The sequence below is a fragment of the Manis javanica genome, chromosome 7 (assembly GCF_040802235.1).
Source record: "Manis javanica isolate MJ-LG chromosome 7, MJ_LKY, whole genome shotgun sequence".
Taxonomy (NCBI): Eukaryota; Metazoa; Chordata; class Mammalia; order Pholidota; family Manidae; genus Manis; species Manis javanica.
Window position 1 is genome coordinate 131,228,753 of NC_133162.1, and position 224,112 is coordinate 131,452,864.

At 38.1% G+C, this 224,112-nt stretch overlaps 1 protein-coding gene across 5 annotated transcripts; it reads left to right on the forward strand.

Annotated features, from left to right (window-relative positions):
* Nucleotides 1–22,600: 22,600 nt before the first annotated feature.
* Nucleotides 22,601–201,721, forward strand: CSRNP3 (cysteine and serine rich nuclear protein 3). Of its 5 annotated transcripts, none has more exons than XM_073241590.1 (8): nucleotides 22,601–22,795; nucleotides 39,620–39,790; nucleotides 41,498–41,619; nucleotides 63,379–63,467; nucleotides 131,575–131,745; nucleotides 177,750–178,009; nucleotides 189,144–189,440; nucleotides 191,433–201,721. In XM_073241590.1, the coding sequence occupies exons 4-8, from the start codon at nucleotides 63,455–63,457 to the stop codon at nucleotides 192,504–192,506; spliced, it is 1,815 nt and encodes a 604-aa protein (XP_073097691.1). In that variant the 5' UTR covers nucleotides 22,601–22,795; nucleotides 39,620–39,790; nucleotides 41,498–41,619; nucleotides 63,379–63,454; the 3' UTR covers nucleotides 192,507–201,721. The 5 variants fall into 5 exon arrangements, with proteins under 5 accessions (XP_073097691.1, XP_073097692.1, XP_073097690.1 ...); XM_073241591.1 differs by lacking the exon at nucleotides 41,498–41,619 and adding an exon at nucleotides 77,379–77,520; XM_073241589.1 differs by lacking the exon at nucleotides 41,498–41,619.
* The last annotated feature ends 22,391 nt before the right edge of the window (nucleotides 201,722–224,112 follow it).

Here is a 224,112-nt window from a genome sequence, read left to right on the forward strand (position 1 = left end):
TCAGTGGTGAGGACTTCATTCCTAACTAGGCTTGGTCCCGCAGTATTACGGCTCTCGGGATTCATATATTCAAATCCACCAACACAATCACACCCACGGTTCTGGGTCAATGTTGTTTCCAGAATGTACCACGTCCTGGACTCAGAATCCTGATCTTCAGAGTAGCTAATATTGTGACCTTCAAAAAATCAGTATTCTTATTACCCTTACCTACAGGATAACTAGGGAAAATTGCCATCAACATGCCCCTGCAAGGGAGACTAACCTCAGTGATTCCACTGTAATTTTCTGTGCCAATATTTAGAGTTGCCACTTATAACCTTAAGGAAGAAAGAAAACATGGATACTCATATTTATTTACATTTAAGCTCTTAGCAATTCCCTAGTTTACATTTCATCCTATGACAACTTTCTTACAGAATGAATAATTTTTATAAATTTTAATACCTTAATACTGTAACCTTTAATTTTAAAACTCATAAGATTTAATACTTAGCTTCAAAAGAATGTGTAGTGGACACAAAACTTTAAATCAGCATTTCCCAAACTGTGTTCTGCAGATCTTGAGTTTTTTGGTTTGTTAGCAGTTGCCACATATACTCATTTACAGGTATAAAAATATACACACACAAACACTGGATTTACTGGATTGGGAAATACTACCTTAAACAAATTTAAACTAGTTTATTTATTTTAAGACTTCAAGCATTTCTGTCAATTAACATTAGGAGGATATATTTTAGCACATTTTCAAAATTATTCAACCAATCAATCCATTTTGGAGGACCACGTGATAGACTAGTTTTTTATTTAGAGAAATTTAGGAAATGCGTCCAACCTATTGGAAAGGCATGAATTTTGGAAGCACAGACAGGGTTTGAATTCTAGCTTTGTTACTTGCCCAGCTACATGACCAAAGGCAAGCTGCTCAGTTTCTTGACTGGACATTGAATAAATTATATCTGTCTCACAAGGTTGATCTGTGATTAAAAGAGAGAATTATGAAAATACCTTGGTACACACTTTAGTCCTCAGCATATCAATAAATCTGAATTCACTCCCTCCCCTCATTTCAGAGTCTCTTCTGAAGGCCCTTCATGCACACACATGCATGTATTTATATGACTCTGATCAGGTTTCATATAATAATCCTGCTCTTATTTCACTTGATTGTTTACTATAAATATGGGCTTGTATTAACAGTCCATACGGTATAACAGGCCAGCTTGAATCCCATGGTATTAAACATGAGTCTCCTTGGACAATCACTTATTGTTGGACATATGAATTATTTTCAAAATTTCCCTTTTTGTAAACAGCTTTGTATGAACATCTTGAAACCAATTACTTGTTTGCTTCTAGATTATTTTCTAGGAGTGTATTCCCCAAAGTGAAATTACTAGGCCAAAGGAAAGAAACCATTATATAGCTTGGTCACAAAGAGGTCCACAGAAAATCTGGACCAATTTACAAAACGTCACTTAAAATATATAAGCATACCTTTTTACCTTAACCTGTCACCAATGGATTGCTTTTGCTAGTTTAATGGGTACACAATGGTGCATACTTATATTTGCTGTAGGGAAATTTTATTTAATCTCCAGAATGCTGTAGATTTTTTGAGTATGCTGATTTACTATGTTGTTGTGCAAGTGTAAAAGCTGCTTATTCTACTCCTTTGATATTTATGACCAGAATCTGAATTTCCAGTTTATAGGTTCTCCAGCCAACCTCAGGTTTTAGGGAAATAATGATAATATACCATAACTGGTTCTTTACAATGACTACAAGACTTGTTATGTGACTCCAGCTGTTTACGCTCCCACCACTTCTCTTCCCTTATTTTACCGTCTGAACTTGATGGAGCTAATGAATCTCAATTTAGTTTTCTTAGCATAAGAATGATACCACTAAATATCCGATGCTCACTTAAATTTCTGCTTATGGTTGGCCAGGCATGTTTGTAATGTCAAAGTTTCTCTTCAAACTCAGAAATGCCAGGATCCCAAACTTATATCAATAATTTATATCCATGAGCAAGTCTTCAAATGGGATCCTTGTGATTTTTAAATAATTATGGAGAGGAATTAGACTAAATTATGTAAGGTCACTATAGAAGACTATCTATTTCATACAATATCAGGCTCTGCCCACAGTATTTTTGCCCATTGCCAAGGCGACTTGGCCACTATCTATCCTGCTTTATAGGCCCAATCCTGATTTCAGATAATAGGTGCTTCTCAGTAATCTACAGCTTAGCATTAAGTCACAGGTCCTGCTAGTCTAGTCTTGGTCTTGAACTTCAGCATTGTCTTTTTATTTTTATCTGTCTGGAACCCGAGAATTAAGTTACTGCCTCAGTTTTGTTTCTAAGGGCACCCCCCACCCCAGGAACAGTTGTCTGTTTCCCCAAACCCAAGCTTGTTGGTGGGGGGAGAACTGGCCTGTGACCTTTTGACTCAGTGTAGACACTAATGTCCCGCCTGTCCTAAGCCTGACCAGCTTACCAGACATGGAGTCATCCCACTAACTACTAACAGATGAAAAGCCAGGTGAATCATAATCTAAAGTCTAAAGCTCTACAGCTGTTTTCCAGAGAAAAGTGTGTTTTATTTATGTGGCACAATAAGCAGTTCCCTTTTGCCAATATGCACAAAATGAGGAATTTCTTACATGAGTATGCATGACTCAAATACTGCCTTCACTATATTGCAAACACACTGTAGAAAAACAGGTATTGAAGGACTGTGGACTAGAGGAAAAGCAGGAGAGGGAGCCCGAGAGGAGATGACCCAGGAATTGTCTGCAGAAACGGTTCACTAGGTGTCACTCCACACTTGATCAGGATTCATGTTTTTCTAACTGAACACACTTGTGGCAAACGGGCCTTCTGTTTCCTGCAAAGAACTCTTACTTCCCCCCAACCTAAATTGCTGGAATATCTGTGTGTTGAAAATTATTCCAAGTCATAAAAACAATCTTTGGTTTTTAATGTCCATGCTTCTGATATGTGAGCAGTGATGTTAAATACTAACCTATTTTGTAGTTTTATATAGTGCATGATATAGATATTTTAAAATGTGAATAAGCAAAAGGAGAAAAATCTACATGATAGACATGACCTTATCTCCAGAAATAAAATTATAAGCATTTTGATATATTACTCTCGAATTCTTTCTATATACACACAGAAGTTGTATGCAAACCAGAAGTTGACTCATAAAGGACGTATTATGTCATCTCATTTAATTAAGTGATGTAGCTTTTATTTTCATTCCCTGTTTACAGAGGACAAAAGAAAGCTGGGAGACATGGAGTGCTGCACTCAGGTTGCCTAGCAGATAAGCAGTAATAAAGATGGTATCTGAACCAGGCCACCCCAGAGACCACCCTCCCCTGCCACCCCAGAGACCAGAGCATTCCAATGTGCCAGGTTTCATGTCTCTTGCCCTTAGATAGGCCTAAGGACACCCACACCCCATGCTATCTTTCTTCCCTTATTTTAAATTTTTTCCTGTTAAATCACATTGCACTTGTACATACACAAACATACATATCCCAGAGCTGCATTCAATTTACCAGCGTCCCTGCGTGTGGGGCCAGAGGGAGAATACTGGGGACCCTGAGGTGCCCACTGAAAAATAACCCTAAATGTCCATCCTCTATATGGATCTTGGGCCGGGGCAGTCATTTACACAGGCTGCATGTTTGATTAAAAGAACATTCCTCTTAATAGGTAAAAAGTATTAAAAATATTATGAATTCTTTCCATGTCAATAAATACATTATATACAATATCACTTAATGGTATAATAGTATTCTATTACTACTTAGATATTTCCACATAACCAAACATTGATGCTATGTGCTTGAGATCCTAATATGTCGAAAACAATGTAAGCCTTAATGTATTTTTAGCATATGTTTTATATTCATGTGCATGACATCACCAAATTGTATGTCAACCACTAACATTTCCATTTGAAGTAATTGTTCAGACTTTAAACAAAATCTGATAGCAAGCCACCTTTATCCAAGTACTCAATATAAAAATGTGTGTTTACCACTAAGTTTTTAATTCTGAAGAAGAAAAATGACTTGCTTGGTGGGAACATTCATGCTGTGGAAGCCTGATGTGATGCAGGTTTCTTACCTGACTGCAGATGGGACTGGGCAGGGTTTTGTGTGCAAAATATTGTGTGTATGTCTTTTACTGGCAAGAGACTCTTAGGCTAAGAGGTTTTTCAAAGATGTCAGTGATACATTCTTAAGAGCCAGATGCTTCTGTGTTCAAATTCCTTACTGAGTTAGTTCAATTTATTTAATTTCTCTGCTCTCTTTTTCCCACCCATAAATAGAAGGTCATGATATCTACCTTGAAGTGTCATTGTAATTAAACGAGACCATGCTTTTAAAGCCCCTAGTTCATCAAAGCACCAAAAGCTTATTTTCTATTTATTTAAAAGGGATCTTTCCCTTTCTCAGAAATATGACCCACGATTACTCACATGGGATGAGTGTATGAGTAAATAATACATGTTTTACTCTGTAGAATTTTTTAATGTATTTTATTAAACCACATAATTATGAGTAAGCCATGTTTGCTGCCGTTATTTCTATGTGGCTTTTATCAGAATGCTTTTGATCTGTTTAAGTACTATACATCCTTACAATTTTTGTCTTTCTCTGATGTTTCTTTTTTTTTTTTTTCCTCTCTGAAGCCTTTCCTACCTGTCAAAGTAATGAAATCATTAAGGCTGTCATGAAATAAGTACTGTTGGGTTATGAATCATTCCACTTTTGGGTTATGAATCATTCCACTTTCTGCAACTATTATCCACGTGTTTATGGAATACACTCCTTGGGTTCTGAAAGACAACCCGAGGTGGTTCTCTGACAGCCAGCCCTCCTCCAGACCCTTTCCAGAATAGCCTGAGGGAAGAAGCTGCTTTTCTGTGACAAAGCTTTTTATCGTTTAGCCTGGTCAAGCCTCACAGCTTTGTACCTACGCAGAAAGGGAAAGAATACAGCAAGAAAACTTCTTCTACCCCTTGCCACTAATACACTCACACTCAGCACCTGTTTAACTGTCTCCCCAAGAGGTTATTGCCTTTAAGGAATGCTACACAGATCCTTTGTATTTATGACCTTGATCAGAAAGGGTTTCTTTCTCAGACATATGACTAGACAGAAAGCACCAGTGCTCTTGACAGCATAGGAACAAATATGTGTCCTTGGTATATATGTGCACCTATACATGATTCTATAGCCATAAAATTCAGTTCTTTCTTTCTTAAAATTTCTCCACATGATAAAAGTAATAAGAAAAAAACTCCAGTTAGGTGGGGGAAATGGTTAATCTCTATTTGCAAGCCTGGCTCTTTTAATACCAGACATTTTCTTTCTTTTCTTTCTTTCTTTTTTCCCTAGGCAGGCTTGTCTGGATGTTTCCAGAAGTTAGTAGGTGGCTACTTTCATCTGTGCTTTAGTGCTGAACACGCCTGCTTTTACCCTGGGTACGGGACGAATTGTGGTGCTCCAGCTGTTTTACTATTCAGAGCGGTGCCTGCTCCAGCTGTTTTACTGCTCGCCACTGCTGTAACAGCAAGGCCTAAACATTTAAGAGAGAGGTCAAATAAACACGTTCTGTTCCTTTACTCAGTAGGCATTTATGGAGGGCTTAAATATGCACCAGATACTACTTGCATTATTAAGTGTTCATTTCTGTTATTAAATTCTTCCTATTAGGTGTATTTATTCTCACTTCTGGAAAAATAAAATCTTTATTCAGACTACAGTATTATAGTTAATGTATACCTTACATTCAATTTGCTGCTTATTTTATCTGGTTCATGAGGCTTAGCAGTTTTTGCCCTCCTGTGAACTCTGACAGAAAGAATATAAGCATTTAGACTTTGTTCCCATCGTTTCAAAGTTTAGGAAGGATTTATTTTAAGTTTATTGAGGTAGCCAATATAATAACTCCTCTCACTCCCCTACCCTCGTTTAACAAATTCCCATTTCCTGTAAATTGAGATAAACTGGTTGGAATAAAATATTCGGTCTTGGACCCAAATGTAAATCAACGTGGACTAGGGTTATTTATTTGGTGTATTTTGTAACAGCTTTTTGCACATCTGGCACAATGCTAAACAATGAAAACTCAATGGGTACAAGTCTCTGCCCTCCAGGCCTGAAACATGCCAAACTGTTTCCTTCCGTCTGATGGAAGAAGGATAGAAACTTCCATGGGTTTTCCCTTTTACAGACCCAAGGACTGGATTGCAAACTCAAACCTGAGTTACTAAGAGTTCCTAAAATTAAGTATCGATAAAGCAAAATCAGCACACTACTAACATGTACTGAAGGATCTATATTGTATTTTGTTAGGTATTCTTCCAGAAAATACTATTTTTAATTTTTGGAAAAAAAAATGTTTATTTTTAAAATATCTAGATTGCCAATTGTTATATACATTGTACTCAATATATTTACATGCATTGTTACACAGATGGTTTCTTTAAACCTGAAAACAACCCTAGAAAGAACATATTACTACTAATCAATCCCATTGCATAAAAGAAGCAGTAAAGGCTTAGAGAGGTTCACGTGATAGAGCCAGGCTGGAATCAAGGCTCCCGATCCGAGTCTGTGCTTTTAATTACATTGTACTAGATACTGGGGATTAAAGGATGAGTAGATCAAACACTTCCCTGACCTCATGGGGTTTACAGTATAGTTAGGGAGATAGATATTAGCTAAATCATCACACAAATATATATTAAAAAAAGGTATTCATACTTGGATGTGAAAATATAAAATATTACAACAAAGCTATTATGAGGAACATAATATAACCTGGCAGGGTAAGAGAACTCATCCCTGTGAAAGATTTGGCTTTCTTTCTGAAGTATAAGTAGACAGTAAATTGGTGAATGTAATGGAAAAGTGGTTGGAGATCAAATAAAGCATTCGTAGACGGAGGGCAAGGCCGTGAGGCGGGGAGTCTGGGGGACTAAAGGAAATCAATGCGCTGATATACCGCTAGACAGGAGGAAAATGCGTGAAAACGGTAGAGTATTAGCTGCCAGGTTGTGCAGGACCATTAAGGCAATGCTAGGAATGCCTGTCCTTTTCCTAAGAGCTTCGAGAATCCATTCAGTGATTTTTATCCTTCCAGAAGCTCTATTTACCTCAAAACTCCTCGGAAGTTTGCAAACCTATTGCACATAAACACAGAGACATATTTGAAATGTCTTCAGTTTTTATGAAGAACATTTTCTTGTATGTTGTGAGTTGTCTCGGGTTTTTATTTGAAGTTATTTATTATATTACTTTCAAATCGTAATTGCTTTTAGCTTATCTTTATTACCTTTCTAGTTGGTTGTAGAATTTTTAGCTAACCCCATCCATCTGTAATGTCCAGTGTTTGTATCAATAATATTTTTAGTCTGTTCTTTTTGAAATATTACCTCAAGACTGGTATATGCTGCAGCATAAATGTTTTCTTAGTCCATTTAGGTTGCTGTAACAGAATACTAGAGACTGGGTGGCTTTTACACAAAACGATTTCTCACAGTTCTGGAAGCTGGGAAATCCAAGATCAAGACACAGCAGATTAAGCACCTGGTGAGAGCCGGTGTCCTGATTCAGAGAAAGCCTTCACCCCACTGTGTCCTCGTGTGATAGGAGGAGAAGGGGAGCTCTCTGTGGTCTCTAGTCCCACTCATGAGGCCCCCAACCTCATGACCTAGTCACCTCCTAAAGGCCTGACCTCCTAATACCACCACACTGGGGATTAGAATTTCAACCTATGAATTTGGGGGCAGGGGGTCACAAACTTTCAGTCCATAGTAACTATGATGATGCCTGTCCATATTTATATAGAAAAATGTGCACATAACTCCACACCAAAAGTATTCCTATAAGGAAGCACTTTATTGTTATGATGAGGTTTTATTTTTCTGTGTTGGAATGTAGGCATAGAGTATATATTTTATGAAAAGTCCTTTTTTTCAGTGGACCAAGTTCAAGAACCATTTGAGAGTCCTCTATGCCCACAGTCAGGCACGGAACAAACCATTACTACACAATAACACCATTTCTGTAAGGGAGGGTGGCACAAAGGGGTCGGAGGGAAAAGGAATCTCTCAAGTCCCCCTGAGAGACACAAAAAGCTTCAGACCAGACAGTGTCTTCAGAACATGGCAAATTGGAATTTTGCCAGCTTTTTTAATGGAAGAGCACAAAGGAAATAAAATGTGCAAATGGATGGAAATGAGGGAGTATCACATACTTACACAGTCAGGATGCTCTTAAAACTCCACAAAACTAAGCCATGGCCGGTGATAGACAGGACAGGTACACAGCTTGTGAAACATCAAGGTGGAAATATCTAGTTCGCAGATTTTTGACAGGAAATTTACTTTCCACAGAAGTCGATTTTATGAGCTATAACAACAGAAAATCTCTGACCAATGGGGAAACCACAGTTTACCTTAAATCAGAGAACTGTTTCTTGAGAATGGTAAGTTATTTGACTTTTTTATGAGAAATTACATAAAGATCTTGTGACGGACATTGTTAAAAGGGAAGCACATTGTTGAGATTCCTATTTCTATTTTTATGGAAATCGGTAGTCAAGAAAAACATGCAAGAGAGAGATGATCAATATGTATGTACAGAGATTTGGCTCCGGATAAGCACCCATATGATAACATCGGGACTACTCAGCACATTAATGAAATTTGGCAAGGTTTGTGAATTGTCTTAGCAACCTCCGCCGGAAATGAAGTTTGGCTGACGTGTTGCCATCTTAGGAAAGGCCAGATCTGCATATCATTAACATTTGTGTTGGTGGGTTCCAAAAAATGGATGTAGTCTGACCTAAAAGGAGGGGGATAATAAAAGCCCCTGCTTGCTACAGGAGTGCGAAACCATCTGAGAGAAGCAAAAACTCAGACATTTCTTTAAGCACAAATGGCCGGTGTCAACACTAGTTGCAATAGTGTTATGTTCGGCAGCTGCCCCTGTGTGGCAACTAGGGAGCTATCTGGTTATGAATGTTTGTTTCACACATCAGAATCTGAAGTAGAGGATGGAATCCACTGGGCAAGATATCATGAAAATGGAGTAGGGTTTTTCTTCCTCCAGCCCATAATATGAGCCTGAGGCTTAAAACAAGAGTAAACCATGACATAATGGTATTTTCATCTGCAGAAAAATACATATTTTTTAAATGCCAGCAAGGACATTTAAAAGGGAAATATGCCTTTTTGGTCACTGATCATTCCCACATTATAACTATCTTGGAATTTCCTTTTTAAGCAATCTTTCCTAGAGACCCAGTATTGGCCTGAGACCAATTTACTCTTTGCCAAAAAGTTATTTCTCAGGCTCAATTATCTAGAAAGCTCGTGAAATGTGTGCCTTGGCAGGCTGAAGAAAAACTTTTTTAAATCAGGTTTTCCAGAGGAACTCTCAGAATTTCTAATCCAAGATCTTGTTTCAGTTGGAAGAGGGTATGCAAATAGAAACATTAATAAAGAAAAATGACGAATATTGCCTCTCATACAACTCCAGGCAGATTTGTTGTATCAGGTCCTTCCTAGTGGAAATGAAGGAAATGGTAGAAGTTAGGGGTCTAGAACTGAGGCCCATGCTAGACATGATCAGTTATTCAAGTAACCTTAAGGAAAGGCCTAGAAGTTAGAATGGGATGCAGGTCTCTTTCTGCAGCTCTTGGGTCAGATGAGAATGTCGAAAGAGGGCCAAGAGGTTAGTCTGGGGTCCATGTCAGGTAGAGTTCCAGAAAACTGCTAATGACTTGAGTCTTATTTATGTCCACTTGCCCAGTTGCAAGCCAGCCATGTTGCTGAGTTCAGAAAGGCTCCAAACGCACCTTCATCTATTCAGAAACAGTCCTGAATCCCTTCACCTCTGTTCCCTTGTCCCTACAACTAGGAAAAATTCCCTTCCACCCCCAAATACAAGATCCACTCCCTTCCATTTTTCTCCCTAAGGAGCACTCTACTCTTTGAGGAGAAAAACCTTGGTTAATTTAAAAGGAGATGGACTTTAATCTTTAGATTTTGCTAAGCTTATCTCTTTTTATTTCTTACAATCATCTTCTTCCAGTTTCTACCTTTGAACATACCTATCAAACTCTATGGCAGACACCAAAGACATCTCCCATCCCATTTTACTTACAGTCCCCACATGTGTCTAGCCTCTTTCAGGAAAATATTCTTGATATGCTACATCTAATCATGTAATATAAATTCTGTATGCAAAAATCTACATTTCATTTATCACCTGCCTGTTTGACAAAAATTTAAGTTTGACAAAATGCTCTGTTGGCAAGCTGTGGCAAAACACTCTAAACATGGCTTCAGGTGGTCATTCAAAATGGCAGAACCTCTTAAAAAGTGGAAATCTGTTGAATTTTGGTAAAACTGTACATGCATATAATCTTTAACCTATTATATCTCATTATTTTGAAAAGTGGTAAATAAAGGGGAAAAAATAAGATTTATCCTGCTTTGCTTATATGAACTCTTTAACTCAGAATAAAAATTGGAGAAAGTTTAAGTCTCTCAATTCTAGTTACGAAATGTGTAAGGAATGTTAGGATTAGATTGTCAGTAATTTTCAGCTTCTAATAAAACAATGGATCTAAGCTATGATTATGAAAAACTAATACCACACCAAAAAGGTGAACCTAACCTTGTACTGATAGAAGTACACATACAACCTAGAAGTGAAAGCCTGAAGGTGATCGAACCTCTAAATCTGTAAATACCAGAGGAATATGTTAAGTAACAGCATGAGGATGCAATCGGCAAAACTGAAAACTCTTATTGAGTATTCTCACTTTCATAGCAATACAGTTATTTGCATAAATTCAATTTGAATCTGTTCTCCTTGTAACTGGACACAACTGGAAATATTAGTTATGTTACCAAGGTTTGAATCATATTTGAAAGGGATGTGCACAGAATCTGATATGACCAGACAATTTTAAGGAACTAAAGTTGAGACAATAAAGCTCCTTTTCAGAAAAATCACCTGGTCTCTTGCTGTCAGGGTTCCTGGCACCCTTAGAAGTGAGTAAGGAAGGTTGCCTCACCCAAATGTGTAGGTATTAAAGGTGAAGTCTGATGGCAAGGCTCTGGCTTGGCTTCCATTCTCCAACCTGAGATTATTTATGAGAAGTTTCGGCGAAGCTGACTTAAAAAGAGCTTGTATGGTCATCACTAACCTTGCTGCACTTGTGTAAGTAATCAGGCCAAATATAATGAAATTAAATTATTTTTCAAATGAATTAGACTTCTGTGATCATCTCTGATGGAAATGGGGGTGATTATAGATAGAAAAATATGTTTTAACAAAAACTATTTCACACCCTTGTGGATATCAGATCCTCGTCTATTGTTGCAGGTTGCATTTGCTGCCCTCAGTTCTTGCCGCCACCAAAACAAAGAATTGAGAGGCAGAGATACAATAGTGGGGCAGAGGGAAAGTTTTATTGGAATACACTCTGAGGGAGGACTAGGACAGAGTCAAAGTAGACAAAGGCCCCAATCTTTTAGGGGAGAGTCTATTAGTCATGTCTTACCTGGGAGGTGCCTCTTTGATTGACAGGGTGAGGTCATTTGATGGACAATTCTAGTTATATACCCATTTCTACTGGTGCACATCTTTTCCCAAAATGCACACAGAAAAGCAGAGGGGGTGTCAGGGGCAAAACCACAACTTTATTTTAATGAAATTATGATAAGGTATGGTTTTGGGTTTTGGGTTTTATTCTATTACACCTGCATTGTGATCTGGTTGGGTCCAGCTTGGCCTGGTGCCCATAGGCAAGTCCCCTTAAGTTCCCTTTCCCTGACTGCTCATGTCTATCTCTGTGCCTACAATGTGCATTGTCTTTGACATTTGTCATCTGCCTGTAAATTGAACTGGATCCTGAATTCTTTTAGTTTCCCCAAATATCTGGCAATGACTCTCCAAACTAACATTTCTAATTTTCTCTGACTTGGAGTAACTAACTTGCCCTTTTCCCAAATCCTTGCAAGCTGATGTTGTATGACTGATATAAACTTGAGAGAAATCACCCCTAGATTTCATGTATAGACAACCTTCGTGCCTATTGCTTTATGGACACTCAGAAAATTCACTAGAATATCTGATGATTTCACCAGAGACACCCAAACTACAAATGATGCATCAAACCAAACATCTAGACCTTCTCAAATGGCTGCCCTCTAGGTTCAGACTGAGGTATGGTTGGCTCCTGGTCATTAATTTTTGTTTTTCTTTTGTTTCCATAGAGATGCCTCTTATTAAATACCTGATTGCTCAAACCATGTAAACCTAACTTTAGAAGGCCACCTACATCACCACCTCCTAAAATGAGAGATAACTGTTTAACTGAACTGACCTATTCTCAGGAGTAACTGGTTACAGTAAGATATCTACCAACTCAACTTCTAGACAGAAAATGAAGGATAGTTTGTTTTCCTTTTGTTATAGGGGTATAACTCTGGAGGGGAAATACATTCCCAGCCTGGGGCAAATAACCTTTGAAATCAGTCAAAGGGAGAAATAAAGTGGGAGAAACCCATTTATTGCTTACAAGCAGTCGTCCACTTCTGCTTGCCTGAGTCTCTCAAGACCTGGCTGTAAAAAGGGCCCCCACCCAAGCTCTCTGGTCCACATATGCCCTCCCTCTCCCTGTAATCCCCTATTGATATGGAGATGGGCTACTTCTCTCCACCCATTGGAAACACCTATTGATACAGAGATGCACCAACTCCAGGCAAGAGATTCTGGAAATATTGCAATTGTACCCACAAGGGGTATCAGCCAAGAACTCAGAGGGTAGCAGGAAAATCCTTTTTCCTCCCCTACACTCAAGAATTGTGAAAAGATTTCACTCTAAAGGGGAATTGGAAGATGTGAAATAGAGAATCTCATGCATGAGTTCTCAGAAGGAGAGAACTTAAGGACTGAGAGACTGGCTTCCTATAAATGCCTGATTGACAGAAGACCAAGACTTACCTTCAGATCAGTGAACATCCACCAGAGAATCTCCTCCCATCCTCAAGCCAATGAATTACTGCTTGGATTCTAGCTCGATTTCCCCATCCTTGCACTCCTTGCCCAGAAATACAGCCCAGCCCAAACCCTCAAAGAGCTAGCCTGTATATAGATTGATACAGCATGTGTACCCTGAATGGCAATTCCCCTGATATTGCTGAATAAGCTCAATTTCTGGTAACCCAAGCTTGCCTCAGTTTACCTCCATATTTAGGTTGACAGTGGACCTTTAATATAATTGAGAAGTGGGTAGGAAGTACGGATGAGACAATAAACAGTCATGAGTTGACTATTGTTGAAGCTGGGTGATAGATACATTGGAGTTATTTTATCTATTCTTTTAAAATTTATATCTGAAAGTATCTCTAATAAGTTAAAGGATATAATGTACTCTATCTTATGAAAATACAGGAGCCCAAAACTCCATAATCTTGATTCTGCAAATCTGAGGTGAGAAACAGTAATTTGTTTTCTAGTTTGGGTCTCCTACTGTTTCTCATGAAGGTTATCAAAAATATATACTCCTGTGTCTTCCCAGTACCTGAATCATAAAATGGTACTTGACATGTAGATTTGTCATGATTTTAAGGTGTGTTTTTATCTTCAGAGCTGGACAACAGCTAACCTTTATTCCTGTTTATCCCACTATTTCTCCAGTACATTTCTTTTATCTGACAGACCTTTAAACCTATTAACTTATTTTTATTCATCTTATATTTCTTCTGAAGAATTTTTCCTGAAATCCACAAAATAAAGGTTGGATGCTGAGATATTTTAAAGCTAACTACATATGCTTCCCACCAATTAATTGCTTTTTGCTTCAAACATTTATATGAGAAAAAAATATCACAGACCATACTCTTTTCAATTTTATCATTTTGTAATCTTGAGAGTTTATTCTTAATCCTTTGCTGTAAATAAGTTCACAACTGCAAACTGATCTTTATCAGGAAATCTTGCAAATAGAGACAGGAAGAAAAACTGGTTTTTCTTTTACTTCCTTAAAATTCATATAGAAATAATATTTTTAAAAGTTCTTAGAAGCTATGTGTTTGTGCTCATTTTATCTTTAATATAAAATAGCCCTGAATTGCTATGATTTCTCGCTATGATTTGTCATAAATATTTACTGATAAGAGTGCCTACCCACAATACTGTCGGGAGACATGCTTCCCTAGAGGTTATGGCTGAGATCAACTAGGGGGTAATAAAATGACAAAGCATCTTTCATTTCTATTGTTGCCTCTGAGATGACCGCAGAAGCACAGGATATATGGTCCTGTAGTGCCCATCGCAAAGATTTACACAAATTGTTCCTTTCTTTCAGATTGCTGTTGCTTTCCTCGGTGTTACACGCTGTCATTAAATTCTCCACCCTCACTATTACAGCTTCCATTACCACCCACATGGCACCACAGCTTTATCCGTGGGTGGCAGATGTTATCACCATATGTCATGCGATCAATTTTCCATTCAAGGGTAATGTAATGTTTGGGGGAGAGCCAACTCACACGTTAGGAAAGGCTTTCTCCAGAGACTGGTGTAACTGGTGGAGTTGTAAGCGCAAGCTGTAAGCGCAAGCATCCTTTCAACTTCCTGGCGCTGATACCTAACCAAAAAATCCGAAGTGATCTTAGAGATGCTCTGCGTGTTTCTGTGTTCACTGGGCTCCCTCTCACTATCCCCTGCCAAATTGCTTCCTATTAAGGAGTTTGGCACTCTGTGCCTTTCCTCTACTCTTATTCATTTCAGAATATTCAGGACAGAGATCATTAGATAGATGAATAGTCAAAGAAAGTAGCGGTTTCAGGTCGGGTTCCCAAGGCTGTGAACTTTTTTATTTCCAGGACCTGCATCTCACCTCCTTGCTTCAGAAGTTGGCGTTGCTCATAGAGTTTAAAATTCTTATTCTACATAATTCTAACGGACAGCTAGAGTTAAGACAAGGTCAGTTTCTCTGTACAGTTCTGATCTGGGCAGCTCATTCTCATTCCCTTTTTGTTTTCTTCTTTTTTTCCTCCATATTTTCTCCCAACTCCACTCCCGCTCTTGTTATGGATTGATCACTTTCCACATTTATTGAACACTTATTATCTGCCAGTTCCTGTGTTTTGCTCTGCATATTTAAATATTAAATAAAATAAAATTTTTCCATGTTTTTTAAATCTTAAAAATAAACCTTAAATTATTCCAACCCTAGGTCAGTCTAAATCACTGTATTTCCCATCCATGATGGACAATTAAGATGTGGAATGTTTCAGGGGAGAGGAAGTAGAGGCAATTACTTATTTTTATTGATCATGAAATGATCTCTCTCTCGAGTGCTCAGGCTGCCTACCGTTTGCTGAAGGAATTTCTATTTACATTATCCACAATTATCAATATTTTAAAGACGTGATTATATCCTATTTCCATTTTTGTTTTATGCACTTCAAGTTACTTAAATCTCACAAACTCATTTGAAATCCTTAATTCCAGTGACCACTCGACTTGCTTTTTTCCAGCTATTTTCTAGTTATTGTTTATCTTTCTTGATATGTGATATGGCATTTCAAAGGTAGACCTTCTGCACTTTTTCATAAAATAAATACACATTTCTTTTTTTTAAATTTCTCATTGACTAGGCTTCGAGAAGATAGGTTTGTGGGCATTTTTGGCAATGAGAAATAATGTCTTTAGGAAATAAACTGGTAAAAGTCTTTTTCTGAGTTACAGCTGATGTTCAAACATCCTAATATTTTAAATTTAAATTGTTTGTTCTAAATTATAACTTCATATCAACCCCTAATGAAAATCACCCACTACTCTATTGTTCATTCATGCTGACCTGTAAAGATTTCTGTAGTTTATTTTCTATTTATTATGTCACTCATCAGGAAATGTAAGTGGAATCAGAACACTGGGATATTTTCTGTTCCTTGAGAATATTTTATTAATTGTTGTAAAAATTAAAAAATATCATTTAATTTTTGTAAAAATAAGCTTATTTATAGCTGTTTTCAGCATGAGTCCCGGAGGAAACTGTGTTATCAATTTCATTTCTATCAGAGCATCTCATCACTAAGAAAACTTTATTTTTGATACACCACTTCCACAATCCTATTCAACTTGGCATATTTTGTGATAGTGTTAGAAACAATTTTTGAAATTATCACTTACCCACATAAAAATTTATACTCTTGAAACTTTCTAGCAGAGAGATAATAAGGCACATTTTTATCTCATAAAAATACACTGTCACTTTTGCTCCCCTGGTTATTCTAGTTATCGCTACAGTTCATGATCCTCCTCTTTGTTCTGTGTCCTGCTGGGATGCATCTGCAGGGCAGGAAGTACATCTGCTGTTTAATGTGGTCTCTACCCATTGCCTAAGTCAGCACTCCAGCTCTGTAATGTAGATCACATGCACACACGCACACACACACACAGACACATGCACGCACACGCACGCACACACACACAAGCACACGCACACACACTATACTACATATACACTATATGGTATGATTTGCTTCCATTAGAATGGAAACTCCATAAAATCAGGGACTTGGTCTTGTTTACTGTAGTATTTTAATACCAAGAACCGTATGTTTCACATAAAAAGGTTCAAAAAATATTTGTTAATTAATACTTTGAGAAGTACGTTGATAATTTTCTACAAGCAACTAATGAATAGATTCTTATTAAGTTGTGTTGGTCCCTAAGTGATTTTATTAACTATCATTGAGCATCTCTTGCTGTTTGATGATTATTTTGGTCTCCACACATGGACTGAAGACACACTGATGGTCTACTCGTCTCCTGGCCCCAGGGCAGCTTGCAGCACAGGTAACATACTTTGGCCAGTTGCACCTGTTTTCCTTGAGTTCTTACAAATAGCTGGGTGGTTGCCAATCAGCCTTATTGACCTCTTTACTCCTATACATCAGTGATCTGTTCCATCTTGTGATTAGTTGGCTCAAGGGTCGTCTTAGTGCTCCACCACTTTTGATGTGATACTTCTGAAGCTCAGTTTCAAAAGGCACTTCAGGAATCCTTTAATGACTTCCTCAGTGAAGACTGGAATCAAGAAATGATTCTCTATATATATGTTCTACCCCTTGATATCTCTATGCGACCAGAGACATGGCATAGGTCCAGCCATCCTTCAGCTGCACTAACGTATTTAAAGGTCTTTTACCTTTGACAGTTTGGTAATCTTGAGGTTCTCCTTCCTTCTGAACTGCATGATTTTGGATGCATCTGGACTAACACTAGTCAAGACAGTCCAATTCCATTCACTTGGCAAGTCCTTGACTTTTAAAATATAGGTTCTATTAACATAGTTTCTTTAACCAGTTAAGCTTGAAAAATTTTTATTTAATCATTTGGTCTGTGCCAGGCCTCATCTATTTCCTTAGTGGTCATGTGTATTATCTTGAAATCTGGCCACTGCAGCTCAAATCGAAGGACCTTCAGCCCAGTTCATACATAAAATAATGAAGTTCTTTCCTATTCCAACCTGCTCTCATTTTGAGACTTTCTTTAAAGCTGGCAATTCTTTCACTCTTGTGGGTTACCTTCATTTTCCATATTTTTAAAGAATTTCTAAATTGATTTAATAATGATATTCAACCTTTAGATATTTTGACTATTTCCTTGTCATGAAGGACTTTTAAAGTCATTCAGACTCTGAGATCCCTTACCTTTGCGTCTGGCAACAGGCTGCTGGGTTCCTGAGGTGAGCAAATGTCCCACCACCACTCCTCCTAGGAGGGCATCTCCTCCATCGCTCTCAGCCTCTGTTCCCATCACTTCTGTCAGAGGAGTGGGCGGGGTAGAGGCCTGCCGCAGCAGGCAAGGTCGCTTTATGCTCGGCTCATATTCAGCTTCTTTGAGTTGAAGAGACACCTGGTGATCGATGTGCTAAAAGATTCTTGGTCTGGGTGCCCATAGAGCACTGAACTTATCTCCATTTCTTTATCTCCCATTCATTCTTAAAACCACTTCAGTCTGCCTCCCACTACAGCCACTGCGCTGAAATGCTTTCATTCATCAAGAACTTTAAGTCAAATTCAATGGATGACAGAAGTGCTTCTAAAACTTAAGTCAGAGAAAGACAAGTACTGTATGCTATCACTTATATGTGGAATTTTAAAAAGCCAGACTTTTTAAACAGAATATAATGTTTAGGGGGATGGGCACAGGGAGACAGGATAAGTATTGTTTAAGGGTACAAACTTACAAGTAGTAAATAATCCCTAGAGATAGAACACACAATGCAATGAATATAGACAACAATATTGCAATCATCAAACTTGTTGAGAGACTAGAACTTTGTTATTATTCCAACTACTAAAATGATTATTATGTAACACAAATAGAGGTGCTAATTACCACTACAATGACAATCATATTGCATATATAAATGTAACAATGGCAATCATATTGCATATATAAATGTATCAAATTAACACATACAGCTTAATTTACACAGTGTCACGTGTCAAGTATATTTCAATTAAAAAAATTTAAAAAATTAAACATAAATGTGCATACTACTAACCTGGGGATCTTGTTAAAATACAGGCTGTGATTCAAGGTCTGAAAATCTACATCATAACTAGCTCTGGGGGATTGTAAGCTGACCTCCGTGAACAGTGCGTAGCAAGGGGCTCACCTTGCATTGGCCTCTAGGGCATCTTCCCTAAATCCTCTACTCCTTCGCCTTTCGCTACGCTGCTCTCTTGGCTCCGCTTTTTGCTAACTGTTCCCCCTAGCAATGTTTTCTTCATTCCACTTTCTGTGTTTTTAAATTTAAGTAATCCCCAGAGTTTCATTATCAATCTGTTGTTGGGCAATCCAATCTGGAAAGATCTCCCTGCACGCTAGGTGAGCCCTCGACTTGGGAGAGGGCCCTTGGCTCTGATCAAGAAAGATGACCTGGTCAGTCGTGAACAGGTCAGACAAGTGCAGTTAAGGAAGGAATTCATTAAAGTGAGAGTAGTAGTGAATGGCAGCAGCCATGCAGGCAGCAGAGAGCAAGGAAGACCAGAGAGCAGAAAGGAAAGTTCATTGAACTCCTGCTCAGCATAGGGAAAAATCCCTCCCCAACTCCTAAAGTCAGGGTCACCTGGTGTCCAGTGTCTGCTTGAATCTGCAGGGTGTGGGAACTAAGCTCCTACCGCCCCAGAATCTGGGGGAGCTGCAGAGCCCTGGATGGAGTGAGACTATGTTCTAAGAACTTCCCAAGGCAAAGAAAGGAGTGTTCATTCAGGCTGCTAAAGAGCAAGATGACACAGCCACAGCTTTGTCGGGGTCGCTGAGTCAATGGGAACTTGCAAGCCATATCAGAGATCTCAGTAGACCTTCCCTACTTGTGTGAAATAGAACGCACAGAGAGAAGACTTGGGCTTACGACTAGAAAACGGAATGAAATAGCAAATAACAAAGACATTTACCATCAGAGGTGGAGGTCGGTGAGTTATTTAATTTTTCATGAAAAAGAGTTCAGAGAAGAAGTGCAATAAGCAACAATAGGAATGCAACAGGAAAGTTTATTTGATAAGATAGTACACACTCAGAAGGGGGTGTGGGCAACTTCAGAGAGGAGGTGCACTTAAAGGTTAAGGATTTGGGTTTTTAAGGATTTCAAGAATAGGGTAAAGGGCCAAGGGACATAGGCTTGACATGGTCTCATGATGTTTACAGTGAGAAACATTGTGTCCTCATCTGTAGTCCTCTAGATATTCTGTAAAATAAACTTAACAAGGAATCTATTAGTCCTGGTCTCCTCCAAGATATTGGTTTCCCTCAAGCAGTGAGAACATGCCATTTAGAACTGCTTGCCTTTACTTACGATGGAGTCAGTTGTTGGCTAATCACTGTAAATCTTACCTCCTAACTCTGGTTTTTAAAATGGCATCTTAGCCTTAAAATGGGGTCCCTCCTCTTCTTACATACTGTTTACATCTCAGCATTTTTCTTCATAGTCAGGAAGACTTAATCCTATTCAATCCTGTTTCAAATCTACTTCTTTTTCTAAAGTGATGGTTTTCAAACATCAGTGTACAAGGAAAGTTGGGTGGAAATTTATTAAAAATGGAACTTCTTAAGCCCCACTCCAAATTCAGTAGGTGTTGAATGGAGTCTGTTAGCCTGCATTTTTAATTCCGCGAAAGGAGTTTCCTGAGCTACGATTTTGAGAAGCTCTGCCCTTGGGGTACCCATCACCCTCACTGCTTTAACCCACGCTCTAGATGCTTTCCAGATTAGACTACCCCCGAGACCTACCCACGATTTCACCTGACTACTAAATATTTCTATCTGGATATACAAAAATTTCAAAATGTCCAAAATAGATTTGTTATTTTTCACCCAAACCTCTCTTTTTCTTCCTCTGAGATAATGGTGCCATAGTCTAACTGTTAGAGCAGGCAGTTAGTAAGATATGAGCAGGAGAAAAGAAGAAAGAAAAACCTTCTAGGTAGATTTATACCCATTCTTTTTCCTAAAACGAGCAGTAAGGCAGAGCCAGGAAAGCCCCAAGGCTGAGGCCTGCACCAAGGACACCGAGACATGGTCAAGAACAACCTTGGTCCATCACACGATCGTTGGAATCACCCGCTGCTCCTGTGGGATTTTCTGTCTGCATTATGAGCAAGAGCATGCGCGGAGCAGGAGCAGTGACACGGTCTGAACCTGTTTGTCAACCCACCGTGCACACTTCCTACTGAACCAGCAAGAATCCAGATAAGCAGGGCTGGTCCTGGCCTCGCGCGCTGCCTGCTGTCTTGGACGGTGTACTTTCTCCTTGCTAAATAAAACTATCTTCTGGCCTTCTCATCTTGCTTCATATTGCTTGTCCTGTGTGACGGAGGAGGGCTGCGAAAGACCCCCTCCCTACAACATGACCAGGAGAATGTTGGTCACACTTTGTGTTTAAGGAACACTTGTGTGCTGAGTCGCTGACCCACAGCGTAGTGGCATTTTAAAAACCCCGGGGAGAGCTGGCCAGAGAAGTGCTAGCAAACTCCCCAACTGCCGAGTCCTCGCGTCCCGGCCGAGATTCACAGACCTGCCTTTAAAGAAGCCTCCCAGCAAGGATGCCGGGGCGAGGGCCGCACGCTCCCGCTTTAAGAAACGCCGCCCTCACGATGCCCCCAGCTAGTCGGAGCAGTGGGTCCGCAGAGGCTTGGAAAGCACTTCCACAGCGGAGGGCGTGGGGGTAGGAGGAAAGGGCAGTCTGGCCTCCCCCTTATCTCTAGCAGGGTCTCTCAAGGTGAGTCCCAGTAGCTGTTCAGACAAGGCGGAAACCAGAGCGCTTCCCTCTAAAGTCCTTTTCAGGTCACGTGACCAGCCCCGCCCCCTCCTAACCAGACGACACTCCTGAACCCTTTCCTGCAATTACTCCCGGGCCTCCAATGATGCACCCTCCGGCCAGGTGCTCTTAGAGATCAAAACTTTCTCGTCCTTTTATTTCTTTTGTCTCCCTTTGGTCTGATTTCCGTGAGGCCGTTACAGATTTAAGGACTTGAGTAGCAAAGCCTGTAGCTCAGATAGAAAGTCCATACTGCGAAGATAGAGATAACGTCCATTTTTAATTTATGTCTCCTTGAGGAAACTTTAACAGACCCCTTCTTCTAGCGGAAGCTCAATGAGTAGCACTTTTTGTTATAAAAAGCCAGTTTGGTATTAAAGTTTAAAATTAGGAATTCAATCCGTATATAATAATGAGGTATGTGTTAATTCCATCCTAGCCTCCTTTAAACTGTGGATTTGCTCTGTTGTCTTGTATAATTCTAACAATGTTTTCCTCAATTGTCCTTTCGTGTGCGTTGTGCTTCTTAGTTCAGAAGTAAAATGATTTTGCTCCAGGCTAGTGAATAAAACTGGAGTACAATTAGTTACTTAGAGACGTGGCAACTAAGAGACTGATCCCTTTTTAATCTTTCACAAGCTCCGTTATTCACAAAGGCAAATTGATGCAAGCATTGAAGGAATCCGAAGTACTGCAAACCACATAACTGCAATATTTTACTATTCTGATTTCCAGCAAGAATTATCTTTTTCATCCTGATTAGGTTCTGAAACTGGCTTTAAATGGCACCAGTGCAAACAATGCAATAATATGCTGCATTAATGTAAAGGATCTTGACTCATTTTCTCTCTTTGCAAACTGTATATGCATACTGTTGATGTTCAGGTGCAACCTCCTTTATCGTATCAAAATGTACCAGGAGGAGATAAATTTTTTTTTTTTTCACTGAGAAAAATCAGTGGGAGCTGAAAATATAGGCCATTTACCTAGGTTTTTCCATGACTGTTGTGCTTTGATTTCAGATGGGGGAGGCACTGATTAGCCCTGCTTTCCTAAATGCAGAGCCAGACATTTTACTTAGGCTGAGTTCACCTGCAGGTATTTCCCATAATTTGGAGCTATTCTTTGAAATAGCTTTCATCTTTTTCCCCCTTTCCTCTCTCCATATTCCTTCCCTCCGCTCCCGCCCTCCCTCCCAGCTGCAAGGATTTGTCCTCTAGACAGTGGGGGTGGGAGGAAAGCGGGGCTAGAAGCAGAGCAGGAAGCATGAGCCAATGGAGAATGCCAGGATCTGGCTTTTGTGATTGGTCAGCTGCTCGCTGATGGATAGTCGAGGGAGGAGCCGACAACTCAGTCTGTTCTGACGGAGCCGAAGTCCAGAAACCATATTTACAGGTAAGAACCAAAAAAAAAAAAAAAAATGGGGAAAACATCTTTTTCTTCCAAATAGAATGCTCCTCAATTTCTACTGAGACAATTTTATGATAGGGAAATGATTCTGAAAGCATTTCCCAAAAGTGTGTCCCTTCCATCACTGAGGAAGCTTTGCAATGAGCTGTTCTTTTCTCCCTGCCAAACCCTTGGCTGAAAAAACCACCAGAGGCATGTGTTATCTTGGATAACTTTCTAAGAAAGTGATATTGAACCGAATTAATAGATAAAATGAGTTATCATGTGCTTTGGTGGGTTTGTTTTTATGCAAGCTTATGTTACTGGGAATCAGAGCAAGGATGGGGTGAGCTAGGCAAATTCCACAGGTCCTGAGAAAATGGAGCTTTGCATATACAATATAAAATTTCATGTGTTGTCTTTTAATATTTACAATGCAATAAATGGTTTGGGAAAATAATTTTTGCACGTGGTAGACTCTTGTAGCACTAATTTAGACCGAATGATTTGTGTGCATTTAAGTCCTTTAATTTACTTCTCCATCTCATGCTACTGAGTAGTTGTATCATTTAATTTAGTAAATTGTAAGCTTATATGACAAACAACTATCTGCATTTATCAACATGCATGTGGCTGTTCTCATTTTAAAAGCTCAGAAACCTGTTTGTGAAGGATTAAATATTACTTCTATATGAAGAATAGCATCTTAATAGGCAAGGTTTATTGGTACTTTTATTTATCAGTCAAATATATCTAGAATTCCATGTATACTATTGGTAATATGCAAAGGATTTCTTTAACAGATCAAAAGTTAAGATTTTACTTTACCAGTTGCTTACATCTCTTATATAGTGTCTTTATTTTCCCCTAGGGAAAACAGGGGAGAGTTCTAAATATGGACTAAATGACACACTTCCAGTAACGACATAAGAAAAATAATTTTACTCCAAGTCATTTAATTTTATATTTATTTTAATTCATAGGTATAGGTTAATTAAGGGTGTGGGAATCTCATTTAAATAAAACTTCATTTAAGAAAGGTTATTACTGACTTGGGCACACTGGCAATCAATTAATACTTGTTGATTATAATAATAAATGAGTCTTTCAGTGATGTAAATGATTTGTTAATACATTTTATAAATATTGCTTCTGAATGCATCACAAACTAATAGGAATGAATGTATATAATTTTTAAAGATTTTTTTTGTTTTTGCTTGAGACCGATTTTGTCTTTGAAAAGCACACAAAAACATAACTGTTCTTGCAAAATTAAAGAAGTGGAGAAAAACTACTAAATATTGGGAAAAGATTCTGTGGATGAATGGAGAACTATCTTAATTTCTTAAATGAACTGAATGTAGCTAATAGTATGTTTACACACTTAAGTGTTATATTGACTCGAGCAATACTCTTTTGCAGTCTGAATTTGAACTGTTTCTGGACTTTAAAAATCATTATATGATGCCAAAATATTGCCATGTTTCTAAGTGTGGATGGATTCTTCTTATTTTGGTTTTTAAAACAAAACGACAGTAGAAATTAATCCACCCCCACAGGTTGGAATTTAAGGCGATATATTAGGTAAGTATTCTCCTGTAATGTGTCAGAGAAAATAAGTCAAGGCAGTTATATATTTTTTGGAAATTATAAGTTACGAGTAAAGCTACCTCCAGGATTGAAGAAGAATTGATGAAAATTAGAGAGCAGAGTTCCACATGGTTCTAAATTATTCTGTTTCCTTGGAAACCAGCTGCTGCAGATGCATTTTGCTTTCTGGGGCTAAAAATATCATCCTTTTAATAATCGCTAAGGAAAAAGGTTCTGCATAAAACCAGAGTGTATCGTTGCAGCTTTTTATAATTTCCTTAATGGTTCACGGATTTTGGATATGAAGTAGCTAAACCTTTTCTCAATCAGCATTTTCTATCACCCACTGGCAGACGGCTGCATGAAATGACTATGGTAGCGTTTACTGCAGAGACTACAGGGAAAAAAGCGTGTGCGTGTGTGTGTGCGCGCGCGTATGTGTGCACGTGCGCGCGCACAGGCTGGTTTGGAAGCAAGAGAGAGAAAAACCATTAAAGAAAACAGTTAAGAGGTTCCTGTCCAAGTGAACGATGAAACACGGCAAATGAAAATCTTGCCAGGCTGCTCTGTGAGAGATGGCAAAGCAAGACCATTTTGTCTTTCCTTTGGTGCGAACATTTTTAAGATTCAAATACAGATTTTTAATACAGAGCACTATATAAAACTTAGTCTCCTTCTGCATAATACTGTTTGCTTTTTCTTTTTATGTTGTAGCGTTAGTAGTACCCTGAATAAGACAGTGAGTGAAGACATGCTTTTTTAAAAATGTATCAGTCATTTTAATAATATAAAGAAAAGATTGAGACGTATGTTCAGGCTATGTATGGATAGGGGGGAGGATTAAATACATATTTTGACAGATTAAGAATTTTGAAAACTTAATGTTCAGACCATGTTAGATTAATGCTGACACTTCCTTACATTTGTAATCTAATAAAAAATTACACATTGCAACAACCTAAAAATTGTTTTTATATGAGGGAAACATTTGAAATTTAATAGGAATTATTGTAAATACACATATGTACTTTTTGCTTAATTTGAGGCCTTTTATTTAGAAATAAAAATTCATTCTGAATGGCTCTCTTTACAAGAAGCAAAAATTGTAATTGTTGGATTCTACCCTAGGTCGTCTCTTAAATTAAAACATTTTCATTATAAAATTTTTTCTTGCAGCTAAATGTCAAGAGGAAAAATCATAAAGCTGTTGTATCTTCCTATTATTTTATTATAATTCAAGGGAGATTCCTCTTTTTTCCTTTTCTATTCATCTAAATGTTTTTGACATATAATATTTCATTTTCATAACATTAATGCTAGTCTTTTAGATTTATTGCTAGCAATGTAGCAAATAAAGATCCACATGCTTAAACCATGTTTTAATATATCTATTACCTAGCCAATACGTTAGTTAATGGGTATGTTAAATTAATTTGGTATGTCAGCACATTATTTTTCAAAAAGAGGATAATAGGAAGTATTTAGTTTTTATCAATTAACATAGCAAAGCACTTCAGTGGGAGCACTTTCAGCCTAAATATGAAGACATGAAGAGTACGCAAACAACAAATCAGAGGGGCTCATAAATGAATTATGCTATCTGCACATAAAAACAACTCTTAATTTCAGGAACAATCAAAGTTATCAAGTTTATGTGAAGTTCCTGAAAATAATGCATTGCACAGGCTTACACTCAAGTATGGGACATATCAAAATACAGTTTGTTAGGAGAGTCTCTTTACTGCTTCTTACTTCGTTATTTGCTAAAAGTAGTTTTTCCAATTTGTCGGTGAGTTTACATGGTTCTCTTAAGTCTCACCAGATATTCTTAGGAAATGAAATATTAATAGCTTCCCCTATAATATAGGCAGATAACTTTATATAGGTTGTCTCCAGTGCATAATGGAAATACATTAGTTTGGCCAGTAATCCTGCATTGCTGGAAGCGGGAGGGTGGGATTTAAAAGAAATGGAAATTCCACCAGGGTAAGATAGCTTGGGGCGGATTTCATAATATTCAACTATGTACTAAAGCTATATACTTAAGGTAATTCAAGCAAATGAAAAACTGCTTTAACATTTGTACTATGGTAGACCAGCAATTCAAAACTATTGATCGGAAGTCTTTTTTGACTTAGCATATATTCAATACTTTATAGTATAATAAATGGCTTATAAAGGTATAAAAAGGGGATTGGTCCAAAGCAGCATTATTACTCTTGAATTACCATATTGTAAATCAAGAAGCAAGGAATGGATTTGATTATCAAACCAAAGATCATGTTTGGATGTTCCATGTACCTCAATGAATCACGTGGGCAGAGCACCTGATTCTCAGATAATTTAGACCTCAGTAGTTATCACAGACTTAATAGTTTGACCTGAAAACTGTTGAATGTGCATTCTCTGATAATAGACTCCGTATAACTTCTCAGGCATTTAATTCAGGATTAGGATCACCTTGATAAAAGCAAGGCTGATTCTAAGGATAACATTTTAGCAAGGAAACCACTTGACACAAGATCAACTTTGCCATTCATTTCACTGTCATGGCCAAAGAGGTAGTCAGTAGCCATGTGATGTATTTCCAAAGCCTTCATACTTTAGTCAGATTAAGAGCTTGACACACTACCTTCAATGCAACAACAAACGAGAGTGTACCAACACAACACATTTTTATGTTCCTCCTGACTCAACATGCACATTTTTAATAATATTATTTTAAAGAAAGATCACCGCTGCCAGGTAAAATTAGTTGTTATGTAAATTTTTATATCTTTAAGGAATAGGGACTATAAAGTCCTTTGGGAAATCCTCGTTTGATTTTCATGTATTCCCTTTGACTATTTAAGTCTTCCATTACCCTAGAAGCATAGACTGGCCTGTAGAAACTACTCCTTCCTGGAAGAATTTCATTTTACCTATGAAGAAAGTAAGGCACGGCGAGGGAGTCTTACAGTCGTTTTTTAGTGGGAAAACTGAGCATTTGCTTATGCAAAATAACACAGCCAAGTACTATGTGTTTGTATTAAATATTGGCTATACTGCATTAAATACTGGATGAAAGAAAAGCAGAGTTTAAGAGGACATTGAAAGAAGTGAAAAGGCTTGGCAGGCCAAATGATCTCTAATGCTTCACAACATAGGAATTTTAGTGTGGCCCAGAACGCTCCACTTTAGACCTGCCCTTGGTATCCTTTGAGTCTGATTCTTAACTTGACTTTTTGGCTTTGCTGTCAGTGTCAAAAATACATTTTAGTTTTGTTTTCTAGCAACTGTTGGTAGTTAGTTGCTGTCATGTTGTGGATATAACAAAGTATTTGTTAAATGAAACAAATAACTTCCTAAACAGGACTCTTGAATGTATTCACAAAGATTTCCTCTTCTGTCCCAGGTTATGCTAGCCACGGAAAAATCAATATTTGTCATCCATCATTTTCCAGGTAATACTGGTGGTGATGTTGTCAGCATATGAAGGGAGAAAGATTCTGGGAAAGGTTTTCAAAAGCTATTAAAAAAAAATCTTGTTTTGCTTTCCCAAAATTCCTTTCTCGTAGCTCATAAAGCTCGTAAGGAAAATTTTAGATCATCTGCTTACTATGTCATCTAAATCAGGGCCCTCAGAGGACCCTCCCAGGCTGCCCACCGGGAGGAGTGTCAAATGCGGCACTCAGGTTGCTGTCTTCCGTCATGAACTTCTGTATGCAGAGATCTTCACGCAGCTCAGGGGCCGGGCTGAGAGCAGCCCGGGGCCACCTCCGGCCTGTCCTCCCCCTGCCATCGCTTCTTGGCGTGGTCAGTAGAGTACCTTCTTTGACCTCTCCACAAACTTTTATTCAACTACCTCCGTTATAATTCTCAGTGGCAGGGGTTTCCTTTGACTCTGTTTCACCACCACCTATTAATAAAGCTGGTACATGTTATGTGCCCCTAAATTGTTTGTCGAGAGAATAAATAAGTGAATGATCTTGTCAGGTAGTCATTGTCCCCTTTTCTTGAAACTTCCCAATGACAGACACCCATTACATTCTGAGAGTCCCTCCCTTTCATGCGCCTCTCTGTTAATGCTCTTCAGTGCACAGCTCTCATGTCACATTAATGTCATTAAGCCACGCAGAATTTTGTATTGCAGATTTTTTTTGTGCCCACACCATTTGAGCTCTCCTATTCTCACAGGGGATGCCATCTGTATATATTCTGCAAGTCATGAATTTCTGCGCTGTGCTCTTTCATTCTACTACTAGTCTGATACACACAGGGCATCATAGATTAAATAAATGGATTAATTATAAATTAGTAACTTTTATATTGACATGTAAAATAAAAGTTAAATAAAAGGTACAGTATTTTACCCCTCTGAGTGCTCTCATACATATATTCTTATTCAATAAATCCCCACTCTCTTGAGTTAAAGTTGTTCAGCAACTTTGAAGTTAAAATTCTTTCAGCAATTTTTTTTTTTGGCTCTAGGCCTATTTTCTGCCATTTATAATGTATCTGGTGAACAATTCTAAGCCATAATACTTGAATCAACTACAAAGAAATCCAGGTTGTATGGTGAGAGTTAATACACTCATTCTGCTGGGGTGTAATATGTCTCAAGGCAATGTAAGCCCATAGGTCTGTTGCTGGACTCCCACTGTCCACAGCAGCCAGGTGGAACTGACAAAAAGCGTAAAAGAACGTCATGCCCTGATGTGATGTTTGGGAGTCTGAAGAGAAAGATTGATTACTAATATACCATAAACATGCTCATTTATATGGAAACTGTGTATATACATACATACCCCTTGAATGGATGATCCGGTCAGCCAGTCAGCATGTATGTTTCTAGAAATGCATACTCTGAGCTAATAGGATATTATAACTTTGGTTTACCTATTTGTTTTCTAGGTAATACAGTATAATAATTGATGGAATGTATAATGGACTTTGCAGTCAGATAGACTGTAGTTCAGCTCTCAGACATGCCATCTTCATAGCTCTGTATATTTTGGCAATTTCCTTAAGCTATTTGAACCTGTTTCCCTTTCTGTAGAATTCAGTATTTAACCTGGATGATATTGTAAAGATCGATAGACCTATGCACAACACTTTTCATAATAAGGAAATGTGTGCAGTTTTAGTTGTTATTGCTAGTCATCCTTTTCTATATATAAACCAAGAATGGAAAAAACAAAATGAGACCCAGGATTTTTAATGGCTTCCTAAGTTTTACTCCTCTTTAAGGGGTTTTAAAAAAAGCCATAAAATTTTCTTAATTAGGTAGTTTTTCTACTTTTCCATGTTAACTGCAATTAAATCATTAGACATCAGCTAGTTACAATTGTATGAGATAGTGTTTTCCTATCTGTGTTTTTATAATTGTGAAAACAAATGCTACATAAGTTCTGAGCAACTGAATGTTCCATGAAACAGAGCCTATGGTTAAATAAGTTTGGAAAAATCTGCACAAAACTTAAACAATACCCATTTCTATAAAGCCTTTAGTACACTAATGCACAGTGAGACTCTCCATAAAGGGCATATGATATTTAGAATTTTCCAGACTTATTTGATCATAGACCTTCTTTTCAACACAAAGCATCACTCATTAAAATCTTGTGGGTCATTTTGCTATATGCTACACTAATCAAAAATGATTAAAAATCAGACAGGTGTTTATCTATAACTTCTTGAAGAATCTGTAACATCTAGGCTAAAACATCATCTATGTTTTTAAATTTTTTAAATATAAAAATAGTTCCAATATTTTAAAAATTTCCAAAATTACTCAAATTAATTATAAACTCATTTTTAATAAGAGTAATTTATTTAATTTTATTCTCCTTTTGTCTTCCATGTTTTGTTTTTAAACTTCTGCAAAGTGGCATGTGTACTTTTTAAAAACATTTCCTGTCACAAAGGAGCCTTACATCCAAAATGCATGTTACTTACATTCTGAGCTTCATGTTTCTCAATGATAAAAAGGAAATAATACTAATACGTAAATTCAGTCATTGTTTAAGTGCAAATGAGAGAACATATTCACAGATTTAGTTTCTAACACCAAGTAAGGGCTCAACAACATTATTATGATGTATTTATTTAAAAGAAAAGCAATTATTAACAAAGAAAGACACAGAACATAATGGACAGTATGAAAAAAAAAAAACTCAAAGAATTCTCATTTAAACTCCATGAAGTTACCTGAATATAAAGAGGGTTCATGATCTATTTTTCTGAAAAGGTAGTGTAAAAATACCCCAAATCACAAACCAAAGCATGCTCTTCATAGCTATAATAAAATGTTCAAACACAAAATTTATACTTTACTAGGAAAAACAATGTTAAATAACTTATGCACAACGCACACAACCATTAAGAATATAAAGAAAGCACATGGAGAAAAATAGTTCTAATTCACAAGTATCCAAAGAAAAACAATTTCAAGCAGTAGGATACCATCGAGAGTCAAGGAACAGTGTGGTGATTAAAAGTATGATTTCAAATGTTGAAGTGCCTGGGTTCAAATGCTGCCTCTGAATAATTAGCTCTACGAGCGTGGACTCATCACTTTAATTCTCTGTGCTTTAGTTTTTAATGTGAAAGTGGTATTAATAATAATGCCTACCTTTTATGTGTGCGATAAACATTAAATGAGATGATACATGTTGTATTCATTTTCTATTGCTGTGTAACAAGTTGCCCCAAAATTAGTGCCTCAAACAATGCCCATCTTTCATTAGAATATAGTATTATAGGTCAAAAATCCTGCACAGTGTGACTAAGCAAGGGTCTCATACGACTAAAACCAAGGTGTCAGCTCAGCTGAGTTCTTGTCTGTTTACCATGGGGGAAAATCTCCTTTCAAACTCATTGTTGGCAAAATTCAGTTCCTGTGGTTATAGGACTAAAGTCCTGTTTCCTGCTTACTGCAGCTGGAGTTCTTTCACTCCTAGAGGCTGCACATATTTTTTGGCACAGGATCCCTTCCCTCTTCAAATTAGTCACAGAGAATCTGTCTTTTGTTTCTGACCTCTAGATTGAAAGGGCTCATGTGATTAGGTGAGGTCCACCTGGATAATCTCTCTATCTGGTCAGTGACCTGGGGTCTTAATTAGATATGCAAAATCCCATTGCCATATATTGTGAACATAATCATAGGAGTGGCATATCACCATATCTGTAATCCCAGATTTATACAAGGAATGCACACTGAGGCAGGCAAAAGGGGAATGCCACCTTAGAATCCTGCTTAATATATATATAAAATGCTAGAACAGCACCTGGGACATAGCAAATACTATGTGTGTATTTGCTCTTATTCTTTTTGATTATCTGAAAAACTCACAGAAATGAAAGAAAAGCAATGCCCCGTAATGGCAAGGGTGTGGTGAAATGACATGCCAATAGACTATTAAAGATGCATAAATTGGTATTTACCAATGCATATTGAAAGCTCAGTACTTCCACTTCTAGAAATTCATCCTAAAGATACAATCAGGAATATACAGAAAGACATATGAGAGAAAATGTTAATTATACTTGATTTGTAATAATAAATATTTAAAATGAAACCAAGCAGCTCCCTTTAGAGTTTTAATTAAATATAATGGCATAGCTAGCTGTTCAGTGAAAGGTTATGTAGCCTTAAATACGAAAATGAAAATCAAAACAAGAAGCACATGGTTTTGGAAAATATTGAATCCAGGGAACATCTTCGTGTTGTAAGTGGAGAAAATCTAGGTTACAAAATTGCATGTTTAGAATTAATCAATTCACATTCCTTCCTGGAGTGTGAGGTGGCCCTTTGGTAAGACATGGTCACTTGACCAGGGAGAGAACGTACCCTGACAGGTCTCTTCAGATTGCTGTTGGTAAGACTCGGCGGTTAAGCGACTTCTTAGGGAGCCCTTGCATCCTGCTTGGAGTTTGAGGTGGGCTTTTGCAAGAACATCCTTATTAGAAAACTGTATCATTTTCTTGAGTTTTTGTGCTTTTGCCATTCAACACCTCCAAATGCAAATAATTTGGTCAGGTCCCTCCTACCTCAAAGCTCTCCTTTGTTTATTAATCTGGCTAAAGTACACGCTCAGCCAAGATTCTAGAGGATGGTTTTTGTTTTGTTTTAGCTATAGTGCAGGACATCTGGAATACATAATACATACCAATGGAGAATGCAGAAGTTAATTACTAGGAAAGCACTTACAAGGCACATCTCATACCATTAAACAGTTACCATTAGTGCCATTTTATAGGTGAGAAAACTGGTTCAGAGAAATTAAGTAACTCACTGAAGAACCATTTAGGAAATGGTGAAACCAGGTTTTTAACCAATTGGCGTCATTCTTTTCATCATACCATGATTCCTGGCAGTCCCTAGGACTCTTTATTTTGTAAAAGTCTTCCCGGGAAATTTTAATGATTAGCTTAATAAAGTCCTAGTGCCGTGCAGTATTACTGTTTCTTTATACCTGCAGGCAAATTAGTAGTAAATGCAGATTGCTTTATTTTCCTAAGCTTTTTCCAGCTGCAGCTTCTCAGATCTTAAATTTCAAATTAACAGATGTTTTTAATTGGGGATCCAGGTATCACCACAAGTTCAGTTTAAAGCAGTTCTTCCCATTTCGCTCTCAATCTAAAGGGAGATGCACCAAATTCCATCATCCTTGGAACCAGCATTTCTCCATAGACCCTACAACGTAGGCTGGTTTCTTCTACCTGTTGCTCTTCCATAACTAAATTCTTGATAAAAATCAACATCCAGATCTCTCATATTGCTAAATTGTTCATTTCTCCTTTGGGATTTCCGTCCATCCTTCTCACACTCTTTCTTCCATTTCCTCTTTTCCCTCCGTGTTCCCAGGACCATTCAATGTACCTTCACTCTTACTCACCTTTATTCTGCATTCATCTCTAGTTCCAACAATCTGTCCTTGTCTTGTTCTAGCTTTTGTTGATTAACCTTGGTAATCAACCGAGACCCGTGGTTGTGTACTAGCTCTATGAGCAGTGTCGTTGCAGTGGGGGGAGGAATAAAAGGTACATGAAAATACACATATGAACGTGGAGGTTTACTATGTATATATTGGGGCATCTAGTGTCATATAATCGTAAAATTGTAAAATCAACCATTGGATACTTTATTCTGTAAAACTCGCCTAATAACAAATATTTAAGTTCTTGGGGGAGATCCAAATAAGCTCTAAACTATGATTTTTGGAAAATTAATTTTAATTTATAGAAAGGTTCGTGAACCTGCCAGACATAGTAGTTCTGATCTCAAAATGGCAACTTACATTTTTACCCTTACATTCTTTAAGTGATCTGTCCCAGCTCAGTTATTTCTCATGACATCATAAATTGAACAGAGCAATTCATAACTTATAATTTTCTTCTCCTGTTAAATACTTATAACCACTTGTCTTTTGAGAGTCTGGGTTTGTATAAAAGTACTGAACTGTCCTTTTGAATATTTTAATTCAAAATATGATTATTCTATTTGATTGGTATACAAATCATTAACTATTTTCATATTAGATACAGTGTTAAGAAAATTGTTATTTTATATACTTCTCCAGAAGAATTATTGGATATAGGATCAGTAATAATACAGTACCCCTATTACATGGGTCAAGAAAACCTATGAAAGCTCCATATTTTTTGGATGTAGGAAATACATGACCTTGTCAGGACACTCTGAAGTCTAAAATTTTTGATGTCTAAGGAATACCCAATGAACATCATACTCTTTTCCAGTGATTGAAAATGTAAATCCAATCATCTGTATTTTTGTTTGCTAACAATTTCTTCCAGCCACGTACTCTCAAAACAGCATTATAGAGTGACTGTGTTATAGGGTGTTATAGGGTGACTTAATAATGTTTACTATTGCTTTCACTTGACTATGCAGGTAGGACAAACCCGTTCTAGGACATTCCTAATAACTCTCTTCTCCCTCAGCTGTTCTCCCTTCCCACTTATTACTGCAGACATCTGAAAGGGCTAGTATCTTAATCTCTCTCACAATTTAGCTTCTCCGGCAATATAACACTGTTGCCATGGAAACAATTGTAACATTGCAATTTTAGTACTACCATCAGAGCACACTGCAATAGAATCAGACTGGAAAACACACACAAAAATAATAGGATGACTCTCTCTTGCTCTTTCTCAACAAGTGTCTGTTATGCATTGGAACATTTTTTCCCACCCTTTCATTGGATTTATTCAGATATCTAATCATATAGTTCAATCTCTCTTTAATGACATTGTTCAAGATTCTTCAGGGCCACTAAGAATGGAAAATATGAGTGTGACCAAATCCACACAAATCATTTACATCCATTTCACATGACATAGAATATCAGAACTTCCAAATTGCTTCCCATAACTAATAAAGTTGGAGAACATCAACATTTAAAGAAATTCATCAATAGCTCTCAGTCTTTCTGAGTTTTTTCTGTAATTCTTCCAAAACCTCCATAAGTCACTTGAGGATAATTTCTCCAACCAAATAAATACTGGTTACATTGGGTCACGAAGTGACTTTCTAAGCTGGAGACTGCCTGACAGGGTCAGTCCAGAGCCAGAGTCCTGTAATCCCTGCTCGAGCTGGTAATGGTTGTGTGTCTGACTTTTTAGAAATCTTGAATAAGTAACTTTAGAGAGGATGGTGAGTAAAATAGTTATTAACTCTTTGTCTCCATTTTCTCACAAATAAGTAAATCCTTGACAATGATCACCCTCCAAATATTCCCTCTTCTCTACTAACTAAAAGACATATTCCTTTGCAATGATAAGGGAACCCCCTTACTTTCTCATTATGAATTTTATTTGCCAAAGCAACACCATAAAGTGGTACAATGTATCTGAATTGGTCTTAACTTGAAACCTATCAAGTAAAATGGCCTTCACTGTCATAAAATCATTGGTAAGTCTGGAAACAAGGAGTTCTAGGTATGATTAAATAACCACATTGCTTTGGGAAGCACTTTGATCTTCCCTCCCCTTCTAGCCTCTTCCTAAATTCTTCTCCCCCAAAGGAAGCTACTGACCTCTCCAGCCCTCTGACTCATCATGTTTACTGACCAACTTCTCACCTGGGTCGCTAGTCCTCTCTCTTCCTTGATTCCAGACCTCTCCCTTCTCTTGTCAAATCTACCCTTCCTGTACCATAGACCCTCCATTTTCTTATGAAATAACTAATGAGAACGCTTTAAAAAATGTAAATCAGATCTTATCACTCCACTACGTAAGCCCTTAAGTGGCTTTCATCTCATGGGGCATAATAGCCAAAGTCCTCACAGGCTCTACACAATTTAGCCCCTAATACCTGTCTTACCGCATCACCTATGGTGCCTGGCCCAGGGCCTTGGCACACACCATTCCTTTGGCCTGGACTGCTCTTCCCCTAGGGGTCAAAATCTCTGGGTCCCTTACTTCCTCCATGTCTTTACACCACTTCCTCACTGTGACATTAGCTCACCAATCAATTAAAAATTGAATATTCTCTATTAGCCAAACTTGTAGTTGCTATACCCCTTATTGCTTATGTTTCTCCATAGTATTGGTCTCCATCCTATGTTTAATTTACTTTTCTGTTCGTTATTTGTCTACCTCTTCCCCAATGATACCTACAAAATGAGCAACATTAGAGGAAGGAGTTTTTGTCTCCTGTGTTGTTACATTATCATTCTTGGGCATCTAAACCAGTCACTGGTACATGATAGATGCTCAGTAGATGTTTACTGAATAAATAATAAGTGGTCCTTAAACAAAGGGCAGAAGACAAATCTCTTTTCTGTAGAATGGCATAAATGACAGAATGAGGACACTTGGATTCCCTTTCTCAACAGTCTGAACTGAGATATACTGAAAGAATGAATCAGTTGGTGCTCGGAGTTGAGGCTTTGAAGATGCAATGAGATAGAGGCAGGTCTGTCGGAAGTGAACGCCATGTCCTAGCTGGGGAAATGAGGAAAGAGAAATTACAGAAATAGAGAAAGGCAAGTCAGCAGAACACCCTGAACAAAGAAGTCCCAGGGAAGTGTAACTACCAAAACCGAGGGAGGGACACTGTGAGGTCAATGAGGGGCACAAGAAGGGCAGCCAGTGCCAAGATTGCTACTTTTTAAAGAAAGTCACTCTACTTAGACTTGTTCCTTTCTACCAGAAGGGCACTGATAGGATTCCCATGATGAGATCTGATGCCTGAAGATGTCACCACTCCTTGGTGGTATATTTGTGCAGGTGTCTGTTGTAAAATAGTTTGTTCCCCTAACTGATGTATCTTTAGCAAGGCATTTCAGGTATTGTGCTGGGCTAATGGGGAAGAGAATACTTTGATTCTTTCCTTGTTAACCCCTGCAAGTTAAAGATCTGACTACATTTTGTCTATCCTGTACAGCCAGTCCAAGTTGGGCTTTAAATTACAATGTAATCTAAGCATACTACAAAGCTATAGTAATCCAAACAGTATGGTATTGGCACAAGAACAAACCCTTAGATTAATGGAACAGGATAGAGAGCCAGATAATAAACCCACACATATATGGTCAATTAATTTGTGACAAAGGAGCCGTGAATATACAATGGGGAAAAGACAGTCTCTTTAATAACTGGTGTTGGAGAAACTGGACAGCTACATGTAAGAGAATGAAACTGGATCACTGTCTAACCCCATACACAAAAGTAAACTTGAAATGGATCGAAGACCTAAATGTAAGACATGAAACCATAAAACTCTTAGAAGAAAACACAGGTAAAAATTTCTTGAACATAAGCATGAGCAATTTTTTCCTGGACACATCTCCTCAAGCAAGGGAAACAAAATTAAAAATGAACAAGCAGGCCTACATCAAACTAAAAAGCTTCTGTATACCAAAGTCACCATCAGCAGAACAAAAAGGCAACTTACAGTATGGGAGAATATGTTCATAAATGATTTATCTGATAAGGGTTTAGCATCCAAAATATACAAAGAACTCATATGCCTCAACATCAAAGAAACAAATAACCTAATTAAGAAATGGACAGAGGACCTGAACAGACATTTCTCCAAACAAAGAAATACAGGTAGTTAACTGGAACATGAAAAGATACTCCACATTGCTAGTCATCAGGGAAATGCAAATTAAAACCATAATGAGATATCACCTCATAGCAGTCAGAATGGCCACTATCCAAAAGACAAGAAATAGCAAGTGTTGGTGAGGATGTGGAGAAAAGGGAACCCTCCTGCACTGTTGGTGGGAATGTCAATTGGTACAACCATTGTGGAAAGTGGTATGGAGGTTCTTCAAAAAATTAAAAGTAGAAATACCACAAGACCCAATAATTCTACTTCTAGGAATTTATCCTAAGAAAAAAAAAATCTGTGATTTGAAAAGATATATGCACCCCTATGTTTATTGCTGCTTTATTTAAAATAGCCAAATATGGAAGCAATGTAAGTGTCCATCAATAGACGAATGGATGAAGAAGAGGTACGTATACACAATGGAATATTATTCAGCCATTAAAAACAAATCCTGCCATTTGTGACAACATGGATGGACCTAGAGGGCATTATGCTAAATGAAATAAGTCAGGAGGAGAAAGGTACCATCTGAATTCATTTATTTGTGGAATATAAAAATAAAACAAAACAAAGCAAAATGAACAAAATAACAGTGGACTCATAGACACTGAGAAGTGAATGGTGGCTACCATGGGGAGAGGTGGAATGGGTTGGTGGGGAGACTGAGGGATAAAGGAGCACAAAATTTTCAATCATAATGTAAGTTGATCACAGGGATGCTTTACAGCATGGAGAATATAGCCAATGATTCTGTAACATCTTCCTATGTTGACAGATAATAACCCAACTAGTAGGCTTGAGGATTTAATAATATGGGTAACTGTTGACCCACTGTGTTGTATACTTGAAACCAATATAAGATTATATGTCAATGAAAAAAAAGTTACAAATGTAATCTAAAAATAGCTCCTTAAATTTTACAAACAAACTTAGTAAGGGAAAGGGGGATGGGGATGGGGAATGTGAAACCTAACCTTGAAAGGACTGCTTCTGAATGTGAATGGGGCATTGGCCAGATTTTAGTGTAGATTAGATTGGGAAAGCACAGAGCTGAAATGACCTAGACCTGAGCAGAAACTTCCCCCTTTGGCTTGGGTATGCATCTCTCATTCACCACAGTTCTTAATCCAGACTGTTCCCTTGGCGTGAGACCATGTGTTATTGGGCCTATGCTGTAATTTTCCTTAGGGTAGAAAAGTATTTCTTGATACCTTTGCTGCAAATAACAGTAGACAGAAGAGAAGACCAAGGTGCCTTTATGATTTTATTACATCTGGCCCTCTTTACTCATTGAGGTTACTTGCCATTATAAGAATTTGTGTTTGTAATTGCTGATCACCTTAACAGTTAACTCTATAGCTACAGAGAAGTTATTATTCTCAGAGGTTTAATGACTCACCTACATTGACACTAACAGGATTTTAAAAGTGTATCAGGATACCTCTGAATGGCTTCTGCTGACCATGTTGATACAGAGAGCGAAGAAACTTATATTAATATTTTATCCAGTAAAAGACTTAGGGACTGTGATTTTCCAGTGTAAAATCCATTCAGCTAAACACTGTGGCATGGGTCTCAAGTATTCCCTGTTGCTCTGCTGAATTGCCTGGCAACGTGATTAAGGCATCCAAATTCTGCAGGTATAGCCTTTTCTAGCAACCAATTTGATTTCTGACAGACAGAGAGCCCCAGGAAAGTCAATGCCTTTGTACTTAAGAAAAAAGAATTCCCAAGCCAGGCAGACATGCCCTAATCAGTGTGCTCCGGGTATGACAGCGGGCAAGTGAGTGATCTCATTCATCCTGAACTCTGGCTCTCCCAGTGACAGTACATGATTTACCAGCACAAATCAAATAAATGTATTAGATGCTTGCTTTGACATTTCACAACATGGAACCCCATTTCCGTCTGTAGTGCTCCAAGGCCACATTCTTAATTTTGACTCTTTCTTATAAAATACTGTTGTCAGAATGAGAATGCAAATAACAACGAATCAAGGTAGAATTGTTTTCAATGCTTTCAAGCATTATGGAGAGACTAATTTCTACATGGATGTGATAATGTGGTAGATAAGTTTCCAAAAATTACAGCCCCAAACACCAATCTGGAGACTTAGGTGATGCCATCCACGGTCAGATGCTTGCTTCACTGCCATGTTGCTCCCGTTCCTGTTACAGGTCCATGTGCCTGCACTGCAGCTATGAGCGGAATTTTAAAGAGGAAGTTCCAAGAAATTGACAGCTCCTCACCCTGCTCCTCTGTGCAGGAATCAGACGATGGCGTTTTTAGCTGTGGCAGTACGGACAGTGTTGATGGTGTCATTCAGTCCACTTCTAATCATTTCACTGGTGAGTATCTAAGATGTGGTTCAGGTCTGTACTAATTGTGTTCTATGGTCCATTCTTGGAGTTTTATCTTTATCCACTAACTTACATCTGCTGCCTGGTTTTGCAACATACCAGGCTTATTTGCAAAACATGGTATCATTTCTGTAATTAAGTTTCAGTAGTGTACTCCTGTTCATCTCTGTGGAGTGAGTATGAGAGGCAGAAATGAGTCCAGTTGATGGCAAGCAAGCAGATAGCAACTGAAAATGATTTCATATGTGTCTTCAGCTCTATGAAATAGGGGCTTCCTTCAGAAATCTCATCAGTTGAGCTCTTTTGAATTCTAATATTGCTTATGAATACTTGTGGCGCTAAGTTTAACACATTCACCTCCTAGGTGAGGAAACGATATTCATTTTTAAAAGAAGGCAGCTCTGAAAACAAAGACTTGAAAGTCTTGAGATTCTGTTGTTTGGATGCTGGTCAATCTCAGATTCAAGGCCAGGTTCATACACGACAGTAAGTGCCACCTTTACATGTATATACTTTTTCTAAGCCCTTTGTGTGAACACATCATTTTGCTTAGTGTGTTATGTCCTAACTTAAAATTCTGGCCATTTCAAATTGCATTCTTTGTAACAGAGGCATATAGGGAGATTTTGAAACAGGTGAATCTTTTCCAACATTCTGTGTCCCTTCAACCTCAGTCATTAGGGGAAGAGGGATCTCCAATTTACTTTTAGTAAGAGTTAACATGCAAAGCAAAACAAAATGACATCAATAAAAGCCCCATAACTTCATGCTTCCCTCATAGGGTAATGGGTATAAACTTCCTTTTAAAGCTGCATTCCATAAGCAAAGGTAAAAATTATCCAAAACGCAAGACAGGGTTGTTCTTTTTTCTCCAGAGCATTTTTTTCTAACATTATTTTTCTGGGACATTTGTGCTTGGGCATTTTTAACTCACCAAAACAGCCTTTTAAATACACACTAAAATTCATGCAATGTGGCTCTCTGCCCCACTGAAATTCCATTTTCAACTGTCTTATATCCACTCCCAAGAAAGCAAAAGTTTGCTTGTTTTTCATGAATTTTCCATCATCATTGCTTGAAGCACTTAAAATAGAAATAGGTAAAACTTTGTACAAATGTTTAGCCTTTGTATTATTTATCTCTTGACTAATGTAGAACTTATTTTTTTGAATTTGTGCAAAGTATAAAAAGTAAGGAGATCAAGAAACAGTTGGGAGAAGGGAGAAAATAATAGCTGTTTTGAGAAGATTCTCTAGTTACATAGAAAGGTTATTGTTAATCAGTGGATTCTGGGGGGATAAGTTGTGTTTGAGATTAATCTATAGCTTTGTCGCACCTTTCTCTAAGTCCCTTTTGCCTCGTGGACGGCACACACCTTTCCTGGCTATCTATCACCCAGGGTGCCTAGAAGGGTATAGAGCATTAAATGATGCTTAGACTTTGTTGGGTAAATGGATTAATTTTATGCATTTTTTCACTCTTTTCGCAAGTAAAACTTGTATATACTTAACGTACGTAACATGATGTTTTAATGTACATAAGCATTGTAAAATGACTATCACAATTAAGCTAATTAACATTTCCATCATGCCACATACTTTTTTTTTTGTTTTGGTGGTGGTGGTGGTGAGAGCACTTGAGATCCACTCTCCTGATGAATTTCAAGTATGCAATACATCCTTTTTATGATTTCAGACAATTGTTAAAAACTGGAGAGCATGAGGTCCCTGGATGTCCTTATCCTTCGGAAAGCAAGTCACATTTAAATTCAAGAACACTCAGGAACACTGTGTGAAATATCTTCGCTGTGTACCTTGGTGAGCTCTCCTTCCCCAAGCCCCAGAGCACTGCAGGAGCTGCACAGTATGTTAAACTTTTTTCCCTTTAGCCAAGTCCTGAAAAATATCATCAGTCTAGACCCTATTTCTTTGAGACAACACCTCCTGCAGTGCAGTGCAGCAGTTTCCATGCCCCCATAATTTGTTGTTTTTTTTTAACTTGCAGCCTGCTTAAAACTTCCCTGGTGTGTATGCCTCTCCTAAAGTTACAAATTGACTCTCTCCTGGAAAAATCTATTGCAGGACTTCTCTATGGAAGATGCATATTGATTTCCATAGCTTGTGAGCTCACCAAGTACCTATAATGCCCATTTAAATACCATCAGGTCTTACATTTGTGGCTCAAGATGCTTCTCAGATGAAAGTGATGTTCTGGTGGTTTGGAGGGGTTAGAAAACTTATAGGTTAGGCATTTGTTATAGATCAGCCCGTGAAGAGTTCCCTGGAAGGGTAAAAGTTTGTGTGCAGAATGGTATTGTCTTGATAAAATAAAGTATTTAATAGCTTTTTGATATCTGGTCATAACTTTTCTGTTTCATCACCAATGCAAGGATCTGTGGAGGAAGCGGCATCCACTGCATACAGAGATGTCAGGCTAGGAAAGGAAGCAGCTTCAAAGTTTGATTGTACTGTGCTCTTAATGTACTTTTCTTTGTGAATTTTCAAGGGTTTTGAGGGAAGCATTTGCTGGTACTCCTCTGTAAGGAAATGGTGATGTGCATCATTGAACAACTTGTAATTGAATGTGTGCTCAGAACCGTGATTTGGGATAAACAGTCAGGGGAAGGAGGAAGGGCGAGTAGACGTAAGATAGGACCGACGGGGGATTTTCTGTTACTCCGGGCTATTCTTAGCCTGATCGCCAATACAAAATCTCATAAAGTTGGGCAAATTGAGGAAGAAACCCCGTTTTAATTTTTTTTTGTTGAGGATCCAGTGCTCTGAATATAACAGGATAAGACAAAAACAGTATTCAAGAGTCTACCATCATTGTGAAGTCAAAGACTGTTAGAGCTAGCAGGACCTTGAAGACCATCTCGGCAGACTCCCTGATGTTACAGATGTGGAGACTGAGGCCCAGAGAGAGTCAGCTGACAAGAATGGAAATGCAAGCTAGGGGCAGAGGACTTCACTGTAGAGCCCTAGAGCCTGCCTTTCCACTAGACCCTGCTATTCTCTGATGGCTGACCATCACTGACTGCTAAGTAGGGATGCCCAGTCACCAAGTGGAAGACATGGTTGTATCCTTTGTGCCAGCTTCTCTTAGAAATAGAATGAGTTCATCTTCCTGTTGCCTTTTTTTTTTCCAGTTTATTTCTGGTGAAAGTGCTATTATCTCTGGGATATAATATAGTGCCTGTAATGAGTTTATGAATAAATCCAGAGAGTCAAAGAAATAGTGGACAGAGAGTTCAGTTTGAGTGTGAATGAACAGTCTCCCCCTTTCTGGAAGTGGAAGAGGCTGTTGAGACTTCCCTGCGTGTCACTGGCATTGATGGAAATACCTTACAGCAAACATGTTTTCCACTTACATGAAGGAAATTGGTTTGTTTTGGTGACATCATGCTACTTGTGATAATGTAAAAATGCTATGAAGAAAAAAAGGCGAGATGAAGTATGCAGTATGCATCTTTAAGAGCAGCTAACAAAAAGAGGGTTATTTCATTTACTTTAAAAGCAAAGCCTTTGTATATTCTGCTTTTGCCAGTTAAATGGGCATCCTGGACTTCCTGGAAAAAAAAAAAAGATAATGATATCTTTCCATCCCTTGAACTCCAGGACCCTACATTTCTTGTTCAATAATTCAAGACCTCAGAAACCCACTTACCTTGCATTTCGATTAGACTCACTTAGTCACAGCTTCTGACTGAATAGAGTAATTATATTCCATTTTGCTGGCTAGGTGCAGAATTAGCTTTTGTATTTGCTTGTTTGTTTGAAACCCTGAAAAACTTAAATTTGGCTTTAAACTTGAAAGAATACTTGGACCGAATTTCAAATAAAATTTTGTATATTGATATCCTAGTGAATCTAGAAAAGGAATACATCTCTGTCATTTTAACTCTGTTAGCATTTCTTCATGGTTTTAACTCTGTTAGCTACCATAAGGGACTAAATATTAATTCCTGGTGATATTAATGATATTGTTTCTCATCTCATTAAAGAGACTAAGGCCCTATTAGCAGGAGATCTGAAATGTACCATAGAAAATCTTCCAGTTTCCTACATCTATTATTTACTCAGGATGTCTATATGTAGAATTGATAACATAGTTATGTTTCATAGAGTCCAAGAATTAGAGTTACCATTCAATATTAAAGACACCATCTTCACATTAGTGATCAGAATATTTTCATCTGACAATGTAATTTGTTTACAAACATTTCATAAAGTATCTGCATTTTATAAACCTCTTGATTAGAATCGCATCCTTATTTCGGTGTCAGCTAGGAGTAGTTCTTGTGCAGTAAATAGATGATTGCCCAACTGCAAAATACCGTGACTTGGAAAATGGATCCAAGTGAATTTAGGCCATTAAAATTCTCCTAACCATTTTCAAAGTACCATAATCTTTTAGCTTTGGTTTGAATAGCAGGGGTTGAGTGGCTTTATACTTGTTTATGATGGTGATGATGAAATCATAGTGCCTGCAGCAAACGTCCTTGTGGTTCACAAAAGATTTTAAAATTCATATGCAGATCGGGCAGTCTGATGCTTTCTGACAGCTCAGGGGAAGTGTGTTTGTGTGCGTGTGAACGCAAAAAGAATTAAACCTGATCCTGCAAAAAAAAACCCAAAAACAAAACAGGAGCCAGTTGATGCTGTTTCTAAATTGGCTGAGATATTTAACTATTTCGCTCTTGAAAGTACATGTTTGTATTCTGAAAATGTAACTTCTTTTTTTGTCTGAGGAATTTGAGAATAAACTGGGAAGGTTTTGGGGCCACAGAATTGTTGTCCCATATGCTTTACATGTTCAGCTGCAAGGAGCCAGCATGAACTACCACACTTCAGTGTCTCAGATTTACTGAATTCCTCTGAGAGTTGGATCAGGGTTAAAGGTATGGTTTTCAAATGTAATGAAGAAAGAACAATCATAATAAGTATAATAAAAGATAAATATTTGACTTTCAACCAAAGGCCAACACTTAAAAACTAGAAAGGCATTTTCTTTTAATGGTACTTAATATTTAGGTAGGAAAGTATTTATAATATGTTTAAACTGTAATAAACACTCAGTTTGTTGCATTTGTTTTATCTTGTTTCACAAATATAATAATGAAGGAGCAATAAAAATTGGTTTATATAATTTACAGTTCTAGGAATTTGAATGAATGGTTATGAAACTTGATTTTTATAATGAACTATTAAATCACCTTAAGATATTTAATGGATATCTGCAGGTCTTAATTAGCATGACCGAACAAACAAAAAAGCCCAAACTCACTCTACTGGAACAATTTTCAAAGCATTGTAAAAGCTGATAAAGATTGCTAGCCAGAGTTCTAAGATATTTCTGATTGAAATACAATAGTGGGTCCTATTAACTGTAACATTATGGAAGCCAGAAATGTGTGTAATGCTATATATTTTTATTCCATCATTGAATGACAATATTAGTGGATATATTATAAGATGAAAAAAATGCACATACTTTAATTTTAGATCATATTAATAAACCTTTAAAATATTCACAATTAAAGAATACTTAATACAGTTATCTTAGAATTTTCTCCAACACCTACAACTTTTATGTTTTAGAACATGTATATATTTAAATCTTAAGATTGCCAGAGTTTGGAGAATTTCATTCCATCCTTGAGGAACTTGGTTTGGAAGAAATGTTTATTAATTTTACATGTAGTTAATTTTTTTTAACATAGCCTGTTCTATCTCATGGTTTCCCCAAAGATGTTGTCCATTATCTTCTTGTTATGTCAGATTTGACTGTCTGCTGTTTGCTGTTTCTATGACAACCCATCATTTTGCCTTGGTGAGAGTAGTACATATTTCAGATATACATACATATACAGATACAACACATACACTTTAAGGACCTTTTACATACCAGAATAATTGATAATTAGGCTGATAATTATGGTGGTCATTAATCAGTAATAAAATAAAATGCTATGCTAAGATCATAGCTATGTGAGACATATATAAAATATCATACATTTGGCCTAGATTTAAAAATAGTATACAGAAAGCTAAAAAGGCTACAAAAGAAAATCTAGGAAATAACTTGACAAATAATTTATGGGCACTAATAAAGAAGTATATATATTTAAAAATTCCCCTCAGTATGAGATAAACATTTTGATGAAAGATTAAAAAATGAATGGAATCCAAAAAGGATAAACACAGCCTAAATAAACATTGTTATTTTCAACAGAATAGCTGCTCTTTTTTAGCATTCACAAGCTTTGCAGCTAGAAAATGGAAATGGTCGAATTTATAATTACAATTATTTTAAGCTCCTTAATGTCAAGGGCTGCATCCTCTATTTCTCCCACACTGCTAAATGGTAATAATCATGATAGCAAACTTCCCTGAACATTTTGTCATTTGCCAGTCATTGTGCTAGATGTTTTAAACAAATTATTGTATTTAATTGTCATAACGTTAGGTCCTAAATAAGTTTTATTTGATTGGCATGTTCATGAGTTTTTTTCTAAAAACGACATGACTTAATTGATCACATGATTTCTATCAGCTTAAACATAACCTGAGTATACTGAAATAGGCTAATTAATTGCATAGAAATTAAGATTGTTGGATAGAATTAGGGTATCCTTAAACAGGTACAGACCCACTGAGGAAAATGTTTTCATATCAGGTGTTCATGAAGTTTCCAGTTTATGTGCATAATACTGCCATTATAAATGAGATCACTCTCCAGGTTCCCTGTGTAGTTTTACTGATCTTTAAATCTATTACTAAGTCAGAAGTCAATATTCTAATCAGAACACTGAGATATTTTGAATCAATATATCTAACATTTATTTATTACTTTAAAAATCTGAATGTATAAAAAATTTTTGCTCTGAGGATAATCTTTGCAGTATTTTTTATTATGGTGAAAAATTTTACAGAACCATATATTACACAATTGGTTAAGTAATCCATGAAAAACCCATACAGTGGATTACTAGCCAATAAAAACAGTTGAACAAATGTATCTGTTGACATGGAAATGTATTCACATTAATATAGAAGTTGCAAAATTGTATTAGTTTCATCCCGCTTATAAACTCTTACGCATGAAGTGTGAAGGTAGTAAGATTCAGAAGCAAAAAGGGAAACATACATTTTCTATAGAAATGCAGAAAACCTTAAAAGATGCTTTCTCTGGACAGTGGAATTATGGGTAATTTTTTATATTAATGTATTTCTCAGTATTTCAAGATATTTATTACTCATTTTATTTTCATGTATTTTAGCTTAACAAGACTTGTGTTCATTCATTACAATAGCTTTAGAATTTTTCGCTAATGTAATTACTGCTGTTATAAATACTTGTACATAAATCTTAGACTAAATCTATAAAGATGGAAGTCACAGTTCAAAGGGTATCATTTTAATTGCCCTCCAGAAAGTTTTACAAATTTATATTCCACTTTATATTTCCCCAATATCTTGCCAAACTAGGTATTTCCTCTCTGTCTCTGCCTTTGTCTCTGTTGCTCTGTGTCTATCTATGTGTATGTATGTCTATATAAACATATATGTACATATATACATATGTACATTGATTGTTATTGTAATAATTTAACTTGGTAGGTAAAAATTGATATTCTGGGGTTTTAACTTAAATTTCTCTGAATATTAGGAAACTGATTATACATTTATTTGTTTGCCTTGTGTATGAATTATCTGTTTTGGTTCTATTTTATTATGATGATTTTTTCTTTCCTTGTTTTATAATATTAAGGACTGTGATTAACACATATGCAATAATATCTGTCATCTGTCTGTAACTGTTTATGTTTGCCATAGAATATATATATATGTGGTCAAATATATCATGGAATTGGCCTTTAGGAAATACTTATGAAGACCTCTGTTCACAAGATTAATTGCACACAAGTAATATCTTCTAGAACTTTCATAAATTTCTATTATATATTTAAATCGTTAGACCATCTGAAAATTGTGTTGGCATATTGTGTGCAAAACAGGAAGATAATTTTCAAATTTTCCTAGAATCATATCTTGAATAATATAGTATTTCCTATTGATAGGAAATTCTGTTCTTATCTTTCTTACATACAACAGAATCAGTATCTAGGGCTTCCTTTCTATTTCATGATCAGGGTGCTCATCTCCAAACCAGCAACAGTGTTATATGATGACTCTGTCATAAATTTAATTGTCTCACATTGGAGTTCCCAATTTTTCCCAGCCCATTACTATGTTGTACCATCCTTGCATCCCTGGGATGAATCCCACTTGGTCATGGTGTATGATCCTTTTGATGTATTTTTGAATTCGGTTTGCTAATATTTTGTTGGGTATTTTTGCATCTACATTCATCACATAGTTATTGGTCTGTAGTTTTCTTTTTTGGTGGGGTCTTTGCCTGGTTTTGGTATTAGGGTGATGTTGGCTTCATAGAATGAGTTTGGGAGTATCCCCTCCTCTTCTATTTTTTGGAAAACTTTAAGGAGAATGGGTATTATGTCTTCCCTGTATGTATGATAAAATTCCGAGGTGAATCCATCTGGTCCGGGGGTTTTGTTCTTTGGTAGTTTTTTGATTACCACTTCAATTTCGTTGCTGGTAATTGGTCTGTTTAGATTTTCTGTTTCTTTCTGGGTCAGTCTTGGAAGGTTATATTTTTCTAGGAAGTTGTCCATTTCTCCTAGGTTTCCCAGCTTGATAGCATATAGGTTTTCATAGTACTCCCTAATAATTCTTTGTGTTTCTGTGGGGTCCGTTGTGTTTTTTCCTTTCTCATTTCTGATTCAGTTGATTTGTGTTGACTCTCTTTTCCTCTTCATAAGTCTGGCTAGAGGCTTATCTATCTTGTTTATTTTCTCGAAGAACCAGCTCTTGGTTTCATTGATTTTTGCTATTGTTTTATTCTTCTCAATTTTATTTATTTCTTCTCTGATCTTTATTATGTTCCTCCTTCTGCTGACCTTAGGCCTCATTTGTTCTTCTTTTTCCAATTTCGATAATTGTGACATTAGACCATTCATTTGGGATTGTTCTTCCTTCTTTAAATATGCCTGGATTGCTATATACTTTGCTCTTAAGCCTGCTTTTGCTGTATCCCACAGTAGTTGGGGCTTTGGGTTGCTGTCGTCGTTTGTTTCCATATATTGCTGGATCTCCATTTTGATTTGGTCATTGATCCATTGATTATTTAGGAGCGTGTTGTTAAGCCTCCATGTGTTTGTGAGCCTTTTTGCTTTCTTTGTACAGTTTATTTCTAGTTTTATGCCTTTGTGGTCTGAAAAGTTGGTTGGTAGGATTTCAATCTTTTGGAATTTACTGAAGCTCTTTTTGTGGCCTAGTATGTGGTCTATTCTGAAGAATGTTCCATGTGCACTTGAGAAGAATATGTATCCTGTTGCTTTTGGATGTAGAGTTCTGTAGATGTCTATTAGGTCCATCTGTTCTAGTGTGTTGTTCAGTGCCTCTGTGTCCTTACTTATTTTCTGTCTGGTGGATCTGTCCTTTGGAGTGAGTGGCATGTTGAAGTCTCCCAAAATGAATGCATTGCAGTCTATTTCCCTCTTTAGTTCTGTTAGTATTTGTTTCACATATGCTGGTGCTCCTGTGTTGGGTGCATATATATTTAGAATGGTTATATCCTCTTGTCGGAGTGAGCCCTTTATCATTATGTAATGTCCTTCTTTATCTTTTGTTACTTTCTTTATTTTGAAGTCTGTTTTGTCTGATACTAGTATTGCAACACCTGCTTTTTTCTCTCTGTTGTTTGCATGAAATATCTTTTTCCATCCCTTGACTTTAAGTCTGTGCATGTCTTTGGGTTTGAGGTGAGTCTCTTGTAAGCAGCATATGGATGAATCTTGCTTTTTTATCCATTCTATTACTCTGTGTCTTTTGATTGGTGCATTCAGTCCATTTACATTTACGGTGATTATTGAAAGGTATGTACTTATTGCCATTGCAGGCTTTGAGTTTGTGGTTACCAAAGGTTCAGGGTTAGCTTCTTTACTATCTTACTGTCTAACTTAACTCACTTGTTGAGCTATTATAAACACGGTCTGATGATTCTTTATTTCTCTCCCTTCTTATTCCTCCTCCTCCCTTCTTCATATGTTGGGTGTTTTGTTCTGTGCTCTTTTTAGGAGTGCTCCCATCTAGAGCAGTCCCTGTAGGATGCCCTGTAGAGGTGGTTTGTGGGAGGCAAATTCCCTCAACTTTTGCTTGTCTGGGAATTGTTTAATCCCTCCTTCATATTTAAATGATAATCGTGCTGGATACAGTAGTCTTGGTTCAAGGCCCTTCTCTTTCATTGCATTAAGTATATCATGCCATTCTCTTCTGGCCTGTAGGGTTTCTGTTGAGAAGTCTGATGATAGCCTGATGGGTTTTCCTTTGTAGGTGACCTTTTTTTTTCTCTCTGGCTGCCTTTAATACTTTGTCCTTGTCTTTGATCTTTGCCATTTTAATTATTATGTGTCTTGGTGTTGCCCTCCTTGGATCCCTTGTCATGGGAGTTCTGTGTACCTCTGGTCTGAGAGGCCATTTCCTCCCCTAGTTTGGGGAATTTTTCAGCAATTATTTCTTCAAAGACACTTTCTATCCCTTTTTCTCTCTCTTCTTCTTCTGGTACCCCTATAATGCGGATATTGTTCCATTTTGATTGGTCACTCAGCTCACTTAGAATTCTTTCATTCCTGGAGATCCTTTTATCTCTCTCTGCATCAGCTTCTCTGCATTCCTGTTCTCTGTTTTCTAGTCCATTAATGGTCTCTTGAATCTCATCCATTCTGTTTTGAAGTCCTTCCAGAGCTTGTTTTATTTCTGTATTCTCCTTCCTTAGTTCTTGCATATTTCTCTGCAAGTCCATCAGGATGGTCATGACTTTTGTTTTGAATTCTTTTTCAGGAAGACTGGTTAAATCTATCTCCCCAGGTTCCTTCTCAGGGGAAGATGTAGCAGATGCCAAAGCTGTCTGGGTTAGTCTTGTCTGGATCATATTTTTTTGCCTTTTCATGTTGATAGGTGCTATTGACTGTCAGCTAGGAGGGCCAAACTTTTCACTTGCTACTGGCCTTTCTTTACTGGGACAACTGCGACCCCTAGTGGTTTGTGTTGGGTAATTGCGTGTACACTGGGTCTTTGTATCTTGCCCGGCCGGTATGGAGGAAGCTCCCTTGCTGAGGGCGTGGCCAGCCTTAGGCTGCTTCTCTGCTTTTGCCGCGCCCTGGGGGCTGTTTGGCTGTTTACCTCCATGAGGGGTCTCAGAACTGTTGCCCAGGGGGTTAGTGCACCCAGTTTTCCCTGTAATTTCCAGCTGCTGGACTGTGACCTGGGATGTTTCCGTCCAGCTGTTGCATCCCTGTCCCTTTAAGACTTTCAAAAAGCACTCACTTTTCTTTGTCACAGGGGCATCAGCTTCAGAACCCGCTCAGAGGTCTTGCTGCCCTGTTTCCCTATTTTCCAGCCCTCCACGCATGCACTGTGTCTGCGCTCTGGTGTGGGTGGCTGGGGCTGGGTGTTTAGCAGTCCTGGGCTCCCTCTCCCTCCCACTCAGACCTCTTTCCTCCCGCCTGGAGCTGGGGGGAGGGGTGCTCGGGTCCCGCCAGGCCAGGACTTGTATCTTAGCCTTTTCACCAGGCGCTGGGCTCTTGCACGTATAGATGTAGTCTGGCTGTTGTCCTGTGTCTTCTGGTCTCTCTTTTAGGATTAGTTGTATTTGTTGTATTTTCAAAACCGTATATGTTTTTGGGAGGAGATTCCCACTGTCCTACTCATGCCGCCATGTTGGCTCCACCCCCTAGCCCATTACTATGAACAGAACACAGTGCACTACCATGCTCTTTAAAGACTTTATTCTCGCATGATTATTTGAATTTTAGAAGAATATTGTCAAGTTACCAAACAAACTCTTCCTATGTCAATGGTATTACATTAAATATGTAGGTTAATTTGGGCCACAAGGTAGATTGACATCTTTATAACATTGCTTATCTATTCCAGGAATGCCAGATATCTCTCCACATTTCACTGTTATTTTACAAACCACAGTAGAGTTGTGTTCTTTTCTTCTTAGTGCATTTTCCTTTCTGAGTCCCTAAGTTTTTAAAATATCTTCATGCCTAATATGAATGAGACAATATATGTTCCAAAAGGTTATTTTTGGTACTGGGAAAGGTATATATATATATTTTTTCCTTTCAGTGGAAATGTTTCTAGGGTTTCTCCTTTGACTTGACCATGAGATATCTTTTATCGTACATTAAAGAGTTATCCTTCTATTGTTTTTTTATTAATAATGAATATAAAGTTACATCAAATCTCTCATGAATATATCAAGATAGTCCTATTTTTTCTTCAACTTGTCATTACAATGAGTTGAAAAATATTTTTCCTACTATAAAACTATTTATTTATTGCCTTGGTCTCTATTTAGATGTGAAATCTCACCTGAAGATCCAATTTAGTCTAGCAATATGTGTGCATTAAGGAATCCTTAATGAATGTTCAAGGTTATTTTAAAATCCATTTAAAAAATGTTTCATTGAGAAAGAACAAAGCTGGAGGCCTCACATGTCCTGATTTCAAATTATATTACAAAGCTATAGTAATTAAAACAGTATGACACTGGCATTAAAAACAGAGATGTGTATTAGTGGAACAGAATGGAGAACCCAAAATAAACCTATGCATGTATAGTCAACTAATATTTTACAGAGAAGCCAAAAATACTCAGTACAGAAAGAACAGTCTGTTCAATAACTGGTGTTAGAAAAACTGGATATTTATGTACTGAAAAAAAGAAAATGAAGCAAGACCTCTATCTTAGGCCATTCATGAAAATTAACTTGCAATCCATTATGGACTTAAATGTAAGACTTGAAACTGTAAAAATCCTAGAGGCATAAAAATGAGAAAAGCTCCTTGACATTGGTTTCAGCAATGAGTTTTTGGATATGACATTAAAAACATAAGCAACAAAAGTAAAAATCAACAAACAGGACTATATCAGACTAAAAAGCTACTGCCCAGAAAATGAAACAGTCACCAAAAGGAAGAGACAACTTATGAAAGGAAGGAGATACTTGCAAACTACACACATGATAAGGACTTAATATCCAAAGGATATAAAGAACTCATGCAACTCAGTAATGAGCAATCCAATAAAAAAAAATGGACTTGAATCAGAGAATTTTTCCAAAGAAGACATGCAAATGGCCAACAACAATAAAAGGTGCTTAATATTACTAATCATCAGGGAACTACAATGCAAATCAAAATGAGACATCACCTCAGACTTGTTAGAAAGTCTATTATCAAAAAGATAAGAGATGATAATGTTGGCAAGGAGGTGGAGAAAAAGACACCCTTTTGCACTGTTGGTGGAAATGTAAACTGGTACAGCCACTATGGAAAACAGTATGTCAGGGTCTTAAAAAATTAAAAATAGAACAACCATATGATTAAACAATCCCACTTCTGGGTAAATAGCCAAAGGAAATGAAATCACTGTCTCAAAGTATCTGTACTCCCATGGTCACTGCAGCTTTATTGTAAATAGGGAAACAGCATAAGTGTCCACTGAAAAATAAATGAATAAAGAAAATGTGGCATATATACATAGTGGAGCATTATTCAGCCATAAAAAAGAACGAAATCCTGCCATTTGTGACAACATGAGGGGAGTGAGGGTGATGGGATTATTCTCGTTTTACAGATGAGGAAACTGAGAAGCAGAAAGGGTGAGTAATGTGCCCAAATTCATGTAGCTTGTCAATGCAGGAGCTAGAATCAATACCAGCTCCAACTCTACAGCCAGTATTGTTAACTGGTGCACTATGGTATGTGATATAAAATCCATAAGAAAATCGAAATAATCATTCTATTTCCATGCCATGTAACAGATATATGTTTTGTTTTTTAAAAACTTCCTTTATTAAATACAAGTGATTCTTCAGTCTTCATCTACATTAGTATTAGTTAGAATAAAATGCAATACCATTGGAAATGATATAAATTGAGATTCTGGTCACATTTAAACTATCCATGCTGATTTCCATTAACATGAGTTTGTTAAATGCGGAGATTCTCAGGTTCCTGTCCCCAGTGTCTCCCATGACTAAAAGGTTTATAAATTCTTCACATATCTCAAGAGCCTACTAAGGTTCTATTCCTAAGAGAATTAATAGGGCACACAGTTTTGACGACTACAGTGAAGATGTATTACAGAGTACAGGCAGAGGAAAAGTGTGCTTCTGTTTCAGAGAATATACATGCTAGATGAGAAGTCCAGACTAATAGACATGAAACCATGCTGAGAAATATGATACATTTCCAACTGATACATTGTATAGAATGAGGATCAGTTAAGTCTGATGTCCAGGAAACTTTCACCTGGAGAGGGCACATCATTGAATGCACACAGATTTCAAGAGGTTTTGTGGTTGTAAGTTCATTCTTCAAAGAAAAGTACTTATTCGCAATTAAGATCTGGCTCTCAATTCTCAGTTGTCTGAACAAACAATCAACAGTCAGAACAAATGAATAAAAACTTCCATCACCTTTAGGATTCCAAGGATTTCTATCCTATATAGCAAACCCACTGACTTCTATTTCCCACTTAATTGGGGAGAACTAAAAAGAGAAGAATAGATATTACTTGATGTGAAAAAATGAAACGCTAAAAACATTAGTGCTGAGTAAGAAGAGAGAACAGTGGTTGATTGGGCTTCCTTCATCTTTCTTGCAAATAGTTAAAGGGTAAATTATGAACTCAGTGTAAAAAAATAATCTCTCTTCAGTTGAGGTAGGATAAGAGGGCAAAACTGCTCTGTTTAACATTCCATATATTGTAGCTGAAGATTAATTTTAAATACATTTTTTATTTCTTTGTGGCCAACTTTTGTTGTGATAGTCTCCATGTGGCATTGATCTGCATTTTTTTGTAGTCTGATTGCCCAGCATGAATCAACTAAATCAACTGGCTCCTCTATTTTAAAAGGCTGGGAGAAATTACCTTTTTAGATTACTTATTTGGAGGGGAGGGATATTTAAATTCCCTATAGAAGATAAAGGAGAGAGAATTCATTCAGTATTATGGTCAACCAAGCCCTGTCAACATAACCACATTCACTTAATTTATCTGATTGGTAGGTGAAACTATATCCATTCTTTAATTCCTTTCCTTTACCTGTAGTACTTGGCATTTGTCCTAGCATCTCTTTAAAATATTCAGTAAACAGTCTTGGTTATATTAGTCAAGACATTTTATTGCAGGTGAAAAAAGCCCTCCATAATCCAGCCTAAAGATAAAAAGAGATAGTGTAGGTCACGTAACCAAGAAAGACAAGGGAGAGGTTATATCAAGCAAAAATAGAACTGGGGCTCAAATGACAGCCTCCAAGCCCCTCCGGCCCCCATGACTCGGCTCTCTTCTCACTGTGAAAGGGCCTTACTGTCTTTCTTCTGCATACGGGACTATAGGTTTCTCTGATGATCTGGGGAAGATATCTGCCTGCATGTAGACATACACATCTTCCTCACCCTACATACTTAAAGTCAAGGAGCAGTATTTTCTACCCCTGGTGCCAATAGCTTAGATGGTGAAATATCTCATTTTTATGAAGACTGTCTTAGGTGTCAACTCTGTCCTTTTATGCTCAGACCCAGTCTCTGCCTGTTCTCAGAAAACTGTATACCTCACTGCTTTGTCTACTGGCTTCCAATGGATTCAGCAAACCAGAGCCATTGGTGGAGCAATAGAGGCCAGAATAAAGGTGCAAACTAGAATATTCCCACCTACTCCTCCTCCATGCCTCAGGTGGCCCCTGGAAATACCGAGGTTCCAGCCCTTGCTGTAATGGCCCTAATAGCTCTGCTTTTATGTTCCCAACCCTGCACAGCAGCCTCCGTACAGACCCAGCTCCCAGCGGGCAGCACCAGGTGTTGAGCTCCAGTGACATCACTCCCTCCTTTGTGCCTCCAGCTGGAGGTGTCAGCATCTTCCTACTGGTGCTCATCTCCGAGTTCCTTTGTTTTCTGTTTTGTTTGGCATCTCAAATCATACAAAACCATTATAACTAGTTCAGCATATGAAATTCCTTCCCAGGGATCACCTAGCATGGACTCTGTTTTCTCACCTGGACTAGGACTGATAACCGTAGCAAGGCTCACATGTCCTTCACTCAGTCAACCACTGTGGCCAAGGGATGAGGTCCTTCGATTGGCTCAAACTCATTCATTGACCCGTTGTCATGGTAATAAGAAAGGAGATGTGGAGTATGTTACCAGGAGACTATGGGACAAAGAAAAATCATGTTGGGCCACCAATAATAATGATTACTATGTTAGTAATTCATTTTGACCCCAGAGTTAATCACCATGAAGATAAAAATGAAAAATTATTTTGAAAGCCCAGTAAAAGTCTTTATAAGTGAATGGTGAAACTAGCTCATGTCAGTTGGTTTTCAAATTTTAAAATGTCTTATCATATTCTGTCCTTTCTATTTCTTTTTCTGACTACTAAACACATTGAATATATAAAAGATCTGCTATGGCTCACATGTTGTTTTAACTTACTTAGCCTTGCCTACAAAATATAAAGTCAGAGTTCACATGACCATTTAACAGATGAAAAAAAAGATGATGTTCAGTAGTTTGCCCAAATCAAGGGTAAGAGTAATGAAAACAGAAAGATGTCAACCTCTGTAGTTCGGTGTTCCAGAGCCTGAGCACTTTTTATTACATTATTATGCCACTGACATTTCTTTCTTGAACTGCATTTTGTCTGCATTTCTCTTCTCCTGTATTAAAAACTCTTCACTAAGGGTTCATTCAGTGTTCACCTTTTGGTAAAATCATTTTATTATAGAGTTATTTATCAGATAGACTTCGGTAAAAAATGCCCTCATATAATATCCAGAATGGATCCTTCTTTTCTTTACACACACTTTTATACCTGACACAGGCACAGTGTGCTCCACGGAGCTACAAGCAGACAGATTTGGGGCCAGACTAATTACATGATTATATATACCCTTTCCTGTCTGCCACAGCATGCAATGTCTCTGAAGTGTGGACAAAGTGTGCAAACATTTATTAAATACTCCCTGGGTCCTGGGCACTTTCTACAGGGGAATATTTATGAGGCTCCTTACATTTTATCATGGCAGAGATGGTAAGGACATATTCTTATATAACAGGAAATCTGCAATTTGTTCCTCATTTATTTTAATAGAATGAAAGTCATCAGGTAGCCGTTCAAGACTTCCCTGAGTGTTTCTCCCCTGCAGGGCAGTAACTGTGCGGTTTCGTGAGGGAAAATGCTCATCATAGCCAGGTGGATACTGTAGGTTGCTTAACGAACAGTGGAGTGAACAGATGCTGGAAAGATCTTCCTCTTTAACTCCTGTCAGTAGATAATGCTTTTTCTTTTTTTAGGTTTGATCTCTATTTTCTGCTACTGAGCACGAAAGTACACTGACTAACATTGTCTTCAACTTAGCAGTGTTTCTGGGCCATCTGTAAGAATTTACGCATTTCCTGGCAATCTGATCAATTCGAGCAGCAATTCTCTTTTCTCTGTGAGATTAAGGAGCCTGCGATCAATTCTATATTTAAAAGTTGGTTTCTGCTTGAAAAAATGGTAGGCCCAATGCCTCAGAACCATGCTGTGCTTCAGGACTGATTTCCCTGAATAATTCTCTTTTTTGCAGATACTTTTCTGTGAAGTCACAAATATCATAGATGCTACTTAATGTCCATCTTTTCTTTCATCTCTTCCTTCCTTCCTTCTTTCCTTCCCTCCCTCTTTTTCTTTCTTTTCATTTCGCCCGGCTTTTCCTTCCTCTTCCCCTTTGTCTTTCATCAACATCTCTTCTCCTGTGGGTGACTCTTGTTGACCTAGTTTATAACCTTTCGTATTTTTTTCAATATCCTGTAATTATAGATAAACATACACATATTCTTACAAAATTTTTAAAAATGGATTACATTATATACATTTTTTTCTTCATCTTGGTTTTTTTTCATGGAAATTCCCCAAGGTGTCATAGCTTTATTTTATTCTTTTTAACGGCTGCAAGATATTCCAAGGTGTGATTCTTTTCATTTAGTCACTTTCCCCTATGAGTGGAAATGTGTTTCAGCTTAATTTTTAGGCAACTATGAGCAAGACTGTAATATCTGTTCTTTTGAAAATATCCTTACATGCTAGTGCTTTACTTTTTGTGGAATAGACTCCTAAGAGTGGGAGCATTGACTTAATAGATCTTGGCATATTGCTTTTTTCAAAAAGGCAGCAAAGCTGCCAGCTTTGATACAATTACATGTTTCTCCATAAGTCCCAAGAAATAGGTGTTTATTGACTCATTCAACAAGAGACGGTCCCTGCCTTCATCGTGTTTACATTAGTGGTCAAGAAGGATAAGAAACAAAGAAGTGAATAATATGATGTCACAAATGGACTGGGAAGAAAAATAAAGCAGGGTCAGGGTATAGCAATAGGGGTGGCTACTTCAAAGGTGTTCATAAAAGACCTCTCCAAGGAGATGCTATTTTGATAGAGGCTTGATGAAGGGAGGGAATGGGTCATGCAGTAGTTGGAGTGGGAGGAGGCTTCTGGAGAAAAAAAGAGCAAATGTAAAATGTCAACAAAGAGCTTGACATTTGTTTGAATGGGCTGTGGGGGTCACCAGAGGAGAGACTGGCTGGGAGGTCACTGTTGGGTAGGAGAAGTGAGAGATGTGGGGGTTTGACAAGAGGTGGTCAGATTCAGGACACATCTTAAAGGCAGAGCTGACAGACAGTGCTGCTTGTTTAGGTGTGGGGTTTAGAAAGAGATAAGCATGAATAATTCCTAGGCTTTATGGGAAAAATTGCAAAGATTGGCACATAGTTCCCATAAACCCTTTGCTCCGCTTCTCCCAGTGTTAATATCTTATATAACCACAGTGCCCCAGTCCAAACTGAGAAATTAACATTGGCCTAGTACTGTTAATCCAACTAGTGACTTCAGATTTCACAGTTTATCCAAGGATGAACTTTACTCTTCTCAGATATAGTCGAGGATATCACACGGACTTTAGTTTCCTCTGATCTATGATAGTTTATCAGTCTTTCCTTGTTTCTCACAACTATGACTTTTTGAAGAGCACAGTCAGAATATTCCTCAATTTTAGTTTTCTCTAGTATTTTCTCATGATTAGAATGGGATTACGGATCTGGGGGAAGAGTATCATGGAAGTGAGGTGCTCTTATCAAATCATATCACAGAGTATATGATGTCAGCATAATGTATCACTGGTGATGTTAACATTAGTCATGTGATTAACCAGGTGATATTTTTCCGTCACATTGATCTGAAGGGGAGAGAAAGGCCTTCTAGGTGAGTGTGTGTGCAAGAGAGAGTGCCGTGCTGAATAAGGGCCCGTAAACTAGGTACACGGGGAAGTGTGGACATGTGTGGGATGAGAGAAAAATGTGTAGAAGTCAAGAAGTTTTTGGGGTTTTTATCTGGCAAAGTGTATGATGGAAACAATCTGAGGACTGCTGTTGTAAAGGCACCTGCTGATCCTATTTTCCCCTTTCAACGGGAGTGCCTGAAACACCTTTTCAATGCCTTTTAATCCCTCTAGGTAAGTTTTCACTTCTTGGGTCAGTCTTGCTAACTTATGATTTTTCTGGGAAATTATCTTCTTTAAGTTTTTAAAATTTTCCTGAGTTTTTGCCTTGATTGTCTTATAATTCTTGTAAATTTCCAGTAATTATAGTTACGTCTTTTTGCATGCCTTTAAATAGAGATCCATCCGAATAATTTTAAGACTTGTTTGCACACTTTGGAGCACAGCTGATAGAGCAGAAGAATCCCATGGCGAGTACCTGATACATAAATAGCCTAACTAGGGCCGATTTAATTCATTCTGAGAACTCTTTTCCATTTTACTGAAATAGAATGAAAAAGTACTGTCATCATTTCAGAAACTTTTTGGTCATGTGATACTGCTTTATTATAGTTCAATACATATTTGGAAAAAATGGAAATTCATTTTTTGTTGTTTGGTAAATATCAATTAAGGGTTGCATATATTTTGTTTACTGTGTTTCACTATGTTTTTCAAGGTCCAAAATTGGAGTGGTATTGTTACTTAAGAAATGATTCTACAAGAATCAATATGACTGTCAGTGGGGTTTTATTCTCTTTGAAAAAGTAGGGTCAAACTTTACAAGACAGATCGTCTTTCTTGCTAGGTTCCTTGGCCCCAGGCCCTTTGCTTCTATCAGGAAGCTGTCCTTCAGAGTGAATAATGCTTTTGCTAGTTGGAGGCATATTAGTTATGCAACAGTGCATTCTGAGATGCAATTGCAAAAGCCATTAAATTATCATGCTGAATTTAAATCTTATTATCACCTTAAAAACACTGAACAGCAAATTTACATTTCTTCGCTTAGGTTTATAGACCGGTATTTCCTTTTGATGTACTGAAGCCTGAGAGGAGGCAGGTTTCCAGACATGTAGAAGTGGTCAACTTGGGGGGTCTCAAATTCTGTGATTCTAGGAGGAACAAGTTTCTTCTCAAAACTTCAACATTTGCAAGAAAGTGTTTTAAGAAACCAGGAACAAGATAAGAGTGTTTTAAACAAGTTATATTTCCTTAGAGCTAATCACTGGATTGTCGGTAAAAATAACACAAGCTGATGTTACAGCTCCATCAAGGCTACCACTGCAATGTGACCTCCAGTGACCTCAGTGAAGTCTAGCACGGCTATTGATTAAAGCATCTCCACAAGAGCTTCATGCCTCCCTGACCCACTAAAGGTGGCTTTTGGAGGAAATGTTGACAAACATGGGAGAGTGCCTTGACTCTTGCTACTCCAAATGGCTGCTGGGGTTTGTGGGCTGGTCTGCAGCGGTGTCCGGGGCCACCAGCGAGCCAAGCAGCCTGGAATGAGGGGAAGTGATGTGTGCGCTGCAATAGTCTAACAGCAAAGCACTGGGTCTCAGGGAATTTCTTAAATGAACCTCAGATACCAGAAAAGATTAGATATGGACCATGAGTGTTAGGTACCCATTTCTAAGTGAGGTCTATGTCAATTTTCTCTCTCATAGAACTCATAATCAGAAACTGGGGTTCTTCAGATGAGCATAAGCAATGATTTGTCAGGGCAAGTGGTATTAGGTTTCCATTAGTGTACATATTCTGGGTATTTTATAGATTTCATCCTCCTTAAATGTTTTTCCTAGAAACTGGGATAGTTATATTTAACCACAAATCAGTCCCAGATGTCTCTTGTCACTCTAAGGCCACACACAGGACCAGGGTCCAACTCAAGTAGTGGTGGAACAGGCCGTAGCGGGGGATCCAACTCACACCATGATGTCCTCATAGACACAGGACTCTAGGAAAGTGACAGTTCCCACCCATCCTGTGTTCAGCCACTGAGGGGCCCTCAGGGTTTACAAAGGAAGAATAGCAGCTCCTAGATCTTTCTGAGGCACCTTATCCAAGGACTATTTCTGGGTCTCACAGCGAGTGCCGTTGATCTGTGGATCTTAGCATAGGACTCTTCAATTTCTCTATTAAGCTGAAATTAAATTAAATTATAAAAATTGAAATTAAAAACATAATTGTACCTTACAATCAAATAAATAAAAGACTTTCTTTAGACATTGAAGGTAGCCTATTGAGAAAAGAAAAAATATTGCGAAACCCAGGGATCTAAATGTACATAGCTGTAGTTAACCTATAATTTAGACAGAGGGCAAGGGACTCATGGGGACAGAAAAAAAGAGACTCAAACTCTGACCTGTTGGAAAGTCAAGAATATAAAAATAAATCTGATGGACAGGATTGACCCTAGCTGAGGCCAGTCAAGCTCCTGGAAGGGAGCCTGTCACAAAAGAAAAATAATTCTGGAAGAAAATGTCATATTCAACACAGTTCAGAGGAATAATAACAGTGTGGACACCATGTGCAGGTGTTGGTGCTGGAAACCCCTTTAGTTTAGCCCCGTGGTTCTGTAGCAGTGATTTAGGAAGTGAGCTACGTGAGAGCATGTCAGGAAGTGTGTGCACAAAAGTGAAAGAGAATTTGCAAGTCCTGTGCTAAGATCCCCAGTTCAACTGCACTCACCGTGAGAGCCAGGCCACTTAGAGGAGTAGTCCCTGGACAAGGTGCCCCGGAAAGATCTAGGAGCTGCTGTTCTTCCTTTGTAAGCCCCCTGGGCCCCTCAGTGGCCGAACACAGGATGGGTGGGAACTGTCACTTTCCTAGAATTCTGTGTCTATAAGGGTATCATGACATGAGCTGGAAGCCCCAATATAGCCTATTATACTACTACTTGAGTTGGACCCTAGTCCTGTGCGTGGCCTTACAGTGACAAGTGACATCTGGGACTGATTTGTGGTTAAATATAACTACCCCAGTTTCTAGGAAAAACATTCAAGGAGGATGAAACCTATAAAAGACCCAGTTTAATTAACAGAGACGTCAGAAAAAGTTACATTCTGAAATATTCCTCCAAGTAAGTGCAATGGGTAATGTAAATTATTGCTTCAGTGATCTTTAGGATGTCATCATTTGAGTGTATAATAATCTTAAGAGTTTTAAGGTATTTGCATTTATACTTAAAATTGAATTTTGAATCCGTCTTTCAAAAATAAGAATTCTTAAGTTCTTCAGCTGAAACTGGGCTTCCTCAGAACGAAAGTGGACTCCATAACTTCTATTAGTTATAATTGTAACCACAATTTGATAACACTATGCTACTTATGAGTACCACAGATAATCTAGTTTGTTCTAAATCCATGTTACCATGCACATGTTATCTAGCTACAACATTTTGGTTAGTTTTTCCAAATTTTTGTGTCTTGAAGGTATGCGTCTCCTGGAGGCTGGAAAGTTATTTAAATCTAGTGTAATGCTGCTAATAAGATGGAATGCCTTTAACTTCTTGTTCATAATATTTTTTGATTGATTAGAAATTTACTGCATTCTTCTTAGATATTCTTTCTACACTAAAGTATATGCATATGATCATTCAGTTCTATACTTAATGCCTTATTTACATTCTAATATTCTTACTGATTTTCCTATTACATTATTTTTACACCTTGTAATCAATTTTGTTCTTTGAAAGTATAACTTTATCTAACACACTGAAACATTTTCTTTCTTTTTTTATGGGAATATAGTTGATATACAATATTATGTTGGTTTCAGATGGACAACCTAGTGACTTGATAATTATATAATTACTTATGCTCACCAGTGTGTAGTTCCCCCTGATACCATACCATTTAACAATTATAGATTAAATTCTCTGTGCTGTACTTCCACTCCTGTGACTAATGTATTTTATATATTTTATAATTGTACCTCTTTATCCCCTTCACCTGTTTCACCCATTCCCCCAGCCCCTTCCCTTACCTTAACCAACAGTCTGTTGTCAGTATTTATGAATCTGTTTCTTTTTTGTTTGTTTGTTTTACTCTTTAGATTCTAAGTTGAAATCATGGTATTTATCTTTCTCTGACTGACTTGAAACATTTTATGTTTTAAGGAAAAAATAAGGAGATATCTACAGACTGAAAAGATGTTTTCAGAGGCATAGAGTCTTCAGGAAAATACTGGCGTCCATGAGGTCTCAAGGTCAGCAGTTCGTACTTTTTTATTTTCAAAATTATTTTCATGCTTTTGCAGATCTGAGAGAAAACCATGTAACTGTTCTAAGTCATTATTGCTAATGTGTAATTGGATAATAATGAAAAATATTTTTACTTAAAATACATACTTTTAACAATATTTCCTCAGATTTCTAAAAATTCAAATAATACTGGAAATGGATTATTTAGTTCAATTGGGGATGGTTGAAAGAAAACACTGTTTTAGTAGAGAACCACTGGTTATTAAAATTTGCTTCACTTTTTTAAAGGATACCACTGTTAACATAAAAATAAATAAATGTCAGGCATCTCTATAAATTTTATTTCTGATTTATTAAGGAATATATACCTATTTTGCAATTTTTAAGTTTCTTTTGTAACGTTGGCATACATACACACACATAATTTAAAAGGACAGCTGATTTAGCAATCCTACAATATTCTTTCAATATTATTCCCTGACGCTCCCTAAGTACACAGAAATTATGCTTTTGTTGAAAAATGTGGTGTCAATAAAATGACAATATTAATGAGCAAAAGGTCATTTGAGGACCTTTTCTAAGTTGTTTATAGTCTAAGTCTGGAAAAGAAAAACCAGATAAGCCTACCCTTATTAAACAGCTTAATGTAATAATAAACTAATATAAAATATTCATTTGGAAGTTTGAATGACAATGTCGGTTAAAATGGTTCATTCTAATGGGATAGCTTGAGGAAGTGGATTTCTGATTTCTTTTTAATGTGGGACCCAACACCAAATGTTCATAATTTTAAATGAAAAAGTATTGATGATGTTTTATTTTGATTGTCTTGATCGGACTTGTCTTCAGTCTCTACATCTTTTCCTCATTTTCCTGTTCTCAAGAATTGCCCAACCAATATGTTACTCTGTTGCTCTGAAGTTAATTTTATTATTAATGCAAGCAATGCATAATTAAAAAGACAAGCTAGATTTAAAAGAGCATGCAATGAATTCTAAAGTGCAATGGGAATTATTTGGTGATTATTCATATTTTTACATTATGACTTTTATCAGCCTGGAATACTAAGAGTTTTTACCCGTGGGAGTGTTGCTCGTCACAATTCACACCCAACTGACCTTTTATTAAAGTAGCTAGTCAAGTACAGCACAAGTAAGTAATACGAGATTCTAAGAAGGAAAAGTCTCTTTTTTGCCACACCTGCACATTTATTATTATAGAAAAGAGTTATGCAAACACCTATGAAAAGAACAAAAGTGAGCAAAGCCTTCTTGGGTTTTTTGTTTCAGTACATTTGACTTCTTTATTAAGCTCACCGGAGACTTAAATCATTGCTGCAATGATCTAGAAAGGCGTGTGGGTTTGAAAGGATTTGAATGCTATAAACCTCTAAGGGACCCATATGCAAATATTAGCAGAATGAGTAAAGGATTTGCAAGGAGTGGGAGTCCAGACTCCGCTTGAAATGATTGCACAGCACTGTGCTTCTCACAAAAAGCTTTTAAAAAGGTGATACCTTAAGATGCTAAAGCAAGTCAAGTAATTAAAAATAGCAAACTTCTTTTTTGAAAAGTCAATGAGAACACCTCTTGCTTAATTGTGCCATTAGACAAGTGGTTAAATTAATTTATGTAACAACCACAGTCATTCAGCAGGTATTTATCAAGTGCCTACTATGTGCATGGGGACAACAGCAGTGAATAAAATGCACCAATATATTTTCCTAAAGTGGAGATTACAATATGGGGAGTAGAAATGTGTAAGCAGTAACAAACACAGTTACATGTTATGTTAGGTGGTGATATTGCTATGAAGAAAAAAGAAAACAGGAAAGGGAATATAGAGTGTAAGGAGGGGTGGAACTTTTAAATAAGCCTAATGACTCAATACTGCATAATTTACACAAAAGACGTAGATACCACTTTTGCCCGCATAGTGCCAACTGAAACAAGTGCAATGAAACATAACACCTGCTGGTAAGTTTTCTAAATCACCATTTGTGAAGATAAATGGTGTTAATGTAGGTAAAATAACTGGTATGTGTCTTTCCTCAGAGAGAAAAGACATATTTTTTTAAATGGTAATAGACTTACTACATGTACATGAAATATTGTCAAAAGGTTTGCAATAAACAAACATACAATGGAATAGTCCATTCACTTACTAAAAGGGTAAGGGCTTATCTGGGTATGGGGGGAAAAAATCAACCCATTTTTTTAATTGAATAAATATTATAATCTGAAAGTAGTTAAGGATATCGATGACAATACAGATGGATGATACATGGTGCTAGGAGGCTCTATGTAATTTTTTGTTTTATCGTCACTTTTACATTTATAGGAAAGCCCTGAGTTTTGGGATTAAACCCAGAAAGAAACTATTTAAATACCACCTCATTCACATAGTACACTGATTTTTGAGAGGACATATGTCTTCCTTTGTACATTTGATTTATTAGAAGATATATGGAGATTTGGAAATTAAATTGATCTATTTGTGATCATCAGGCTTCTTTCATGGTCGTCTGCTTGGAATTTGGATATGAAACCTCAGGTGCTAAGAACTTGACGGTGTCTATAGCCCAGATAACCCTGCCCATTTTTTGCAACGCATCTAAAATACGATGAACCCATTACAAAGGTTGGCATTATCTTAAAAGTTACTCAGACTTACATTACTGGATAGAATCGAAGGGTTTAGCCAACCTGGTATTCAGAAAAAGGAGTTCAATCCTTTTTCTTTCACTGTTACTAAGTCAGTATGAAAGGACTCTCTAGCCATCCAAATAAACAGAAGTTGGATTAGGAGGCCTCAAAACCTATTAAATATTGTAATTCCACCAATCTCCTAAAAGGAAGGTATCAAAAACAGTATATCATCTGATGGAAATAAATTTAATAAATGTAATAAATACCCCTGTATTGGAGCATTAAAAGAAGGACAAAGTAAAGGTCAAACTGCTTAGAGGGTCTCTCTTAATCAGACCAAAGCATTTATACATCTCATGTTGCGGAAGCAGGAATGGCCACCGCTGTGAGGTTCACCAAAAAGAGGCAACCGGTGCTGGTCTGTTTTGGGCCAAGCAAAAGGATGGAAGAGAGGCAGAGGGCTCCTGGCAGGCCCTGGGGAGAGCAAAGACTTCTCAAGGAATGTCCGTGTGCCAGAGCTGGATTCCTTCTACACCAGGATTAACCTTTGTTACGTCATCTGGAAACTTCAAAAGAAAGAATTAGAAATTCTCAGTTGAGGGTAACTGAATTGTGACTTTTCCAAAGCAAGTAGAAAATAGCATATGTTTTCCCTTAAATTCTCTTGATGTCATCCTCCCTACATTTGCTTAACAAAAGCTAAACCCAGGAGTCATTCGCGAATTTGTACTACAAATCTGGTTCCCCATAACTCTCCCAAGTACTGACTCTCCCACCCTCTCACAAACCACCATGCACCAGTGCACACCTCTGATCCTGCACCACCTGGCACGCCTGTGTTCTGGGGGGTGCCTCCGTCCCCACTTTTCTTCAATGGTTCTCCAGATGATTTCCTGCCATTCTCATTCTTTCATCATTCTTATAAATAATATATTTAATCCAGGCTTCTCAACCTCAGCACTACTGCTGTTTGGATCAGATAATTCTCTGTTGTGGGGCTACCTGTGCGTGATGGGATGGTCAGCAGCTTGCCTGCTACCTGGAGCCAGTAGCACCCCACCCCTCCAGTTGTGAAAACCGAAAATGTCCCCTTGGGACAAAGGAACCCCCGAATGAGAACCACTGATCAAAATCCGACCTCTGCAATCACAATAAACATCTACTCCATATCAACCACAAAGCCTCCTAACGACCTACAGCTTCTTGTTCTCAATTAAAACTTAACTGAGACACTAAATTCCAGTCCCTCTTGTTAAAGTGAAACTTACCTGTTTGACCATTTCTGGGTTTAGTTCCTTTTAATTGCTTCTACTTGGCCTTGTACCTAAAATGCACTGTATGAAAAAGTAAGAGTGAATATAAAATAAGTGAGAAAATTGAGGAAAAGGAAAAATATGTTAAAAACATAAGATTAAGTTAAAAGTGATATTAGGTTACAAATGAAATAAACCCTTTTCCTCTCACTTCTTTTTCTTCAAATTCAGTGAGACTTGGATGTCTGCATGTTCACCCAAGTTTTGCTTGGACTTTAGCTTGATGCCAGCAGCTTCCTCTCTACATTTTTACAGTCTGTCCTTTCTTATATCCTACATGCAACCTGGGATCTGAATTACAGTGAATCTACTCTTTTCTGACACCATTCCTCCTTCTGCACATGAGGGCTACAGGAGCAAATGATCCACTCTGCAGATTTATAGTTTTCTCATCTGAGGTAGCCCCTCAATAGCATTCGCTAATCCTTTGAGTCTGACTGGTAAGCCACTATTTCAAAAGTTGATTACTCCACTCAAGCTGTACAATCCACCCCCTTCACCCTCAGTGCAGCTGCTATTTTAACAAGAAAATTGAGGTCATTGCGTGGGAACCACTTGTGTATCCTTGCAGTTCCCGTCAGCATCGAACAGCTACATCTGTCTTTCTCTCCTCCAGTCTCAAAGGATCAGGGGTCTGTCCCACTATTCAAGGCAAAGCACACGTTTGATTTTATTCCCTATCGCTGATGCCGAGGCTTTTGCCATGAGTTATTTCCTTTTTGTCCTTTATCTTCAACATTTTCTCCTTTGCTGGCTGTTTTCCTTCATCCTCTACACCTACTTCCAACTTCTATCCAGAAGAGGAAATCAACAAACAAAAACGAAGTGACCTCTCTCTTCACTAGATTTCACTGCCACTACCATCCAATTTCTTTCCTCCCGGACTCATTCAAACTCTCAATAGCAGCAGTCTACATTCATTATCTTCGCTTTCTAAGACTCAGCCGTTCCTCGGCACAATGGGATCTGATTTCTAACCCCATTTAACAGAGCATGCTCTCTCTAAAGGCCTGAAGCCCTTATCTTGACGAGCGCTCTCACAGGTATTTGACACCGTTACCTTCATTTTTCTTCTTTCACTCCCTGGGCTGTTTCTGCGCCCTCCCTTCTGGCTGGCCTCACGCCCAGCAGACCCTCTTGGAAAGGCCCCTTTGGCAGGCTCTTCTTTCTCATAAGTGAGTGAAGTCAGCTAACTGAAAACAGTTGACACTATAGAGGCTAAGCAATATGCCCACCAAGGTTGTTGATGTGACTCCTGCTTAGATGGCAGGGCTCCCTAGAGATCCACCCTTGGTTTATTTCTCATCTATCTTCCCTGCTCTCCCCAATCAAGCAAACCACTCTTAAGACTTTATTAATGACATAGATGGCAAAGACACCAATCCTCTTCTCTGATGAAACTGCAGAATTACATATTACTCATATTGGTCTATGGTATATCAATGCCTAACAAGGACACATACAAAAAACAATAACCAGAGCAATGGAATGGAACCAGAAGTCCAAAAACAGATACTGTAAACATGCAATCATAAAGTGCAGCAAAGAAGTAATTATAAATCAATGGTGAGGCCCTCCAATGAAAGACTATTAGCAATCCCAAACACACCAAATTAATTAGTGTCTGAACTTTATAGTCATCCCTTGCTTTCACAAGAGGAAAAAAGGAAAGAAATCAATGCTAAAGTAACTTTCATGATTGCAAATGTTTTTATATCATGAGAAATAGTGTTTTAACAGATAAAGTTTAAACTCTGTTTGTGCTTGTAGTTTCCCAAAGGTAGCTAAAATGAAATGTTGTCATAGACTAGAAGATCTAGGAGGACTTATAAAAAGGAGTATACATTTCCAAAGCAAATGAGATTTTCAGGGTAGAGTATGTTCTCGACCTCAATTCTACAAGCTCAGAACTTGAAAGTCTTTTAAAAATTCCTTTTACAAGGAACTGGCCAATTTATATAGTATTTTATAGGCACACTGGAATAGCTGCCAATACTAACCTGATAGAAGGACCAAAATTCTCAGAAATCTAAACCAGAGAGAATTCCATTCAAATGAGTTTGATTATCATATAAGGAATGATTCTCCTAATTTTAATCAAATTGTAGTTTCAGTTATGTATAATTCTAGACAAAGACTGTAAGAAAATGTAAAGAAAGGTCATCTTTATGATTTGTATAAAAACAAATGGCTATAGAATGAATAAAATGTTTACAAGCTGTGTTTGGGTGGTGTAAACAACGTTTCAGGGTAAAGTTGAAAGTATACATCTAAATATAACATCAGATGGTGGAAAGGAATTTTTCTCTTCTAATTAGTTTAAAAACATTTTTTATGAACATGAGGAATTAGGCTCTCTTGGATTTTTTTTCTTATAAAATATTATAGCTGTTTTCCTGCCCCCTCCTTTATTTTTAGCAGAGCTGTTTCTGATTTAGTTTTTTTTAGGTTTTTAACATCAAACTAAAAATAATAACCTGAAAATTTGAATTACTCTTGGACAATTCTTTCCTCTAAGGCATAGATTTCTTGAAACAATGTTATTTTCACCTCACTCCTGATTACCTTTAAAAATCAAAAAGAAATGAATATATGGTATGAGATACTGCTCATATGGCCTCATTTATTAAGAAAAAATAGAACTAACAGATGAAACCTGTTTCAGAACACCTAAAAAAAATCCCTTGATATTGAAGTTCTTTTATTCTCCAAAATGATTTTTCAAAACAGGATAAAATATTTTGAACACAAATATTTAAGGAATTGGCTTCAACACAGGTTGAATTTCCAGTTGTCAATATCATGCAACTAGTTCTCTTATATCCACCAGAGGTGGTGGCTTCATCTTTTTGTTAAATATAGATTGGAAGTATTGAAAAAATGGCTGTAATTTTATGCTTTGTTTTATCTTTAGGTATTTTCATTTGTTTAGGTCTCTAAAGAAAGAAAGATGGCATGAATAACAGTCAAAACCACAAAAGTACAATGAGAATGGCATGACTGACTCATTTTCAAACTGTCCTTAATCATCACCCTGATCTCAGACTGATTGAGCAGCTTTTCTGCTTTGAAATCCCTTTTGCGATGCATCTTGCAGCAATGGGAATTCCTTACTTAGCCATCTCTCTCTGACAGTCTCCTAGGGTTAAAGGGCATAACAAAGTGCTAAAAGAGGCCAAGCTGCCTCATGCTTACATCGTGTATTTGATGTTGAAACTTCCAGAGGTTTATTGATGCAGTGGGACTAGAAAAATGAGAACAGAACCGATTTTCTCTGTGGCCTTCACCCTTTCTCACAGACCACGAGATAACCACTGTTATCAAAAGGAAACTAGAATTCTCCCCTTCTGTTTTTTATGTCAAGCTAAAATAATGGCATTTCTTTTTTCTTCTCAAGGAGGTTTTACCAGGTTAAACATAAATCTTAACAGAGTATTGCTTATATTCAGAATAAGTAGTGCATTTCCGTTTCTTTTCTTTTTTTATCGGTATGTGAATAATAAAGATATTAAATTAATCTTATTTTTTTTAATTTGAAAAGTTAGAAGTTGTTTTATGAATGGGAAAAATATAAGACAATATTTTTTATTGTCTTCAACGTATCTATTATGGAAGATTTATGTTGAGAAGAGCAATGCAACATGCAATGAATCCTAAATCTAGGAGAAAACAAATTCTCTCATAACTGTAAAATTTGAACAAAAAAAATGTAAAGAAAGAAAATAAGGTAAAAGTAAGGCATATGTAGTGAAATTAATCTCATTGGTTGTACTGCTTCCACTAGTAAAGGAGAAATTGTACTTTAAAGCATCAAAATTATGTGTATTCCATTAAAACAGGGACTGAAAACTGGCAGCCTGAGAACTGGGGTGCGTTTTGCTTAGTCATCACAGTTGAGTTTTTTTAATTACATTTCCTGAATTTCCACTACTTCCCATTTTCTTATTCTGTGCTATTTCACATATTTTGTTATTGGTCTGGCCTGAAGTCTTAGGAGTTTGCAACCCCAGCTTTACAAAGTTGCTATTGCATGATTTTAAAAACATTGACAGGTGTGTAGAGCAGATTCTCTTATATACTGCTGGTAGACATGTAAATACTTTCAGTGCTTTTGAGGGGTTCTGGCAATATTTACTAAAACACTAATTCCTTAGAATCTTCCATCTCTCTGAGGTTATTCTATAGAAACACTCATAAAGTGATGAGAGAGAATTAAAATTGCCTTCACTAATACATTGATAAAGGGTGGAAATCAAGCCTTCCAAATGCCTGTCAATAATTTATTAGTTTAATCATTTATGGTAAATCCATATAATGGAGTATTATATAGCTCCTTAATAAAAAAATGGGGGTAGTTTTAATATACATGGAAAGATATCACATAAATATTATTAAGTGAAAAAAAGTGGCAAAATATTTTCAGTTTTCTGTGAATAATGATCTTATATTATTAAAATAATAATTCATTATTATACTGTTAGTATATACCAAACTGGTGATGAAAGCTATGGGGTTATGGTGGGTTTCTTGTATTTTAAGCCCATAGCCGTGTAACATTTAAATTATTAAAGCAAGCATATGTGATGCAAAATAAAAGGTAAACTGTGGAAATCCAAAACACTAAAACCTTCTATCAAAAAATTATCAGATAAGAAACGATTTTCCTATATTTATACTTGAGGCTGACTTGGCTATTTATACAGTAAGAATGATGGCATACACTATGGTTCAAATTATAAACACTCACTGGATTATGTTTACCAGCTTTTTCTTACTTAATATTATTTAAATGAATGAAATTCTTTTCTAGAGATATAGGTAAAATTGTTAAAATCTAACTCATTCATAGGAAGAAGAAAAACAGTTAAATATTCAGGTACATGTTTGGAGCTTCATGGAAAGTTTTATGCTGTGGATCAGGTCTACTCTAAATGTTTTAGATATCTCTATTTCTGATTCACATTTTAAAATTCTGTAATAATCTGTTTTGGAAGGAAAGAAAACACATATCCCTCCGACTGTTGGGAAGAAAAATTTGTCATCTCTTCCTTAACCATGAACTGGGCAGTGGGTTGCAAAATAAACTTGACCAAATTTAGGTGGTCTGTTCTTGTAGACAATTTTGTCTACAAATGGGCAGATGATATACAAGATGACCTTCCTGTCACCAAAGATAGGCTCAAGATTGAAGCAAGCTTGCATGCAGGAGGAGGAATTTGAGGGCTAGCCTTGGAAAATTTTATGTCTGACCTGATCACAATGACAGGTTTATAGTCATGATGAGAGAGAATTAAAATTGCCTTGCTGGCCTAGAAAGGAACTTGAAAATAAAGAGGGGATCACCATCTGGAAAATGAGATCATGGCTTGGACTATTGCCGTCATTATCAATAGCGAACAAATACTGAGAACCCACTAGATGAAAGGCATTGTACTAAGTGTGGTGAGGCTGATGTTATAAAACCCACATGAGGAGCTGACAGAATGATACATATTTACGCAGTGGATTTGATGGAATATTTAGTCTTTCTAGACATCACCAGAATTGGTAACACTTGAAAGTTTTTTTCCCATGAAAATATGAGTGCTTTCCTCAGAAAAATGAACATAAAAGTTTGCATGTGAAATCAGAGGCTCACTTATCCATAGATCTCTGGTTTTATTTTGAAATGATTGTCTCAGGTTAGCAGCAGAGATGGAGGAGACAATCTGCTTTTGAACTCAGGGTATACGCACATTTGTGTGCCAATAATATGCTTCCAAAATTCATCGTAATTGAATCTGAACCAAAGACGTCAACACAACCTTTCTGAGCATTTTTCAGTTTATGTACAAAATGGCATAGGTCCTAGTTGCTTGTCAAATGCTAGGAATTTTTGTTGTATTTGTTTTAATGTTAGTTTGGGACAGGCAGCGTCAAATTTTTCAAAGGCAGATTCATTTTATCTCCAATTACTCTTGTTTATTATTCATGATGAATCATGCTAAACAGACTTCTTCAAAGTGCATGTATGTGCTTTACTTTTTCCCTAACAGTCAGCTGACTAAGGTTTCCACCTCCCTTCAGCTAAATTTGGTTTTTACATGATTCCACCTGTCAATGAGCAAACCAATGTCTAATGACCACAGGAAAACCGGGCTTCATCATTTGAAGCTTTGGTTCTCACAGTTGACAAATAGATAATAAATGTCTTTCAGACTTGTGTGTTTTGGGTGTGTTTTGACCTCACCTTTATGCAATTACTCGAAGAATTTCCAGAGGTAATGTTAAACATGGGTCAAGCTGTTCCATTCAATACAGTGAACAGAAATGTGTCTAAGACTGTTGCAGCTCTGACTGTGCCACAGAAACACTGGTACAGACAGATTCTGGCAGAATCTGCTCACCCTTCTAAAAGTGCTGTTTAATCATGATCCACTGTATATAATTCTTTCAAGTGTGTCAGGCTTTGGCCACATGAAATGTTGCATCACAGGAGAAGTTTTTAAATTGTTTCAATTAAATAGATGAATAAATACTATGCATTAATTAAAATCTACTCTAAGACCATAGGTATTGCACCGGGTTACAGCCACTGTTTCCGTATTGTATCAGATGTATGGTAGTACCCAAAGGGAAATGGGAAACTGGATACATAAAACAACCACAGAGGGGAAACTGTCTCCCCTGTCCCCTCTCCATCTCTCGCTCTCTGAGAGATCTATCCACAGCAGTCTAGATCTCTATTCTTTGCATAGTGCTATTGTCTCTGGTGCCAAGGGCGGAAGATAAATCGCCTTCTTCAAATGTCAGGAGAGACGGATAGAGGAGAATGGTGGATAAAAAACGTGACCGAGACTGGCACATTCCACTCCATGCTGCTTTTTCATGTTTGTGGCAAAGGGACAAAGCAAAAGGGAAAGAATGATATTTATCAGCTCTTTCATGTCAATGTTGTGTCATGAGTCGCTAAAAGAATTATTTATCAATTCGTATTTCCTCTCAGTATTATAAGCATAAATGGGAGAAACAATTATTGCTAATTTTATGCTTATCTGGTATGAATTATTGACAATTGTCAGGGAGCTCATAATATTTCTGTTTGCATTCCATTTATGATATCTCAAAGAAATGGTATACCACTCAGTGAGGACTTGCGTTTCTATGTCCTCCTGACATTTCCTCACTTCTTTCTCTTACTTTTCCTTTTCTCCATCCTCCCCTTTCTATTCTCTTCTCTTACTTATCTTAGTTTCCTTCCCTCGTCTTAATTAAGTTTATGACCGAGAACTGCTGCTTGCCTTCCATTTTTCTGTTTGATTTGTTCAATTCAGAGAGCATTTATTACCTACCATGTGCACAGGCACCGAAAAGCCTAAGTAAAGAAGAAAGAGCTTCTGCCTTGAGGAAACAACAGGGCTCTTTCCCTCTGGGCTCCTGAGGAGCAGAGAGGAAAGCCGAACTAGACTGCGAGGATCAGAGAAGAAGACAGTCTTAATTGTCACCTTTGTTTGCAAGGCCTCAGTGCTCCAGCAGTGCCCCCAGCAGGTCCTCGGCGGCTACAGTTTCTTCAAGGGGTAAAACCCTTTCATTCCATACTATAGGAAAGTCTATAAATACAAATACTTCTGAGAGAAATCTAATTAATTAAGCTCTGCCTATTTGGGACTCCCATGGTGTATTGTTTAATTTCTTTTATTATTATTCTTACCATTATATACCTCTCTGACTCTAATGGTGCTATTTCCCCCTACACCAAAGGAGAAAAGTGGGACAGGCCATTTTGGGACTCTGGGATTCTAATTTCTAGTGATACCTTCATCCCTCCCCCTAGTATTCTTGTTTCTTTGAAGATTGTGTTAGCCGCCTCTGCTTTCCCATATTCTTCAAAAAGTAGTTATCTGTGTGTCCTCTACCACTCACCCAGTGCCCCCACTTCGAGTCTAGTCTTTCATTATTTGCATAGAGCTTTAAAGAGCCATTTTGTGGAACTGCTTTTGAAATGGATCATTGACATTTCCCATGGCATTTCTTCTTCGTATCTTCCCTTGACATTTCTCTCATTTTCTTCATGATAATCTCCAGGAACAAAAATATATATTCGATTCCTTTGCTTCTACTGAAGTGTCCCCCTCCCTGAATTAAAGAGTAATGAAATGCCTTCTCTATGCATTGAGTCTTGACATATTTTCTGGAAAGTGACAATACATTTCTGAATACTATTTTAGGGATACATCTCTCATTTATGAAGGATCTAGCATCCGTCACCATTGCTAGATAGTTTACCTTAGCAAATTCTCAAACAGCAAAAACATACTTAAGTCTTTTCCCATATTGGATGAAGAACTAGTCATAATGATGGACTAGAAGTACCGTAGCAGGTGGGTTGAGAAGGTGAAGTGCTGTTTAAGCAGCCAAGACAGGCTTATATTTTCTGAGTCTTGTCCTTTTTCTTTAAAATTCATGCAACTCTCTGCATTCAACTGCATGGTATATTTACATTTATTATAATAGGATGTTTTGTTACATAAAATATTTTCTCTAAATGATTTTAGTAAAACTGAAATACACAGTTTTCCCCCTATGGTTCATGCTTTGTCCCCCAGACCTCCCTGATAAAGAAGCAGGAATAGATAAGAATTCACTTTCCTTCACCCTGCTTAACCAGTTAACCCACTTGATTTTCTCCCTAGTCATGTACACACCCACCTTCTCCCTCATTCCTAGGCTGACATATCACCCACATTATATAAATGTCTCACCTATTCAATATTTATTTTTCCTTAATGCTTGTGTATTTTAAACATTTTTATATAACTCCTTCTAGATGTTTTTGATTAAAAACCCCAAGAGGACAAAGGCTTTGTTTCTATTCTGTAATTTACAGTATGACTTGCACAGCTAAGGTACAAGATGTTTAATACATGCATTTTGATGATGATTCTTAAATCTCTCTTCCACAGTTTTCTTTATATGACCTTCTTTTTTGAACTACTGGAGATTTATAATACACTCCAAGTGGTTGCCTTCTAGAGATATGAGACAGAAGTAGACAATTGCAGTATTATTGTTATTGTAAAAATGACGTGTTTAAAAAATTAATTAAATATGGACCTGGGCTCTTGTATGTAATGTGATACTGATTCTTGGTTAAGAATGTCTATTAATGACTAAGCCAGAAAAAATAATAAACTTTCTTGACTTAAAGCTAGAGGTGCTGGAAATCTACAGATAAAGCCAAATCCTTGAACTTGAGAGATCTCCAGAGTTGCTGGTAATATGCCAATAAGCCCAAAGGGTAAAGTGCCAGACGTAATTGACCTGTAGTCCATCCCTAGGAAAACAACATGAAATTACAATACTCTGCAGCACAAACCTCTAACCTATCACTGTTCCTGGAGAGAGGAGGGCATTGTTTCACCAAGGCAAGGTGCTGGCAGGCAACCAGAACAGCCCCCCACCAACCCCACCTCTTCCCCTACCCCGGCTCTAAAATGCACTAAATAGGCTCTTGAGCTTGTTTATATCATTTGCTTCAGTGCCTTGCCTTGGCAAATTACTCCCTGTCTTTATTGTTAAATTCAGTGTACTGGTGGTGTTTTAATTTTAGTGTGTAGCCCAGTGTTTAACATTTCCACTAGTATAAACAATATTGGGTAAGCTGGTATCCTTCTTTCTGGGACAGAAGCTCATAAAGATTGTCTTGTCCTCTACTTGGAAGTCTTTTGTTCCATACCTAGAAAGTCTATATTTTTGCATTAAATTATCTTAACTTTCTGGGAAATGTGATTAATGCCTATGATCTTGTCCTTTGCTCTGTTGCTGGACAAGCATTCTTTCCCTTATCTCTTCTGAATGCTTAACTGTGCAGCCTGCTCGCTAAGCCCTGGAGACACATGCAGACCCTCCCGTCGATTCCACAGGACACTTCATTCACCTTTCTGGTTTTTATGGCACCAGGTTTTGTTTTCCACAGGAATCCCTGCTGGCCTGTCCCCACAGGATTCTGACTGCGTTCTGCATTACCTTCTTGGTCTAACTCTCTGAAGCTTGAACTCTGGATTCCGGTAAAACTCGGCTACCTGGCCCTGCCCGGAAGAGACGATCCATTTTCTGTGGTTGGTAGTCTGGTAGTTCATCTGTATTTATCTTTAACATAGTTTCTGGATCATTTGTGTAATTTATGCATCTAGAAATAACATCACAGGAACATTTCGTATATAAATTAAAAAATCAAATGTTTTTCTATGGCAGGATTTTCCCTGAAAAGTATGCTTTTCCAAAGAAAATGTTACACTGTGACATCTTGTGTTGTCCTGACTACTTGGGCTTGGAAAGGTTATTTTATATTCCATCAGACAGCACCTTTTATGCTTGAATATCCATCTAAGGGGTAGTTTACTGTTCAGAGTTCACATCACAGCTTGGTCCCTACCTAGAACTCCTTCCTTCTTTCTCCCTCTAGCCCATTACCTGCTGGCTAATCACATCCTTTCTACCAAATGGATTTTTAGATTGTGAGGAAGGACTGTCAGATTCTTTTGCTTATTGTGAAACACAATATTAAAGATTGTGAAACTATATATTAAAGATTATAGAAGTTTTATAAAGGAAAAGCCTTTTTGCCTTATTCTCTACCTGTTGGCTTCCCACATAGCTTCTAGATTTCGGGCTTTTAGTGACTCGTGAGTACTATAGGCCCCATCTTATAGGACACTGGTTTCTCTGAGCCCTCTCTCCTCAGTCTTGAGCTTTTTTGGGATGACCTGAAATTGGAGGTCTGCCTATCGTATAATGGGCGGTCCCTCCTATCAAAGTGCTCTGCCCATCTCACAGCATAGACTTTTCTCTCCACCCACTTAGAGACTGTGGGGTGTCCAGTCCAGGTGTTACAACACCATGAGATACAAAGATGAATTAGATCATCTCTGCCTATAGAGACCACAACAAATCTATCTGCATTGGCTGCTGAACTATCATTGCCTCTCTGGATCTCACACCCTCCCAAGTGCTTTCTGTTCCAAGTGCATGGGTCATAACCCGAGCAGGTGTCTCCACCCTTTCCATTGAAGGCACAAGTCTCTCCCATCACCCCAGGTTGAGGGTGAATGCTCATACTCGCCAAGGTAGTGGAGTATAGAGTGAATTATTCACTTCCACTTATTTTATGGGTTTCAAAGTGTCTGTACAATGTCATAAAAGCACGGTCACCATAGGTGGAGGGCAAAATTGCCTTCTAACCAATGAAGAAACTGAAACTTCGTGTGGTTGAGTGATTTCTCCAATGCCTTGGCCAAGTCTAGAAGTTGGTAATCTGTTCTCTAGTGCAGTGTCCTTTCTGGCAGTTTCTGAACACAGCGATCAAAGCCTTGGAGCTTTGATTAGAATTTTCAAAGACTGTTTTTCAGGTCGCCCATTCCCTTCCAGAACTTTCGATTCTTCTTCCTAACACGCCTGACATTTTTCTCCCTCCTCTAGAAAATTTGTTTGCTAAAGTAGAATATCACTGATCAGATTGTTCTGTGCAAGTGAATGGCATGGAAAAAATAAAAGTGTTGAGAAACCAGGCTGTGGAGAATTAGATGAAGTTTTCTAAAAAAAAAGCCTATACACGCAAATTTTTGCATGTAATTTCCTAGGACTCATGAATCTCTTGAAATTCACTATTACCATTTGGTGTTGATCCTGTCAGCAACAGTAATTGTATATAAATGAAGGATCTAGCATCTGTATATATGCACATATATATGAAATACATGTAAGCATATATATGTATAAACATATAATGTTTAAAAAGACTTAATCCATAATGCAATTTCAGCTATTATAAACCTCTTCTCATATGCAAATATTCAATGACCTGATAATTGTAATAGCAGGTTAATATTGCATCATATGGGTCTATTAAATTATATGATAAATCCACTATTTCTAAACAGTGAGGATGTTTACATTTTTCCACTATTCATAGTGATCCTTGGAGTTGTATCTTTAAATACATAGATGATTGTTCTCTATGCATCATTCCTAAAACTGAATTTAAAGACTTTTCGTATGAAATGCCAAGTCAATGGACATTTATCTTATATATTTTAATTGCAAATGATTGTAATATTCTTTTTTTTTATTAAGGTATAATTTCATGTGAAGCTTTCAAATGAAAAAACAATGTGGTTACTACATTTACTCATATTATGAAGTCCCGCACCCACACCCCAGTGCAGTCACTGTCCATCAGTGTAGTGAGATGCCACAGATTCACTATTTGCCTTCCCTGTGCTACACTGTCTTCCCTGTGACGCCCCCCCCCACACCTTGTGCACTAAACATAATACCCGTCAATCCCCTTCGCCCTCCTTCCCCACCCACCCTCCTACACCCCTCCCCTTTGGTAACCGCTAGTCCCTTCTTGGAGTCTGTGAGTCTGCTCCTATTTTGTTCCTTCAGTTTTACTTTGTTGTTACACTCCACAAATGAGGGAAATCATTTGGCACTTGTCTTTCTCTGTCTGACTTATTTCACTGAGCATAATATCCTCAGCTCCATCCATGTTGTTGTAAATGGTAGGATTTGTTTCTTTCTTATGGCTGAGTAGTATTCCATTGTGTATATGTACCACATGTACCATATGTATCTTCTTTATCCATTCATCTATTGATGAACACTTAGGTTGCTTCCGTATGTAAATAGTGCTTGAATAAACATGGGGTGCATATGTCTTTTTCAATCTGAGAACGTAAATCCCAAGGAGTGGGATTCCCAGGTCAAATGGTATTTTTAGTTTTAGCTTTTTGAGGAACCTCCAAATTGCTTTCCACAGTGGTTGAACTAGCTTACATTCCCACCAGCAGTGTAGGAGGGCTCCCCTTTCTCTGCATCCTCGCCAGCATTTGTTGTTCTTAGTCTTTTCAATGCTGGCCATCCTCACTGGTGTGAGGTGGTATCTCACTGTGGTTTTAATTTGCATTTCGCTGATGATTAGCAATGTGGAGCATCTTTTCATGTATCTATTGGCCATCTGAATTTCTTCTTTGGAGAATTGTCTCTTCATATCCTCCACTCACTTTTTTATGGGTTATTTGCTTTTTGGGTGTTGAGGCCTGTGAGTTCTTTATATATTTTGGATATTAACCCCTTGTCAGATAAGTCATTTACAAATATATTCTCCCATACTGTAGGATGCCTTTTTGTTCTGTTGATGGAGTCCTTTGCCATACATAAGGTTTTTAGTTTGATGTAGTCCCATGTGTTCATTTTTCCTTTTGTTTCCCTTGCCCAAGGAGATGCGTTCAGGAAGAAGTTGCTCAGGTTTATATTCAGAAGATTTTTGCCTATGTTGTCTTCTAAGAGTTTTATGGTTTCATGACTTACATTCAGGTCTTTAATCTATTTCAAGTTTACTTTTGGATATGGGGTTAAACAATAATCCATTTTCATTCTCTTGCATGTAGCTGTCCAGTTTTGCCAACACCAGCTGTTGAAGAGGCTGTCATTTCCCCATTCTATGTTCATAGCTCCTTTATCGTATATTAATTGACCATATATGGTTGGGTTTATATCTTGGCTCTCTAGTCTGTTCTATTCGTCTGTGGCTCTGTTCTTGTGCCAGTACCAAATTGTCTTGATTACTGTGGCTTTGTAGTAGAGCTTGAGGTTGGGGAGCATAATCCCCCCAGCTTTATTCTTCCTTCTCAGGATTGCTTTGGCTATTTGGGGTCTTTTGTGGTTCCATATGAATTTTAGAACTATTTGTTCTAGTTCATTGAAGAATGCTATTGGTATTTTGATAGAAATTGCATTGAATCTATAGATTGCTTTAGGCAGGCCATTTTGACAATATTAATTCTTCCTATCCATGAGCAAGGGATGTGTTTCCATTCATTGGTATCTTTAATTTCTCTCAAGAGTGTCTTGTGGTTTTCAGAGTATAGGTCTTTCACTTCCTTGGTTAGGTTTATTCCTAGGTATTTTATTCTTTTTGATGCAATTTGAATGGAATTGTTTTCCTGATTTCTCTTTCTGCTAGTACAACAGATTTCTGTGTATTAATTTTGTATCCTGCAACTTTGCTGAATTCAGATATTAGATCTAGTAGTTTTAGAGTGGATTCTTAAGGGTTTTTTATGTACAATATCATGTCATCTGCAAACAGTGACAGTTTAACTTCTCCTTACCAATCTGGATGCCTTTTATTTCTTTGTGTTTTCTAATTGCTGTGGTGAGCACCTCCAGAACTATGTTGAATAAAAGTGGAGAGAGTGGGCATCCTTGTCTCATTCCTGATCTTAAAGGAAAAGCTTTCAGCTTCTTTCTGTTAAGTATGATATTGGCTGTGGGTTTGTCATATATGGCCTTTATTATGTTGAAGCCCTTGTCCTCTATACCCATTTTGTTGAGAGTTTTTATCATGAATGGATGTTGAATTTTGTCAAATGCCTTTTTAGCATCTGCGGAAATGATCATGTAGTTTTTGTCCTTCTTTTTGTTGATATGATGGATGATGTTGATGGATTTTCTAATATTGTACCATCCTTGCATCCCTGGAATAAATCCTACTTGATTATGGTGGATGATCTTTTTGAGATATTTTTGAATTTAGTTTGCTAATAATTTGTTGAGTATTTTTGCATTTATATTCATGAGGGATATTGGTCTGTAATTTTCTTTTTTTGTCATGTCTTTGCCTGGTTTTGGTATTAGAGTGATGCTGGCCTAATAGAATGAGATAGGAAGTATTCCCTTTTCTTCTGCTTTTTGGAAACTTTAAGGAGGATGGGTATTAGGTCTTCACTAAATGTTTGATAAAATCCAGTGGTGAAGCCATCTGGTCCAGGAGTTTTGTTCTTAGGTAGTTTTTTGATTACCAATTCAATTTCATGCTGGTAATTGGTCTGTTCAGATTTTCAGTTTCTTTCTGGGTCAGCCTTGGAAGGTTGTATTTTTCTATAAAGTCCATTTCTTCTAGGTTATCCAGTTAGCATATAATTTTTCATAGTATTCTCTAATAATTCTTTGTATTTCTGTGGTGTCCATAGTGATTTTTCCTTTCTCATTTCTGTTTCTGTTTATGTGTATAGACTCTCTTTTTTTCTTCATAAGTCTGGCTAGGGGTTCATCTATTTTGCTTATTTTCTCCAAGAACAGCTCCTGCTTTCATTGATTCTATTGTTTCATTCTTCTCAATTTTATTTATTTATGATCTTATCTTTATTATGTTCCTCATTCTACTGGCTTTGGGCTTCATTTGTTCTTCTTTTACTAGTTTAATTAACTGTGAGTTTAGACTGTTCATATGGGATTGTTCTTCTTTCCTGAAGTAGGCCTGTATTGCAATATACTTTCCTCTTAGCATGGCCTTCACTGCATCCCACAGATTTTGAGGTGTTGAATTACTGTTGTCATTTGTCTTCATATATTGCTTGAACTGTTTTTATTTGGTCATTGATCCATTGGTTATTTAGGAGCATGTTGTGAAGCCTCCATTTGTTTGTGGGATTTTTTGTTTTCTTTGCGTAATTTCTTGTTTCATACCTTTGTGGTCTGAGAAGCTGGTTGGTACAATTTCAATCTTTTTGAATTTACCAAGGCTCTTTTTGTGGCCTATTATATTACTTGAGAAGAATGTGTATTCTGCTGCTTTTGGGTGTAGAGTTCTGTAGCTGTCTGTTAGGTCCATCTGTTCTTATGTGATGTTCAGTGTCTCTGTGTCCTTACTTATTTTCCATCTGGTTGATATGTCCTTTGGAGTGAGTGGAGTGTTGAAGTCTCCTAGAATGAATGCATTACCTTCTATTTCCCCTTTTAATTCTGTTAGTATTTGTTTCACATATGTAGGTGCTCCTGTGTTGGTGCATAGATATTTATAATGGTTATATCTTCTTGTTGGATTGACTCCTTTATCATTATGTAATATCCTTCTTTGTCTCTTGTGACTTTCTTTGTTTTGAAGTCTATTTTGTCTGATACAAGTACTGCAACTCCTGCTTTTTTCTCCCTATTAATTGTATGAAATATCCTTTTCCATCCCTTCACTTTTAGTCTGTGTATTTCTTTGGGTTTAAAGTGAGTCTCTTGTCGGCAACATATAGATGGGTCTTGTTTTTTTATTCATTCAGTGACTCTATGTCTTTTGATTGGTGCAGTGAGACCATTTACATGTAGGGTGATTATCAATAGGTATGTACTTATTGCCATTGCAGGCTTTAGATTCATGGTTACCAAACGTTCAAGGTTAACTTCCTTACTATCTAAGAGTCTAACAACTCACTTAGTGTGCTATTACAAACACAATCTAAAGGTTCTTTTTTTCTCCTCCTCCATTCTTTATATACTAGGTATCATATTCTGTACTCTTTGTCTATCCCTTGACTGACTTTAGAGGTAGTTGATTTAATTTTGCATTTGCTTAGTAATTAACTGTTTTACTTTCTTTACTGTGGTTTTATTACCTTTGGTGACAGCTATTAAACCTTAGAAACACTTCCATCTATAGTAGTCCCTCCAAAATAGACTGTAGAGATGGTTTGTGGGAGATAAATTCTCTCAGCTTTTGCTTATCTGGAAATTATTTAATGCCACCTTCAAATTTAAATCATAATCTTTCTGGATAAAGTAATCTTGGTTCCAGGCCCTCTGCTTCATGGCATTAAATACATCATGCCACTCCCTTCTGGCCTGTAAGGTTTCTGGTGAGAGGTCTGATGATAGCCTGATGGGCTTTCCTTTGTATGTGATCTTATTTCTCTCTCTGGCTGCTTTTAATAGTCTGTCCTTACCCTTGATCTTTGCCACTTTAATTACTATATGTCTTGGTGTTGTCTTCCTTTAGTCCCTTGTGTTGGGAGATCTGTGACTCTCCATGGTCTGAGAGACTATCTCCTTCCCCAGATTGTGGAAGTTTTTAGCAATTACCTCCTCAAAGACACTTTCTAACCCTTTTTCTCTCTCTTCTTCTTCTGGTACCCCTATAATACGAATATTGTTCTGTTTGGATTGGTCGGTCACACAGTTCTCTCATTATTCTTTCATTCTTAGAGATCCATTTCTTTCTGTGCCTCAGCTTCTTTGTATTCCTCTTCTCTAATTTCTATTTCATTTATTATCCCTCCACCATATCTGATCTGCTTTTAAAACCTTCCATTGTATGTTTCATTTCTGATACTGTGTTCCATAATGATTGGATCTCTGACTGGAATTCATTCCTGACATCTTGAATATTTTTCTGTACCTCCATGAGCATGTTTATGATTTTTATTTTGAAATCTCTTTCAGGAAGATTCATGAGATCGGTTTCATTTGACTCTTTGTCTGGTGTATGTATGATTTTGCTTTAAACCAGGTTCCTTTGACTTTTCATATTTGTGAATGGGCATATTTCTCTATGCCCAGAAACTCTACTTTCTGGATCTGCTCAGTCCCTGGAGCAATGTTGGAGATCACAGGGGAGCAGTGTTGGTGCCTGCCAGGAGGAAAGTGCTGTTTTCTGCTTTCCGGGTACTATGCCTGTCTCCACTGCCAGAACCAGTGGGCCAAGCACACAGGAATAAGCCTCTATGCTTTGTGTTTGTAGCTGCTGTAGGTGGGGCTTCCCTCTGGCTGGTCTGATGCCAGGGCAGGGTTTGCTGGTTTGCAAGCCAGGTGCGGTTGGCCATGAGGAAGGCACATCAGGCTACATATCACAGAGTGGTGTTGAATCTGGGTAGCCAGCAGGGGGCTGGAGTGCCTGAAGATTGTGAAAGTTCCCAACCTGCTGAACAGAGTGCACCCAGACAATTTTGTCTGCCTGCCCTTTCTCCTGAACAGTAAGCTCTGTGCCGTCCTTGCCCCTTTAGCAGCCTTCTAGCTGTTAGGAAGTCTCTCAGACTGCCCACCTTTATTTTGTCCCAGAGCAGCCAGATAGGGATCCCTGTTTTCCACAAGCTACTAGAATCTCAGTCTTTCCTGATATTCTGCCTGTCTTAGCTTTCCAACCCCCCTAATCACCAGAGCACCATGCAACATAGGTTTGTGCTCCCAGAGCAGATCTCCAGGGATAGGTGTTCAGCAGTCCCAGGCCTCCACTCCCTCCCCACTCTGTTTCTCTTCCTCCCGCCAGTGAACTGGGGTTGGGGAAGGGCTTGGGTCCTGCCGGGTCCTGTGCTTTGGTACATTACCCTGTTCCATGAGGTCTATTCTTTTCTCTAGGTGTATGCAGTCTGGCGCAGCCTTCTTTCCTGTTGCTCTTTCAGGATTAGTTGTATTAAGTATGTTTTTGTATTATATGTGGTTTTAGGAGGAGGCTTCTCTCTCACCTCTCACACTGCTGTCTTTAATCTGTAAAATTCTCTCTTAGCTATAGATTTTTATGTTGGAATAGGCAGGATTATTTGGGAATATTCATACTCTTTCAAATCTCTGGTGACAGGTATTTATGGAATAACCAGGAATAAATCTGAATACTCTTTTTTGAAATTTACCAAAAATCTGTAAGCAACCGTAGACTTTCATACTTCTATAAAATATATCAAACAGTGGCACTTGTTAGCAGCTGAAATATGTTGTGTGGCTGTGTCTTCTCCAGAACAGGCTGAGGGTGACAGTTATCTGGCCACCTAATATGGCTGAAACATCAATTGACTCACATTTAATTTGAGGCCTTGGGATTTTCTTCTACCTTGACTACACCAGGTTGTCTCATCCATCTTCCTTAACTATGCCAGACATCTACTTGGAGTTCAGAGCTATAGCTGCTCTTGTCTCTGTAGGCTTCCTGGATTCTTATGTTTGTTACCCCTTTTATTAGTGGAATTTCTATCTAATTGATCTGCTTTTTCTTGTTAATAGAAGAAAATGCTTGTAGCAAAAAGTGTGCAACTTTAAAGTATACTTAGCTGGTAAGAATAGAAATAAAAGTTGATTGAAATGACTTATATAAGAGCTTGGAAGCATTTAAATTATATTTTAATCAGAATTTCAGACTGGATATGTGATTATTGCCACATCTACATTTAGTGACAGGTTGAAAAGATCAAATATATTATTTTCTATCTAAGCTGTTGTAGCTGTTGTTCTCTATTTTTAAAAAAGCTGTGGGTGGGGTGGAGACTTCTCAGTCTTAGGACTCAATTATTTTCTTCCTCTTCAGGATTGTGTTGATGTTCCCATGATGAAGGCAGAAGTTGATTAAAGTAGTAGGATTTAGCTTATTTTGAAGTTGCAGTAAAATGTGGTTTTGTTCCATAGTAGTTTCCAATCATTCAGTAAATACTGATTAGACCTATATGATCTGCAAGGTGCTAATCTAGAGTCTTGAACACATCAGTTAACAAGAGACCAAGATACCTGCTCTCTCAGAGCTTAGTTTTTAGTGAAGGAAGATAGACAGTTAGCAACTAATGTAATATTATGTAATGTTATGTTTGTATATTTTAAATATATGTGTCATGTATGCATACCATATAGAATACATATGTTCTGTATATATAACAATGTATATACTCAATTCAGGAGAAGAGTCTTGACAGAATATACAGGTTTAGGAATCTTGAGAATATAGATGATATGTAAAACCATAAGAGAGCATGAGACCACAAAGGCAGTAAATGTGGATATAGAAGAGGGCCAAGAATTAAGACCCGACTCTCCAATTTAATTAAGAGGTCAGAGGGAAAGAGGTGTACCAGCAAAGGAGACTGAGAAGGACCAATCAGTGAGTAGGTGAGAACCCAGAAGATGTGGCACCATAGGTCAGAGATGAAGACTGTACATCAATGGAAGGAAGAGACTAGTTGTCTGTTTCTTCTGAAGGATCAAGTACAAGACAGATTGAGAATTGGCCATTGCATTTAACCTCATGGAGACCACTGATGGCTTTGATGAGGGCAGTTTTAGTGGTCTGGTGGGATTAAAGCCCAATCTGAGGGGTTTAAGAGAGAGTTAGTAGGAAAGAGTTAGTGTGTGTGTAGATAATTATTTCAAGGAGTTTTGCCACTGAGGGAAGCAAAGAAAGGGGGCAGTAATTGGAGGGGAAACGTTGTCAGAAGAAGGTTGTTATTTTTTTAATGGGACGGAGAATAACATATTTATATGAGAATGATGCAGTGGAAATGAAAATTAATGACAAAGAAAAAGGAAAGAATTGTCATCTCAGTGTCCTTGAGCAATCAAGAAGAGACAGGATCTAGTGCAGGAAAAGTAGCATATTGGAGAAATTTTAATGTACTTTGAAACTGTGTAATAACAGAATGATCATAAATAGTTCAAGGAGTCCAAGAGTCAGAGTAGAGGCGGGAAGCATGTGTATAAGTATCTGAGGTTATTGTCACTTCTTTCTAGGTTATTAATTCTTAACCAGGGGCTACATCTGTCTTATCTACCCTGGTACCTAGGCAAGGTCCTAGCACATTAAATAGGTACTTAATAAAAGTTTTCTAATTAACAAATTTTTCTCTTTTACCTGTATTTCTTAAATTTAACAAAATTAGCATTTCTTACTTTTTGAATTGAAGAATGAACTATTAATCTTAAAGAGATAAGTGGCTCTTGGGTGATTTGCTCAATACTGTATAATACTGAACCAAAATAAAAATAGTATATACTGAATGACAATAATGTGGTAGGGTTTCACATTTATGTAGTAACGTATTATAATTAGTCCCATTTTATAGATAAGAAACCGAGCCTCAGAGATGTTAAGTAGGTTAAATGAAAGACGTGGCCGCAACCTGGTCTATCTGATTCCCTGTTCTTTCACCTCAATCTGCTAGTTCACAAATCTCTGTCTTTTGCAATGCTGGTACATATGCATAAAAATATTACCCGAAAGCCTATGCCATGTCTTCTTTGAATTAGATTCATTCTAAGCAGTTTTTACCACATACATTCAAAACTGTTTTCTGGCAGTTTTATCTTGGTTTAAAAAGTATTTTTAATTAGTAGCCATTTAAGAATTATAGAAGCACATTTAAATGAGTTCAGACAATTTTCCTCAAATAACAAACTGTGTAGCCGGCCAGACTGCTTTTATTATCGATCCCTGTCCTTATTACCTGGGGGAAGGTGGGAAAGAGAAGTTAACAGTATTAAAACCCATCCGTAATTTGGGACACTGGAAAATATTACACAGCAGAAAGCAGATTACTTGTGCTTTTTTCAAAAATGGAATTCCAACTGACTTAGAGAAAAGTACAGAATTTAAGTTAATTTAATTAAGTTCTGATTTTTTTAAACCTGGAAGGATATTAACAAGCATTGTAAAAATTTCTTCAAGTAATAAATATATTCAGTGAAAAGCAGAAGTTTCCACTCTCTCCCATTTACTGCGCAGTGCGGACCGCGCCTCCTCCTTTCAAGCCTTTTTCTGAGTGCAGCAAAATATGTTATCTTGGTGTTCTTTGCTTTGGAACAGACTGATACACTCGTTTTTACGTCTGACATTGAAGTAATACAGAGCATCTCACATAATGAATGTGTTATTACTCATTAACTATTTCCATGTGGAAGAACGTTTGAAATTCTTTTCAAATGTTCACTATTATAAGTAGTGCCACAACAGCACCTGTCTGTTTCCAGAGAACATCTTCCTAGGTGTAGAATTACTAATCAAAAGGTTCGGACATTCAAAAAATTTGACAGATAATGTCCAATTACTGAACAAGAAAGCCATCTCCCCAAAGACGTAGGCAAAAGACTGCTATCATAGCCTTTTGCCAGCACTGGACGTTATCAATCTTAAAATTGGCCAATCTGGGGTGTGTGTGTGTGTGTGTGTGTGTGTGTGTGTGTGTGTGTGTGATTGGTGTCTCAGCTTTTTAATTTGCATTGCCCTGATTATTAGAGAGGTTGAACATTTTTTCATATGTATATCGGCAGTTGGTATTTCTTTTTACTATTAAAGTACCTGCATAGAATTCAAAATATGTCCAGTTTCTCAATGATTTCTCCCTTTAGGTTTTACTGAAATGTTCCAGAAGTTACCCAAATTCAAGAAATAACAGTATATGCGCAGGTCATTATTTTCAAAATGGAAAGTATTTCTGCGGATATTTTTTCTTGACTATAAAAATAATGGTAATGGTAAGAAATAAAAAGAAAGTTATACGCAGGAGTTCAGAAAACGAGCTATCAAGAAACATATTAAAACCACTTAGAATAATAAGAGAGGCACCTGTTATTAGCAATGGGTATACATATACATTTCACATGGTTTTGTAGCATGCCATTAAACAGAATTGACAAAAGATTACACATATTGTTTTGAAACCTGATATATATATATATATTTTTTCATTGAATACTTTTATTTCCATGGCAATATAATCATTTTCGTAAGTTCAATAAGAATCTATTCCCCTTGTAACAGGAAATAATGGGAAATGTTGGTTAAATAACCAAGACTTTGAGCGGAATGTCATATTTCAGAATGATGCATAGAATCAGTTCTGTGGAACCAAGGTTAACTTTATAGTGCCAATACTTACAAAGCCTTCTGGGAAAAATCAGCCTGGTACCTGGCTTACAGGTTTCCAGCCTATGGGTGAGTAAGGAAGGTCACTTCCTGACAGACCCAGGAACCTCGGTTTACCTTGGGGACTCAAGAAGAGAGGAATTTGTCAAAACCGATAGGTACTGTGACTGCAATCTGCTGGGTTCCTGGCCTGGCTGTCTAGCCTCAAGGTTTTTTTACTAAGTTATCATTGATATATGATCTTATGCTCAGGTTTCACATGAACAACACTGTGGTTACTAGATTCCCCCCATTATCAAGTCTCCACCACATACCGCATTACAGTCACTGTCCATTGGCATAGTAAGATCTATAGAGTCACTACTCGTCTTCTCTGTGCTATACTGCCTTCCCTGTCTCCCCACCATATTGTGCGCACTAATCATAATACCCCTTAATTCCTTTACCCCTCCCTTCTCCCCACCCTTCCCAACCCCTTTCCTTTTGATAACCATTAGTCCATTCTTGGGTTCTGTGATTCTGCTACTGTTTTTTTCCTTCAGTTTTGCTTTGTTGTTATGCTCCACAGATGAAAGAAATCATTTGGTACTTGTCTTTCTCTCCCTTGCTTATTTCACTGAGCATAATATCCTCTAGCTCCATCCATGTTGTTGAAAATGGTAGGATTTGTTTCTTTCTTATGGCCGAATAGTATTCCATTGTGTATATGTACCACATCTTCTTTATCCATTCATTTACTGGTGGACACTTAGGTTGCTTCCATTTCTTGGCTATTGTAAATAGTGCTGCGATAAACATAGGGGTGCATCTGTCTTTTTGAATCTGTGATCCTGTTTTCTTACGGTAAATTCCTAGGAGTGGAATTCCTGGGTCAAATGGTATTTCTATTTCTAGTTCTTTGAGGAACCTCCATATTACTTTCCACAACGGTTGAACTAATTTACATTCCCACCAGTAGTGTAGGAGGGTTCCCCTTTCTCCGCATCCTCGCCAGCATTTGTTGTTGCTTGTCTTCTGGATGTTGGCCATCCTAACTGGTGTGAGGTGATATTTCATTGTGGTTTTGACTTGCATTTCTCTGATGATTAGTGATATGGAGCATCTTTTCATGTGCCTGTTGACCATCTGAATTTTTTCTTTGGAGAAGTGTCTGTTCCCAACATATTATTTAAACTTTTTATTTATTTTGTTCTTATTGTGAAAATAATACATGCTCATGGTAAAACATGCAAATACATTAAAAAGTATGATTTGGAGCTCAAAAGTTTCTGTTCTACCCTGCCCCTGCACAAGCTGATTTTTTGGTTTACTAAATTACTTCCTCAAAAACTGCCTTATTATTTCAGCATTCAGGCTCATATAGAAAGCCTGCTTAAGAAGCAGTGAAGTGGGAATTCCTTCAAAATATGTACTGGTATTAACTAATCATGGAATTTTGCTTTTCCTGAAGTATCCTATATAAAACGTAGCTTTGGGGTTTCAAAATGTGATTGGAGCCCCATTTCTGCCACTCACTAATAGTCCAACATTAAAAATTACTTCACTTCTTCTCAGTTATAAAGTGGGATTAGTAACACCCCTCCAAAATACTCTGAGGATGAAATGACACAGTATTGCCTGACCCTTGGGAAAATAAATGTGAATTGAATTTGAATTATCCAAGCTATTCCCTCTAACTATGTGTATTTTATAACTAGGTAAGTAGGAAATAATGTTATTCTACCTCATTTACTTGTAACCCAAAGTCTTTGTCTTATCACAAGGATAGCAAGCAAGATTTCTTTTTAAATGTTGTGACATAAAACATAAGAGCTTCACTAGGTCATAGCATTTATTATTTTCAATCAAAGGGAGTCTGAATTGTTTGAAATCATTATATCCTAAAAATTAAGAGAAGCATAAATATGCACAAGCACAGGAACCCCACCCATAGCTCTTCCTGTTTTTTTTTTAAGAGATATTAGAGTGAGAAATTTAACTAAGGGATCTCAAAATGTCTGTGAAGACTGATGTGGATAGGAGAGTCCTTAAATAGAAGGTGTAGCCAGAATTATGTCAAAAATTAATACAATCTGTATTGTGGTATTTTTCAGAATGACTCCTTTAGGAATTTCTGTTCCAGTCTAAATAAAAAAGGAATTAGCCTTTCAAAATATTTTCCCACTGCTTGCTTTCCTATCCTTTTAACTTAAAAAAAAAAAAACATTTTACTGAGGTAATGTCTGAGTTCTTTTCTAAGTAGTAAGGACTTTTATAGCTTACTTAAGGGAAACTACATTTGAATTCTTGAATTTTTGAAGCTGGCTCCTTAATTCTACTCTTAGCTATACTGAGATGGTCTGAAAGGCCTTGAAGGAATAATTTTGAGCTGTTGTTTCATATTGTGAAGATGATTCTGTTTTTAATCTGTGCTAATAGAGACAGCATTGTTATGAAGTCTACATCTCAGAACACTATTAAATCTGGTAAGGACCAGAAATGGTTGTCACTTTATCAGTGTGAAAATATGATAGCTTTTCCAACATCCACAACTAAAATGTACTCATTTAATTGGGAAAGTTGAGTGTCAGGGAAATAAATGTAATAAATGTATACTTAAACTTAAGTGACCAGTCTGAAAGTTTACATCTATAGTCAATCCTAGTTAATAGCAAACTGTCTGCCTACAAAATTAGGCTGATACAGAACTTGGCCTCTTTAGCATAGAAAGTACTGGAGTTCAGTCAATTTTTTTGTTTTGCTTAAGAAATAGACCCTAGTTACTTACTTCTTAATTTAAGCCTTAATTTAAATTTAATTTAAGCTTAAACATGGTAGCTCTCAATTACATATAACATTACTGTTCTCAATGAGCTTTTACATTTTTCTTCTATGTTATCCCATTTAAATTTTCACAGAATTGCTGAAAGATTTATCTCTTTGCTAGTACTCAAATTGGGAAGGATTCAAGGGATGAGGAACATGAGATAATCTAGCATGACAGGAGATAGCGACCATTTTTTTTTTACCCGTTAAACCCCCCTACAAGGCTATACAGGCATTAGAGTACAATGAAGATGTATTGTTAGCAGTCGGAAGGAGCTTCAGTCTTTCTGCAGCCCATATGGTATAGATGATATGTCCTTTCACATTTCTGCTGAATCTAGAGATAATCATCAAAATGACTTGAAAATATGCAGAGAGAAAAAGAAATCAGCCCAGCCATGGTTTCTCTGTGGTCTGTGGCTTCTCACTAAAGAATCATAACATTTTAGAGTGGTAAGCATGTCAACAGCCTTTAGCAATTAAATTGCCATTACAAATGTAGGACCTTGAATATTCTAAGATCTGGCTAAATCTTTGCCTTGGCAAAGAATTCAAGTTATTGTAAAATAATCAACATCTTCCCAGGCCATGAAGAACATTGTTGATTTGAGGGCAAAACAAAGACATTAATAAAAATCCACCATATTTTCAAATATCACTGGCGATGCATGAACAAAAACAGGAAAGAGAGAAAGAAAGAAATGGCTGTCAACTGAAAGAAGGGCAAAATCTTACTTTGGTTTTGTAGAATATTAAGGTAGATAATACCTTATTTTAAAGAGCAATTCCATATATCAGTGAGCATGTGGATGAATTATGTCCTGTGGGAGGAAGAAAATCAAGGGGAACAGAGTGGACAATTTATTTTGAATAGAGTGGGAATGATATTAACAGCTCAATTAAGTGCCTACAGTTTAGAATTGACTAAGAGTCATTGTCTTCCTGGGACAGATAAATTCTAGCTGTTCTATTTGCTTTACATTTCACATAAAAGTGAACTAAATGTGCTTAACATTGTGCTTGTTGACAACAGAACGAAACAAAATAGGGCTTCATTTGCTGAGTAGAAATGGAGATTCATCCACCCTTGTTTTCTAGAACACTGTCAAGGTACAAATTCTTTTAAGTTTCTGTGTTTAGACTAATGTAGATAAATTTTCACTGGAGAAATTTGGCCCAGTCTATTCTGAATCTTCCCCGCTGGTTGCTGTCCTTTTTTCTGCCTTGGTCTCTAGCACGTATTTACCGGCCATGTCTTAGGAATCTGCGATCATTCTGTAGCTGAATAATGTTTTCTTATCAGATGTTCTGTACTGGGTTCAGGGCTCTGACAAGAACAGCTGCTTCCTAAAATGGCAGCTTTTCCTCACACACAGTTTCTCTGCATTTTTTAGGTTTATCCCATAGTCTTGCTTTCTCCACGTCATTCCTGAAGACTTACTGTATTTTCCCTGTAAAGTTACTCTTTTGGATTCTCTTTCTGAGGGTAAGGTTGTTTCTCTTACCTTTTCCTATCATCTGCTTCCAAAGACAGACAGCTTTTGCAGCCCCTTCCTATGCTATCTTTCTTTGATTCCAAAGCAGCGCTTTAGATGTAATTTCAAGGTTATTCTCACAGGGAGTGTTGAAACTCCTGTTTCACCCTTGCTGGAGAAAACGAATACCCCTAGTCATTCCATCTCCATTCAGAGCCCTCGAATAGGCATACTGTTAGGAGTTTGCCCCTCCCAATAGGAACTCTGTAAGATAGTATTGAAACAGACGTTTTACAAATTCCCACTAAAAGAAAATGAAGTATCCTTATTTCCATAGTGCCTTATATATGCACGTAAAATCTTTTAGTCTCCCCCGACGCCCAAGTTAATAATGGGACCTCCTGTTGTTGGCGTCTCTGCTACTCATCTTTCTCTTTCTCTGTTGTCCCTAAGTGCTGAATCACAAGTGGAGGTAGAGAAATCAGACATTAAAAACTCTCATATGTATCTGGCAATGCCGAAGTCAGTTTCAAAAGCCCCTGCATATCTCGATAATAACTATTCCTTTCTCATTCTAGCTGTTCATTGCTCAAATAGAAAACTGGGAGCAGAACTAAGGTGTGTTCCCAGAGGAACCCAACTGGCAGCATTTCAGAACAACGACAAAATCACATTCACTCTTAGTGCTGACTTACAAACTATGGCTCTCGTATAAAATATCGGGTAACCACTCTGAATCTGGTAGTACAACAGGAATATACAGATAATTCCAAAAAGAACAGCTCAGAACCCCATGTAAGTTTAGGCTGTAATATCAATCTGTTCTCAAATGAGCCAGATACATAGAAGGCAATCTTCAGAGAGCATTTGAGCTTCCAAGAAATACAGAAATACAATAAATAGCAAAAGTGTGAAAAGCATTCATGTTTATTTTTAATGAAGAATCCAGACTGTTAATTCTCATGGCATTTTGATAAATCAACTGGAGAGTTATCTGCATACTTGGTTCATGAAGACTTGATGAAGAATGCTTTCCTCCAAAATATGGAGAGCTCACATTGCTGGGTCACTGCTGGGGAGATCCAGTCCTGACAGGAAATGTCGAATTGCTTCCCCTGACCCACATCTTTCATTTGTAAGCACATTGGGCATGGTGGCTCAAGTGGAAATTTGATTAAAAGAGAAAAGCTATTAGTTTTTCTGCAAGTAGGTAAATCACAATGTTATGGTGTTTCTTGTTAGTACAAGCATATCATATACTAGAATAGTCTTGTGCACCCTCTTCAGACCCCTGCAGCCATTTTGATCAGTAATCTGGAGAGAAAACAAGCCACCCACTCCGATGCAAAACTCCTCCTCATTCAGTATTAAGATGAATTGCACTTTGGTGTTAGCAACATAGTTGACAGCTATGGACACAGTAGGCTGATAAAAGCTGATGTTTATTTAGCTCACCAATCATCTGGTGATTACTTTATATTCCTATCTTCTTTAATCCTCAGCAACCTAAAAGATACAAATTAATATTACCTCCCCGGACAGCCATCTACAGACCCTTAACACCCCCTTCGTCGCTGAAGGTTTTAGCTCTTGTCTCGCTGTTACTCTCCCTAACATCACGCTTTCACAATTCTTGGTTATATCCATGTCCATGCAGATGATCCTTCCAATGGTAGTTTTATGACTACTTTCTCCAAATTGTGTTATCATTCACTTTCCTTCTGTGCATAAACCACACAACTTTTCATACCTAATAATTGCAACCCTTCCATGATTTCAGTCTCAAGGGACGTATTCTCCAGTGATTGCCTCCTGTCTTTCTAGCTCCTTCTCTCTAGTAATTTGGTTCCTGTAATTCTTCAACCCCACCGGGACCTGCTGTGCATTGATCCACCGCGTTTCCACTCATGCCTTCCTTTCTTCCTCAAATGACTGGATGCCGTGGTCCATCACTGGTATGGCATCCTTCGATTTACCTTTGGCTCCCTTTGCCCATCTCTCCTGCTGTAGAGGATGTGCCTGTCATGACCCCAGCCCAGGTTCGGTCTAACACTGCCTACTCTACACATATTTACAGAGGAACATGGCTCATGAAAATGTACAACTATGCTGATTTATTTCTATTTAAATTCATAACCATTCATTTCAATTGAGGCTTGCTGGTAGTCACCAATCCTATCGTATTTTCCAGGTCCACCCAGTCCCTCCCTATCTGGAAGACACTCTCTCTCTCCATACCACAAAAACTCTAACACCTCCCCCTGTATTCTTGATTAGCTTATGATTTGGTTTCCTATTTTCCTGAGGAATCAGAAACAGAGGAGAACGTTCATAGGCTCTCCCCCAAATCTCTACCTTTCATCTGTCATTATGGATGAGCTGTTCATATTCCTATCCAAGGCCAGATACTCAGTTGGCACACCAGATCTCATTCCTTGTCACCTACATGGTTATAGGGCTCAGCAGGTACCCTGATCTCCTATACCTTTGGTATCTCCCTCTACTATATTATTTCTATCAGCATATAACTATATATATATATATATATATATATATATATATATATATATATATATATATATATGTTTTTTTTGAAAGTGAAAATCTCTTTTTTTCTGATATCACTGTCCATCTACTGCTCCATTTCTATCTACCCACTCAACAAAACTCCTTGAAAGAACCAGTTACACTCTGTGGTCAGGCTTTGCCTCTACTGCTTTGTCTAAACTGCTGGTCAAGGTCACAGTGCCCTCTGTGTTTCTAAGCCTAATTGTCAATTCTTAGTCTTCAGTTACTTGACCCATCAATGGTTTTGAGAGAGTTGATACTCCTTCCTGCATGCTGCCCTTATTTTTTTTTTTTAACTTTTTTTTACTTTCCTGCCAGAAAACCACACTCTCTTGGTGGTCCTCTTTTTTTTTTTTTTTTTGGCTGGTTAGCTTCTTCTCAGTTGCCTTTGCAGGCTCTTCCTCACTTCCCACCACCAAACAATGGAGTGTGCGTGACCCAGTCCTCAGATTGCCTCTCTCTTCTCTCTACAGACTAAGGCTTTAAATATTATTCGTTCAATGGAAATTTTTATCTTTAGCTTAAAATCCTCCCTGTAAACTTCATCTCAAATGAAAGATACGGAGAGATGGCTGGAACTACCCGCTTGACACGTCCGCTTGAATCCATAGTAGGCATCTCCCTGTCTGTGTACAAGTGAGAATCCTTGGTATCAAGGTTGTCTTTTCTCTTTTCCCTCCCCCAACATCCAGCAAATCCTTCGACTATACTTGAAAATACATTCACAATAAATCATGTTTTACCACCTTCACCCAATTCAGCCACCATCATTTTTATAGGGATTATTATAAAATAACAGCCTCCTAACTAGTCGCTCATGCTACTTTGCTATCCTAGAATGTATTACAATACAGCGACTACACTAATCCTTAACCTTATTTGGATCATTCACTCCTGTACCCAAGACTCTCAAGTCAAAGTTCGTGCAATGGTCTGCAGATGAGGGCACTGCCTGTTGCTCCTCCCACCGCTGACCACCTCCTTCACGCCGCTGTTCTTGTCTTCTCCTCACTCTCTCCCAGGCTCACTCTTCTCCAACACTCTCACCTCCTTATTCCTGGAGGAATATGCTAGATCCTTTGCATTTGCTATTTCTTTCTGGAATTCTCTTCACTGTAGGTACGCTCATGGCTCACTTCCTCACCTACTTCAGTTCTTTACTCAAATATCACTTCTCACTGAGGCCTTCTTTCATCATTCTATTCAAAATCTGCCAACCCCCTCCCGCAGCCCACTCACTCCCTATCCCTTGTGCACTTACCACTATGTTTTTATTTACATTTCATTTTGTGTGGTTCTTTCTTTATTCCCCTTCCCCTACTTCCACTAGGATGAATGTTCTTGCTAGGTGAGGGGTTTTTTTCTGTGCTAGAAGAATGACTGAAACATAGTATATGTTCAATAAGTATTTTTTCAAGAATGAATTGAGTTTACATTTTAAAGATGAGGCTTAGAAAATATAAGTCCAGAACCACCGAGTAAGAAGGCGGGCACAGAACGCAGGCAGCCAAGTGCTCCTCGGCGAGGCCTCCTTACCAGACGCTGGGGTCGGAGCTGGAGTGCGGTGACTGACCAGGACTTGCTTGAGCATCCATGGTGAAGCGGGGATGGCTACCGAAAAAAGAAGTTGTGCTTTCAATACAGTGTAGTAAATAAAATGGAAGCAGTGAGGAAGTGCTTTTAAGCCAGTTTTATGAATTCAGAGGCTGAATCTTAAAGATAAATAGTCATTAGCCAGATGAAGAAAAGTGGAGATATTTTAGGTGATAAGAACAGCATGTGCAAAGACATGAGAGTATATCATTGCACTTCTGTTCCATTTCCTATTACTGGAGAATAAAATAAACCACATCAGATTTTACAGCAGATAAGACTGAGGCAAGAAGCACAGTCAAGGTTGTGGGAGGTCTTGGTACCATGCCATGTGCCCTGACAGTAAGTCACTCGGGAGCTTCGCAGGGGAGTTACATGTGTGCTTTAGATTGCCTGCCTGGTGGCAGTGGGATGAGGGAGACCAGCGACTGGACTAGTGCAAAAGCCCAGGTAAGCAAAGAAGACCTGGACTAAGACAGCAGTAGTAAGGACACCACAGAAAAGGCAGAATGAAGGGACATTTGGAGGAAACGTCAGTGATTCTTAGTAGCTGATTAGGTTGAACCAGGAGTGAGGGCAGGAAGGCCGTGAAGATGATTTCATGCTCCTTGACTTCAGTAACAGAGGTGGTGTTGGTGGGCTCAGAAACAGGATGCGAGAGAAGGATGTCTGGTGGGCATGACTACAGGTTCATTATTTGACATTCTGACTTTGAGAAGTCTCAGGGAAATCCAAGTGCTAATGTGAGTCTGAAGGTCTGGAGAGATGTCAGGGTCAGAGATGTAGACATGAAAGTCATCTTCAAAAAAGCAAAAAACAAACACTGAGAATGGTTCAGACTGTCAAGTCAAAAAGAACAGGGAGCAGGAAGCAGTGGGTCAAGAACTCTGGAGAACACTCCATGGGGATGGTTGCATGAGAGAGGGTTGGATGAAGAGGACCTGCCCTGGCAATCTAGAATCAAAAGTCAAGAGAGTTGGAAGATAACTAGGGGAATTTAATGCAAATGACAGAAACAGAGGATTTTAAGAAGGACTGAAAAAATAAGAATGGGGAAGGGAGAGGTCAGTTTTAAAGGAATCATGGGAGTAGATATCTTATTGAGGAATGGATGAGAGATGACACACTAGAATAATTTTCAAAAGTAATTGGGTGTAAAAAGGAGAGAAGTGGAGCAATATCAGGACGGCAGTGCAAGAACAGCTTTGTTTGTTTTGGTTTTCAAATGAGACGAGAAGCTGTGATCTGGGTTGATACTGAGCCTGTATACCCTAAGATTGTCTTCTAGTTGTTTGTGGCTGGTACCAGATCTGATTGGCCGGTTCATCTATTTTGATTGGTCAGAATACAGAGTCATTAGTCAGTGCCCAGAGTCCTTGCTAAATATTTTTAATGTCCTCCTTAGTGTGATAATAGGCTAAGGGAAAGAAAGTAAAAAGGAAGGGTAAAGATATGAAAGGATGATAATCATTTATAGCAGAGGTCAACGAAGTCTGACTGAGAGTCAAATTTGGCCCACTACCTTTTTTTTCACATGCCCTCACAGAAAGAATGGTTTTACATTTTTAAATGATTGAGAAAATAAAAATAAGAGCGTTTCATGATACATAACAATTTCATAAAATTCAAATTTCCATTTCCATCTATAAAGGTTTATTGGAACACAGACATATCCATTTGTTTACGTATCATGTAGAGCTGCTATTGCATTACAATAACAGTTGAGTTATTGTGATGCAGACCAATGTCACATAAAAGCCTAAAATATTTACTCTCTAGTCTATTACAGAAAAACCAACTTGTTACTGCTGATTTACAGTATAATTCCTTGATAAGAGAGGAAGAAGATATAGAGGTACTGGCCTTGAACAGGAAAAAAAAATACTTCATCCTATGAAACAGGAAAAGGATAATAGGATCGTACAAATATAAACAGGTTTGCAGCTAAAGGAGAAAGAAGGGAGTCCCCCACCACCACATGCACCCCATGCTCTGAGTTAAATGTGTTGGCTGCCATCAATCATGACATCCTACAGGACTGAACCTGTGTCGTATTCATCTCTGTCACTCCCACAGCTCCCAGCACAGAGCCTTTCTTTCACCCACTCTCACTAAATATTTAATTGAATCCCAGGTGAAACTCTATTATAAGCACATTCCTAGAAACCTCTGCCCTTAGGGTCTTGCATTTAATTCTTTTACTGTTTGGACCCACATTTATTAAAGTTTGATGCTATGTTCAGAGGTGTGAAGAAAATGGAAGCTGGCTTCTTATTTAGTTAATTTCCAGTTCACTAAATGGACCCAATATAGTCAAAGAGAGCTAATATTCTTATTAAAATTGGTCTTTTGTCCCCTTTTTCCAGCCTGAATAGTTCTATTAACCACTAAGGGGTTTGAGAATAAATACTATACAAATATAAGGCATTAATATAGATTTTTTGAAGCTATAAACAATATAAAAGAAAATAAAAGCCATAAGGAAAGTTGAAAAGTAAATGGTAAAAATTTTTATAGAGTAGGCTATATGGCAACCATCAGTTATTTTAAAACTCAACATGGTGAGTTTTAAGAGTTTGAATTTTAACACCTTTGGGTATACACTGCTCACTGATCAACTGCACTTGTCACAGTTTCTATGGTTTTACACCTGCTCATATAAATACATTGCCAGCCTGGATCTGGTATTTAAATTTGTAATTGATAATGAAGAGCTCTCTGAAAACACAAAAGCAGTCCAGATGACCACCCTGGGTTCACTTTATGATGGCTTATGTATATGCACACACACATACATGTCTATTTACATGACTGTACATCTATACACCCAGCCCCCTAAGTCACCAGATTTCTTGTTTTCTTAAAAAATAACAGCATGATAGTTCTAAGCATATTGCAATATATAAAAATATCAAACCACCACACGTTGTACACCTTATACTTAGACAATGTTATATATCAGGTATAATCTCAAATAAGTACCAAATTTTTTTAAAAAGCAACAGCACGTATGTGAAAGTGTCTGTGATTTTGCCCATTATTCAGTCTGTTGTGAATGTGAAAATTAATTTTGCAAGTGCTCAGTTATCTAATGTTCTTTTAGTCCCCCCAGTAAATCTTTGCATCTCCAAAGGGAGCTATATAGGTGACCACCTACGATGAGATTCATCTTGGCATGACCATTCTTGTCATTAATCTTCTAGTAAGGCATAGGTTGCTGAAAGGAATACTCTAAAATGAGTGATGATAGCATTATAGTGCCCAAAGACAGAGAATATATCAATACATGCAACATGATAATATCTGGGCACATTTTCATATTCCCATGCCACAGCCTCTAATCTACTATTTGTCCTACTCACCTACAGTATGGCACAAACCTGTGGTGAAGTCACGTCTCCGAAGCTGTTGAGAGAGGGAGAAGAAAGAGAAAGAGAGAATGTGTAAAGAGAAAAAAAGCAAAATATTTTGTCTGTTGATCAGTTCATCTGGGAATTGGAATAAGGAAGTTTTAGTTTCTTCTTTCTGATTGCATTATTTTTGAACACAATACAGAATTTAGTTCTTTGCTGTTTTCTTCAATAAATCACTCTGGCACCAGAAAAAAATAATGCCAGGTCTGTGAAGGTGAGACAAAAAGCAGTAAAAACACAGTCTGTCAACTGTTCATCTCTTCTGATGGAGGAGTGCCTTTCAGATCACTGTCCTAACTGGTACTTAACTCCTTACAGATAAAGACTACGGGAAACAGGATATGGCTGCCAGTTGAATATACTCTTTACTAATATTTTATGCTCTCTAACAGAACAGTATTTAAATGCATTAAATCAAGGTAAATGTTGGGAAGCTGACAGTTTCTTAAAAAATGAAAAAAACATAAATTCTTAGCAGACTATTCTTTGGAATGTGTCCCAGAGTCATCCAGGAGTAAAGAAAAGGGATATGTAATAGAACTGATAGTTGTACGAATGAGAAAAATCAGGCTCTATTGTCACCGCTTGGCTTGACACATTTGAATTTAAGGAAATACAACAAAATTAAGAGAGCTGTAAGAACAAATAGTGAAGATCTTTAATTTGCATTTTAGGTCATCAGTGATGTTTCCTATGTGTCACATATTATGGGATTATACTGTATGTAATACTTTTTTAAGAACGAACAGACCGTTCTTTAGTTATCCTTCATCCAGGGACAAAAGATAACAGTTAGTTCCTATTACTTACAAAGTTCACAAACCCCTTATTATCTTACCTAGAAATTTCTCCCTTGTTAAGTGATGAAATGAATTGATTTCTTTCCTAAAATTATCTTTAAATGGAAATGTCCATTTTAAATAGTATAGACATACTCCTAGAGGCAGAGGGCATTGCTCGGTGACTTCTGTAAGGCCATTTTGAAAATGACTCATGCTACTGGCCCACGTGGTACGAGAATCAGGTAGGTATGATCCCTGGGTGCCGCTCACACTGACCACACCTTTCATTGACCACACCCATGAACAATCCTTATCCATCCGTCTGTTTTTCCTGCACCCTCTTCTGTCTACTCTAGAACCAACACAAGATTTTTGCTGTCTTCTCTCTCCCCTTAAGACCCTTAGTTCTCACCAGGTGGTTCTGTCTAGGCTCTGCAGCCTCACCTCTGACAGTGTTTACCCAAGCCACCAGAAGCCTGGCTGCCAGTTTGCAACATTGCTACCAAAATGAACTTGAGTGATTCAAATCATTGTTTTTGACAGGGAGGAAAACAACATAGTAATCAGGTGATAAAGTACTACTTAAAAGCAAAGCTCAAAATATCTATGCAGAATTTGATTAACCACGTGATGCAGTATCTGTATGCAGGTCCGTATGGTGAACCAGGCATTGTCCCTGTTTTGTATGTGGCTTGCAGATTTACTCTGCTGGTGATATGTCTTTAATCTCTACACTGATTGTTTCACTAGTGTTTAGGAGGTAATCTGGCTGACTGAAGTTTAAACATTCAGGAGACAAAAAAATGGTATTATTTTTATATTTAGTTATAGCTGTCCACTTTCACACAGTGCATTAGGGCCAGGAAACATCCCTTTAAGCGCTATCTGTTGATCTAACATATAAAAGGGAAGTACTTTAATTCTTTATGTTAGTTACTAAGGACTACTACTTATCAAATACTTTTCTGCAGTTAAATAATAAAAAGACAGAGTACTCGAGTGAGAAGAGCATTAGTCTAAGCTGAGAAAGTGGCCACTTGAAATATTTATGCCTTACTTTTCCTGTCAGTAAAACAGGATAAAGTTACAAGTGATCTTTCTACCTTGCATGGCTACTTAAGGATGAAAGAAAATATTAAAAATATCTCAGGAGAAAATTCAAATCTATCAAAAGGTTAAATAAATTCAAGTTGGGTAACACAAACCCCCTAAAAGGCCATATAGATCTGGACTCATATAGGGAGAAAGGTTGGGTGGTCTTTTTTTCTTCCTCTCCAAGAGTAATTTCTTATTTTTCCAATTCAGTAATATTTCTCCTATTTGCTCTGTGTTCCCGATAGTCTTAAAAAGACATTTCAGTTTTGGCAATAGATTCACTGAATCCAAAAGTGGACTATTCATTTGGGTTTTATTCTTTCTGCAAATATTATAAAATTACATTTACTCTCTCTTCTATGAATTTAATGCCAGTGTTTATACAATTGTTGCGGCACATCTCACATTATAATCTCTTTTGTCCTATGAAATTCTCCATAACTAAACTAAAATCTTACTGTTTTTCACAGCACAGTACGTGCCTTGCCTCAAGAGGAAAGAATAGGTAGTTGTGATAGAGAAAAACTTAGTAAGGAATTTCTACTTCGTAAGCCTTTTCTCTTTCTGGTCCATCTGTTGTATATTTGATGGTAGGGGAAAGGGGGAGGGGCCAGGGAGTTCTCATCAATCAGTATCTCAATAAGTATTTCTTATGTTAATGCCTATTAAAATTCAGCAAACTTAATGTTAAGTGACTATAAATAAAAAACTCTTCTATATGTAATATTAATAAATAGACATTTTAGTCTACTTGCATAGTTTTATTTAACACATGCCATAAGGGACAGAAAGCTTCTGTTGACGGAATAGTATTCTTAAAATGGCTTACATATTGGCAGATGTGTTGATCCAAAATGTGAAAATGCTTGTGAATGCCCATTAGGCAAGCCCGAACACCCCTTGATGTGCATGTGTCTATACTCTGAAAGAAATCTACTTGCGGTTTCAAAGAGACTGTGTTAGATAAATAAGTATGTGAAAAATCATAGGGACTGCTCGTGGATATGGGAGCAGTTAAAGCACATCTTTTCTGTATTTGAAAGAAAAAGAGGGAAGGGAGAAAAATTGTTGGCAAAGGAGCTAGTAATAATGATTGGTACTTGAGAAAAAGTCCCAAGAAGTTTTATCAGTTGGAGAAATTTTTAACAAGGCTGAAAATATGTTACCAGCTGTGGACCAGCTACAGGAGGAGAACAACTGCAAGATACCCTGTATGATCCAATTCTCACAACTCTGTTGTGGGGGTGGGGGAAGGAAGTATGTGCAATATTTCCAGCTTTTCACCTGTTTTTTATTTAGACAAGCTCACAAAACACAAACTGGAAGCCAATATTAAACAATAATTCTTTTTCATAACAACCTGCATATTGCTAGCATTATTGAACATTTTAAAGACACTTATCTAAAAGCTTCTGTCTATATCCTAAAACACTTTTGCTAGAACTTCTTCAACAGCATTGAGCATCTCTAATGTAACAGGCTTAAGGTATGCTTTGAGATCCCAGTTTATTGGTACTTTCTAAAAACAAACACATTAATGCGGTATGATGTTATAAAATGTACAGTATAGTAAAAAGGAGTAACACACTTAAGATTCCTTTATTTTTCGACTCTACTAATGTGCATGTGGTAAGAAAAGACTTTTTTTCCTTCCCGTGTACAAAGGCTGTGGAGATAGGCTTTACAAGGATGGCACTTCTGAGCTGAGCCTTAAACAGAAAGCAAGAGTTCGTCTGATGAAGGAAAGAAAAGTGTCAGAAATCAGAGGACCATCCCACAGATACCACTGCGCTATGGACTGAGAATGGGATTCCATTCCAGACTGTGCTATTTAGCCGAAGATTCATTGGTTATTCCAGATGAAAGGTTGCCCGTCGGACTGTTACCTGGGAAATACTCTTCAACTATGTCAAAATCAGTTCTTTTCCAGAATACAATTAGTAACTAAAGCAAAGCCCACTGATGATACGTTCAGGTTCAGAAGTCAGCATATCACGTCTCCCTGGGATCCTAAGGAAGCCAAGAGTTCCACGCGTGGACGTCGGCCCTGCGGGCGCCCTCCAAGCATAAGGAAGACTTAGTATGAAGACACTCATCTTTTCCCAATTAGATATTTTACCTCAGGCATTCCACTTCTTCTCTCTGCTGGTAAACTGCAACTAGAACTACATAATTCCCAGCTACAATTATTTTTTTTAATTTCCAAGTTTAAACAGGTATCACGTTCCCCTAGTGCCGTAACCTGTGAAAATACAATCTCTCTCCTCCAGGCAAGTGAAATAATTTATCATAATATAGGGCTCAGCCGCTGACTCAGAAGTAGTGTTACTCACCGACACCTTATTGGCCACCGGGGATTGCTCTTTTTGGTCCACTGCCACTTGGAGAAGGAGTGGGAGTAGTTAGGGGGATGCCCTCGTCAGTACCTCAAAAGTTACTTTAGAAAAACAGCAGTGTGTGGTTGCTTGAATAAAATGTGGAAAGATACCTGCTCATCAATTATAAGCAATTAAGTCTTCAGGGAACCTAGTAGGATGGATGGTATCACACGTCAAATCCAGGAAACGGAGTTCAGTTTTCTGGATATTTAAAAGCTTCAATGTACATCATTTGAAGTTGTTTGAATAATATTCTTATTTTTAAACACATTTTTAATTATTAAATTAATTTAACACATTAATTCCAATATCATAATTCCAGTATTATTAAATTTTATATTGTATTAGTAACTGGAAACAGAACACTTATAAAACAGAAAAAGTCAAGGTAAAAAATTAAAGTCATGTATTCTCTAATGTCCAAGAGGTAACTTTTTATGATTTTGATTCTATTTTTCCAATTATTTTATGCTTCTGTATACATAAAATATTGAGATCACAGTGTATATATTGTTTTATACTAACAAACAAGCTCTTAAATTCTCTAATACTCTAGTCTTCTTCTATACATATTAAGGAAATCATATTTGTTATATTTCTAGTAAATTTTTTCACCATTTATTTTGTGAAATTTTTATTACTTTTATTAGCCATAATGATTCTGATTTTAATGGATGTCTGATATTCCACTGCAGATATTTATTAAGTACACTTAGGTGATTGCAGGTTTTAATTATTTTAAGTGTGTTTCTTGAAAGATCTTTGTATTTAAAAGCTTTATTCTTTTTGTAGTCTATTAAACCAAAAATTTATTGCTGCTATCTGATTCTACAGCGGCCACTGAATATAGTAAATCAGAGTAATGGGGAAATGGAGTAATGCAGTCATAGGCTTCCTAGGTCAAAGAAATACCGTATAAGTACAATGTAACAAACATATGAAGACAATATTAATATCATCTCACTGTGATTGGCTGGGAAATAAGTAGCAATGTTATGCCCAATTTTGTCTCAACCTTATAACTGCATATTCCATAGATAACCATCCGGAATTAAAGAGGCAAAGATCCAAGCCTTGCTATGGGCTCCAAAGAGTAGCAATTGCTGCAGTATCCATGGTTGTGAGTTAAAATTATCAGGAGTTCATACTATTCAAATAAGATGTGTTCATTCTTTTTCATTCTTAATGCCACGTGGTTTGGTATTCACATAAAAAATTCTTATGATGTAAAACATTCTTAGAATAAAATCTAGGTAGATTTTATTGAGAATGTGATCAAAACTTTTTACTCGGTTGTGTACAAGGCTAATCGCTTTTCTACAATGGCATGTTGATGTCATAAACTAAAACACATATGTAAATAATACCTTTTTTAGCCTGACCACCACAGTTAAATAGACAACATGGATGATGATACCCTTAATCAAGGTTAGAAATACAAGATTTCAGCTATGAAGGAGCACGCATACTGTTACCACACGTGTGCATAACAATCATATACCAGGATAATAAGGGTATATAATCTCCTTTCCTCCATAGATCAAAATTAGATCCAAACATGCCTGGATCATGATTTCATGTAATAGTGCTCTTTGATAAAAATAGACATGAATAATGAATACTAAAGAGAAAGCTGGCTATGTGAACAAGAAAGAAAATGCATGCCTCATTTCAGAGAAGCCAGTCACCAGCATTAATAGCAAGCTATGGGATTAAGCTCATTAAAACATTTGCCTAAAGGAGAAATCTGTTTCTTGTATTTCTTCATATTTTATGATTGATATAAAGTGTGGAGGTGGATTTGGTGATCCAGACCATGATTTTAATCTGAATTGAACAATTTTATGTGGTTTTCTTATGTAAGCACCACAATTAAGTTCACCTGACAGCATTCCAGATTTGAAGTTTTATTGTGAAAAAGTTGTTCTTTGTTCTTTATTGACCTTTAATCAGGCCACTGAGTGACATTCTGTATTCTTAAAAGTTATCTGTGATGGAGGGAATTACATATCTGAGTGATAGATTTTATCTGTGAGCTTGTCTATCTGGCATTGAGTGCTCAGAGGCCAAAATGACATCTGGGTAACCTTAAAATTTTAGACCATTGCCTGGTGCATGGTGAGCATTCAGTGTTTACTGTTGAATGGCTCCTTGTGCAAGTTATTTCTAACCTTGGTTAATGGTATCAGCATCCATGCTGTCTGCCAAATTAAAAATCCTACATTCAGGGTTCTCCCTCGCTCCCAGCCTAAGTGAGTTTGTTGATTTACTTCCTCAGTCTCTTTCCTCTCCACCCCCAGGGCTGTCACTGTCTTTAGTTAGACCTTTCTGACATTTTGCCTGGATACTTCAACAGTATCATTTGGTCTTCCTTCTTGCAGACCCTCTCCAATTCATTCTCCATGGTTACCAAACACAATACAGTTGTAATCAAGCCCCTTAAACACCCCCTATGAGTACAAACTGACTTTAAGGTGAGTCCCAAACAACCCAGCATTGTAAATGTACAATCCCATCAAGATCAAATAACCTGGTTATATTCACAGTGAAATTTTTAGTTTCCTTCACACATATGTTGGTTCTGCCTCAGAATCAGTATGTATCCTATTGCTTCTGCCTAGAATATTCTTCTCTTTTTCTACAAAAGAACTCCTACCCATCTCTTAGGATTCATTTTCCATGCCACCTCTTCCGTGAAGCCCACAATGACTTCTTTAGGTACAATGCTCCCAAGAGAATCCACACTTCCTTAAAGCCATACTAGCTGAATTTAGATACTGACTGTCAAATCGTGAGTCATCTCATCTATGAAATGGAGATGGTAAAAGTAGCTATCTCATGAGTATGTGGCAATGGTTATAGGAATTAATTAATACATGTAAAATAAAGCACTTTGGTCTTAGCTATTTTTATACAGGATTATTCACACATGTCCTTATGTTCTTACGTATTTTCCAATTATAGAACTTATCCCATTATGTGGCATCTCTTTATACCTGTCTTCACCTTCAGATGGGAAGCCTCTTAGTTTGTAGATAGTGGCTTATTCATCTCTTTAACCTGTCAAAGCACTGAACCAACCAGATGCTAAGCTGTATTCTATGAATGTAAAATGAATACATGGATGAGAATGGATGAATGAATGAATGAACTCAGGTAAAGAATATGTCAGAGCTATTAATGTATGTCTCTGTTACACAGATCAAAGTAGATTCAAGCCAACTATTTGTAGACTTGTGTTGGTGAAATAAAAACTCTTTACTTGTGTAGAGTCGATGAGGAAACTCTTATATTCTCGTGCCTTGCCCCCAAAAGCAGCCCTTTTAGTTATGGTGCAACCTTCCCATTGACATGGAAAAGCCACTAGTCCTATTAATGTTCTTTTTTTTCTTATTTTTACCTCCTCAGTTCTTGTTACTTGTGCATATGCATATGACTCCCTATTTTGGGCCCTAGGTTGGATATCTCATTCAGCATAGGATGAAATCATTATAATTAACTTTGATTATTAAGAAATAAATGTATCCTTTGTGAATTCAGAGAGGATGTTTGCTTCATTTACCTTTTCTCTTGAGGAATGCTCTATTCTAATGCCTTTGTGTCGATAAGGAGACTGAAGGGTGGGGGAAATCTGAATACTTTCTTCTCTGGGTCACTTTGCATTAAGACTTCTTACAGCCATGTTCCAAGGATTTAGGTACTTACTGTAGATGAAATAGCAGCACTCAGAGAGCTATTCCTGCCATTTAACCTGCATCATTCTAAGCGGCCATTCACTGGCACGTTAGCTGAATACCTGCTAGTTTGCATTCTATTATCTACATAGAATAAAGAGCAAAAGGATAAAACTCCAACAGGCAGAGGCTGGTTGGCTTTGACAGGTACTGGTGTGTGAATGTGCGTGTGCACGTGGTTTAAGTCTTGGTTTACATGACCCAAAATTACCTGTTATTTAATCTTTGCAGAAATAGGTCATATTTGTTTTTTCTCTACACTTTTTTTTTCTAACTTAGGAATCGGACAACAAAAAAGTATCTAAATACCCTCCTCCATGTACTTTATGTTAAGGAAGGTCCTGTTGTTCTGCAGTCTTTTGTAGCCTCTATTAACAATCTTTGATCAACATTCACAATATTTGATCCTACAGTTTTTCACAGTATTTGAAAGTTGACGAGCTGAGACCAATACAAATAAAAAAAACCTGGAAATGACTAAATTTGTCTAACAAAACTGGTTGAATACTTTCTATTTATTATATGTAACTGGTAACTGAACCATAGCACCATTGACTAATTTTAAGGCTACAAATGAGATCAGAAACTGGTTTATCCAACCAATATTAAATTCCTTCTTTGTGATGAATTTCTTTCTCCTCATTCTTCAGTAGTTACCTTTAATTCGGTCTCCTATCATTTCTTCCCATCATTTCTTCCTCAGGCGGCTGCCTCAGTGCCCCACCCATCCAGCCACTTCTCAACTGTCAAAGATGTCTTCTTTATTCATTGCCTAGACCATTGCCCTTTGCTTATGCCTTGGTGACTTCTCAACATCTTACATGTTGCAAAAATCTCCTCACTTCAAATTTCAGAGAACTCCAAGAAGTAGCAGGAACCTTTCTTTTTCTCTTTCAGACTCCCCACATACCTACATCTTCTGTCCCCAACATTCCCTCAAAGTTCATCTCATCATAGTTGATAAAGCTCTTTCTCTTATTTCTGGGCTTTTCCCAAACTTTTGCGATTGGGAATTCCCTTTTCTCCTGGCTGCTTTGCTGTGTCTTTCCTGTGACTCCAGAAACCCCATTCCTGCTACACAATCCTCTCGGGTGACTTAACCTTCATTTGTTTCAGATGCTCCCTGAATTTTTTCACTTCTTTTTTTTTTCCAGCCTCCCAATTTATATGTGATTTTAACGCACCCATTAAATGCATCCATTTCATTGAATGAAATTCAATAATTTCATTGAATATGCAAATCAGACTGTCCTTCCATGTACTTTAAGTTTATTATGTTGTCTCTGTCATATTCATGTAAATAGGTACCAGTTTTCACCTGCTGCAAAACTACCACAACACTTAGTGGCTTAAAACAGCAACCATTTTATTATGACTTACAAATTCTCTAGGGCAGAAATGTGAGAAAAGCTTACCTAACCAATTCTTCACATAGTGACAACTAGGATCGTATCATGGTGTCCAGCTGGTGGGTGGATAGGTTTGGAGGGTCCAAGATGGCTTTATACACATGTCAGGCATCAGAAATGGCTAGATTGTTAAGCCTAGTAGGGACTGGTGACCAGAGTGCTTACCTGTGGCTTCACCATGGCAGGCATAGGGTAGTCAATCCTCTTACAGCAGCTCAAGTGTCCCGGAGAGAGTATTCCAAGAGGTTCAAATAGAAGTTGTAAGGTTTCTTAGACCTAGCCTTGGAATTTCCAATATATCATGGCTTCAGAATCTATTGGTTAAGCAAATCATTAAGACTAGCATAGAATAAATGGAAATTAGATGCAACCTCTTGATACAGACAGCATAGAATTTGAAGCCCTCATATATCTATATTTGATATTTGACAAATGATTGTAATTACAATAATGTTTTTCAGATTTTAGGAAACAATATTGAAAATAAATTATATTGATTGTACATAAAATTTGTTGTCTATGAGATATCCGAAACTTTAAAAAATATCTCCCTACTTTAAGACTCTCTCAAAACAGGCTTAGCTTTTTTTTTTTAAAGCTACAGATATTATAATCTTCTTGTAAACAGTGTGTGTTTCATTTTTGTATCCCTGGGAACTGTCTCGGAGCTTAGTACGTGGTACCTTCTCAATAAATATTTGTTGAATTGAATTAGTACTGGATTTTGAGGCTAACGCGGCCAATGTATCAACTTCTCTGAATGGGTTGTGAGCAAGGATGAAATGTAGCAAGAAAATCCAGTCCAATCAAGGGTAAATCCAACAGAAGGTGCAGATATATATGCCAATTAATACAGTTCCAGGAAACACAGGTGACGGTATTAGGAAATCTTCTCCATCTTCCTTCGTGTAGTAGAATGTTCAAGGGATCATCCATTTAGTATGTCTATGCCCAAATTACTGCATGAGTGGATTAAAAATATTTTGGAGTATTTCTGATGAGCTTTGGTTATTTTGTAGCAAAGGGGAGCAAACAAAATACTTCTATGATGCCTCTTTGTCACTGGAGAAAAACCAAGCTAGTAAGAGTCAATAGTAAGAGTTAAAATATCTTGTTTTCAATTCACAGCTTTTAATATAACAAAGTAAATCAAAATGTCCTTTTCATCTTGAATGGAATTTGCCTCTTTAAGTTGTGATCCTGTGTTTCTCTGTCAATTTCAAATTTAAAGAATTCTTGGCTGATGAAACTGTTGTATAAGCAGAGGCACCATTGTTCATTGTATAATGTAAGAATCAGAAACTCTGCTACAGTTCTCTTGTTACGTTGCCAACAGAGAGTTCCAGAATTGTCATTGAAAGGATGGGTATATTTTGCAATTTGTTGCAATTCTCTGAAATTTGTTTCAAATTACTAACTAAATTTATTTTTATTTTTTTTCTTCATGTGGAAAAAAATCCCCTTTTGTTTCCAAAAGTCCTACTTATTGCATGTTTGTCTCTGCTGTTAGGATGATACATTTAAAAACTCCCTTAAACAGTCATTAAAATTTTACATCACTTGTTCTCATTTTAGTAATGTTAGTTGACAATGCTTGGTGAAAGCCAATTTAGGGAATTGAAGTATAAAAATATTGCTATAGATTTCTGTGACATGCTTCCCAAAGACTTTTCTGTTCCTGTTTGGCAGACTTAAATATCAAGGCGTAAGATACTAGAATAACCTTTCCAAGGTCACTTAAGAAAATAGTAGACCTGGGAAAATTATTACTATTCGTGATCATTCTGTCTCTTTCTAGACCTTTCAAGCTCTGTTGTCTGCCTTTAAACATCTTTTTCAATATTTTAATGAATTTAATAGGCCCTTACATTTAATTTACTAAGTTTATGGACTATAGTCTTTCCATTGGAGACTCATTGTTTTAATTTGTTTTAATTGGTAGCTATTTCTATATTCCTTGTATTTATTTATAGTTGTTTTCTTATTGTAAATTATTTCTCTGCATATGTTCATAAAATGTCATATCTATGTGGTTTTTATTTTCCATTTCACCCCTCCCTCTCCCCCAAATTTGGAAGTAACTTAGTATTCTGCTGAATCTTCCTTTCCATTTGGCAACCATTTTATTTCACTGTTTTTGAAGTGATGCAGTAAGAGAAAAATGGCTGCCTTTTGTTTATTTCCTTGTACATTAACATGATGACATCATCAAAGATAGTATAAGGAATGTACATATCTTTAAAAACCCAGAAGTACACTACAAGCCAGGAGCACTGTTTTCCTTTTTTTTTTTTTTTGAATGCCCCAAGGTTTTGTAGCTTTAGCATTGCTTTTGTGTGCAGAGGAAAAAATGAACATGAGCATTTTGGAACAAATACATTAAAATGGTGGCATGTAAAACATATCTGAATATCTTTTCATTGTTAAGAAAAACCCACCAACAGGCATTTATTGAAGCGGTGAAATATTCTAAATCAATGCTGAATCTACAAAAAAATATTATAAAGAATGAGGTTAAATCATTGTATTTAGAAACAGGGCTGTTTAGCCCCACTTGCCCACTCTGGCTTAAAATTATTTTTAAAATTCCAATCGACATGAAAAAATATAAGTTATAATTATTTCCAGAAAATAATTCCTTACTAATGGAAGTCTTAGTAAATATATGTATATTTATTATTTTTAAGATTACTGTATTATTTTTAAATATTAAAATGGACTGCATATATAACTATAGAGAAAATGTATTTTCTGATCTTCATTTATGGTGCTTCATTTCCTCTGTGCCCTTTGTTGCACTTTGCACATATTTGCCAAAACATTTCCACTGACATTAGCAAGCAACAAGCTTTCAATTACCAGTCCAATGCAGACAGATTATTAAAGAAATAAGAAGTCAGTTTTTTCATGAAATTCCAATAAATAGCTTTTTCATTTGAAAATCCACAATCCATTTTCAAATTTTGAGAAATAATTTTAGGTAATTAAAAAATATGTTTAAAAAGATAATCTGACTATATATGTGTATGTATAGGTATATGTATCAAACATATATATACACATATATACACATGTACATGTGTATGTATATATTAATTCAATATCTATACAGCAGAAAATTCCTGGAAATGTTGAGTAGTCAGCTCTGAAACTGCTTGTTAACACTGAAATCAGATAAGGTAAACCATATGCTTTATTGAGGTAAGCTGTCTAACATAAGTTACTGCACTTTTAAAGAATTAATATGAACCACATGTCCTTTAGATCTTTAAATTGAAATCTTCATTGTTCTTTTAAGTCAGCTGTTCTGGTAATGTGTCATCTTTTGAGAAGATAAATTAATCATCTGCCACATTTATGTACATCAATAAAGAGACGCACCCTCTTATCTACTTTAGACAAAGTAATTAGGATGTCTTTATTTTTATTCATACATAGTATTTCTCAGTGATTGAGCTTTTCACTGAGAAGATTGTGAGGAAAACAGCCACATATCCTTTTAGAAAATAATCTCCTCCAAGAAAGAAACACCAGCAATCTAAAGGTTAAAACATACTGTCAAAGCATTCAGTTGAGCAAGGCTTTTCAATAACATTTGTACAAAAGTACTTCCAGAAAGCAGACGGTAGGAAACGGCTTTTTGCTAGTTTCCCTTCCTTAAATTATTATTCAGCTTCTTATTAAAATAAAATCTAGTTAGCTGCTTTTGAATGCCTGCTCAAACGGTTTCCACAATTAAAAAAAAAAAACCTTGTAAAGGGATTTCCATAAGTTGTGCTGCATTAATGACTTAAAGCAGCTTCATAATCTGTTATTCCTTCCTCCTAGCAGACCTTAGCTGATAAAAATATCCATAGACACAGTGAAGTCAGTGGCATGCCTGGCTTTCTCAGACAAAACTCCCATGTGATCACATATAGGCAGCCTCAGTAAGGCTGAATTCGTGCAGCAAGCAGTAGGTAATGAGTCTTTGTGCAGAGTGAAGCTCTTGTGGCTGAACAATAAAGCATACGGTACCAGCAATAAAACACAGGGCTGGCAAATTTCAGCAGATTCCGCTGAACCAGGAAGAGCAGTGCCTTCGGTGATGCTGACACACAGTCTAAAATGAACATCAGTGTCTTTTGGATTCTAAGGAAAAAAGAGCGCAAGGACTAAGACGACAGCTATTTGAACAGGTCAGTGATTTTATAAATTACTCCAACACTTCCTTGTGTTTGATGGGATTTAAATTAGGATAGGCTGATGTGTTTTGCCTTAAACAAAAACTTTGCAAGATATTTGCAGTGTGTAATGTGAAGGATGCACTTGAATTGACCCATTGCGATTAAATTGTTGATGTCGTCAGATGTGAGAGAGAAATGTTTATGACCATAGTAAACGGAATAGTTATTTATCCTATTTAAAAATTTATGGTAAGAAAAATAATTCATCCAATAATTTCTAACCTTTCTTTATCAGCAGCAATAATATAAAACAGAATAATCCTAAGAAATATTTCACATAAAAACATCCAAATTTGTTTTTACAGTGTTAAAAAATCCTACATTGTAATAGTTTACATGTCTTATAAATTAGATGAGGTATCATTCAGAATTTATTGATGTTTTTTGGTATACTGCAAGAGAAAGCTTTGGAATATTTAAATATTTAAATAAAAATTTTTTTTAATATGAAAATTCTGAAATGCCATACTTCTATTACCACAATGTATTTTATATTTAACTATAGTACTATATATCCATATTAATGTATGCCTTTATTTTTCATGTTATATTTCTCTTGAAAGATGGAAAATATTGAGTAAAACCTTTTATTTTGTAGATAGTATTCACTCACTAATGGAGAGAAACAAATTAGCTTAATTTTAAAAAGAAGAATTGATTAATCATGTGATGATGCATATTCCCATTGACTCACCACTTAGAAAAGAAGAATATGTGCCTTCATGTGTATTTATAAAAATACGTACACACATGACCTTCTGTATCTAGAAAATAACCACTTCTTAGGTTTATGAGCAATAGAGTTTATGTTTTAAATAGATTGCTGTGTGTAGGAAGACAGGGAAGAAATAACTCTAGCAAATAATGGCACAACACAGAACATCTATGCCAAAGACAGGCAAGCATTATTGCTACATGGATCTTTAGATTTAAATACATAGCGTAACTTTTCTCTACATTTTTGCTGCTGTACTGTTTTAAAGGTTTTCTGGGACCTACCTGCTTTACAATTAATTTTTTGGACACCATTTAGGATAGTCGTCTTTAAGACACTAGGGCACATTTAATATTTTATAGAAATACTATAGTGACTTCATATATTTGTATAGTGACTAAAATAAATTTATGCAAGATACTGTGTAAGCCACAACAAAAAGAAATTCCCTGTGGTCCTGATGAATGCATGCAATATGTATTTCAATGCAAAAAAAACACTATGTTTCAAAAACAAGAGAAGTTAATGAAAATTTTAAATTGGCCTCCCACATGTATTTAAATGAAGTATTTGACTATTTGGGTTTCCCTGGTTACCATAGTCGCTGCTGACAGCTTCTTTGGGTGGGGAGGGGGGAAAGAAAGACTCTAAAACAAAGAGTTAAAGACGCTTATGCATTAATGGACATGGGGGTGGGGTGGGGGCCGTGATGTGACAGCCCAGTGAAATCTGTGCCCACTCCCCGACGCGTATGCCGGCTCTCCAGTGATTCAGGTATTCTGGCAGGACTGCGGTTCCACAATCCCTTACCCAGCATTCCGCCTCCGCGGCTGGAGGGCTGCCCGAGCCTTATGCAAATGAGACCAGCTTGGAGGCTTTGACTGCAGAAGGGGGTGGGGGGCAGAGGCTGGTTCAAAGGTCCCAGGGCTGCTGGAAAGCGGGATCAGTTGCCTGAAAAAAATGCACTGGGCTGGTCTGCAGTAGTGTTTTGCAGCAGTTAGGTGAAGTGTGCTCCATTTATCAGGGGGAAGATTCTACAGTGTGTGTGCCCTAGTCGTTTAAAGCGCGCACAGGTATGGTGACAGATTTCATGATGCGCCTGATTTTATTTCTGTGAAAGACACTGGTGAGGATTGGCTATTTGAGTTCATTGTGGAAACTGGCAGGGTGTTCTGGGTTTTCAGCTAACTAGTTTGTTAAATCTTACTGTTTTCTCAATCTGAAACATGGATGTTTTGTTCCGACGGAATAATTTCATGTGAGAAAAAAAATGGGGTTAGGCTTCTAAATCCATTTTTGGAAAGTTTTTGATTGCAGAGAAAGATCTGGGTTGAAAGAGGGAAATACGAGGACTTACAACGTTTAGAGGATTTTCACATTTTTAAGAAATGGATTTTAAATAAGAACCGAGTTCCTAACCAAAAATCTTGTGAGGTATCTGGAATTAAATAATAGAATTCTTTTGTTCATATCCCATACGACATAAGCTAACATTTTCATTTCATTTTAAGAGAGGGTTTCAGTTGTAGAGTTTTCACTCCATATTTTATTGTTAAACACCCTCATCAGAGAAATAATTTATTATTTGGGGGATATATCCTTTAGACGCTTCTTTAATTTTTCTAATTGTTGTTAAATATCTTTGAGACTTTTTAGAGAGTGCTATTTTGAACTCAGTATGTTCAACTTCCTGTGACTTTAGCTTTCAGTTGACTCTGACTGTAAAGTGATTCTCATAAATGTCACAGGCAAGACAAAGTCTTCTTTTTCCACACACTAAAATAGCACACTTTTGTAAAATGTGTGATTACATCATAGTTTTAAGTCTGACATGTACCAAACAAATGTGTACTCACTTTTATTGTTCCCATCGCTTTTTTATTTCCAAAACCTAATTTAAAATGAACTTAATTAAAACAGCATGATCAGACAGACGATGTCTATCCATATCATTAACATTTTTAAATATCTGAGCTCAGCAATATCAATACGATGTTGATGGGAAAAAATGTTATTTTAATTTGTATCAAGTGTGCATCTGTCTACATTACAGGTTGTATGTGTATGAAAATGTGTCAGAAAGATGAGGTGAAGTGATGTTTAGTCATGAAATTACATTGTGTTTCTATATTTATATAAAATATTGAAAAATGAATCCATGGAACTTACATTCAAAGGGCTAGTCCATGCCTAGATAAACTCAATTACTTAGCACTGAAAAGAGGGAGTTAATTGTATCATAATGATTAAGACTTGGTAGTTTGGCAACAGTTTCTTTTATTTAAAAATGAGGAGCGGGTGGGTGGAAGGCCGTCCAAATCAAGGGGATGGCCGTTTAAATCAGTGAAGGACAGTTATTCCAAATATTTAGGAAATCACTGTTGTAGTCATTCAGGGCCAGATTCTCACCCTTTATCATTCTGTGGGGACAGTATGACATTTATTTAAGATCCTGAGATTAGTTTAGAAGAAGGAATTCATGTTTTTGTGAATTTTTTTTTAAATGCAAAATCTGCCCTTTTCTTCTAAAGTCTTAAAACTTGCAAGAATGACTGCAGCTTAAGGGGTTTTATTTTAAATACATTTCCTTCTTTTGTTGAATGGAATATGCTGTCCTCTGCTCCAAACAACATATTGGCAGACTTTTGTTTTTTAACATGCCTATACATAAAATCATGAAATATATATGCACATGTATTTCATATATGTGTATATGTATTACACTTTATACTATATTATATATAATAACAACTAAAATAGAATGTATTATACACACAGAGCTATCTAATATATATATATATATATATATATATATATATTTCAAAATTTTTCTTAAGGTCAACCATATTTAATCCAACAATTCTGAAAAGCAAAAATTTTTATTTCACTTTTAACTTAGGTTGTGCCCAGAGGTCGTATCTATTAACCTCAGAGTGTGTTTTAGGCAGAGCTCAGGAGGCAGGAGAGAACCCAGTTTAAAATCATTTAGGCAGTCCAATACTATTAATTTTGTAAATGCAACTGCTACCAGTTAACACCTCCTGAATATAGAAATAAAAACAGTGAGGGCGAACAAGAGAGCATGTGAAGAGAGCATGTGAAGATTCTTGGAGAAAACGTGATAGTAGACAAATGTGAAATGAAGAGAATTGTTGTGTTTCCGTGAGCCGCAAGGGAGCTGTATATGTCCTGCAGCAAATTTATGGCTTTGAATATCCTGGATAATTTATGTCTCCATGCAAATCCACTCAAAACTTTGAAGTCTTTTTTTGCATTGGCTTGAGCCATACTATTTCCACCCAAATCTCAGCAGCATGTACGTAAAAGTTCATGGTCTGAATATTTAAATGTATATAGACAAATTTATTTGTGTAAATGCAATTCAAATCAAATTTGGAAAGTAAAAGAGTAAACAGAGTAATGTAAAAACAAATCACCGAAGTGCAGTTAGTGTACATGAAGAAATGGTGTTACAACAGACTTCAAAGGAATCTAAGGATTTTTCAAAAACTAATTTCCGACTACCAGTCTGTCTTTGTCATCACTTGAAAGTACAGACCATGCTGTAAGCTTGGAAAAGATTTTAGGCCAAACCATACTGGAAGCTTGGAAAGTACAGACCATACTGGAAGCTTGGAAAAGATATATGTCCTACTCAGTCTATCAGTATGGAACATACTCTAAAATCTACAAATAACTGTTGTATCTCAAAATCGCATGTGTAGGTTTTAAGTTGAATTGTTATAATAAATAATGCTTCTCCTGAACTTCTATTGCCTATGAAGTAGAAAGAACAAAATTACTTATAGCATATAAATGAAAAATGCTCAAGTTAATTGAGTATTAAAAACAATTGCCTTTCTTTATTTTAACCTGATATTTCCTAAGAATCAAAACAAATTATTGTATTTTAAAATCACCTATTCTGGAATTTAAATATAATTGTATCAATTTTATTGAGAAGTATAACTATAACAAAGTTGTAGAATGATTTTAAAGATCTTATTTTTATTCCATATTATCAGATACATAGCAGTGCTATAGTAATTCTTGGTCTAGAATATTTGGAAAATAATCTGTACTAAATAAACCAATTTTCCAAATAAGTAAAGGGTATAACTTTAGTAGTCACTTTTTAGAAATGTCATTTGCTTTCAAGGAATCAAAATGTAGTGTAGTGCATATCATTCCAGCTTACTGAGCAAAGTGGAAATTAGTTTAGACTTTTCTTCATGGCAGAAGAATCATTGTTCCTTCCAGTACACTGACTGACTGCAAAAGATAAAACTGTGCCCCAACACTGAATGGTGTTGCTATTATCTTTTTGTATATAATTTTATATGCTTTTTATAATTTTCTTTTTTTATCATGTTAATATGTATTTTTTAAATACAGTTAATAATTTCCCCTCGAGAGTAATTCAAAAATTAACATTAGGCACTTCATTTTACATTCAGTTCTAAATCACTGAGACTTTGGCAGGCCACAGAGAGAGAGAAATATTCCTGCACTTCTGTGTACTGCACTTTTGACACAATATACAGTATAGTACACACAGGAACACAGAAAATCAACAAAACTTATCTTAGACTTTCTTACATTCTGGTTATTGAAAATCATGCTTGGACTCCAAATAAATGAGAAATTGTTCTTATTGCTATGATGAAAATGTGTCATGTTAGACCATCTACAGGAATTTGAAATTATTTTGTCTAATAGGGAAATGAGAACTCAAACACGTGTACCAAATAAAACACACAGACCAAATTTTTGGTTTGACTTATCATTGGTGTCAAGTACCTATTTGTGCCAATTTCAGGAGTTGTGGTATATTTCATTCTCAAATTCTGAAACTTTGCAATTCACCACCTTCCACCTTCACATAGCTGGACAATCATTTTTTCTCCATGCAAACTTATGAATCCAAATACTCCTTTAGATATGCATTTAGTCCTGCGTGTGTGCATGTGTTTGCATGTCTGTGTGCATATATGCTCATGCTCATGCCCTACATTCACTTGTCACATATAAGAAAAGTTAGGAAACTGAGCCACCGATCTGCATTTCTTTGAAAACTCACCTGTACGATGTATCCGTTAAGATACACAGAGTAGCTAAGACCATATCAGCTAATAGATGTTCCCCTCCACTTGGAAGAACTTCGAGGATCTGAAGGAATGTTGGTTCCATGGACTTAGTGTCAAAGGACACTCTGTAAGAATGACAGCTAGTAAGAGTATCAGGGGAAATCACAGTGGGGTCTTCTTTTGTCCATTAGCATTTTTAAAGGCCTGAGAATTACTTTAACACAACTGGTTAAGCTTTATTTAATAAACAAAATTTAGGGTAATTCATGAAAAACTAAAAAACAGGAAAATTTTAAATATTTTCTTGATAGGTTAAGTGCTTTTATTATATAGTTTATTGGGTATGTGAGTTTGGGCTCTATCATGGAGTATGAAAAGGCAGAATAGGATAGTGATTTAGAATCTTAGGTTCTAGTCCCAAACTTGGTATCATTTCCAAGAAATGATCTCACTTTCAATCCATGGGCCTTGGACCTGGTCCTGGAAATCTTTAAGCCTCACTTTCTTCATATGCAAAGTGGGGATAATCATGTCTATATCAAAGGATTAACAATGAAATGAAATGGCATGATGCACACCTGTGACATAGAGAACAATAAATGGGAGCTAATACCACTATTTTTCAACCCATTGAATTGATTCCCTGCTGCTACTAAGGCAAGTTCAGCATAAGCCTATAGAGGGGTACGTAATGAAACATTTTAGATTTCAACAGATGAGGAATACACTTGTTTTGAAAAAAATAGAAGCCCGCAAGGAGTTTGTTGGACGTCATACCTGGGTCGAACTAAGCAGCTGATCCCCTGTTCAGGTGGTCCAGTAGAGAAGGCAGTCCTGTGAATCAGCAAGGTACAAACTGTGTGTGTCTTCATAGGTATCTTGAATCTTTCCAACTGGAAGCACATCTTCACAAAATCCTTACGTATGATGAAGTAATATGTGCTTTTTGGAGTTCTTGTTTTGTATCCATTATGGCTTAAAAGTTTCATCTTTGTACCTTTGCTCTGTGATTTGTTTCCATTTGCATATTGGCTGCGTACCGTGAAGGCACTGGTCATTCCCCTCTGCTCCATCCTGAGCTCCTGTCGCATCCAGTGACCATGGACTTTTCAATGACAGAGGGAGACAGGCACATATGAGGTGCCCAAGTAATGTTTGCTGAACCAAAGCTGGTGTGGCGCCCATCGACTTTAAAAGTGCTAATTTGTCTGAGTCATGAAATGATTTTTCTATCACAGACTTATTGCTCTTTTAAACTTCTGTATCAGAATGATGTCTAAAAATTTTGTATCAGTTTCTTTAGTCATAGGGTTTTTCTGAAGACATTTAGAAAATATATCCACATTTTTTTACTTAAAACGATTTGAACACTAGTAGCATACCAGGAAGTGTTTTTTGATAAGTAACCATTGGTAGCGAGTGTTGGATAAGTAAATGGGGAGGAATATTGTGATCTCTGCTTTTGTGAAACTTGTTTGAATAGTGAGACTTCTGTAAACAACTTTCCAACTTTCAAAAGATTATAAGAGTTGGGTGTAACTTGTTTCTTTTGTGAACCAGATCTAATTATGCTAGTAGAGCCTTCACTGAGACTTGAAAAGCCAGTTATTTAATGGTATACTCCATATTATTTTTGCTAATTGCTGCGTAATGCAATGTCAGCGGCAGGTTGAATAACTATTGCTCTCCGCCTTAGATAGGAAAAACCTATATCTTGCCTAAGGTGGTGATCCATTTTAAATAACATCTGAAGTACTTTTTTTCTACTTGGTCTAATTTTTTAAATCCCCTTTATTTTCTACACAATGTCTCTGGTAGGATCCCAGTGCTTGGATGGGAATGGTCTTAAAGCTTGTCCATATTTTATTCTGATACCACTTCAGAGCACTTTATGAAGGAAATGTGTTTAAAAGTTCTTTTCCCTTCGGACTATTCCGATAATTCTTCTAAAGCGAAGGATGTCATATCTTTTAAATGCCCTTCGTTCTATACCAGCTAGCCTGCCTTATTATTTCATCAGACACTTTCTGAAAGACTAGAGAGAAACTTCCTAATGGCTAAAGAAAGAAAAGTTATCTTTCAGTGGTGCAGTAATGATTCTAAATTCTGTCTCTGGGTGGTCTATTTTCCCCTTAATGTGGTAAGTCTTGCTACTTGTCCAAGGAGTTAGACCAAGTACTCCTCTGTAGTCTTCATAGCAAATACATAAAGTAAACTTTACATTGGGATTTTCATTGTCAGGGTAGGACAAATAGGCCTTCAACAGGCACTTGATCAGTTTTGAACAGTTTTAGAAGCCTTACCATGCTCTTCCTTGGTGTTCTCTGCCCTTGCTTACTAAAAAAACATCCTGAAAGTTAAATTTAGGGAAGGACTTTTGTATCCCAGTCCATAAATATCCTATTATTCTGTGTTGGTTATGTTTAGGGTTAAGAAGTATAAAAAACTCATTTTGGCCTTCAGATATGGGTACAAATCCCAATGGCAGGTAATGTGCAAAGCTTCTTGGGGTACCCCCAGCCAAAGTCATAAAAAAAACATTTGAAGTTGGCAAGTGGAGGAGTTCTCCATCCTTTTATCAGGAAGGCATATACCAATTTAGCCATTGCAGTTTGCACACACTGAGGGAGGACAGTACGGAAAAGCAGAGGTACCTGCCTTTGATGGAGATGATGGCTTTCATCATTCATTTCCAGGTGGTGGGGACTTCATTCATCAGAGTCTATTTTTACAGTTATGGCCTCTTATTTTGATAGAAATGAAAATGAAGGTCCAGAGAGGTGATCCGCTCACTTAAAATTAGGCCACTTTTTAGTAGCTGATCAAGGATTGCACTCCAAACTGATGACCATTCATTTACTGAGCAGGCACTGGGAGTACATCTTCAGTCCAGAGGAACCTTACACTCAAGTGTGAGAAATTACCAGGAAAACCAGCGATTATGATCCAGTGTGATAAGCCCTGCCAAATGCCTCAACCAGATGCTGTGAATGCAGAGATCTCTTAATTCAGTGTGGTGCTGGTCAGGGAATATTTCTTGAAGAAATTTGAGTCAGGCCTCTTGAAAAAATAATCGGTATGTCTGAAACCTCAGTTTCCTTTGTTAAAACTACCTTGCAGGGTTTGGGGGGAAAAAAGTTACAGACAGTAGGTACAAAGTACCTGGCTCATAGTAGGTGCTCATTAAATACTGACTGGAATTATTATAAATGGGAAGAGAGACACTGTTTTGGGAAAAACAACATCAACTAGAACCATTCCAATCAAGTATTCACCAAGCCACAGAGTTACAGAGGCGCTAGTCTTGGATCGTTGTTTTACAGTGATATGTGACACCAAGAGAGCATGGAAGAAAGGAACCCTCAAAATCTGCAGGGAATGTCCCAGGAGAGGCAGTAGACCTTTTACACACTGGGCAGAAGCTGAGGAGCCAGAGGAACCCTGCCCTAGCAAGTAGATGACACTGGAGGTAAAGGGAACAGGAGGTGATTCTCAAACATCTTTGATAATTTGAACTAAAATGTTCCCAATGAATCGTTTCTCCAAGCTGCAGATGTCACCAAAGCTGGGGAAATGATGTAAACCACAGAGCAGAGGTTCTTAACTGAGGAGTCCAGACATAGATGGCATGGATTTGTGCTTAAATGCATTCTTTTCTGAGAAAAGCATTTGTTTTTTTCATGAGATGTTCAAACTGCAAATCATCAAGTTGTAAACATGCTGAAATCCCCAGCACAGAAAGCAAACCAAGGTTTAACCCAAGGTCACAGGCAACTCTGGCAGAAGGAACTCATACATAATTGGGGAACCCCACAATCATTTCTCCAACAAAAATATTCATTAGACAGGAGTGCTCCCAGGGTTCTTGGCTTAAGCAGACACCTGGACAAGCGAGGTGCATTTGGCCAACTTGCGCTTCTCACGTTGGCAAGACACCAGCGGCATTTTTCGCATTGGTGGTGCCCTATGGAAACACCTTGCAGGATTTTACCTTGTGAAATCATTGCCAGACCCCTCTCCTCTTGGCAGCCGTATGTTATTTTCTTGCCAAATGGTTTAAGGCAGAAATGGCCTTAATATTGTGGGAGAAAAGATCCCTTATTTTTAGAGAAATGCATAAGCATTCTGAGAACGTGTGATGTGTTCAAGGCATTAAAATCTGATGCCAACTTCTTAAAATAGTGATTATCTTATTTAACAGACTTTAGCCTCTAGTCAGTGTTTGATTAGCATAATAGTGTAAGGGCAGTGGTAATGTCAGGGTTAGTGCAGAACATCACAGATTACTCTAAATCATGGTTTTAAGAAAATTGGGGATGAAAAGGATTTGATAGAAACTAACTTAGTTGAAATTATATCTTGATAGTTAGGAACACATCTGGACAGCCAAATATATCACACCGAAGAATAAAAATAACACAGTATGATAGTTTTTAGCTAAGCTCTCCTTTCTAAAATAGTGGAATAAAACCTATATACCATCAGTGGAGTAACTGTCCTCTTCATCCTCTATCTGGCCCAGTAGACAATCTAGTTAATGAAGTGTAACATTGTGAATGATCTTGCTTTACCAGCTAAGCTTTTCCCACCTGCTATCACAGATGAGCCACACACCAGTATTTTCATCAACCTGTTTGCAATGCCTCTCATCTCATCATTTGAATTTGGTGAAGCGACCAGCAAACACATCAAAATTGCCTTCCATTCTGAGTGAAAGTAAAGAAGAATAAGTTTCTTTTCTAGGCAATTTAATCCTGACACTGCTGTTTCCTGGGTCTGGCACCCACTGCTGAATGAATCAAGCAACCTTACCTTATCAAAGTCGTTAAGATAGAACTTTTTCATAGTTTCTGAGCTTTCTGTGCTTGCCGGAAGACTCTGATGAGGATGAAAAAGAAATGATTTTGTCCTTTGACAGATTGTGAAGGAATGCCTTCCGTGTCATGGTGAGGAGCAAGCTAATACACTTCAAGCTAATACATCACCGAGGCAGAAGGGTCTTGGTTAATGACCCTGCAGTAGGCTGGGGAAGAGACAGCATCTCACTAGAAAGACCTGCCATTACCATATAAAGAAAGTCTTGCTATGCCAGAATGACTTCCTTTTGAATTCATTTCTTCCTGCATCAGTGACAAGCCAGGCTGCACTTAACCTCTTAACAACCACCACTCAGCCCCTCATCTTGTCTTCAGTTGTTGGGTGAATTCTTGGTTTGCCCTCATGACTGTACATGTCTCATTTACTGGGTTTCACAGGCTAAAGGACTGGTGGAAGACAGATATATTCATGTATGGTAGCTCCAGTTAGTAGGTGGCATTTCCTCTGTAGATATTTTTGCTGGTTTCGCAGTCATTCAACTTCTTCACTGACAGTCAAGGGTGCCAGTTAGGGTTGTCAGAAGAAATGTGGAGTGCCCAGTGTAATTGGCATTTCAGATAAATCATTAAAGAGTATCACAAATGTTACTTATTTTTTAATCTACACTTCAAATTTAACCTGTGTTTTTATTTGCTCGGTTGGGCAACCCCAAATTGGTTCTTCTGCAAATCAGATAACCTGCTCCTCAGAACTGGGGGATTGATGATATTCTGAAGGCATATTTTCTGTGGTCATTTCCTTACAGTACATAGCAAAACATTAGGAAATAGGGACAGATGTAAGAAGAAAAAAGGATTAAACATTAGATGAATATAAATGGGATTGTGAGAACTCAATGAGTTACCTATGAAAGCTGTGAAAGTTTTATGTTGCCAGAAGAGAGTGATTTGAACAAGATTCCAAAAGCTACCCAAAATTTAGCTTCAGCCAGTCTTCCAAAGGCACTAAAATGTACATTTTCATCCAATTTCTTGATTTGGCATTCTTAGCCAAGGTCTCCCATTTATCTTCCAACTATATCCTCTGGCTTCCAATTTTTTCCAGAAATACATTAAATAAAATAATTGTACTTGTAATCACAGAATATCTAGTATAATTTATCAGTGGTTTTTTGAGGAGAGAGATGAAAACATTTATACTTTTCAAAATAAAGTAGTTCTTAATTAAATTCAGTAATGCAAATGGCAAGTGGGTGCAGGGAAATAGGAAGCCGTCCAAGTGGTGACTTCATAGGCTATATGAAAATGAAAAAAATAAGATAAATCCATGTTAGACAAGGAGCGAACACAGGCTTTGAAATACAGTTGAACTTACTGCAGCCTCTGTGTGAGATTCTCTGGAATAGAACCTAATGGGGTGGCTCCTTGCCTACTGGTTACATAGTTGAATGATCAGAGGGCTGACGTCTGACCCAAGAGGGACTAAAAAGTTGCCTACCTCTTGGAACCTAAAACTGAACTGCAAGACACAGAGAAGTTGCTGGGCTTAAACCTGACAACAGTGGCACTCTTAGAGAAAATATCAAGGAATATTTCTACAGCCATAATCCTAGAAGCTATCCTTACTATTGCATTTCTTCAGTTTTAGACTTCAGCTCTATCTTAGATTGCATGAACTAGTTCAGTATTTTTCCAACAGATGTCTGTGTGCTTAAGTTAGCAAGAGTTGGCTTTTGGGTTGCTTGAGAGCAAAAATTTGTATGACGTTTTGAGGTCACTTCATCTCTCATTTTGATTCTCATTCAATCAAACATGCCATATATTTTGTTAATTAGGAGACAGAGACCAGTGAATGAGATAAACACGAACTGTACTTCATAGCATTTTCTGTCTAGCCTAGAAAATAGATGCTGATAAAGTATGGAAATGGAAGGGTTTATTCGTTCAATAAACAAATATTGAGCACGTGTTATGCATAAGACACTGTCCTAGACCCTTGGAACATTAGTAAGGGAAGCAAAGATCCCTGTCCTTGTGTCTTTCAGCAGAGGATAAAAACTGTAAATACTAAACATAGAAATACATAAATAAATAAATAATATAACTTTAGAAGACAGTAAGTCTCATGGAGTAATAAACGTTAGATTAGAAGGAACAGTTTATCAAAAAGCCTAGAGACCAGAGAGAAATGGCAGGTTGGAGAAACTGAAGTTATTAGCGCTGAAATATTGACAAGGCCAGTGGCTCAGAATGACGATGAAGAGGTTAGCCAAAGTAGGTTGTTAAGGACTTTATAAGCTATTTGGAGGATTTCGAACTTTATCCTAGGGCAATCCACAGCCACTTAAGAGTTTTAAGCTGTAGACTGACATGATGAGATTTGCATTTTAGATTTACCATTCTGCCTGCAACCTAGAAAACACATGGAAAGCAAACAGTAGTGGATAGGATGGAAAAATTAGGAGGCTCTTGCCCTAGTCCAAGTGAGAAATGATCATGCTCTCGACGAGCATGTGTTTCAGGAATTGGAAGAAAGGAGCTGGTTTGAAATGGCTGTTACCAAGGCTTAGATTTTTAGCTTCTCGTATTTATAAATTGATGCCCATCCAGCTTTGTCTTCTGTCCTCTGGCCCTTAATGCTATATAAAGCCAGTTTGAAGTGTTGACCGCCTCATCACTGGCTACATCTCTACCAAGTTTAATTATGCCTCATCTTCAGGAACAAAAATGTATACTAAGCAACTATTTAAGGAGCTCTGGCAGCCACAGGACATTCATTCTACTCACTTGCATCCGTATCTGCCTACCCACATACCATCACCCTCAAATTCCAAGGAAACCAATACAGGATACAAGTGAACCAAGTATACACAACTCCTTTGCTAACAGGGCTTTCTGCCTAAATTCTTGTATTTTTTCCTTCTCATGATATAGAAGAACACCACGTGCTTCTTTTTCCACTCCACTATCAGGTCGAGAACAATGGTTACATGCTGGTCAGCAGTGGGTCATTTGGCCCCCTCATAATCTGTTATGACATCTTGTTATGCACATATAACATTTCTTTAAAGGAGGTAAAACTGAACAGTTGTTAATGGTTGGTTGCTGTACAGGCAATTAGGACTTAGCCATTTTCATGGGCATGTATTAAGTATATGGTCCCCCTCTGCAGTTATTTGAATTCTTAATTTCCAGCTTAGGTAAAAGTCCTCCCCTAAGTGGTCAGTTCCTTCTTTTCTTCGACCTGGGTCTAGCTCAGGCTCTTTCAGTCCCGGAGTTGTAGACAAATTACATCCCACCTTCAACCCCATTGCTTCAAGTTTTGCCAGTCCCAAATATAATAACTTTCCAAAGTGGAAAAGAGACTTCAGTTTTCTTACCATCCCTCCAAAATGTCCCCTCTTGTTCTCGTGGGAGTGAGAAAGAAACAGAAGTGCACCAGTACCACCCGTCTCCATGTTGGCACATGATTCCCTGTGGCACAACTGAGTGTCCCTGATTCTTGAGAAATCTGCCTTCCCTGTGGAGCGAAGGTGGTGGGATGGGGAAAATGGAGCTTAAGGACATGGATTTAGCAGTTCCCTTTGTAATGTCTTATTATACAATGTACTTTTTAAACATGGGTTCCCATCTTGTATTACTTTGTGTCTTGGAGTCTCTCCCTCATGAATTACTTTGCATCTTGTTTGAAGCAAACCATTTTAAAATTTATATCCTGTCCTACTTTCACTTCGAGAACTTTACTCAAAATATCTTTCTTTCTCCTGCCCTGCTCTGTTCAGCATGAACATTTGATGCATTTCACACTCTTTTAAGATGAAGAAAATAATATGCTAATCTGAATAATGGTAAAAACCAGTGCACAATAGAGATTTCATTCTCAAAAGAGTGGACCATGCATTATTATTGCTGTCAGTTATCTCTATTGTGAATATAAGTCATGCAAAAGACAAGGGATAGTCAAACAAGAGAGCAGAACATGAAATTGGGAGTATTCTCAATTTGATGGAGCCCAGCATGGTGGATGCTTGCTCCTTAAGGGCAAGGAACATGTTCTGTTCCCTTTTGTGTCCTCTGTTCCACCCAGTCAAGCACAAACATGCCAGTTACTCGGTCCGAGCTTAGATGAGTGGAGTTATTTGAAATTAATGATAAATACTTGGGAGACATTCAGTATTGTACTTAATCATGCTAGACATTACCAGGGATGGCAAAGAAGAGCTTTTGACCAGGAAGCAAGTGCTGGCTTACCTGACTCTCTGGAGCTGGTATGTGGACACACCCAAGGAAGGAAAAGTCCCAGGAGGGAGCTGCTAGAGGCAGACTAGAAATTGACAAGGGACCTCAATTTCAGTATGCATCAGACCCCCTGGAGGGCTTTGCAAAGCAGAGTACTCGGCTCACCGCCTGGGAGTTTCTGATTCCGTAGATCTGGAGTGGGCCTGCGAATTTACATTCTCAAAATGTCCCTCCCAGGTGATGTTAATGCCCTTAATCCAGGTAGCCCACTTTGAAAACTACCGAATTAGACCTTGGAGAGCTGTCTCTGCTGAGGGAACTGCTTATTTTGTGAGGGGCACCAGAGAAAGGGTGATATCAGAGGGCAACACCTAGATAATGTAAGTAAATGGACATCAGAATAGTTTCAAGGGTCTTGTTTCCTCCTGATCAAAAGGACTAATGCCTACACTGGCAGGGAAAGTAGAGAATGGCTCCCAGAACTCAAATGCGAGTTAAAATCAGCTGACATACAAGAGATGGGAAGATGGGATGCATGGAATGGACTTAGTAATACTTCCAGCTAAGTTAACCTACTTTAGCAGTGTAAGACCAGGTACATAGACCTAAGCTAATTTATATGTAGGTTATTCCCCCAAAATATTCTTACAGTGCCAGGACAGTTCATGCCCTTTAGTGGACTGTGCATACGCCAAGGTAAATGCAGAAGATGGAGGAAGGGAAGCCCAAGGGGAGGGGAAAGCCATTCAGAGGGAGGGGTAGGAGAAATCATGCTCACCCCCACCTCACCCTTCGCACTCAGCTTATGCTGTCCCCCAGGTAAACAGCCCTGGGCGGTGTCCGAAACAGTGTCCACAGCTTCAGCAACCAGGTGTCATGTGGACACATTTTACCCTATTGCAATATTGAGACGGCAACTGTCGAAAATTTAGAACTGACTTCATACGCTTCTTTGTGACCAGCTAATTCAGTTTCTTGCATTTTAAAAGTTGCATGTGAAGTTTTTGCACACTTACCTGTGTTTCTTCTACATGAATCTTTATAGAAGGCAGTAATTATTTAATAGGACTTTGGGAGACGCTGACATTTTCATTACAGACTTTCACACACTCAGGTGCATTTTCCCAGTTTGCCCACAGAAACGAAGAGAGGTATCACATTAAAATAAACTCTGTCTAAAAAAAAACACTGAAGCATTTTGGTCACCAAATGGTCAGATGCTCACATTTAATTTTTGTTAATTTAAAAATAGTTTTAAAGAACTGCTTAGAGATCCTTTCAAGGTCCCTCAGCTCGTGTATAAAAAGACACATAGAAATGGCTCCAGAGACCTTGGCTACACACCCAGAGGTCAACTATTTCACGGCTGCATTGCTCCCGTTCCCGCTGCAGGTACGTGGGACTGCGCTGCAGCTATGAGTGGGATTTTAAAGAGGAAGTTTGAAGAAGTGGACGGCTCCTCACCCTGCTCCTCTGTGCGGGAATCAGACGATGACGTTTCCAGCTGTGACAGTGCCGACAGTGGGGACAGCGTCAACCCATCCACTTCTAGCCATTTTCCCCGTGAGTACGGAGCCCATTCCTGAAGCTGACTTGTCTGGTTCTATAGTCTTGTCTTTTTTATTTTAATCTTTATTACAGTTTTTGTTTTTTACAAGAGATAATTGATCTAAAACTAACTGTGATTAAGTCAGAGTGAAATATTTTTGAGACATCGTGGATTCCTTTATTAACATTGCTTTTGGCAATGGATTATTAGACAATGTTAGCCAACTGAGTCAATGAAAAAAAAATGACATTTTATAGGATTACTGTTCAAAGAAAGCATCCTAGTCTGGGAATAGATTGGGAAAGACAAGCCCAGGCACAAAAATCTATCCTCCCACAGTTGAAACAGTATTCTGGGAGGCCAAAAAGAAAAGGACATATTTGGGAGGCGAGGGCCAGGGTTACGACGGGGAGGAGCTTAGGCAGCCATGCACTGAGAGGAGCGGACCAAACTCTCAGGTGTGCAAGGGTACGCAGTTTATTTCTCTTTCTTACTCATCCCGCTAGTCCTTTACCCTCTAGAATAATATTTAAAACCCCCCAAAAATAAAAGGAGAAGTATGATTTCTCTCTGGTTCCTTTTTCTACTACATTGTAACATCAGTCTTTCCTGTCAGGCAAGGTACTATGAGATTTGAAGGACTGACAAGAAAAATTCTTAAGGTAATACAATCTACAGGCTAAAGGAAACTGGCTAGTATTCGTATTAGCTAAATGATCTTCTTGAATGTATGTTTCTAACCAGAAGATTTTAATATATAATGATAGATGCCTAGTCTTAGGTTTTCCATATTTCGATTGGGTAGCTGATTTTATTAATGATTCTATAACATAGAATTGATTTTGGAAATGGAACAACCCAGAAAAAAAAAATCAGCAGTATTTTTTAAGAGGTAATAAGTTTCTCAATAAAACTGTTGAACACGAAACAAATATGCTAACCTCCACGGCATCCCTTTAAATAAGCAAAACTAATAGAAAATATAATGAAAGGGCAGTTACAATTATTATAGAAGAAAAATCATTGATATTCAGGGACAAGGTGATTCTGTGATGTAGGTGATCTACAAATGTATTTATATATTATGATATGAAATGAGCTTGTGTTTTGATTCAAAAGAAGATACTTGTTACCTATCACTAGTAATAGTGATTAATAACAGCATCAACATCTAACATGATATTTTCTGTTGTGAGGATGCAAGTGAGATGATACACATGAAAGAACTTAGAAAAAGGTCAAGAACTAAGCACTTGACCTGTTTATATTAAAAATTATAATCATGGCTAACATTATTGGAAAGATGCTAAGCCAATAGCTTTATATATATACATTATCCCTATTCTTAACAGCCATCCTGGAAATACCACTATCTGTAATTTACAGAGGAAATAAAAGGCTCAGAGAAGCTAAGCATCTTGCCCAAGATCACACAGGATTTGCATATATATATATATTCTATTCTATAGTCTTCACCTTTTCCATTATCACATTCTGCCCTTTAATTATATAATATTGGACATGTCTTAAAAATGTTATTTATTTTTTGTTATAAAAGATTACTTGAATCAGTGAAGAGAGGTTTTTTATTATGAACATAAAGCTTTCATCATTAATTTATAAGTTTAAAAGTATAATATTAGCAAAATCCTCAACTAGATTTTCTTAGAAGGTGACAGAATGATAACCTATTTGGAAAAATAAACTAATGAGAACTAAGGGATATTTTTAAAAAGAAGCTGTAATTGTTGAAAAACCATTCTGGATATCAAACCATTATAGAAAGTGATATAATTTCATATTTTTGGCACTGTGCTAAATCTAGGAAAGTAGAGAAAATCTTAACATATTATATACAAGAATTTACTATATCTAAGAGTAAAGCATTGCAGAACAATGGAAAAGGGAAGGAGCATTTAATAAGTGGTTGTGTTTAATTAGAGTTTGAGAAAGAAATAATTTAGATACACATCTCACAACATATGCCAAAATACAATCCAGATGGATTAAATAGATAAGTGCCTTATTTTAGGTGAAATCCTGGGGGAAGTTTCATATCTGTTAGACATTTGGTAAGATCATTATCTGAGCTTTGAAGTTACAGGAAAAAGTCCCATTGCAAAATACTTAACATATTTAATGACATAAAAATATGAAATTTATCTGCTACCAAAAAAAAAAGCCTAAAGTAAAAATGAAACAATCTATATTGGAAAAAAATATTTGCAGTTAATATGGTATATGGTTATTTTCTAGATAGAGTATTAAGAACACATACAACTGTTTTAGATAAACAGAGACACATCACCCCAGAGACAATCCATGTAGTAGAAAATATGATTAGCAGGTATTTTAAAGTATTTAACAACAATAATAATAGCAATATAGATTTAAAAAATACTAATGAGATCCCATTAGTGTGAAGTCACAGCAATTTCATCTCATGAAATTAGTTTTCCTTTCACCAATAAAAAATACCAATACCTAAGTTCTGGTGAAGGTTACAGTGTAAACCATAGGTACATACATTGCTATTGATGGCAGTGAAATTTAAGAAGCGCTTTGGAAATACAAGAGCTATAGTAATACTCATATCTGTAAGTCTGTACTTCAGATACTTTATCTGAAGGGGGAAACATCAAAACCAGGGGAAACTGCATAAATGAAAATGATGGTGGTTAATGGTAGTACCAAAAAATGGGGGTTGGAGTTGGAGGAAAGGAAAGTAACACGTCCGAGAGTGGGGAATGATCTATTAAGTTATAGTGACTTACACAATCTGTTTATTTTCATGGTAGTTATGAAGACTTGATTGCAATATGTAAACTGTTTAAGAAATACTGTTAAGAAGAGAAGAACATAACATTTTACTTGTTATCAGGGAAAGTCTATATGTATGTAGGAGGGCAAAGAATGGTAAGGTGCCCTAAACACTGAAAACGATTTGATTAGTTGAGGTATAGGAGTGATAGCGAATTTTCATATTTATTCATTTGTATTTTGTTAATATATTACATATCCCACAACAAGTAAGTTTTAAACTTAAACTAAAATGATGACTGTAGTCCAGATTGTGTTTATGTATATAAACAGCCGATTGAAGTGGCACCATCAGCTAAATTATGCAGTACGTCAGCTAACGAGTAAAGACTTCTATGAGTTACGTCCAACAGAAATTGTCTTTCCCATTGCAAAAAACAGACATGTTTGATGATATCCAAGGAGTTACTGAAATGCGTCTGCTTATCATTTATTGTCAGTGGTAGTTGGCAATAGTTGGTTTGCTAAATTGCTGATTTAACTTTGTATTAAACAAAACCTGGCAGAGATTTCTTCAAAGATAGTTAAATGATCGATGTAAAAAAAAGTGCCCTTGTCACATAGCAGTTTGCTTAGTTCACCACGTTCATATTATGGAGAGAGAGGAGAGTAGGAGTAAAAAAACAAAAGCACAGAAAAAACGAAAACCAAACTATTAAAAGATGAAAACTGCCTAGAATATTTACTGTATCAAAGATATGAACATGTTAATCAATGTGAGAGGAGTAGTTCAAAAGGTTTCTTGTTTCTCAAAATGCATTTTAGATGATTTGCTAGTCCAAAAATTGAAGCATAAATTTTTAGAAAATGTTTTATTAATTTTTTCATCTAGATGAAAATACGCACTTATTTGCAGTAGTCTTAGCTGCATGTGAACTGATGAGCATAAACTTTTGGAAGTGTTCTTATTGATGACCCCTATTTCCTTAATAGATTTTTCTATTTTCAAAAATAAAAATCATTACCTGAGAGTAAAGAAGGATTTTTAAATGACTATCAAATTTGGGTAGCTTTAGGAAGCCAAATTTAGGTCCACACTGAGTTTTTTAAAAATATGATTATTTAAATCTCATCATGATCTCATCTTTCAAATGAAAACTATCCCATATACACAGTGCTTTATATGCACACTACTGGGTAACGTAACATTTTTGTTACCATATAAATAAAGAAATTGATAACGACTGGTACGTGTTAGAAGCTATGGAAGTAGAAAATTCCATGCTATCCTAAGCTTTCTGTAAAGACACTCAATTTGGAGCACATCACATTATAATAATAAAAGCTTCAAAATATTAATCAGTGAGAGCATTATGCATTTTTCCTTGGGCTTCTGAGTTTTGCTAGGCAACTCGTGTACTTAACCAGCGATCCACCAAGGTCATATCTTGTACTTCCCTTGAGATAGAAGCAGCTGGATTCTGTATTGCTGTGGAACACTGCTTCATTAAATCCCTGTGGCTGTACAGCCAATCAGCCTGCACTTGAGTGCTGTCAAAAGGAGAGCTACAGAGAAGCTAGAAAGGCATTATTTTCTTCTGCCCTCTCAAGGTTCTTGGCACTTCACACGAGCAATGAGAAGCCGTGTGATGAAACATCTTCCTCCTGAAAGGCACACATTATTTTTCCTGAAACAGAATGTTTCTGCAAATAAATGTGCAATATTTAGAAAGTGAAAGTATCATGAGGTAAAAAGATAGATATTCTAAATTACACATGAAAGGTAGAGGATGTCTTATATAAAGATAAAGTTTTTTAATTTACAAAACACTTTCTTCACATTCTTGAGTTCATTTGAAATCCAAAAATTTGTGTGATTAGGAGCCATTATTGTACCCATTTTATAAAAGTAAAAATTTACATTCAGCTATGTATTCATAATTTACCCAAGAGCTGAGACTGTAATCTGTTTCTCTCTCTCCTTCATTCCTTTCTTTCTTATTTCCCTCTCTTTTTCTTTCTGAATACACAGGGAATAAATATGTTATGATGTTCACCCAAGCCAGAGTCTTTCTCCAAAGATTTCCCTCTCACTGACTGCACATTTCCAAATTAGAGATAAAGAATCAATAGAAAATAGATTTTGACATGAAATGTTGTACTCGAAGTATGCCTGAAACATACTTATTCTCTTTACCAAGCAGTTAAAATGCACTGAAGATTTAGATTCAGTTTTAAATACAGTATATCTTGTGGTACAGGTTCTATGGGGGTGCTTGCAGACATGTCGGAAGACTACGAGTACTGAATACAACCTGGAGAGAGAGTGACAGGTCATGTCTACCTGACATTCTGGTATCAGTTTGAGAACTCACTTTAGCAAAGACTAATGCAGCAGTCTACTCCTGACTCAAAGATATTTCGAACAGTAGAGGAGTTTTCAGGCAGAAACTGAACACAGACCTTCTAGGGGAAGTCTTCAACTGAACAGGAGGTCGGACCCCACAACCCTCAAAAATTCCTCTCTACTCAGTGATAATATGATTCTAAGAACAAGTATCAAAATAGTATGTTCAGAGCTGATACCAAGTAGGAAAAGATAAACAGCACAGGTCTGGACACCTCTGAAAAGCTACTATTAAATCGGGATCCCCAGACTCTCTGCACCCCTAATGTTGGAAAAGAACACCAGTTAGCATGGCCTTGTGAGGTCAGACCTGGAACCAGTTGCGGATCTGCTATTCTAGGTCATGTCCCTGTCTGAACACCAGAAGTGAACCAGTTGACTCACTACGTATTTAATTTAGTTCATTGCAGAGATAAGAGTTAGGTGGTTGGATCATTACTAGTGGAGAAAGATAGGTATGAGTTAGCAGTCCATTTAGAAAATACTTGGATGTATTGTAAAGCCCATTGTCTGGTATAATGGGATTATTTTTAGATCATGTCATGTGAGAGATCTGAGAGACCCAGTATGATGAATGAGAAAAAAGTTAACCATTGCTGCCTCCCCTGACCTTACTTTAGACCATCCTTCAGGCTGAAATGTCTTCTCCTCTGCCTCCCAATGTCTATGAAGTTCTATACTTGCTGCAAAGTTTATGTCAAGCATTTATTTACCTGTGTAATTTTATCAAATCTCTTATTCTCCTCATCTGTACCCAGATCTCCCGGTATTTCATTCATCATTCAAAAACTTTGGCAATGGTTTTCTATCTTCTTTCCATCCCAGTATTTCCCACCAAACTGTGATGTCAGCAGCCATGGGATGGCTCATTGAGCCATGAGTCTCATATTTCCTTGACCACCTCTATCCTGGAGTCTTTACTTCTATTCCATTCATGTCCTTCCCCTCCAATCCATTTAGCTGCTTTTGTCCACAGCCTCACCTAGAATAATTTTTAGAAGTAGAACTGCTCTCCCACCGAAATATCAAACTTCAGTCTTCTAAACTCAGACCACCATCCCTTTTCCTTCTGTCCTTCCTCCCCCTACCCACTCTTTTTTTTTAACCTTTTTTAACCTTTCCTCCTTTTCTCCAATATAGTACCCACCCCTGATCTTTATATATCTTTCCACCCTTTACGATTTTATCCATTATTTCAGTCTATGTTGTTCTTTTCGATTTGGAGGACAGGATTCTTAATCATTCCCTACCTGCCATCACCTTCACTTCATATTCCCTTTATATTCAAAACATCCAAAAATTTTTAAAGAAGTTTTACAGAAAATGACAGAACTGTGTGCTTTTAAACTCAACTGCTCATTATTTACACGTAACTATCCTACTGGGCGCCCATAGTTGATTTTTGTCTTCCATCTCAAAGCACTGTTTATCAGACTCCTCCAGTCACCCCACCTTCTACCTTATATACAGCACATCTCCTCGCCTGCTCATCCCCAGGAACCCTGACTACATGTCTGTCCTTATCTGCATTTTCTTACTTTCTGCCTTCAAGCAGGGCACTCAAAATGAGTTTTGTAGGAATGAATGCAAGCTCATTAAAGGCAAGAACTAGATCTTTGTATGTCTAGCGTCTAGTAAGCACTTAATAAATATTTATATACTTAGATAAATGAATGGATGCTTGTTAAGCCTTTGCTATTTGCCATTCACTGCACTAGTCCTAGGAGCTGGAAATATAAAAGTAAATGGGATATCATGCAGTGTCTGTAGAAACTCACTCGCTAATTGCACTTCAGCACTTCTCCAACACGTACCATGCTCTGTTTTGCATTGTAGTTATTTGCACTCACACCTTATCTGTCCTGGAAATATAGAGAGCTTAAGCATGTATTCTTCTCAATACTTAGACTGGTGCAGGTTCAATTACTGTTAAATACTTGATAAACAAGACTTAGCTTTGTAAAGAGTTCTTTTTTGAGTACTAAATCATATAAAGCAAAAAAAGGTGCATCTATTGTAGAAAGTCATAACGGTATGGACATAAGTGGAAAAAAAACCAATTTACAAACTAACTCTGTAGCTTATGATTTTGTTGGGTCTCACTGAGATATGTCAGGATCTTGACTTATTGGTGAGTATATCTGAATACATGTAATGGTGAACTGTGTTTTAAATAGGGTGTCGGTTTAATTATATATTCCTAACATGTACCTTTCTGGCTTCATCTGCTTTTATATAGCTTTCCCGGGCAGTAGCATCACCGTTTCATTGGGTGCTGCACAGCTATTTCTGCAGTCACCGTATAACACACTATAACCCGAGTGGCCTTCACCTCCGCAATCCTTCGAATCAGCTACGGAAAAAAAATCATCACCAAGTCAGATCACTAACATTATATAAGCACAGCTCCTTTTGCTGTTTGATTTGGTTTAAATTCAGATCAGAGTGACACATTTAGCCTTAATAAATGGTACCTTAGATTTAGCTCTTTATTTCAGCCTGTTTAGATTTTTTTAAATTCTGGTTTTGTCTTGCCTGGCTTTCTGCCCACAGTCACGTGCTATATAAACAGGTGTCAAGTCTGCCTGCTTACCTCACTTGCGTTGCACCGCCCGAGGGCAGACGGCCTTCCTCTCTCCCCCCGCCGGCTGCGGGAGCCTTCTAGCTGCTCTGCCTCCTCTCCCGCTGGAGCCTCCGCCTCTTCTCTGTGCGGGAGCGTGTTGGACCGCATCACTTTCCTACGTGAATCTCCGTGTTGCCTTCCGTTATAGTCATTACTGGGGCCTGTAAAGTCCTGTACATGCCGTATGACTGAGCTTTTGCTCTTCTCCCGCCTCCTTTCTTGTCTTCCTTCCATCTCCGAACTCCAGCCACACTGATTATGACTCCGTTCTTTGAACATAACAAGTCTTTGTTGCCCTAAGATCTTGCCCGGAACAGTCTTCCCATGCCTAACTCTCTATTTCAGGTTTCAGCTTTCATATCAGCCCTTTAGTGTAGCTGTCACTGATCACCCCCACCCAAAGCCTCACCCTGCAGGTCCAAAGTCCTCATCTCTCAGAAATACGTGTGCAATTTTTTTACAGGAAAAGTGGTAGGTATCTGGGAGTTACTCTCAAATAACCCAGCAGAGAGGTGAAAGGAGATTGAAGGAAAATATACTACTGCTTGCTACATTTTTATATAATTAAAATCTTACATGTTTTAAAAATACGAAAACCCAACTTAGCCTAAAATTTCTGTGAAAGGTCGAGGGCTAAAAAAATGATGAAGTAAATTTTTGAAAAAGAATAAGGAAAGGGGAAGGTCTGCCCATCCTAAAAGTTCTCAATATTCAAAATGCCATAATAGTTAAAACACATAAAATTAGCTCACAAATTGTATATTGAACAAATGGAGAGCTTAGAAAGAACCATGTTTAAATGACAGCTTGGTATGTTCCAGAGGAGGTGTTGCAAATGAATTGGGAAAAGAGGGACTTTTCCATTAAATGCCCATTTAACAACTGGTCAGCCACATTGAAAAAGATAAAATTAGATACCTACCTCATCCCATACGTGAAAATAAAATCCCAGCAAACTAAATACCTAAATGTAAAAAAAAAAAGGCAAAACTATAAAACCTGTAGAAAAAATATGAGAATATCTTTATGCCAGATATCATGCAAAAAGCACAAAGCACAAGAAATATAATACATTTAAGTACATTAAATTAAACTTGTTTATAAGACCAAAGATACCTTCCAGTAGGAGAAAGGATGGGCTACAGACTAGAAGAAAATATTTGCAATTCTTCAACTGATAAGGAATTAGCCCTTAAATATGAAAGGAACTCCTACGAAAATAAGAAAGAGCCAGTGCAATTTAAAACATTGCAATGTGATTGAATATGAACAGATAATACACCAAAAAAGGCTAATAAAATTATAAACAGATGTTCAATTCTGTTAGTATTTAGGGAAATTAACCTTGAAGGAAGACACCATCACACACATATGATATCATCACATTGGCAAAATTTGAAAGTTTAACAATGTCATGTATTGGCAAGCATGTGCTAAAATAGGAACTCTCATAATGCCAGCACATCAGATCACCTAGGACACCTAGTAGTGAAAAGTTAAAAGAAAAATAAACAGTTATAGGCAGAGCATTGGATAAGCTGTAGTTTATGATTATAATGATAAATTGGATAACAGATTGATCTGAATAGTGGGGTTTACATGTACATACTCTTAAATGAAATACACAGGTTCCAAAACTCTATGATGATAGCACTTACATAATTAAAACACACGAGACAATACTGTATTTTGTGGAAATAAAAATATTCATACAATGGGATGATACATAACAGTGTGAGGATTGGAATCTCTAAAAGTAAATCTCTGAAGTAAATATGGCAAAGTATTACCTTCCATTAAATATGGGCTGTAAGTACATTTTATGTGTGGAAATTCAAAATAGTTTATAATTTTTAACAAGTTTTAATATCTTTCACTTGGCATAAAAGCCTATGGATCACCCCACCACCCCCATTATTTTCTTTTTCTACTGCCTTTTTCTTTTCCTTCCTAGTACATGCCACAATTTGCAACTCTGACACAGTATTTTTTTACATATGTGTATCTGTTTTCTTTACCATTGTGTTCCTAATAGGGAATGGCAGAACGGCTCTGTAACATATTAGAAACTTCTAGGCCAAATCTGGTCATTAAGTAGAACTAAATTTGATGTATTTTTTTCCAGAGCTTTCATCTTGTCCACAGTGGTAGCTAGGTGACATTATCAAATGTTTTCCTAAAATCATTTTGCACTCATTCATTGCCTGAATCCTAAAATGTAGAGAGCTACATCTTTCCCAGGTGATGGGCTCTGGGCTGCACAGTGACATTTAGAAAAATCACCATTGGAAATTGCTTCTTTAGTTTATGAAATGAACTATACCCTGTTGCACTATATATACAGTAAGTCCCACAAGACCTTTTCTCCTCCTATGGTGTCAAACAGAAAACTGTTTTTATAGTTGATCATCAGTGAAGTACTTGTTTGTGTTTGGAAGCTACTGTGCAAGAAAAATATTTAGGTTTGCTATGATTTTTTCTTTCCCTACTGCATCAGTTGAATCTGTGAGAATGGGACCCTTCTGCAAATTCTTTCAGTTTGCTGGGTTTAAAAAAGCCACAACTGAAAAGGCAGAAAAGCCTCGATCTAGTTTTAGTTCTGTTACAAGTAGCTCTGACTGGTGGTTAAATCATTTAACCTGTTTCTTCATTTGGGAAATGTGAGAGTAGATTGATTTTCAAGGTATTATAATTTGCATAAGATTCAAGTACTCTTTCTTGCCTCCAATATGCCTCTGATAGTCCTTTTTGCTTGAGTTATTTATATTAAATTTGAGGACATCTTTGTGTTTTTAGTATTTATGCTTAGGTACCATTGTGTTCCTATCTATGAATCCAGTAGAATATTCCATTTGGTGCTTTTAGCTTATAGATTCCACACACAAAAAAATGAAAATCATGTGAATTATTTTAATTGGTTTTGTTTGGGGATATCTTGATTAAATAGATAATGCACTAAAAGTATAGTACATTAGAACTGTGAAAAAGACAGTTTAATAATGTAAGACTGAGTACAAATAAGCGGTGATGGTTAGAATAAGGAGTTGTATATGCTAGTCCAGTGACAGTGAAATATTGGAGAAATAAATAGAATATTCATGCACTTAATGAATTTAAAAAATCATCTTCAAGGCTGTCCTTAGCTGAAATGTATAAATGAATATTCTAGAACATCTCATTACCACCAAGGGGTATGCTCACTGAAAATTTCTAAAGAAAGCCACAAAAGAAAGAAGAATTAGAAGGAATGATTCATCTGGAAGTTTAAAAAATTCAGTTGTTTGATATCATGTTTACCAACTAAATATCCACATCTATCTTACTTATGTGCTAATTGTGTTTTAATATTGGTAAGGTCAACCTTACTTGTCAACAGAAGGTGCAAGCATTTAGGTAGCGTATGTTAGGAGGCTTTTCCAACCTAAAGTATCTTCTGCCACGTGACTGACGTTCCCACCATTAGTGTCCCTTTGGGATGACTGTTAAACCCACATGCAGGGGGCCTGCCTAGTCTATCTAGTAGCTAAGGTGTGATATCTGGACTCAGATTGCCTAGATTCTCATCAAAGTTTGTCTACTCAGTGTCAAGTAATATATCTCTGATGTTTGGTTTTGTCACCTATAAATACTGATTAAAAAACAGTACCTATATTATAATTTTGATGTTGGCTTAATTGAGTGAATACAGGCAAAGTGCTTTACATTTGACTTGAGATTTAGTAAATGTACACAAGGTATTATCTATGATGCTGATGATGTTTCCAATGGCTAATACACATTTGATTCATAGTTATTCTGACAAACTACCTACAATGAGTAGGTCTGCAGAGGAAAGATATACGACAGTTGCACTTTAGTAGAGTGGGAGAGACGTCTTGGAAATTTCTAGATCATGAATATAAAATCAAATATCTTCAGATTCAGATAAGCCATGTAACTGTGAGAAAGCAGCAAGATGTATGACAAGAGGGCATTATCTAGAGTATGGGCCTTCCTGAAGGCTTTATATTTAATAGTAATCCTAATAAACCTGTCTAATCCAATAACATTCTTCTTGAGGCTACATTCAATTTTCCACCTACCTGTTTGCGACTTCTGCTGTATGTACTGAAACATTACGCAGGGGACATGATGAGATTCGGTCACAGCAGCTATGGAAATAAGAATTTCCCGAGTGCGCTCTCTATGCTTGCCAGCATTCATTCTAAAAAATCATAAGGAGTCAGGAAAATAATCAAAGCAGTCATAACTGGCATTTATTAAACTTTCATTAAGCATTCAATGCTAGAGACTGCACTTAAATTTTATGCATATTATCTTACTTTATTTCATTAGCATGACCTATGAAGCATCTGATTTTAAGTAGCTGTCCAGAATCAAAAGCTAATCGTGGGGCCAGCATTTGATCTTTACATTAGTCTGAATCTGGATCCTGTACTTTTGTACTATTATTGCTTCAAATAACATTATCAATCTTTCTTATCTAGAACCACTAACCAGACTTCTGAAAACATCTCCTCCAACAGTTTGTAAACAAATCAGAAAATACAGTGAAGTCTTACTGCTAATTAATAAAAGAGCACATAGATTCCATTTTAAATGAGAGAAGCTCGATGAATATTGCATGGGCTGAGTTCAAGGTGCATAAGCTGTATTTCCTTCCTAACTCTTTCATGCAAACAGCTTTCTGTGGGGGTTTCATAAACCTTTGTATTGAAATGGCATGGCTGATAGTCAGAAATTTGTCCTCTGAGATGTTTCTGCAGCTGAACCTCTTAGTCTTTTACTGAGTGGTATTTTCTTTTCAGATTAAAAGAAGCAGGGAAGGAGAGACTGTGAGGTGGCAGTGACTGAGGGGTGATGTTGGCACCTCCCAGCCAGGCCCACTTCCCTGTGGCCAGTGCTTCTGATCTGCAGAGAAGGGCTGTCTTAGCAGCTGCCTCCCTTTGATTGACCACATTAGGCTTTAAAAATATCTATTTTTAGCTCATTAACATCAGCCTTTTGCAGAGCTCTTTGTAAACATCTTAATGGAAACATTTGAGAGCTTTTATGAGTGAACTTCAATACAAGATTTATGGGAAATACTCACAGCAAATGTTTGAAGACTTTTGGACTTATTCTCCTGAATTCTAGGCACCATCAGAACACCACTACAGTGTGACTTTTGTGTAAATACCAGGACAGAGAAATAACTATTGGCACAGTTATTTCTGAAATATTTTCTGTAACGTTTATCAAGAACAGTTTACTAGAAGAAATTGGTAGTAACTTGAGACTTGAAAGTCAAAGAGACGGAGGGAGTAAAGGAGGATAGAGAAGATAATGCAGTTGATTGGACTGAAAAATATATACTTAGAATACACAGAAAATAGGATCAGGAAAGTAAAAAGGGGTAGCAAGCAGAAAAAGTGTGCAGGGTAGAGGTGCTCAGGTGCTCAGGTGCACAGCGCAGACAAGCAAGGGGGTGATACATAAGGATGTGCATCAAAAAACCCATTGCAGCTGTTCCATTTAGCATCTCTCAAAGTTTCCAGCTAAAAGAATCTACTGAAGCCTCATAGGGAAGATTTCTTTTCAAGTGATAAAAGAAAGATGAGGTTTTAAAAAATGTTTACTACCACACTTTACTTGCATTAGCACATTTAATTCTTGCAGCAATCCTAGGAAATGGATATCACTTTTAATCCTAATTTTATAGATGTTGAAACTGAAGTTCAGAGAAGGTAGGACCCTGACTTTTCCAGGGTCCTACTGTTAGTAAGTGGTGGAACCACATTCAAATCCTGGCCAGCCTCACTCCAGTGTTAAAACTGCCACACCTTCCTATAGAAGCCTCTAAAAGCCTGTGCAATGAAACCTCTTTCTTCTCCAAGAGGCAGTTCTTAGTCTAGACCTGATTCTAACACTTCTGGAAATCTGTGTGGGTGTGATTTGATTTTCCAAGTATAAAATGAAATCATCATCAAGTGATTTAATTAAAGAAAGTGTTCATTGTACAGCTTTTATTTGTAGTACCTGAAAAGTACAAACATAATTGAATGTATTTGCTCTTGCCTTTATCTCACTTTCAATAAAAATCACCTTTCTATTATCTTGGTAATATTTACAAAAGCACAAGAAGCTTGCCAAAGTATTCTAAATAATCACTAATATTAATTAGTGTAAGTAAGAATATTAATGGTATTAATAGCTAAACAAATAAATGCTATTTGCCATATGCACATTTTTTAAACATTATTTTTGTAATTATTTTTGGTAATCAAGTTCTCCAGTTTTCATAATTGTATTTTGTAGAGAAGAGCAAAATCAATTAACTTCGAATTCCTGAATAATAGAACTATGCATGTGATAAGGAGTATGTATAAGAGTATTATATGACCTGCATTCATTTTTCCAAATGTTTAAGATGGTGAGTGAAAAATGCCAGTTATAACCATCAAAACAGTGAAATTCAAAAAATCTTGTTTTATACATGTCAGAGAGCTCCTTTGCTTGTATTTTTATTATGTACCTTGGGTCATTTCCATACAAATGATATTAACATAAAATTATATTAATTAGCAGAGGTGAGGATATTGATACCACGGAAATTGGCAAACACCACATACATCCAGGTTGTTGATTTATTGTTTTGCAGATTGTGTGAATTTAAGAAAGCAATGGAGAAAATACAAATAATGCAAATTAAAATTATGTCATTTCTGTAGCTTTTACATTGCACATAGTCCAAGAAACCAAATGAATATTTTTCTAGAAGTCAAAAATTATTATCCTATCTAGTAAGGAAGTTATTATGTCATTGATGAATAAGTGAAATTTCAACATGTTTTTGATGTTTTACTTCCCTTTTTCTCATTTACTTAATGAAAACATCAACCAATATTCATGTCCGAACTATACTCATCTGTCAATTGCAGTGGATACAAAAATTAGGCAAAAATCAATTAACAATTAATTAGGTGAGAATCAATTAAATGAAATTGCAGTAAAGAGTACTGAGATAATTATTTGTAAATCATGGGCTACATATTCTTTATATTAGAAAATTTATCATAAATGTATGGATTTTTGTGGGGATCCAGGTAAATGTCTACCAGGATACCACTAGGTTAGCTCTATGATTATATTTAAACTCAGAAATTTTTGTGTTTTTAAATATTTCTGCTCTTTTATTCTTTAGAATGCCCTTGGTATAAAATCAGAGTGTTTCTTAACTGATAAAATGGTATTTTGTTAATTTACATAAATATTAATTCCTGAATGCTTAAAACTAAGAATTTGGAGAAAAAATAATTACATGTCATTCATTTCAGTGAAATGGAAAAGAATTCAGATGATAATTCGTAGGTGTTTCTCATTTAAGTGTTCAAAACAGATCTTCTCTCATGTTTTTCAACTATTTCTAGTCCTCTTTTGCTGTGAGCTTTTATCTGATTTGTGGTCAATTAGCTTAGTTAGAATTTGAGTGTGAATTTCAGGCTCAATCCCAGACTGCTTCTTTCTCTTCCATTGGCACAGACTAGCCCAAATTCTGATCAGATAGCTACAAAGTCTATTCTTTGGTACTATAGAAACTGGTTAGAGGATAAACAAGTGAAAACGTGTCACAATGTCAGAAAAACACAGCTCCAAATGTGTGGTACTTGACAATCTTTGTATATAGGTCATATGGCATAAAAAATACTGACAAAATTTTCCATCGTTTTTCCCACCACTTTTCAACACAGTGGTGGCAGGTCATTCTGCTGTCTTCAAGCAGTTGCTTGAAAAACTATGAATGTCTTTTTTTTTTTTTGCCTTTTAGAAACTAATGTGTATTATTTTGTTAAAATAGTTGTTATTATCATCAACATTAGCTAATATTTACTAATCCCCAAATAGTACTCTCATTTAATTGGACTCTATGAAATTAACAAAGATAGGCATCCTTGCTATTGAGGAACAAGAGCAGCATGAAGAATATGAAACAGGAACTAAACAAATTGACCCACAGATTATACCATTTCTTATCATTCTGTAGCCAGCACTAGGAAATCTTTGCTATCCATTCACCTCTTTCCCCTGTCTACAACCCACATAGGGCAAATTATATATGTGGAAGGATTACTGAGTGCTAGAAATAATAGCCTGCACAGAGATGGGGAGTGCCCTGAAGTCAATTATAAAGGGCTTATTGGGAGAACTGAATTTTGAGTTGGGCTTAAAGAATGATGTGATAAAGTATTAGAGATTGAGAAATGAAGTATGTACCTGGATTGTGCTGGATTATCCTTATGAATGTTGTCATTTATGTGGTGTGAGTTTGGGAAATTGTTCAAAAGTACTGTAACATGTTAGGAGCGCATTTCTTTTCATTTAGCCCAACCCTTCCCACTCTTTCTTTGGGAATGGTTAATATTAGGGCTTTAGAGTTATAAAACTGTCAGTCACACCCAAGGGGGCATGAATTGTTTCTGTGGGAAGGTGTGTGGGGCCCCAGTCACGTTTTGTGTATCTGAATTATAGAAGAACTACAACAAAATTAAGAAAAAGAGCAACAAAAAAGAGAACTAAAGCCAACTCTCTTCTAATTTGTAATTTCACCTAAAATTGTTCCTAGAAGAATACAGACTAGATGAGGGAATGGTTATAGGAAAATCTCCTGTGTTCTAATTTTCCATTTATTGACTTGGGAAATTAAAATTCACAAGCTATTTTTTTTCTTACCTAAATTCCTTTTGAGTCAAATCCACACAATCTGAAAATCACAACTATGTAATTATTTTGACCCTTTTTGCTACCACACAATATTTCATTACGAGCCTAGGGAGCAAGCAGTGCTTCTTGGTGAGTTACGTTGCTGGGGACCATGTGTGATTATTTCCCCAACATTGTACCTCATAGCTGCTGGCAAAATCAAGAAAGTGGAAGAAATATCAAGAGAGAACATGTCTTTTTTAGTCAATCGTGAAGTTTTCACACACAATGTAAAGCATTTTCAAGAAGAGAAGAGCTGGAGGCTCAGAATTCTTGCCTTATATCCCAGTTTTTATTCACTGACATTTATCCAGTATAGGTCATTTTGACCTTAGTTTTTTCTCTACTAGCTCAATCTGGTAAAGATACTGAATTGCTTGTACAACCACCTAAGTCAGAAGGACTTAGAAATTCCAAGGAAAAAGAGTTTAAAGAATTCTTTCAAACGTACAAGGGCAGTCATTCATTTATTATTAATTAGGCTAAACTTTTTACTTTGGTGGAAGAATAGACTGTTTTTAAGGCATGGAAATTAAAGAAAAATTCTCAGACGCAGGGCATCTAAAGTGGGCAGCTAAAGGAAATGCAACCTTCTCTTATTTTTAGGAGTTTTAAATATCATGTAAGCAAAAATAATTGCAGAATTTTTGAAAAGCAGAATTAAAGGCATCTTTACAGTTACTTATTTCATGGTTTTCTATAATTATAGGATGAAGCATATAAGCTCTTTAATTTTTTATAGTCTTTCTTTTTGATCATTTGATTCAGCTGTAGCTTATGACTACCTAAATTTCCAAAAATTTTCTAAGGTATCTGATCATCTCCTGTTCAAAAAAAGAAAAAGAAAAGAATGAAACATTCTCTGTAAAGTAAGTAAATATTCTTAATTTTCTTTTTTTTTAATGTATGCAGATGCTGTTATGTTTAAGTGAATTCACTTAAAATAATTGTAAGTCCAAAGTGGCTTATTTACATGTATTTCCCATTTAAAAGATAATGTGGAAATGGTAATTGATATTAAAAGGGAACCTCAGTCTTGAAAACACTGAAAAATCACCATTCTAGATGCTAAAATATGATTTATTCAGAAATAAGGATGGTCCAGTGAGGTTCATAAGGTCCTTGTTAGTATCTCATAGATGTTTCTATCACTACCAATTAGAGTACTTTGTTCAAATCAACACTTTCTATATGTTTATGTTGTTTAAGAATTGTTTAGAAGGTTAATAAAGCAGAAAAGCTTTTATTTAAGTAATGCCATAGAATTCGTGAAATACTGTAAGCATACCTTTGATAAACTGAGACTGATTCACATTATAATCTGTAATGTCAGGCCATAGTGGGTAGCATTACAGTGTTAGTATTGGTATGACAGAAATACCATGGCTGACATCTGACATTTGGCATTTGTAAGGTGCCCCCTCCTTCAGTGGATGCTCACATATCTTCATAAGAGGAGTTTCCTGGAGGATATTACATTATAATTCCTTTCTGCAGCCAAAATGTCAATGTTGCCTATGAATTAAATGGCCACAAGCTTTGTTCACCATCCCACAATTTTATCTTCTCTTCCGTGTGTGTGAGAGAGAGGCAATCATATCGCTATGTAATATATACACATATATTATATATATATATACATATAAAATGATAACTTATTTAACTCACCTCTTTCTAGTCTACTTTTATTCAAATGTACACTTTAGAAGAAAAATGTCTCCCACACAGTAACTTCACTTATACATTATTTTCATTTCTCTCCCATCATAAAAGAAGCCCAGGGCACGGTCACATTAGGATTCATCTAAAGCTAGAAATCAGAAGCCAGACTAAACAACTACTAGTTCTTGGTAAGCAGTCTTGTATCATTATAGTCCTGGGTGTTATGTTGAGTCTTGCCTGACCGCAGCTGTTCCTGGCTGCTTTTATGGCAGGCATCCTACCAAAATATTATTATTCGTGTTCCACTAGCCTCCTTCAGTCCTTTTTTTTGGAAATACCATTGATGCCAACTCTGGCTTTTCATGTTACTTTCCTCCCAGCAGGTACCATTTACTCAAATGCTCTTCCGTTAGATAGGCTGAGAATGGGACAAAGGAATAAAGCATGGCCTGGCTGTTAAGGAATTACTAGTTTTACTGATGGGAAAATGAAGATGCAAACGGTTTTCAGTAGAGGATAAAATGAGTCGGTAGAAATATGGAAAAATGTGTGAAACGGCACCGAGGCAGACACTGCTGTTTGTAAGGGATGTGTACCAAGAAGGTCTTACAGATGAGGGGAGGTTTGAGCCGTGTTGTTTTTATTCAATTGAAAATACTAAAGAACTAAAGAGAATTTAGTACATGATCTCATTCTTATTTGTACTCTCTGTTCTTATTTGTACCACTGACAAAACATCCTGTTTTAAACAGTCTCACCGCAGCTTAATCTTCACACCTGGGTGCACATGCACACACGCACACACAGACACTTCACACTCATTCTCATCTTGCTTCCCCTATTGCCTGGCCTCATGTCCTCCTTGACTCTTATTATTTGACTTCCCACTTGATATTTCTACCTGTGTGTGCTATTAAATGTTTCTGCAGACAGGAATGTTTGCTTTGCTCTCCAGAGCCTTCATCTTTACCACCTAGAGAATTTTCTTGAGATTATTTGACGTGTTCTCTTACAAATCTCAAAAGGCAGGTAGAACTTCCCTCTTTGTGCTGGTCTGTTTTATTTTGAAATGTTTCCTTCCTAATAGGCATCTTCCTGTATTTCTGCCATATTTTCCACATTCAAAAATAATTCCTGAAGTCACTGTGGTAGTCAGAAAAGAGTATGTCTTGAATTGAATTCAAAAAGTTCTTCCTTGCAAATAAATATTTTAAATTCTAGCAGCCCATTTCCCTTTTTTCTTATCTTTATTTTCTACCATGTTATTACCCAGTTAAACCTCCCTAATTCTCATTTGGCTTTATAGATCTCTTGATGGGTTAGTTCCGGCCTGTATATTTTTGTAAAAGTCAGAATGTGTGCTTAAAAACAACATACGAAAGAGAAGCACATATTTAAATAGCTTTTCATTTGGTATCTATATATTAGTTTGGCTGCGATAACAAAATTAGTCTTAGGTACATTATAGAATACTGCTTATGCTTAAGCTAATTATGTAGCTTAAACAAAATACATGTCTCATTTCTCTCTAAACGTAAGGGTCTGATCATAATCTGCCCACTGCTGGTATGGCAGCCCCCTGGTTTGAGGGACCCAGATTGCTTCTGTTCTGTTGATCTGCCATACTTGACCCACAACTTCCATCTTGTGTCTAAGGTTGGCTCTTTGGATTCCTGCCACTGTATTACATTCCTGCCAGTGGGTAGGGGGGTAAGAAAGAAATGGTGGAAAACAACACTTCTTTTAAAAGCAAGTTGCCTATACTACTATTTTAACTCATGCCTATTGGTCAGAATCTAGTCACTTTATGGTCATGAAGTCTGGGTGACTAGCTTCAAATGACATTACTAGAGAAGAAGTCAAGATTTTGGAGGAAGAGCTACCAGTCTCCATGCTAGTCTACACCCACACACCCTGCTTTCTTCTCCCCAAACCCAGACTTTTCTAAGAAGGTTAAACTTGAGCAGAGACTCAAAGTAGGTAAGGGAGGAAGCCACGTGCATATCTGGGCCAGAGATACTCCCGGCAGAAGGAAGAATGCAAAGCCCCGAAGGCTGAACTGACCAGGAGCTGACTCAAAAGCTTGTAATGATTACCTTAGTCATTACAGTCTATGTGGACTGGTATTTTAGGTCTTCTTTCCCCTTCAAAATTTCTATGTATTGCTAACACTCAGTATTTCCTTGTCCAAAACATATTTGAGACCTGAGCACATCTAAAACTGCCGTTTTGCATCAGTGCTACAAGGTGCAGTTTCTCTGACTCCCTCCAAGCACTTCCGCCCAGAGGGCCTGGGTGGCTGCCTTCCGGCTCTGCCACCTTTAACTGCCCCTGCCCTCCATGCCCCCAGTGGCCACGTGGCTTCACTGCAGTGTGGACCATCTCCCACAGGTGAGAACTCTTGATGTCCCACACTTTTTAACAGGAGGATTTACTTATATTTGTCCCAAACCAGAGAAAATCACCACTCCCACCTCTAGTCTTCCATCCCTCAATGACACCCCGTCTCCCCAGGAACACAGTGAGCAGATTCTCTAGTTTCCTTTCCTTAGTGTCACTTCTGCCACCATTGTGCAGGCTTCCTTCTTTCTTGGGTGATATGTGTGTGTGTTGTTTTTTTTTCTGACTCTGGTTTTTTCCGGCTTTAGGGAAGATCACTTCTTCATGGCTTCCTTTGACCTCCTTGACCTCCTATTTAACTGCTGTCTTTAGCCCTTGCTGGTCACCCCAGACCTTCCATGAGTAAGTCTCTTCCTGCCCAGGAGCTGACTACTTCGAGACCTTGTGGGAACCATTTAGCGGGCTTGCTGTTCCCCCTCCGTACTTCCCTTCTGCTCCTGGCTAGAAGAGAGCTTTACTGTTGACACAAACCCACCCATCTCCTCTCCTAAGCAGGTGCAATCATTCTCCTGCCATTCCCTTGATCTCTTTGTTGTCCCTGCCGGGCTACTTTGTCTGTCTCCCCATCACTGGAAATCCTTTGCCATTTCACCTGCAAGCCCTTTTGTACTGGCTGCTCTTTCTGATAAAGCCACAGGTAGTTTTCCTGAATTCGTTTCATTCTGGGCCCTTGAAGTAGGCAGTAGCCAGCCTGTATTTACTGAGAAATGATTTGTGACAGTCTGCTGGAAATAGCCTTTCCGCCTCTTCTAAAAGAGCGCACTGGGCTTCTCTCCTCTGGGACCCTTCTCCTCCCTTCACGTTGCACAGATTACTGAGCCCCAGGCAAACCGTGATTTTGGTGCCCTGCTCTATTATCATAAATACTTTCTGCCTAAAAGAAAATTCTGTCCAGTAAGTAATACTGTTTTTCTTCTTGCCATTTGACCTTGTACCTTGCTTTTCACAAATACTGCCCTACCTATTAGTAAATAGATTGAACAAACGCCTTTATTTGATCCTCCTGGAGACATGGTCAGGGTGTGACTTGTTCTTTCATGGATGAAAAAACTGTGATCGGGGCGGTTGTGCAACTTCCCCCGAGTCCACAGCCAGTGCATAGAGACCGGCCGCTTGGACACTTTCTTCTGTAGACCCGTCCTCTCCCCTGTGCCCTGCCGCACATGGCCGAGCAAAGTTGCTACTGCCGTTCGGTGCCTGCTGGAACAGACAGGTTCTCTCGGAGCCATTCTTGAGTTCTTGAAGATAAGGAGCAGTTTTTCAGCCTCAGCCTGTTCAGCGGAACTGCCTCAAAATGGTTCGAGCAACCCCACTCTGGTAGCGCTTTATAAATAAGCCTTACAGTTGACTTCTGGGTGGGTGGCTGCTCCTATCCTTGTGTTGTCGATTCACATGACAAACCATTTCTGGGAGTCATGTCTCCACCCCCAACTTCAAACACCCTCTTCTTTCGGATCTGCTCTGTTCCTGATGCACCATTTTGTGCCCTTCACCCCGTTCTCTACCTCTCTTGTCCTCTTTGCTTACCAGCAGGCCGCCGTGGCCCAAGTGCTTTCTGTACTTACTAGGTCCCAAGTTTCTTCTCCTAGACCATCGGTTCTCCGAGTGTGGCCCCCAGGATAGAAGCACTGGATCAGGTGGGACCTGCCGAAGCAGAAACCCTGGGGGGAGGCCCAGCGACCTGTGTTCTAACCAGCCTTCCGGGCGGTAGCGTCCTGGAGCCCCGGGTACAGGTCTCTCAGCACCTCTTCTCCTGATCCATGTTCAGTAATGCTATACCGGTGGCTTGAAATACACCATGGAAATTGGCAAACACTACAAATCAGAGCTTTTATCCTGAGGGACATTTGCTAAAACTTTTCAGCTCACTGCTGTCCCTCAGTGATTCTGATACACACTCAGGCCTGAGGGTGTTTTTGTAGGTCGTCTGTGACACTCGGCCTGCTCAAGAGGGTCAGTCTGTGCTCTGCCTCCTGCGGCTCTCGGCAGGTGCTCCTGGCATTCCTGCCTCCCTCACGCGTCAGGCTCCAGGGACGGACAGAGGACAGCCACGTGTGCTATTGTCTCCTCCCGCCTCCTTAAATAATACGCACCGACAGCAGGTTCGCCAGCCCTGGAACCCGCCCACGTCCATTCCACTGGGAGTAGCTGTTTTCTCATTCCCTGGTTCAGGCATCCCATTCACACAGGTGAAGCTCCCTTGATTTTTCTCCAAAATGCTATGAATTGAGGAGTGCACGTATGATCCCCCACTGCTGTGAAGTGGCTGAAGCATCTCAGGTATGGTACTGGTCCAAGGTCTTTTGGTTACTGATCAAGTCAGGAGAGAGGCCAAAATCAGAGGCGGGGTGTAATCCCTCCTCTCTGCAGGATCGCTCATGAAATAGTCGACCAAGTGGGAGATGGAGTTCTCTCTAGAGGTGTTCGATTCAGAAATCAAGCTAGTAAACATTAAACTCTGGAACCATCAGATCACTGTGTTTGTGGAAACCTGAAGCAGTGGCCTAGTATGAATCCTGTTCCATCACCCCCTTGTCTTCCCTTTACAAGTTTTTCTTTTTGTTTACCTCCACGTTGCCCCCTGCGTCTCCCTGCTTCCCTCCTCCATTCACGGCTGCTGCTTCAGCTGCATTCAGCAGACCACCGCTTCTCTCCGACCTGAAGGATCCATGCTGATTGCCTGTGGTTCGGTTCACAACTACTTAGAAGAAAGGGTGCAGTGTTTTCTTTTGTAGTCAGGTGAATTTGATGATTTAAAACAAGCTTTCTTTCAAAGACTCTCAACAGACTATGCAAAAGCTTACCATTTCTGCATGGAGACTAAAATAGGACATAGGGTACGTCATCCTAAGGGGCCTGATCTTCGATTGTGGAAGAAATTTAAAAAAAGCCCCTTTTCTGTCTGAAAAATTAAATTTCTAGTGTTCTTAGTGACTGAGGTATTGCTCCTGAAACCGTGCACATCTATTTTGAATTGGTCTTTTCATTTGCTACTAAGACAGCATTTAGAATTGTGAGAGAATTGTGATTTTTATTTCTTCTATGCATAAATCTGACTTCTTTCCTCCAGGTTATTCGCTCTGCTTTATTGCCTTTCCCACTCTTTACCTGTTTGTGATGTCTCCTTCTTAATCACTTTGGAATCCACCGTATTTTCCTGTTATCCCCTGACCAGCACTAACTGCACTGAGTGGTAGACACGTTTTGGATGCCCCGGGGAGTGTGTCACTGAGCTTTGTCCCGTCCTGTGGACACCGGCAGCTTCCCTAGCCTGCCAGAACTGCTCCCGTGCTGCATCTCTTTTTTTCACAGATAGCAGATGAAAGAACAGGAGACATTTTGTGTGTGCTCCATACTTGGACGTATTTCTCATTCACTGTGAATTTCACCACCATTTTAGGAGACTTTGACCGTGCACAGCTAGTCTCTGGTGGGAATAATATCACAAATTCTTTTTTATTTGTCATATCATAAAATGGTTTCTGTCCATTATGTTCAAAGTTGGCTCTTCAACGCTTCCTAACTGGTGGAGCAAAGGCCACCAGCTCATGCATTCCACAAACGTCTATTAACAGCCTACTAGGGACATACAGGGGCATGTGACTGCCCCAGGGAAGCTAATTATTTGTTCAGCATTTTCTTATTACAGCCAGGGTTTTCAATTATACGTTTACCTCTTTCATTATGTTCAAAACGAGAGATTTATTACCTGCGCTAAACATTATGTAACGTTATAGCTTAATCGTAATTGCCTGAGTATTGCAATTTTCTGAACCAGATAACTTCCAAGGAGGCATCTAAGAGGGTCTTAAATGTAAATGATAAAATAAATCCCACGCTTCTGGTAAACAGCAGCTATGCCATGCATCACACGCTTTCAGAATTTCAGCTGGTGGCTGCGACTTCTGGCAACTGACTATGGCTGTGGGCAGCGTATGTTCAGGGATGGGGTTCTGCCGAGGAGCAGCTTGCTGTGCACCCCATGTGTATGCTCAACAGAGATGAGTAGTGCCAGTGAGGGATTTTTTATATTCTCACTCGTGGGAGCTGTTTACTCTGGTGAGAACAAGCCCAGTTTGTAAGTTGCCAGTCTCCTGTGGAAATCCAGCTTCACTGGCACATGTCTTTTCTTTATCCCAGGGCTGTTCTGTAACCCGCTATATATATGCCCTTACAAGAGTGCCTGGTACCTGCCCAGCTCTCCTGTCCTTAATGGCTTAGGGATAGGAAGGAAAAGCAAGATGCCCTCCATGACCCCAGGGACCTCGGTTGATCAGAAGAGGCAGAAGTGGAAACAGATAAGTTATACAAATCAGTAATTAGATGATCGGAATACATCATTGTGTTTACATGACAGTTTTACAACAATGAACTAGTTTACACATCCGAGTTCAGCAAGCTACAGCCATTGCAGACCACACTCCCTGACACCATTTTTCGTGAGCAAAGTTTCCTGGGAGCACAAGCACCGTCACCCTGGTACATATGGCGTGTTGCCTCCGGCTGCTTTTGCGCTACAATGGCAGAGTTGCAAAGGTCCAAGAGACCAAATGGCCGCACAACCAAAATGTTTACTATCTGGCCTTTTATAGAAAGCGATTGTTCAGCTCTGCAATAAAATATATATGAGCCTGTTTCAAAGGGATGGGCTCAAATACTATTGGCATTTAAAGCATCGATTCAGGACCTGCTCTAGTATTTTCCCAGTTTCCGTGTAGCCTGGCTAGGCCTAAAAATGATAATGAAATATGACTATTTCTGCACTAATAATAATAGGAAGCCATTAAGCATTTTATGATTGCTTAGAATACTGCTTAGTATTAATTTTGAATTTAGTGTGAAAATGTTCTTTTTATTTTCTTCTCAATGTCACAGATCTGTCATTCTGTTAAGAAAAAAAAAAAGTGAAAAAAAAGAAACCAAATGTTCTCTCTTCATTGACAGTCTATCCCAGCAATAGGACTTTGGAGACTTAACATTTACATTTTTAAATTCTAAATCTAGAAATCAACAAATCTAAACCATTAATGTTTTAATAAATTCTCCATCAGAATACTTCATTTTGATTCATGAAAGAGGCTTAAATCACATGGCTATTTCTTCATGGGATATTTCCAGTAAGTGTAATTATGGCATACCCCACGATGTACCCACGTCTTTCCTTTGCTACTGTTTGTCTCAGAACTTTGCATTCTCGAGTTTAAACAGCATGGATGAGCAGCATGCCAGCTGTCTAGTTCCCTTTCCTATCTACAAAATAGAAACCCTTTATCTCATTTGTAGGGCTGTGTCAAGAATTAATGAAATAAACCTGAAAAACTCTTCGCACTGTGGTGGAGATGGAGAAAACTGTTAGTTTCTGTCCCTTTTCTGGTACATTCTGGAACATTTGAACATTTTTTAGGTCATCCTTACTGCAAGCGCTTCTATCACTGAAAACTTAGCAAAAAGACCACCTGAGTGAACCAGACATGGATTGTGCCATTTTCCCTGGTCAGTGTCTGTAAAGCATTTATCACAATGGTCACCTGCTAATACCATTCTCAGGATGCCCTACTGCAAAAGACTGATAATACAACAATGTTGTTCAAAGGCAAGCAGCCAGGACTGTCTCTTACTGTTTCTATCACTTAAATCATTTATAACTATCTAGGGATAAGGGAACATTAACCTTCCAAAGCAGCAGGTTTTGAGTCTCTATCTTTAAGAAAAAATGTAATGGTCTATCATGAAGCCTCAAATTCTGGCATCAGCAATATTTTGATCTTCTTATTTTCCTAGGACTTTCTCTGAACCTGCATGAGAAATACTTACCTTTTAATTACAGAAAGAGTAATCTCTTCAGAGAATTGCAGCTTCCTTAGTCTTCCTTTCTTCAACATTGTAATACCTTTCTTTGTTTTCCATGTAATAACTTCAGTCCCACAGCTCACAGGTTTTCTGAGACTCCCCTGTGAGTCCAGGATAAAATCCAGGCCCCTGATCACAAGATTTCAGCATAAAACCATGCTAGGCTAGTCACCTATTTCGAGGGGAAGATGGGATCTTGCATCTTATCCCTTTGTTCATTTCCTCAGTGTTGAGAATAGTGCCTGGCACACAGTAGGTGCTCAATAAATATCTCTTACATTTAACTAGCAAGTGAACTATAAAAAGAACCTCCTCTGTGACCAACCACTATTGAGGGGGTACTTTTCAGAACTCCTGAAGCGCTACTCATCCTTTCAAAGCCCTGCTCCACGAAACCTTTCCTGATCCTTCATTAGACAAAATTGATTTCTTTACTGAGTTTTCACAGTGCTGCTTACATCTGCTACAGTATTGAGGCAATCCATTCATTCTGAAAACATTTATTGGTTGGAAAATGTGTACTGAGCACCTATTCTGCAGTGTTCTAGGCACTGAGGATATGACGGTAAATAAGAATGGCAGAGGCCCTGTTCTTATATCCTGTTGGTTAAGATGAACACGGAACAAATACATAACAGTGGGCAGTGGTAGAGACTCTGACAAATAATAAAGGGAAAGGAAATGGAGAATGATGGATGGGTGGCCCTTCGAAGAGGAAAAGGCATGTAAGTAGAGACTAGGCTTTGTGCCAGCACTGTGAATATAAAGATGAGTGAAGCACACTCCTTGCTCACTACAGTGTGACAAGACCTGCCTGTTAGGTGCACTCAGTGCTCCCTAGAGGGTGCAAAGTGCACTAGGAACCTGGGGAGGAAAGTCACCGCCACCAGTATGGCTGCCTTGCCTTTTTATGTGCTTCTGTGCAGGCCGACCTCATTTTATTATTCTTCACTTTATTGCACTTCACAGATAATTGTGTTTCTTTACACATTAACGGTTTGTGGCAAGCCTGTGGCAAGCAAGTCTACTGGTGCCATTTTTCCAACAGCATTTTCCCAGCTTATGTCCCTGTCACATTTTGTAATTCTTGCAGTATCTCTGACATTTTCATCATCATCATGTTTGTTAAGGATGTCTGTGATTGGTGGTCTTTAGTATTATTGCTGTAATTGTTTTGGGACACCAAAAACTACACTCATATATGATGGCAAACTTAAAGTGCTACTCCGGTGAGCACGTGAATGATAACAAAGTGACACAGCCTTTTTGCCGATGTGGAGAAGGTGTGAGTGGTCTGGATAGAAGCCCGAACCAGCTACCACACTCCCTTAAGCCAAAGCCTAACCCAGAGCAAGGCCCTAACTCTCTTCAGTTCTGTGAAGGCTGAGAGAGGTGAGGACGCTGCAGAGGAAGAGGCAGAAGCTGGCAGAGGTTGGTTCATGAGGTTTAAGGAAAGAGGCCGTCTCCATAACATCAAAGTGCAGGGCAAGCAGCAGGCGCTGATGGAGAAGCTGCAGCAAGTTATGCAGAAGATCTAGGTCAGATCATTCATGAAGGTGGCTACACTAAACAACAGATTCTCATGGTAGACAAAACAGCCTTATATTGGAAGAAGTGCCATCTAAGATTTTCATAGCAAAAAAGAAGAAGTCAATGCCTGACGTCAGAGCTTCAAAGTACAGACTGACTCTCTTGCTAGATGCTAATGCAGCTGGTGCTTTAAGTTGAAGCCAGAGCTCATTCACCACATTAAAATATCCTAGGGCCTTAAGAAGTGTGTTAAATCTACTCAGCCTGTGCTCTGTCAATGGAATGACAAAGCCTGATGACACCTCATCTATTTACAGCATGGTTTACTGAATATATTTGAAGCCCACCATTGAGACCTACTGCACGGAACAGAAGATTCCTCTCAAAATATTCCTGCTCATTGACAATGCACCCGATCACCCAAGAGCTCTGATGGAGATGGACAAGGAGACTAATGACTTCCTGCTTGCTAACACGTCATCCATTTTGCAGCCCATGGATCAAGGAGGAATTTTGACTTTCAAGTCTTATGATTAAAAAATACATTTTATAAGGCTATTACCGCCATAGATAGTGATCCTCTATTGGATCTGGGCAAAGTCAATTGAAAACCTTCTGGAAAGGATTCACCATTCTAGATGCTATTAAGAATCATGATTCATGGAAAGGGGTCAAAATATCACTCCTAAAAGAAGTTTGGAAGAAGTTGATTTTGATGCTCAGTGGAGGAAACAATTGCAGGTGGGGTAGGAATAGCAAGAGAACTGGAATTTGAAGTGGTTCCTGGAGATAAGACTGAACTGCTGCAATCTCATGATAAAACTTTAATGAATAAAGAGTTGCTTCTTATGGATGAGCAAAGAAAGTGGTGTCTTGAGAGGGAATCTACTCCTGGTGAGGACGCTGTGAAAATTGCTGGAATGAAGGCAAAGGATTTGGAATATTACATACACTTAGTTGATTAAACAGTTTACGATCTGAGTTGAGAGGATTGACTCCAATTATGAGAACAGTTTGACTGTGGGTAAAAAGCCATCAAACAGCATAACATGCTACAGAGAAATCGTTTGTGAAAGGAAGAATCAATTGATGCACATACTTCATTGTCTTTTTTTAAGAAATTGCTGCAGCCACCCCAACCTTCAGTGACCACCACCCTAACTGGCCAGCAGACATCACCATCAAGGCAAGACCCTCCACTAGCAAAAAGATTACAACTTGCCAAAAAGTCTCAGATGATGGCTAGCATTTCTTAGCAATAAAGTATTTTTTAATTAAGGTTATGTACATTACTTTTTAGACATAATGCTATTGCACACTTAATAGACTACAGAATAGTGTTAAGTATCACTTTCATATGCACTGGGAAATCTAAACATTCATTTGACTTGCTTTTCTGCAATATTTGTGTTACTATGTGGGTCTGCAACAAGCCTGCAATATCTCTGAGGTGTGCCTGAAGAGGAATCTTGTCTAGGAAGGAACCCTGGGCTTCTGATCCTGTCTGGTGTGTTCTCCATCAGTGCCACCGCAGCCCTCGAGCTGAGCTGGGGAGGAGCTGCCTGAACTCCTGTCTTGGTGCTCTCAGCAGAGGGAGTTGGTCGCTCTCCCCCTGTGAATAACCGTTCACACTGAGAAGCCCCGCGGTAGCGTATCTGATGCGTGGGAGAGCTGCCAAAGCACTGGGCAGACCAGGCAAGGCCCTGGGGTGCCTGTGAGGTTGTTCTTTCTGTTTGAAAAGCTTATTGTGATCATAGTGGAGAAGAGTAGGTGGAACCGGAGAAACTCTTGATCTCTCTTTATCTATCAAAAATGCACCCCGACACAACACAGAACAATTTGATTCATCTTGGTTGACAAGAGCCTGCCTCTGTTTTCCTCCCAGAACAAGAAATAATTTTAAGTGGAAACTTTAAATTCCAAAGCCTTCCCCTCATCCTCAGAGGCACACCTGAGACTTACCTCCCTAGCATAATCAGCTGCTTAAAAAGGATATTGGCAGAAAGAAAGAGGGCAAGTGAGTAATTTGGGTGCAGGTAGAAACATGGCAAAGCAGAATGTTCATATACTCAAGACAAGTACCTATTTTGAATCCTTGATCTTATTTATATATGAGACAGTATTATCTTGTCTCCACACAGTGTCTTACCTAATGGTAGGACTAGTCTACACTGGTCTACATTTTGCATCAGATGGCGGTAGGCATCTAATTGTTGTGGACATGGTCCGGTGCAGCTCACCAGGATCACAGACCAATATTATATGACTCTGTAGAATTGAAAATCCATTCAAGAGTCATGGGTAATCATTGCATAAGCATAACGAAGCATGCAATCTTCCTCCATCTCCCTGGCTCTGCTCTTTCTCCCGCCGTATTTATTCTCTCCCTTCCCCTCTGGAATTGCCCCCCCTGTGAGCTGCAAGTCACTTCCTTCCATTGTGCAAAGCCCTTGAGCTCCCTCCTGCTTCTGCTCCCAGACTCACATATCTAAACACAGCATGGGGAGTAGTAGACCCACGGGTAAAGAAACCTGTTCTTTGTGGTAACCCAGTTTCCAGAATCTATGTGAACACCTGACACTGTTCTAGTTGTATTCCCACCAACATTAAGAGAAACAATCTCTTCCATTGGATCAAATGAACTTCCTTGTTCTTACCAGCTGCGGCCAGTGATAAATTCTTACATAAGCAGATTGGCAATTTATGCAGAAGTCACTTAGAAATCTCCTGGATTATAGGTGCTTAATATATGTTTATTCAGTGAGTGAGTTACTGTGAATACATCCATAATTAATAGCTTGGACAGGAACAAGACCAAGTCCTGAGTAGGAGGGAAGGGCTAATTGAGACGAGAGCTTTTGCTAAGAAAGCTTCAGTTCTAACAGGGAAATGGAATGTGAATTCAGAACCAAGGATAGGCTGCTTTGAACTATGCGGTCTTTATATGGAGATTTGGCAGAAATACTTCTGTATGTGGAGACAGAGTATTAATATATTTCTAGGCTCATTTTCATTGGCTCAGAACTAGTACTTACAGGGGGTCGTGATAGGACAGGCAAGGAATGACACATTCATCACCATGGGGGGGTTATACTCTTAAACATACTTTGTGGAATTCTGTGTAGTATTCATGCTTATGTTTAATGGAATTTTGACAATGTGAAGCATATGATCAAAAGTGCTAGGGTATAAGATGACTCATTTATATTAATGCCACTTCATAAGTGTTTTAATAAATTTTATTGTTTATGTTCAGAAAGCTATAAGAGTCTTTCTTAAAGTACAAAATGGAGAATTTACAAATCTGTCAGTATTCTGCTTTTTGTGATATTCATTGTATGAAAGCTAGAGAATTCAAAATAGTGCAAAAAAACAGATTTAAAAAATATATAATCCCATCACTCTGAGACAACCAATTTTATTAGCATTATGGTGTATCATCCCATTATTTCTTTTGTGTGTTATTATATAGTTGCTATATATTGTTACGCATTTTTTTAATCAGCCATTTTTTTTTCACTGAACATCATACCAGGCATTTTCTAGAATTGCTAGAACATTGGCAGAATCTTATGAATTTTTATTGGCTAAAAAAATTTCCTTTCATATATAGGAAGCCTCATTTTATTCAACCATTTCTACAGTGTTGAACATTCATATGGTTTTCAATTTGTCATTATTATTCATGACTTAATCATGCCCCTAATTTCCTAAATTTTTTATTATATCCTTGAGGTTGATTCCTAGATTCAGAATAATTTTTACTCAAAAAAGATGAAGATTTTCTAAGGTTCTTGGTATACATTGAGAAATTGTTTTCTGAAAGTATTATAAAAATGTGTATGTCCATCAGTAGTATATAAAACTACTCATGTCTTTGTACTATTGCACAATTTAAGATTATTATAATTTTGTACTATTTGATAGTTAAATGGGAGAAAATTGTCATTTGTTATTGCTTCAGTATTTCTTTGACTATTGGTGAGGTTGAACACTTTTTACATATTTTGAACATTTGAATATCATTTTTTGTCACTTCTTTATTAATTAACTTTGCTTACCCATCAATTTTTAGAAAAATGGCCCATGAACAGAGATTTTCTTTATTTATGGTGGTTATACTCTATAAAGTTGCAGTGACACTAAATTAGCAAATATTGAGCCACTGCTCCAAGGAGAAATATAGAGTTAGGTTTCTGGGAGCCTCTGTTCATAACTTTTTCATCCACCAATCAATACATACCTTGTTTAGTGTGTTTCTGTTGAAAGACACCTTATTTAATATATTTTGTTGAGTGATTAACATTAAACTCACAGCCAATGGCACTGTGACTCATGCCCACACAAAGCTTATCTAATACATGTATTTCTCAGTAAGACACAGCACAGCCTTCTTGCATGCAGGAATGTGAGACAGAGCTTCAGCACTATGCTTTGGGACCATTCTAAATAGCAAAATAATCAACAAAAAGCCCCAGAGCTCAAATAATATGACTGTAAACATATCACATAAAGGATGCTAATTTACAGCAGGAGTCCCAACGCCAGAAGGCAGCAGGCACCTTGTTCAGCCTCAGCTGGGAACAGAAAGCAGCTCAAGTCTTTCCCTGGGCCAGCTGATGAATGACCATGGAAGTGCCATGAGTATTGATTCTGGGGTTACAAATAAGTTGTAGTGAGTAGGCAAATTCACAAATACGGATCCATAAGTAATGAGAATTGACTCTATCCTCCTATATTAGTGATCTAAAGGCGAGTAAAGAAATGACTGAATGGATGGATAAATACAAATCAATGTATTTTTTAAAGGGGTCAAGGAAAAAGAAAAGTGTCCCTTAAATGTTATAATTCGAAAGTATAGACAGGAGTTGGCACACACCCACAGGAAGGAAAGAGCAAAACTGAGAATGGCGAAGCTGATGTGCCGCCACCGAGGAGAGCAGCTGGCGGTGGGACGCCCAGGGCGCCGCCCGGAAGCCTGGCCGAGTGGAATCTGGGTCTCAGTCACCGCGTGCGACCTTGACTGAGAACCACTCTGAGCCTCCTTTTTCTCTTCTACAAAAATCAAGATTAAAATATCCTCCTTAGACTAAATGCCCCTTATGGATACATTTTGTCTATTTGGTTATAAATCCTAAGACTTTGCATAATTCCACATATATGTATATGTAAGTCATCTGCGGGATATATATGTCAAATACTCAATGCCCAAAATATACTAAAAAATGAATGCAAAAACATAAAAAAGTATTTAAAGTCCAGAATATTGTACATTTCAAATACAAAATACAGAATGAAGCATTTTCATTGTGAAGCCCTTGTCATGTGGGACCAGTCCCTGTCCATAAATAGTTAACACATTTGTTTCGCTCTATTTCAGATATTCTCTGCTTTACATAAATGATTTATGTGAACTCAGATGATATGAATGATTTATTGAATCTTGATTTTTATTTAACACATATAGTACTTACTATATGCCAAGTATTGTTTGTTTAATTTATAAATATTTATTTATTTAATCCTTGTAGCAAAACTATCCAGTAGGTATTATTAAATCATTTTATATACATGAGGCAGAGAGAGAGTAAGTGATTTGTCCAAGGTCACACAGCAAGTAGATGGCGGACCCAGGATTTTAACTACATGCTTTGGCTCCAGAGCTCACCTTTATTCCCTTTACTTCTTCACGGCAACCCTGAGAGATTCCAGATAAGGAATCCAGGGTCAAGAAACTGACCCAAGGTGTCGGTGAACCTACCCGCGTGTCTGACTCCAACGGCTGTGTCATTAGGATGTGTAGCTCCTGGCCACAAGCGGTCTGGTACTAAAACAGCAAAGACTTCCAATGGTTTAGTACCCCTGCTGCTTCTAAGACACAGGCGACTTGCTTTCTCTTTTTCTGCTTTCCTAATAATACAGCTGGATTATCGTTGCCATAATTCTAGATTTTGTCTGGGTCCTAGGAGCAGTTGTTCATGGGGTATAAGAAGGGAAAAGAAAGCATATGACGCTATTCCCTCACTAAAAGGGAAGGCTATATATTGTCAAGATTAGTAGCTCGAGCTATGGACTGACACCGTCTGCATTCAAATCAGGCTGCTCTGCTACCAGCTGGGAGCTTTCGTAAATTACTTCACCTCTCTGGACCTTAGTTTAATTCATAAAATTGGTACAGTTCTACCTATTCAAACCATGATCAGATTGATGTGAGGATTCAGTGGATGAATACCTACAAAGGACTAAGAAAGGTCTGTGACACCTGGTAAAGATAGAAATATAACTTCGCTAATAGAAGCAACACTTCAAAATTATCCAAAAATTATCCAAGTTCGTCTCTTACGTAGTTTCACCTCTTGTGCATTAGTAGCTTTCCAAACTTTAGTGGTCATACACTTCCGTCATTAAAATTGGTATGCATACCAATATCCTTATTTTATGTATAAATCGTGGAATTCTATTGCTGCAGTAATAGATTTCATGCAATTTTAAACTACTCCCCAACAATGTTTACCAAGTCTTGCCTAATTTTTCCCTAATGCCCCTAAGCCACCCTGGGGCACCCCTTGGCTTGTATCTCCCTTCTCCAAAGAATTCTTTGCTAAAAGCTACCTATGGCTTCTTCCAGTCTTTCTCAATTCTAGAGTCTTAGTCTTACTAAAGAAAAAGGGGTGACTTCTTCTGTTGAAGGAAAGTAATTATATCTATTACCGTCTGGGAATAATAGCAGTCCCTTAACTTTCCCAAGATTCTACACATAATCAAAAAACTTTATGTGTCATCCCTACCGATCAATCAAAGGCCAAAAGTCTGGGGGCCAAGGAAGGATTTTCTTAAACTGATTCTGCTTCTCACTTTTTTTCCTTTTTCTGACCCTAAAGTCCAATAGCTCTTTGGATGAGTGAACTGGTCTCCGACAGGGGTCACAGATGAATATTTTGCTCATTTAAGTCACTTAACACTTGGACTTAGAGACATGGAGGACCGTATGGATGTGAGAGGAGGTCAGAGGAGCTGGTTAATGCAGAATGCTGGGACAGCGAAGGTTCAGAATTTGCGTTTGCTCCAGATGAGAAAAGAAATGTAGAAATCATTAAGCGATGCTCTTCAAAGATAGAAGAGGTTGAATCCTGCTTTTATAAAACTGAGTATACTCATTATTCTGCTCATTTGTTTCTCTTCCATCCCAAGGAATATAAACTTTTAAATGTAGAAGGGAAAGAAACTTCTTTATACCTTCCCCTTCTCCCTTATACAGCCTTTGGCTTTGGAAACAATATTTCTTATAACAAATAACCCATATATCACAAGAATAGCATAGAAAAGGGCAAACTTTACTACGCTGATAGACAGTGACTGTAATGGGGGGGGGGAGTTGGTGAAGGGGGGAGCCTAGTAAACATAATGTTCTTCATGTAATTGTAGATTAATGATAACATAATAAAAAAAGAAAAAGGAAAAGAAAAGGGCAAACTTAGATCCTTTGGGACTGTTTATATGCACCCAGAAGCTACCTGTGAACATGCAGATATTCCCCTAGGTGCCCAGGAGATGTGGTAGCAAAGCTGAAGCTGATACCACTCCTGGGTATTTGGGAGCTGCTAAAATCATTCCAGAGATCTTTAGACTGATCCTCTCCTTTGCAGAGGGAAATATCTGTGAATGAAGAGCTATGAAGAGACCTAGAGGGAAAATGCTACACTTCACAGGGATAAAAAGACTTCATTAAGCATTCCTATTTCTTAGGAAACTCTTTAGTTCACAGACTATTTGCAGGGAAGGATTGTTTCTTTATGTGTTTTGAGTATTGCTGTCATATACTAAGTGATAGACAGTTACGGTAACACATGCTTCTGAAATTTTCATTTTGCAAGGGTTTTAATGATATTTAATAAGAGTAGACACATCAATAATTCCCACCCACTCATTAAACAACTATGTTTTTGAATACGTACTGTATGCAGGTACTATTCCCAGTGCTTGGGATGTAAGAATGAAGAAAATACAGAGCAGTTCTACTGGGAGACATTCTGGGTTTCTGCATTCCCACATGTCTTTCTGAGGTTGCCAAGAATGCCCTGCCCTGACCCCTCTTATCTGTGCCTTTTCTCAGTGTTGTGTTTGCAGTAAGGGAATTCAGGGGATGAGGGTGTGTCCCCTGCTGGGATACACGACAGATTTGCCCTCTGCTTGCTGAAAACCAGTGGGTGCAGGCTCAGATGCTTCTGGTGCAATGCAAACTTACCATTCATTAGCATCTCTGTGGCTTTTTCTTGTTGCTCCTGAGTTTGGGGGATAAGGAGTGACAACAGAAACATGGTGCTCACACTGCTTGCCGTACTGTGAATAATAAAGTAGTTTGTTTCTGACCCACGAATCTCGTGTCTTTTGCCCCCATCCATGAAACAGTCACAGGATAGCTTTTTAGCTTTACGGTAAAGTCATTTATGACAAGACAAACCTCTGCCCTCATTCAGCTTATATTCTAGCCCACATTGTTTTAATTCTTTCTTGCTTTTATAGTGCAATAAAAATCTAAAATCCTTCTTGCTACTGTCTGCTCCTTGTCTCAGGATGTCATCAACTAGGCCCTTTACCTATGTCTCATCATCATTACCACCAAAAAGAGAAATGTGGTCTGTTTTAGAACAGGCTTGTATGTTGTAGTTTCATAGGAAATTAATAAATCTTGAGCAATATGATTTTATTTTTATAGGACAGTCACTGCTCTAAGATGACAGTTTAAACACTGAGAGAGAATTGCCTTGTAGATCTGTCACTCATGAACTGCTAAAGGCAGGTATTTCAGTCACGTTTCTGCTGGAGGTCAGTACCGATTGGGGATATTTTATCAGCAGGTTTTTCTCTTTCAAAATCATCTTACAATATTCAGGGAACTCTTCTCTCTACTGGCTAGTTGCTTTTTAGAGCTGGGTTTACAAGCTCATTATTGTTGGTTTGTTTAGAGGTTTCCTATGGTACCAAGGTAGGTTGGTTATGTCGGATCCTCTGATATGGAAAATATGGCATATTTCAAATTGTTTCTAATGCAAAAAGTTATGTGTGCCCTCAAGCCATGAGGGCAATGTGACTTTTTTTAATACGTAATTTTACTTAAAAAGTGTTCATAAAAGAGTTTTGCTGCTCTTGTTTTTTGGGATTTTGGTTTGTTTTGCTCTTTCTTGTTGCTATGTGATGTTCCAACGTGGATTATCATGATATATTAGTCTTGATGGGGCTGTATTGTTGGACCAGATGAAGTACTGTGTGGGAAAGTCATTGAGTAGGTGGCGAGTGCCGTCTAATCCTTCTAACAGGAGCGGCTCACAGTGGTATTGAGAAAGTGTACAAAGCAGCAGAAGAAGTTAGTAGAGTCAAAGAAGAGGGAATGTCTCCTTCTGTCATTGTGTGTGTGTAATTTTAATCAAATGGCCTTGCCGCATGCAGTTTTGTTTTGCATTGAGATATTCCATACCCCCCAAATATTTCTCCGATGGTGGTAATGAATTGCATTGCCCTCTCAATTGTAAGAGCACGGGTATTCTGCTGTTTAGCCATATGGTTCCCATTTATTTTAATGTGTCTTTGACATCAGGAGAATTGCTGAGACAGCAGAGGAAAGGGCTTACACCTTGGACTGCAGCCAGGATTGTGATTATTTATGTTTAGTAACGACTACCTTTTTCCCAGTAAGAGACTGGATGGTCTTCAGATGGTATCCATATTGAGAGCTGAATACAATGAGAGTATAGATTTATGTATTTTGGAAATAGCTTTTACTTTAGTAGCAGCGAAATGTGTTTTTAAGCATGAAGTTTTAGTGCTTAATTGCACATATGAGCTATTAAGGAAACAAGCTGGGAAGTAGGTGGTATTTATTTTCTCACTGATAAAGGAACACACTTTTCATTTGGTTCAACAGCACCACCAATAGTACTCTGCATATGTCATGCTTTCCATCTGTGATTCTTAAAGTCTTTTACAAAGGTAATTATTCTTGATAATATTCCTTTGAGGTAGATATGCATAATTCTGAGAATATTAGTAGAGGAACTGAGAAATGCAGATAGATGCTCATTAATGTAATCTGTTTAACAGATCTTAACAAGTACTAGGATTCAGGTTTGTTTAAAATTGATTTCTTTCCAACCATGAATAAAATTCAAATTACCTTAGGTATGAAAAACTATTACCTATGGCCGAATCAATGTTACATTATTTTATACCCAGTATCTTATTTTATTCTCAATTATGAAGGGTATAAAACACACACAACCACAAACAAAAGAAAGAGAGTATCCCAAACAATAGGCATAGTATAGACTATACTGGGTGTATATTTATCAGTGCATCATTTTCTAGGTATCAGGACATGATAGTATTTCCTCTCATTCGCAGTACAATATGTTTACAGTAAAGAAGCACCTTTAAAATGAGAAGACAAATAAATACCTCAATAATATAGGGTCCATATGTAAATGTTAATATTGACTCTGTAGCAATCTTGATGATTCCTTGGAAAATTTTAATGTTATCGAAAATTTTAATGTTCTCTAAAGAAATGTACATAGTGTGAAAGAAGAGAAGGGCTCATAAACATCAAAACTCTAAAATGGTTCTTACCAGTAATGTCAGATGGCGATACGGAAATGGAAAAAAAAATCCCCAACTTCCAGGCTGCTTTGGGCAGAACTGAGCAGAAGGCAGGGCCTAGATTTAGCAAAACACCTTACTAGGACATTGCGTTTCAAGGATCTTGGGCAAGGATTTTAATGTATACATTTTATTTAAGTGATATGTCGTGTAAAGACCAAATTGAAACAGCAGGAAGACAGCATGTCAGCTATAGAATTGGGGCGCCAAATATATGACGCCTCCTACTAAACTGGATGGATGAATTGATGAAAAAGGAAAATTAGAATGAAAATCAGTAGATCCCTCAGTGGTACGATTTTAGTCTATAGTTCAATCTAAATTTGTCTAACAATTCTCCATCCCCAAAATGAATCGCTTTTTGTGCTGATGGCTAGGGAATTCTGCAGTCATACCACATTTGCAGTGGAACGTCGATCTAACATCAGGGGCAGGAGGGCTGGGGCTGGGTCGATAGTATATTAAGATTATATGAAAAAGAGAACATGATTTCCTTTTTTAATTTTTGCTCTTTCAGATATTCAATTTCAATTTCATAACCTTAAATACAGTATTGTATTCCTCATGTCCTTACAAGTATGAGAACAAATGACTCCCTCCTCTTTTTTTCCCTTAAGATTATTCACAAGAATTAGGGGGAAAGTGCAGGGGCATCTACAATAAATAAAAATGCGTGATTGAAAAATAGCTAGTTTTGAAAAATGATCAGTCTTTGTGAGTTAATCATTTTAATTATTCATAACATCAAAGCTGAAAGGTTCAGAGTTTATACTTAATTTTTATATTCAGCTCTCTGAATTCACTTCAAAATTCTGGGTGGTAAACCTTTTTTCTTTTCAAGCTGAGAATTGCAAATAGATCATTATGCTCTTAAGCCGCCCTCAGAATGTCAAATCCAGCTTGCAGTGCGCTGGGCAGCCTGGGCTGGAGCTGTGTGGAGACACTCGGAAGAGAGCTGCTCCCTCCGTGCACGTCTCTCTGCTTGTGCGGATGTAGCCGACAGACTGAATGCATGACGACGTGCCATGCATGTTCATGATCCAAAACAAAGCTTTAGTCATCCAGCCTCAAGGGTCATCTTTTTATATTATTTATATTCTTGCTAACATTTTGTTTGTTTAAATACATACGCGGTGTTTGTACATATATTGATAGAACGCTTGTTATTTCACATAGTCTTCTATGAGAGGGCTTTATTTGTTTTGTTTTATTTTTGTAAACTAGTGACTTAAACAAGAGTCTCATTGTGAATTATTTCACTCAGAAGCTGCAGTGCATGGAAAATTTTATTAGTCTTGATGGCAACCAACTGGGGGTATTTTCATTTTAATACTAGAATGAAAGTACTTCTGGCTAAATGGTTAAACTATCTAATATTGTCAATGAATTATAAAACTATTCCTCCTCTACAGAAGAACTGAAATCAGAATGAAGACTGTTTGTTATGTATGTTTATCATATTTTATATGATCCAGTCTATTCGCTGCTTTACCAGTACGTAAGTCAGTCAGTTGTTTTGAGATGGGGCAGAGTAGCATTTCGGGACTGGGGAGAGAGATGCACTACAGTTTTGAAAGCATGTAGGACTATCAGTGCCCACTCTAGGGATTGCGAGCCTAACTGTAAGTGGGACCTACTGTCCCTCGATGTTTGTCTTTGAATGCTACTTTCATGGTAATAAGGGCACCAGTAAAAGAAGAGAAAAGGCCCCTTGGCTGTCTGTTGGGTGAATTCCAACATTTTCTTACATTTACTGTCTCTTCTCTCTGTTCTGATGACGTTTTTGGAAATGCAAAGCCCTTCAATTGCAGAATATTGGATACACCCCAGGATAGTCTATACTATGCCTATTGTTTGGGGCACTGTCTTTCTTTTGTTGGTGGTTATGTGTGTTTTATACCCTTCATAATTGAGAATAAAATAAGACACTGGGTATAAAATAATGTAACATTGATTTGGCCATAGGTAATAGCTGTTCATACCTAAGGTAATTTGAATTTTATTCATGGTTGGAAAGAAATATTCTCATTAGTCCTCACTTTCATTTTGCCTCTCCTTCACCCATGCCCCAAGGTATTTCCTAGTTATCATTCTTTCAGAGTTTCTCCAACCTGAATGATTTACTACTGTCATACATACCTTACTTGAGCAAAATTTTAAAAAGACATGACTGGAGCAAGTATATTCAGGAAGTTGATGATGTAATTTAAAGGAATAAAAGGCGACAATTAGAACAAGAAAGGACTGCTTTTGATAGCAAACTAGGCTTCATTTTCAAGGGAGCTACTCGTGTATTTCTTGTCTGCTAACCCATCCACTCCTTAACTTGCGGTTAAGGTTTGAGACGACATGGGTGACACCCGAATCAGGAAGGGCCAACCTTGGCAATCATGTCAAGCTGGAAAAGAGGTGAAAATACGATCACAGGAAATTTGCAGAAGTCAAGTAAAGATTAAGGGCTTTTTGAAAATCTTAATAACTTTAACCATTGGAAATGGATTAAATATCTAAGCTATTAGGCTAATTCTATATGAAGTATTTTCTGATGAAATTGGATTTTCTATTTGTAAGCTCAGCTTTCTGACTTTATAACTGATTTGATCTTGATTTGTTCTTCAAAAGATAAGAGGCAGTATGCACACTTTGAGAGTCCCTGATTAATTTGGTCTATGTGTTTTAAAAACATGACTTTTTATTTTCCAGGATTTACCATGATAAACAGTTAATGTCAGCGATCTCACTTTGGTTCTACTAAGTTTACACCAAATAAGGAAAAATAAACTCAAAATACAGACTTAAAAATCATCTGCCATTTTCTTTTTGAGCATAGTGGATAAGAAAGAGAAGTGTTCTAGTGACTTTAGACACAAATGGTAAAATTAGTATTTTCTACACTACACCCCTTGTTTGACATCAGACTGGCCGATGAATGTTCAACCTCCACATGCCAAATTTGTTGCCAAAATATATAGGCCTTTTTACTCCTTTCTGCCTGTCCAGCTACACCAAGGTTTTGCTGATAGTTGCTGACTCTAAGAAGAACGTGTGCCTTGAGAGGGTGACCAGTTTCCTCCTCCAGCATTAGCTCCAGAGTGGCTCCACTATGGTGGAATCAGTGGTCTAGAATCTTGTCTCCAATTTTACAGGCCCAGATACATGGTGGTCTCTGTTCACACAGAGAAGGCAATCTCAGATGGACTCATGCACACTAACCACGTTCACAATGGCTGAAGTGTAAATCTGAAATAAATTTGATTATTTGTAGTAAGAGATGAGTGAAGTAGGTGGTCACTTGAAGGTGTATTCTAATCTGGATGAACAGGTTGATTTATAAGTGTGGAAATGGAACAAAGTCAACTGAATTTTCTTAGAGCCTGATGTCCGTCAACTCTGATACTTTGATATAATCATCTCTTCTATGTGTCAGAATATTCAGAATATCTGTGTTACCAGAGCCCTGGCTCACCTGGACAGCCCTAGAAACACACTGTCCAATTCTAAGTTTTGGCTCTGCTCATGACCTATATAATTTGTGGCATAGATCATTTTATTTTATCTGCTTGCATTCTTACTCCAGCATTGTGAATTAGTCAATTTCCCTATTCTCTTCTCCATTCATTTCTAAAGCATTTTTTTAGGAAGAATAGCTTCTGCAGGTGACTAATAGCAGTCATTCTATACTATTTATCTCTTTGATTTACAGAGATCAATTTTATCTCAATAGTAGTGATTATTTTACAGGAACACCAAGGTATCCTGGTGTGCTACCCATAATGGTGTTTCCATGAGCTGTGTCCTGGGCAGTATATATAAACAAATGTTGCAATATTAATGTTGCACTCAGACACTTCTGCTTCAGGGTGGTAACTGTAAATGGGATAATAGAGAAGAAGCTGAAAGACACTGAAAAACTAGTGTCTTGTGTGGAAACAGAGCAGTTCTTGTTAAAGCAGTAAGGAAAGACACTTCAGCTCCCTCTTTTTTCTTGCTCTTGACCTTCCAGTAGAAAGTGAACACTGACCACCCTAGAGACACACAAGTTCAATCACTCCGCAGAGGGCACAGATCACTAGGCGGGCATGTCATGGAGGTTTCGGACTCCCTGTGGCAGTGGTGCTGAGTGAATTTAGTCTCTTTTTCCCAGGCTTGAAGAGCACACTCTTTATTTATGACTTCATTTTGTGATGTTAGTCAAATCAGGGCCTGGAGGCAGGAGGTAGCCCATAAAGGCACATTCTAGTGCTCCAATTCAATCATCAAAAGGGAAAAATGGGTGGCTTCTAAGTTCAGGAGAGCCACACTTAAAATATCCCTCATAAGGCTGATCTTACAGTATTTCAAAGCCTTCCTTTTAAATATATTCCATAAGCTTTTCATTCGTTGCTTTCACAGTACTGCTTATAACATGCAAATACTAGAACAAGAATAAGTACAGGTTTGAGTTATAAATCCTAATGGATAAGAAGCAGCCAATAGCTGCAGTGCATTTTGACACTGTTAGCAATAAACGAGCCCGGGTGAAGCGCCCTTGCTCTCAAAGCTTCAGAAAATCATCTCCAAACTGTGCCCCTTAAAGAAAGGGTAATCTGGCTTTTTAACAGTGGTACAATGAATTCATTTAGAAGGTTGAAGAATTCTTGTAATCTAAAGATACGGATACAAGAGTTAAAATTTTAAGAAGGAAATTTGTCTAGAGTACTATGATTCATCTAAAGAAAAAGTAATAAAATCATTGGCAGTGTTTATAAGAATTTTAAATGTATACGTTAAAATTTGTTTTTCTTATCTGCACATGTATGGCTTGGAGAGATAATGTCATGAGGATGTCATTTTATGATACCAAGAGTGAGAAAGGTCGAAGGTTATCATCCAAAATCCAAAGCCTCTAGCCCGTCGTAGGGTGGTGACGGAGGAGGTCACCAGGGCAGCAGACTACCTGGCAGATTGTTGGATTTTGCTTTCTACAGTGATCTTTTACAAATTCTTCTCTGTTTTGAGGTGACTTAAACATACAGTTACGAAGCAGATCACAGCTTTTAAATCAAAGTCAGAAATTGTTTCTGCCGCCAGGTGCGCAAGTATGTGGCAGCGACCTCCGCATTAGTAAGCGGGAAAGGCAGGGATGCGTTTGAAAGCTCTGGCTTTCCGGCGGTCTCCTCTGGGGAGGCAAGACCGCAGGGAGGAGGGAGAACTGGAAAAGCTAGAGTCCCGCCCAAATATCATATTTCTCTCACTCTGTGATCTTCTGAGTCCGCTCATTCTGAGTTTCTCACCCCCGGAAATGGAAGCTCCAGGCAGGCAGGGACCACCAACTGGTTGTTTCAGCGATGTATCCAATCATCTATAAATTATCTGTCACATAGTAGACTTGGTTTATATTTATGGACTAAATAAACCCATGAGATGGAAACAACCATAGCATGGCCTCTGAATTTGTCTTGAAGTTTTTTGGTTGGGGGGCTGGGGGAATGAAACAAAGGAATTTGAACCCCTCTGGAAGAAGATACATACATAAATCCAAAGGGACACTGTAGTCACTTTCCCTTCATTGCTTATGCTGCCTTCCAAATTAAAATCACCTTCAAAGGCAGCAGCAGCTGACATACACCAGAAGAAGTAGGATGACACCAAATACCAAATTCCTCAGCCTTGTCTGACTCCCGTAGAATGACTTCAGCTCCCACTGTCACGTGGTGATGGGAAGCCTGATGAATCCCAGCGTCACCACCGGTTACGTGACCTTGGCCATGTTACTTAACCTTTGGTGACTTGGTTTCCTTAAAACGGAGGTATGGGTAATATCAACCTAAGGAGCTGTCAACATAAAATGAGGTGATTCATGTAAAGTTCTTTGCATGTCACAGGACTTAGCAAGCACGCCGGAAATGTTAGGTTCTATTATTTTCTGCTATCCAAGGATTTCTTCTGTGCATCATTTCCTTCCATCTGTTCTTGTAGTTGAGCATACATATTAGTCTCCCAGGGCTACTGTGACAAAGTGCCACCACCTCAGTAGTTTGGAACAGAAATTTCTGGTCTCACGGTCCTGGAGGCTAGCAGACTGACATCAAAGGGAGCCGTGCTCTCTCTGTGATCTGTAGGGGAAGGAGCCTTACTTGTATTTTCAGCTTCAGGTAGCCCCAGACATGCCTGGGCCTGTGGCTGCTGCATATCCTCAATGTCAGTTTCCATATCTGTCTTCACACGGGTGTCTCCTGCGTCTCTTCACATTATCCTTCTATGCACGTCTGTGCCCAGATTTTCCCTTTTTATTGGGTTACCTGTCATTGGATTAGGACCCATCCTAATGACGTCACCTTAACTCCATCATCTCTGTAAAGACCCTGTTCGCTAATAAGGTTACATTCTGGGTGGTTGAGGGTCAGGACTGCAGCATACGTGGGAGGTTGAGAGGGGGATACAACTCAGTCCATAACAGCATGATTCTGTATCTTTCTCCTCAATTCAGTGTACCTTCTCTTCCCTAATGGAGAAGTGTCATATAATCTGGCACCAGATTGGGAGCTTTTAGGTTTAAATTTAGCTTTGCCACTATCCACATTGAAGAAAATCACTCAAATTCTGCAAGTCTGGGTCACTTCAATATAAAATAAAAAGGACTGGGTTAGATTATGTCTAGCCTATCTTCCAACTCCAGAAGGTCATGGTTACAATGGGTGGCTCTCCTTCTCTCAACCACCATGTAGACATCAACCTTTGATGATGATCTGTGCCTCTTGAGGTCCCTATAACTGATGATAACAGTTCTGATGCATTTTCAGTCATCTTAACATGTACTTGGATTAAAGTCGCACAGTCTGTAATGCTACTGAGTGGGCTTCTTACCACGTGAGAGCTTTGTTGGATTTAGGTTGTAAGAATATCTAGGTAGTGCCAGTGAGCCTTTTTGGTAAATTTTTATGGCTTTATTTTTTTTTTTTGGAATTTTCAAAAACTTATAAATAGGCAGTTTTTCCATGCTGGGTACCTTCCTTATCAAAAGTCCAAAGTATGAGGGTTTGTAGTCTGTGTCTTTTCTGATTATAGCACGATGAAGCTCATGTGATAATCCTAAAACCCAACTTCAGAGGTTAAGCAAAATGAGAACTTCAGTTCTGCCACTGATTCTTAGACTGCTGGCAACTTTCCTGGGAGTTTGCATTCGCTACTTAAAAAATCCAGAGAGACTTAAAAAATCTGCCCCACCATAGCTAGAAGGAAGTTTAAGAAAGGACATAAGAATATGTGCCAGCTCTGGGATAGGACATTTTGGATAGAACGTGTTTAGTGTCTCCCAGCCTTGACTCAGATCATCAAGTGGCATTTTGTAATTCTTCGCCGCCTCTGAAAACTGCTGTCCTAGGTGTTCATTGAATCGTTCCTTTCTCCTGCAGCCTCCTCCATCCTCAAAAGAGAGAAGCGGCGGAGGACGAAGAATGTGCATTTCAGCTGTGTCACCGTGTATTACTTCACCCGGAGGCAAGGCTTCACGAGCGTGCCCAGTCAGGGGGGCAGCACGCTGGGCATGTCCAGCCGCCACAACAGCATGCGCCAGTACACCCTGGGCGAATTCGCGAGGGAGCAGGAGAGGCTCCACCGGGAGATGCTGAGAGAGCACCTCAGGGAGGAGAAGCTGAATTCTCTAAAACTAAAGGTAAAAGACATTAGAAACTCACTTTTTGTAAAACCCCATATCCTTACTTCGATTTGGTTGAGTTAACCATTTTCATATTTATATTTACAGATCAGACTGGGCATTTTACATAACATGCTGGGACTTTTTGTGTGTTGTTTTAATGCCAAAACACTCTCATTTCTTCCCACAGTGTGGGAAACTTACCTAACATCATTTATTTATTCACTCTGTAAATGTTACCGAGTATTGTGAGGTTGTAAACCCTGAGCTTGGGCTGGGACTAACTGGTATCCAAAATAAGTGTGGTCACTTCTCTGTTGAAAATTATATATTAATAGGAAAGAAAAATATTAATCATATAGACAAAATCCAATCACCAGTTCATTACATGTTATGGAGGAGAGTATAACAGGCATATAACCATGAAGGTGTATAACGGGGAATTGATGTGGTCCAGGGGTCAAGGAAGGTTTCCTCGTGTGAGTGATGACAGAGCTGAAATCTGAATAGATAACCAGGGGACAAGGGTTGGTCAGGGTGGTTCAGGCAGCAGGAAGAGCTGGAGCTGCCTTGTGGCCCGAGCAAGCGTAGTGAGCACACAAAGGCTCGGATGGCCGGAGCAGAGACCGGAAGGGTAGAGTGACATGGAAGGCAGGGCTTTGCAGATGATGTTGAGGCATTTTCTCTCTCTCTCTAAATCCGAAGGTCATCAGGAGTCATGCAAGAGGTTTAAGTATGGCATTAGGATGGTGGGATAATATGGTCTGGTTCCTGATATCACATGCGAATAGTATTGGGGTAGGGATGGCTGTGTTGGGGAGGCGTGTGAATTCAGAATAGTTGAGGTTATTACAATAGTCCAACAGACAGATGATGGTAGGTTAGATTAGATTGATGATAAGAGTCATAGAGACAGACAGAGGGAGAAATTTAGGATATAAAATCAACAGTCCTTGATGGGTTGGATTTGGAAAGAAAAGATGAGGGCTGTCAAGAATGACTCCTAAATTTCTGGCTTACAAAACTGAATATGTTGTATTTGACAGTACCTTTCTCTATGACAGGGATGTGACAAGGAATGGAGGAAAAGGAGCAATTTGGTCTGGAAGTAGATCATGAGATCATTTTAGGTGTACTAATTTTGAGAGGCTTTGAGTTATTAAAAAGAAGTCAAGGAGGTGTCCAGGTGGATATACCTGTGGTTGGGCCACATTAGAGATTAAATGGAGAGAAACATAACTGAGAAAACTTCTGGGTTGACCAGGAACGTTCTTTATAATTGTATTACCCCATCAACCCATCAACATATAGAAAATGCTCTCCCCATCATTATCTAATGAAAAAGGAAATCTTCCTTAGGAAATATAAGGTACTTAATATAAAGGGTCACTCATTATAAAGCTGAAGTGAAGAACCATAGACAGGTTACCTGTACCTTTATTTTCCAACATAAAGTCAATCAGCAGAGGTATGACACGTGTTTCAAAACACTTTGTTTTTATGTATTCTGCAATTTATAAATGTGCCTTTTTTTGCAATTGTACAAGAAGGCAGTTGCTTAAATTAAGCCAAGCAACCTAGCCTAGAGTATATTCATAATTCCCTTGGTGGTATTTTTGACAGATTTCATTGAAAGTCCCTTAGGACTTTTGGTAACAAGCCACTATTTTTGTTTTCCATGATTGCTATGCATGTAGCTTATTCTAATAATTCTCAGATTTGCTTCTGAAATCCACCCACTGCCTTTCCAGCCCATTGCAAACCAACCCTACCTCCTACCCAAGAGTGAAGTCATTCTCCAAACTCGAATATTGGCAGAACAATAACGATGGCTGCCATTCATTAAGTGAGTTTTATTTACCAGGCTTTTTACAAACATTATTCACTTTAATCCTAACAAAGGCCTGGTGGGATAAGTAAATTCAGGTGTACAACTGAAGAAAAAAAGCACAAAGATGTTAAATAGCTGGCTTACTGAATAAGAAACTAGGTGTATTGTCTTGTTACTTCCTATTCTAAAATAAATGTATTATCTCCTCTAGACACTGGGAAAGACAGTCTCTGTCCCTGTCTTTCTGGGATTTGGGACTGTGTGCGGTGGCTTTTAAAAGCTGGGAGACTATAATTCTGTCAGAGAACCAAAAGATTTATTGTGGCGAACTTTGAGGCGCATTGTACATGTAAGGAATGTTAGGGGGAACCACACACCTCTGGGAATCTTCCTCCATATCAGGCAGTGGTATATTCTGATTCTACAATGTATATTCAGCTGCTTCCACACTTTATTTAAAAAACAACCTTTCTTCTTGAAGAAGAAAATAAGAACCAAAAAGAGCATCTTATTGATTCATTTTTTTAAATTGTGCTTAATGTGGGAAGTTGGAGAGGCAGTTGTCCGAGGGAGTGGCACCTTGGTTTGTCATTGATGCCTGACTGAAGTGTTCCCTTTTGGATTTGATCACCTCTTCTAAGTCAATTCCAAGCAAAGAAATAATGGGATTCAAAGGTGATCTGATCTTAGCCTCACTGTACTGAGACTATTCAGAGACTCAGAAATGTGTCATGTGAAACTAATAAAAGATCACAGCAATGCAGAACAGCTTGCTGGAAAAAATTCTGAAAATAATTCATGGAGGAGAATATATATATTTTAATCGTAATTCTCCTAGGACATTAACTTTCATGATTTTTAAAATGTCATTGACTAAGCTTGTGTAAGGTTTAGCTCTCTAAAATCTAAAATTAGCTATCAAAAACATAAGCTATACAAAAATTTCCCTGATACTTGAAATTTCACTTTTAATATAACAATTGTTTTGAGAAATAAATACCTCTGAGTCACAAAATATATGTAGCTAAATTGATTCCACTATTTTGACTGGGTCACAGGCACAGAGAGAGGTCCAAAGAGGTGAGCAAGGTTTATGGAAGACAAGTGATGCCATTTGGGTTTTGCTGAGAGGTAGCCCCCCGGGAGTAGCAGCGAACTGTGCACTGAGTAAGGAGAGAACAGGTAGCATCTTGACAAGCCAAACACTTTCAAGAACCCTCCTTATAAACGTTTTCCAAAGCCCTTGCCATGGAGACAAGAGAAACCACAACAGGAAACTTATCCAAGTTGGGAAGGGGTAGTTTCCCTCCTACTTATTAGAGAACCAACAGCCCCAGAACTGTAAGAAGTTTCTCTTTCCAGAGTGTCTTTCTGGGTTCCTGGGACCCCATTCACACAGCGGCCCCCCTCCAGTGAGGCCTTCAGAGTGAACAATCATAACAAAACGCAGACACATACAGGCTTCTTGGTGTTTCCTTATAGCAAAATATTTTGGAAATGAAAGAAGAATGGAAATTTAGTTTTTCATTGTAAAATTGCTTCTTATTTAGTAATTCACCTCTTAATAAAATCATGAGTTAGCAATACTGAGAAATAAGATGTGCAATTAGATTTGTAGACAAATCCGGCTCTATTCGGGGGGTTCAAGTGTGTCTTTTTCGTTGGTGGTGTTGGTGTCTGAAAGGAATTAATAGTAAAAGCTGATTGAATAAAGTGCATGTTCCTAGAAAAAAATCACTAGCTTTGGATTTCTAAATTACAGAGCATAGCCCCTCTTCTCTGTCAAGCCCATTCAGACATGTCATACCCCTCACAGTAATCAGTGCAGTCATCCTAACACTATACTCTTTTCCAAATTAAGTGCTTAGATTTCATCATCTGCACCACATTGCTGAACAATTACATTCGCCTTTATTCCCATTTCACATGTATCTGTAAGATGCATTAGGCAGCCATGCGTATGTTTCCAAGAGCCGTGGCATTCAGCTGCCTGTGGGCCAGCTCTTTATCTCCTACTGATCCTACTACCTTGATCTAGGAAATTTGATTTAGATGTCACAGCTGTGACTGGCTGCTCTTTCTCAATGTTTTCTCAACCTTGATCGCTCTTCCTCTCTTTTCTGAGAGCAAAGGTCCACCTCCGCTCTGTTACCGTGTCCAATCGCTTTCCAAGGTTGTATGTTTTCTCAGTGTTCTCATCACGTGTTCCATAGCAATGCTTCGTTCGCTGTTTGCTCTCCTGCCACATGAGGAGTCGCCAGATGATGGCTTTTCCTTTAAGGATCAACCTTTTGAAAATCTCTATCTAAATCTTCTTCACCCCAAATCTTACATTTATGACTGGGCTTCATTCATTTAGTGACTTACCCAGGTAGCATTATAATTCTGCACCTCCTCCTCCAGCTGTGTCCCTTGTATTCCTTCAAGAGTCTCGTGATTTAACAAACCTCCAGGTAAAGATCCTAAATGTTCTAGCAGACAGAAGGGATTAGGCGTTTGTGAGAGATGGTTGACATAGGCTATTACCTCAAACCTATAGTTTCCAAATTTTTGGATGTATTAAACTACTTCCTTATACTCCAGCTCTTTATTCGATGGGTCGGAGTCTGCTGGTCATGGTCGTTTAAACTCCAGAACTTCTCTATTTGACTCTGTAGAGATTACTCAAGAGCATCCTTAGTGCTTCCAGCATGCATCCCTAAATGGAGGTTTGCTCCATCACCAAATGCAGAACCTTGATACCTGTCAAATACCTCCCAGGTCCACTGCACACCCTGTTTTGATGAGTTCATAGAAAATACACCTGACCAAAGTAATGGAGTCTGCCCGTTGGGGCTTCAGACCTGGGCAAGTACAATATATTTAAGAATATGTTCTTTCAAAACATTGCTGGTATTTAAATTTGTAACCAAAGACTTGTCATCAAACTTTTACATTCTTTCTGAGCAATAAACTTTCATCTTCTAGTTAAGACATGTCAGCTGACCTGACTGTCCTGATTTTTTAAAAAATGGGCTACATGCAGTGGTGTGCTAAAGCCAGCTCGCAAAAGTTGCATGCTAAAGTGCATTGTGCACATCTCCCACCCAACAGTAGTTTGAAGTAGGACATGAGAGTATTTTCACCATGGGACTTGACAAACACAACAAATTATGACCTCTTTTTTTTTTTTTTTTCCAGAAACCAATTGTTAAATATTTACTGACGCACTGTTAGGTTCATTCAGCTAATTAGCCATGCCTGGGTTGTTGGCCTGAACCAGAAGGGTGGACAAAGGAATGTGTGAAAAGTTTATGTGCCTTATATGTTGGTATTATCATCCCTTCTGGTGAGTTTTGTAGTGATATATAAGCCAAGTACTCACTGTAAATTCAGGTTGTTGAAATTCTTACAGGCTGACAGAATAATCAAATATTCCTGGTTCTTTGAGGCCAAATTAAATTGATCCTAATTTGTCACCTGCAATTAACAGCTAATGAGCCAAAGAATTATACTGTAACATTTGACTGAATATCAAAATGATGTGAATGTTTCCTTTAGTTTTCCAGAGACCTTAGTGTCTAGGTCCTCTATCCAACTCATTCCCAGGAACTCCTTCTATCAAATACATATCCTCTATGTATTCGGATGTACAAATTGCACACCCACCTACTGAGCACCTCTGGAAACCCAGAGCACACTGCTTTTTGAGACAAGCCTATTCGGTTTACACAGCTTTACTGTGAGAAAGCTCTTCTTTTCATTGACTGATCTGCTAATATCTGATTCTATTTTTTGACCTTAATTTTGCCCTGTAGGTACACAGAATAAATAATATCCCTCTTCTCCAAACACCAAGTGTTTGAAAGCAATGTAGGTGGACATGCAAATGCTTGACAGTAGATTATATGGGCTGTGTGTGTTTCTGTTCTCTAAGATCAAACACCCCTAGTCCTTTTCACTAACCTTCCTAGGATGCGGTTTTCAGGCACTTATTGCTGTGGTGACCTTCCTCTGGACATAATGCTGTTTATTAATGTTCCCCTCAAAATATGGTGTTTGATCTAGACATTGTGCTCCAGATAGGATCTATAAAGTAGACAGGAATAGGTTACATTGCCCACTCCCAAGATGTGGGTACCAATGGGTATATATACACTAAAGGCCTGGTAGCTTTTTGGACCCTAATTAATTTGTTTGTTCATGTTAGGCTGGTAGTAAGTAAAAAATAAAACAATTACAAAAAACAAGCAAACAAGCCAAATGCAGATAAGTCAGCCTTGTATCATCATATAAATCACCACTTTTTACCATCTCCAGGGTAGGAATCCTTGTTAGTGCTGGACATGGCACAGAGTTGGTCAGTAAAGTGGATTTTTTTATTTGAATAAACCTAATCTTATCATCTGCAGATGTGATAAGTCTTTCTTTTTGGTCTTCATCCAAGATATGACTTAAAAAACATACTTAACAAGAGAAGGGCACATTCAGGACATCTTCCCCGATAAGTGATAAATCAGAAGAAAAGAGGGAGCTTCGCCCTCCCCGTCTCACCGTGGCCTCCATGGAGACTCACTGCCAGAGAGGCCACGGGTGCTGACCGGGGTGTATGTGCCCCTCCCCCCTCCCAGCTGCGCTGGTGCTGCGAAGGAGCTGAGCGTCACTGTCCTTAGAGATGTTTTCACTGTTCAATAACTCAAAATTCACATATCCAGCAGGACTTACTCAGCGGCTCACATTCCATCCTTCCTAAAGCCCCATAAGACCTAGATTAATGGTTTTCCAGTTGTGTTCCATGGGGTCAGGGCTCTGTGCACCTCATTCCCACTCTTATCTATTTTATATCTTGAGCTTCTGCATGGCGTTTAGTTTCTCAAACGAACCTTCTCTCTTTGGGGGGTCCAAACAGTAGTCTAGTATCCCCTGCTCTCTTTCTTCACAGGTACTGAAACCAACTGTTTAAATAACCCTCCCTAGAATTTTAACTAGAATTAGCTTCTTTTTTTGACAGTTCACTCCCATTTTGATCATCTTTTCATTCTTTTCCCCATAATTCTTCACAGACAGTAGACGGACCAGTCATAGCTTTTTCACTGCTCAAAAACAGAAGCTGTCTGGACCTGGGGATTCTTACATAAAACAGATGAGTGTTTTTTCACTGTCTTTCTACCTCTTTTTTACATGAAATCCTTCCTAGCAAAGCTGTTCTCCGATTTCTGGTTTGAAGGGTTTTCTCCTTGGGAGAGACTATGGAATCAGAAAAGGAAGTAAATAATTCTGCTTTGAATCTTTGTAGCTACCCTCCCATTTTATTTCTTACTTCCTCCTCCCAGCAACTTCTATAACTCGTATGTACAGTTTCTTGCACTTACCACACTGCATCATATTTATTGCACGGTCATCTCCGCAGCAGACTGGAAGCTCCTTAGATGGCAGAACTGTCATACGTCTGTACGTCCTGATGCCTAGTATGGTGGTTGGCAGTATAGTGTGGTGTAAAATATTCATTCATTCAGCATACAAAAAATATTTATTAGTCACTTACTATGGGGCTAATTAACAAAGTGCTGGGGATACAGTGGCAAGCAAGACAGATTCTCGGTGTGTTTACATTATTATGGGAGAGATATGCATGAAACCAATCACCAAAACTAATGTATTGTTACAAAATTAGGCAGCGTACCGTGCTGATTAAATGCAAGCCAGGGTAAATGAGTTGGATGAAAAAATCAAGAGGAATACATTAGTTCAGCAGTAGCTATCACTTGGACCAGCTACTTTCGCTGGCATCTCCTTTAGAAAGGCCACCTCACCATGCCCACAAAATTGGTCCCCAAAGGAAATGCATCAGCTTGCTTCCTGTTTTCTTCTTCTCTGTGTTCTTGTTCTCTGTGTTTTTCTGTCTCTGAATGAGCAATTACTAAAGACGTTTCTACTGCTGTTTTGCCTTGTGCCCCACAACGCTGAGATCAGCTCCTGGAAGTGTGCCTGCAACTCCATCCCTGTTTGTTGTTGTTCCTTCTATTTAGTTTTCTACTATTGCTTGAAGAATTTTTACTCTAAACTGGACTGTGAGCCTGGCTTGAATGTTAAGGTCAAATAGACCTCAAACAGATCTGAATTTGATTCTCAGTACAATCACTACTTAACTGTGCAGCTAGATTTCAGCAAATTATCTTCTAAAGGCTCCAATTTTCTTAACTATAAAAATATAGTTCATAAAATAGTTCCTAATTTACTGTACAAATTAGGTGAGATAATATGAAATATGGAGCTCAGTGACTGGTTTCAATATATAGGAGCTTGGGTCATTCTCAACATCATTGTCATCATTACAAAAGGCAGTAATCAGTGTTTGTGGAATTGATTTTCCACATTCTTATTTCCACCATCATTCTTACATGTATTAATAACTTGGTAATAACCAGGAGATTTTATTACTAAGAACATCTTTCAACTGCAGAAAGGAAGTGTTTTTATTTTGTGGATTCTTCCTTTGTTTTTAACATTTTAGTCAGTCCACCTTTTCAGTATTTACCTTTCCATATTCATTTTGCATGTAATTAGTTTCTTTCAGGCACTTAATTCACCCCACATTTCATCTCCTTGGAATTTACGGTGGAACTCATCCACTACATGAATGCCAAAAAAAAAAAAAAAAAGACTGAACAAAATTAAGATGTTTGAATTCTATCTACTTAAAAACAAATTATAGTCCTTTACTATGTAGAATGAGTCTGAACAAGTGTACACAGTGGCTCAACAACTAAGTCCTATCTTAAGTATCACTGGAACAAAACACGCAAATACACACACACACATCCCACAGTCCTTGACCTTGAATCCTTCCAATACAATGTAAACAAATGTACACATATATAGGATGAAAATTAAATAAGATAAAGACCATTAAATCAAATAAAATAAGTAATGGGTTAAGTCATTACTCATCACCTCCAAGGTGACTAAAGCAGGGGAACAGAGGAGCTACTCTCCAAAGGTCTGCTGTTTACTTACTTTTTCCTCTCTGCTTATAGACTGAGACAGGAAGGGATCTTATCTGGGTAATTTGTGGGCCAATGAAAGCATTTATATTTGGAATAAGCATCATCTGTAGTCTTTTTGAGATACAGTTTTTAAAAAACTTTTAGATGCCAATTGGTTATTTACTTTGCCCTAAAATTTTTCATTGATAGGATAACAACTGTTATTTCTTTTTTAATCAAGCCCTGTTGAAATAAAACAGAGGATTTTTTGGTGTTTTTGTGGCATTACCAGTTATATAGGAGAGCATAAATATATAGAACATGGAAAATAAGTAGGAAAGAAACATTGAAATGAGTCATGCTAACCAAGTCCTGCGTGTTCTATGTGTGCTGTGGGGTTAAAGACTTGATGAGGTTCACGGAGACCAAGAATTAATGAAAACACATCTAAATGCCACAGAAGGAACAAAATGGGAAAGGAAACTCTTCCTGACAGTGCAACAGAGGATTGAGTGTATGTTAGGCAATTACACACTTGAATTTCTTAGAAAATCAAATTTTTACAGATAGAAGAATGCTTCTGTTAGCAAATAAAAATTGATGACAGAAGCAACAATAACAGTCACATCCCAGTAGTGGACATCACAGAACCATGAAAACAGCTTAACCAATGCAGGTATAAAGAAGGGACAAGGAAGGAAAGGCAATATGTTGCAGATCCCTCTGCGAAACAAAATCCAGTAGAGGAGAGTGTCCATCTTTGCAAGAATACAGATTTAAGCTCTGAAATACTTTAAAAAAACATAATGTATTAGCTTTTGAAAATAGATTTCAGCAACCCTTGATAATGTAATATACAATTACTACTGTGTTGTTTTCCCCACCTGAGAACAAAGGCCAGTCGTCTGCTTGATTTTCAGTACAGTTGATCCTTGAACAAACTTGGGAGTCGGGGGCACTTTATATACATATTATATACCATATTCTTACGGGAAAGTATAAGCTAGAGAAAAGATTCTTTTTCAAATTGTTACAAACCTCCAAAAATGTTTCCAATATGTTTATCAAAACAAATCTGCTTGAAAGTAAACCTGTGCAGTTCCAACCCATGACGTTCAGGAGTCAGCTGCCTATTCAGCATTGTCTGGTTTGGGATTCTTGGTCAATAATAAATATTCTTATTGAAGCGTTGGAATTCTTCCTGTGAGAATCAAAGAATGATGTATGATGTCACCAGAGTGTTTTAACTGTGTAATGACTAAACTGTTAAGATCATGAAGCCTGATAATAATTACAACTAATTTGTATTTATGTAGTAACAAATTTAAAAATTAGAGAATCAAAATAGCTTTTGTATTTAACACTTGCTCGGATATACTTAGCACTTCCTCCGGTAATCCCTTACGGAGTTTCTGCATGTGTGTGCTGCTTCTCAGGATGCATTTCTCGCTTGTATCCAGAGAACATGTATCTTGCTGAAATTGTTTTTATGAAGGAAACCGAATATGAGGTGGTGTAACAGGAAGGAGGGAAATACCGGCTCAGGGTTTACTGATGGATAACATTAATTTAGAAAGAAATATAAATAGAAACAGAATAGTTACAAGCTGAGGAGGCACAGCTGTCCACACGGCTACGATGCAGAAGGTATTGCTTTGGTACCGATTCCCCTCGTGCCCTCTGAGGCCGAGTTTATTGTTCAGCTGCCGGCTGGCTGGCGAGCGCCTGCGGCACTGCCCTCTGCTGCTTGTCTTACTGTTCGCACGCTGACCTGACTGATGACTTCATATCAAGCCCTCCTTTTGGAATGTTCCGAAGGGTAACCGTGCTTGAATTCCCAGTAGCACGGAGCAGCATAACTTGATTTTTTTAGTTCGTGGCTTTGCTGATCTGAAAAGACAGAGTCGTTATTTCAAGGGCAACTTGTTTACTGAGTTAGGGGGCCAGGGCTTCTGCTAAGATGCTGTCACCTCCAAACAAGGACACATTCATTCCAACATCATAGCTAATCATTGTGAACTGCATCTAAGGATAGCTTTCGCTGATGGGCATCTGTAACCTTTGGTCTTCTCCACACCCCAGGGGCCGAGAGCACTACCAGCTCTCGCTCCTGACATTAGCAGGTTAAGTTCCAACGAACAGTCTTCTGGTACCAGTCCACAGCCTGTCATTTGATGCCTTCATTTTCCTTCCTGTGATTCTCTAAAGCAAAAAACAGAAAGAAATCATTTGACCCTCAACTCATTGATTATGGGTACATAATGATGTATAATCATTGCATTCTTACTACATGTAAAATTAGGGATGCTAGACCCTGCCCACGCTAAGTCTCTTACTTGCTATTTTGTTTTTCTAGATGACGAAGAATGGCACCGTGGAATCTGAAGAAGCTAGCACCCTTACCGTGGATGACATTTCTGACGATGACATTGATTTGGACAACACCGAGGTAGACGAGTACTTCTTTCTACAACCGCTGCCAACAAAAAAGCGGAGAGCGCTGCTGCGGGCCTCTGGCGTGAAGAAGATCGACGTGGAGGAGAAGCACGAGCTTCGAGCCATCCGCCTATCGAGAGAGGACTGTGGCTGTGACTGCCGAGTGTTCTGTGATCCAGAAACGTGTACCTGCAGCCTCGCGGGCATTAAGTGTCAGGTAAGGATTTGGAATTAAGGGAATCCAAGGACAAGATTTACGCACCACCCCTTAAAGAGGCAGGTGTGCCACCTATAATGAAGTTTCCCACTTTGGGGCAAGGCAAAACCCATGATTCAGGAAGAGAGAAATACTAACTGAAGGACATGAGTGGGTGCACAAAATTTGCTTAGACATGTAAGATATGATGTGAAAGGCAAGACCTAACCTGCAGCTGAGTTCATCTGTTATTTCCCCCTGGATCCATTTGTTATATGTGCTTATTTGGGCTTTTTACAAGCCTTCAGGGAGATCACGACATCCCTAATGCTTGAGTGTGTCTTTTCTGATCCACCTGTGGGGTATGAGATGATGATTGATTGTAGGTGGAATGAACTAGTGGGGAAATTAGCAGCTTGGGACTTAAGAAAACCAAGTTCCACTCTGGACTCTGCTTTTCCCCAGCTATGCAAAAATAGCACATCAGGGAAATTTGGGGGGCTCGGTTTCCTCGTGGAAAATGAAGGGGCTGGTCTAGATCAGGATTAGCAAACTAACTCATAGGCTTTTTTAGAAAAGATTTTATTGAAGCACAGCCATTTTTTTTTGTCTTTTTTGGTATTTCCTATGCCTGCAGCCCTGAGTGATCGCCATAGACATGGTATGGCCCACAAAGACTAAAATATGTACTTTCTGGCTCTTTACAAAAACAGGTTGCCAAACCCTGGGCTAGCTGATTCTCAGGTCCCCATCTGTCTATAATCTCATGGGTGCTCCATGCTTAGTTAGGTGTCGTCATTTTGAAGAAATTTGGCTTTTTCACCAAGGACAGCCACCAGGCAGGCGAAGGGAGAGGACAGTTCTCATCAGCCAAGCAGTTGCTTGAAGCGGATTAACAGAAAATGGATTCATAAGAAAACAGCTATAGATTCTGGCACCGACATGCTGCTACTTTTTATTGGAACCAAGATGACTGTGCTGAGTCTGCATTCCCGTCTATTGCACAGGAAATTCCCTGTGCATAAATAAGGTGGCAAGCAGGGCAGTTCTTCCTGGTGCCTGTGCTCTGGTCTGCATACAGGTTGACTGATGGAATATGAGACACTTAGCAACTATATCCTTGGATTGCCCAGAATTCCAGTTACCCCTTAAGTGAACAGCTCAGTCCACTGACATTTGCTGAACCCAATTACTCCATCTATAGAATCCGATCACTTGAATCATTCAGTGATATTGATTAAATGAATATCCCTATTCCTCAAGAACCTAGTAGTCTGATGGAGTGGGGAGGGGATGGGGTGAGGCAGGACTTCAATACATGAGTCCACCAGTCACAGTCATGAATATGCACACCCATCACAGCCCTGTAGGACACAGACATGCACCATGCGCCAAGAATCCAAAAGAATGAGAAGGAAAACAATGAGAGTGAACTTTTAGCCTGCATGATACCAAATAGTGTCAATCTGGATACCTCAGGCAGAGAACTTCATTTTTTCATAAGCAAAAAGAAAAAAAATGTGGGGAGGGACGGACATGGCTAGCATGCGGAATATCCTGTCATTTAGATGGAAACTAGCAGGTAAGGATGAGGGCAGTAAGTTTGTTTAAAATAGGGTAGATGAGCAGCATGCAGCAGAAGTAAAGGGAGCTTGGGGAAAGGAGAAAAGCATTGAAAAAAATGGAAGCAAAATTATAGGGTGAAGAAGAGGGGGAAAAGGAAAAATTGAGAAAGAAGTAAAGAAATCATGGGAGGGGCTAATGAACTAAAAAAAAAAACACACTTGAAACCAAAATTCATTCTTATTTTGAAAACAGGATTTAAAATTGAGTTAACTCTTCTGTTTTAAGCCTCCACTTCCCCTTTTCGTTTCCATTTTCAGTTTGATTACCATTTATTGTGGCGTAAGTGGGATAAAGTCGTCACAGATTCACAGGTGTTGCCAGAAGGTGCCGGATTCGTATTTGGTTGGTCAGGGCTCCACGGGGCTAATCTGTGTTCTTCCTTCCAAGGTGGATCGGATGTCCTTCCCCTGTGGCTGCACTAAAGAACGATGTAGCAACACAGCAGGTAGGATCGAATTTAATCCTATCCGTGTCCGGACTCATTTTTTGCACACAATAATGAAACTGGAACTGGAGAAAAACCGAGAGCAGCAAATCCCCACGCTGAACGGCTGCCACGGGGAGATAGGCGCCCACAGTAGTTCCATGGGCCCTGTCGCTCACTCCGTAGAATATTCGATTGCAGACAATTTTGAGATGGAAACGGAACCGCAGGCCGCCGTGCTGCACCTGCAGTCCGCTGAGGAATTCGATTGCCGCGGGGAGGACGGGGACGAGGACGAGGAGGATGGGAGCAGCTTCTGCAGTGGAGTCACTGACTCCAGCACTCAGAGCTTAGCGCCCAGTGAGTCAGACGAGGAGGAGGAGGAGGAGGAGGAGGAGGAGGAGGAGGAGGAGGAGGAGGAGGAGGAGGAGGACGATGATGAGAAAGGGGGCAGCTTCGTGGAAGGTCTGGGAACCCACGCGGAAGTTGTCCCTCTTCCCTCCGTCCTTTGCTATTCCGATGGCACCGCTGTTCACGAAGGCCATGCAAAAAATGCTTCTTTTTATGCCAACTCTTCAACTCTGTATTACCAAATAGATAGCCACCTTCCCGGAACCCCCAACCAGCTCTCTGAGACCTATTCCGACAGAGAGACTGTCAAAAACGGGGCCCTCTCGCTGGTGCCTTACACCATGACCCCGGAGCAATTTGTTGACTATGCCCGCCAAGCAGAGGAGGCCTACGGCCCTGCCCACTACCCAGCCGCCAACCCCTCTGTCATCGTCTGCTGCTCCTCCTCAGAGAGCGACAGCGGTGTGCCCTGCGGTAGCTTGTATCCGGAACACAGGTCCAACCATCCTCAAGTGGAATTTCACTCCTACTTGAAAGGCCCCTCCCAGGAAGGCTTTGTCTCTGCGTTGAATGGTGACAGTTGCATTTCAGAGCATCCTGCTGAAAATTCTCTGAGCCTCGCAGAAAAGAGCAGACTGCACGAAGAGTGCATCAAATCACCGGTGGTTGAGAGTGTCCCTGTTTAGTAGCGTAAGTTATTTCCAGACCACCTCTTCTCCTATTTAAAGCACCGTATTTAATTGGATTTCCTGGGCTCTTGGTTGTTAGAAACTGAGGACCAAGAGAATTTGGACCGTGGTGAATCTTCCAGACTGTATTTTGTTTTATCCTTTCTAGCTACGTGACTGTGGCATTGCACAAATACAGTGTCTGAGGATTTTAAAAGATGTCCGACTGTTTTGATAGAAAAATGCTAATTTTAAAAAAGCATATCTCACAGTTGCCTACCTGTCAAGCTGTGTGAAACCTGCCAAGCTGTGTAGATCAGATCTCCAAGTTTTGGATTATCGGGCCTGTGCAAGATTGTTGACTAAAACTGGGAAATAATAAGAAGAGAATCCTAATTTTCGGTATTTAATTGAAGATGATGGTGACTTTTTAATGTAAAAGTAATTATTGTAAGCAAAAGATTTAACCGTTCCATGTGTATTTTATTTATGGTAGTTAGAAGTCATGTTTTGATTAAAATGAACAGCAGCATGTTCTTTTAAGCTGAAGATGCATAGTTAGTACCACCGAGCATGCCCACATGGATTGCATCTGGAATCCATTCGCGTTTTTATGATCATGACTGATCAGATTTGCAAATACTTTCTTAAGGGTGAAATAGGCCTATTTTTGCTATTTTGGACAAATAAATGAGTCTATACGTGCAGGTCCTTACACAGTTTCCTCTAAAGTTAAGACTTAGGACAATCCTCTGGTGAGGGTCTAATTCACTACCCTCCCTCAGTTGACTCCAGAGATGGAGGTGGAAGGAATGGCCTTTCATTTTTAAACAGCATCATCTTGGTTCTTAGCTGGGACAGCACCTTTAAACTCTACTCCCCTACATCGAGATGCACTTTAGTGCCCCTTTATGGTACCTTGTGAGGGGTGGGGACTGAGAACTCTTTGAGATGAAAAATTTTAAAGAAATTTTTTTAAGACTGTAACTATTAGAAGGTTCATATAATTAATGTAGAGGGGTCATCCAATGATACTTTATAAAGAAAAAAATGACCTATTCTTCTTTGCCACTCTGAAGGCCTAACTCGGTTAAAGCAGAGGAGGCTGAGGACACGTGGAAGAGACACATCCTCAGCAACCAGCCTTTCTACAGCGTGATCAATCTATCTCTGCAAAATGAGTGTATGATGAGATTTCTACTTAGTGACTAGCTGATTAAGGGGGGGCCTCTTTCCAAACACTCAGCTAGGCCTTACTCACAAGAAGCATTTTGATTTCTCTTGCCCGGGACAATTAGCAGAACAGTCCAGAATGCATTGAATACTTCCTAATTACCTCATGTTCTCTTGTTAAAGGGGACAGATAGAAATAAAACATGCACTCCCCACCTTTAGATTATCTGCGCTCGGAGGACTTCTAAGATCCCAATTTTCCTGTAAATTAGGTAACTAGATAGTGTGCTCTGCCATTTTTTCCTTTTTCCAATGCAATATGACTATGCTAACTCTGTTTCATATTTTTGACTTTCTATTGTTATATCATTTCACATTTTCTGCCTTTTTTGAAATGTTGACATGCCTTTGCAATTCAGTGACTGTATTCACTAGTTAATTTTTATGTCTTTTAGACTTGGATATTTAGAGATATGGATATGAATGTAGTGTAGATCTCTATTCCTTAAAAAACTCTTTTATTTAATTGAACTTAAAAATGCTTGATCTAGAGAAAGTCCTCCAATGGAAGAGTTTCTACTAAAACTTGATTTGGGGAAAAACATGTTTACTTGGCAGCTGTTTCACTGTGCAGTTGGTTCCTGCTCTGTCTCTACCCCACCGCTGGGCCAAATTTATAACATTATAAATGTTAACATTAAAGGAGCTTTGCATTTGTCCTTCTGGAGGGAGCAGTAATGAGGACGGGAAGGTTCCTTTTGAATGATAAGCCTTTGGGCTAATCAGACTGGGGTGTTGCTCAAATGTTGTTAGTATAGCCCATGTTGTCTACAAAGTTACAGTTTTTAGTATTTGATCTCCAAATTTTTCTCCTTACCAATACAATCTAAAGAGCACAGGCCCAGAGAGAAAATGAGCAGAGGCCATTGTTCCCTCATTCAAGCACGTGAAGGAATCATAGACCCGTGTTTGCTGGACTGGAATGCAGAGTGCGGCAGAGTAAGGGAGAGAGGACTCCGGCTGCGGCAGAGTTGGAGGGTGGAATGTCAGTCAAAGTTCTAAAAGGATAGATATTTCATTTAATTCAGCTTTATATTCACAAGAAGGTTGATGCCTACTTGTTTTGGTTTGGCTGGGTCTCTGTTTTGCAGTTTCATGTCCAAAAGGATGCTTATACTAGAAAATAGATTAAAAAAATAACCCAGAGCTTTCCGCCCCATCTGTCCAGTAGGGGTTGGAAGTCACTGCTACACAGATGGATTAACCTTCCATCCGTGGCAGCTTTCAGTCCAAATTTTCCTATACAGAACCCAGCCCCTAAACACACACACACACACGAAACTGATATATATCACACACTGGAGAGTGACAAATTTTAGGCAATGGTCAAAAATGAGTACTGAATGTTTCTCCCTGGAAGCTAGTTGGGCCTTAACAATCTAAAAATGTAATCTAGGAGGGAGGATACTGTTTAAAGCTGTAGTTTGAAAAATATTGGGTCAAAGTTACAGATAATACAAATGGCAGGATCATTTCATTTTTACTTCCTTTTCCAGAAAGACTGAGAGAGCACAGTGTTCCATCTGACCTGTTTTTTTCTTTTCCCCCATAAATAGCCCTCTAGTCCACAAAAGCTGCCCACATGCCAGGAAAGCACTACAGTTTTTCTAAGGTTTTTAAAATGGGGATCAAACTAGATGCATCTGGTTGGGATACTTAAGATCCTTATTCCAAGACATAATAACCTGACCCGCAGCTGTTGTATTGCCCGCATAGTATGTCTAACAAAATTATAGTCCTGTATGACACACAGCTTTTTAGTCATTCACTGTCAATGGCAAAGCTGCTCTGCTTGGGTCCCTGTTGTTTTAGCACCAGCCCTATACCTTTTATTAGGCTTAATTCCCAGTTCTAATCCAGGCCAAATTGATTTCCAAGTCAAGTGGCTGGATCAGCTTGCAGTCCTTCTATCATTCCAGGTTTCCTCTGAGAGAAAGAAGTCAATGCACAAGATTTACTTGAGCTTTTCCCCCATCTCTTGATCAGTGATTATGAAGACATCAGTAAAATCCATTTGTCTCATATCTTTTGGTTAATTGGATAATATAGTTACTTTTTGAAAAAGAATCCTTTCTTTGTGATGAAACTATACGTTTTGCAGTGTACCAGCCACATATAAAATGTGAAAATAATGTTTATTAGAGTGATAAAATCTTCACAGACTTAGGGCCCCCAATACCGCTTCCCTCCAAAAAATTATGAGTCACACAAACACTGGCCAGAAATTAATCAAGAATCTAAGAGATGATAAGTACTTATATTCTTTAAAATTTTACACTCAGATGACTCCTAAGCAAAATTCTGGTTTGGTTATCATTAAACAGGATGTATCACTGGTTCTTTAATCAAACTCTCGATATTGCTGTCCAAGGTTTCAACTCTTTGGCCTTGATATTTTGGCATTTATGAAGTATCAATTTTTTCAACAACTATTTGTTGAACACCTACTATGCTAGAAGAACTGTCCTAAGTGGTAAAAAGAAGGGAGAAAAACACTACAAATTCTACGGGATTATGATGATGTTGAAGTGTGGCATGAAACAATTCATTACAATCCTTTTAATTTATGATCTTATAAAATTGATATTAGAAAAAGGTATCAATTCTTGTCTAATCATATGCAAACTGCAATTAAAAGGGTATTTTTTCCACAGTTAATGGAACTCACTAAATGCTCCTTCCCTCTCCCCATATCTGAAATTTATGAATTAAATCTGGACTCAGCTAGAAGAACTGAATCAAATGGAGAAGAGATTTCAGCTAATTGCTTCTTCAGCTGGTTAGACCCATATAACTGCTACTAAATTTATACCAGCAAACTCCTAACAGACAGTTTCAAAGGCTGGTTGACTCATGCATAACCCAGGGAACGTTTCAGGAAACCTTTGAGACAACAATGTGGAGCGCAATCACTTTTACTTCTATTTATAAACAGCCTGTCAAAAACAGCAAAACCCTAGTTCCAAGTGCCAAACGCCCATAGAAAACAGGGAGGTCATTCTGCCCCCTAGCTTAGCTGAGGTTAAAAACCTCACATTAGCAGGTGAAAAAATGACATTCTCAGAAGTCACCAGGAGACTGCCTTTTCAAAGGTGCCAGGAAGCCTTCCATTACTCCAAACATGACTTAATCTTTCTCTTTAAAATGGCATCTGCTCCTTACACGCTTACAGAGAATTTAGAGGACTGTCATTATTGTGTCCAGTTTACAAAATGCCAACACGGGAAATTCCTTAGTGCTTTCAAAGGCACGATTTGACTATTTGAAACTGAATCTATGTATCCTTACCACAGCCAACACCAAAAGTTTAAAGCCTCATCCCTCTCAGTTCTGAAACAAATGTGCAACTACTGATTGCATTATCCTTTGTGAGCTGCTCTAACTTACGCTCAAGTAACTTAATGCCTAAGCCACAGCTTTGCACAAATAGCACTGCTGATCAGATGTTTTCTGTAGCATTAAAGAATGTAATTGACTTAATTTAACTGAATATCAGCAATCTGAAAACTCAGTAAAATTATGCAAGTGTTGGGGTGGGGTGAGGATGGAATATAAGCCTATTTAGTGGGTGTCTCCTCAGAACCATAGAGTTTCAGGAGAGCTGGAAAACCAGAATTTTATTATACTTAGAAAAACTAAATGCACCAATGGCAGCCCAAAACCTAGAAGGGCAGATGCAATGTGGACACTCTCACAGACCAGTTGGTGCTCAAATCTGCTGCCCATCACCCACATCCATACATCTTACTATCTAAAAATCATCTGATGCTTTGAAAAATAACAACACAGAGCTACAGCATGCTAAAGAAACTATTTTTAAGATTAAAACACATTTTATATTAAAATGACAGACTATTTTCAAAAGCAATGAATATGGATATAAAAGAGCTCTTTAATATTTTACCTGCCAAATCTGCATATTCAGTGTGACTCTATCAAAGTCACTTTTGTAAGTTTTACTTCAACTACCCTCATAGTTTACTTGAAATAATGAAATAATGCAGGTATCTGGGCTTTTATTTTCTTTCTTACCAGAAATTCAAACTCAAAAGCTTGATATGACCTGCAGTTTACCCGGCGAGTAGTCCTGGGGTTAGTCCAACTTTGTGTTGTCTGGATAGTAAATGTAATGCTTTGGGTTCTGTATCCTGACAATGGTGATTCAGACAAAATGATGGGAAACAGGAAGGTATATATATGACCAGATTCAAAGCCTAAACCAGTTCATTGTTTATATGCAATATTTTCAATCTACTTAACATATAGCCTGGAATATTAGTAACTACAGGGACTTGTCATAGTCATGGAAAATGAAATAGTTTCAGAATTTAAGTTACATTGACTGTTTTCTTTCACTTGTGATAAGTATATCACTAGACAGGGTAAATGATTTTTATTTACTGCTTTATGTTTGCTTATAATTCAAGGAAAGCCAACTCTAGTGTGTCATTTTATTTCATCTCATAAAAATTTCTGGCAGAAATTAAGTTTCATAGGAATATGACAGAATGTAGTTTGGACCACCTTTGCATGAAACATGCTAATGATGTCATTCCCTTTGTATTCCTCATTACCCTGGTGATGGTCAAGTCAGTTCAGTAACTCTCATTTTAGTGTGTGAGGCCATTTAAATATTTTTAAAATAATTTATATTGACTAGGATTTAGAGGAAGACAGATTTATGGTAGAAATTGTCCTTGCCTTTGTCTAAGTTAATTATGTGACCTGATCGAGTTATAATTTCGGAGTAGCCTCTTTGTTTGTTAGGCACTCCTTTCTTTTGCTTTTGGCCTTCTCCCAATGTTTTTATCTGATTTGGAACTATCTTAACAGTTATTAATTATCAATGGGTGGAAAGAAATTGTTTTAGAAAATGTCTCTTTAAAAATTATTTGGGAGCTTTTACCACCAGAGATCTTTATCAAGTCCTACTGCCGTGCTCGGTAAAACCAGAAGTCCCCGGTCCGTAGTGAGGCCTCCTATTAGGGTTGTGTTGTTATCTCTACAAAGGAACCTATCAAACATGAGATTCAAATTTCTAACTTTGTAGCATCATTTACCCAGTTTTGTTTTGTTTCTCCTTTTTATGTTGTCCACCGAGCTTTCCTCCTTAGCCACAGGAAAACCACCCGCCTTTAAAACAAATTCAAAGATCTATATACCATTTTGAAATTTTATTTAAGTATAAAAGTAAAGGAAGAAATGAAATAAAACCCAAATCTGAATTCTCCTAAAGAGGGAAAACTTAAATATCTCAACCTAGGAAATAAATTGCCTGACATTCTTTTCTTTTTAATTTAGTGTCTATCCTTGAATGATTTAATGATATCCAAACAATATCTACACTTGATAGTCTTAACATTTTAGTAGGTGACAATATTATGTTCTATGTACCATAATCAAATAGGGTCTACTGCCAAGGAAGGGTTAATGTCTGAATCTTAATTCATTAGGCACTAGTCGTGCCAAATGGGTATCTTAGAATAGTTTAATCTTTTCAAGGATACTCACAATGGCCAACTGTGTGTGGATAGTGGAAGGTTTGAAATTCTTCTGTGTTCTTTAAATTTTATGGTCCTGAGGCTAGAAGAGATTTCCAGGGGGCATCCGGCCCCTCCATTTACCTCCAGGGAGGACTGTGACTCGGGCATGCCCGACAGGACAGATAACCCATCCATCCTTAGCATCGCTAGGGAAAGCAGTTTCCTTGGCAACACGATCCAGTTCTCCTAGGTGTTTCTCACGATAGGGAAGTATCGTGCCCAGCCTTTGCGGGCTAGACACCTGGCGACAGCTGTGCCGCTCCGGGCTGTTGTAGTGGGAGGCCAAAGGAAGCTGGGTCTGCCCTACCCGTGGCGACTATGACACGTGATGATTCCATGGGTCTCCTAAGAAATCAGGTTTTTGGAAATGAAGTTGTAGGTTTTGAGATAATGTTCAGCACAGATATGGCTGTAATTCTTCTTTGTTTTTACCATTGCTGTGATGTCAAGAAAAGTGACTGTTTCAGATCCCCAGTGACAAAAATCAACCAGGATCAAAGTGACCCGATTTTTAAACGATTCAATTTTCTGAGAAGTGACAATTATAAAAAGTGAGTATTTCACCTTCTTGCTTCTCAATAAGCACCTTCTCATCGATCTTTCTTTCCCCTAAAATGACAAAGGGAAATCTCAACGTTCCCACTGTTTTAGGGGAAGATGTGACTAGCTGCAGAGCGTCGGATGCGGCATAGGATCCCAGCCTGTGTCCCCATGTTACTTAAACAATGGCTGCTTGCCTTCTCAGGGTTCAGCGGAATGATTTAAAATGTGTCATCCTGACAAGGCCTGAATTGAAGGGAGGAGCCAGGTGGGAAACGATCCTTTCCTGACTGTATCATGTGACCCAGGCGCGTTCCCCGCCCCCACCCCCCCTGTGGTTTCAGAGCATTTTCTGTCTGCTCAGAGTTGCTTCCAACTCAGAGTCAGAACTAACCGGATGAGGAGGAGCCCTCCTGAAATCAGGTTTCCTTTCTCCATAGGGTTCCTTCAGTCTAGGTACAGCTGCTTACCTCCCCAGGTCGGATGCTCTTGTGAAATGACAGCCACATCGGTGTGGTTGCCCCCCACAAATCACACAAGGGGAAATAACCCTTTTTGCTTTAAAAACAAAAAATCTATAGAACGTTTATGTAAAGAATGTTGAATAATTTGGCCCATATTTTAATTGACTCTCGACACGTCTATGGAAATAAGTCTGAGGCGTAGTTTGTGAAACATGTTTCAAAAGTGTTTGATGTAAAATAAATGCTAGACATTTACAGTACAGAAATAGTTTTAAAAAATTTAACATGTGTAGATGACAACTCTGTTCCTAAGAACCTCTGCCTTTATTGTGTCTTAGTAAAGTGGACCTGCTTCTATTTTAGTTCATTGCATTTCTGGTGTAATAGCCTCTTAAGATAGAACTATTAATGCATATGTACTGGTTAATGCCTGTTAATGCAGAAAACGGCACTTTGTTATTTCAATGTGTATCCCTCAGTGTCACAGGGTATATCAATTTGATAGGAAAAGGTCATTTGACATTAGTCAAAAATGCACTTTTCCCATTTAAAATATATATGTATAATCGGTTGCATAGACAAATGTCACCTTTTGCAGTATCTTTACTCTGGTCATAGTCTTAGACACCAACTGTGTCTCCACTTTCCAGCCGCCATAGAAATTTGGTACATTTTACGAATTCTGATTAAATCCAGTGAGCTGAATGTAATGGTAGATCAAATAATCCAAAGGACTTGGGTGTTATTTTTCAGTCTGTGTTGGGTCATTCAGACTATGGGAATGGTCTTTACACAAGGGAAGTTGTTTGTGAGTGTTTATTTGTTTTTACTGACAAAAAAAAAAAGTAATTTAAAAACTCAGTGAGCTCCACTCACTGTAACATTTTTTTCACATTGTGATTGGTTTTATCTTTTAATTTCTGTTATTACTTTTTACTCAATTTCAACAGTTTCAGTGGATATTTTATTACTGCTATATTCAATCTAATCACTTAGAAAGACGGAAAGGGAAGAAAATCAAACTACAGTTGATACACACAATCACTTTACACCAAGATGTCATGTTGTATGTCACACAGTTTCTAGATTAATTTCTCTTGTGTATAAGTTATAACATCAAAGATGCCAAAGGGTATATAAAATAAGCTACAATAATATTCAACAGAATTTAACCTGGACCTTATGTTGTAATAATTTATTCATATTAGCTGTAGTCTTCTGTATTTATATTTTCGGTATTTATTATGAATGACATGGAAATTCGTGTATTTATTGTGGCTTTTTATTGCAGTGTGTATATATATATATATATATTACAAATAAGCATTTTTAAGTCTTATCCCTTAAGTTTCTTTTATTAGTGGCACTTGTATTATGCTGTACTTTTTATTATATATTGTACAATATCTTGTCCATTTGTTTGCAGCAGAGTAAAGACGGTTTCTAAGTTGTATTTACCGTTGCATTTTTGTTGCATTTTGTGTAAATCCGTTGTTCTTACATATTGAGCCATCGTTACACAAGCAAGAATATCTCTCTTACCGTCCCTCCCTCAGCGTAAGATACACATTCTTGAAAACCTGTGTGAAGCCAATTCCTGTGAAATGACTCATTCATTGTATTATCATCTCAAAGTGTGTTAATTTTATTAGGATTGATCCCTAAGTGGAGATGCTTGTAACATTTTTCTCCCTCAACTATTCAACCCCGTCATCAGGTAATGATATGTAAACCAAAGGAAAGGTCAGAGAAGAACTCCCTGTTTAAATGAAATTTGGGAGGATATTTTTTACAAAGACAAATCCAATCTCTTGTAAATAGTAATCCCATAATTCACCTGTTTGGTAGTATTTTTGTTTTGCATTACTTGAAGCAGAATCTGAGTGGTTTGGTGTTTAGAATATTTGTGTACACATGGGTAATCTGTTTAATAATACTGACTTACGGTAACCAAATTACCTTTTATTGACAGTAGAATGAAGAGAAAAGAAAATGGATCCTTCCTAATCTCCTGTTATCTGTAAATCACTATCCTCGAACAACTTCTTTGCCTACATCTGGACACTGGATTTATATTTTTGAAAGTGAAATAATAATATGCGGTTGTGTAATTATCCTAAAACTCGGTTTTGATCACATTGCTCGCTTCCTTAATAACCTTCTGTAATGATCACAAGATCACCTCTGATCTGGGTACCAACAAACTTCTGCCGTCTTTGTGCACTTTCTTTGCCTCACAGGTCCTCCCTTGCCCACAAGAAGACCACTTTCCTCTGCTACTCAGTTTTCCCTGCCTCTGTTCAGCTTGGCCCTTTAGAAAATTGTACACCTCCCAACCCCAACTGACCACCCAATTTAATGACCATCTACTTGTTTTTCAAGAGAAACCTCAAATGTCCCTTCCTTTGTGTTGTCTTTATGATTCTCCTGAAAATAGATCATCTGCTCTTTCATGCCCAATGCCAACATTTATTAGACCCCCTTCAAGTTTGGTTACACTTATTTATTTATATGTGTCTACTTACTGCACAGGACTCCCTGAGCACACAATGTGTCTTACCACTCTCCATGTCCTCACCATCTAGCTTAGTGCCTAGAATATTGTAGATGCTTAAAATATGTTTCCTAATACATGTGCAGTGCAAAACTGAGTGGTGCATTTACAGTTCAGATGAAGGAAAGACGGCCAACTGAAAGGAGGAGGCGGTGTCGGATTCAGGGGGAGGGAGAATTTCAGCTGGTAGGGAACATCCCACATTCCGCATCATGGACACCTTGCAGAAAGGCTGAGTCAGGACCAAGTCACTCCCTCCTATGCAGGGCAGAAGGTCATTGCTGAGAGCAAATGATTTACCTCTGGGAAAAGTGGGAAGCTCAGATCATCTGAAGGGTCTGACTTGGGTCCTTAGAGAAACAGGGAAATCCTGGAGGTGTCAGAATAGGAAGTCTAACCATCATGGTCAGGAGTGTGGAACTGTGTGGTTGAAGTACACAGACCACTTGGGAAGGTGGGAATGCCAGTGTAAAAATCTTCCTAGTAGCTATTGCAATTACTGTTCATTCAAAAGTCAATTGTTGAGGACCTACTCTATTTAGAACATTGTGTTAGAGAATGAGGGGGCAGCGGTTGTCAAGATAGGTAGGTTTCCCCAGACAGGCAGGGGGTCTAGGCAGCTCTGATGTAGCTAGTGGCTGAGCTACTGCCCACTGACCAAGGCATTCTGTCTATATCAATACTATTAAAAACAAGTATAATGTGAACCATAGAGGGGAGTGACCAATGTCATTTAAAAAATTTCTGGCAGCCAGAAATATTTTAAAGAAAATATTCTTTAAAGATGAATGAAATTAATTTTAATAATATATTTTATTTAACCTAATATAAAAATATTATCATTTCACCATGTAACCAACAGATGAATGATTATTAATATTTTACATTCCTTTTTTTGTGTGTGTGTGCTACTGTTTGAAATCCTGTGTCTATTTTACCTTGACAGCACATTTCATTTGGACTGGCCACATGTGGCTTGGAGACAGTACTGGCCCAGACAGGTCCACACAGCTGTGGAGTGCGTGGATGCTCTCTGCTGGGTGTTAAGACATGATCCTAAGGTCTCCACCCTTTGTGCCCACACCCGTCTATCCACATGATCCTTTCATCCAGACCTCCTTTATCCCAGTCTCCAAATCTCTCTCCTTTCAGGCCCCCGATGAGTGAGTCAGCCAGGCCACTCACCTCCGCCCATGGGTCCATGTCTATTCTAACACAAAGAGAATGACCAGGTCTGCTCCTAAAGCTCTGCAATTTTAAAGGTTTTCCTTAGCCACTGACTTTCAATGCTGCAGAGCAGCCACCATCCATTTTCATCTTGCATTGCATCCACTTATCAGACAAAATCCGGGTTTTTTCTTCCTCTAACAGCTGTTCATCAGAACCCTTCGTGTGGAGCAAGGGATGAACTGAGGGTGAGGTGATGGCACAACGGTGGTGGATAAAACGGGAGCCAAGATCGCCTGTTTGTGCCGCTTCCTTGTGCCTTCCAGTCCCGTCCCCTCCAAGCTCAATTCCAGTTTTTCTACTCCTATTTTACAGCAGTTCAGCACTAGCCCTGACTTTCCCTCTGACGTAGTGTCTTTGTTAGACTGTTTCTCATGATGCATGATCACAGAGGCATGGCCACATGACATGCCACACTCAGGCGCTTTTTCCCTGCAGGACCTCCGTGACGCTGCAGGCATTGTTTTTCAAGAGGCATGTGAATTCCTGACGCAGATGTCAATGCCTGGATCCGGGAGCCCACGTTGTGATTCTACAACTGCAGAACTGGGGCAAAAGTGGACTAGTTTAAAACAAAACTGATGTTTGCACTAAATACAACTTTTCTTCAGATACCATCAGAGGTTTGAAATTATTCCCTGTGGAATAATTAGCTGAAAGTCTAAGAAAGCAGAAATTATCATAATATAGGGAGGATAATTTTGATAATTACAACCAAGTAAAAAAGCAGTGCAGATGTAAATTAGGCAGATGAAGGGGGGAAGTGGCATTTCTGATCAAAGCAGCAGCTATTTCAGGCAACTGTGTAAAGTTCAGATGCCAAATATAAGACCACCAGAGAACCGCAAAAAGGGAAAATGAACATAAACTAAGTGCCAGACTGTCAGCGTCCTTGTATGTCATACTTAGGACTTCAGCTATTAAGCAGTGGTGACTAGGTTGGCATTTTAAAGGGTAACTCCAACAGCAAGGTACAATGGATTGCAAGAGGTGTACAAGCAAGTAGGCAGAGAACCCAATTAAAAGTAGCCATGATCAACGAAACTACGTCTGTCTTGCTTACCATTGTATTTGCAATGCCTGCCGTTATATCTGCACATAGAAGAGCCTCAAAAAGTGTCTGTCAAATGAGTGCATGCTCAAGCCAAGTACCAGTGGTCACCCAAACTAAGACAATGGCTGTGGGGACACAGAGGCAGTAACATGTTCAAAACATATGAAAAGATTGAATGACGAGTGAGGGAGAGGCCGGAGTCAAGCATAATAGATGGATTTCTTGGTGTGCACGTGGTGGTCCACTGAAGGAGGAATACTCGGTGGACCAGGCAACATGAGGGGAAGGAAAGTAGCCTGAATTCTAAGGTTCACCTAGGAATCAATGATTAGGGGCTATCTCTGTTGAAATGTCTCAACAAAGTCTCTGCAAATGTTCTTTCTCATAGATGCTTTCTGTGTTCAAGTTCTCTGTGTTTACCACCACCCCGTCGGTATGGAACAGCCTCAGCTTCATTGTCAAGTTTTCACTGGCACAAGCCAATTACTGAGATCATTCAGATGAAAATTTTACTTTTGCCTGAATTAGCCTGAGAATTGAAGCATAAATGGACCTTTTCACTTGACTGATTGAGATAATTGCCTCACTCTTCTCGGGGAGACCTATAGCTGAGAGGCTGTGTTTGGTCACCAAAACATGTCTGTAATGTGCGCTATTGACTTTTCTTGAAACAAGGATGCTTGGCTAGATGCCACACTCAGATGCTTGCCCTCATCTCTTTAGGGATCTGAAACAATACAGAGAAATACCGTACCTGGGAAAACTCAACGCTTGAATTCTTTCATCTGGGGCCAGCCTGAAAACACATCTATTCAGGCCTCCGCAAGAGGTAAAAATGGCATCTACGGGAGTCTGGTGGGAGGCGGCAGGGCAGGAGGCTGGGCTAGTGGATAGGATGCAAGAGGGGAGAATTAGCTCCAGGTGCATGGGAACAAATGGCTTTTCCTGAAAGAAGGGGGAAGGCGGACTTGAAAGAAACATGTAATTTGCATTTATTATTGGAGGGGTGAGTGGAGTTAATAAAGAGACCTGAGAAGGGCAGACATTAAAGCAGCAGCAGGACTCAGCTCAGAGCCTTTGGCCAGGATTCTGTGTAATAGAAGCTTTGTCTAACAGCATGGGACCTGGGAGAAGCAGGATTCCAAAGAAAAAGCCCAGCATCTGAGCTTTTCTGCAGCATTTACTATCTGGTGACCTGCTGCTGTGAGGGCCGGGGAGCACACAGACAAAGCCTATCCAGTGGTGACCTAGAAAAATCGCTGAAGAGCAAAATGTGCATTAGAAAAACACTCACAAACTTGAATTCGAAGATGGTCATGTAATCACTTTGTGATGGCGCCCCTTACTGGCCAACTGGCAGAATGTCCTAGATCCTGAAGGTAAGTGGGAACACACCGCTGAAGCATCCTACTTAACTCCACGTTTCCTGCATTTAAAAAAAAAAACAAAAAACTATATTGCTAAACGGATATTTTATTTTCTGAGTATCGAAGTGAAAAAAGGGAAATCTCAGCCATGGCATTTATAGAATCCAGCAGAAATATTTTGGGGGTTTTATATTTATCCTCTGGATGTTTAAAGAGTCTGACATTATGATTTGTGATTATAAAGTAATACGGCTGCCTTAAACCTCTTAACCTTTTAAATGTTTATATCACATCTAATTTCAAAAAGTATTTGAGGTGATGGATGAGATACACACACACATACACACACATACATACACACTCATCAGGATTGATAAATCTAAATGGACAGCATTTTTCAGGAGACCATTCATTTACAATAAAGAGGCTGTCATTGTTAAAAAGCACCTTGAATTTCTTTTTCTGTTTGATTTTTTTGTTTAGAATATAGCTTTAACTGTGCCAAATAGTAATACTTTAAAATCATTTTGGTTTTTCAACACCCATAAATCATTTAGAACTAACAATGCTAAAATAAACACCAGTGAACTAATAAATTTAAACCATTGTATCTAAAATAATAAAAATAAAATATATGTCTTCCAAATTGTTCCAAGATACCTCCCAAAATAATCTTTAAAAAAATGTCAAAGAATGTACTAAGCATGTATCACCCACTTTTCCCACAAGCTATGTATGTGGCTATTTATTTAAGTATAAGAAATAGAATATTTTATTTTAAGAATATTTTTTAAAATACCTATACATATAGGTATCATGAAATATCTCTATGTACATTTCGTCATAAAGAAGTCTGAGAAGGCCAATTCAGTCACTAGTACAAGGCTATGATTTTTGCTTTATTCTAAACCAAGACTAATAAATCTTGCTTGCAAGACAAATGATATTGTCAGGATACCTGGAAAAAAATATCACAGTATGAAACTGATGTTTTATTTTGGCAGATCCTGCCATAGATAGGATACTCTTGAAATCAACAGTTTACACTGAAATTGTTGATTCTCATCAGATTTTTCACTCTTTCAGTTTCATTTTTATTGTACTATATCCACTGGAGTAGTCGAGAGATTGAAAATCACGCTGTGTTTAGAGGCAAGCAAGCCTCTGATGCTCAGTGGTTTGACACCTGGTCACACGGGTCCGTCTTGAATGGAGGAGGCAGTCTGGTCCCCGCTGTCCTCCGTTATTGACGAGCCTCCACCATCTGAAATATGGCAAACGCGGGGAGGGCTTATGGCTAGTCATGCGCCGCTGCCTGAAGTCTAGGGGGAAGTAACACGTCTCCCCGCCACTACCGCGTGCATTGGTCAAAATCAATCATATGGACAAAAATAGAACTGCATTTTATTTCCTATTGTCTTAACTGATTCCCAACAAAGATACTTTATGATCTTTCATAGAAAAAAAAGGGGGTTGGGTAATGCTGTCCTACAATGTGCTTGGAAAGAGAACAGGCACACTGGTGAGCAGCACCAAATAACCGCCACGCTCCCACTAAACCAGGAGCTTCATCTTAATAAGGGAAAGGACACGGTCCTTACTAGCTGAGAATCAAATTCGGCAACAGGATACAGTGAGATCGTACTCTTGTTTTTCCTAACGGCCAGACGCCTAACATCATATTTGCTGATTAGGTTTCATGTCTGAACTTCTTTCCAAGTCTTACTTTTTACTGCAATATATTGTGCTTATAGCGAGCTCTCTGGCCGTTTCCCAGTGATTGCCCAGAGGGTGGGGAGGGCACTCGGGACCCACGCGAGGAGGGGGTCCGCCGCAGGAGGGCAGCGGCTCCAGGGCTGGGCAGCGGGCTTGAACATGGTGACAGCGGCGGGACCCCAGTGGGAGCCCAGAGTGCTTTCTATCAGCCAGTGTGCATCCCCAGCCTTTCAGACATCAGCATGATGGACTCGTCAGCCAGGTGTTTCTGTCTGCTGACCTAGGAGGACAGTTTACTCTTGCGAGAACTGTCCGTTGCCAGATGTCAGTACAGACAGACAAACTCTATTTTCTCTTCCTGCATTCTTCCTCTCAGCTTAGTGTCATATCATACCCCACCCTTTTCCCCATTTTCTAGGTATATAATGAACAGTTATTAATAGAGAAATTAACACATTTCGATATAATGGAAAAGCCAAAGAAACAAACAGGTCCTCTAACACAGGGCTGCCCAATAGAACGTTCTGGGATAATGGGAATGTTCCATATCTGTGCCGTTCCATGCAGTAGCCTCTGGCCACCTGTGGCTCCTTAGCACTTGAAGTGCGGCCCGTACAACCAAGTCAATTTTAAAACTTATTTAATTTTAGTTCCAAATTTAATTTAGTTCAGTTTATTTATTTAAATTTTATTTACTTTAGCTACATGTGGATTGAACCTAGAGCAGTTCTAGAATCACATTTAAGCCCAATGTGTTGTGCTACCCAGAGCTGGCCAGGGAGGACCGTTACTCAGCAGCTTCCCCCCACGTGCAGCAGCACGGTTAGCATCGGCTCTGAAGCACATTGTCACTGATACAGAAGGGCTGCCCTAACTTCCACTAACCGTCTCTTATACATTTAATTATGCAACTGAAGAGGAGGAAAAGGCGACATGATGATTTGCGCCATTACAGGTAATAATCATCTAGAAGCTGACCTTAAAGGGGAAGGATGTTATTGGTTCTAAATAATGCATTAGCCACATTACTGTGATTCTGCCAAAGAACCAGGTTTGAAGTAACAGTCTTCAGTTCTAGTTCTGGGTGTTATGCTAGTTCACGGTACTAATTAGGGAGGACAAGCAGTAGAGGAGTTTGTTTGTTTGTTTGTTTGTTTGTTTCTGGCCTGAAATTCCTCCTCTGTATGAAAAGGGGGATAATAATATTTACTGTGTGTCTGCCAATATGGCAGAGGCTTTATTTAAGTCTCATTTATTTCTTTTACTAAATCCATAAATTAGGGATTATTTTGTATATTGCACAATTGTGGGAACGGAAGCTTAGGGAGGTTACATGGTTAAGTTTCCCAGCTAGTAATTGGAAGACGCTGTCATTTCAAACCAAGTTAGTCTGTCTCCAAAGTCCAAGTTCTTTCTACTAAACCTCATTAGAATATTTCTAAAATCCCTTCCCACTCTTAATTGTCACTAAATTACTGCCAAGTATTTAAACATATTAAATGAACATTGTATATAACCACAAATAGAATTCTTAACAGTACTCCATTTTTTAAAACATTTAAAACCCATCCAAAATGCCCTCATTCAGTGCCTTTCAACCCTGGATTCACATTAAAATTATTTGGAGAGGTTTTTAAAAGCCCTGATGCCAGGGATCTTTCTCAAGCCAATTAAGTCAGAATCTCTGGGAATGGGGCCGAAGGGTAATTTGGTTCAAGATCTTGAAGTGGTTGAAGTATGCAGGCAGGGCAGAGGACTGATGCACCAGGGGTGGAAGTTGTGGAACCCTCGCTGTTGAGCCACCTGCTAGAACTTCACGCGTCCGTCTCCGGGAGAAAGCAGTAGGCATCTTGGTTGATGTACTTCGTTTTGTACAAACTGCCGGGCCAGGTTGAGATGAAGAAGCCATCTCATGCAAAAAAGCCTTTCCTTCTGAACAGATGGACTAACTGTGAAGCAAGAATGTTTTGTTTTGAGCCTTAGGGCTCAGAAGTCTCTGTCACACCCAAAACTGGAAGGAAAGTAGTGCAAAGAGAGTAATTACCTGAAGGGAGAAGGAAGGATGTGCCAGCTTCGCCCTGTATTCCTTTCCATGTGTACGGGCGCTGTAGCAGGGCACGGCCACATTCAGGTTGCAACAGGGTTTAAAAGGCTTCCCAGCTGGCAGGTAATACCCCAGGAAGGCGGGTTACTCTGAAGCAGGATTTCCCCAAGAGGCAGAGGAGTTTAATAAGTAGGATGGTTCATAAACTAGAAAAGCAGGCTTGCCCGCACTCTCACACCTCAACTAACTGCCTTTTTGTTTTCCTTCGATCCAATTCTAGGCAGAGTTTTCTCTTAAAAGAAAAGAGTAATTGTAGACCAAAAATTCAGTAGCCCTCAAGCCAGCTTAACTCTCACATGACTTTAAAGAGTTCCAAGTTTATATTAAAATGTGGTTGAATTAATTTCATTCCTCCACTCATCCTCTAAACTCTTGGTAGCACTTCTTCTCTCAGCAGTGATTCTCCAACTTGGAGAAGCTTGTTTAAAATGCATATCGTGGACCCCACTCCTAATGGTTTAGAATGGGACTCACTCTGAATCTGTATAGGTTAAGGATTTCAGGCAATCTGTGAGAGGTGATTGCAGTGGGCTGGGTAGTGGTCCCCCAAAGATGTTCATACTGTAACCCTCAGAATCCGTGGATAAACTAGCTTCAGTGACAACAAGGACTTTGTAGATGAGATCAAATTAAGGATCTGGAGACGGGAAGATATCTTGGCTATCCAGGTGTGCCCACTGCCAGCAGAGGGGAGGAAGAGGGCCACAGTCAAAAAGAGGTGTGACCGTGGGACCAGTGGTTGGAGCCATGTGCTTTGAAGATGGGGGAAGGAGCCAGGGGCCAGGGGGTACAGTCCTTAGTGGCTGGACAAGGCAAGGAAACATTCTCAGATTGTCTCCTGGTGTCTGCAGAAGGAATGCTGCTCTGCCAACATCCTGATTCTAGACTTCTGAACTTGGGAATTATAAAATAACATTTATGCTTCTTTTAAGCCACTAAATTTATAGTAATTTGTTATTACAGTAATAGAGAACAAATACGGTGATCTATGAAATACAGCATTAAGCCAAATAAAACACTTTCTGTAGACATTAACTTCAATATCTCCCGTCACAGAAAAGGAACCTTGAACACAAAGAGTAAAGTGTGCGGGTTCACTCAGGGCTCAGGGAGAGTTAAGGACAAAAGCGGAATTCTCCTAGTTTGGCTCCTCTCTATCCTGGCATTCAACATGGCCTTCTGGAACTAGATCAGCTTTCCCACACCACCCTGTTTCTCCAATATCTCTACTCCTATGGACAAGCAAACTAGTAGACACATTTTTCCCCCTGAATAAGCTTCATAATTTCTATTTCTCTACCTAGGCATGTATCCTTTCCTCTTCTTTAAGTCCTTATATTCTTGATGGTTAAGTTTCCTTCAAGGTCAAGTCCTGCCTCTTCCTGAGCTTTGCAGTGTTAAATGAGCTCTGACCTCTGAAGGCTTGTGTGTCAGTACAGCTGCTCTTTAGAAATCATGGTGAAGTGTTTCACAGTCAGTCTACTTATTTCTCACTGTGATGATCTGATTAGCTCTGGGGCTTGTCAGTACTCTAAAATAATACTGAGGCAGGAGTGGATGACTAAAGTCCTTTAATCCAAGCCAAGTGCCTCAGTTTTCAAGAATTACCTCTTTGTGAATTATGTTTAACCTATTTCAACAACTTTTCAATAATAATGAACTTGAATTACTTGTCTTGTTAGTATAAATAGATACCTTTCTCTTTCAACAATTAAATTCTTCTCAGTTACTTGATGTGTAGATGACAGCCTGATTATTTAGATACATCATAGTGGAGTAACACAGCTTTTTAAAACATATTTCTTATTGAGATGTAATTCACATTCAATATAATTCACCATTTAGAAGTTGTTTTTTAGCGTATTCAGAGTTGTGCAACCAACAGCAGTAATTCCAGAACATTTACGACCAACAGAAACACTTACACCTTCAGCAGAGACTCCCCATTCTCCCACCAACCAGTGACAGCCCCCCGTAACAGCTAATCAAGTTTCTGTCTATGGATCTGCCTATTCATGTAAATTAAGTCATCCAATAAGTGGTCTTTTGTGGCTGGCTTATTTTACTAAACAATGTTTTCAAGGTTCATCCTTGCTATAGACTCTATCAGTATCTCATTTCTTTTTATGGTTGAATAATAATCCATTATATGGATATGTCACATTTTTTTATCCATTCATCAGTTGATGAATATTCGGGTTGTTTCCCACTTTTTAGCTAATATGAAAAATACTGTTCTGAACATTTGTGCACTGGTTTTTGTGCATGTGTGCGAAAATATGTGTTCAATTTTCTTTAGCACATACCTACAAGTAAAATTGTTGGAGCATATGATAATCTATGTGTAACTTTTTGAGGTACTGCCAAGCTCTTTCCCACTGTTTCACTGATTATACCATTTTACATTTCACCCAGCAATGTATAAGCATCCTAATTTCTCCACATCCTTGCCAACACTTGTTATTTTCTTTTTTTATTTTAATTCTAGCCATCCTAGTGCGTGTGCAGTGCTATTTCACTGCAGTTCTGATTTGTATTTCTCTAATGTTTAATGATTGTGAACATTTTTTTCTCGTGCTGTATTGACTATTTGTATATCTGTGGAGGAGAAATGTTTGTTTGAATCCTTTGCCTATTTTTTAACTGGATAATTTGCCTTTTTTTATTGTAAAGTACACAGCCTCTTAAAGTAATATAAAAATTCAGAAATTGGGGTAAACTTCCTAGACACTAGCCAGCATCTTTCCATAGATATATTTGTGTATGTCAGGTCCCTAGACCCACAATAGCATCCCCTCCCTCACAGCAATAAAACACAGGATCAGGAGATGATGGGGAGACACCCCTCCCAGCTCCAAAGAAGTTTGGAGGGATGCCTGAATGGCTGCCTCCTTACCCTCAGATCTTGCTTAACCATCTAATGCATGGCACTCAGTTAATTTGAATTGCATCACCTTATTGCTTTGTTTCATACTTTTCACGATACTCATTATCTGATATTTCTCAGCTTGTTGATAATTTGTTCCCTCTGGGAATGTAAGTTCCGTGAGGCCAAAACATTGCCTGTTATGGCTGTATGATAAATGATGACACAGTGCCTGTCACGTAGCAGAGTAGACTGAGGTTTGTTTTTCAGAGGTCTTATTCCTCAGGAAGTGGCATGGGTCAAAAGAAGGAAAGTTTTTACCTATATAAATTACTATGTAAGAACTTACATAGGTAAGAACATTCTAGAGGGATTGCTAGTTCCTCTAGTATCAGATCTGTTGTATGGCTTCTTTATTTTATTCTGTTTTTTGTGTTTTTAAGAAAATATGGAAAACTACAACCATACTCATATTCAATAGTAATCATCAGAATTAATTCTAGGTTCTAAAAACTAATTTAACTCATTGAATGTGGTAAAGTAAGATTTATCAGAAAAAAAAAGATATTAGATGTCTCATTCTCCCTGCCATAGTAAATAAAGCATAGGAAATATTCCATGTTCAGTTCTTACATAGTCTAAAGCTTGTCATTTGTATAATAGTCTCATCACTAACACAGATAGAAGAGATAGGGTCTGAATGTTCATTGTTCCCCAGAAAATAGCATTTACCTAGTAGTCACACCCACACATCTAAATTCAAATGCTAGCACTGCCATCCACCATTAGGACTTTGGCCAAGATGTTGAACTTATTTGAGCCCCCTCCCATCAGTGGGGAAAATGGGGTTGATAATACAAATCTTAGAGATGTGTTTTAATGGTTAAAAACAATACTTATGTCTAGTACCACATTCCCAACAATAGGTGATCAGTAAACGTTAGCTGCTTTTCCTCTCTTTCAATGTTTGTTTCACCCACAACTTTCTTCTGGGTGGGTAGGAGGGAGAGAAATCAGGTAAAACATGACCTAAAGAAAGAACATTGGGGAAAACAAACTAAGGCTCATTATATTTTTGGACACCAGCTGATGAAGCTGTCTCACTGCCCGAGTGTCCTGGGGATTCAGTACCATTCGGGAGGCTTTCCCATCCCCCTTTCCACTGGCATGGTTTCAAAAACTTACCTAGACAAGAAGATACTATTCGGGAATACAAATTCTGGAATCCACTCCAAACCTCCAGGTAGGAACTGGGGATCTGTGTCTTATGCTCCTCAACGATCCTAGTGATTAGTCAAGTATGGAAAATGGATGCTGTGTCTTTTATCCCTTTCTCAGAAAGACTGAAAATCCTCAAAGTTGAACACTATGGATATTCAGAATGCAGTTGGCTTGACTGCTGGCATAGAAATGATGCTAAATATTTTAATAGGAACTTTTGTCAGGACTGTAAGAATAGGCTGCTAATGACTATTGTATCAGCCACAGAGAAGGCCAAGATTTGATGAGGGCGCATGCTGTTGTTTACGGGACATGAAATGTAAGACTCCCAATTTCCCAGCCAAGACCGTGTTTCCTCTTCTGTAGCTGCATCTGACTGAGTATGTGCAAAAAGGAAAGTTGTTTTGATTCAAAGTAAAAATGCATAATTCATTTCTTAGTTTACCATCTTTGTTCCTTAAGTTATCCCTAAATTAGTTGTTTAGAACTACATAACTACCTCTTAGGAGATAGGAGTAAATGGTGAAAATAGTAATTACACTTGTAGATTTTTGCAGCATATTAAACATCTCTTTGAAATAACATAGCAGAACACTTCAAATAGACTTATCCTAAGTTCTGGAAATAGAAGAAGGCCATGGAAAGAAGTGAAGAAGGCACAAAGAGGTGAGAAAGAGGTGAGAAAAGGAAATACCGGGGAGTGTGTTTGTTCTTCTTGGAATTGAGATCCACAGTTACTTTGTTATTGTTTTGTTCTGTTGTGAGGATGCCATAGTTGTTTTTTTTGAACCTTATCATTTTTATGTAATTTCAGATTTATAGAAAAGTTTCAAGAGTGGTACAGAAAATGTACATATACCTCCCACCCAGACCCCCCAAATAATTTTTTACCCTCAAATATTTTCTTCCCTGAATCATTTGAGTGAAAGTTGCAGAAATGTGGCCCCTTCACTGGTAAATTCTTCAATGTTCCACAGCAGTTTGGGTCTACTCTGCTAGCAGGGTGAGTGTCCGGCCGCTCTGAAGCCCACAGCCTGGAGAGTTATAAAGCCTCTCCCTACACTCTCACATCATCAGTCACCTCAAGCTTCTCTTCCCCTGGAAAACAGAGGGCGGTAAGCATTGTGCTCCCAGTCTGGGCCTTTGCTGTCTGATGTTTTTTGACATCCAAAGCTGCTCCAGTATTAAAAAAATACAGTTCCCCTCCCACCTTACCTGCTGCCCTAATTTAGCTGAATACACTCTATTAAATATTTATTAAACATCAGCTCCTGGAAGCACTATATCAACTGGGCACACAAGGGCAATGCCCATTGGGCAGGTTTCCAGTAAATCAAAAAGCACAGTTTTGAATTTGGACGGTAGCTGATGCTCTAAGAAGAATAAGTGTAACACGAACTTGACAATTTGGAAAAATGGCTCTACCCAATAGCAGGAAATATAAAGAGATGTGTTAAAACGCAGAAACAGAAACATCATAAATACAGTGTAAGAGAAGCTATATTTCCTCTTCCTATGTAGATGTGGAAATAAGCCTCCTTCAATTATTGCTCATCTGTCACATTTGCAATTGTTCATTTCGCTGAGCATGAAGGGCTGATTTAAGAGTCGTGGATCCTGAAGCTTATACAATTTGGAGGTTTCTTGTTGTCATAAAAATAAAATACAAAATTATGAACATAGAGCACAAAGGTGAATACCCATAATGAGAACTTAAATTGCAACAAATAAACAAATTTTGAGAAGCAAATATCACAAATGTCACAAATAAAAATAACACACAGTTTTGTTAATTAACATGCTTCTACAACACTTTTTCCTACATTTTTTTGGCTGCATGCTCTCTTCGTATGATTTTGTAATGTCATTTTTTAAATAGAGAATATAAAAATAAACCCATCTTACCTCTACCATGATCGGGTAACATTTCTATCACAAACAAATAAATTGACTCCTTTATGAAAAGGCCAGTTTGAAGCAATGGTTTAAGCTCCCCTTATAACTATGCCCTTCACCTCTAGATGGTGCAGGCAAACTTCCTGTGCTGGACAACAGGGTGGGAGGGGTGTATTATGTCTAGTCTCCTCTTGGAGGAACTTATCCGAGTCTTTCAAAATATGGAGCCTTTTTCTAGAGTGAAGGTAGAAGAACAAGAGGACCCTGGGACGTGGGGAGGAGGACGGACAATGAAATAGGGCAAGAACATGAGAGAAGGAAGCAGTAAACAGTTGGATGAGAGGAAGACGAAATCATTTTTCTGGAAACTGGACGCATACAGCCCTTTCTCTCTTTTTTTTTTTCTCTTCCCCCCCTCACAAAATGCATCTGAATGCCAAGGAACAAGCCCATTTCCGTTGTTGAGGAAAACAGCCCTAAACCTAAGTAAGGAGCAGAGCTGACTAGGCTGGGAACACGCTGAGCGCCGTGAGCCTCACTTCGCGGCTCCCCGTCGAAAGAGGTGAGCGCACATGGAGGAGGGCACTTCACCTTTGCTGTCGCTCTGCAAAAATAAAGACCAGAAATATAAATGTCATCAAAACGTTGACTCTTCTCAAACCAAACATTTTGGTTTTATATTCAAAGCCATGCCCATTTAGAAGAAAAACACATTCATTTGGGTTTTGTGGTTTGGGGCAAGGATGGCCAGAGAGGAGGTGCAGCCCCGGCAGAGCATTCCTAGACAACCCACTGCAGGCCTGGGACGATCACCACGCAGGCCGCTCCTGCTCCAGGAGAGTCGAAATAGCAACAGGACCGCAAATAATTCAAAGCCTGAACCATTCGCTTCCCTCCAGTCCAAACTCTCCTTGCTTCCATCAAACGGCTCCAGCAATCCTGCCTCCTTCACAAAGCCTTTCCTAACAGAAAGAGTGACAACTCCCTTTGAACTGTACTTTTTATAAACACCTAATTCCCGTGGATCCCTTATAACTCCATTAAACGCACTTCCTCTCTGGTTGGAACATAACACAAATCCTTTTATGCTGCATTTGTCCAATGCTTGTTGCTTTGGCTGTTCAGCCTTCATATCTGGTGGGCCCTAGAAAGTATTGTAAGTTCCACAGCTAATTCACAAAGCTTTTTATCTAGCAAAACCTCTTATGCAGATAATTATTTACCATTAATGCTCTATGAGAAATGAGAGACAACAAGATAATTTCAGAGAAAATGAGAATAAAATGATGATAAGCAAAGCAAACCATCCTTGCGATATATACAGCCACCTCTACACCCCGCCTCCTCTCTGTCCACATGCTCCTGCCTTTTAACCTACCCTTTAGTTCTTTTAATTATACAATGCTTCATATATATATATACATATATATAACACTATATGAAATACAAATCTTCATTTTTAGAATAACAAAAACACCTGTGCACCCACCTTTAGAAACGGAATGTGCCCTAGATGGTCCTGTGTCCCCTCCCAGTCACATCCCTATCCTCCCATATTCCGAAGTCATCACTGCCCTAATTTTCCTATAATTGCTGGTTTGTGTTAATCCAGATTTTTGATATCCTTTGGAGTTTTACCTAGTTGCAATCTTAAAAGCTCCATAGTAATCACAAGCCCATCCGTGTAAGAAAAAGATAAGAGATAAAGATTGAGAACATCTCCCAGAAGAAAATAAGGTGAAAGAGGCTCCATCGTCATAGTGCGTCTTCAGTTTTCCTGGTAGTTTACAGTCATTCACAGGGAAGCTGAGAGAAATCAACGGGGACGTGGGAAGGCCAAACCTGGCACATCGGGGCTGTGAGTCCGCCGCCGGAGGTCTGGCAGTGACAGGGCTCTGCCTCCTCTGTTCTAAGTTCGCGGTGCTCTCAAGCGCGGGTCAAAGATGGCTCTCCTTCACCCCATCCAAAGAATGAACTCCAGATGACTGGTGGGAAGCTGAAGGGCAGTGAACCCGGCTAACTCTTAAGCTGTCCTTCAAAGTACAGCTCACAGCCATGGCTTCTGATGAAACTGACACCCACATACCCACCGCGGTGTGCAGGGCCACCCCTGTAACTCCCTTTGCTCTGTGTCCCCCGACTCTTACCCCAACTGCGATCACCTGTTCAGCTGCCCCCTTTCATTGAACTAGATGCTCCTTGAGGGACTAGCTTATATCTTATTCATTTTAATAAGTCATCTAATGTTTGTTTACTTATAAGTCAGGCTGAATATGTGGGCTTGCTGCCCTCACCTTATTAGGAATGAGGGAGTTGGAGTCTCTCTTCCATTATAGTGCTTCCGTGAATATGTCTTCACACATACTACATCTCATTTTCAGTTACCGTGTCACTTGCACAGTTGAGGAGACCTTTCCACAGGGATGCACATGAAATAGAAAAAATACTTTCCACCTTCATTTGTGCCTAAAACCAAACATACGTGTATTGTACTAAATAAATAAAAATATGATTCAGTCATCTCCTACTTTTCATGACACAGCTAGAAGTTGTTTTGACTTTTATAATTAGGAGGTGAACAGCAGGTGAACTAAGTATGAAGAATGCTACCATTAAAGTAATCTTTTCTAACCATAGCATTCTGTGATGATGAGTACCTATACTGTTCTAAGCTATAAAATAAAAATTAATGAAAATAAGATACTTAGATCAGCTATTACCCCACCATCCAGAATTAACCATGTTACATTGATGCATATCCTCCCAGACTTCCTATTTTTTCTTAAAAAAAATTGAATCATCCTGAATATGCTGTTTCATAACTAGAATTTTTTCATTTAATATAATCTGGGATATCTTTTCATCCAATAAATACACTCCTAAGCCAATAGTGTTAAATGTCTATATATGAATCTATATAAGCATAGTAAAATTGTAATAAAAAACAAAGGAAAATAAACACAAAAGTCAGAAAATTGGGTGTTTTATGGGGTGGGTATTAGATTTGTGAAGGGTCTAGCTATGATTTTAAACACATGAAGGTTTTTCATTTTATTATGCCATATTTTTATATACAAAACATATACAAATGTACTATTTGACAATGTAGACATATCAAAATTTATTCAAGCAATCTTGTTCCAATAAGCTTTTATGTTTTCCCAATCTTTGACTAAAGAAAACTCTGATGAGTATTCATATACTAAAATGTTGCAAATACCTTTCTTTTTACCCTTAGATGAATTTCTAGAAATAGAATTGCTGAGTCAGTTTCTACAATTTTAAGGCCATTAATGCATAGTGCCAAACTGACTTTCAGAAAGGTTATACCAATTTCAATTTCCCCCTGCAATTTGTGTGTCCTTTTCTCTCAGTCCCACCAACACTGAGCATAATTATGAAAAAAAAAATTTCTGCCAAATTTGATTAGTGAAAACTTTTCTCCTATATTTTCTCTGATGTGCATTTCTTTAAATACTGGTGTGGCTAACACTTTTAAAAGTTTTGAGTAATTTCTGATTTTTATTTTATTAATTATTTGTGAATATTCTTTGTTATTTCTTCCTGTTAGAGTGTTATTCTTATTGATTTGTAATATTTATATAATTAAAGATGTCAACCTTTTGTCTGTCTTATACCGTGGTAGGCAGAATACTGGCCTATTCAAAATGTTCGTGCCCTAGTCCCTAAAACCTCTGAATCTGTTACACTACATATCACAAAGGAATTAAGGTGGAACTAAAACTGCTAATCAACTGATTACCTGGATTATCCACTGGGCTCAATGTAGTCATAAGGGGTCTTAAAAGTGAAAAAGAGGGACAGAGTTGGAAATCAGAGACAGAGATTTCCTTGACGATGCTACACTGCTGGCTTTGATGATGGAGGAATGGAGCCCCAAGCCAAAGTGTATGGTGACCTGTAGAGGCTGGAAAAGGCAAGTAGCTAATTATCCCCTAGTTCTTCCAGAAGGAATACGTCCTCGCCAACAGCTTGAATTTTGGATTTCTGATCTTCAGAACTATAAGGTAATACACAAAAACAGACACAAAAGAATACAAATGACCTTGAACAACTGTGGCCACCTGTGCATTCAAAAGTCCATGTAAAACTTTGATTCCCCAAAACCTTAACTACTAATAGCTACTGTTGACTGGAGGCCTTAGGGACAACATAAAGTCAATTAGCATATATTTGCATGTTATATGGATTATATACGATAGTCTTACAATAAAGGTAGAAGAAAATGTTTTTCTCAAATTTTTACAGATCTCCAAAAATAATTTCCAATATTTATATTTTTTAAAACCTGTAAATGGACCCAACTTCAAACATGTGTTCAAGGGTCAGCTGTGTATAATGTATGATTCCATTTGTATGAAATGAAAGAAAAATAAAGATTTATTCATGCTGATAGAAATCCGAAAGTGGTTGATTCTTGGGCTGAAAGTTTGGCAGGTTTCTGGTGTGATGGAATTATTCTAGTCTTGTTTTGGGTGGTGGTTACAAGAATATCTATATGTCAAAACTCATCAAACTGGACAGTTTCTGGTGAGATGGAATTATTTTGAGTGTTGTTCTGGGTGGTGGTTACAAAAGTCTCTATAAATCACAATTCATCATACTGGACCTTCAAGATTTGCACATTTTATTATATATAAATTATATCTTGATAAAAAATTAACCTTATAAAACAAACTGAAAATTGCTGCTGGGAGAAAACATTATGAATATGGTATGTACCTAAACAGTACAGAAATTTAAAAAATAAATATATATGACCTAACTGAGAAGCACAAAAGGGATGGTGAGAAAGGGCTAACAATATGATTTAAGTGAAAGCATTTTCATACATATGTATAGTCATTTAATATTTTCTTTACATTTTAAAGGAAAAGATAGTGAAGAAACAATGCAAATCACATAGTTTACAAATCCTACGGTTTGTGCTGAAGTCATTTGCCATTTTTTTTAGTCATGTCATCTCGTGTGTCACTATGAAAGCTTGGGGACATGCTAAACACCCTATTTTTCCTATTAATTGTGAACTTATCAGGCATCAATTTCCCTGAGTTTACTTTATATCTTCTCAAAATTTCCACCTACACATACTCTTTAGTTAATGAGTTTCAAGATTTACTCTTTGGTATGTGATTAAGGACTCTGATTTTTTGGTTCTATTATTCTCATACTACAGGATTGTATATATATCTTTAGAATAAATGCTTTATAGATTCAGATAATTTTTCAAGATTTGAAAAATTTGAATCTTCCTCAGTACTAGTAAAATCCCTCTTTTTTTTTTTTTTTTGCCAATTTTTCCTCATCCTCCATTCCTCCTCTGCTCAAAGCCCTTCGTTTGGCAGCCATCTGTGCTTAATATCAGTGTTCTTGAAAAATATAGAGTTGTTTTACGTAGCAGTATACTGAATGACCTAAGTTGTAATGTTACATGGATTCCTCGTGTCTTACCTTGCCCTCTTGAAGGTAGCATTTTGATGGAGACAGAAGACAAGTTCACATACAAAGTAAGACAATAATGTCAGGAAGTGGTAAATTTAATACAGGTAATACACAGGGTGATGCAGTAGTCATTGAATTACCTTTTAAACAGCATTTCTTCTGAGAATATGTTAATTAGACAAATAGAAGAGACAACTGCTGTGTCTCCAGCCAGAGAAAAAGTGGTCATAGATGAGGCAGGAGAAATAGGCAAGGGTGAGTCACCCAGGATCTCCTAAGCTATGGCCAGGAGCACAGACTTTGTTCTAAGAGCAACTGGAAACCCTTAGAAAACTACAAGGGCAAGGGAGCAATGTGTTCCTATTTAAAAACAATCTTTAGTTGCTGTGAAAATAATCAGCTAGAGGAATGACAAAAAAGCAGAGAAACTAGTTAAGAGATTATGTTAGTCCCTGTGAGATATGATGGTTTGGAAAAGGCTATTAGGACAGGAAATAGAAACTTGTGGTGCCATCAAAGCCCAGAGAGGAGAGAGTTTGCAAAAGTTCAAAAATGAGGTTGAAGTCAATCATTTCAGATGCTGCAGAGCTTAGATATTTGAGGACAGAAAAGGGGATACTGGATTTGGCAACTTGGAAGTTGTCAGTGACAGAAGATAGACGGGGGCTCATTTAAGAATGAATAGAGGTTTTGCATTAAGAATTCTACCAAATTTAACCCTCATTCTCTCCTGGTTCCTTCTAAAATGCTATGAAAATGGCAATAAAGATATAGACAATATTCATAAATCCATAGGGAGAAGTAAAAATAGTAGGAGACTATTCTTGACATAATCTTGGAGTTTGGAAAGCAAATCCATCAGTAGAGAGGTACCAAAAGAATGGAGAGAGCTGAATCCAATAGAGCAGCAGAGGATGCAGGGCAGCATCAGTCCACTTTGCACTGTAAGGCCTCCGAAAGGATCAAGAACTGGTGGTACCAGATGCCTCTGGAAATGAAAGAAAATGGAGTTGGGAGATGAGCCAGCTACAATTTTATTTATCAATTAGTAGACCCCTCGATCCTCTCCCACACCCCAGCAGAAGCCTAGAGACTCACTCACCGGAGAGGGGAAAACGGAGGGTCTCAAGAACAGGCAACACCAAGCACAGCTGAGGACAGGAGTCTTTTAAAGAAAGTACACCCCAGCCCTCTTTTCTTTCTTCTCAGGTTTACACTGTTCAGAAAAGTGATTGGAGGATTCTTCTCTGTGGATCTAACCAGTTATTTTGTTTCCCAGTACAATGACCCCAATTAGACCATTCCTTCACAAAGCACATAGAGACCTTTCCAATAAGCATTTGATGCTCCTTTGTTAAAGATAAATGGACAAGAATCACCAGACATTTGAGGTTAAGTAACTATGATCAAATGCAGGGAATGAAACAAATAAAGGAAAAAAAAGACAGCTTGGAGGAAACAGTCTAGATAAAAGTAGATAAAAACTTTTTTTTGTATCATTAATCTACAATTACATGAGGAACATTATGTTTACTAGACTCCCCCATCACCAAGTCCACCCCACATACCCCATTACATTCTCTGTCCATCAGTGTAGTAAGATGCTATAGAATCACTACTTGTCTTCTCTGTGTTGCACAGCCCTCCCTGTACCCCCCTCATTATGCATGCTAATCATAATGCCCCCTTTCTTTCCCCTCCCCCCCTTATCCCTTCCTTCCCACCCATCCTCCCCCATCCCTGTCTCTTTGGTAACTGTTAGTCCATTCTGGGTTCTGTGTGTCTGCTGCTGTTTTGTTCCTTCAGTTTTTTCTTTGTTCTTATACTCCACAGATGAGTGAAATCATTTGATACTTGTCTTTCTCTGCCTGGCTTATTTCATTGAGCATAATACCCTCTAGCTCCATCCATGTTGTTGCGAATGGTAGGACTTGTTTTCTTCTTATGGCTGAATAATATTCCATTGTGTATATGTATCCATTCTTCTTTATCCATTCATCAAAGGTAGATGAAAACTTCTAAATAAAAAATATAATTAATATCCTTAGGTAAAAGAAAAGTTGCATTCATAAAATACTAAAATTATTACAGAAGCATTCAGAAAATAAGAGTGTGCTCTTGGAAATTATAAAATTCAAAAACTCAATTGAAGGCTTAGAAGAATATATCAAGAATATCTCCTAGATATAGAAGAGGCAAAGACATGGCATATAGATAAGAAAAGTGCCCTTACCAATATTAGAAGATCAATATATTAGGGGTCTGATGTACTTAAGATTTCCAGAAAGAAACTAAGAATAGAATAGACATAAAATTAAGAAATAATTGGAACATTTCTCAGATTTGAAAGACACGAGTATTTAAAGAGCACAGGAA

Excerpts from the sequence above, each read along its gene's own strand:
- CSRNP3 (XM_073241590.1), top strand. Across the intron at positions 131,746-177,749 it reads CACTTCTAGCCATTTTCCCC|CCTCCTCCATCCTCAAAAGA; the intron begins GTGAGTACGGAG and ends TTTCTCCTGCAG. Across the intron at positions 178,010-189,143 it reads TGAATTCTCTAAAACTAAAG|ATGACGAAGAATGGCACCGT; the intron begins GTAAAAGACATT and ends TTGTTTTTCTAG.